General features: G+C 35.5%; 8 protein-coding genes across 12 annotated transcripts; 6 read left to right on the top strand and 2 right to left on the bottom strand.

Annotated features, from left to right (window-relative positions):
• Positions 1-410: 410 nt before the first annotated feature.
• Positions 411-193,113, top strand: NaCP60E (Na channel protein 60E). Of its 5 annotated transcripts, XM_076124750.1 has the most exons (31): positions 411-603; positions 74,303-74,895; positions 131,084-131,292; positions 157,459-157,679; positions 158,751-158,943; positions 161,258-161,477; positions 165,511-165,645; positions 165,964-166,178; positions 175,022-175,146; positions 175,437-175,642; positions 176,240-176,408; positions 177,539-177,673; positions 178,249-178,463; positions 179,135-179,305; positions 180,654-180,847; positions 181,437-181,668; positions 181,750-182,021; positions 182,101-182,345; positions 182,426-182,518; positions 182,606-182,723; positions 183,145-183,460; positions 183,536-183,811; positions 183,882-184,178; positions 184,256-184,544; positions 184,837-185,030; positions 185,370-185,572; positions 186,459-186,728; positions 187,548-187,907; positions 188,054-188,276; positions 188,640-188,748; positions 189,699-193,113. In XM_076124750.1, exons 2-31 carry the CDS (start codon positions 74,416-74,418, stop codon positions 189,974-189,976), a joined length of 6,663 nt encoding a protein of 2,220 aa, XP_075980865.1. In that variant the 5' UTR covers positions 411-603; positions 74,303-74,415; the 3' UTR covers positions 189,977-193,113. The 5 variants fall into 5 exon arrangements, with proteins under 5 accessions (XP_075980865.1, XP_075980864.1, XP_075980867.1 ...); XM_076124749.1 differs by having other exon boundaries at positions 182,426-182,723; XM_076124752.1 differs by having other exon boundaries at positions 182,426-182,723; positions 188,640-188,756; positions 189,699-189,850.
• Positions 193,114-193,316: 203 nt separating this feature from the next.
• ND-18 (NADH:ubiquinone oxidoreductase subunit 18) lies at positions 193,317-194,825 on the bottom strand. The gene is made up of 3 exons (XM_076124754.1): positions 194,674-194,825; positions 194,401-194,557; positions 193,317-193,817 (listed from the first exon to the last, which is right to left on the bottom strand). Exons 1-3 carry the CDS (start codon positions 194,724-194,726, stop codon positions 193,461-193,463), a joined length of 567 nt encoding a protein of 188 aa, XP_075980869.1. The 5' UTR covers positions 194,727-194,825; the 3' UTR covers positions 193,317-193,460.
• A 312-nt stretch (positions 194,826-195,137) lies between these two features.
• Positions 195,138-209,042, top strand: LOC142979747 (inhibitor of Bruton tyrosine kinase). The gene is made up of 15 exons (XM_076124883.1): positions 195,138-195,370; positions 195,914-196,292; positions 196,896-197,073; positions 197,747-197,964; positions 201,286-201,474; positions 201,832-202,068; positions 202,515-202,651; positions 203,049-203,183; positions 203,537-203,834; positions 204,407-204,529; positions 205,063-205,339; positions 205,949-206,135; positions 206,565-206,766; positions 207,057-208,295; positions 208,821-209,042. Exons 2-15 carry the CDS (start codon positions 196,128-196,130, stop codon positions 208,950-208,952), a joined length of 3,717 nt encoding a protein of 1,238 aa, XP_075980998.1. The 5' UTR covers positions 195,138-195,370; positions 195,914-196,127; the 3' UTR covers positions 208,953-209,042.
• On the top strand, positions 197,992-199,682 carry LOC142979748 (uncharacterized). The gene has a single exon (XM_076124884.1). It carries the CDS (start codon positions 198,615-198,617, stop codon positions 199,662-199,664), a length of 1,050 nt encoding a protein of 349 aa, XP_075980999.1. The 5' UTR covers positions 197,992-198,614; the 3' UTR covers positions 199,665-199,682.
• A 992-nt stretch (positions 209,043-210,034) lies between the features above and the next one.
• LOC142979807 (small ribosomal subunit protein mS37) lies at positions 210,035-210,711 on the bottom strand. Its single transcript, XM_076124991.1, has one exon. It carries the CDS (start codon positions 210,473-210,475, stop codon positions 210,101-210,103), a length of 375 nt encoding a protein of 124 aa, XP_075981106.1. The 5' UTR covers positions 210,476-210,711; the 3' UTR covers positions 210,035-210,100.
• A 2,745-nt stretch (positions 210,712-213,456) lies between these two features.
• Positions 213,457-214,230, top strand: LOC142979837 (uncharacterized). Its single transcript, XM_076125028.1, has 2 exons — positions 213,457-213,549; positions 213,656-214,230. Exon 2 carries the CDS (start codon positions 213,666-213,668, stop codon positions 214,161-214,163), a length of 498 nt encoding a protein of 165 aa, XP_075981143.1. The 5' UTR covers positions 213,457-213,549; positions 213,656-213,665; the 3' UTR covers positions 214,164-214,230.
• A 454-nt stretch (positions 214,231-214,684) lies between these two features.
• LOC142980034 (uncharacterized) lies at positions 214,685-215,561 on the top strand. Its single transcript, XM_076125304.1, has 2 exons — positions 214,685-214,747; positions 214,830-215,561. The coding sequence occupies exon 2, from the start codon at positions 214,840-214,842 to the stop codon at positions 215,455-215,457; it is 618 nt and encodes a 205-aa protein (XP_075981419.1). The 5' UTR covers positions 214,685-214,747; positions 214,830-214,839; the 3' UTR covers positions 215,458-215,561.
• Positions 215,562-218,983: 3,422 nt separating this feature from the next.
• LOC142979799 (uncharacterized) lies at positions 218,984-219,797 on the top strand. Its single transcript, XM_076124976.1, has 2 exons — positions 218,984-219,037; positions 219,145-219,797. The coding sequence occupies exon 2, from the start codon at positions 219,155-219,157 to the stop codon at positions 219,680-219,682; it is 528 nt and encodes a 175-aa protein (XP_075981091.1). The 5' UTR covers positions 218,984-219,037; positions 219,145-219,154; the 3' UTR covers positions 219,683-219,797.
• The last annotated feature ends 467 nt before the right edge of the window (positions 219,798-220,264 follow it).

Raw genomic sequence — 220,264 nt, forward strand, 5'->3', positions numbered from 1 at the left:
TCTATAATAACAAATGTAAAAAAAATAGCAGTTAGAGATCAAGATCATTGAAATCGGATACTGTCCGAATTACTACATATAATAAGACTTCGAGTTTGGGTAAAGGATCAATAGTAACTTTTAAATCGACTTTGTGACCTAGAAAATGACTGGATCGCGTTTTTGACAGAAAACCGTTGACCGCATCGTATTCGATCGAGTTAACTTTTTACTTTCACGAAACGTACGCGCCGTGGAGCGAATCGATAGGGTGTGCGGCCGCCGCGGCTGCAGGCAGCGGCACGACAATTATTGTGCCGGCGGTAACGCGAATTTAGGGCAGCGAAACGCGGCGGCGCGGGGCGAGGCGCGAGGGGTGCGGGGCGGTGGGGGGCGGCGCGGGGCGGCCGGGCCAGTCCGCGACGCGCCCCGCTCCGGCCGGCCGTGTCCGCGAGTGCCGAGTGGTGCCGAGCCGCTCCCCGCGCCATGCGCACCTCGCGCGGCGAGCGCCAGCCGCGCGCCCCGCCCGCCACCGCCACCGCCGGCGTCGCGTGCGACCCCACGCCCGCCTAACTCGCTAGGACTCATGAACATGTTGCGAGTGTTGTATAAACGCGATCACAGGTGAGCATTTTTCGGGTGAAACTTTCAAGTTTTAATGTGAAATCGATTGAACTTTGGTTGCGTCGTGAGATCGATATTTGTCGGTGAGTCGAGTTACTGATACATTATTTATTACCGGTATTTGGACTGTTACACTTCCTAATAATAGATTTTGGACGGCCGGGCCGGGGGTGTACCGCGCTGCCCGCCGCCGATGGTATATCTGTGAAAGTTGTCCAAGTCGTGTGATGGCACGCGGGATGGACGGGATGACGGGCTGGAGCCTCATCCTCGGTATCCTGACCTAGTTCAATAGTGCAGATCGATGGCGCCAACACTTGACATGATACATCGGTAACATCGGTAACATCAGAAGGCACAACATTGCTCTGATAATACAATAAGTATCGCGCCGCTACGCGCTCTGGCTAAAGGTAAAAGGTCAGGAAGTCGAAACAAAGTTCGTTACGTCTTAATACTGCGGACGTCGCCTAGCTGAATATTATATTAACTAACAATACAACTCGCATACATATTTAACATATTCTTGCTACACATATTATACAATTTGGGATTAGTTAATTAATTAATATAAGTACTGTGCGAAATGGTTACTCTTGGTTATGTCTTCATCGAATACACGATTAACTGGTTCTATAACACAGGTAGGTATATTTTTGTTTGATAGTTTTTCGGCCTGCAATTGAATAGCATCAAAGGAGTTTTCCCCTTTATCCAGTAATAGAGAGGCTTGGTTAGATTGCACAAACACACATTTACCATACGAGAGTATTTTCCGAAAATTCCTTCAATTTCCTTATGTTTTCGTAGAGAACGGCCACCGCGCGCCGGCCAAATGAACTCGCGCCCACAATGCCGCTCTTTCTATTTTTCAAAATGTTATTTTCCACCGTTTGTTTGGTAACTTTCGATTCAGAAAATTGGAAAACAAGCGAACCCAATAACTAGAACTGATTTCAACTTGAGGTCGGAGGAACAATGTACTACGAGTATCTGTATCTACTGTTATTACAGATTTGAACCTTGTTTTAAAACTTGAAACTTCTATATAGATTTATGAAACTCAAGTATTTAATTAGAAGTTGTCGAAGAAAAACAAAAGGAAGCCGATCGGATTTATCCGAACAAGCCGGAGAGTTCACAAAAGCCAACACTTTATTGGTTTGTTCTTTAATTACATCAAATATATAATTTACAACACTTCTTAATTTGGTTGGTGGTTTTTTCAAAGATCATTGTCAGTCGTTATTAGCAGTCAAAAGCCTGAAAGTCTGATAAAACAGACATACCGAGGGGTATCATGTTACCCAGGTAACTGAGTTGTGAAGGCAGTCGCTTCACGTAAAATACTGGTACTCTAACATAGATGGAAGAAAGGCTAAGCTGATGATGAAAACATTTCTGGTATCCGCTTAAAACAAAATACCGGACTGGATTTAGCTAGGAGTAATATAAACCTGAAACTTTGTACAGTATATAGAGAGAAGAATTTACATAAAATTTTATACTAAGACTGCATTAAATTATGCATGCAATTTCAGAAGTTAAGATCTGTAAAATATAAATTTTATTAGCTATACTTGTATTAACCTACTTCATATGAGTATCTATACTAATATAATAAAGCTGAAGAGTTTGTTTGTTTGATTGTTTGTTTGTTTGAACGCGCTAATCTCAGGAACTACTGGTCCGATTTGAAAAATTATTTCAGTGTTAGATAGCCCATTTATTGAGGAAGGCTATAGGCTATATTACATCACGCTACGGTCATTAGGAGCGGAGTAGCAATGAAAAATGTTACAAAAAGGGGGAAAATTTTGACCCATTCTCTTAGGTGACGCAAGCGAAGTTGCGCGGGTCAGCTAGTTAAAAATAATTTTAATAGACTACGCGACACTGTAGTCAAACTATGATAAAACATAAGATATATTTTGTTCTGCAATAGGTTTAATAAAGTTCACGAGTCTTCATATAGGTATGTTTTTCATAGTAATTGTTGCACATAGAACAAGTCTTCATCAGTGTCTATTCAGAGTGGCACATCGGCTCCATTTAGACGCGATTGTGACTGCCCTCGAGACTGCCTACGCTTTTTCTGAATTGCAGACATTTTCTCACTCTATTCATAGCACAGGGTGACATTTCAGTCGTATTATTACTTTAATTGAAGAGATATTTTAAACTCAAAATAGATCTGCTAATGAAACGAGTACATTTTAATTGACTCTCCGATGGGCATCACTTTATGAGCTAATAAAGGGTATTAAGCTCCAGTAATTGTCCACGCGCGGTAATACTCACGTCATCGACCAGTCGCCGCGTCGACGCCTCGTTGTACAAAGCATCAGACACCTTTTACAAAAGAACAAAGCACGAACATTCTCTATCAACAATAGATTACTGCTCCAGTCCCGATTTTCCCGAGATTTTTTTCTGTAAATAATGTGTTCATATATTTGAGCATGTACACATTATAATTCATAGAAAAATTCCCCACGCAGCGTGACTTACGAGGCAGTCGGAGTCTCAGAATTCATAGCTTTTTGCCCAATATCAATGTGCAGTAAATTTTACGCGCGGTCTCGCGAGACTTGCGGATTGATTGCCGCAAAATTGTTAGTCTGTGCATACTTAAACTTTTATGCCTGCTGTAAAATTTACCCACCGCCTTACTCTGCACCTTTCCTAATTCAATTTTGATATATATTCTCATAGTAACACCCACATAAAGAGTGAAACTTTGACATTTTACTCTCTCCAAAAGGAATGTAAGATAATCTAAAAGTAAACTAAGAGAAATTAAGATTGAAGATCAAATTTCCGTTCGGGTAATTAAATAAAACTTTTAAAGTATTCGTGATTAGCCTCCTCTTTTCTTTCTTTTGTCTTTACTTGTTAATTGTGCGCCTTTAAAAGGGATTAGGGTAACATTTCCCGTCTTATTTTTCTATTAAGAAATAAAATGAGAAACCGACATTGCGTTCACACTTTCTCGAATTGCGTGATCGGAATATTAACCAGAGTTATTTGAAGTAATAAGAATCAATATTTTACATGTGGTTCCGAAATAATGTAATTCAGAAGACATTATTCATGGTTCGAACAAAAGGTTTTGGTACGTTCAATTTTAAATCTTTATTCCGGGGTAGCTCACTGACGTGGAATACTGAACATTTCCGCTAGCGAACAGCGAGACAAATCCTTAATTAAACTTGAACAAAAAGCTTTCCTAGTACGAATTGTGAATACCAAAATTTGATCTGCATTCCTAGTGGCGCGGGCTAGTGGCTTGCAAACATAGCCGACATAACAGTAATCTGGGGTCGCACAAACGGCTACAATTCGCTCTAATGCGGTCTCTAGGCGAACACAATTGCTTGTCAAGTATGTGAAACTTGGGCGTTTAAAATCATTGTCGATGTGACAGTACTACACGCTGGACCGCTCTAAATTGTGCTTTGTTGTTTTTTATTTGGATACAAACAGTTGGAAAAGCCGCAATGACTTTTAAGCTTTTAAACCTTATGTTAAGAATGATTTGACACATAATATTTCACTTGAAAACTCTTTATAATAATAGTGTTTAGCTTAACTTAATATTTATACTTTTTAGTTTTATAAAACCCCTGTGATGGAGAATAGAAAAAGGCGAAAATACTGTTAAGACAAGTTAGGTAAAAAATGTTATTAAATAAATGCCTTAAGTTTTATAAACTCCATGGGCTCATAGCTCATATAATTATCGTATAATAGAAGATGGGTACTTGACACTTATTACCATTTGTACCGTTGATTGAACTATTTATTTATTTTAATGTACAAGTGGTACACGTAGACGGTCTTTATTCCTCTAGGCACTATCTACCAGTTAAAAAATATTTGGCTTTTATTTTCAATTCAAAGTGTGTAAAGGTCTCAGGTGAACACAAAGTTGTGAGTCTGTTCACACGTCCGACAGTTACCTGGTCTAGACGTCATATAAATTGTTTATGGCCCATTCTTATTGATTTTTATTCGTTTATACATCGTAAACTATTAAGTATTGCGCAATAAATAAACTTTCATCACTAGTTCTCTTTTATATTTCAATAGTTATCTTTCCACTTCAAGACTCAAATGACGCTTATTTAAGTCGCGATGACAAGTATTTTTGTTTCTACAATCCATATAAGTAGCGATTTTAGCACTAGGTTCAATCGTAATTTTTGGAGGTTCGAATGAGGTTTTTCCATATTAGGGTTATAAAAATGACCCTAACGTGGAAACATCTTTAAACGCTCATGTTTCGGTTAATGAAACATATTTTTAATTTAGAGACAACGTTTTTATTAGATGATTCTCTTGAATCGACCTTTGAAAGAGACATGTGCGTACTGTTGATTACCTTTACACTTAGTAACAGATAGGTCATCATCATATAAAATTCCGCGGCTCCATAAATATCAAAGTCACTTTACAATATACACTGCCTAGTAATAGTCACAAGTTTTACCTCTTTCGCGTTTACAACCATCAGTGAACAACAGCCATATCGTTTTTATCGCAAACGGCGATCGTTTGCAGCCAGCTATGATATATGTATCCATCGACTACCATTCTATCTACTGACTGACAACTTGACGTTAAGGGCTTTAAGTTTCAACGACTGCTTAGAAATAGAACTATGATTTATATTTTTTGTATAAAAGAAACAAAGATGGTAGTTTTTATAGAAGGAATATTAGGTTTTCGGCATTAAATACCTTCGGATAAGTTAAGGTTAGTTTAACTCCCTGATTCATGTTTTTATCAATTTGGCCTCAGTTTAATTATAAGGTGAGACTACATCCACATGCCTACGTGAAGAAACCCTACTATCTATTCTACTTTGAAAAAATACAATGATTTACCTTAAACCATTAAAAAAAATAGATTTATCAATAAGCCGATTCTAAAAACAGATTTTAACAAAAGCTAGAACCTTATTTTAACAAAATATTTTAGACCCTAAGTCTTTCAATAAACCTTATTCTATAATAAAACCATTTGCATCTATATTACAAAAATAAACCTCTATTTTCATTCCAAATCCAATAGACAAAGTCCAACAAAAAATAACTTCAATCTCAATCAGTCCCGAAATGATTCGCGTAGAAAGTTTCGTACAAAGTAAATTAGGTTATTGTAAGACATCAACTTCGTGAAAAGCTCCTATATACTGTGTTATGACATTGATATAAGAAAGAGGCGGTGGGAAAAGGCTAGTAATCCATGATAAAGCTGACGCAGCGAGTAAGGCTGTGTTTTCACTGGAGGTGAGCGAGGTATCTATGCGGAAAAACTTCACGAATACTTCATTTAACCGATTAATGTGCCACTGCTGGGTAAGAGTCCCCTCCCGTAATGAGGGAGGGGTTATGCCTTGAGTCCACCACGTTGGCCAAATTCAGGTTGAAGACATAGCAGCGATTAGTTGAGCTAAATGCTGCTGCTTTAAAGCTATCTTATTGGTGGAAATTTTCCTCACTTCTGGCACATCAATTAGGTCGGGGAAAAAGTCTTTTCGCATTATAGTATGAATGAACTTGTAATAAAATCTCTTTGGCTTCAAGAATCACAAATGAGTACGCGGTTCATTAGGTTTCTTTCAGTGAGCTCGTGAGGTACCCAAATATCGAGCTTTTTTGTGTAGAGAAAAGATTTTATTACAAGTATAGTTCATACATACTATAATGCGAAAAGACTTTTCCCCCGACCTAATATGTTGGAGACGTAGCCTTAGCGTGAATTCGGGGACCATAGATACAGGTCGACCCCTGTCGTAGCCACTTACTGAGCGCTCTTTTGTCACGGTGTATAGCTATAGTTTAGCTATGGGTTATAGGAAAAGGATAAGGCTCAGGTTCTTGTTAATAAATTATTACTGAAATGTTAGAGGTTTATAACCACAGATTACCATCAAAAACATCCTGTAAAAAACCTCAAGTCTCGCAGCGTAAAAAGTGGTGAGATCTATGTAATACCAAGTCGATTAATCTGTTTAGTCTCTACTGAAAGGACCTTCTGTCTTAAGTTATTACATAAGTTATTATCATGCCAATATTAAAAATATTTCACGTTTAAAACAAATAAATCGACCTGGCCATCGCATGATTTGATTATTAGTATGTACCACACTGCACAGCACGACGGGCCAGCAACCAAATTCCTCACTAGGGTCCTTCCGAATATAATGATTGAGATGCGAATTTGTGTTTTCATGCGATGACCAAGTCGATTTATTTGTTTTAAACGTGAAATATTTTTAATATTGGCATGGTAATAACTTATGAAATAACTTAAGACAGAAGGTCCTTTCAGTAGAGACTAAACAGATTAATCGACTTGGTATTACATAGATCTCACCACTTTTTACGCTGCGAGACTTGAGGTTTTTTACAGGATGTTTTTGATGGCATCTCACTTCTTTTTGTAAAGCGAACATAAGTCCAATTTGTATGGAAAGACGGTAATTTTTTTCATAATGCAACATATTTTCCTATTGAAATGTTGTTCAGTTTCATAGGCTAAACACCCTTAAGTTATGCCTCATACAGTAGGTACCTATGTACACCTATTATTTTCTATTATACTACAGTAATAATTAATTCATTTACTGCAAATGTAACCTTGTAATCCTATATAAATGTATAAGATTACAAAGTTATTCTTGCAGTTAATGTATTTAGAAAACTGGACTGAAATTAGAAAATATTGAAATTTTCCCATGATTAAGATACTAAATTCTATTTGTATTCTAAATTTGAAGCTTCTAAGTCTGCTAGAAATGCCTTAGACTTTTGATGATCGGTGAGTCAGTGAGTCAGTGAATCAGTGAGTGACAAAATTCAAAACTTTAACAAGTTGTCATTCTTAAAGTTCTGGTTCAAATTGACTGAAATTTTCAATATACCGTGTTCATACAATGACTGATAAGTCGCTAAAAATTCAGGCTTCTTGTTTTATCCACAACGAAATTATAGGGGGTCGAAAATGGCCTGAATTGCTTCGAGAAAAGATGGTACGGCCGTGCCGCTTTTTTTTGCTCGACTTGCGGGGGCACTGCCGTGCCCCCAGATATTGTGCTACTTTTGCATCAGTATTCTTGGATACAGTATTTTAGTTTCAGAGATTCCTAGCTTTGTTCCTACATCTAATTATACCTTTGATTTGATCAACTGGTAGGATTTATATTAATGGTAAGGTTATGTGTATTCAAATGAAAGGAAGACAAGTCAAGTTACAACAAGACAATATTGTAACAAAGGTGTAAAACAGCGCATATTTAGGTATCGTAGAAAACACTGTCTTTAGCATTTCACTATTTGGCAAAATAGTAACTGAAAAACAGGAAATGGAAATAAAACAGTCCTTAACACGTTAACTGCCAAGATAAAAAAATACAAAATTTTATGACGTCATTTTTTTATTTTTCTGAAATGTAACCTATTGACATAAATTACGATAATTGATCATGTCGTATTAACCTTTTCACCGCCAGAGTAATATTGAAAATCGGTGTTCCCCACGCCAAGCAATAAATTCCTTCGTTTATACCTACAAAATAATAGTCACGGGAAAAGTGTATATCGATAAAACTTCGATTAATTTTACGTGTTCTTATATTATGAGTAAAAATTGCATAAAAGTACCACAAAATTTTATTGAATTTCTCCCATGTGTCAACTTTACACTACTCAGTACTCATTACCCAAAAATAACAATGATATACACGAACAATTTGCATAAAAAAAGTACTTAATTCAAATATTTTATTCAAAAAGTCACAGCACTAATCCCAGTTGTGACGACACCTTTTGACGTTAAGAAACGCCACTGGCGTGGTCAGCGCTGCGATTTCAAATTTTGCCGCCTTATATTAGAGATGTACCAGTGTGGCAAGTCGGAGTGAAGTATAATATATCGTTACGTTTAATCATTCATCTGAATACGTTAAATTATAATCAATACTCAATTTTGCACAATTGTTTCGTACTCGTATCTTACGATTTTAATAAATGTAGAAATAAAATTTTCGTAATATTTTTCTAGTCTATAAAATTTATTTTGATGTAGTAACATGGAAACACAGTTTGAAAGAACTCTATGACTCGGTAAAATAAATATGTTTTGTGCTCTATGATTCGAAATGTCACTGTTATTCCGCGTACTACGAAAATATTTTGCTAATTATGTCTACTTCTAAAGATTCTCGTCCATGTTCACCAAGCCTAATTAGCAATTTAAATAAAAAAAGAAAAGTCAATTACGCCGATAAACAAACCCAAGTTACTTCGGACGACATTATTGATAATATGTTATATCGGCGAAATACATGGGACAGCCAGGAGATACAAGTCAAGGTCAAGTCAGGAAGACATTTTTGTGGCGCAGATGGTGTACGAAAAATTTATTATACACAAGAATTTATGTACCTATTATTAATAACGTATTGCAACAACACTACGAGTGTCCAGCAGCGCGGGTGACGTCAGAGCGCGCCGTCTGATTCCGTCAGTGGCGTACGAAGCACTGTAAGGGATTCCGCTAATAGAGATGCGCGAGAGTTGCCACAAAATGATCGATTTGCACTTATTTAGTCATGAGTTTATCACTAGATATGGTAGTTTTATTACATATTTAGGTTTGTATTGAATCTAATTTAAAACATATCAGACAAAAAATTTTTTTTTCAGAAAGGAGTGAAGTATTTCAATTTGTTTTCGAAATATTGCATAAAGTGTTTAGATTGTAGTCCTTTTCCTTGCACATCACTAGTTGACGCGTCTTCACGTCTGTGGCGTGGATTTGCGGGCTAAATTTATACATTTTGCATGATGATTTACTTTGTTTTTTTTTTTCAGGTACAACTGTCTAATTATTATATGTCTTTGTGTAATAATGTAATAAATATGTTTAGGTAATAATAACAGGAGAAAGAAAACACTTGAAACGTATTGTTGTATGTTTATTTTGAACTATAAAAAAGTGATATTTTTGACGTGCTATCACGTCGATGGCGTCGTGAGCGATTTTCAATTTTACGTCTCTTAACGTCCGTGGCGGTGAAAAGGTTAATTTCCATGATTATTTATGTAAGATTTAGGTAAAAATAAATTTGTCAGGCATATGTGACTGACAAAGCCCAAACGGTATAAAATATACCTATTGCGCCATGTCAGGCATTTTGTCAGGCATTGTCATGAAACAAGTAATAATATTGCGGCCGCGCGTATTTTGCATTTGCGCGGGAAAACTTTTCGTTCACTGCGGGCTGCGATCGGTTGACTGTAAGTACCTAAATAGTTCGCTCCTTGCACGTTGCAACCTGTCGGGGGTCTCTAGCATGCAGTAAATGCATTTTTTTAGTCGTTGCTAAATAGTTGTCGAAGTAGGCGCGTAAATTTATTGCTCTCAGATAAAGTTATTTATGTGACGATTACTATTACTAATAATGTCGATTATTGATAATATGGATGATTTTGAACTATCGTTACTTGATCTACAAGTTATTGACGAACTGGAAAAGCAAAATTTGACTCAAAGTAAAAAAAAAATAAAAAAAAAATCAAATGTAAAAAAATCTCGTAAATATTGCTCGAGGTGTTATAAGATTAATGTAGAAACAGTGGATAGAAATCATGCGAGAAGGAAAACGAAGCAAGTAAATACCTATTGTCCAAATTGTCCCAATGAACCACATTATTGTCTAAAATGTTTCAATGAAGAACATAAAAAAATTTAAAATTTTGTTTTTCTTCTAATACTATTTATTTTATTTTATTTCTAATTCTCTCAGCGGTAACGCCGATAATAATGTTATTATTTCGCCAAATAAAAAGCATTTGCAAAATTTCATAGTGTCGTATTTTATTTTTCCTATTTAATTTTCGTTCCAATCATGAAAATGGTGGGCCAAGCTGCACATAGTTTCTCTGGGGCCTTGTCAGTCAATTACCGTAAAGAAAAATGCGATAAACGTGCCAGACGGCTCCTTGGGTTTATTTGAAATATATGCATCTGCGTCAGTCCCCCGTGTCTGACATGGCCCTAACAGATACTAGGTGCGTCAGGTACCGGTGCCTGACGTGGCAGTTAACGTGTTAAACTTTCATAAAAAAACTGTAATATATCTTGCTTTAAATATTTAAATTGTCGAAAATACCAATTTCAACGCCTAAGTCAAAATAAAAACTATCATATTTTATTAACTGTTAATTAACTTTAAACAAAATACAATCACCGTGTTAATTACTGTTGAGTTACAGCAATATTCTAATTGATGTTTTCACACAAAGGTTCAACTGAAAGGTGACACTGTATACATATTTTTGCTCATGACTGTACTCACGAAAGTACATAAAATAAGTTATTGGTGATTTGGGAATGGCAGAAAAAGTTATAGTGAGTAAATTGGCCCGAGTTAGTTGGAGTAAGCGCGTTATAGTTACATGGCCATTGTGTAAATTGGTCTATAAGTACACTACCTTACGCAGTGTTTCTATGTTTTACCTGCTATTAGTATTGTGAAGTTAAATACGTTGCGTTGAAATACTTCGGTAATTTATTTGCTGACATACTTGGCAGGTTTTAACACGATATCCCTCGGTAAGACTGCTTGATGACTTTCAACATTTTTGACTACTTGTCTTTGAAAATGACAGCTGAGACCCAAAATCTAGCGTGCCTTCCAAAACACGGAGAAACTTCGTACACATATTATGAGCACCCATCCACAGAACAAACGTGCGGCTGGTGATAGCCACGAACACCTATCTGCTATTACTACTGAAGTTATTTTTCTTTCTTTAAAGATTACAGTTTTATGGCCTTATTCTCTTACTATAAATATTTTTATGTTGACAAGTATTTTGTCTTTATTTGTCTTACACTTTACAATAATGTAATACCGTTTTTTTGTATTGAAAACCTCTCAATTAGTCGTGTGAGTGAACATTTCAATAATTTCTTGAACTCGCTTGATATGATATTCACAGATCGAATATCTAATTCAGTCTACGTCTGCGAGTGACAAGGAGCGATAGAGTCTCTATTCTCGGGATGACAACTTACGAGGTGACGCCCACCTTGCAGTCAAAGGTCGATTTGCTTCCGTTCGGGACTTGTTCTTGCTATGTTGAAGTTAGGAGGTCTGTAATGATTGGTTGACTTAGAATTCGATCGATATATCTAATAAGGTTAGTTAGAGAAGCCTGAATGACAGACAAATAGATCGTTACTAAGTTTCTTTGCCTTAATATCAATGGGACGATGTGCAATTTTCGACTTACTAATCAGTTAGGTTTTACCGTTTTTTTTTAAATTAAACTGTATATTAGTCTTAGGCCAAGTGCGAGTTGCGTGGTGGACTTAGGGCCTAACCATTCCCTCATTACGGGAGAAGACCTCAGCCTAGCAGTGAGACATTGATAGGTTAATTTTTTATTATTATATTAGTCCTAGGGTGTGTGTGGGATTGGCGATAAAATAGTATTTTTTAAAGTTTAATATTTCAAACACTCGAACTTATAATCATCGAACTCAAAACAGGTACCTTTATTAGACTTAAGAGCAAGAATATTATAGAATCAACACTGTATATACATTTCCAGCAGTAACTAAAAGCTATATACATTTTATATACAGGGCGTGTATAAAAGCTAGTCATTTGTAAGATTTTCTCCACTTTAATATCTGTCTAACCGCAGAGGATTTAACCATTCAAGACTTGCGGCTTAAGCGTAGGCAGCGATGTTTTACGATATATTCTCTTACATTTTACATACGGATTGAATCTTTTCTTGATGCGGACTTTCACGAGGTATTTCATGGTGTTTAAATATGCACAGAGAGGGCCGGACGGGGAGGGAGGAGGCTTCAATCTAAGTTTGCAAGTCCAGAACTCCCGATTGTCAGGGGAGGTTTTCTTGGCATTTATTTTGTGATTGTGTTATGATGTGTGACGTGTTGTGTCAATCATTGGAAGAGGGTGTCTTTGGAGGTGTTTGAGCGTTCTTTTTTTACTTTTCTGGGCAGATTTTTATGTAGTGTGTTCGGGCGTTCATGTTCATTGTTATGTGTTTAATACTTTAAGTAGATTAACGACAATATAAGAAATCTAAATTGATTAAAGTAGGAACGAGCACTAACGTAAAATTCGTATAGTTGTCTACATTCTCTGAAAAACTGATGATGTGTATTCCAACGTAATTGTCGTTTTGACTACGAATAATTTGCAATTAAATAGTTTACTATAGATACAGCAGAATAATAAATTAAATTCATTAATTCTTGTCCAAACAACAATATAAACTAAATATTTCTACATGAAAAACACAAAAAAATTGTTAACCCGATTAAAATTCATCTCTTCGTTGGGGTCACTCGTACGTGCTGGAGTGGGAGGGTCAGGAACAAAAGGAGGTCCGTGACGTATCGTCTTTTAAACATGCCTGTACATTTGTTACTGAGTTATTCCCTTAAGCTTCTCCTGGATAGGAGAAAAAACGAAGACAAAGGTCTACGTAGTGTTTCGAAATATGTTATGAAACTTGTGATGTCAATCGATAAAGACGAATCAAAGATATGTTGTTATACATTGCTTTGGGTTAATTTGATCATTATTAGGGTAATAATAGTTCTTGTCTATCACGTCTAGAATTGCATATTTTATTCAGCGTATAGAAAAATTAACTGCTTTTTAAGCTATTCGAATCTTGTACCTAAATGTTTTAAAAATACATGTAATCTAAAGAAATAGATTTATTTTCAGTCTTAACGATTCAGATCTTCTCAAGCCCCCTAACTAAATACAAATAACTAAGAAGATACACAAAAATGGAAAGATAAAATAGTCTTTTGATATTTTAAAGTAGTTACTGTATATTATGGCAGTAGCTTGCAAATACTTGAGCAGTAAAATTAATCAATAAATAATGAGAAGCTCAACAAGTAAGTATTCATTTATAATTTGATCGCGTATTTTTCAAGGAACTTCGCAATTTTAATAAAAATATGAAAGCAATGTTTATGTAATAACAGAGTGAGAGCCTCAGTAGTTATAAATTATCGATATAATATGTTGTATTTGATAGCTTTTTTAGTTAACTTTGCAGTCTGAGAAGAATTGCTCTGCATCCGCTGGCTGTCCTTCGTATGATCGAGCTTCAAACCTCATTCTGTTTATAAATTACTAAGTACTAAGCAGTAGATTTTACAAAATAATAGACATAAACAAACTGAGTGCTAATTAACATTAATCCAAGTGCGCGCGAGAATTAAAACCACAACGCAGGAAGGTCTGATCAACCCACAGTGTGTGCAAATGCATTTATTTCTTTTATCTTTATTTGTATAGGGTTAAAACCGCCACCGGAGGGATGGTTTTACCAGATATTCAGAGCGCGCAGTTGAAGTGGCCTGTTGTGGAAACTTTTGTGCGAGGCCAGCAGGCAACAGGTCGGCTCGGTGAGAACATAAAGGGTTAAAATATTGGCTATTCTCGTAACCTCAGATGAAAGGTATTGAGAAAACTAGAAGAAGAATTTGCGCTTTTAACATGTAAAAGAATTGAATAAATTAGTAGGAACTAAATATACAACGGAATTTTGCGTTTGTCACAGTCACACAATCATAGTGTTCACAAACTATACTGATTCGACAGGTTCTTTTTTAACCTCATGTGGTTAATTGATCTCTAGTCATTTCAGGCAAGCAAATTAATTGTATAAATAGAATTAAAAAATGGTATCCAACGATATAACATTTTCCGAACGTTGGAATTAATATTGTTTCTCAATATCTCTAATTTCTTCAATAGTCCACTTCAATTCTGATAGTATTAATAGTCTATCATCTTAAACTTGAAGTCGAGCTGTTGCCGCAGTATTCAAAACAATCAACTCAATAAGGACTACTTGGCGTCCGACCGGTCGCATTAAACGACTCTTGTCTTTCGCAATGTCCGAATATTGTTGTTATAATTATCATTTATTTGATGTAAAAGAATTACCATACATACTCGTACATTGGGATTTGCCTTCAGTAGATCCAGTTATATTATTAACAAACTCATGTTGATATGACTATTTAAAGTATTATTTTCCTAAGAAATTCAAGTTCAGGTAGCGTGATTCTCTCGGTACTTGCAAGTATCAAAATGTACTGCAAAAATAGTTTCTACGGCGCCCGCTGGAGGCGCTCATCAGATTTTCATAAAAAAAATCGACAGTTTTCTCGGTTATCGATAGTTGTAGATAATCCAGTATTTAATATAAAAGTATGTTACCAATTTTTGAGTTTATTTTAACAGTATTTTTCAAACAAACTTATCTAAAATTCGCTGAATAATGGAAAATCAGGACACAAAAATATATAAGACGGTTCTGCTATTATTTTTTACTTATATAGGTAGAAGACACGGCCCCATCAGTGTATTTCAAAATAAACTTTTTTACAGTTAACCAAGTAGTTTACAGGAAAAGCGAGTGTATGTGTAGTGAGTTCCCGGGGGCGCAGTGGCCGACGCAAGGAATTAGTTCCGGGGCTGGTGTTAACTTTTAATAGTTGTTTATAGCTGTGCCCAGTTGCTTCACACGGAAGGCGTTTCAAACTGCAGATAACGATTTACCTCGTTATTGTAAAACTGGTTGAAGTCGCTGGTTTATTTATACCTAATTTTTTTTAAGTTTCAAATCTTTTAAATGTATGGCAAGAGTTTAATGAAGCGTCGTAATTTAACGTCGAGTGAAATTTGTAAATACTTCTTCATACCCTGTTATATCATTTACTTAGATGGAAGATATGTATGCGACATAAAGATAGCAATAATGCAGCCAGGTGGTCGGACTGTTCGAACATTACGGCACACTGTAAACGTCAATGGCTCCTTCGCTTTTACAACTGTTCTCAATGAGAATTAGTGGTTTATTGCTTGTCTTAGTACCGGTAAAAGGATAGTTAAAATATCTGACTTTAATGTATAATAGAATACGGGAATTAACGCGAACACGCATTATACCTTAAAATGCCTAACGTTTCGGCGCAGGTTGCACTCGCCGTGGTTTTAAGGTATAATGCGTGTTCGCGTTAATTCCCGTATTCTATTATACATTAAACATGCAACGCGAGAGTTTAAAAGTTATGATTGCAAACCGCTACGGGTCGGACATTGCAAAACAAATACGTGACCTAGAATATTTACGTCGGAAACGTGCGCGAGTGGAAACATCGTTGATATTTTTAACTAAGTGTCGCGATTGGAACTTATTACCTACGTGTGTACGTATCAAACCGCGTAGTGACATTGCGCATTCCCGTAATATTCTAAATAACGTGGGACCACGGCGAGTGCAACCTGCGCCGAAACGTTAGGCATTTTAAGGTATAATGCGTGTTCGCGTTAATTCCCGTATTCTATTATACATTAAACATGCAACGCGAGAGTTTAAAAGTTATGATATCTGACTTTGCCGAAATGTTAGGCTTTTTATTACTGAACAGAACAAATTTAATTAATATACACTAGTTAAGTTTTTGTTTACTAACCGTGGCATTGCTTTTGAAAAATATACCCTCTTAAAAAATAAATTCATTCATTGCAACCAACACTGAATTTTTCCGATTAAATAAGCAATTTAATTTATTATTTTACCACTGTATATCTATAAAATTGCTTTAAACGCAGCAAATATTTCAGATTCGTATTTCTGCATTCAACACCAAAGAAAAATTAAAACGACAGCGATTTACAATCAACTGTGGTAATAAAAAAGTAAAAAGTTCATTTAGACGATGATGAAAACATGAATGGATGGTTTCCTTTGCCTCCAGTTTACTTTTTATAAGTCAGTCCGGATAGCTCATTGTTGCCTTTGCCTAGTTTCCGAACGTCGACTGTAGGCAGAAAGACGTCTTACCTTTGCTTACAGACTTTTTTTTCACTCCATCTCTTGTAGGCTGTATGGGTTTTTACCTTTGCCGATTTTTTTTAAATACGTATCGCTGCTTTTTCTGTGTACTGTCAAACTGAAGTACTTTTTGGCTTCATTTCGATAGTGTATTCCTTTTGCAATATTTCGTAAATCAAATGAGTCTGAACTAGTGTATATACCATAGTAAAGTGAAACAGTATACATTATTTGAGTTAAATAACATCTATTAATAACGTTTTAACAAAATTAACTGGCACAAATTAATCACACGGTGAGTACAAGCTTCCTTTGACTTGCCGTTTTGACAGCGACGTACTAAGCGCCATGGCGGAGTGAATTTAATTGGCTTATCGAATAATTAGCGTAGATTTAAGATCTTGGCAGGAAACTCCTCCCTTCAGAGGGACTTTGTAATCTTTTGTAGTGATCTATAGGGTGTATCAACTTGTTATCGGACTTGCAAGTCGTAAACGACGGAAAAAGGTGCTTTAGATAAAATGGTAATCTGTCACTAGCTTGTCACGTGTTAGTCGAAAATACGTTGTCTGTGAAATATCTTATCATAGACTATTAAAGGGTTAAAGTAACTAACTTTTGTAAAATTTTGGTGGTAGGGTTAATGACTTCGTTTAGCGCGGTACAAGATTTGAATTCACATTCGACGTTATGAAGTGTTTAAGAGTTATTTGGAGGCGCCCATAGCCAGTTCCGCTCACCGGTCGGTAAGCGATCTGTGGGTTAAGCAACCATTGGCGCGATCATTCCATAGATGGGTGACCGCATAGTGGTATTTGAACTGGGCGTCTCCGTGCTTCGGAGGGCACGTTAAAAGTCGGTCCCGATTGTTGTCTCTTAAGATAACAGTCGTTAAGCCACGTCAAAGGCCTCTCGGGCGGCTTGAACAACTTTGACACTAGGTTGACCACTAACCATACGACAAACAAACAAACAAACAAGAGTTTTTCACACAAAATTTCTCATAATATCATTGAGTCATAACACTAACAGGCCCATAATACAGCTTTACTTATGGGTAAAAACAGTGTTACTTAACAAAGGTAAATAATTAAAAAAATCTTTTTAATGGCTTTTTTATCTCTTTTCTGTAATTACCAACAAACTGGCATGTGATAAACTTTCTTTGTACACTACTAATAAAAAAAAAGAAATTGATCCCTCATTGATGAACATTGTTTATCCACGAGTTTATCCTAGAATATACAATAGCCGTTCAAACACGGGCAAATTCACATGCCGAAACTATTGTAATTATAATAACATTTCTAGCGGTAGGAAGTGAGTCGGATGTCGGAATGATATGCAATGCAAATAATGAATACCGCCAGTTATCTGCATTTGAAAGGCGACGGATAATCGATGTTTGTTCAAACTTGAATTTGAAATAGATTTCGATTTACCTTGACTTCTCTACCTTTACTTTATTATGATGTGTTTGAAGGTGGAATAAACGGTTTTCTGTGACGTAATTGCTTTGAATAAAGTTTTTTTTATATTTTTCTTTGAAATATTACAATTAGGTTGTGGTATTAGCTTGTATTGGTGATAGTGACTAGGTTGTAATTTGAGAGTTCAATTTGACTCAAATTCAACTAGATCGAGTTCGAGTTCGATCTCCGGGCACCAGATTTTTATAAATTAAGAAACAGCTCACTACATAAAATTGACACTTCAGACCCTGAACCAGTGGATAAGGCTATAACAATTCTTATTTGAAAGCCAGTAACGCTTTACAAAGATAAAAAAATACATTTCCCCCCAATTTCGTTGCGCAGTCGTTCAAAGAAGTCCACAAAATGAGGTATAAAACCTCAATTCCATAACAAAACAAAGCGAGCGATGTAAATAATCGCTAATCGCTATACCATAACACGTAAACAGGCGGCAAAGGCATTTCAGTAAGGCCGGCTCCACATGTTGGTCCCAACGCTCGTACCAACGTTGGACTGCAAACTCAGTGAGGCGTAGGTACACAATATGTTGGCTAATAAACTAGTTCTGTCCCGTCAGATCGCGAGCGTTGGCGCATATTCCTTTGATGAAACCGAGCTGGCCAACTACCAACGCTCACTCCATCGTTGGGACCAATACCATTTTCTAGATCCACACGTTGGACGAATAGCGTTTGGGCCTATATTGGGGCCAACGTGTGGAGTCGGCGTAATAATATTTATTTTGTCTGTGTGGGGCGCGCGTCCACGCCGGAGCGGAAATGACACGCCGCGCCGAACCCCTCTTACCATTTGTAATTAAGTTCTTTGCTTTTACTTAACGGATTTAGCGAGTGTTTGATGGAATCCGCTTTGTTTTTCGGTAGTTTTTGAGCTGTTGAAATCTTTTATCTTCTTGACGTACGTACTCTTAAAATCTTTTGGTTCATGTAGGTACTCTTAAAAACCCTTTGTTCCTGAAATGTTAAATTGCTTTTTATTTGTTAATGAGGCCAAAATATAATATCGTCTATGCGACAAAAAAGTGATTATATACGATATGTAGCGCAAAGAAATATTTATTTCGTTATACATAATTATTACAGTTGAAAAAATTATTGATACTAAATACTCTCATTTTCATGGTTTCATCATATTTAAATTGGTAATAGCTAGCATATAAAGCTATTATGGAAACAAAACACTAAGTTTACAACAAAAGTAACTCCAAAAATAATTAAATAAATCATTGCCAACTATTTACCAATTCATCGATGACATAAATCGAAGCTTTACAACTACATTCAATACTTTGTAACGTGAACGTGACAAGCACTTAGTACTCACTTAGCGACTACTTAAGGAAACTAATTTACTCGGGTGCAGTTATTTTTTTCATTTAGTCTGGGAACAAAAGCAGCTGGGAAAGAATTGCCTGTTTTCCAACACGCAAATCATTTTGAAGGAATAGGAAAGTTGCAAGTCCTACCTCTTTTGAGTTACACAAAGGATTACCTTTTGTATGTTTAGATATTCATTTAAGTTGATGTCAAATGAAATTGAAAGATATTGTCACTGTAATAGCTAAGTAACTAAAGAATTACCTTTTCTATATTTGGAATAATCTTCTTTATACTTAAAGTGATTATTAGAGCTGTCTATTGTCTCATCAATTTGGATTATGAAGTTAAAACTAAATTAAACGCACTGTTACCGCTTTAAAAAGGACGAGCGAAACTTCTACTGAAAATGTTGCGTTCACCATCTTTACAATCCACGATTATTAGACAACAGTTTTATCAGTATCAAATGTTTGGGCTTAGTAATTAAATCGGTACGCCGGAGTCTACGACCGGTATAACTTGGTCAAAACGTCGGATAGAAGTTATCATAATCTTTAAAATTCTGACCACACATAAGACTCGTTGTGCATTTTAATATGGTTGTATTTAAGACCGTTTTAAAAGACCCGTTAGGACTTAAAGCTATTTCTAAAAACAGCCCCCGTACGTTGACAATTGACATTGTTAACCAACTTATACATTGTATTTACAAATAGTTACATTCAATTTGATAGCCTTGCAATTTGCATGGCTAAATGCAGCCTACGTGGTCAGTTAAATGGCTGGTGTGCAATCAATCTAGTTGTACGTGATACTCGATGGACGTGTATATATAATGTATATATCTATGTATGTATATATATAGATGGATGGATAGCTATTGTACACGTCACAGGGGATTGTGACGTCATTATTGATGACAGCGTTGCATTGGACGACGTAATTTGCTGTTTTCGTTACATCATTGTACGTGAATTTCTTTTTTAAATTGATGTGCATCGTTAATATTATACAGAGTGTATCAAAATTACTGACACTGAAACTGTTTTTTGTTCAGATTTAAATTGCGTTAAAATCAAAGTCTAGCTGTAGTTGTATGCAGTAAACAGTACCGCGTTTCTCAACCACTATCGACTACCGACAACTAGCGAGCTATCGAATTGTATTGAATGAAAATCTGATCAGTGCATCTAGCGAGTGCGATAGGAACAATTTTTGAAGTACATTTTAAATGTCCAACTCTCGGGACTCGATAGTATCAACTGAAGGGAATTGCGGAACATTAAAGACACTATTGAAATGTCTTTCACGAAAAGCTTTGTTTTTCTTAAACTCGATGGCTTGCATCTTATTCACCGTAAACGATTCTTGACACGTTCCGCATGCTAATTTGTACCAGTTTCTCTAATAATCTTTTAAGTAAACCGTAGGCCGGTGAAGTTTTCTCACTGTAATGTATTTTATAGTATTAATGTTTCAATAGTTGGGGCTCAGCGCACCGTGCGTCTTGGTGTGATTACTTCGGGGACCGGCGCTCATGCATTCGTAATGCCACCAAACTACTGTAATGTGCTACCGTATAATTGCGTAGAAAATGCTTTTAAATCTTTCGGGAAAGTTACTGTGATTATAAATATTGGTACGGTGTGAGAATGTTATAAAGATGCTCAAGTTTTGAAATTTTGAGATTAGTTTTAAGCTTGGTACTGTGTAAGAGAAGCTTATTTTCCGTTATGTTAGTCTTGTTACTCGGGAATCTGCGTTAGTAAAGTAATATTTTAACTTTATGCATGAATATTTGTTCGCGTCTAAATGTAATATGCTTTTCGTGATTATAATGCATACAAGGTCCAGGAAACTGTAATGAGTTTAAGTAAACCACCAGAGAAGGTTTATTTCACAAAAGTTTAGCCGTAATTATCCTAGAAAAGCGTGGGAAAGTCAATTATTGTTATATACTTCGACTGAATGTTACCTTCCATCTATTAAGCTCTATCGGTCAAAGGATTTATGTCCATCATAAAGCGGAAAAATGGCCATTAGGCCCTGTAAAGAATTATTGACAGACTCGCTACCAATTCCATATTTACATGATTACATGCGACGCAATGTAATCGGCTTCCAATACATCATGTTTCCGTCCGATCAGACATTAATAGCTTGTTATTTTACTCTGTGACCCGTCGCCATTTTATTTTATCGAAATGAAGCAAAAATTTTCACATTTAAATTCATCATCCGGATAAAATGTCGGCGATTTAAAAATAAACTGACGTAAACGGATTTAATGAATATTGTAGTTTCGTTGACGCGATTTCTTTTTAAAAGCATGTCATGTCATTGATAATACCTATTGTTTTAAAATGACTTATTGAAAATTCCCATTTACGAGTGTAAAAATATTTTATTCTGTAGCTCTCTACTATTATCGACTACCGGCAAACGGCTTGTTATCGAGAAATTTTGTATAAAAATCCAGTACCGCGATTCTGTACAACTATCGAGTATCGAGTATCGACTCGCTGTCGAAAAATTTTATATGAAAAATTGATCAGCGCCCCTAGCGGATTTTCGCAACAACTATGTTCTTCAATGGCGTCATTTTCCACCAAACATTAAAATTAAATAAATATTTTTTTGCTGGAGCGCACTTAGGGGCGAAATTCGAATTTCGAAATAAAATATTCTTTCCATTTTTAATTTTAATAAATTATTTTAATAATCTTTATTGGATATTTTTAGGAAGACGAGGCCAACGAGACTGAAAAGATATTGTCTCCTTTACCTGCTTCAACGTAGAAAAAAAAAGACGCTGATTCTTTTTTTGTGTTGATAATGTTTCGTTGAACAACATTAATTATGATATTTTTATGTTATTGATTTATTTTTACTAATACCGTTTAAAGTAGACTATAATTATTATTTATGAGAATAATCCCTTTCATGATAATTTTTTATCCACTATATAATATATTTAAAATTAGTTTATACACAATTATTACCAATAACATTTTATTTAAAGAACAAATTTTCAGAACGAAACTTTTTCTCACTTTAAGGTGCAGCGCAGACGACAGACTATCCGTGACGCACATTTTAGTCTGTGAAAATAGGACCAATGTAATTATAAGGTGCAGCGCAGACGACAGACTATCCGTGACGCACTTTTTAGTCTGTGAAAATAGAAAGACATTTAAAAAGAAAAATGTGGGATGAAGTGTGCTGTATTGTTTATTCCGCTCCTGTTTGGACATGTATGAGTCTAAAGAAAAAACAAAATACGGTAAGTTTAAGTTTCTAATAGACTTTACCACATTAGTACACAGACTCGATCGCACAAAAAGTGTGCCGTCTGCGCTGCACCTTAGTAGTAACGCGCCGGACTTTTTGCGCGTAGTGTGCGTTACTGCATATATGTAATTGCATAGGTTCTATTTTCACAGACTAAAATGTGCGTCACGGATAGTCTGTCGTCTGCGCTGCACCTAAATGTCAAGTTTTCGAAACTCGATAGGTCGCGATTCTCTGCCGGATTGCTGCCGGTTTCCTAACGAGTAGCTCGATAGTAATGTATGGTATTCGATAGCGTGACGTTAGTATTGAATGTACAGAATCGAGGTACTGTACCTCGATTCTGTACCACTATCGACTACCGACAACCGGCTAGCTATCGAAATTTTGACATTTAGAATGTACTGCCAAAATGTTTCCTACGATACCCGTCAGAGGCGCTGATCAGATTTTCATACAAAATTTCTCGATGACAGTTCGGTTGTCGGTAGTCGATAGTAGTAGAGAATCGAGGCACTGATCAGCGACTCTAAGGCGTCGTAGGAATAATTTTGACAGTACATTCTAAATGTCAAACTCTCTCTGATACTCGAGAGTAGATTATACAGAATTGCGCTTCTGTCCTACTTGAATTAACTATAGTAAAATAGATTCGAACAGGAAACTAATTTGTATGCACCAGAAATAGTTGTTTTAGGCTTTCATAACTGGCGTATACGATACCATAGTTCCCGTAGGGAACCAGTAGCTTGCAAGAGATTAGATTCTAAAGTACTGCAGTGGAAATATTTTTAGTGCTAGAATGTTTCTACCCATGTATCCATCTTACAGTCGTTTACCAAAATAGTTTTTAAGTAGAATAAGAATTTCCCTCAGGAAGGGCGGGAAATTACCACCATAAAAATGAAACTATTACTACTTGATAACCATTAGGAACCATTTTGGAGTCTGGTTGTATTCTAGTCATTTTAATGTGTACATGCATATATTTTAAAGGGTTCTTAGTACAGAAATTGTGTTTTTCATTAAAAAATGTTTCCAAAGTATTAAGGTAAAGGGTGAGCGTGGGATGATGACGACCATAATGAGTAGGTTAGCGTCCTAATGACGTCACGGCGTCATTATCTCATACATTCACGTTGTGATATACGCGTAGGATGACAGTGATGAAGGTGTTTACGAACATACAATGCATTCCTATAGAAAAAAAGAAAATGTATTTTCATACCCATACTCAGATAAGTGCTTTCTTCTTTAGCAACATTATCAGCAGTTTATTACGTCATTAAACAACGTGTTACCAAAATTATTCCTGTTTTTTTTTCTTATCACCGATTCGTATAGATTTCTACAAGGGCTTAGGTTACTTCACTGGTAGAAATTTATATCAATCGGTACTTATTATCTTTAAATGGGAAAGTTTGGATGTTTGCCCTGCAGTGGGACTGTAACGGGTGATAAAAAAAGGCAGAGTTTCAATAGTGTAATTCTGTCGATTGTAAGGCGTTTATTCTAATGCTAACATTTCTCTACTATGTGTCGGGCAGTAAATATTTTTTTCAAGATAATAACAATATAAATACCAATTATAATAACAATTCGATTTGACGCTCTCGAAAATAGTAATCTCGATTCCATTCATTACAAAATGAAAGTTCTTAGAAATCAGTTTCTTTGTTCAATATTGTCTTCGAGTACAAGTTAAACATGTTGTCAAAAGCTACAACTTAATTATTTTACTTGTCTCACAAAGTTTGGATGCAAAACTGCCAGTTCTGTTCACGTTTTGTGAGAAATAAACACGAATGCACTTTCAATATTCGTTTAAACTTTCATAAAACGTTTGAACGAAACCTTTGCGTCTAGTTTTACGCATAGTGAGTTTGTAAAGGGCTAGTTTAACTCTTCCTACTTCAATGATGCTTCGCAAAACGTTCAATAAACTATGGTATAGTAGGGTAAAGAGGTTGGACCGTATTTCGATTTCTTAAGTAAAATTTTCCGTCAGTATTGGAAGTCCCCAACCCGCACTTGGCCAGTGTGGTGGACTCAAGGCCTAACCCCTCCCTCATTACGGGAGGAGACCCTTGCCCAGCAGTGGGACAGTAATGGGTTAGTATTGGATAATCTACTATAATTATATTATTTTAAGCACCTTAGTGAACCTATTAGATTAACTGAAGGTCATATTGGTCAATATGTTGTTTAGCTACGAATATCGAACAAATATTAACCTTTTCTTTAACCCGATCTTTCCCATTGTTGGACAAAGGACTTCCCTAAAAACCCTACTTAGGATAAAAAATATTAAGTACAATAAGATAACAATTTTATATTCTTTGCCAAACAAAAGCTTCGAAATAATTCTAAAAACCTTAAAAACCATATTGTTTACAAATAGCGTACTAATTCTTTTAAGGCTAGAAGTAACTTAGCAAGAGCAACTTACTAGTCAAGCGTGTTCAAGATTTTCGTAACTCTCTTTGCTTAAATGCAATATGTAGTTTTAATCAAAAAGCTAGCAGTTTGTATGTTCGTCCATAATTTAATTAAGTTGAAGATAGACTCACTTTGAACGGACTGGGTCCTTTTCATTAAAACCTAAACTTTTAGATTAGTTTATCGATTTTGTTGAAAATTTCTATTAAGTTGTGACTTAACGTTGCATCTGCAAATTTTGAAAGAAAACTTTCGTACATAAATTTGGTGTTAACTTGACAAATATAAAAAAAAATAATCAGACGCGGACGGTTTATGGTTTGGCGATCTTAAAATATTATTTAGAAGCTTAAACATCAGGTATCATGTACCTAAAAGGTTGTGATATTTTTTGTTAAGAATTGAGTGACGAAGCTAGTGAAAATAGCATTCAACAATTACAGACCCAAAAATATAGCCATAATTAACACTCGTAAGTCCCCAAACCGTTCTTGAACAGCGTGGTAGACTCGGAGCCAAACTCTTCTCTCATTCAGGAAGAGAACCTAGCCCAGCAGTGGCGCAATCAGGCGTTAAAAAGATACAGCAGGCGGAAAATTTACAACTTAATTGATACAATATTGTTACATCATTGCACGTAGAGTAAATTCACAAAACAAATTTAGCGTATTTTTTTCCGAATTTAATACCAAAAACGGAAAGTTTCCAATCTGAAATCGTAATATAAAACCCACTTGAGTAAACCTCTATCGTGAACGTTGTAAAGTAATACAGAGTTCGACATGCGCAGTACACAGTAACTCATTAGGGCCAGTCATTATACCAGCCCTTAAATACGACATTTAATTAATGTATACTTAGATGTTGTACTTGTGTAAGGGTTTCTTTTAACTGGATCCGATGTTGAATTGCAGAGAAATGTTTAAAGATTTTGAGTGTATAGGTTTTATTTTGGTTGGAGAACTGTAACGATGAAGAAATATTAAAACTTAACTTTTCTATTAGAAAATTATGGCTGTTCATAGTTTTTATAATGACTAAGATAGAGGGGTGCGCCTAGACGGCTATTTATCGATTAATTTGGCATGGTTATTAGATCTTTACATATAAAAACTTTCTCCGATAAAAACTGACTTTAACTGTAAACATCTTAGACTCTATCTTGATGTCTGTAAATAGCAAAAACGCCATGGTCTACAGTCGATACTATCGAGTATCGAGGGTTTGACATTAAAGTATACCTGCTATTTAATTCGGCATCCGCTAGAAGCGCTGATTACGCTTTCAAACATATACCTCGCAGTTTGCTGATAATCCATAGTAGTAAAAAATCATGTTAAGGTAAAGAGATGAGTAACTTTACGATACGTCTTCACAAACCTTTTAAATCAATGATATTATTAAGCTACTAGATTATGCAATAATACATCAATAACAAGAAACAAATAAAACAAACTAATACATTTGTTTTCCTTCGATTGCATTCATGCATTTGCGAACAAACTAAAAGAACAGCGGGCATTAAAACTTTCCTCTTACGTTGTGAAGGTAAACAAAGTAAGGAGGAACAAAGTAAAAGAAAACAAAGAAGATTAAAAGTGACATAATTTACTAAACAAGATTGATCCCGGGCACAGGGATTTGAATTGATTTATTTATGAGTTTACCGTACATTGACGTTATAGGTAATTATCTGGACATGCGGCAACATGTCAGCCAACGGAAAAGAAGACATTTAGCTCCGATATTTACAAGAACCATTTGTGGTCACTTTTTACTGCCTTATAACTAAAAAACTACTAAAATGTATATGAGGAAATGGAAATTAATTATAGTTGTATATACAGATTTTTTTCTATAACCAAAGACAACTCCCGCTTTTACAAACATAAAATCTAAGGACATAAAGTACAACCAGACACGAAACCACTATTGGATCGCACAAAAATTGTTCTGTGTGCGAATCGGACTCCAAGCGTCGACCACCTTAACCACTGCGCCACAAACGTCGTTAAATTGTATTTAATTTCAATTTGGTAGATATACTTTTAAATCTTGCAGTTTTTGAATTTCATTGCGATAACTAAGAAACTTTGAGTTTAGTTTGAAAAGGTTATACTTTACATTCTAATTTTCTGTAATAAAGCGTACCGTAGGTACTTTTGTTGAAAGCCTAAATTACTTCGCATGAGGTTACATTTTAACAATGTATGATAAAGGCTTAGGTAATGAAGTTACGGCCTGGTACGGCCAAGTAGAACCTATGAATGAGGACAACACACTCACAATTACTTCATTAATATCGCCAAAAGCCTTGTTAATTCAGGAATTACGAACGAATAGGTAAAAAGATCCATTATGCCTAAATCATTTTGTTATTATTCTATGTTTGGTTACAGGTCTTCAATCTCAATGCAATTTCGTGATTATTGCTTCAGCAATTTAGTCGTAAAAGCGTAATAAATAGGCAGCAGACTTTCACGTTTTTAATATGAAAATGTGGAATAATTGATTTACTTCCAGCGTTTGTAAACGTACTATGACGTCCACTTGTATTAAGTCAGTATAAAACATAGAAGGCCTATTGCACGGATCATGGATAGGCGTCGGATAACCTATCCAATAAATAAAATGGCAGCAAATGTATGAAAACCTCTATTGATATTCCTAGATAAGCTAACTGACACTTATTAAAGAGTGAAACGGACTAATATTTGAAAATTATTTATGTCAAATTATACAATTCTCAAGAATATAATCGCTCAAAGTAATATTGGCAAATAATTTTAAATCGTCGTCTTTACATAAAGCCGTGAGTTGACTGGGACAATATTAGCATTGTAACCAACAGTATTACCGTACTTATAGGATCAAAGAGTAAAGCGTACAACTGATTGTACAACTTGGACTATGCGGTTAGGACTGACTAAGTTCAGATTGTATTAAGGTGATGATCTTTAAAATAAACCGGCCATTTATAGTGCGTTTTTTGAGACGATTGCGTATATTTTGTAAGCATTGAAGTAAGTGGCGTTATTTTGTCTCTGGTATCACTGTGGGAAAAAGAAGACATTTATAAAAGTATGCACTACAAACCACCGCACGTTTGGTGCAGCGGTTAAAGCTGTCACCTCGCCGCAATATCGTCGGAATAATACAAATCTTTGTGTGATGGGCTCGAGTTTTGAGCCTGGTTGTCAATCAAATATATAAGTATGTATATGTATTTAGAAGTATATACCTCTATGAACGTTCATTAGTTGTTTCGTTACTATAGTACAATCTCTGATTAGTTTGAAATCAAATGACCGCGTGGGAGTATTCCAATGATATTTTTTATTTGATTTTGCTACACAGTCGATACGAAAATGTTACAAAAGTTCATGTTGCCTCGTAAGCGGTGATAGGTTATGTTTTAAGAGAAACTAAACAGTTCATTTTGTTCTTAATCATGAATTGCACAAAGCTTTTCTTGAAAATATTTTACAAAAATACTTTTTGGCTAAACGGAATAACGCGTACCTATTGCTGCTATGGCAACGTAATATTTTCAAACCAGATTATAACTTTACATTTGCGCAGCGTTGTCAGAAAATACGTGACCCATTTCATTATTATTCCAGGAATTTATCAGAGCCTGTACAATTTTCCGAAATATATTTAAAGTATGCGGCTGCATTATTTAACCTTTTTACGTAAACTTTTCATAAATGCAGCCGTAAAACACAGTATTGTTAAGCGTGTGTCAGTAACTTGGTAGGCAAGTGATTTAAATGCCAAGGTGGTTTCCATGTTGGTTTCCACGGTGAAAAACTTTAGACCGCTTTTTGAATTATATAATAGATAATTGAACTTAAGATTCGTAGGTATTTTAAGTGAAAGCATTTCACTAGTTACCATTGCAGGACATAAGTTTGTAGGCTTAACATACACAACTTTGTTTTTCAATATTATTATAACCTAACTTTTCCTGTCCTAATTTTTTTATTAAGTCTTGATCGACCCACAGCTGTGTAAAGGCCTCTCCCATTTTTCTTCAGTGGACTATTGTCTGATTTGTATATCCAACTGATGTAAAAAGCATCATCAATATCTATTTTTAAAAAACATTTTTTAATTTTATATTAATAAATTTAATAGAAAAGGAATTAAATAACATGAATTAAGTACACAAAAAATAGAGCATACAAAAACAACAGACTTTTCTATACTAATCTTTTACAGTTCAATGGATAGCACCCTTCATTCCCCAATCTGTAGTTTAGCAGTTAGTCATCAGTTGACAAAGACAGTGTGAGGGAACACCGTGATTAACGATCTAACAATCTCCGTAGTGCGACGACACTGACGTCTCTTTGTTTTCAACTAGAAACCTTTTTGACTCGCGACTTTTTTCGTATGTAGCTGTACATATGTGGGATTACGTAACCTTTTAATGTATTACCCTAAACGATTTTCAGAGCTATTTCCTATCACTTTTGACAGTTGACAATCAACATTGGCTATTTATTTGGTATGAAATACAAATCAGCGCCCCTAGTGTCGTCTACAAGAACTATTTCTTTTATAAAATGTCAAACGCTCATCGTGTACTACAAATATTATGATCATTATACAAATGAGTGGTTTCGCTATACATTTTAGTGCTTTACAAAGCAAGTAAACACCCCAAACCCGCAAAAGAAATTGAAACATGCAATTTTTGTAAGCGTTTCAAGCGAGGTTAATACTCAGGTCACCACAATTAAATAGGGCGACAAAGACCATTATTTAATTCAAATAAAATTGTGAACTCACTGCATTATTTTAGCTAATAAACCAAGCATTATGAAAGCAAACTTGTTCGGCCATAGAGCCAACAATTTGCTTGTTTACCAAACCATTGTGTTAACGCGCGCAAAAACCCAAGCTCCTATATTTTTTAAAAAACGAACCGTTGCGGCCAGTATTAATTTATGAACTTAGAATACCTCTAGGGGTTTTTCACGTGCAGTGTGTTCTTTTTTTCAAACGCAATTTTTATTTATTTTTGAGCTAGAGCAGATTTTTTTTTCTTTTTTATTGGTGCGTTACATGGGCTCCTATTAATATTTTTTTTTCAGAATTAAACTATATTTTACTATTAGTGCGTAAAAATATACATATTATTCTAAGTTTGTTATATAATGTTTATAATAAGGGGCAATGGTGGTTGTGTGTATGTTAGTGGTTGTTTTGATGTTATAATCAATTTACAAAGAACAAGAGTTAAATTGAAACGAATCAACGGGCTATGTTATTCGCTCATTATAAAAAATCGTTATAAAACTACAAAAAGCGAACTAAAAATGTATATTGTTACTCTCCACCTACGTACAAAATATTCTGTATATATCTGTTTTACCTAGAAGATAAAATATTAGGAGTTTACATCCATTGCAATATTGACGAATACACTCGGCTGGCTTTCAGCTTAGTTGGAAGGATTAACTAGTAAAACACAACGTAGGTATCGCTTCAAAAACACAACATTTTGTAGAGACAATAAAGTAATTTATTAAACAAATAGAAGCTTTTAAAATAAAGACAAAATAACTAGCCTTTTTTAATTTGATGCAAGTTTATTGATTTTTTGGTTATTTTAATTTTCGTTTGACAAGATATTTGGGTTTGGATGAAGCAAGTTCCATGGTCTTTGCCTACCCACATTGGCACAAGGTGTGATTTTGTGTGTACGTATGTTTGTGTGTAAATTTTAGGTCATTAATATCCTTCTCCTTTCTTTTTGGGCGCCGAGAGAATAATACATAGGTATCTATAGACGAACTCCAGTTATTTCCAAAAACATGACTGGTCCATCGATGCTAAACATATTAGTTCAGTTGTTGGGCGTAAACGTAAAAAAATCTTTATACCTATGCCTACCCGTTTGCATCTAAAAAGAGCTAATATAAAATTATAAGCAATAACCGCGTGTCGCTGCAACACGCGTCACATATGACGTTGCCGCCTCGTTGTCGCCTCGTCGCCTGCTAGTGTGAATAAAGTTTTAAACCTTAATGCCATAGGTCAGTTGAGATGACGTAATCACAAGGAAGCTCGCTTTGTCTTCCAAATGGTAAAGTTGAAGTCCATTAGTGTAGACTATGAAAAAACAATGGCTGTCATTAAGCCTACCAGGTGCTTTATCATTTCAGCTGTCTGTTCATTGATAATGTTCATTAAGCCGTCCACTGGCTTGTGTTTTATAAAGCTTTTCTTTGTAGGTAGAGGTGAGAAGAAACTGTTAAATGGATTTGTTTACTTTTTTGTAACTACGTAGTTTACTAGATTTTAATTTTCATTGATTTTTACTATTACTAGCATTTGCTGGTGAAACTTTGTCCACATGCAAATCAGTATAAGTATTTATGTGTTTATCCAGGTTAAATCGCCCACTAGATTTCAACTGAAATGTGCTTAACGCAAATTCCGGTGACCGTAAAGTCTTATGCATTAGAGACACAAATGTATAATGTATATTTTTTTCACTCCTACAGGAATAAAATAAATCCTGTATTTTTTTACCGAAAATAGTCGCACAAGCTCACTAAAGCTTTATTGAACAATATTCATATAAAAACATGGTTTTAAATATTTACATCATTCACCAATGTTACAAGTTGTATTATTTTAATAAACAGAATTTTAAACAATGAAAATGGACGGACTTTCAACAAATTGTCGTTTCGACGTTAAAGCCTGACATTCAACAGTTTCAAAAATAATCTGAATAGTGCCTTTGCAAATACAGATTTATACGTTTTATTTTTAATTTAAATTTCACGGAATCGAAAATGTGTACATTTGACGAATGTGACACAGTTTCCCCGTATGTTGATTATTATTCAGAGATCGCAAATATGGTGAAAATATGAAAACTTCGATGACAGCTTAAAATATTGTATTTTGATAACAATATTAATATTTTAACTTCTGCATCAATATAGATACGTAGCGTGTCTAAAACTTAAAAACACAAAAATTGTTGTAGTATAGATGTGAATGAAGCAAAGGAAACTTGCAAGGGTCGTACCAAGTGGTGTTCTCTGGCCTATCTCTATGGGAAGAAGGCGTGATTTTATGTATGTATGTATGTATGTTATTATGTCCTTGCTAATCATGTAAAAGTTTGTATAATAGAATGGATGTGTATGTATGTATGTTGGTTTGATACTTCTTAACGATTTCGTACACAGATAGTTTATAACCAGAATTAACACACACGAAACTTCTCACCCCGAGAAACCATTTTACGCGGACGAAATCGCGAACAGAAGCTGGTGTACCCATAAACACAGCATACTATAAACAGAATACCAAATTCGAAACAGGATTATCACCGTCATGCCCATCAGTTTAATAGGAGCGTCTTAACACGTCGCCGAGCATGACGGGTCATGCTGATCGCCAACATCGTTGCATATTCGCCGGCAGTTTGCAAGCGATTGATATTTAGACGAGAGACGTGCCGAGACTACTTGATAGCGGATATCGAGAACTGTCGTTTATACTAAGTTCTCGATAGTTGATCTTTGTTTTGGAAATTTGAACTTTGTTTTGTTGTGTTTGAATGTACATTTGTTTGCTTTAGTGTGTTGTAGGAAATTCTTTTTTTCGCGGTTTCCACTTTGGGTTCTTTTCGGTATTGCAATCTGAAAATACCTATTATTTGTGAATGAAACAAAGTGTGTTGCCTATATTGTCGATATAGTAGTACACATATAGGGCAAAGAAAGTCTATGCAAGTTTAGTATCACTTTCATATTAAACGTCAAATAAAGAAAATTTGCTGCACGATTTATCTGACGATTTAGGACTATAATTAATCATTCTGAGTACGTCTAAAATATAGAAGCTGTTGCTAAAAAGTCATCATCGATTACATACGCCTGTGGGTCGCATAAGGCCTACATTTTTTTATGTCCACATGCCGCAACATATAAGGTTTTCTATTAAGTTGTTGTAATCGGTGCCATTGAAAAAGGGTGCGCTATCACGTAATATATTAAAGTATTAATATTATTTTGATCCTTTCCCATAATCCCATTATCGGGGTAGACAGTTTGGTTCGGTTTAAGCCGTCTGTGTCAGGATTACGGTGTAAAGGTCACCTTATTTGCAGAGGGTCGGCCGGACGTGGCCGTAACTTAGTCACTATTACCGCTCAACACTGATATACAATATAATGTTTAATTACTGTAGTGTTTGTTTGCTTTGGAGTTAAGTTTCACGGGATTTGGTGAAGGTTTCGTTACAAAATATTTTCACTTTTTTTTCAACTCGCACTTGGCTAGCGTGGTGGAATCAAAGCTTAACCTTAACCTCATTCCCAACAGTGGGAGTTCGTTTCCCAGAATTAGATCAGAAATGGGTTTAAATTAATTGTACTAGCTGACCTGCGCAGCGTAGTCCAAAAAGTCGTCTTCTATTATTTTAAGGTAACGTAGGGGACTTTTTTTAAACGAATATTCAGCTGCGTTTGACCCCAAGTCGTCAATTGTTTCCGTACTCAATTTCATCTAAATCGTCTCAGCAGTTAAGCCTGAAAAGCTTAAAAGACAGATAGATGGAGAAAGATGAAAGTATGAATGTGTGATAAGATGTTTGTTACACACTCGTGCAAAAATATGACACACACACAGTTTGTGACCTATAATACATTTATAACGGGAAACCTTTCCATGCAGTAGTTGTCCCAAGAGAGGGGAGAACTAATAAAAGTATAAGAATAGCTTCCTTTGTTTTGTTTACATTATGTACCTATAGTAACTTCAGTAAAAAGCATCACTATGAATAGTATGTTACGCTATGACACTTTTAATAGTTAATACTGTTAATTGACATCAAGGTATATTTAAAATCACTTGATATTTAATTTATTTGTTGTTGACTAATTACTAAAATTAAATGGATATTTTTATACAAATCAACAATTACTTTTTTACGTCTGTACCTATACACGTAGGTAGGTATTATAATATGTATTGTATCCTTTACATATTTTATAATTTCTATAACTATGTAATGTTTGTGGCACATATCTGCCTCTCATTTAGTCAATATTATGAATGTACAGAACCATTTAATTCAACCCGTGTCTCGGTTGTACAGTTGTCTGAACTGAAGATAATTGTTAGTCAGTGAGTTGCAAGTTTTAGTCGTAACTCTTAGACATACGGGTCTAGGTAGACTATACTACAGATATTTATAACTACAGGTTCCTAATCCCATGGTTCATGGGAATTATTTTCAAAAGACAAATTTTGTTTGCAATTAACTTATTTCAAATTATTATTTCGTAAAAATAATTTATACTAAATCTATCCTTATGTCACAAAATTTGGTAAAGTTGTTTTTAAGAAAATTTCTACACTTCCATAAAGTCATGTGATTTATTTATTTTCACATAATATTACCAAATCATAATACCTATAACTAACATTCAAACTAACACCACTACATAGCCAACTACCTGAGTTTGTGCGAAATATTCAAATAATATTGTGCAAGTCACCGAGTTTCCGGTTCAATAAAACCTATTTCTATACTGGCAGTTGATCAAAATCCGGCCAATTCGGTCAAATCCGGTTGGCACTTTTATGAATGAATCTTTTGAAAAGCGCCATTTACCTTCACTGCATACATATTCGGCTAAAAATATTTTCATAAAGCGTTCTCCGTACATAGCAAATTTTATTTCATTAAATATTTAAACAATTTTGCTCGGCGCGACTGAGGGACTATGTTCTCGAAGACAGGGGTGTGCTATAGTTCCACACCTTAGTCTCTATAGTTTATTGAAATAATATAGCAGATAAAAACTTCGTATTGATAGCTCTCCCTTTCTATACAAGGTTAGTTGCTGGCGACAGTGTAGAAAATTTAAGGTTTAAGAACGTCAGTGATCCGCAGGCCGATACAGCTTTACTTTGGAAATATACATTCATCATGATCTAGATAAATCAAACAAAGCTCCCTAATTAATTATTGGCGATTAAAAAAAAGCAGCCAGGAGTTTCTTGCCAGCTCTTCTCATTGGCCCTACCTTCCGAACTGGCGGTAAATTCACTCTCTGTATCATTGACTATCATAAGTGTCAGCATTTGACCTAAATGAATAAATGATTTGATTTTGATTGATTGGTCTATGTGAAGCTCAGGTAGACTTCAAATTATTCTTGTGGGCATTTCAAATTGCATGTTAGTATGTACACATATCCCCGCATGTTTGAAGTAATATGCATATGTTCCGAAGCATACATACGTCTTTACCTGTTGTGTGCACAAGCTAAAACACACATAGATTTAGAATGTACAAAATAAACAACTGTGAGTCAGCAGTACCGGTGGAAATGTCAATACAAGCGTTTATATACGTTTGAAAATGTAGTTATTTTGAGTACTTACCTTTATACAGTTGGAAATGTGGTACTTTAGTTTTAACTCTTTTTTCTAAACCGTTGCAGGCCATGTTTTATTGCTTTATTATTGTGGGTATTGTAATCATGAACCTGCAATTATAAATAATATTAGATGACTCAACGATCGTCACGATACTTAGGGGTATGAAAAATAGATGTTGGCCTATTCAGACCTACTCAATATACTGACAAAATTTCATGAGAATCAGTCAAGCCGTTTCGGAGGAGTACGGTAGCCTTTGTCTGCATTAGAACAAAAATATCAAAAGAAAGGCGCTTACTATATATATTTTGGTTATGTTGTTACAAAGGTACTGCACGATTATAGCCGGCAGTTAAATTATAATCACGCTGGCTGTCACCGAGGAGGCGGTGACAACCCTGTATAAAATTCTCTTTGGGTTACAAGGCATTACTCGAATGCTCTTGTTGACTAAAGTGCGAACAAAACCGAGTGTTCGTCCGTCTCTCTTGTCTCACCGTTTTCCATGGGGTCCCAAATTCAATTGTCCCTTCAGGAGCCCTTGATGGGCATTTCCTTGCCTCTCTCCTAAGGCCTTATATTGAAATATCTCAATAAATATAAGTACGGTACATCCGCTACTTTTATGTAGAAGGGTACAAAGATAAACGATGATTTTGGCGTAACTTTTGTTTTTGTTGGAAAGTCCTTTACGTCGGCACATTGTGAATCGACGTACGTTCATTCATGAGATAAAACCGGCGGGATTACAGTGGAGAGATACATTTTGCGATCGGCGTCACCGGCTGCTGTTTTAAACTATAAATAGTTAATGGCTCGGTGAAGAAAACGTAAGTTTTAATCCTCTAGTAACAAGACAGTGACGCCATGACGTCACCTCAGAGACGAAGGAAAGGAACAGTATAATACAGTAGGTAGGCGTTTTTCACAGGCTTAGCGGAAGACGCGATGGAGTCGCTAATTATGCAAATCTCTTTTGTCATGAGCTTATTCTATTACAGCAAAAATTGTTGCAAATAAATGTCTTTTCTTCCGTATATTTTGTTGGACTTTCGACCTAATGACGGAGGCAATAAAGTGTAATTTCTAATAAGATTTAAGGTTTAAATGAAGCATAAAATAGCTGGGGTCATCTTGAGGTCGCGGCGGTATGTTCATTATGTTTTGGTATTACATTTATCGAGTCTGGTATTTCAGTTATTCGTAGTGAAACGGTGAGCTAGAATTAGTCGTAGAACAATAAAACTGTTTCGTTTTACTACCGAGATTAGTGCATGCAATACATTGAACGAGTGCAGGCAAACTTTGACGTGTTATAGCGAATAAACTATAAAAGTGGGCAAACAAAATAAAGAGTTGTATTATTCATGAGAAAGTTTTACTCGTAGTTACTATTTTATTGGAACAAAGCAGTTTTACTTTCGCTAACGTTGTGCTTTTGTTTATCATGTAATTTGTATGATTTACCAAAGATAAGTAAAAATCTAACATTTATTTGTTTTAAACACTTTCGCTATAGATACAAATACAATCATTTATGTTTTTACAATTGCAATTTTCAACACCCAGATGGTTCTATCGAGTAGCGAGCGCCTGACTAACCATCGAAATAAAAATGTTTACTACCCGTAGGGACGCTGATTAGGTTTTCATATAAAACTTGATAGTTACTCTCGGTTGTCGAAATTAGTAGGAAATCGCCTCTCTGGTCCTCAACCGCATTAAGTGGCAACCTTCCAGAACAGAGTCCTTGACAAACCAATATTTATATTGAGTTCAGATTTTGAAATGTATTCTTGCGATAAAATAAGAATCTAAATCTACTTATGTCTGCCTCTGTGGTTGTGGTAGTGTATTCGATTCTGATCACGATATCTCGGGTCGGTCAGTTTTGTTTTCTAGTTGATATTACAATATTTTTGACATTAACCCGGAGTTTGGTAACGTGCCCGGTAAATGGCAGTCTTGCACCTTATTACATGGAACCAATATTTTCAATAGCAAAATGAGTGTATATTTTATACACCTCTACATATTACTTGCGTGCGTGATGTTATCCACCTACCTATGCTAATATTATAAAGCTAAAGAGTTTGTTTATTTGTTTGAACGCGCTAAGGAACTACTGGTGCAAAATAAAAATATTTTACTGTTGAATAGCCTATTTATTGAGGAAGACTATAGGCTATATAACATCACACGACCAACAAGAGCAGAGTACTAGTAAAAAATGTTATAAAAACGGGGGGAAAATATGGTCATTCTCTCTTATGTGACGCAAGCGAAGTTGCGCGGGTCAGCTAGTGTATGTATATAAGTCTTAATTTTATTTAATTCCTCTAGTCTACGATCAGTACTATTTTTTTAACTACATAGCTGTACTCTAAACGTATTTCAATATGAACTCGCCTGATATTGGCAGATGTGATGTTTTTCTTCTTATTATCGTATATGTAAATTGTTGAGATGTTTACGGAAACATGTTGACGGGATGTTACGTGGAAAACATGTAGATATTATGTAGTACTCTAACGTTATTTGCTTACGTCTATTTGTTTTATAGACTAGGTTTTGATAGAATCTGTTTAGGATTGTTGGTGTAAATGTTTTCTTACTTTGTCGTTACAGTCAAATTAGTTCAGTCGATTTTAGTATAGAAACTTACATTGCGAATAGTAAACAAGATTTAGCTTTTATTTTAAATGCTAGCACTCAACGGCTCCGCGCTACTTCACTGGACTGTATTGAAGGTAAACTAAAAACGAAACTCCAGGTTTTCAACTGCTTCAATGGTAAATTTCATTCAATTTTATCTAGCGGCTTAGCAGTAACAGCGTGAGCTATAAAATGATACTAAAACAATTTTAGAAATATCATGTATACCAAGGATCTCTATTAAGTTGTCAGATAGTATCACAGGTATTTTCACTTACCTCTCGCGTCAGAAATTCTTCACAATACTGTATCCAATACCTCCACATTGACAATATTACTTTTAATATATATTTTCTTCGTCGCAGTTATTGAGATCGCCATACCCCCTGCAAGTCGTCGAGAATATTGCCGTATTTTATGAGCACCATAAAATTTACAGCTTAGTTTAATATAAGGCACAAGTGGATGCTGTGTTCATTTCTATGAAGTTTTTTCATTTGGAACTAAAGGCACTTGTGACGTTTCGGTTTTGGTAGTCTCCAAGCAATTACAGGAGCGACTTTAATGTATTTTTTTGGAATTTAGATTACAAGTGCTTTTGATATTGAAAGTGCTTTTGTAGTTCGAACGGTAGTAGTGCAACAGACTGATGATTAGGTCCAGGGTTTAGTGCTAGGTCTAGCTGTTAAACTATTTAGCAGAATCAAACCCATTTCGATTAAAAAGATAATGTTCTGTAATGACAGTTGCTGTGTCAAAATATACGAATGTATAGCTGACACTTAATTGATAAACCAAAAGCAGATTACAAATTCAAATCTTTATTGCTCTCATGTGTTACAAAGGTGTTACATCTATAATAATATTATAAAGCTGAATCTATACTAATATTATAAAGCTGAAGAGTTTGTTTGTTTGTTTGAACGCGCTAATCTCAGGAACTACTGGTCCGATTTGAAAAATTATTTCAGTGATAGATAGTCCATTTATCGAGGAAGGCTATAGGCTATACATCATCACGCTACGACGATTAGGAGCATAGTACCAATGAAAAATGTTACAAAAACGGGGAAAAATGTTAAAACAATTTTGACCCATTTTCTCTTATGTGACGGAAGCGAAGTTGCGCGGTTCAGCTAGTAATCATTATTTGTTACAGTGTCAACATGAACCCTGCAAGAGCGAAGCGTTTCTCAATACTCTGTCAATTTAAAAGATTTAAAGTTTAAAGAATTTCAATTTGAACCATCTCTTGTGTATCAGTGTTGTATATGTGTGATGTGTATCACTGTAGGGTTAAAAAGGGAGAAATGTATGTAAAATAGTATTTTCCTTGTAATATAGGCCGTGGCCTGAATATCTAGTGTTGCGGGTAATAGCGAGACGACTTTCATTGTCCTTTCTTGTATGGTTGCTATGGGACGTGTATGGTGTTGAAGATTCTTCTTCTTTTTAAAATAGTTCTTTTTCTAAATTGACTAAATTCTTGCTGGAGCCTTAATGAAGCTTTATCAAAATAGGAGGATTGTAGGTAATTTGATACATACATATATAAATACAATTGTCATTTTTATTATTCTCTGTTCTCTGCCTATCGCTATGGGTAGGAGGCGTGATTTTATCTATGAATTGTATGTTAATTATATATGTGTGTGTATAATTAAATCAATAAGTCTTTGAAATAACGGAGATTTTTAAGTGTGTATACTCCATTACAAAAATATAACCTTATTTTAATATCAAATATTTTGTTATGAATAGTTTAAGTAAATAGTTTTTCTAGTACAAGAAAGTTTTGGAGCGTACTATGTTAGTTCTTAATAGTATTTGTTACGGGTTAAGCTGCCAAAATATAAAAGAAACAAGTTAAACTTCATTTTATTTTTATTCTAGTTTCTAGTGTATATTTATTAACAACTTAATGTAATATAATATGGCTTTTTTGTGGACATACATACTGATGTCAACGTATTTTTGAATTTAATCTTAGTTTTTTAGAAGTGTTATTTGTTTTTAATTCTGTTGCACTTATAAGTTAGTAAATAGTTACTAGTAGTGCGACTTTCTAGATTCGGAACAATCAAGTATCGAGAGATTGACAAATGTTAAATTTAATAGACTTTCGAAATTAGGTCTTTCGCTTTCCGATAGGGGCGCCAATTAGGTTTTAATAGAAGATTTGTCGGTTGTAAATACTCGATAATGGTTGAAAACAGCAGTATAGTTTCCTTAATATGTACACATGTTTTTTTTTCCTTGGAAGTAGAAAGACAGGAAACTACAATAAATCACAAATGGCTGTCAACCCCACGTTCGCACATATCCGGAAACATACCCTGAAATTGTCAATAACCTTAACCCTTAAAGATATCACAAACGGGGATAGTTTAACCCTCACACCAATTTTATTGTCAGTAACATCAAAATACCCTGATTTTATTACCTGTAAAAGGCAGTTGGAAGGCACTAGAGGGCCCATGAAGAACAGGCGAGAGAGGACCAACGAAGTAATGGACATGACAGATTGAAGCACTGCGTTTAGATAAATCATAATACTCATTTATCGTATGGTTAATGGTCAACCTAATGTCAAAGTTGTTCAAGTCACCCAAAGCATTTGACATGGTTAAACTGGTATCTTAATTGACAGCAACTGGGAAGGACTTTCTACGTGCCTCCCAAAGAACAGCAGCTCAGATCAAACACGACTAAGCGGGGACCCATCTATGGAATAACCGGTTGCTTCAAGCCTTGATCGTTTATGGACCGGAAAGTGCAAGTAGCTATGAGCGCCTCCGTATTATAGTAAGGTATCTGATATCTGTCGGTAAGGTATTTGTCTGTATAAGACCAGGATAAAGAAAGCCGGTGTCTCAAACCAGGACTGTCCCTGTCACCTTACAACTTGTGCACAATAGTCGTTTATAATTTTTCCGCATGGTCGCGCAGCGTAGCCACCCGGTCGATATTTCCCACGATATCCGTCCATTATAATGAGGGCTATGACGTCATTATATTAATTAAGCCTATACATGAATGTGTGGAGGTAAAAATTTGTTCTTAACACGGCTACCCTTTTATGTTCTTTTTAAGTAATTAAAGATTTGTTTTAGGATTCAAACATTAAGAGTTAGTTTTAAACCTTATGGATATGTGTCGGATAGGCTATCTGAGAAATAAAATTACAGCATATGTATGAAAACAAGTGTCAAAATTACAGTTGACAAGATTCCGATTGAGGCTTGAGCACTATGTAGTCGTGACGGCCGTCTTTGTCAAAATACTAAGAAAAAATTGTCGTCTTTTTTATAGTAAGTTTTCTTTCGATGAATCCTTGAAAAGTTCCAAAAAACTAATAACACGAAATATTTTAATCAATCTTCAAAAATAATCACCAACAAATAGGTGTCAAGTATACATTTGGTCCAAGCCAACACACTAACAAAATATCAGATTCCACTCCCAAAACTCAATTAAGTCATCTATCGGCTATCGGCTTACACTGACCTATCAGAGCTCACTTATTAAAATCTAGTTAAAATTCAACAGCTCCCCGTCCCTACTATCGGAAAAAGAGCCCTATTAATCCTATTTGCCGCTCGCATGCTCTTTTTGTTTTAGTTCTGCATAAAATAGTGGCACCGGCTTTTTTATTCGTTTTTGCAGACGGCTTTCAGTGTCCGGTGAGGTCGTGACTGGCCATAGCGGATCAGAATAAGGGAATTAGGGATGCAAACAGTATGGACGGCTGGGTTGTTTTCGTTGTTTAGACTGTGTTTACGTAAATGTCTTGTTTACGCTGTGATTCTGAATGATAATTGGACTAGATATTGAGTTGCTGCAATTTTATTTGAAGCAAATTTGGTATATGAAAACATCAGTTTTATTTCTAAGCTGGTCATTGTAGTCCACTCGTTATTATTATGTCATGCTAACTTTGGAAAAAACTTAGTGGTGACTAAGGGCCAGTTTTACAGCTTATGAATATGTGTTGAAAAACGTATCTGCTAGATAAAGCGACTGCAAGTGTATGTCAAAAGTTCTGACAAACTAACCGATGCTAATTCAAATGTGATACTAAGTATACTAATACTAACTAAAACGCCGCCATTTTAATTCCCAAGAGGAATAACAGTAATAACTATATTTCGGGTTACATGTGGTTTGTTGAAAAAATGCAAATTCCCTTTATATGCGGTTAGAGCGGCATCGATCGGTGTCCACAGGTGTGCTGGCTGGCTTCTTACCAAACCTTTGTAACGAGAAACATCTTATTTTACGAATGCAGATATTTTCTCAAACCTCCAAGAAGCTTATTTGCCGTCCGATTTTAGAATGTAGGAAGATATTTTATAGCGTATTTGGATGCAGGATATATGCTGTGTTATTCTATTTGGGACTGGTGCATGCAATTTTCGGATTTAATGTTAAAATCTCAACATAGCTTTCGTAAAAATGTATTTTTTTTCGGAAAACAGAAATATCATATTGTACAGAATCAATACTGCTGCATAACAAAATGGCGATGAATATCTTTGTTTATTGTTACTCAGTGTCTAATTCCATATTTTAAAGTTCAATTTTGTCAAAGGTCTAGTAAAAATTCTAATGTAAAGATATAAGAAGCGACAAAAATGCCACAAGTTAACGATTGTACATTATACTAGTAACATAACATGTTGCCCGTTATACCCGAAGTAGAAAGCAGACACCATTCGGGGGCGACGTTTTGTACGTACTAGGCAGTGGGGAGGTTATAGGATCCCTTTGGCCTAGCGTAATAGCACTTTGACCGACATCAGAATCAAATTCGAAACCTCGTACTGTCACATACACTACGGCTCAGAAAATCCTACTAATATTATAAACGCGAAAGTTTGCGAGAATCTATGGATGTCTGTTACTCTTCCACGCAAATACTACTGAACCGATTACGATAAAATTTCGTATTTAGGTGGCTGAAGACCCAGAATAACACATAAGCTACTTTTTATCCCGGAATTACACGGGAAGGGTATCCACGCGGATGAAGTCGCGGGCGGCTTCTAGTATAAGATTATTTCAAGATCTTTCTTCCAAGTAGTTCAAAGATTGTCCAAGAAACAGCTTTTATCACGAGTCATACACATTTAAACTAGTTCGTAAGCAAAATAGAATCAGTGAGCGAGCCTCGCCGAGCCAAGCAAGTAATTGCAACAACTTCACTGCTTCTCTCCTTATATAATAACGTTGCATTTGCAATGATACTACGTGTCTGCATTTTTACAAGACTAGCTTTTGTCTTATGAGGTGATTTTTTGTAAGAAATCTGCTATCTTCCTTTAGATTTTATGAAATTTATCTTCTTTCTGAAGGTGTTAAAGTAGTATTTGAACTGCCGAGTTTAGTATAATAGGGATTATTAGGAAAAACTTACCTAAATTTTTCTTTGTTATAATTTAGTACCTACATGCATTCGATGTTTTGCTTATGTATGTTTGCTTAATGCGTTGCTATCTGCGCGATAGTGCTCCCAACTAGCTTTAAGTGGAGTTCACAATGCATCAGAAATATTATTATTTGTAATGGTAATACTGAGCCTAGGAACGAAATAGCGGAAAATACGAGCGACATCAATTACATTGGACAAGAAATATAAAAAAATAAATAACAAACGAGATGTAAAACAGCTTGCTTTTATCTACTGTATATAGAAACTAGATTTTACTATACTATACTTACTATACAGAATATAATCAGAAAATGGAAAACATATTCTCTTTGAGACTTTGTCATCACTTTTGATCCATATTGTTTTATATTCTGCTATAAAGTCTCTCAAAACACTTACACTATCACAGAGAAGGAACATATAAAGGAAAGTGCATTTGTAACGGTTTCAGTCGACATACGTTGATAACATGGCCGCCGCTCCGAGATACGATTATTTACGTCGTTTACCGAATACTTTGCTCGAATGTATACGATTTTACAGTTTCTGAACGCATTTGTTCCGTATCAACGATTCTTGGTGGTCTGTTTTATAAATTAAGTATATTACTTTGAATCGAATACGATGTTTATTTTCGAGTGATGCAACTTGTGTGTCATGTTTTGGAAGTTTAGAAATTCATGAGAAATTTAGTATAATTAATAAGAGTATTAAGAAAATAACTATAACTGTGTAGATATCTTTTTGCCTTTATGGGGCTAACTTAAAGCTCATAGAGTTGAAAACTCTTATTAAATAAAGATAAAAAGAAAGTAAGAAATCTTTTAATATTTAGTGTGATAATGTATACTTACTGTACGTATGTATATTGTACAGATAATACAAGAAACTGTAATATATTTGTTCCAACTTAAAAGCACCATATTATTAATAATACTTACTTACAGAACTTACGATATAAACAAGGAATCGTTTAAGGAAATAAAATACCTGCCACAAGTAATTATTATTAACGATATAATATAAATAATGATCTGCCTGCGGGCTCGAAAATTATATAAAAATAACGTGATCCTAGATCTAATCTTACTTTATAAATTGATTTCTGTGGAACTTACGGGAACATTTTATTACGCCAATGTTAATAAAGTAGAGATCGCTTCGGGCGATAAATTCGCATATTGCGTTAATGCTTTCAACTTTACTCTGGTTCGTTCCTTATCTTGCTATAAACTAACTTTATATTACTATAAAAAGAGTTTATTATAATGTACTAATTTGGACTAATGGTATTTCTTGAATGGCTACTTAGAACTAAATTGTATAAATAGATTTAGATTTAGGTTAGCTGCTATAAGCACTACTTGATAGATCAAAAGGAAAGCTTGATGCGAGTCTATTCTGGTGGCTATATTCAGTTGTTCGTTAGTGTACGAGGGTAGTTTTGATCTAACTCACTCAATGTACTATAGATTTTCAATTCTAAATCTCCTCCTTTCCTCTATTTCTGTGTACATTACGTGGCTTCTACATAATAAAGTTGCAAGCTCCATTTCCTTATAGACAAAACGAACACTTCGCTAGAATCAAATCGAAAGACTCCCCCACACTCCAATCCTTGTATATTCACCGCCCGTAACAGTACTTATTTAAAAAGAAAAACACAAACAGCCAGTCTATAGAATTGACACGGAAATTCAACGAGACAGTATTCCGATTGTCACGGCATTCTCAGCTTACATTCACAAAGGCTCATTACTTCACAGCAAAAGAATGAAGCCTCTTTTTAACTCGACGGTTTTAGGCGCAATCAAATTTAAATAGAACATTGGAACGTTGATTTCACTGGCGGGAATCACTGGATGAAATCACTGGATTTTCGGTGAAAAGCGACGGAATCCAGCGAAGTCGGAAAGGCGGAAAGGGGTCCACTAACGAGTATCAATAAAATTGTAGCATTAAAAGAATTTGGAACGTTTACAGTTACATGGTAGGGTCGTTTGTCGTTGCTTTTGTGAATGACTTTGAGCCATCTGCGCCATTGATCTGTTTGGAGGAAAGAAATGTTTGCTGAATGGTTTGCGTTGACTAAAGTAAAAAATATTAAACATGCTATGAATGGATTTATAGTAGGTAGTCAATAGTTCAAGAGGTTGTTGGCTTAAAAACTTTAGGGGAAAAAAAGCTTGTTTATTAGATGCAATATTGATTAAGTATTCCCATATTTTGTACAATTTTTAAAACAATTAGAACAAGCATCTCTATATTCCAAACAAGCAGATTTCAATCTTAACACGTTAATTTATTTAAGTAAACGTGTTGAACAGAACAGTTTAATTTGATGCTGAAGTTAGGTATTATTTAGTGGCCTAGTAAATTAATCCTCAATGTCGAATAATTAAGGTCAATGTGTTACCTGGGTCCCTTGGGGCCCGGCGGCCTAAACCCGTTATCGAATATGTAATCTACATGGGCCCCTCGGTACCCAGCAATCAGTCTTACATTTGCACAGATGGGTAAATCCACTCGTAACCCTGCTCAAGGCACGTTTTTCGACAAAATTTAATTCAATTTAAAGTCATTTATTATGCAAAACGGGAGCAATATATCTTTTTTCTGTCGTCTAACGTTTGGTGCTGTCTAAAGTGGGAATCCTGAAGTTAATTGATGTTATTACGTTAACTGATCTGACGATTCAACGAGTCGGAACTTGGAAAATTATAGTTAGCAAACAGCTTTTTTTGAAGCAATCCTAAATCGACTTTCTGACTCATCAATCTAATTTGTCGCAGTTCAAATAGGTACAAATTGATAAGTTTTTCTGTACTATTTACCCCATTTAAACTAATGCCTATGCACTAGAATTATCTACTAACTGCAACTACTAGTAAAATTAGGTTAATCGATCTAACTCCAAAAATATTCAACTGCAAAACCTTGAACCAAAAAACAGCATTCACCTGAAACAGAAAAAAACCTTCAAAAACTCCCGAACTCATAAAACTACTATCAAACTTGTTATGCAACGCAGCATCTTGGACCAGTTGAGACTGTAACGATCATGGCAAGCTCCCCCATCCCCTATCATCTGCCGTTACAGGTCACGGCTTCCATAGACCTTCGCAAATGACTCGACGATGTGTATGGAAGACATCAGGAGACTAATTTCCTCAAGGCGTTTTCTTTTTTCTGGTAATGTTAGGAAATTGTGCGCTTTGGGGACAATGGTTTAAGTGATGGGTCTCGATTGTAGTTTTGACTTGGATAAATGTTGTTGATTGTATTTTAGCTATTTATACATATATTAAGCAGACAATTTCTTTCAGTAATAAGAGATATTAGGAAAGAAATCTAGTTACATTTTACAAATTGGTTTAACGAGGCAACAATGTACTCATGGAGGAAAAATACAGTCAATTGACTTAAAAAAATATATCATAATATATTAAATGGATAAAATAACTGATCCATTCTCCATCCTCGCTCAATCCATTATTGCAGATATCATAAAAATCCAGCCTGCCCTTATTTAAACAAACTTTTTAAACACCCTACAGTAGTATATTAACTCCGGGACAGAAACTGAGATCTCGTGGCCGTCTTAAGCGTTAAAACTAAATTATATTTTAAAAACTTGTTGAAGGAAATAAAATTAACAAGCCCGCCTTTCGATCGTGTATTGATTTGAGAGCAGCTATCAAGTTGTTAGCTAGTTATCGTCGGTGAATCGCGGAAGTATTCCCGCAACACGAGTTAGCGGCCTCTTTGATTACAAGACGATTCCGTCTAGTTTTGTTAAGTTTTTATTGAAGAAAATTCTGTATTGGGACTTTAGAATTACTTACAAAAGTATGTCTGTACTAAGGTTGTTAACGATGCCGATTTTTAGGCACATATTCAAACCATCCGCGGATGCGAATGTCTAATTTAATGCGGATGCTCCGTGTTGATGTGGATGCAAATATTCGCAACACCCCTGGTCATTACTTGCTTGTTGTCTTTAAACATCTGCATCTGTAAAAGTTCCGCATGAATTATTGTGCCAATGCGCATAGGATACACAAGACCCCTGATTTGTACAATCCGGCACAAAAATTTTCTTGCATCGATCTCTCGACTTTTGAGTATGGGGTTGCTTACCAAGTGAAACTTTGACAGTAGTTTGCCGGCCAATTACTGTAACTTTGTCTATTGGATAGGTAATCAGACCCCTGACCATAACTTATGGTTAAGAGTTAAGAGATTAAGAGTGGTGAGGTTATTATTACCTGTAATATAACACTAAATGTAGAGACTACTTCTGCAGCAGCAATGCAAAGTACTCATAAGTATTTATTCTATTTTGAATTAAAATAACATTTGTTAAATTCCCCACAAGAATTTCAAAGTGCAAGAGTTGCGTTTTAAAGGACATAAGCAGAATAAAACTGTAATCGACATAATGTCGTAATAAAAGACTGTGGAAGCAAGCAAGTAAGTAAACATTAATTTAAAGAGTTTATCCTTCATTGAAAATTCTCAGTGTGTGGAAAAATTGTTCTATCAGTGGCTCAGTGACCTATTGATTGGAACAGTGCTATTTTGAGCAACGATAATTACTTTTGCTTCCACGAATTTCTATAGTTTTTTCAATGTTAGTTTTTTCATGGACAGACAATATTAATAGGTCGTTTTTGTAGTTACTCGAAAATTGGCGCTTTGTAATAACAGTTATTTGATTAGTTCATCAATTTCGGTTTAGTTTTTCGCAAGAAATGGTTTAACAAACAAACTTTTTTCGCACTTAGGTAGCTGACTTAATTTGCTTTTTAGAAATAAACATTTAGATTTACAAACAGGTTCATAATGTTCATAATGTGCATTTGGCTACTTTCATTTCTTTCTCACATCTTGTAATTTTAGCTCACTCAAGTAATTATCTTCATAATCATATCTCATAAGGCGTTACTTTCTGGCAAATAATAAAAAAAAGTGACTATAGTCCTGTACCAGATTAAGTCGTTTCTTGATGCTAGTTGACACTTAATTACTCTTCATTCAAACCCATTGTTGCTGCTCACTTTTTCAACTACTAATAAATATAATTTTCCAACAAAAAAACTTTGATATTTTCCTTCAACTGGACATAAATACGTCACCAGTAGTCTAGACAAGACAATGCGGGCTTTTACCGGCACACTTGTTTATTTTTAAAGGATTCGTCAGTTGCGTGCGACGACACGCGTCCGTCCACACACATCGATCCGACCACGACCTTCGCTTGTATGAATGATACTGTTTACTCGAGGAACTATTGTCTTTTATATCTAGGTATCTGGATATAGGTAGGAACTATTGTCTTTATTAGTATACCTGAATATAAGTAGTGAAACATTATCGGATTCATCACCCTGTTAAAGTTGTGAAGAACTGGGGCTCCTAGCACAAGTAATATTTACTGAAAAGGATGTCCCTATGTAAGATTCACTGTAATCGACTAATCGAAGTTAAATAAATGAACGTTTTTGTTTTTTTAGTGTCGGATAGCTTTTTCAGTAGAGGTTCGGTTTTGAAAGCTGTGAAATTGGCTCTAGGTATTTAATTTTACGAATACCCAAACTTCTGGGTTTGGGTCTTCGTTTAGCCGTAAAATAAATATCTAAATTTAATATAGACACACTGTAGCACGAGACAACTCCCGAAACAGGATTAAGACCTTCAGTTTATCTCAGTTTTTAGGGAAAGCTAGTCCTGCTTTCCCTAAAATATCTAAAAGTACAGTAGTGTAACTCTATTTGAGTAAGTACTAATTATCTGCATCAAATAATTAATGAAGCTTTCTTTTTACATCAAAAGTGCGGCACAAAAAAATCTAAAAATGTGCCCAGAAAGTGTCAAAATAATCCGTAATTATCATTTCGGAACTCGATTAAAAGTCGAGTAATTAAGTAAGTCGTTAAAAACAGGTTGTTTACAGTGAGGGGTTCTGGCCATGACGTAGCTGGCCGAGGGTTTGTATCGGTAATCGCCCTTTTGTTCCTAAAGCTTTGTGAGGCTTGTGAGGTCTTGACGCGTACAAACTTCACAATTAACCTGTACCTTTGTGGGGCCAAAAAATAAGATACACTAAAACCAACCCTTCCGACTTTCAAAAGTTTCGGTATCAGATACCTACCTTTTTATATTAAAATACTTTGACTTTTGACTTTTTGTTTCTGAGGTGCTTAGCTCCGGTATCACTTCTTTTTAATAAGTATCAGTTAAGTTATCTGGAGGAATTTTGATGAAAGATTTCTTTTGATGTCAAAATAAGTAAAATGAAAACCATCCATATGGCTAATGATGAGTGATTTTCAAATAACAGCATTACAAGTTTTGTCTGTCTACTTTATATTATGACTACCAAACGGTTTTTACTAGGGTGGTAAAAGTAACAAATATTTAAAAAAATGGTTGCTGTTATATGTTAATTGCTGCTAAATGCGATATAAATGATGTCCAAACTACAATACTTTCTACTATATCACAAGAACGATGTCAATGAAAAACTACTCAACAAAGCAAGCGGTCGGTTCAACCCATAAGGATACAATAAAGACATTGTTTTCACATTACACCGTCGACGGATCGTTTGACAGATGACAGGGTTTGATGACGTCATCGGGTAGTTCTCCAATGATAGATGTCAATTGTCACACTACATTTTTTCCCTTTGGTTCGGGAAATGGGTGCGCAAATGTGAATTTGGTAAGCCAATGTGCTTTGAGTGATATAGTGTCGTTTTAGTAGTTCTTTGTGCAACTTATGGGGAGTCTATATTATGAATAAAGTAATCAAATAGAAAAATGATAGTTTTTATTTATAAACAAAGCTATACTTAACTGCAGAGGGCAACGTCAAGAAAATTCCAAGTACTTTGCGGAAAAAGTTTCTATATGAAATATATATTCTGAATTTACAAAATTAAAATAAAATATCAATATTTATAATCCCTTGCAGCATTATTATGACAGATGAATGACACAACAAATTATGCTGAACAATTAGTTAACCTTTGACTATCGACCTTAATTACGAAAATCGGATCAGCGCCTCTAGCGTATTTTGAAAGAACTATTTTTGGAAATAATTTCAAATGTCATGCACAATAGTAACGACTATAGAAAATTGCGCTACAGTATTATTTGACATAGACATATAATATCATGGAAAAGGGTAAGGAAATATTGGCATAAGGTACCAACGGCTATATCTTTGTGATACGTGTGCGTGTGTGACTGCATTGTGCGGGCCATTCCACCACATCGCGATTGTTGTTCGTTATATGATCATATCACGTCAATATATTGCTCATTCACTTCCGGACCCTCTAATGTACGAGATTAAAAGGTTTCTCTGGCTTGGGAGCTGGTTAAGGAGTTCGTTTAAAAGGTTAGGAATCTAGTAGTTTTGGGCTGGGTGATAAATTGTAAAGGTTGTACAAATGTTATGTTTAAGACCAGTTTGACGGCTTATGGGTATAAGTATAAAGTATTGATAATTAAATTATCCAATAGATGAAGCAATAGGAAATGTATTAAAAGAGTTGCGCCAAATTCCACCTGACGCGATGATGGTGTGTTAACATGAGTGGTGGAAACGGGGCTTAGTTTAACGTGCTTTGTTTTCCTGCATTTAAAACTTTATTTGAATATGATATTTCGTGCTTTGCCTGAAGAAATTTTTCAACTTTAAAACTACTGGATGAAAACATTTAAAGTAAGTATTAAATGAATTAATTCCGAGACAAAGGATTTCGATAATTCATAACAATTTTGAAAAATAAAAAATACGTCTTCGCTACAACGAATTAATAATGGTCTTTTGATTAGTTTGGCCATTCCTAATTTCAGGGTTATACAGCATAAACATGACAACATAGTACATTGTGGCTATTACAAATTGTACTCTATCGCTTAGAGTTTAAAGTTCACATTTATGTGTAGATAAGTGGCAATAAAATCACTTTTGAGGAATGGTTGCGGTCACGCACGTATATAACTCAGATAAATACCTACCTACGTGGGGACGATGATTAGTTAGAATAGCTTTTATAGATATTTAACTGAAGAAATATGAAAGAAGGAAATTAAAAGTAATTTAACACCATTTGTGACAGAAATTAATGACTGATTTTGTATAATTTTAATACAAAAGTAGTTTTTAAAGGACCATTTTCACCGGCGTTTCACTCGTAACTACATTCCAGATAGGTGACAAAAAAGCGTTGCGTCGACGCATTGCTAACAGTAAGAAGTTTGTCTATAAATCTTTGTCTTGCTGTGTGACGTCGTTTTGTGACGCGTCGACGTAACGCAGTGTTGCGGCTTTGCCCTTAAAAGCAAATTTTGTACCATTTTGCTGTTAAAACATTCTCTATAAAATTGTTCCTACTTCTTATTGGTGGAAAAATACTTTAATCAGGGGGCTTAGTCATCTTGATTAGCTATTCTAGAAAAGGCGATTTACATGCGTAAAACTATTCGGGCAATATACAAAGTATGAAAATCGTTCAATATAATTAACCACGATAATTTTCTAGTGTCATAGGTACTACACTTGCAAGTTCAAATGTGAATGACCTCTATAAGAGACATTATTTCTCACTCTTATGACGTACTTGTCTAGAATCCTGTGTCATGATCTGAGGCCCACGCTTGTTGAGTGGGCGGCGAAATGAATTGCATCTTTCTTTGATCCTCCTACATTGTGCAATCCTTATCGTCTTATTGAAGTCTTATTTATAGGAAATAACTTCGATTGATATCAATAAAGAATACGTCAAAACTATTGTTCTAAAAGCTTTTCTCTTAATAATGCGTAGTATGAACAAATGGAAGTCGTTTTCACAAGATCTTTAGACAGTTTGCCAAATAAAATAATACGCTGCTTCGTTAAGACAACTAATTAAATTAGATAAATTAAAAATATCCTAAACTAGACAAGCCAAAACCTACCCTTAATAAGGCAAATAAAGTCTAAAATCAAATAGCACCACAATATCATCTCATTTCAGTGCATGAAAGTAACGCAGTCATTTACAACTCCAAGTATCGAGATTTAAAAGTAAGTGCAAAGATTGAGAGAGATATTTCACAAGGAAAACCATCCGGGAAAAGGAAGCTACGAGAGAAAAGCCAATTGGAAACAACGAATACAATATTCAGTTCGCTTGCTACATACATATATCACGGGTTTTAGGAGGCTGCTTTATTCCGTGAGATTAAGAAAGTAATGCATGCGTGTGTTATAACTTCATTAATCATAATGTTATATTTGTGAAAATGTATCTATTAACTTAAATTTTCCGATTACTTTTAGTAGCGCAATTCTCTACAGACGGTATCGTCGGGTATCGTGAGTTAGACATTTAAAATGTACTACCAAAATAGTTCATACGGAGCTCTGTAGAGGAGCTAAACAGATTTTGTTGTATTTTTTTTTGATAGCTAGCCGGTTGTCGGTAGTAGTAGAGAATCGAGCTACAGGATGCTATAATCAGTCTTATTGTTCTACAGCTTAACATTAAATGCGATGGTACACAAAAACATTACTTTACAATGATTACATAAATAAATATTCTTGACTCTTGTTAGACATTATTGCAGTTATTGCAGAAAAGGATCAACTTAAAAATAATATCACAAAGGAAACAAAGGAAACCGATACTGCAAAATAAGGCTCTCAAGAACCGATACGACGTTGAAATCAATGTTGACACAACAGCAACTATCCACATCTCGATAAGAACACTTTGATCTCGACCGAGTCGAGTGCTCTCGATTCAAACTCGGTAAAAGGCCCTATCGATGCCGCACTCGAGATCTCCGAGACCCAAGTAATCCTCCAGGTTTAAGGGCCCGCCACAACGATAATTGCCAACAATTAACAAAAATTGAAAGTAGACGACTAAGCCCTTCTGATTAAGAACCGTTAAGATAAATTTTGCTCTTTGCACCCGCCTCGGCTGGCAAGGTGCCGGCGCCCTAATTGTAATTTTAATAAATTATAAACGGAACTCAAAGGAAAGAAAATCGAGGGCTTAAAATGTTTCTATAGACGATTAAAAGTTTATTAAGAAAGCTTTGTTTATTATTTCTGCCGCAAATACTTTTTTTACGGTAGATCCCGAGTTTGTAAAAATCTCATTAATTTATATCATGTCGGTAAATACACAAAGGTTATTTTTAGAATGCGTAGCTTTAAAATTTATATTTTACATTTAAAACCTTATATTCTAATATTGTATTAAACTCCCATATAATGGAAATTAGTGTTGCTTCCTAGATCGCAACGGAATATTTCTGGATTATTTATTTAGAAAATTCCCTATTGCATACAATTTCATTATACTATCTAACTGGGAAAAAATGCCACAACGCTTTAATTTCATACTCCATAGTACATCTAAGTATGACGTCACACACGATGACGTAACAAGGTAGCGAAACAGCGACGCAACTTGGAAATAGTTGAACAGTATCTAAAGGATTCCTGCGGGCGTCTGTCTTCACATATTTGGACGAGTCTTAGTGCCTAGCTCACACAACTTAGAGCATTTAGTGCGGTTTAACTCAAGTTCCATCTGCTACAGGCTTTGTGTCAGTTCTGGGGAGGAAACTGTTCGAGGATATTAGCAGAGAAAATGTACCCGTCTGAATGAATGTGCCCGGTGTGCCCTTTCTACGTATTGAAAGTTTTTTAATATGTGACATGGCAGTTTAAACTGAAAATTTCAATTTATTTTATGACTTAAAAGCCGTTATGATAGCAATAAAGTAGCTGCTGCCGTTTAAGTACTTTTAAAACGCTGTTAAAATGCATATTAAGCAAATATTGAATGCAAACTCGATTAAGTAATATCTGAAATTAGTTTGCTGATATTATAGTCGATAAAATATGCAATAGTTGTATAAAAAGCGACGATAGAATGCACACGTGCAACCAATAGAAAACCGCAACCGTATAGGAACTAGCGATACTTCAAAACAATGGCTTACACATCTCCCTGTACATAGTAATATGAGTCTTATGTATTATACGACAGTGGCGATAGTCGCATGAAGCGAGGGTGCTATCTGCCCGTTATTTATGTGTCTGAGAGCGTTTTATCCCATCTAGATATTCAGTATAAAGCCGCTAGAAGTTTTCAAAGCTAGCCGACTCGTGTGCCAAGTGTTAGTAAAAGTATTTTATGAATGAAATGGAACGGAGGACGTTAAACAATGGGATAAAGCTGTAACGGGGTGTAGGTAGGAAATGTTTAGATGAGAAATGTTATCATATGAAATAATAAAATATTTAAATCAAAACTATTTGTGACAGATGAATATGACTGACAAAATATTGACGACATTGCGCTTATAAGCGTAGCGAGAGTAGACAGCGTAGAGCCTTTTTTATCAAAATAAGCTACAGGATAAAATTTAAACTGTCTTTGTTGAAAAAATGGTGCTAAATGAGGAAAAATCTTCTAATAAGCACTATGAGGTCAATTTTGTTAAGTATTATATGATATATTTTAGCCACAATAGCGATATGTTAAACTAAAGAAAGAAAAGAATAATACTACTTATTTTCCTACCTTAGTTTAACTTATTTTTCTTTCCTCGCAGTATATTTTTCAGTTCAATAATGCATAAACCCTTCACCGTGGGACTTAACCTTCGATTGCCATTAACCTATTTTCCTTTCCAGTTTCAATTTGCGCGGGAAAATAAGCAGCTAATGCACTTTTTACCGCCTGCCCCTAATCAGGATCGAAACCATTCTGAGAGGCTCTTTACTGGAAAACTTTAACAACATTTTGATGGCAAAAGGCTTAAAATCCATGGAGAATATGTGACTTTAATATCTAGGCATGTTTCTTAACATATAATATCATATAATTGTAACAGTTTTATTTCAGTAAAGACTGATGTTTGATTCATTATCTCGTCTTTTTTTTCTATTTCAATATTTATGTTTTATGTGTACGGTATGCATTCCTGTGTTGTTTATGGTTTCAAATTCATCCTTTATGTAGGCGTAGGCTCATTTTCCAGTCAGTCAAACCTTTTTGCAAAACTCCGAATCTCTAGAGACAGAAAACAGTCGAAACATTCAAGCCGACCAAATAAACAAAGTTTTGCATATTTTCTACATTTTCAATTCTGTGCAGAGGCCTAAATATCTTGAGAACTTTAGCGTCCTCGTAAATAAGTATTCCATTTTCGTTTTAGACAGGAATATTTACAGAGCTCGGAGAATACAAAACATATAGGGTTTATTGATGGCGGCTACATGCTGAGATATTATCCGGCCGTGTATCGGTATTCGGGAGGCAACGGGTGAAAGATTAGCAGCCTCTCGTCGCCTGGATGATGTACTCGGGTATCGTAAATGTGCTGTGTAACCCGCCTGTTTTGTGAGATTGGAGGTTTTATTCTTTGCGTGTTTGGTTAATGTAAGCTGTATGTGAGATCTGATTTCGGTAGTTTATTAACGGTCTCTCTGTGTGTGTTTTTGAAAGACATACATATATAAAATCACGCCTACTTCCCATAGGGGTAGGTAGAGACGTATTATAAAATCGTTTTTATTTCATGTTTAATCTCATTTTCTATGATAATGTTTTACTTTATGACAATATGTGTTAAGTGACGGTTGTTTGATTTGCATTATTTTACTGATAACTTTAAAGATTTGTTTAATGCCTCTGTCATGACAACAATCCGTCATGCCTGAATAGGCTCTAGTCTCACCAAGCGTTGCTGTGTTTCACAATTGTTCATATGTTTTGGTAACGATTGAAACAAATACATGGAACGATGTTACAGGATCGTAGTGCCCAAGTATTGTAGCCACAACCAAACTCAAATACATGCAGTATTTTACGTTTACGTTACACCATCAGCATGAAACATTACACGGTTATCGCGTAACGTTAACAAACGCGTTAACGTTAGGGCACAGTTTGCGTTTATGTTTGCTAAACCGCGTTAACTATTATAAAGCCGCAATGCTAACCTTAAACCTATTTAAATACAATATTGCTAGTTATAATACTAGTAGTATTTGCTGTTTTATGTTCTGTGGTCTGTATTTAAATATTATATACGTCCGTAAGTAACTAAGCTGAAAGTTTAAAGTTTAGGTCGATTGCAACCAAATAACTGTAGTATTTAATGAATATAAAAAGTCTTATTTTTTTTCTCGCGTCATGATTGTACAAACATAATATCAATTCGGTTATACTTAATGGTGTAGACAGAGGAATACTAAGCACAGCCCCGTTTGCCATTGTTATTTCTCAAGCCGAGCCATTTTTATTTCTCGGATACGTTACCAAACGCTGAGAATAATTTAATATAAAATCAAAAAAGCACTTCGAGCGACCCAGGAATCGAACCCAAAACCAATGGTCAGCGGCGTGATACACAATCGCGCCGCAGAGGCAGTATTTTCCGTATCTAATAATTTAATCAAAATATCGTAATATTAGGTCACAAGAAGCGGCACTTAACAATTAATCATATAAATAATAATAAATACATATTTCACATACATAGTGGTTTGTATTCCACAGCGTATTATTTGAAATTGTATATTAATTGCGAAATGAGAACGTATTTAAGCAGCTTTACTGCAATTATGTCGAATGTACGAAATGAAATATCAATTCGCGAAATGATAAAGAGGAAAATATATTTCAATTTGATTCCAGTTCAAGAATTATGGTTTTCGGGTTTTGAAAATAAAGGATAAATAATATGGAATAATAATTTTTTTATTATATAATATTAAAATGTACCCTTACATGTACTAGCTTCTGCCCACGACTTTGTTCACGTCAGGGGCAAAAAGTATCTAATGTGTTAATCCAGGTTATAACACAACATGAACAAGAAGGCTGTGATAGGCTGGAATCGACATGTTGGCGATGCATACGGGGACGCCAGGCTGAAATTCCGTTTGTGGGAAGATTGTGGTAAACCATATAGTGGCCCTACATTTTATGCTATGTGTGAGGCAAAGAAGATATTTAAGTCTCGTTTGAAATGGTGTCAAACACACCAAGAGCAAATAAAAATGGACATTTTGGCCTCACATCATTCGAATAATGATTTTAAGTCTTTTTGGAAGCACACTAACAGGTTGAGCGGAAGGCCTGGCCTCCCTGTATCTGTCGGGGGCGTGAGCGATCCTGTAAGCATTGCTGACCTCTTTAAGGAACATTTTAGGATAAGATCACCACTGGGCCCCGGTTCTTGTGGGCTCGATGCTGGTGGTTGTCATGACCTTGGAATTAGGTTTACAGCCAAGGAGGTCAAAGGTGTCCTCAACACCATGTCCAGAGGCAAGTCTCCGGGTCATGACAGTCTGAGCATCGAGCATCTCAAGTTCGCGGGTCCTCATTTACCAAGAGTGTTGGCAATGTTCTTTAATTTCTGTATAAGTCATGCGTATGTGCCTAGTCAGATGACTAAAACTATTGTGGTTCCTATAGTTAAAAATAAAACAGCTGATATGGCGGACTTAAAAAACTATAGACCTATTTCTCTGGCAACGGTGATAGCGAAAGTGCTTGACAGCCTCTTTAATAAGTGTCTCAATAAACACATAAAACTGCACGATAATCAATTTGGTTTTCGACCCGGATTATCAACCGAGAGTGCCATCTTGTCCTTGAAATGGGCTGTCAAGTACTACACAGACCGGAAAACACCTACGTATGCCTGCTTCCTCGACCTTTCCAAAGCTTTTGATCTGGTCTCCTACAGTATTCTCTGGAAGAAGTTGGAGACTGCTGGAGTTCCTCATGAGCTTATTAATACTTTAAAGTACTGGTACGGAGGCCAGATCAATCAGGTGCGCTGGGCTGGGGCATTGTCGGGGCCGTATGGATTGGAGTGCGGAGTGAGGCAGGGAGGGCTAAGCTCGCCTACGCTCTTCAATCTATACGTCAACGAGCTGATCGAGGTGCTCAGCAGGGAGCGTGCCGGCTGTTACATTGACGGGGTATGTGTTAATAACATCAGCTACGCCGACGACATGGCCCTTCTGAGTGCCTCGCCCTGTGGCCTAAGACGGTTGGTGACCATCTGTGAAGACTATGCTAGACTTCACGGATTGGTCTACAACACTTCAAAAAGTGAAATCATGGTCTTTGCTGCCCGGGGAAGGGGCCCTGAATTTGTACCCCCCATAAACCTAAATGGAGCACTGCTTAGAAGAGTGTACAAATTCAAATACCTAGGCCATCTTTTAACCTCCGACATCAAGGACAATGAGGACATTGAGAGAGAGCGAAGGGCGTTGTCGGTCCGAGCTAATATGATAGCTCGCAGGTTCGCACGTTGTTCAGTACAGGTCAAAAAAACCTTGTTTCGTGCATATTGCACATCTTTTTACACGTGCAGCCTGTGGGCAGATTATTCGCAAAGATCGTACAACGCCCTTCGCGTACAATACAACAATGCGTACAGGGTGCTGGTGGGGCTGCCTCGATTCTGCAGTGCATCAGGGATGTTTGCAGAAGCTCGCATCGACTGTTTTTACGCTACGATGCGAAAAAGATGTGCTTCCCTGGTGCGTCGCGTGCGGGCAAGCCCCAACAGTATCCTGTGCTGTATTGCGAGCAGACTTGACTGCACTTTTATTAATCGCTGCTGCAGGCTTTCCACCTCGGTGATGAGCGTGCAGCAGTGATTACATGTATAGTAAGTAGGTAATTTAGAATAGGAATACTAACATAGATGTAAGAAATACTGTAACTAACACGATATGAGTCTTGTCACTTGGAATAAAAATAAATAATAATAAATAATAATAAGCTATCAGTGTATCAAATTTCTTTAACATTCGACCAGTAGTTCTTTCGTGACAGAGTAACAAACATCTATCTATTCATCCATACAAACTTTAAAATTTTCGCATTTTATTGTTAGGAGGATGAAAACAGTGTTATAGGTTTAACTGTTAACATCAGCATGGAAACGAACTTCGATAAAAAATGGGCACTTAGTATGTGGTCGAAAATCTGAAGCCAAGTTTTCTTAAATCAAAATCTTTCGTTCCGACTACTTCGCGGTTGCGAAATATAAGTGAATCCATTTGTTTTGTTAGTAAACATCACGATCCAACGATTAAATGCTGTGGTATTTATTAGGTTTAAATACATTGAATTACATCATTTGGCTAGAGCTATACTCAAAACACATTCCTACATTTATAAAATAATACACTAAATATTCGAAACACATTCCTAAATGTAAATAATTACTTGTAAAAACAGTATATAATACTTATAGTGTGTTTGATTTCAATCAAATATGATGTACCTTATCAGTAAAATATGTAAAAGTTTTAGAATAAATAATAAATAGTCTAGTAGCTAGAGACAGAATACACAAGCCGGTTCGTAGAAAGTTCAAAATTTCCGAGAAAGATAGATTAAAGTCAGTATTAGCACAAACCCCTTGAACTAATAAATCAAAACTTTTCAGATCAATCACGGCAGTGCACTCACTGCCATCTATCATCCGAGATTGAAACACTGTCACTCCTGTGGACCTAGTATCTTAAATGGAAAACCGATTCGCATGTCGTCTAATCCGTTGGTATCTCTCGAGTGCAGTTCAAACAACTCTTGTAGTCTCCACGTTTCTATCAATCCCGACTAGTCTCGAGTTTCGGCTTTCGGCTTTGAGAAGTCACGATTTGTTGCTCCGTTAGACTGATTTGAAATGTGGGATGTCGAGTTTGACCTTCTCTGCTTAGTTTTGAATCATGGTAGTTTAATTGTCCACACAGCAGAAATTCGGCAACAAACTTCGGATATTTATAATCTTTTATGTCCATAATAAAGTTGTATTGCCAATTGTCAAACTGTGGTGTTCACGTTCACGATTTCTAGTTAATACACATATATATTATATATACACTAATTACATTTCAAAACTGAAAAGTCAGGTTTGCGATGACTAAGAAGAATTTAAAATACAAATGCTTTTGCTCAAATATTACTATGACTCTCCATAGAAACTACATATTATGTTAAACTAGCAAGAAATATTTTAGAAGCAGTTTCATATCTATTGCATTAAGATCCGGCAGTTCGGCAAAATTTATTGACTTTACGAGACTTTGCACGAATAAAATAGCTGTTAAAAGGTCAAGCCAAGTGCCGTTCAAGTATTAAAATTCATAAAACGTTGAATACTTTCATTTTGTCTCGAAAAATTCAAATATAAAGGCATTCGAGTTAAATTTGCTTGAGGAATATTAATTTAGGAACATTTCGCCGAGACAGATATTTCAATTGTAAAGAACAAGTATTTTCTGTACGAGTTGTTTATTATTAGAGTTTTATTTGGAATAATAAAATAGAATGAATGAATGAAAGGGGGAACCAAGGGTTAAAATTAAATTAATTAAAGTATTTGTGTAGTGAGGACCTTACCACCATATTTGATACTTTTACAGTATTAATAAAATGTTTTATTTTGATAATATTAGCAACTATTTTTTATAGGTATCCTAAACTTACCTACATCATACTCTGTACCTAAAAATTATGGAACCAAACTGTGTTCCTTAATTTTAATTGGTTTCTTGCAATAATTGTCATGTATAATGTACAGAGAATATACATACAATAACTAGTAATGATCGTCACTCCGTAGGCGAACCTTATCAGCTTCTATTGTCCTGTTCCCATTCATATATATGATTTATACTTATATTATTACATATACGTGACTGTGGAACTATCTATATAATTATCATATATTCTCTACCACTATCGACTACCGACAACCGGCTAGCTATCGAAATTTTGATATTTAGAATGTACTCAGTACTGCCATAATGTTTCCTACGACATCCGTCAGAGGCGCTGATCAGATTTTCATACAAAATATCTCGATGACAGTTCGGTTGTCAGTAGTCGATAGTAGTAGAGTATCGAGTCACTGATTAGTAGTTATTAGTTGGTCTTGCCTTTCTACAAACTATTATTTGAACTGGGTGTCAGTAGTAACGAATTGATAAGTTATTGATCGACTTTCTTTACCACCAATTTAAAGTGAGTTTTTTAACGATTAATTGATGTATTTTAAGACATGTGATGCAAAGGTACAAGTACGATTGTTTTTCCTTTAAAAGCAGAAACTAAAAGGCATCGTTGCTATCCTAAGATATTTAATAAAATTTACATAAGATTTCTTAACCAAATCTTAAAAAGTCACCTTAAAAGCCAAAACGTAAAAGAGGCTTATGATAACCTGTCACATACAGAAATCTCGAATATAAAATACCATATCGAGATATAAATCAGATGTTACGCATATTATTATTTCAAGCGCTGTTGTAACGTAGATCCCTTTCGGTGGTGACGCAGGGTGACAGCCTTGATATTGTCACCTCGTGGAGCCTTTGAGCCTTGCTTCACAGAAAGGATCCCGTTGTTTGTAACGAGGTCGACACTACGTATATTTAATGTACTATAGTTTTAGAATACTTTTAGTTTGAAAGTGATTTTAGTGTTCAGTCTTTTGGAAACTAAAGAAGAGGAGTGATTTTAGACGAAAAGTTAGGTTAAGATTTGGTGAGATGAAAATTGATTGTTTGTCATGTTTTTTTACAATAGGTTTTGCGTAGATTAAGTGTTATTCAAAGCTATAACTTTATCATTATGTTTTCAAACATTTTAAATATAGTTTGATATACATTTTAGATTGGTTCCATCCTTTGATGTACCACAGAGACTTTACTTCATATATAAAAACCGCATATCTCTCATCTGTATACGTAATGATAGAGTAACAAGTAATTCATAGCATTCAGGAGTCTTACAAACACATATAACTAGAGTTATTACGGACATAAAGCCAATAAAAAAACATAAATACATACAAACTTCCATACATTTATTCCCTTTTAAACTCGCTTCTGTTCCGCCTCTAATGCAACATAGATATATCAAAGATGACCGTTACAAAGAGGTGTCATACGAACAAGTGACGTCACATTACGTGCTCATGAAACGTTCACACGAACGGTGCGAAGTGCACGACCATCTTTAATGGCCCAGCGAAGCACTGAAACTGAATATTTTACAATAAAATTCAGGAAATAACGTGTCACGTCGCTGTTTAAGATACGATGTTTTGTATTGTATTGTATTGGCGTTTTGTAAAAGCTTGTAATGCGTGGGAGTGTAGGTTTGACTTGAATTACCCCCGGTTTCTGAGTACATTTAGCGATAGTTTATCTATTCAATAGCGATTATTTTATATCAGTTTAAACGCTATTCAAAAGGTAAACTATCGATGTACTTCAGAAACCACCGGGGTCAAAGACGATTGAAGCTAGAATTAGAATGCTTAAGGTTTTGTTTTTTATTGGTTAGTTATAGGCTAGGCTTAGTTATCAGTAGGCTAGTTAGCTGTTAGTTTAAATCTTTCACCATAGCAGCGCGTGTTTTCACTCATTTGATTTTAGGTACTAATAATTTTTTGTTCAGGTTTTTGATTTCAAATTCTATTCACAAGTGAAGTAAAGAATTTTTTTTTGTAATTTGAATGTATGCCCAACCTGAGTTTTGATTACTTTACTAGAAATAGAGCCATAACAATTTCTGTTCTGCAGCATACTAAGTGCATTAAAAAACTGTTGTTGTACAAGCTTTCTAGTATTATCTATGTACGTTATGTAGTAAGTATATAATGGTATCCAGCCCGTCGTACCAAGACAGTCTACAAATCACTACCTTAAGCTGTATATCACAGCTTACATGCAATTGAGGTCAGCAGAGATAACTGCATGCATGGTCTCACAGCGGCACGTAGCCCTCCTTGACACTGAGTGTAGTGCCCTCCTCTCAGCTCAAGAATGAACACAACCGCTCAAATAATGGCGAAAATTTCCTTTGTTTAACGCACACGGATCTTAAAAACCTCTGCATTATTGCATGCGTCTGTCAAACGTTCTTTGTGAAGCTTTCTAAGTAATTTGACAGTTTCCAATGCGGCGTTTTTAGGAATATTGCGGTTCGTTTCGTTTGTGGGTTTTGTTAGTGGATATGAGGTTGGAGTATTGACGTTTTTAGTTATTTTGTGATGAGGGAATTATAGTAGAGTTTAATGAAGTGATAATGTTTTACAAATTTGAATTGAGATTTTTATGGTCGATATATTGAGTAATATCTTTTTTTTCTAAATAGTGTACATAAGTATATAATCACACCTGTCATACCCGAAGGTGTAAACAGAAGTGTGTTAAATTTTGTCATAATCAAAATTACTCCTAAATTTCATTTATATATTATCACTAGATAGGGGGTGAGCCTATTGCCTTCTAAATAGATTGTGTCCAAATAATCAAATTGTTTTATAGGCATCCGTAGCCGAACAGAAAGTAAAGAAATTTCTTTACCAAACAGATAATATGCAAAAAGTATTTCAATTATTCAGAAACACGGAAAACTGAAATCCGAGTTCCCATTTCGAGAAAACACACATGCACCAAAAGTTGTGAACAAAACGTTGGAAGTGCTATAGAGTTTTATTTGAAACATTGGGGCATACGCGGCATGCGGCGCCGAGTAATGAAACCGCATTCATTGTGTGCTGTGCACTGAAAATAATACTTGTAATAAAGAATAATCACTGCACTGCCCCACATGTTTGGTAGCCAATTGGCTGTGGACTCAGAGATAGGCCGCGTTGGCGTTCACGAGTTATAGAGGTTATAACCGAGGAAATATCATAGAAAATATGATGCTGCTTGTTCATGTTGGTACCAGTAGATGTACTTGGTACCTTGATCTTTTGTTTGTACGAAACTCGCTTTATACCTACGTTAAATTGTATTTTGTGTGACAAAAAATAAATTAAAAATCAGTTTTGTTACCGCATTTATTCTTTTCTATTGTAATGTAAAAAAAATAGACAAAAAATTAGATTAAAAAAATGAGGACGGGAAGTGCGCTTGCTTAATTATTACGAGTTATGTAATTTTGTTCAGGTTTACTAATACTGAAAGATTATATTAATGTTGCATGACAATAAGTACCTACACAAAAATTTGGCGTAGAAAATATTTCATTTGAAGTTTTTCCCGAAAAATCACAGTTAAAATTTTTGCTAGTACTAATATAACCGATAAGACAGTGAGTAAAAATTCACATAATTGCCAGTAGTAAAAATTTCACTTAAGTCGGTCTTTATCGCTCCAGGAAGTTAGGTATACTCTAAAGATTTTGTTGATAAAAGGACCTACTTAAAAGTTTTATTTTTACACAGTTATTTTGTTAATGTTTTCGTTTTACTATTTCTCTTGCTTACTATAATATTTTCTAGAAAATTCTTTGCGCAGCGGCCATTACTGGTTCTACCTTATTAAGCGTGAGACATGAATTCATATTCTAAATATCCTGCCCAATCTTATATACTTTTTTAATAAATCAAATAGTTAGGTCCCAGGTTGATAACAAATAAAAAGAAGAGATATTTGTTATTCGATCTACCTGAATAAAACGAAATCGAAAACAACATTATATTATTCCGCCTAGCTTTCATCATGATATACCTACATGGCAGATATGCTGATTGGAATTGAGACAGAATTAGATGTTAGTGTATTATCAGGTATTGGTAGCTAGGTATGGGCAGAGCCGAAATATAACGAAGATTGCGTATCAATATAGCCTTTGAAGTTCTCGTCATTCATTACAGGTTTATAATAAGCATGTAACGTCAACTTTTATATCGCTTTTTCTTGTAAGTATTTGAAGGATGAAGGAAACTATAATAAAATATTATCTTCGAAAAAACCTGTATAAAACTCTCTACAAAAACATCTATTAATCAAAATAAATCCGAATCTGATCGTCATACACAAGAAGCTTCAATCTGAATAACATATTCCTTATAAATCCTAAGAAATCAGAAGGCGTTCCGTCCGCATTGGAATCAATGATGCCCGAGAGGGTTTCATTAATCAAAACCTCGCCATTACGAACTAAATAGGGCTTCTTGAACATACATAAATAGATAAAGGGGTACAAACAGCCGATATAGATGATGAATGGCTTGGCTTCACCACGAAACAAACAGCGGTAAGATTCCGAGCTCCGACTTGGGATTTACTTAGCCGTTAACTTAGTGAAATATCGCGCTCCGATCCAATGAATGTTGATCATTTTCGCGTCGAATGAACTGATTGTATTGTTAGCTTTACTTTAGAGATTTTGTGCTGAATCATAGGGAATTGTGCAGTTATAAACAGAGATTAACATCTGAATCACCTTTGACTTCTCTTTGATTTCTTGATACTTAAATCTTTTGATGACTCTGGTGTTATCCACCTGGTTTTGATGGTGGAATCTTGGAAATTGTTGTATGGAAATTTTAAGCTCGTCTTGCGTTCTCATAACTAAGAGCTAAAAAGACAAAGATAGAAAGTAAGCCGTTGTTTTGATACACGATCGTTGTATTTGAAGCGCACATTCGATGTTCTATAGTCCTACTATCACAGTTGTTCCAATTCGTGTCAAAACTCAGTCTATCTACATACCTAATTCAAAACTATGTAAAGCCGAGAACAAAAACGGCTTACAGTAAAGTTATTAGATAGATAACTAACTACCGGTTTTGTCTAAGCCAACTGCCGCGAGACCACAGCCGGCCGGCTTATGAACTAACAGTGCGGCTTACTTGCGGCCTATTGAATGCTTACAATATCAACCGCAGTTTTGTTGATGTTGTACAAGAAACTCTTGGATAAATGTGTGGAAGTTACAATACCATTATTAAGTTACTATACGTTTAGATTTCTTTCTTTATTTTCTTATAGAACAGTAGCGAAGTTCGTCGGAGGATTGGACGAAGTGATTTTTTGTTCTCTGCCTACACCAATGGGAAAAAGGCATGATTGTGTGCATGGATGTATGCATTTAAGTTTTCACCATAACGTCTCTTACTACATTTTCTTTTCAATATTACTCTTCCACAGCTTGACTTACAAAATCAGATTCCAGTAAATAAACCTTGTTTCGCGGCTGGATAAATGAATTGGAAAATATCGGCGAACACAAGTGAATGCGTAGGCGTGTAAGGATGTTTGCACACTGACGATTCAGGCCAACCGATTAGCCTTAATAATAAGTAATTCTGAGTTATGTGCTGAAAAATATTTACCTCAAAATCCACAGAGATCTAATGTTTCACCTTTTGTCATTATGATGATATATTTTGCATATTGCTGATATAGCAGGATTCCTGATTAGGATGTTGTATGCCACCGCTGCATGCTTCTGCTAAAATACTGCCTCTGTGGTGCAGTCGGTAGTTAGTATATACGACTGCAACGCAGAGGTTTCGGGTATGAATGAAGGAATACAGTCTACCTGTGTATTGTATACACACTTGTGCAGTTGGAGGCTTTATTGGCTAGGAGGATATTATTATAATATTAGGATGTGACTTAAAGAAAATGAATTGATGATTTTAATTATCCTGAACGTCGTTTTCTTATGAACACAATTAATTGTTGTATTTATTTGAAAACTGTTCGTAGTAAGTAAATAAGTCATACAAAGAGCTTGGGCAGAGAGAATATTGGCTTTGGAATATTTAATGTTAAAAATATTAATGTATTTTTGTTTCTATGTGGTATAGTCTTAAAGCTACAGTCTGTTATAGTCTCTTTTATCACTAAATTGATCAGAGGCTTGTTGACAGAGCTCGCCTGGCGTATGCGATCACTCGTTATACATTCAACATTATGATTCTTATGAATTTTATACGGTTTTTCATACATTTACTTTACATAATACATAATATCACGCCTTATATCCGGGGGTATGGGCAGACGTGTATGATATATATGCACGTTTCTTTCTTAACGATGTTAATGATTATTGTCATTTCCCGGGTATGTTATCAAACACTTGAAGAACACGGCATACGAAATGTATTTTGGTAAACCCTCAAACTTATTGTAAAAAAATTGAACTGCTTTGCTAGTTTTTTTTAACCCATTAATGTCCCACTGCAGGGCAAGGGTCTCCTCCCAAACGAGGGAAGGGGTTAGGCCTTGAGTCCACCACGCTGGCCAAGTACGACTTTGAATGTCCTCAATAAATGCATTAAACAAATTTTAGGTATGAAAGGTTTCATCACGATGTTCTCCTTCACCGTTAGCTACCGCTTCGCTAGTAAGTGGACTTAAAAAATATATAAGAAAGAATAATATTGAACACCAGTTCGCGTTTAGGATTACAAACAGAATGGGCAATTAATCTCGTAAAAATTATTGGTAGGTCATATTTTCATAATTGAAAACTCTCCATCCAACGTATCGATCACTTCAACAATGACTTAAATCAGCTTTAATTATTGAATGTCCTTTACTTGCTATGAGTTCTGAAGCTATCAGGCACATAATAGCTTTTAAAAAACTCATATAGATTATGAAAGAGGGTAATAAACTCACATGTGACGGTCGTTTAGCGATTTTTAATGATATTGCAAAGAGTTTTCAATTATATTTTATTACACGTCGGTGGTTAAGTGTGTCATAGTTAAAAATATTTATTTTTTTATAAGGCTCGTAGGTACTCCTACATACAGATAACAGAAAAAATATGAGTACACTGTCCCAATAAAAATAGATGAAATTATTATCTATACTAATATTATAAAACTGAAGAGTTTGTTTGTTTGATTGTTTGTTTGTTTGAACGCGCTAATCTCAGGAACTACTGTCCGATTTGAAAAATTCTTTCAGTGTTGGATAGTCCATTTATCGATGAAGGCTTTAGGCTATATATCATCACACTACGACCAATAATAGCAGAGTACCAGTGAAAAATGTTACAAAAACGGGGAAAATTTTGACCCATGCTCTCTTATGTGACGCAAGCGAAGTTGCGCGGGTCAGCCAGTCTTCAATATAATTTCATTGTCATTTTAAGAAAAAAGTACGCTTGAAAAACTAAATATGACAGACTGTGCATAAACGGCCTTACTAATAAACGTCCTGTGAGCTCTGTTTATTTATTTGTAAAGTGTTTTGCCTTTTTCACTCAAATACAGTTTGAAAATAAAATTGAAAGTAACAAAATAGTGTATTACTAATCAGAGCTTACACTACGACGTTTACTAGTAAGGCAGTAAGTGTACCCTTATAGAAACAAATCATCATGGTAAATTCTTCTCTAATAAAAGCTATCCACTATCGAAGCTAATATACTGCACAGCATTAGTCGAATTAATTGAATTAAGCTAGCAGTATTCCGAACAACGGCGCTCGTACCACAGTCATTTCCGGAAGCGTCCCGGACCGCCGCACCGCACCGCCGGACTCCGGGCACGGTAAACACCGCACGTTACATATTGGCAAATTGATTATCCGATACTACGGACAATTTCTGATAATGAAGCTCCTGTATCTCGATATTTTAGTCAGACTAACGTGATGTTACGGGAGATATTAATATGCGTGTGAATGAGGGAAATTAAGTTGGTAAGGTTCGTAGCAAGCGGTGCTTAGGTATTTGTCTACCCCTGTAGGGAAAATGCGTCATATTATGTATGTAGAAAAGAGGTTATGTGGTATTAATAAATTTCAAGTTTTCTTTTTTATTTTGGCAGTTTAAGTGCTTGTTCACGTTGAAACACACATATGTTTGATATTTCGCGACCGCGCCCGCGAGTCAACGTGAATGAGCACTAAGGCGTTTAAGTATTTTGGAGAATCGATTTTAAGCTAATCAGAATGATCACGTATCGTCAGTGTCAGGAACTAAAATATGATTATGTTTAAATTACTTATTTTACTCATTATTTCGCTGTCATCTTCAATCTATCCGTCACTGACATCGAACTAAATTATGTTAAAGTACATTAAAAAAAATATTTACTTCAGGTTCTTAACAGGTTCAAACAGAGATCTGCCAAAATTTAGTATCCACTACGGCATCGTAAACCAAATAAAAATACAATAAACTTAATACGAGTTCTGGGTCCATCACTGGCTTTTAATATATACCGGAACGGGACATTGTGATTGGTATCCAATTGTATCAAATGTTACCCAATAACGGTAGGATTATAGAGATACCGAAGACAATATCGTATCATTCGGTGGATAACTGTGTTATTGGCTTAAGTGTCTTTTTATAGGGTCCGCTGAATGCTTCCTGTATCTTGTACGTATTAGTAGCTCGGATAGTTGTACGTACTGCGATGTTTGGATCTTTGTTCTTCCTTTGTGTTTTGGTATTAATGTTAATTTAATAAACTGTGCGTTTGAGATTAGGTGGAGTTCTAATTTGTAGATTAGAACAAAATCTAGAAGGTAATGAAAGGGAGAAACGAGTATTAAATAATTGATGTTTAGGTATTTTTAAAGCTATTAAAAGTCTTTTTTGTACCTATCTACTTAAAATTGAAATTTATATGCACGTGACTAATTAAACTTTTATGTTATATTTTCTAATACAAGCTTACGATTATTATTACAATACTAGGCTTCTATACCATATAATATACTAGCTGACCCGCGCAACTTCGCTTGCGTCACAAAAGACAGAAAGAATATAATATTCCCCGTTTTTGTAACATTTTTTACTGCTGCTTTGCTCTTATTGGTCGTAGCTTGATGATATATAGCCGATAGCCTTCCTCGATAAATAGGCTATCTAACACTGAAATAATTTTTCAAATCGGACCAGTAGTACCTGAGTTTAGCGCGTTCAAACAAACAAACTCTTCAGCTTTATAATATTAGTATCAGTATTATAATATCAGTATCAGTATAAACGTGTCAAGATAAAATACACCCTGTATTATGCGCAAGTTAACTAGTGACATCTACACGTAAAATCTATAAACATTAAAGCGTGTCATACCCTTCATTTTTTACGACACCCTGGGAAGTAATGTGTGCAGTATTTTTATACACAAGTACTCAGTTACGATGACTATAAGTTTTTACACCATACATAGTAATAAAAACGCGAATCAACTGTTAATATTTTCATGAAAGTACTACATTTAGTGCCGAATTATTTGTCCGTGAGTGTACTGCGAATGTTTTGTTTTTGAAATGCCGATTATTTGGAATACAATGCGTTTATTTTATGTTGTAGCATTGTGATGGAATTATTTCTGGGATATGAATATTAAATTGAATACATGACCCGTATTTAGTTCAAACAACGTATAGATGTATTGTGCATTAAAATATTTGTACTAAAATTGATTTTGGTCTATGCTTTACCAGTTTTGTTTCTGTAAAACAAGGCAGGTGGTCAATTTTTAACCATAATACTTCTGTTAGGTTCAAATAAGTAGTCTAATATAAAAGAATATACTCTAAAATTTCTTCTCCAACTATAAAAGCACCCTACTCTCACATTAGCAGTAAAAGGCGTACGAATAAAAACAGAACCAAACAGAAAATGGACATAATTTTTCACTTAGACAAAGGCTTTTCGGCCCGAGGCGACGCCACGTGCAGATTGTACGAAGATCGTTGAATACAATCCGTTTTACGCGTCCCCAGCCATTGTTAACTCGTATCCCGTCAATGAATCACGCTATTAACGTTTTTTTACGCGCGTAAATCGTGTTCCGTAATACGCGGAATTTACGGGAATGCCCCAACGTCAGGTGGAATCGCGTAAAATGCGTTAAAGGCTATCGGACCGCGGTAATAAAAGATAATGAGTTTTTACGCTAGATGTTCTGTAATGTTCGGTAATGTGATGCAAATTTTACATGTCAGGTATTAATCAGGATTAACCGGGTCATTACCTGCATTTAAAATATTATAGTTCGTTTAAAATACTATTAACATAACAATTCGTGAATTATTTTCAAAAAACAATAAATCTTTTTAACTTGTGGAGAGTTTTACCAAAACAAAGATATATATAAATAAATATTTTTGGACAACTCACACACGGTCATCTGATTCCAAACTAAGCAAAGCTTTTACTATGGTAACCAGACAACTGATAAACATACTTATATACTTCTAAATACATACTTATATAAAAAAATAACAACCAGGCTCAGAACAAATGCTCGTGCTCATCACACAAATATTTGTCCCGGGTGGGATTCGAACCCGCCACACACGGCGCTACGGTTATTGCGGCGAGGTGACCACTTTAACCACTGCGCCAAACGTGCAGTTATATATGGTTTAATACGATTTTAAATACAAATTAGCCGTATGGTTAATAGGTATAGACAAGACAATGCTTATTTTACAATTCTTCAGAACAGATTAAGCACAGCATACGGTACAAGACAATAACTTAAATCATAAGGCAGTATAAAATCTGTCAAATACGGTAAGACTCTCCGATTCAATATTGAAAACGAAACACATACTATTCAATGTATGTTCGTACATAGAGCCAATTCATTCGTAACAAAGGCACAGCCACAAAATGTCAGTATACAGTGACAAATCAAAGGGAGTTACCACACTTGACGGCTCTAAGCGATTCTTAGTCCCACTATTTCTTGGGCCTTAATAAATAGGGTTTATTTTGTAATTGGGTATTCAACCGACACCTGTTTAAAGCAGTCTGGAATTTGAAAATGAGTTATGTTTAGACATTGTGTTGCAGATATGTTATGCAGTATTATTTTAAATTGTTTTGAAAGTATACTATATCTTTGGGAGGGTTAAAAAGTAGCCTTTGTGTCGGCCATATTGGATTTTTCATTTTGTTATTTTATTCTTTTGAGGCAGTATTTTGAATTGTAACTCCGTCGCTAGTTAAAGAGTAGCACACTTCTTGTTTATCAGCCTAGGTTTTTAACGGATCTAACATAGGGCTTTACTACGTTTAATTGATAATTTTGCATCTAGAATGAGATATTATGGTTGTCAATATAAATCTCCTTATTACTTACATTAAGCTTCGAAGTATGTGCATATATGTATTACGGAATTTCAGAATTCTTATGAGTGTTAACAATTTTGGAGAGATTTTTTATGAACGAAGTTTGCAGAATGAGCTGCTAATATCTTCTACTCACAGTCACTGTTCTAACATAAGCTAAAAAAGCGCAAAATCTTTCTAAACTAAAAACATCATTTTCATAACGGCTTTCAGTGGAGAGACGAACTTTTCCTGTGTAAAAATACTTCCGACTAGAGCCACTGCGAGCAGACAATAGAGCACAATGCTACCTCTCTCGATAACTACGCCTTTATGTGTTTGTGTTTGTATGTGTGTCTGTGTGTCTGTGTGTGTGTGTTTGTGTTTTGTTTCAAATGAAGGGTAGTGTTGCTGTTGGCGTAGCGGTGATCTAGATTTTCGTGTGATTGTATGAGATGAGAGTGTAAAAGATGTGGAATTTAGATATTTAGACTCTATGATCATTGAGTTATTATTATTGTATCGAGTCTTGTGGTTTTGTTCCAAGGAATAACTATTGTTTTTATGTATGTACTTTTTTTGATCTATACTTCGTTGAGTAAGTTACAACACGCAATTAAGAAATAACTAGATTCAAACAAATATGAAGAAAAGTCGAATATTTAAGTATTTATTCGGTGTCCGCGGTATAATCAGCAATGTGTGAATATAAAAACGACTTTATTCTGACTACACAAAAGTCACTCAGCTTTTTTACGATGCTGGATTTCGGCTGCTTTTACTAGATTTAATTATTTCGGATTGAGGTTTTGACGCAAAAAGCTTTAAGTATTTGTATCCAATCTGAGCAATGAATTGCATTGTATTTTTGTTTGCAAACACGAGCTCCTTCAAAACGTAAAAACATCGTGTTTGTCCTATCAGAATATTGTATTAGTCTATATGAATTGGCAAAACTGAGTGGACCACTACAAATAAGATATCTTATAGTTGGCCGATGAATCAATCAGATAAGAGGTTTGTGTCACACAAACTTTCCTTTCTGCCATATTGCGTTGATAAATGATTCGTGAAGGAAAACTTGTTTGTAATACACGTAGTCGTACAGTATATGGTACAGATCTACGCAAATATCGCTCACATTCGTTTCTCCGTCGGCAATTAGTGTTCTTACGAAAAATATAGACGTCGGTATAGAGCCCCGATGCGAAGGTATCGCTAATGGAATTGCGACGCAGTACCTTTTCATAGCAAAACACCCGAGAGCTCGTACAATATTCATCTGGTTTAAGCCGCGGGGAGAAGATAAAGTAACTCTTAAAAACACTTTCATAACTTCAATTTATCTGGTGTAGTTCTCAGCTCAGCTCAACATTTTCCACTTTTATTTGACTAGCCGAGTAGTGCTACAATGAATTTTAGAGCTTCAGCACATTTTATTGTAGTCAAAGTGGTCTTATGCAGATTAATCACAACACTTACACTCGCACGAGTTATGAAGCAAAATAACTCGCTATTTTTGTTATTCCGGAGTACTACAAAGGAAACTGCACGTCAATAAACTCAACGGCGCTTACATATTGATTGACATCCGTAAACACGAACGTACCAATCTTACATTTGTCATCAAACGAACGAACGTTCAATTTATTAGTCGTCTCGAGATTATGTTTACATACACGCCCTCGATGTAAATAGCAACCGTTTACTCAAAGAACGATTTTTAGGATACCACGTGCGATATAATAGCATCGTAAGTGCCCTATACCGAAGATCGATGCGTACTAAACTAGGTTTGTTTTCTTTCAGGTGGCAGTAACATTAGAGGATGGCGTGTAGTGTGCGCAAATAGTGTGTGTGTGTGAGTGTGGGGCGGCGTGGCGATGTGGCGGGCGCGCGCGTAGCCGGCCGCCCGCAGCGCCATGGAGGAGGACGAGAGGCGGCTCTCGTTCCCGCCGCCGGCGCCGCTCAACTCGCCCGGCGAGGAGATCGACGGCTCGCGGCTGCTCGGCGAGATCGTGCGCACGCTCGAGGCCACCAACCCGGAGGCGGCGGCGCCGCTGGTGGCGTCGCAGTCGCGCGATGCGCTGCACGTGGAGTGCGAGAAGCCGCGCCGCGAGGAGCTGCGCATCCCGCTCGAGGGCGTCACGTTCGCCAGCGAGCCGCCCGGCGCCGGCGGCGCGGACCGCGACGGGCCGCGCGCCGCCGTCACGCCCTTCACCCGCGAGTCGGCGCGGCGCGCGGGCTCGAGGGGCGCGCAGCTCGTGCGCGAGTTCGGCTTCATGCCGCGCCGCCGCCTCAGCGTCGAGGACGGCGCGCGCCTGCCCAGGAAGTACGAGCCCTTCCCTCCCAAGCTCTACGGACGACCGCTCGAGGAGATCGACAATTTTATTTATGATGAGGTGAGACACCCTATGACTATGCTTATTTATACTCCGACTAATGGTTAGTGAAGGCCATAACAGTAATATTACTGCGAGTTCCTTTTATAAAATATAGAAAGAAGCTCACTGTGCCATAGTTGTTCCATTTTGCTGTCAATTCTCTCGACGCATAATAACTCAAAAGTTGTCGGCGCGTAATCATAAAAGAGTGCACGTTCCCCTTTATGGAAATGTGCTGAAAATGGAACAGTGGTACAAGAAACTACAATTTCATTTGAATATCATTGTGAACTCTGTGTCGTGCATTTACGAATTACAGCTAATAAGGATTTGGTAAACTGAAAGTCATTGCTTAGAGTAATCAAATAATCTTTCTAAGAGCCGAAATAAGGCTAAAAATAAAATTCCTACAAAGGTAGAGCTGAATAAGGAGAACTGCTTTTTTACCATAAGTGAATTTTCTTGAAAGCCGAATAAAGCGAGAGTATCTATCACAATAACTCGCTGCCGAAGTAAAGCAACAAGTAAAATAAAAAACGTGAAAATAAAACTCGCAGAACCCGTCGTTTTGATCTCCACATTTTATTCTTGTGGGTTTCCGTGACACGGAAAATAACATCCACATTACTCTCTGTTGAACTTTACACCAGAAAATGTTCAGCAGCCGTAACACGATATCAACATATTGTTATTACACGAACTCACCGTCATTTACTCGCTCTTATGTCTTTTAAGGCGGTATTAACGGCGCTCGGGAGTACTAACAAGTCAATGAGAAAAGCGACCATTTAGTCTTGACCTGTGCCGATGTATCAAGGTCCGAGTTACGTTTGAAGGTTTTAAAGAGTTTGAGCACGTATAAAGGTCGTGTTACATTGGTGAGAGCTGACCGGTTGATGGGTACGTAACAAGTGGTGTACGAAATGTCTGATCGTAAAAAATAATGACTTAACGGCGGACACGTTGATGATCGCTGTTAATCCTTCATATTTTTACAGTAAAATTTCCCAAACAATTATTATATTTATTTATAATTTCTCACACTGTATTAATGTTCTTATTGTTCCTATATGAAATACAACCACGATATCTTAGCCTGTATTCGAGATCTTTCGCCATTAAAGCCACTTCTGCAGCCACTTTGATTCGGTGCCAAAATCACCCAATTCAAACCGCTGGCGACCCCGAGGACCCTTTTAGACGCCTCTTACTTTGACTTGGTTCTTTGCCCAACACTACAAAGCTGCTCTTATACTGAACCCGGCTTCATTTAAAATTAACACCGATATTAGTTTTATTTTTATAGAGAAACATACAAGTTTGTGTGTATAAGCAAAAATGTAATGCTATCTGATTGAATCATCTCAATGGAGGATACAGAAAGGAAAAGATTAGTCAGAATCAGTAATATGTGCCCACCTTTCTTTAGTAGAAAGTGTAGCATTGCTACATCTAGAAGTATTCCTCTTTCAGCACCACTTTTTTCTCAGAACCCTATCTTTTTGGATTGAGGTATTGAAAAAATAGATGCTAATAGATGTATACTGCTACATGTATAAAGTTTCTTCTGGATCAGTAAAAGCAGTTCGAATAGAAATCAAAACCAATTTATTTATCTCTCAATTTCATCTTAAATCTTCCTTGATTCTAAAGAAACTAAAATCTTATAAAATCTTCGACGAGACTCAACGACTAGAAAACTGTAATCCTCGGATATTTCTAGTAGAACTTTAAAGCTGTTAAATGAATGTCCGGTTGAAAAACGTTTTGCGGGTGCAGGTGAGGACTTATCGCAAGCCGAACGGGCTTATCTGATAAGCCGTCAGCCCACTTGTTGCTTGCTTAAGTATCCCTCCACTTAGTCTTCTGATAAACGATTCGAGTATAAAATATACTTGTATCAAGTAATGTCATCGGTGGTTATATTTGTGTTTATTTTGCTGTAGGTACAGTTTTGTAAGCGAAAGTTTAAGTATGAAAGGAATGGTGGCACTGATATTGTGTTTATTTTGCTTTTAAACTGTTATTTTTAAGTGACTAAATAATAATTATTTGGTTTAGGGGTTTATGTTAAGCTTGAAAATTCATCTTCTTCTGTGAATTCACAATCCTGAAAACTGTTAAGCAAATGAAAGCAGCCGAAATATTTGTTTTCTAATGCACCTACCTCGTTGTAGTTCTTACGGAGAAAACAATAAAAAAGTGCGATTACACATGGTTACGCACAGTCGTCTCATAAAAAATTATTCTACGTACGTTTACACTTCTTAGCTCCCAAAAACAACACTCTAAACAGAGTTTATTCAATTAACCATATCTTTTACTACGCCATAAAACGGACAATAAAAACCTTGGCAAAATATGTCCACATCAATCTACAAGTCCGGATCTATTCTCGTATGTATCAATGATACATGGCGACAACGTCAGCTAGTCGCCGTATAATCTTGCTCTTACTATTCCAACTGTCATGTCCTCGGGCGATAAATAAAAAACACCGACCAACTCTTCGAACTGTCGTAAAAGGAGAATTGTCGAGCTTCCGGCGGCAAAGTCCCAATTGGCCGCATTTAATTTATGCCGCCAAGTCCGGGTAGGGTGTCGATCAATGGCCGTCGTCGGCTCTCAACTACCTCTACAAATTCATAGATTTCACACGAAACAAATAGAAAATCTGTTGTGTCGATAAAACTTTATGCGCCGTCTGTTTCTTTAAGGTTACGCAGACGTTACTATTTTGTTTTCGCAAAGATTTTATTGACTTTTTATCGCGTATGTTTGTGTAATTAACCGTGGCATAACAACAGACATGTGCTAAATTACGTTTATTACGAAACTCTCTTGTCGAGAACATTTTTGCGCAGATTCTAAACACATTGTCAGTGACTGGCGTATGTTTTGAATAAACATTGATGGCAAGCTGACACGCGATGTTGCCAGTCGTAAAATTAATGTGGAATAAATATGCATGTGTTGGCAATACAACCAGTTGCAGCGCTTTCGCTTTGAGTATAAACGAGTCGATTTCTAAACCCACTTCAAGCGACATCGACGTGAAAAGCTTTTAAAAACTCGACGTCTTTTACTTTTATCAAAGGAAAGAGTGTGTCAGAACAGTAAATATGCTATGAATGATGATGTCAACGCGTAATTTACATCAATTTTAAAAGTGAACATGTTTTTGTAATGAAATATTAACAGCCTAGGTCTTACTTTTTTTCATAATGATAGACTTTCGCATTAGCGTTAATTTTGCACTCCAATTCTACCAAATTTACGAATTCCTTTTTAATAAAAGCTAAAAGCTAAGATGATAAATCCTTTGCTTTTAGTATGTTTCCACCTTTTGTTTTTGATCCAAACTTTGTCACAGATTTGTTTAATCATCTTTACAAAACATTAGCATTAGTATACAAACACAACTCACAAAACTGTATGCAAGTGGCACAACATCAGTCATCTTGAAAACCTATTTATTACCTTAGAAGGCTTTGTTCAAGTTTCACAAGTGGACATCACACGGCTGAGAGGACTTGCAAACTCCATCATTTGCCAAACGTCACTGCAAGAACAGTAAAAAACAAATGACATTCCATTACCGAATAAAAGGCAAGAATTGCGACCAATTTATATAACTGTACATATAAATAAATATATGAGAGTATTTTAGTGGAGTTCCCTGGTCTTTGTCTACCCCTATGGGGAAAAGGTGTGATTTTATGTATGTATGTATTTTTACGGCCTAGGTTCACAGCTTGCGTATTAGTTTCTGATGACCTTTCCGATAGTTAAAATGACAGTAAATAAATGTAAATAAATATCTATTAATATATATCTCATCGGGATGTGTGTCATGTATTTGAACAACTATTTGGAAGCCACTATGCTGTACATTGTTTTCTTTCTTTGATTAAAGTGAATAACACGGTACGTCCAAGCAGCAATGTACTGAATAGTGACCATCAATTTGACGTACACTTATTGTCAACTGAGATTCGTGATAAGCATAGGTACAAATAAGTTTACCAATACTTATTTGAAAGACGTGAAACCGTCAAGATAAGTTTTTATTTCTTAACTACGACGAATCACAAATGGGTTTGGCACTTGCAATTTGAAAAAATGTCTTTTCTCTCTATATAATCCGCGTAAAAGGTCTTTCGGATTATTCTTTCACAGCAATATCTCAATGCTTTTCTATAGAAGATTGGAATTTATTTCACAGTTTTAATATACTTTCGCCAGCCAAATGAACAGAATAACACTTTGGAAACCATCCAAATCTTTATTCAAATTCATTTTAAGGTTAATCGTTATTGTTTTATAGATATAATTAAATCATTTTTCGTTATGAATAGAACAATAGTAAAAGATTTTGAGCTTTCTTCTTTCAGAAAGTGTTCATGTTGAGTCCATCTGAGTTTCTTAAGTTATCGGTAACAGGTCGATCACTAAAAGTTTAATTACTAATAACTACGCTTATTTCCCAAAGAGTTACGCAGAGACCTTAGAACGCAACTTGCTACAACCTCTACTAGCTGCCCTTGTACATTCACATCCATACATCCTGTCATACAGGACCAACGGTTACAAGTACTACGCGCCTTATTGCAACACATCACCAAGATAATCTGTGTGAATAATAAGCTGTTTATTGTTGTTTTTTTCATTATCCATTTTAAAACGCTAAATAACATAAACAGTACTAGTACATTTACAATATTATTATAAGTAACACAGTTTGCTTGAAGTAAACTGATTGTGTCTAAAAGTGGTTAACAATTTTCGCACAATTAAATACAAATTTGGGAAGGGAGCCTCTACGTGTTTAATTTTCGTAGCGGCTTCGTATTACCAATTAGAATAAATGACCTATCTCTAAACAGAACACAATCCTTATAATTAAAGTAATATAAACATTACGCGGTTATTCTATAAGGACTGGCAGACATGTGACTGTTTTAGGAAAATTGATAACAGAATATTTTTAGCTCATCTTTCATCGCGAAGTAAATCGTGTACTAGATATGTTGTTAGTTTAATTCAAAATTAAAACCCCTTATAAGATAAACAATAACCAATAAGATTTCATCCAGCATTTCAATAAATTTGGACCTTAGTACCATAGAAAATTTTTGGAGCTTCAAAATATTTGTCCAACAACGCAACATGAAAGGTGGGGGCCACCTTTCATGTGGGCCCACCGTGGGGCCAATATAGGCATTCAGATTTGTGAAAAAGTGTGATTATCAGTGAATTGCGTTTAGTATTTATACTACTTGATACAAAGATTGATTCTAAAGATACGAGAAAATCCTTGAACGTCGATAAGAATTGTCACATACAAATGTACAAAGGAACTAGAAGCACGACAATTGTCCACAATATCACATTTCATAAAAGAAAAACGTCTGAACTTATCCATATTGTAATGGTATTTCCAACGTTTTGCTTCTAAAGACCTTTTCCCGCCGCAAAGAACTTAAAAGAGTCTTCTAAAAGTTATTTCAACACCATTTAAAATGATAAAAAGTATAAAAATTGTAGGTACGTCTTTCAATTTTATTTGCAGTAGAAAGATAACATTTCTAACATATTTTTGTGTCGGCAAAACTCTCGATCTTTTGACATAAAGTAGGAACTTGGTGGATTTATTCTACGATAAAAAGTTTTGGGCGGTGGGTGTAAAATTATTCTTTCTTGTGCGCCCTGGTTTATAATGTGGAACAAAATATTTTATCTGTGCATTTTAGTCAGCGTTGCGCTTGTTAGTTTTTGATGGTTAGATAGAGTCGTCATATAGGTTTCCTAGTAGACCTATTAGTTATTTTAGAAATTCCTGGCGTATTATGCATTTGTATCTATCAGCATGAATTCGCTTTTATAATAAATATAAACAATTTCTATCATATTTTTTTTAAGACCTACTTTGTGTATTTTTTTTTAACTTAATGTTAAGTGTTTTTAAAACAATGATTATAATGCTTTTTACATGTAGATAAATAACAAAAACATGCCTGTGAAAGGTTCAGGTGCAGCATTCTTGCATCCCAACGGATATTAAGAGTCAACTATGAGGATGTCACCCACCGGGAAGCGGAAATTTAAATCCTTCCTATAAAGCCTTTTGCAAACTTATAACAAACTTTAAACTTTATACAAATAACGTTCGTGGCATACTCTTGTTTGTGTTGTATCTAACAAACAATAATTTAGACTAAAGAAAAAAACATTTTTAACGAACGAAAGGTAGGTCTTTTTTGTTTTTACTGTTTAATTAACGATGTGATCAAAAAAAATAAACTTGATTAGCTCCGATCCCACTTAAGTCTTGTCTTGGAAGGAAAGAGATTTTTCTGCTTTAACTAACAGTAGTAACTTTACCACTGTTTTCAATCTTATACTTAAATTAAAAGTAGGTAATTCTTGTCGCTACAATTGTAATGATAAATATAGTAAATCTGTCAGAGCTATTTTATTAAAGGGTTTCAAAGCCACACAAGACTTAGCACTTCGACGAAACTAAACTTAATCCTTATAAACAAAAATTGAAAGCATTAACTACACTGCTATTTTTACGTAAAGAATTTTCGCCAGCACGTACCTATAGTTATATAGGTACGTACAGAATATTTCATAGCAAACAGAACGTTCGTCTAAAACACATTCAGCCATTCGACATTTGGTTGGTTTCCATTAAACATCAGTAATTTGTGGAATCCCGCATTTTATTACCCCGTTACAGGCTTAGAAAACAGACGACATTTCACTTGATTTTATGAGCGAGGATTAACATAGACAAAGGCTGGCTACTTGTAAGTGTATTCACATAAATGTAAGCGGTTTTACGACGGTATATACTACATAGTTATAGTAGTGGAGTACTAAATCTAATGTAGTAGTTGAGAGCTGTAACGCTTCATGCGGTAGAAGGATCATCATATTTTGATATGAAGTTTGTGAGGATGGATGTAGGCATATTCTCTACACTGCACATTACGGTAAATTAAGATTTTCATTAGTTGTAGGCAGGCTGTAATTTGCATAACAACGTTTAAAAATGTTGACCTAATTTAATCCCGGTATTTTTTTTTCACGCGGAAGAAGTCACAGTAGCCAGTAATGACATAAAAAGACTTAAGTTTTTTTTCATCGATTCGAATCTCGTAACTTTTAAATACCGATTAAGGCTCGGAGAGTTGCCAATTAAGGCTCAAAAACTAAAAGAAAAATCGTTTCCGTTTAATGTATAGAGGGGATCAAACGTTACGTAAAGTTTCTAGCCTTTGCTGAGGATCGGGGGGAATCTATTAGCCACGTTTCTCGGTACTCTGCGTAGATTTATGCCCAGAATGTGCTGGAATTTTCTCGAATTTTCCCTACCAGTAAATGTTTTCTGTGACGTGTTGCAAAGCTAAGAGCTGCTTTACTTTACCTTTTTTTATTCGGTTGTAGATTTTCAAGTTATTAGCGGTTTTTAAGTGTGTTGAGATTTCTTTTTTGCTGCGAAATAGCCATTATTTTGCAGCAAAACGTCGCAGTACTTAAATGAAAACTTTTGAAATGCTCAAAAGTGCAAAAGCTTTATTATTCAATGTTACTTTTCGAATGTTGCATGGCAATCTTAAACAAAGTTCATGCACAGTAAAAATTACGGTTGCCTAAATTGATGGTACTCCATGAATAAAAGTAATACTAATCTTCTCCTTTTGATCTGAATTAGTCAAGCGAAATAAACGTGTTCGTCCAATTTGTCGGCAGTGTCAGATGCAGACAATCCTTGTGTCGCGACATGCACTGTCTCTCTTGTTTGTTTAGTTTTATTTCCCGGGATTCTGGGCCGTGACACGTTTCACGGGGACACGGATTTCCCGGGATATTCCCCCCGGACCGAACAGATTTTATTATATTTCATTACTACGACGCTATGAATGTGTTTGGGTGAACAAATGTTAGCGTCCGTGTATTATGTTTCTGCAAAATGTTTTTGGAAAATTGATTTTGTTGGTTTGGGCTTTTATTTGAGTAAAACATAGCCTTCGAGCTCAGTTGAGTTAATATGACGTATACACAACACATGCTGTGATTTACACTCTACGTGTTTGTTTAATCATGTAGAATTTTTATGACATTGATTTTTACTTGCGTTCGAGTAAAATCGGGTTGGAGTACCCAATTTAATATTATTCCAATACTAATACATATATATTTTTTCTTATTTATTATCTTATTTTGGTAAACAGGTAACAAAACTTATTTTTAACCCATTACTGGGCAATGGTCTAGTTCAAGTGTAACGTATTAGACTTATTTACTTGTAAAAACAATTTATTTTAAACGCGCTATTTTAAAAGCATAATGCGAAATCTAATTCAAAAAGCCTTTAAAAATCTAAAGGACCTTTATACGTTCCCTCGAGTGTTAGTAAGCATTCTATAATTACATTGCTTACAATTAAGTCTAGCCAATCAAAAGTTTCATTAACGAGAGTTTCGACTTGCCGTTACTCTCTACTAGGATTAACTTAAAGGTCAAGTAAACGATTGGTTTGGACTTAATTAACACTTGTCAGTTTAAGGATTGAAATGCCGAAATAGGGTCAATTGGATTTGAAAATTGCAAACGTAATAAATAAAATAAATTTAACCCACTAATGTCCCACTGCTGGACAAGGGTCTCCTCCCGTAATGAGGAAGGGGTTAGGCCTTGAATCCACCACACTGGCCAAGTGCGGGTTGGGGACTTTGCATGCCCTCAATAAATGTATTAAACAAATTTTAGGCATGCAAAGTTTCCTCACGATGTTTTCCTTCACCGTTGGAGCATGTGATAATTATTTCTAATACACACATAACTTCGAAAAGTCATTGGTGTGTTGCCTCGGGTTCGAACCTGCGACCACTTGCGTGGGAGGTACCAACTTATACCACTCGGCTATCACCGCTCACCGTAAATGAAAGTTAAAATTATGTTGTATGGAAGTATAATAATATCCTTATCATGTTACAGGAATAAACACTTATTGACTGTACTCAAAAAGATTTTCAAAATAATTGACAGAACTTTGGTATCGTTTTTGTTCAACAAATTATAAACTATCTGTTTATTACCTTGAAACTCGTTCCTTGATGTTTTTTTCTGAAATCGAATAACAAAATTCGGGGCAGTTGATGTCATATTCACTTATCTCATGTTTAACTATCGGGTTGCACTCGTTGTCGGTATCCTTGTTATAATCAAACACCTGAAAAGTGTAAACACATAATTATACATTAAACCAGTATAATATATTTAAAAGAAACTGCACACAAAGGCACAACAGAAAGAGTTCCATAAATTCTCCAAACAAGACATATTGCCTTGAGACCGATAAAGTTTCAAGTCAGATGGCGAACAAAAAAGCGACGTATTTAGTGCCCAACTAAATAATGTCCCGGCTAAACGTGTTACGTGTCCCGGATTTACTCCCTTCAACCGATTTATTCAACGTCGTAAACTCCTTTAAAGTTTCCTCACACAGTTTTATTTGAAAGCCTGAAAAATGTTTGATAAGACGTGTACAGCCTTTTACGAACTGTTTTTAGACAGTATTTACGCTTAGAAGAGTACTGCTGATTATATTATTTATATAGAAAATGTATTAGTTATATAAATTGCATTTAAAAGTACGTTAGCAATTAGTTTTGTGTGATAGTTCTAAACGTATATAACCATAATATTGAAAATGTCAAAAAGTAAAGTTAAGAAAAAAATATAAAAATATTACGGAAACCAAGCACATATTTGATACAGTTGGCTCTTACACGGGAATTTAATTCTGTTAACTACAAAGGTAAAGATTTTTCTCTTATACAGCACTGAAAACACATTTTTGTTAAACAATCTGAGTTTAAACTAACGTAAACTCCACTCAAAACACAACAGGTAGTTAAAAAATATGAGAATACTTATTTTTTAAATATTATTAGTTCAAAACATTTCCTTTTAGTAGACTTCAGAAAGACGTGTCTTGATTCATTGATACTTGAAATATGATCAAAGTTCAAGCGTTCGGATCGTGTTAGATCAACAGTAATTAATCTTCAAATTAATGTTAATTTGTCCTCCAATCAGGCGATCAATCCATCAAATTAGTTCGTAACTCTCATCTTGTACAATAATCAATTATTTTATTGAAAACGACGTCGATATTGACTACTTTGAAATTAATACCAATTTGTTGTCTTACTTTATCGTTTTTACTGTTTGTCAGAATAATACAATTTCAGTAAAAGACAAATTTCCTTTTGTAGATGTGTAGTTATGATATTAAACGATTAGCTATATATATAAATATAAATTGATGAAAAAAAAATAGTTAAGATAAATGTATCATTAGGCCATTACCAAGGTTAGTCCCATGTAATATAGGGTAGGCCTATTGTCATATGCACGTTACCAAACTAAGTACTACTAAAATACCAATAGCACTTAGTCTAAAATTTGGAATTGAAACCGGGACCGACCGTGACATAGAGGTAGTATTATTGCATCTCCTTCTATTTGGTTTGAAAATAACAGAGTTCTAGCGACTTCTTAGTTATACCGACTGTTTTGACGTACAAATGTATAAACAAACAATTTTCAAACTCGCAACGCAAACCAATAAAGTTAAATTGAAAATCCCGATGCAATTGCATCTATTATTTACATCTCAATCAATTGGCGCATCGTGCTTGAATGTTTTAACATGTGTGGTCGTTACGAGGTTACAATTTAAACGATTTGTAGGCTTTCAATCTGTCGCGTTGCATTTTTATCGGTACGCTTACGAGCAGCGGAAAAGTGTACAAACGGGAAACTATGTACATACGCGTGATGTTAGCTAGTTTTAGTAACGTTGTCAGCAAACAGGCCTACATTCATATATGTAGTAGTTCAAATCTATGTGGTAATAATATTAAGCCCGAGATTTTTTTTATGTGACGTGTTAATTTAAAGAACCAATGGTTTGAAATGAAAACCTTCCAGTGTTTGATAGTTCATTCTTTGGAGAAGGCTACAGGCTACATCATGCTAGGACTAGTAGAAGCGGAGCTGAAAACGAAAGTCAAGCGGGCGAAGGCGCTGGCGACCGCTGTTGTGTGACTTTTATGTCGAGACTAAAAATCAAACACCAGAGAAGCCAGAAAGCGCAATATTTACATCTACAATGACATCTATTTTAATCCATGCTTATAACAGTCTTAGGTATAATAATATAAAAACATACCTATTACTAGAATTTTTATCTGTATTTGATAAAATGCAGAAAATGTCACATTCAGGAACGCTTACCATCCGCGCTCGCTGTAAGCGTCGCAGCAAAACAGGCTTCAACCAGCTGTTTATTGTCCCCTCTGTGGCGCAATCGGCAGTCGCGTCAACTTAGTTTTCTTTTAATAATTTAACTTGCTCCAACACTTCCCTTCCAGACGCTTGGAGGAATAAAATTGTGGAATATTGAGCCACTGAGCGAGTGAAGTTTGAATCAAAATGACGTAAAGTCGGGTAAAATGTTTTCTTATGACCGGTTTATACATTTGTGGGACTTGTCTTGAAGCTGAATTGTATTTAAAATGGATGGCAGCATATAATTTATACTTTGATCTATGTAGAACTGTTTGTTTAGGTACTTTATAGCCATGAGCTACGATATTGTTTAGGTTCCTAATGCTTTCTTTTGCTATCACTCATCAAAGACAAAGAGCAAAGGCACATTCAAAAATTTCTTTGCGTCACATTTAAGTATATTAAACATTGGCTTATAAATACGTTTTACAGTTGATGGTAATTTTAAAAGTGTAAATAAATATGTGGGACCACACCAGAATATAAAGTCTAGAAAACGCCACTTGAGGAGTATTGACTATAAGATTTTCAATCACTACCTTTTAACATTCGTGTGGGAATCGAACCCACGACAACTCAATGCACTGGTAGTGGCGAGTTGACCACCAGTTTTCCCACAATATATATTCGATATTACCTAATGGAAACACCGGTCCTAACTCTCATAGATTTTTGTCAATGCAAAGCACAAACAAAAACTAATATACGCTACTGAAGTAATCATAATAACGTGGACTTATTTTAATTAAAAACGTCACAAACAAGGCTCTATTTACACAAATTACGATTCAGTAGAGCGGACAATTAGAGTTAGCTGCAAAATTCATCGGAGTCTAGCTTCGTAACTTTAACGCTAACCTAATTTAACTTACTTCCTTAAATTGTCTTTATGAATCTCCAGAGTCTCGCGTTTTCATTATGGAAATATGAGACAAATCTTTTTAGGTTTAGTACTTGTCTAATTTGAAAAAACGAAATGATGTTTTTAACCAATTTAGAAATGCCTTGAATAAGAGATTTGAGAAGCCTTGAATAATAAAAATAAATATTTGCATCTGCATTTTAATTTTATTTAATATTCAACTTATTGCAGCAGAGATTTATGATTGTATGTACATATAAATATCGTAGATCATTTTTATGATGTAGTCTTAGAAGAAGGAATCCATACTGTTCCGGTATCGCTTTATTGAAAATATTATGAGTAAATAATTTCATAAAAATAGATAAATTAATTACATTATTCTAATAGTTTTCTTCTCCTATCTTAAACCGTTATCTATTTTCTATAACATCATTCAGTACAAGTTCATTGTTGTCCGCGTTATAGAAAGTAATATTAAAACACAAAGGCGAGGCCTCCATGCCGGAAGGTTGCGGGATCTAGTTGCCAGCTTTAATTCATTCCGTGGCAAAGGGAACACAGTGGAATATTAAACAGATACTCCATTCATCTTAGCTCGCGACCCAGATACCTCGTCTCTTTAACAAGCCTGTAAATATGGGCTATAAGTTGGAAACTATGTGAATTTTACATAAGCAACACCTAAAGGCTGTCGTTTATTTTTGGTGGAAGAGTTTAGGGCATCAAATGTGTGGTCAAATTTTAGGCTACTGCTAGAAATCTAACAACTTGGTATCAAGCATTGAAGTAGTTATATTTTCTTTAATTAAAGATGACACCCGCATCCCGCCAATATTTAGAAACATACCAAAGGTACCTATAAAAAAGTGGATTCAGCGGCTTCTTCTTCTTATCGTATCGTTAGTGGTCAACATGGTGTCACAGTTGTTTGGGACCCCGAAGACCTCTGACGTGGATTACCGACTGTTATCGTAATTGACTACAATCGACACTGACTTTTACGTGCCCTCCGAAGCACGGAGACGCCCAGTTCAAATACAACTACAATATCGAATGAAATACATAATGCACATTCATAAAAAGAAATTACTCTCATCAAGTCTCTGCCAAATGGCATAGGCGAAAAGCGAGATAAAATTTGTTAAAACATTCTACCAAACTATCAGTTATTAAATACTACTACTTCACAACATCGATTGCCTGTTGCTTTACAAAGACCTAAACTTAACAATATATACTAAAAGTACACAAGGCTTTTGTAAAACCGTAGTAAGCTGTTGTTTACAAAACGTAACTCGTATTGATAACATCTAGTAGACCGTTGCATCCGGCGCTTATCAGTGGTTACACCGAGCTAACTGCCTTAACACTTATTGTTGAAAAGATAACAGGCTTTTGGACGCTATCTTTACATGCATTTGTTGTAAAGCTATATTATTGTGCATTTAAAATGTTTAAGAATTAAAATCTTTACGTATAATATCTTGTTTCGTTCATTTAGTGATGACTGGTTGCCTATGTCTTCTTCAGCGTGAAAATGTCGAAGCAAAATGTGTTCCCCTGTAGTCAAATCCAAATCCTCACGTCTATTATATTTGACGATGTAGGCAGAGGTGTACGAAATGAACCCACGCTTCGCCAATAACTATGTTAGTTTCGTGTAATAGGGCGCGAGCTTACTGTCAAATATCCGGCACGTTACGTATTACATATATTATAATATGTTAATCAAGGTTATAAGCTATCTCTTAACCAAACTTCTTAAAAAAATATCGAGTAGTTTTGACGCTATTGAGTTAAAACCATGGATGTTTGCCTTACTTTTTCTATCAGAAATCTTTTAACGCGGACAAAGTCGCGAGAGAAGCTACTACAAAATATAACTTGCAAGTCCGCTATCGATCGGCTATAAATTTGCATACATATGTAACACCGATGACAGTGCAATAATGTGGCATCATCAAACAATGCTGACGTCACTAGAGCCTTATTACGTTTGACAAATAGTATGTAGTAACATAGGATGTTATGTGAATCTTGTGTAATATATTTGAATTAGATGTATTAGAGTCGTCATTTAATTAATATATTTTATTTAGAGCAATAAATTGACCACTGACTTTTGACTGAAATTTTGATAATATGACTTAATCATTAGATTATCGTAGGTAAAATCAAATGTATCCTACGTATTTAACAATTTCAGCATTATGCTTATCTATTGCTGTCTCTTTCCAAACATTTGAAAAGAAATTATGAACATGTCACTAAACCGTGAATTAATCGTGATAAAACATTACATGTCTGAAACTTCTTTAAAACAGTTCTTGGAAGCATGCAAAGTCCCAAACGCGCTCTTAGCCAGCGTGGTAGACTAGCTCTTCCCTCATCCTATTATAGATCTTTACGCTACAGTGAGACGGTACCGGGTGCAATTCAATTTACGTCAAATTGATTTATAGTCAATTCTATCAATTAAATTCACTAAAACGTCCACTACGGATCGGTAACCCCAATTACAGATGGATTTTGGTGGAAATAATGTGTGATTTCCCGCCCATTCAGCGGGTGTCGGACACGTACGAACAAACGTGTGACCGTTTTGCTCCCTCGCCGTTTAGTTGCATGCAAATTATTTTTACATTTAGATCAACAATTGTTACAGTTTTTTATAGAAGTAGTGTTTGGTTTGACTTTGATAGATAGGGAAATATCGTGATGAAAGTTAAATGTTTGAGTGTATTTCACAACTTTGGTGGCAATTGTGCAATTTTAGAAATTTACAAACAAAATTGACACCGTTGTCGAGGTATAGTCGATATTATATAATTTGGCAAACAGTCAGTTCTTTATTAATAGTTAAGTAATTTGCTTGTAATACAATCCGTTGATATACATTTTATAGCGTACAAATTACTTAAAGGTTAAACGCCGCTAGCTCAATCAGGGTAAAAAAAGAGTATGTGTGTAAAGAATTAGCCTTAAGCCCTTCAACACTCTTTTAAGTAATTCGTAATGTCTAGAAGAAAGGAAACACACACTACGTATGAAACAAAAAATGAGGTGAACAGTCAGTAATCGCCCAATCGTAAATTCTATACTGCGATTATCCACAGACGGTACTTTTGAGAGGCTGAAATTTAAAATGTGTGCAGAAACATAGTTCCTACAACGCCCGCTAGAGGCGCTTATCAGAATTTTATACAAAATGTTTCCATAGTTAGCCAGTTGTTGACATACGACAGTGGCAGAGAAACGCACTACTGTACTTAAAATATAGGTACTTATTGTCCATGAAACTGTATCTTTACGGTACACTCATTAACATTCCTTTATTGGTTGTTATCCATTACGAAACAATCTACATAGATAATACCTTAATCCCAGTATTAAGAGTATTATCCATTTAAAAATTATAAGGGCCGTTCGGGCCTGTCTCCATTTAATGGCTTTAATGTGGACGAAATTTAATTACAACGTGAAATAAAACACCGTTATTCGACTACATTTAGTTGGAAATTGGGTCAGTGGAAAACTAAATTGCGTTAAATCTTAAACATTATAATGTGATAAGAATAGCCTTTAATAGTATTGAAATATAGTTATAAGCAAACATTTCAAGATTTTTTGTTAAATTCAAACTCAACTCAAACTAACATAAAAATTCTTAAGCATGCTTATGTATGATTCACTATCCGTCTGTCTATATTCATGAGTATGTTAGTGTACTTATGATTTTAAGCTTAACTTACTCTTACATCAATAAAAATCCATGACAATACAATAGATACATTCATTTATTTTACGATAAAAAATAGAGTGTTTGGGTTTTTCCAACATTTTATATTACGGAAATCGGCTCAATTTCATCCTAAAATTACGCGAAACAAACAAACGTTACTGCTACACAATATTATCATAGATTTTATGGGATATTGCAAATATAAACTTATGATTTATTTTACGAGGGGATATTTCTAGGGGAAGGAAAAGGTCCCATATAATTGTTGCGACTCATCCTACTAAATGTCGAATATTAACATTTCTAAAGGGTATAGGTACAATATACGTACCAAAATGTTTTGCTCCTACAATCTATCTGATTTGTAGAGGTTTATTCAATAGTCGTTTATTTTAAGGGTCTGATTATAGTCCTGAAATTCTCGTTTTAATGGCATCGAATTAAAATTAAATACCCATTGCTTTCGTGCTACTTTACCTAACAAAAAACCATAATGTTATGCATCGCAATAAAATAAATGTATCAATATGGCCATGAATGTAAGAAGACATAAAGCCGCTTAGTAGTCAAACGACCTTCCATCAATAAAAAAAATTGGCAAACTAGTAACGGAACTGCAAAACTGTCAATAAATACATTTGTCCAATACGTCCGCATCGCGTGACCGCTGCGAATGAACTGAGCGATACGCGTCGTGCGGTTTTAAACTACCCTCAAACACCCCAATTGTTATTGGCCTTTCATGAAACCGCAGTTTTTCCAACAAACTATTATATAAAGTCTGCCATCGGGAACTCGTTTATTTTTTCGCCATAGCTTACTCGTTAGTTGCACCATAATAGGCGGAAGCCAACAATAAATAATGTTAGAGGTCGAATATAATGGCTTGTTTGCTATCTCGTTTGAATACAACTAAAATAAAAAGGAGAGTATTTACAAATGTATTTTGGCATTTACCGAGCTCACCAAAACAATATTGGTTTGCTTCGTAGAAGTTATTATACCAATATATTTGTAGCTATTATAGATAATCGCATAACAAATGTCATAAATAATATATGTATTTAGTGGCCTTGATACGGCGGGCGTATAGAAACGAGAAAAGAAAAACAGGCAAGCGCTGTAGAACTATGAGTCTCGGTAATATTTTATAAGAGTCGGGTAGTCCCACGTTGGGCGCCAATTTGTCAGCGCGCGCTACTTAGATGAATTAAAATAACTTTTTGTTTGTACGCTACTACATTTTTCTGGCCATTAAGGCTCACTCGGATAAATTGGAAATGTGTTACTTAAGCACCTGTAATATTTTTGCGTCAAATTGTGAGTCGAGCCTAGTGAGGGCGAGACTTGCTTCCATTTTATTTGCTGTTGGTAAATGTTTTAGATTGGCCGTTATACTGTATTGTTTAGGTTTTCTTACCAATAACCATTTATAATTTCATATAATTTGTCATCGCACCAAATACCTATTTCATAATTAGAGTGTGCGTGACGTTCCACAACGTCAACAATACATTGCAGTTGCAATAACAATGGAATGGAATTCCGAAATACATATTTTCATTTATCGTTTCATTTAACCTAAAATTCATGCAGAATTAATTCCACATTCGCTATAAAAACAGGAATTGAAAGCGAAATCCTCCACTATTTCTACAATTAGATTCCCGGAACAAAAAGTTCTATTCAGGCCGTCCATTGTTCAGGAGGCTTTGTTTGCCGTTTGTCCACACTCGTGTTTGGATTCGAAAATACACGTCATATCAAAAGTAACAATAACTTAATACCGTATTGTGGGCAAAGTTTCCTTCTCGAATAATTTAGTTAATGAATTCGAAACGTCGTTAGCGTTTGTGTCGGAACATACAAACAACTTGTGTGAGGAAAGTGAAGCGGCCAATTTACGGAATGCTACTCCCAAATTTGGATAATGAGTGTATTTGTGTTCTGTGAACTGTAATTTTGTGTTTGTAGGCCAGCTGTTGAGAAAGAGGGAGTTTTGGATGTTCTTTTAAACACATTTTCTGTAAAGCTACTTCATAATCTGAAGAGTGGGTAGATTCTCACTGGCTTATGGTTTATGAACCTAAGACTTAACCTTGCTCTAGAACTTACTTTCTAATAAAAAGCAAAAAATGTTTTAACATGGCTATTTGAAAAGACACGGAAAAAAGACAGGTAAAATGGTCGTAATATATTATAAAAGAAAAAAAAGCGATATAATAACATACTTTAACATGCACTTAATTTAACAAGTAATTATAAAAAATTACGCCAAAAAAGTTTGCAGTAAATAGCTATAATTAACTCGAAGTCAAGGGATCAAACATAAAGTTAAAAAAGGCTATTCTTCCCGGAAAATAACAAATATCTCACTTAACTCATCTTGACAGGTGAAATTACTTATTCAACCTTTATTTTTTATTTCGTCTAATCTGCTTCGCGTTTATTGTTTTACCAGTGTTTTTTTTTTTTGGTAAGGGCAGAAATATTTAAGAGATCATTCCAGGTCTCTGCCTACAAGCATAGAGAGACATATATATGTGGTACATTTATGCTTTATCCAAGATCTATTTAGAATATCTTGACAAATATTTGAATCACAGTTATTTTGTTTCCAATGAAAATCGATGTGTACATAGAACTTCAAAGTGCTATGAATTTTATGTTACCTCAAGTTCTTACTGCTCAGACATATACTAATATCATAAAAAATCTATCAAAAGCGTCAAAATCAAATCATTTTTAGTCTGCTTTAGGCTTACACATGACCATATCTTGAAAAGAGGCATGTAAGAAACTGAAACGAATCCCAAGACTTACTAATCTGATTTGAACTCGTAAATTCCCAGCCACACACAAACACACATCTGCAATTACATGCTTTGAACATGTGTGTGTGTGTGTGTGTGCTCAGTATGTACGGGTCAGTAAGCACACAAACGCATAGCAAGCGCTAGTGCTGAAACGGTATGCATGTTTCATACTGCAGCTGAATACGGATCTTGTAAAGCGATGTTAAATCGTCTGGAACTGACACTAAGAAGGGTACAGAGAATATAGCACATATTCTTACATACATACATACGTAATATCACGCATGCTTTGATATGACGCATGAATATGAAATACACCCACGTTTTGCAATTTAATGTTAGTTTCTGTCTATTAGGGGTCAAACCTATACCTAGCAAATTACGAAACTACGGGCTACTATTGTGAAATATTCTAATTTAAATTAGAAACACAAAAGCATTTAGACTGACCCGGAAATCGGACCCGGGACCTCGTGATTAGCTGTCGTACACACTACCGATCCACAGAGATCGACCAAATGTCTAATATTATAAACATTTATACCTGTACTAAGGTATAAATGTCTCTTTCACTAAACATGTCGGTTGGTCTGTTTTACAAGCTTACCCTCAAGGGAGAGAGCCGAATTCATGTTTTCAATTTATTTACACAATTTTATCGGTTAAATAATGTTTATATTTTCCACCATTTTCCTTATGTTTAAGAAGTAAAATGTTATTTTAGTATTATTTGCTTTTTGTGGACTTTTTTGGATTTTAATGATGATGTTGATACTTTTTTATTGTTGCGGAAAAAATAAGTGTTTGGTTTTTATTGTATTCTTAGATTAATTAACTAGAAATACGTTGACAACTGTAAAGTACACCATTATATTTTTATTGAAATTATGAAAAAAAATTCTTTCTACGATTCTCTTCAGTCAGAAATCAAGTATATAGAGCTTGACGAGAGGTGCTATTTTTCATACAAAATTCATTCTTATAGTTGGCCAGTTGTTGATAGTCGAAAGTGGTAGACAAAATAATGCGCATCTGTACCTCAATTCTCTATTACTATCGACTACCGACAACCGACCTGTCATCGATAAATTTTGTATGAAAATCTGATCAGCGCCTCTGACGGGTGTCGTAGGAAATATTATGGCAGTACATTCTAAATGTCAAAATTCGATAGCTAGCCGGTTGTCGGTAGTCGATAGTGGTAGAGAATCGAGGTACTGGTTCCTACTATTAAGATAATTATGCTCAATAATAAATGAATAGTAAACTTAACACATACTGTCCTATTGTTAGGTACAAATAATATTCATGTTATTTGTCCACCATTCAGTTATTGGTAAAACCAAATAATTTAATCTAAAAATGCGGCCAGTAGTTTTAAAGTGAGCCGTATCGTTCGGAAACTGTAAAGTAGATTTAAGGCTTACTTATGTGAGTGGTTAACGTTCAGAAGTAACGGGCAAGAGCGAGCGGTCGCTTGAATACTGAAGTCCTGATACAGGCCGAGTTATTGGCCCATTAGGGGGTTTACTCTTTGTTTTAGACCTCTTTTTGTTTATACTTAGATGTCAGGATAGGTGAATGAATAGAGAAAGAAGTGTTGGTTCAGTTTAAAGCAATAATCCTACTTTATCCTACTTCCTACTATATTATAAATGCAAAAGTTTGTGAGTATGTATAGTATGTGTGGATGTTTGTTACTCTTTCACGCATATACTACTGAATTGACTGCCTCCGTGGCGCAGTGGTTTAGGTCGCCACGCCGATACCACTGCAATAGGAGGTCGTGGGTTCGATTCCCACACGGAGCAATTATTTGTGCGATCCACAAATAATTGTTTCGGGTCTGGTTGTGCTTTGTGTCCGTTGTTTGTATGTTTGTAAAAGTCCCCGCGACACAAGAGCAATTCTTAGTGCGGGAGTTGTCTTTTTTTAAAAGAAAAAAAAAGAAAAAGAAAAATAAAAGAATCGATTACTGAAATTTGGTATATCGGTAGCTGAAGATCCAGGATAACACATAGGCTACTTTTTATCCCGGAGTTCCCGAGGGACTGGGATTTTCACGGGAAGGGTCTTCACGCGGACGAAGTCGCGGGCAGTCTGTAGTATTGCATATTATGGTGTATTGCACATTGCTATTGTTGTTTAAATTGTCTAATATTTTGACAGTTTCGATACTAGGTGAAATTTTGTTGTGTAAACATGTTGCACAATTTACGTCTAGTGGCGGTTAGATTTCTGTATAAACATAATATTTTTGATGTTTGCCATGTTGCAAGTAAAGTAAAATATGCATTCGAAGGTGACGCAAAGTAAACGCGACACAATAAACGCGATCGTTGCACTATTTTAAATCAACAGTTTTTCTCGCAATTTTTCCGACTGTCACAATTACTTGAACCCTCAACCAAATACGGAATCCATTTGTTAATAACCAAGCATCAAATGCAAACAATTAAAACTCACTTTGTATTGAACGCTTTTTGAAGTTCTGTCGAACATTTCGAACGTATAAATAGTACAGCCTGTATAAAGATAGTTCTATAGATTATTTATTTATTTAAACTTCTTATACAATTTCTATAAAGGCGGAATTAATGCCAAAGGCAGTTTCTGCCAGTCTACCTTGGGGTGATGCAGAGATTAAATGAAGTAGGTGTTTATAGATGTTTAGATTATTTCAAGCACAGTAAAACCTACACTCTGTATATAGATTGTTCTATTGAATATTTCGAGCACATTAAAACTTACACCCTGTATATAGAGAGTTCTATCGATATTTCGAGCATAGTAAAATCTAAAACCTGTATATAGATACTTTTATTAAATATTTCGAGCACAGTAAAAATTACATCCTGTAAAGAGAGTTCTATCGTATATGTCGAACTCAGTAAAAACTACAGTCTGTATATAGAGCTAGTTATACAGCGTGTTACCAATACGGTATCGAAATAAATAATAAAATAGTAGTGAGTGAGATTTGATTCGGGTTGTTCGAGAGGGTAATCGACCCGGCGGACTCACGTTAGTTATGTTTACCATATACTAATGCTTTAAACCTTACATTGAATATAAATTTAACCCATTACTGTCCCACTGCTGGGCAAGGGTCTCCTCCCGTAATGAGGGAGGGGTTAGGCCTTAAGTCCACCGCGCTGGCCAAGTGCGGGTTGGGGACTTTGCATGCCCTCAATAAATGTATTAAACAAATTTTAGGCATGCAAGGTTTCCTCACGATGTTTTCCTTCACCGTTGGAGCAAGTGATAATTATTTCTAATACACACATAACTTCGAAAAGTCATTGGTGTGTTGCCTCGGATTCGAACCTGCGACCACTGGCCTGGGAGGTGTCAATTTATACCACTCGGCCATCACTGCACATTGAATTGTATACTTTATTTTCATAACACAAAGGTGCATTTTTCTGTGCACCTAGTTCTTTTGGATGAAGGTTTCGTTGACAAGGGTGATAAAGATACTTCAGGGTGTTTTTTTCTTTACACCTTTTTTGTTTCGTTTCCTTTTGTTCGTGTTTTCATACACTTTGTTATTTACAAACATGTATATTAATAAAATTGACATATTTTGTTCTTTAATTCTGAAGGGAACCACTGATAGTCAATACAATACAGTTGATAAATTAAAAATGCATATGCAAAAACAATTGTGTTAACTCTTCATGGTTTTGAATCATAAAAACTGGCTTCATCTTAGTCGAACTGACAGATAAACCATCTTACCATACGGTAAATCTCTTAGATATATTAACCAACGGTTATCTAAAGCTGATAAAACCAACAGTTACCTAGTTTCGATAGCCCTAAAGTTTAACGTTACAAGTTCATGCACATACTAACATACATGAGCGACTCCAGTTACGACCAAGTTCCGTAAAGTAATCAACACTATGAATGCATAACTCAAATTTACGAACTACGAAACAATGTTGCAATTTGCAAGAATTATATAGTAAATTGATTTTATAACTATTACGGCGGTATCAATTTCTTATTATTTCACAGAATAGCTATTTTAGTCTACTTTAGATTTGTTTGTGAAAAGGAAACTTATTTAACATGTACCAATACTAATTGTCGAACACTTGTATCTGTAAAACCATAAAAAAGACACAATAGTGTTTGTCGTCAAAATATCTATATCCCATAAATCTTGAAATAGTCTTTTCCATCTTGAAAGTAATTTTAAAACTGACTGAAAGAAATCTATACTAATATAATAAAGCTGAAGAGTTTGTTTGTTTGTTTGATTGTTTGTTTGTTTGTTTGTTTGTTTGAACGCGCTAATCTCAGGAACTACTGGTCCGATTTGAAAAATTCTTTCACTGTTAGATAGCCCATTTATCGAGGAAGGCTATAGGCTATATATCATCACGCTACGACCAATAGGAGCAGAGTACCATTAAAAAATGTTACGAAAACGGGGAAAATTTTAACCATTCTCTCTTATGTGACGCAAGCGAAGTTGCGCGGGTCAGCTAGTACTCAATAAAACTGTAATAAATCGTGTTATAACCAAAATAACTCAGAGATATCATCGAAAAAATCAACTAACACCAAATTTTCCATCGTTTATTGAATTCCCTTAAATTTTTCCGAGAATATCAATGAACAATTGAATTTCCCGATATATAAATCTGTTTTTAAACGGCGCGGGCGTAAACAGAGTGATTTATTTAATTGTGTTCGCACCTGGGGCGAAACGTTCATGTTTTTAGGAAGTCGTATTTCTTCACGATATCTGTTTTATTCGTCAACGCCTTTTGTACTTTTTTACTGATTTGTAACAATGGTTTCTAAGGGATTTTGGACTTAGCATTTCTGAGTTTTATGAGATACTTTACTTGGGTTATTTTAAGACTGTTGTTGTTCCAAAAAACTGTTTCTTTTCATAATAAATGTGATGCTAGAACTTGATTCTTACTTTTCATTTAATACTATTATCGTCACTAATATGTAGGTACTCTATTCATATCAATCTTTGAAGTAAGTTTGAAGCAAACGCCAAACTAAAGTTGCTTCGTTTACAACTGACACTTGGACTACTGACTCCAAATAACCCTAAAACTATCAACTGAAACACTCACATTAACTGTCAATAAGTTTACATGAAGTTTAGCAAAGTACCGATAATGTACCATCACGTTAGTCGACTCAAAGTTAGTTGGAACCTCAAAGTGTGCACTGTTTAGTTGCGCCACACTCCGGCTTTCAATACAAACAAGTCGTTAGTTTAACCCGATACTACTCTATTGTGCTGTAGGCGCAATTGTTCTGAACCGTAAATCAATAGCCGTAACGGGGTTAAGGAATTATCGCGGACCCGACTTTGAAAAAGTTTTATAGGTTATGTTTGCATGAGGAGAATTGATTTTAATTTGACGTTTTGGTCGAAGCGGATAGTTTTGTTTTTCGTCTCAAACATTTAGGTCTGTGTTGCAAAGATTTGATTACTACGTCGTCTCATAAATTATATTATTAGCCTTATTTCTAACAAAGTAATGATTGCAAGAATACTTTAGGGGGAAAAATTGCACATGAGAAACCTGTTTTAAGTTAATTACCTAAACTAGATTTCTATTAAATATTTTTTTATAAGGTCGCATTTCTAAAAGAAATCCCTGTCCAACAACAGGGCCAGTACTGGGTATTATATTAAAATGTTGATGGCTGAATCTTCCAATTGGTAGACTAAACAATACCCTTGCTTTGTTCTGAGGCGATGTTAGAAAACGAAACAGCGAATAAACTCCATTTTTTATCCTTTCTTCAAAAAGTCTCGGAAATTTTTTTACAGTTAATAGCTTTCCTTACATTATTGAAATTCAAGTTAGGAGCACTATTTTCCAATATTTAAAACTGAAGCTCTAAAGTGAGCTCGATGTGAATTGGAAAAGTTGAACAAACCGCGAAATAGCTCGTAAAATGCTAGTAAAAAGTACATATTGGTTTTTAACGTTTGATAGTTTGTGGGAGTTACAGAGTTTACGGTATTTTTATACACATTTTGTAAATTGAAGAACCTAGTTCTGTTATAAATTTTATAGGGAGAGAGATTAGATCTTGAAGTCACTATATGGACTAATTGCTACGTAGCTACCATAACTACTTACTGGCACATTTAAGTTTTTAGTAGAGAAGCCTTAAAAAAATAAAGGTTTTAAAAGCCTAATAGGTAGCTTTTTAGCTTTACCTTGTGCCACGGACGTCGCCGATCTTTCAAAGATCAAAGAATATAAAATACTTACTTTTATTGTCAACTTCAGGTCACATCAAAAGCCTTTATACGAGTTCAATACCTTTGCTACATGGTTGACCACTAATCGCACAAAAGAAAATAAGATTAATTAAAATCTATATAAGCTGTAATAACTATATAACTTCTACAAGAAAATGATCACAATATCAATTTAAGTCAACCTCGCTTAGTTGAGAAATACTTTAGATGTTATAGTCTGTCTCTCAGGTATAATTTATTGAAGCCTTTTCGACAAGATGTATGTATGTGAATGAAGCAAGGGAAGTTTGTAAGGATCGTAGCAAGTGGCGTTCGTTGATCTCAGCATACTCTTATGGCAAAATATCTTGATTTTATGTACGTATTTATCATTTATTAGGTACAAAGCTAAATTTGATACAAATCGTTTCAGCGGTTCGGGCATAACTGGATCAACACATACGATACTTTTGCTCTGGCAAAACTGTTTAAACAGACCAAACCGCGGGAGGCAGTTAGTACAATATGTAGATTATATTATTCTGTTTTTCCCTCTTAATCTTCACTTCGACATCTTTAAGATGTACAATAAATTATCTAATGATTATGTAGATACGTCATTGGCACCGCGGCGAGGTCCTAATGCGCCAGATGGTAACAGTCGTTGGCAATCCTGCCAAGTGAAGCCAACTTGCCAACTGGATGTCTTGATGTACAGTTATCGTACATTATGTGACGTCTGATATTATTATGAAAGCTTCAATGTAGATGATAGAAATTGTTATTATATACATTACCCCTTCTTGCACTAGTCACTTGTGTGAGTTATAAGATTTTTATTTTATTAATCAAAAAGAGCAAGCCGTGAGTCTTTGTCGTTTCTTCTCGCGAGCAAACGCTTTTCCAGAACGGCGGTAGATTAAAAATATTATGACGATTGCAAATACTTCTAAAATTTCTATGAAATAAATAATATTTGAATTTGAATATTACATTTTTTTTAAGTATCGGCGCAAATCATCTGAACTTGCAGATACATCAGATAAAATGGTGTTATACATCAAGCAACGTGGCCCTTTAGAAGTTATATTTCTATACAATTACTTATAATGTAATCTAACAATTACATCAATTCTTATTTTAATATCATTCAGCTTTGGAAAGATGCGCTGATGCCAATAAAACCTTTGGTTATAGGATTTCTTTATGGAAATTAAAAAAAAGCGACGGAAATTGGTTTTGTGATTAAACTGCACTCAATTTGAACATAAATTTTATAAATCATAAGTTTAAACTTTAAATGCTCCACATATGAATCGTTGAAAGTGTGCTTTTGTGACATACGTTTTTATGTTTTGCTGCTGCTTAGTATCTATGTTGTTGAAACAGCATAGATACGAAACAACTAAATAAAATTAGGTAGCTAGAAATTCATTTAAACAGTGTATACAATAAATCGGTACACGTATTAGAATCGTATTTCACATAGTGTCGATTTTATTATCCAGCGTGGCTCATAAAAATGGCCTCTGTATCCATTTGTTTACGAGGTTGTATTATACTGCAATCATTAATCTACCTGTCCAGTTCGGATTATTATCATCGCGTATTATCATTTATTTTAGAGTTAGTGTGTAATGTGACTATGAAGTGAATAACGTGGTGTTACTTGTGATAACATTTGTGGAGTAATGATAAGATGATAATGGTTATTTAAGTTAAAACAAATAGCAGTAAGAACTTTTTTTTTTGGTTTTGAGTCAGAAGTTTACAAATTTCTTTACTTTTTTTGCCTAGTCCCCAGGGGATTATTTAGCATACATTGCCAGAGACGTTAAAAAATATATTTTCGTACTTTACTGAGCGACTTTGTTTCCTCTCTGTAATAATAACATTTCACTAAGTAACTTATGTTTGCGTATTCGTCAGATTGTCTTTTATTTACATGGCGAATTAAAGACACAACTAATTGACACATAAGTAAACTTCTTCTTCCTATCCCTCTATGAGGAAAATGGCGTGATTTTGTGTATGTACCTACGTAGAACTAATCAACTAAAACACCTACAAACCAAAACATTTCAGCAACTAAAATCAAAATCCTAGAAATAACTAGTAGGTACAGAAGCATTTGATGTATTTCACAGCGATGATAAGTCTGTCCCACGATGTAACAATAGTCTCCCTCATCCGTATCTCTGAGTGATCCGTATCTGCAGGCGTTATTGTTGCGGCTGAAAAGCGTCCAAGTCGTCACCGGGGGCCTTCGCTCTGTGTCCGATTGCACGGCCCTATTCTTCAAATTTAAGATTATTTTTGAACAAAGCTGTCCGAATGGTGATGAGAAAGTTCTGTTTAGTTATTTTATATTATATCGTTTTTTTAAATAAGAATATGTACACTTTAGGGAGACCTCTACAGCATACTTTAAACAATTGCAGGCAAGTTCCATAAAGATAATTACCCAGTAAATTGTGACGTTTGTCATTGGTTTTGGCAGAGTATACTTAAAGATATTTTACCTTCTGTTCTACACTATATTATGTAGTAAGTATTAAACGGTTTTTTACACTATCTGTTACTTTACCTAAAGGCTATTCAGCATTTACTTAAACAATATTATAAAAAATATACAGGAACGAAAATTATTGTATACAGTCTAGCTACTAGGTATAAAACAAAGCTTTGTAAGAGAATATAAAAAAGACAAAGCAAGTACGGAAAAAGAAAAGGGATACCGGTATATGCTAATAAGGATTTCCCGAAACATATTCAATTTGAGACGGCTTCCTTACACAATAAATTCGTTGAGGTCATTTAACATAGCCCGCCTTTAAAAGACAACTCAATAAATATTTAATAAGAAAAAAGAAAAATATTGGTATGCAAATATAGACCCTTTTTCAATTTACCTTTTACAAAAGATACTGTTTTGTTTGTGTAAAAGATACGCTTGTTTTTTGGGGTTGAGTCTAATAATGCGGTATGTCTCATACACCGTTTATGTTATAAATTATGTACGTAAATAACTAAAGGTTGTTATTAGCTACACGGAAGGTAGGTACAACCCAAAATAGCCCTTCGTGCTACCGTAAAGGGTTATTTAGGGTCATATTTCGTAGATAAAGTTATAAAGTATGTTAGGGTGAAAAGTACGATGGTTTAAAATGTGTCGGTATAAAGGTGTCCGTTTTAATTTTATGCAAACGCTTGGAACGTGTGTATTAATATTGATCAAGTTAAGCCCCGAAATTAAAATATTCATTAGGTAAGGGTTGAACACATTTTTATACGTAAAGTTCTTAAATACTCGAATTAGTTCAGCAGAAGTCGACGGAAATTGTGTTCGATTTTGGCTGATAAGTTAGTTGTTGTCTGAAGAAATTCTAATCGAATATTCGTGTTTTGCCTGCTACAACTAAACAAATGTTTTTAAAATGTATTTTTTTTTACATTTTATTTTATCTGTAACTTTAACTGAGCTTTAATCTCGTCATAGACTAGGTAAGTACTAAAACCCCTCAGTCCCACCGTTTTCACCGGAACGTAGCTTTCAGAATTCAGTTTGAAATGTCCCAAAGCTTTTATACCGTCGTATGGAGCAGACAAAACCCATAACAGTAAATTTGATACAGGCAGATAACTCGCCCGAACATTATCTATTTGACAATAATTTTTATTCGAAACGGCATGTCCATACACGTATTTCGTCCGACGGTACAAAAATGTCGAATGTAAAAAATACATTGTGATGTTTTCTGTGTAAACGTGTGTCCTGTAAATGGTTTTAAGTCAAAATGGTTCGGTTTTATTGTTTTATTTAAGGCTTAAAATGTCGTGTTTTGTATTTAGTAGAATTTGGTTGTAAAAGATTTGATGGCGGTGCGTCATTTAGCTTGCTTCATATTCGTTTTTCGATGTTAGAAAGATAAATAGTAAGACAACTAATTCTTGTTATATGCGGAATCCTATGCCTGATTCCTAGTTGTACTTACTACATATTTATATTTTGTGATGTATGATTTAAGGTTCGGAGACTAGGAAACAAATGTCTCATACACATAAGTCGACAGCAATTTTTGCAAAATCATGATCCAGATTAGCTTGATAAGTCACCGGCATTTGTCCCCTAATCTACCGAAGGCTTCAAAGCACTCCTTGTCGTAGTTAATTTTTTATTATTATTTATATTTGCGGTGTTCATACTATTCATACTAATTTTATAAATACGCATAGATAGACGCATTCTAATCGGTTTATACGTTTGGGAGTTATGATGTGTTAGACAAACACATCGAATAATAATAACAAATGTTAAACGATTATTTCTTGTATTTCATTCGTCAGAGATTAAAATACTCCCATTACAGTAACATACAGCAGCTAGTAGAAATCAATGTCGATTCCCAAATTTATTATTTCAAACTATCCGCTATAAATCAGTGTATCGCAATCAACAGTATCGTTAATCAGTGTCGCGTCACAGCAAAATAATAAATATTCAGATACAACTTTCATCACAAAACGTGTTAACAAGCGACGTCGCTTAACGCATTGTTTACCAAACAAACAACGATTTATAACTACAATAGCTACAGTTATCGCCAGAAAAATGTATTCATTATCAATAGTATTTTTTGCAGTGAAAATACTCAGTTAATTCATAAATACTGCATTTGCGTAAATAATGTTGAAATTGTTATTATTAAACACTGAAACATTTTATTAGGCACTCATTTGATACCAACAAAAATACAAAACTGTGACGTCACTACACTGTTTTTATACATTTTCACATTTTGAAACGTCAAAATGTTTTTGAAATTTCATAGAGTGTAGCTGATTTGACTGGTAGTCAGGTACCCAATTTGTTCTGCGTAGTATTCAGCAATTTCAATATTCGGCTTTTACACTGCAGTGGAGAATGCAGGTAGGTGGAACAGCAATGGCTCACCTGGGCATTCCTGGTCACTTCGTACGAACATTGTGTATGTAGGAGTATATTGTTCTCCAAGGGATAGCAGTGTTGCCTTACTGTTGCTATGAAGTATGCAACGGGTAGTTCTTTTAAGTTTACTCTTTTACTAGCTTTGGTGAAAAGTTTCTGTTTTTTATCCCCAAGGGTTGCTAAAATCTTTGTCTTTTTTATGAGTATAACTTATCACCTTGCCAAAAAGTGATTTCTTCTTTTCTGCCATTATAATCGTACAAAACAGAATAAATATACTAGTATCTTTTTTTCTAATTCAACTTAAAGGTTTTAAGATTTATTTCTGCAAATGTTACTGCAGTTTCGCGAAAGAGTAACTAACAAACATAAAATACGACCTTTAACATATACAGGGTGTCCCAAAACTCAACGATAATCTGAGACCGGATGAAAGGCCAAGTTATACCGGTTCTGGGAAAAATAAAAAAAAAATCCATATCATATAGTTCAGCAATAATCGACATTTTTCAAGAAAGTTGAAATTCGACACCCTTGGTCGCATTTTCACGTCCTGTGATCACCAATGTCACAATTTCGCTGTGTTTTTTTTTATTTCGTGATCTTCAATAAATATGCTATCAATCGTAAAACAAATTAATACACAAAACATTGTTAATTTAATAAAAAAAGCTAAGTTTTAGTGAGTCATGGTTTTCAAAAATATCGTTAGTTAACTTTGACGCTTCATATTGAAAAAAAAATGTACTACACTGCCCTTGGCAAGTTATATCAAAAGTTGGCGCATTTAATGAAGATTTCAAAATGGTGCAACACTTGCCTCTTTTCTTTCCATTAAAAATGTTATTTTTATTTGAACGAAGAGTATCCTCGCAGATGGATCGAACGCAGTAGTTCAATCTTATGACTTTCTCGTTCCCCCGATCAAAATCCAGTAGATATTTTTGACTGGGAATGCATAAAAGAAAAAGTCTATTCGAAATCAACACAAAATCTATCAGAAATTCGCCAGAAAACTGACACAGCGTCAGAAGAAATAAATGCAAGAAATTTTACTTGACTGGTGAAAAGGTCTTTTGTAAGGCGTTGCAGAGCCTGTATTCGAGCCAGAGGAAAACAATTCGCAATTGCTTTAGTTTAAGGAAAATAATAAAATAAGAACGATGGTTCGTTCATTTTTTTTTTAATGATTATTACCTATTATGTTTTATTACATTAAATATTGGTTATGGACTGACTCAATTACTTCTTTACTAAAAATAGTTGCTTTTCTCTGGCACAAATACAGGCTTTGCAACGGCGTACAAAAGATCTTTTCGCCAGTCGTGCAAAATTTCTTGCATTTATTTCTTCTGACGCTGTGTCAATTTTCTGGCGAAGTTCTGATAGATTTTGTATTGATTTCGAATAGACTTTTTCTTTTATGCATTCCCAGTCAAAAATATCTACTGGATTTTGATCGGGGGAACGAGAAAGTCATAAGATTGAACTACTGCGTTCGATCCATCTGCGAGGATACTCTTCGTTCAAATAAAAATAACATTTTTAATGGAAAGAAAAGAGGCAAGTGTTGCACCATTTTGAAATCTTCATTAAATGCGCCAACTTTTGATATAACTTGCCAAGGGCAGTGTAGTACATTTTTTTTTCAATATGAAGCGTCAAAGTTAACTAACGATATTTTTGAAAACCATGACTCACTAAAACTTACCTTTTTTTATTAAATTAACAATGTTTTGTGTATTAATTTGTTTTACGATTGATAGCATATTTATTGAAGATCACGAAATAAAAAAAAACACAGCGAAATTGTGACATTGGTGATCACAGGACGTGAAAATGCGACCAAGGGTGTCGAATTTCAACTTTTTTGAAAAATGTCGATTATTGCTGAACTATATGATATGGATTTTTTTTTTTATTTTTCCCAGAACTGGTATAACTTGGCCTTTCATCCGGTCTCAGATTATCGTTGAGTTTTGGGACACCCTGTATAAAAGTAGGTAAGAACGTTCTATGCAATAGGTTAACGGGAAATTCAACACAGTAGACACTGTGAGTGCATTCAACGGAGTATTATTATCAATTTATATTAGCCAGCATCTGTTTAATATGACACCCGCTCGGAACAATAATTAAAATCATTTAACCCGCAACTGTTCGAGGCTTACCAATAATTGCCGTTATCCACCTCACGATCACATTTATTTCAATAATTTAATATTCGCCACAATATTTTCACTTTTGATAAGCCAATTTTATAAAATTGCGTATGAGTCTTTATAGCTCAATGTTCATGGAAGAACGCGAAAGTAGGCGAAAATAATGAATTAACTAGTGATAATTTACCTTAACTGTTATATCTAATAACATTTGTATATAAGATTACGGGATATAACGCGAGGTTTTGGCGCAGGTCATACTAGCCGTGATCGCAGGCTCTCTGGGTTATGTTTCAATATTTTCTTAATTAATGGTCTTTACATTTTTTCAATCACTTTTTTTTTAAACCATCCATTAAAAAAATTATGTCCCTACAGTCCTACATAGATAAATTTTCTATTAATATAGAATAGCAAAAAAATGTTTAAGTAAATGAATCTACAAAATCGAAAGCTCAACTGCTGATACAGAAAAAAACATGGCAATTGAACAAAAGAATCGTTTAAATAAATACGGGGTGAGACAAGTGACGTAATTTATACATCGGCAGCGTTTGATCTACGACCCTCGACTGACTGCCCCAGCGGTCCAGAGGCCAAGTATTAAAATACGATAGACTTCCAATAAAATATCAAAGTCTACAAGCTTACTGGCTTTTACGCGCGACTTCTTGAAAGTAAAAAAAGGATTTTGGTGATTTTCTGACTTATTCTCGTTTATATAGATACTTACAAAATTATTCTTATGGATAATAAACTAATTATATAGTGTGTTTTCCACGACGAGAGATAATTATTATATACATACAATGTAATGTATTTTTTAATGAGTTAGTTCGTAAATCACAAATCTTTTATTTTATTCCTTAAAATAAAAGCTTAGCAAATACACTAACTGTAAAGTTTTCTTTACTATAAATTAAACTAGCACCGCGCGAACTATTTGCGCAAAGTTTTACGCTATCTGAATACCAATATTCAATTAGCGTTAGAACAGAATTTCTGCAGATATCCTGACTACAAAACGCCAGTATACTGTCAGTAGTGAGAGCTGCAGTATTACAGCAGCGAATACTATGCCGAGGTCGCTCCCTAAGGATTCAACACATGTTCGATGCACTCACAACCATCGCCGTTTGAATGGAAACTCCTAATTTTCTTCCACAAAATGGGAAAACGTGTCGAGCGTTATTGAAACGAAATGTTCTTGAAAATCTCCAAGTTGCTTTTGTTGTTATTTTAAAAGGTTTCAAAGATAAAACTGGTGTTCAAAAGATGAATGCTCTGAATGGTTTTGCAGACGTCGTTGTTTAAATGAAATCTTATGAAGCAAGTGGAAAATATAATGATAGCGTAGATTTTTTCTTTGTGTAAGCACAAACATCACTTCTAGATAGATTAGAAGTCTATCTCGTGACTTCAAGCTGCCTGAAGACGTGGCATAACAATTACTTAGTTGACAACAACCAACATCAATCTATAAACATGCTAACTCATCACTAAACATCCACGCCAAAGTCCCTAATCGTTTACGAACCGAACAACCTGACTTAGAAAGATATTGACTAACTTCCGAAATGCTAAGACAAACAAGAGCGTTTTCCTTTGTTCGTAAACAAGTATGCTTATACTGCAAAATGGCGGGGTATCAATCGAGCAGTATTTGGTTTAAACGCTGCAGAGATCCGCCTGCATCTCTGACAGCCGTTGATCGGATACACTCCGTACCTCGGAGAGCACTAAACACATTGTGTCGATTTTCAATTACTCTTGTCGTTGTGGCCCGACTAACTGTTTATAGAAGTCGTATTGTAGTTTGTGTTTGGGTCTATTTTGGATCACTTGAACGACAAACAAGTCAGTTACTTATTATTTGATTTTCTTTTAATTATTTTTGTTTTATACTTGTCCACGATCAAGGCCATGATTTAGAAAATTACTAATAGTTCATGACTCTCCACTTGGAATGCGTCTACTATCTTGCTATGATGTAATTAAGAAATTCATCTATTACTATTGTACTAAGAAGATAATTAGAAACATCTATGATATTTTTCAATCTCAACGATCCTGAAGCCAGCCTTTATCGTGACTCATGAGTAACACTTTTAGAAATGTCGCGTATTTTCGTTGAAATTAAAAGTCACTTTTCACAAATTTTAGAGCAAAATTCATTCAAGTAAACACAAAAAGAAAAAGGCAACATCCGTAGCATCACGTGCTAAAATTGCAGCCCACAAAATGTTTGTGAAAAGTTACTGTTTCAAAGAAAAAACGAGAGGTAAAAGAGAGAACACAAAATTAAACTACAGCGTAAATTAAAGTACGTCTGCCATACATTTGGGGAAGTTAAAAGTTGAATAAATGGCATCTGACAGGTTTTTCGTTCTCTTTCAATTAGTGTGCAGGTGCCTTAAATAGATGGTACTATGTGTGGATTTGTAAAACTGAATATTTCTTGGCTATGGGTATTAATAGAGCAGTCGTAATTTCTCAAAAGTGTGTTCCCAAAGTAGTAAAGTACCAAAAGGGATATGTTTTTCCATCTTTCATCTATAGAATTAATGCGATTTAATTACAGTCGGTACTATAATGGTTAAAATAGAATTCACGGTGCCGCTAGATGCACTGATCAGATTTTTATCAAACATTTCTCGTTAGCTAGCCGGATGTCGATAGTCGATATTGGTGAAGAATTGCAATACAGATGATCAAGGTGGCGTCAAGTAAAATAAGTACATTTTCGTTTTGTTTTTTATCAGCGGATAAATATGCCAGAGGAAAATGAGCTTTTCCATTACTCAGTTCTAAACCACTTATCTCTCAATACAAACAATATAACTAAATCCCATTGTTTACATTTTATTTTCTTCACATCGTAAATACGTTTGTCACATTTTCATTTAAGTACTCCATAAATTTACGATTCCCAAAATTACTTCAATATTAAAAGCGAAATTATTTATGGCAGTTAAACGAACATTATTCAAACTTTGCGAAGCTATTATGTTGAAAAATAACACTCTTGTTTGTATGAACTTCCGCCAAAACACTTTTGCGTTTATTAAAAACTTTTTCATGACTAAGTCATAGTTTATGGTCGGATTCTCCTTGGATTTTTAGGAACCAATCTGCACTAGGTTGGCAAACTTGCGATGTAATTTTAATTCTATAGCTTACTTTTTTTACAATGATCTTCAAATTATATTTCGAGATAATTGTGTTAAACGTTAACGTATAAAGAAAAATTATAAATTACACCACTCAAGATAAAATTATTGATTTAAAATCGCACTCATTTTATTATTTTCAAGCAATTCTCGACCACCTGTTGTGGGTTTTTTGATTTTATTGAACAAAAACATCAATTAATTGAGTCTATAAAATACAAATTGGGATGCCGTCCAATTGGCCTGAAGCTTAACGTAACCCAAAACTTCGTCAATATGCAAAGTTCACTAATGATTTAGACCAGATTTCGTAGTTTTACCTGTTGATGTTTTGCTACTAAATACATTATTATCATATATTCTTGCTGTCATAAATATAAAAATATAAGAATATAAGCCAGACTTATAAGTAGTTTAAGAAATTGAAAGACTTCCGAATTACTCATTAGATATTTCATTACTAAAACAAATAATGAGCTAGCTGGTGTAACATTTCAAAACTTGACTTTCTAAAAATAAGACTTAATATTTGGCTTACAAATTGTTATATTGAATCTATAATTCGGAAAAAAAGAATGAGAAACACAATACAAAATCCATCCATCTATTGTTCAACTGAAACATCCATACGACTGATGACTTATACTCATAGTTGAAAGCATCCAACGTATTCATTTGGCGCGTCTCACGTTTGCACGTAGTTTGCCGCCTACGGGACGGCCACGCGGCGCAGCGTCACGGCAACACGGCAATGCGACAGGGCCGTGACGTCACGAGCCCCCCACCAACCCCCTTCACACCTAGCCCCCACCCCTCACCCCCACAACACGCGGTAATGAGTCTCCCAGCCACCTGCATGCCCGCTTTGACCACACTTTGAAATTATATTTCCTCTGCAACGTTTTATTTCATACGTAGTTAATTTGGATTTGAATTTTTGTAGCAATTTTGTTCAGCGATGTTTTCAGTGCTTTTAAACGGCTTAGAGTAGTTTGCTTAATGGCCTTTTAAGTTTGTTAACGAATAATAGGCATTTTAATACTGTTAATGTTCATTGAAGTGCTCAATTTTCAGCTTTTAGACCGAACTAAATTGTTTTAGAATTTACGCAACTATTTCCCAAGCACTTAGTTTAATTACTTTCTGTTATTATTCTTGACAAACACAAGGCTTAAATTTCATGGTAAAACATTACCCAATTGTGAAACCATACATACTAGTTCTAACCGCTAAAAAAACAAGTGCAATCATAAAACTTTTGAAAACCACTTCCCGTTTAAAGCCTAACTACAAAGTTGTTTGCACGACAATATTTCACAAGTTCTAAACACCGTGAACATAAAAATGCAAATAAAATGCATTGTTTAACAAAAGATCTCTTGTAACAAAGCTTTGGGCACAAAGTTTAAATACATGCAATGTTTTAAAAGTTACGCTCACCACTAGCTTTAGGCTACAACTTTTAAGCTACCTTCAAAAACTAAGGTGTGAACTTTATACTGCTTTTTTAAAGCCTTACACTTTGCAGAAAACAAGATTTTATCCGCGACGTACGGCTTGAAATTTTTTTTAGATATATCCACTATTGTATATACTTGAATGGTTTAAAAATAGAGAGTAATATGGATGAAATGTAGGTATTTCCTAAATTATCATAAAATTCACAGCTCCTTACCAACTCAATAAAAATATTTACCCGTGTCATCTTAATGCAGAAATGGTTATTAAATTATATCGGTTCACTAGTAAGAAACTTCTTTAAAATAACGGTAGTACATACTTCTCATTAGTATCAACGTATTTGCTACCCAAATATTTAACCTGTAGTGTCTAACATATGTAGTAGTTTATAATGTCTATCAGATCTTCTCTTTGGAAGATAACGAATCAACCGGTCAAACAGTTAGCAGCGTTTGAAAATTGTATGTATATGTATTGCAAAATTTTAATATTAGTAGATTTAATAGTCACGTTTGCAATTAATATACGACCACAAAATATGGTGTTTGCTAAAATAAACAACATTATCTGATTTAACCATTATTTATTTGTTTACTAACCATTTGAATAATATTAACCGCAATTATTTATTACCACAGTATCATATTAACGCATTTATTTAATTTGGCAACACTAATAATGTTGACGTGTGAAATATTGTTGGTGAAATGATAATTTTATGATAAGGATATACTAGTATTTGTTTTATTTAATAATCAATTTCACTTACTATTATTAACGAATCCTATCCATTTATTAGAAAAGGCTATAATACTAATAGGAGTAGAGGATCTTTTAAAAAATACGAATACGGGAATACTAAAGTTTTGGCGGTCACAAGTGACTTATAATCTCCTGCTACGTTAGATATAAATAAATACATGTATACATCTATTGCCCGAATAAATCACCGCAAGCCGATGCTTGTTAACCAGTGACAAGTGAAACTGTCCAAGTAAGTTGAATTCTGAGAGAGCCGGGTGAAACGCAGCCCACATTGAAAGCGAAGCTAAACTAGGAAGTTGCATCGCTGGCATTCTGTAGTTTACAGTGTGGTCTGATGTGGAAGCCGCTTTGACGATTAGGGCATCGAGATGCAATAGATTAAAATTCCAATCATAGGACTAAAGGCAAGAATTTATAATAAAATATAGTATAGGTAGTCTCATAGTAGTAGCATAGTTTTTAACTCCAGAATGCTAAATTCTTAACATAAATCCTTCTGACGTGAGTTGATCTATTCGGGTATAAAATAAAATTGCATGTATCAGCCGCTTGCGACGTAAAAAGAACATACACATATTATTATGTAAGACACAGGGAAAAGTGAAATCGGTCCACCGGCTAAATATCAAAAGCGATTTGTATACTAATAAGTAGATAAACAATCTTTCACATTAATAATATTAGTTAAAAGTAAGAAAATACTTGGCCTATCTAGAGCAAAACCAACGTTTATCTTCGTCTCGCTTCGTTCTCACTGAAGGCAGCGCTTGGTCCGCATCCGACTCATGAATGAATCAACAGCGTGAGACGAGCCGCCCTGTGACAAGCTCGCTCTGATACCGACAGATGTACCGATCTGTATTCACTTAGCGTCTAAACCTTGATCGATGGCACGCATACATGCTTATAAAGTAGCAAAAAGTACTGAATGACAAACTTAGGGTATCTTTTTGACTATATAGAAGCAAAAACTTGCAAATTATGCGTAGTTTTGACATTACCAAAAACTTGATTGGTGAGATTTTTTTTTAATTACTTTTTCAACTTTATAACTTTCGCATTGCAAGGTTATTAAAAGGACATTAATGCACTTAAACACAATTTTTGTCAAAATACTTGGCTCTGAGATAAAAATACTCAATCGCTTTTAAACAAATCTCAAAGCAATAAAATTCATAATACTCAGCGGAATAGATAAAACAGTCGAATTACGTATCGATCAAAATACTTATCCCAACATACAGAAAGCACTCTCCTACTTCAAAACTAAAGTTACTAACTCACACTAAAATATGAATGCAGGCGAAAGACCAACAGCAAAGAGAATAACAAACAATCTTCATTTCAGTCGAGAACTGCATCTACTCGTTAATAAACTACACTCATAAGACTTCACGAGCAAATTAATTACTACGTTTGAAGAGCCTTTAATTAAGTTTGAGGCGTTTTGCTGATGACCTCTTAGTTAGACTTTTATTTTTCATTAAGTTTATATAAATTTGTTAGGAATATTCTGGAAGCCTGGAAGGAAATAAATCTTATTTTTTTAACCGATTTTCTTTTTCATCCATCGTAAATCGTATAAGCTTATGACTTTTTACACAGATCAATGACATCTGTAGAGCGATTCTTTACTATTATCGATTATCGGCAACCGCTTTTGTGAAATTTGAACAGTGCATCAAAATCTGAACAGTTCTTATTTTAGCAGTATAGCCGATAGTATCGGCTGTACTGCTAAGAAAGAATATGAAGTAATGTAAGAAAAGATGTGAAGATCTTGACTTCCATTGTTTTCAAATGATAAATGTCGCAATTTCAAATTTTCAAGGTAGTCTGTAATTAATAGCACAAGTATAGAGACAGACATAATAAACAGAGACTTCCCTACGAAAATAGAAAAGGGTGTTGAAGTGAAATAATGTCTAAAGTAACCCTCCACTCTCCTACAGTGCAAGGCGTTAATACCCATTTTTCAAGCAGACATCCGTTTGACATTACCCGGCGGTTAGAGCCTTCGCTCTAGCGCCCACCCTGAAGGTTCCCTAACGCACCGCGACGCCGAATGCTTAGGGCTTACAACTGTTGAATGGCTTACATCGTCTTGTAAATGGTTACTACAAAGTCCCTTTGCCTATTTGAGAAAAGAGGACTTGTTCCCTTACATCATAGTGCCCTTAGTAGGCTTGGCTTTGGATTATTGAAATAATTTTGATTCCAGTGGTGGGCTATCGTGAATATTTGTGCTTGATGAAGTAAATTGAAGATTTTTCTGAAACAGTTCTTCATTTTAGTAAACTGGCAGTTCCTAGAACACCGTTTAGTAGTTTCAAGAAAGCATTCTTACAGGTAGCTAGTTGCTAAATAAAAAAATCCATCAATAACCCTGCTTCCACCTTTATTCAGACATAAGATTTTACTCAAGTATTACTCGTAATATCTTTCATTATAACAAAAAAGACTGACAAAAAAAAGTAAGAACTATATCAAAGCCCGTGATTTTTCCCGGTTTGATCCTTACAACTTGAGATTCATCGCGTTTATTCGCACAAAAACTCTATAACAGGAAAGGGTCGTTTGGAGTCGGACATTATAGTTTTGTCCGCGGCGCGACCGCTGCCTTCCCCACTCTGATTGATGATATGACAGATTATCCCATCAGGAAAACAGATTATAAAAGGACCATTGTTCGGATAATGATTTAACTGTGGCCTTGCGAGAAATTGCGATTGTTGCCTTTGCTTTTGTTTTACAAACGCTATTAAAATTGTGTAAATATTTTGATACGAAAACTTTTTATGATATTTTTAATTCGTTCGGCACAAAAACTTCATCTTGACGATTGATAAATTCTTCCACTAATAGGAAGTTCCATTATTTCTCAATGAAACTCTCTTTTATTAGAATTATCGGTACCTATATATAACTGCCACCCAGCCAACTTATTAAATTCGAATAGTCGGAAAAAATTAAAACTTTTTACCTTTCCACTTGAAATATGATAACTACGTACAGTAATAAAACCTGTTGATTTAAATAAAAACCTTGCAGAATCGAAAAAAGCCTTACTCTTATCAAAATCATTACACGCCACGTTGAATTTGAACGACAAATAATAGGTGAATGAAATCTTATTACGTCATTTTGCAGCAAAAATATTGTAGACAAAATGGAGGCTTATTTTCGTGAGGGGGAAAGAAATGCCCCTTATTATACAGCAGGTCCGGGATAAAATAATTTAATCCAGATGCCACGGCCGGTTGGACAGAGATGGGAAAAATGCACCGGGTAACATAGTTGACTGTACGTTCTTATAGGGCTGTCTCGTACGTACACCTTGATTACATTAGACGTTCGTAATATACAAAGAATTAAATGAATGTGTGCTTTATAAAGTCTCAAAAACCAGTATTTATTTAAAACAAGAAGACTTTTCTGTATCGTGTAAAATTTCACATGGACCAGAATATTCCTTCTTAAACTCGATCTTAACTTAACTAAATTAAGTAAAAAATTAAATCAGTTGATAGGGATTCAATTGATGAGTCAAGCACAGGACCAAACCAAGAATCAGAATCAAGTGGCGTACCCAGAGGGTGACCAATAGAAACGGGTAGATATAAATAGATAGTTAAAAAGTCTAAAATGAACGATAGTTTAAACCTTGTTGCAAACTATCGTCAGGTGAGCGACATCCCTGAGTCTCATAAACAAATTGAAAAATTCATAAAATAGTTTTACCGAGTTATTAGAAATAGTTGAAAGTAATTGTCGTTTGTTTAGTGCATTTTATACGAGGCTGTAACTTTGATACATGCGTGGATTGTGTTAACGATGTGCTTTTATTGTTCATGTAAACATTTTGAATGAGTAATATGTTGCTAGTTTTATGAGATCCCTCTACGGATGATTTACAACTATATGAGCGATACATCAAAGCGATAAAAATGTTATAGTTTGTTTTTTTGTTTTTGATTGAATTGCATACATAATATCACGCCGTTTCACCTTAGGCTTAGGCAGAGACCAAAGAACGCCACTTGGAGCGATCCTTCACACTTCCTTTGCCTCACTCACATCCATGCATCGTGTCATAAAGGATAGAATTATATATATTTTTATGTCATTTGTACAGTTATCATACTTAATCAGTTCAATGGGTATTCAAAAAAATCCTTTGTTTTAAAAAAAAGGTGTCTGAATCCTGAATCTTATATCATCATAAAAAATAATTTCAAAAATATACACCCAAGAATTACGTAATAAAGTTTATCATTTTATATGCAGTTTTCAATATGCGAAAATTGAAGTGAAAATTTTCGGCGCTTTATGGATGAAATTCCCTCAGGTAGAAGAGTCCCCGGGGGAAATTATGTGTACGCGGCTTGAAGCTAGTGCGGTGGAGCTTTTACACGCGATCCCGGGATTCTGCTAGTTAAGTACCTGTTCCCGGTTTACGGGATGAAATTATAATTACAGATTAAAATTGGTGTTTCGTTCTTTAAAGCATCGTGTTGGCTTGAGTGATGAAAATATAGCTCATTTGTTTAGTTTACTGGCAAACAATATACTATTTATTATCATGGTTCACTTATAGGAAAAGTAAATATAGCCTTTTCCTTTTCCACCGTGCCGTGTCATTTTAAGACCTTAGTAATTGTAAAGCAAGAATCTTATTTTCGGAAAGAAACGATGCATAAAACGAAGAAACATTATGGCGACTTTGTATCAAATGATTATTTAATTATGTATGATACGTAGTAGATAATAAAACAATATTAGTTAATTTACTTGTATATTTTGATAACAAACCTTAACAAACATTCAGGCTTAAATCTAAATAACAACAACGTTTATATTAATTTTACCGCCAAACCATAACAGCCAACATTTCAAAACACCCGTGAATTAAATTTAGTGTCCGCAACATGCATTTACAATAACAATAATCTCTTAAACATACATTATTTCATATTAATTATATTAAACAGTACGACGTGCTTTTCAATAGGAAGAGCCTCATTACGCGGGTATGTAAATATTTTATTTACATAGCAACTGTCGGCAAAGAATATTACAATGTGTCTCGTGTTCATGAAAATGTGAAAAATATGTTATTATGGCTTTCAGATGTGGATGTTTTTTGGTGTATTTAAAGATGTTTTAAGACTGGCTGTATTTCAGTGTGCTTTCGGTTTCTAAAGGTTATTTTGAATTGTCTTACTAAATAGCTGACTCGCGCAACTTCGCTTGCGTCACATAAGAGAGAATGGGTCAAAATTACGTTTTGTCACTTCTAACCAAAATTCTATGTTTTTTTTGGTAATATACTATACAACTTATCAGAGTGAAAAAACGTTTAATGTAAGACAGCAAGAGTGTTCAAGTGAAGAGAGAGTTTTGTAGGAGAAGATTACGAGTCTTTGATTATGCTGATTCACGGGGCACGTGAAATCGTGCATTTAAACTAATAGATGACATATCATACATAATATCACACTTTTTCGCCCGACCTAGGAATCAAACCCGAGATCCCTTGATCTACATTCAGTAAATACTAGTGACTGCGCAACGGAAGCATAAATTAAACGTCGAAAAAATACAGCCTGTATAATAAAAACACCTTCACCACCTCTCATATTTCCTACAATTTACGTATATGCGACGGTTTTTGTGATAATTTTAATAACACGCGCATCGTCCCGCGTATAAAAAAGTTTATACAGGGTGTTGCAAATGAATCTGTGAGTTTTAGCGCTCGTATTGACGATTCTGTTGAGCTAATTGTGAATGTTTTTTCATTGTGGAAATAATTAAGATTATTTTTTTAGAGTTGTCAATGATATAAGAAGTAAATAAGGCCAAGGACAATTTGAGCTCCTCTTCCCTATTTTAAAGTCCGTATAAAGTAAGCCCCGGTTGACACAACATTTCAATAAGTATTGATTAGCTTATGGGATGGAGGAATTTTATATATTTCCTGGAACTTTATCCACCAGATAGCTTATCCGACATTTATTCACAAGCAGTGAAACTTTCCTTTAGTCCGAATTCTCTCGAACTCGTGTCTTAGATGTTTCACCTCCTCCATTCAACGAAAGTTACAACAATAAGATTTACAAGTTTCCCAAACTTGGTATAAATTAGGTCTTCCATTAATTAATAAATAATACGCTTGTATCTATAGTTGTATTTAGTTATCCTGCGCGCCAACCTGCGCATTGAACGCTTCATAATTAATTGATCTACGCCTACAAATCCGGAGTTATTATTCAAAGGGAATATACACTATGAAGTGAATACGCACTTACGACTTTACAGCAACTAACAACGCTGTCGAGAACGAGGTATGGATTCGTTTGCAATTCAGATAATGAATGTATGGTAGGTAGGTATTATTAGCGCGATTTTCAACCACTATCGATGAGCGGCCTGCTATCGACAAATTTTGTATGAAAAGCTGATCAGCGCACCTGGTAGGCACCGTAAGAACTACTTTTTAAAGATCATTTTTCATACAAAGGTTACGAAATGGTGACAAAGTTTGTAGTATAAAACCTTGTAGCGAAAAATTTTAAAATAAATTACTTTAAAAGTTTGTCGGCTTTTAAGTAGTATAAAAAATCCGTTGTTTCGAAAAAAATATAAAGAAATAAAAAATAGCTGGTAGTGTGGCTTAAGTTACCTCTGCAAAACACATTAAGTGCCGACACACATTTAGGTGCAATAAATTATAAATTATTGTCTATTTGATAGTAAATATGTTCTGAACAAAGCCCAGGGGTACGGTCAATTGATTTATTTGATACCACTCGTGATAATCGCTTCTATTGAACGTGTGTTTGTAATATAGAGGAATGTGTAATACATGTTGCGTTATTTATTAAGGTGTACTATTGTTATACTTTACCATCTTGATAAATGGGGGAAAAAGGGGATTTCTAAGTTTTCAGGAGGAATTGGGAATGTAAACTTTTATCAATCTTTTTTTTTCATTTTTTATAAGTAATTTTGTTTCTGATATGATTTACATAGAGCATAGAAATTGGTCATCATAAATACCTATTTTTATCTTAAGATACATACCAACAGACATAAAATCACGTTTCCCTACGATCCGGTACGGTCCTTACAAATTTCTCTGGCATCTCGTCACGCAGGATCGCCGCGCACCGGTTACTAGTACTAGGCACCTGGCAACTGTTTGAACAATAAGTATAACAGACAGGTATTTAATTAGGTGTTAGTTCAATATTAATAAATAAAAACGTATAAATCAAAATTAAATCAAGAATATCTCTAACATTACAACACAATAAAAGAAGACACAAAGGCACATTTTTCATTATATTACATAGCTCATAGAATTCCATTCTCCGTGTAAAGATAGCGGCTGTCTTCCATTCATCGGCGACAGAGGGGCTGAGCAATCACGGTGGTCTTTAGAATTTAGAAGCTCTCAACTTGTGGCATCTTGACCTACTTGTCTCTATGCTGCCCTGGTACCTGCGCCCTGCTTCCTGATTTTATCTCTCTCATTAACGAGCAAGGTCAAATGATTTATGGAGATTTTTTCGGCTTGAATTTTTTATTACGGTATTTTGGTTTTATTTTTTAATTATGCTGTTCAGTGATGGATTTGCCTTGTTCGTTTACGTTTTTATTTCAATATTTATGTTTTTTTTCATTGATATTATCGCATTTTATCTTTTATTATGGGTTTAAAAATCGGGATTTTAAAAGGTACTTGATTCGTTTTAGTTCTTCCGGTAAAGCATAACTGTTAAATTATATCAAACGAAGCCTTCTCCGCTGCTGAAATGAGAGCATCCCGACTGTTCCGTTTTAGAGATAGACTAAGTTATACTTTCTACTTGTTCTACTAAAACTAAAATGGGTAAAAGGTCTTGTCTCAGATAGAAAACAATTTTCAGGACTTTAATTTACAAAATCTTAAAGGATAGGTACTATTCTAGTAATCTTATTACGAAGTCTGCAAAGTATTAATAACATTTCAGAAGATACGATACCCGAAGGACCTTTTGTTGCCAGTAATAAAAATTGTTTTATCCAAATTAAAAACAGTACTTTATGTCTACTGGCAACTATATATTTTGTAAGTAATAATAATAAACATTCACACGTAAAGCCGTAAAAATTACGATCGTAACAAAACTCTTATTACGTGAAGTATATTTATATGTAGATTCTGTAAATAACTTTGGATATTTCGAACAATAAAGTTTAAGATCTATTTTTTTAAGATGTGAGCAGGACTCGTCTGTTTTGTACAAAACAGATTTCTAATGCACAGGGAACAAAAATAGCGTGTTCCTCTACAGGCACTACTATAAACTTAGAGTAGGTGTAACAAACATATAAAACGTACTACAAAAATAGTTCCTGTGGCTTCAACTAGAGGCGCTGATCGCATTTTCATACAAAAACTGTATAACTAACCGTTTTCAATAGTCGAATATTTTCTCCCTTAATCGTTTTCGTGAGAATCTGTCAAAGAGCATATTCATAAAATTCATTCATTCAACACACAGATACAGTTCATTCACTCATTCATATAATGTAAAGAAATAATATCGAAAGGTTCGCATTCCAATTTATTTCGTTCTCTTACTGTTTGTATTTGTTCTGGAGCCATTGTCTTTGTCAATGTTACTTCTTTTCAGTATATTTTATGTTTTTCATAAAGCTTGAGAACAAAAGGTTTCCTGTAATTGTTGCAAATGTATTTGAAAGATTACAAATCGGTAGGAGCGTATGGTAAAAGACAAGCAGTAGAAGAAATAAGTATCCTTTATTATGGTTATTAAAAATGTTAATTGTGGTATAAAAAAAGTGGTATAAGTTGACACCTCCCACTCAAGTGGTCGCAGGTTCGAACCCGAGGCAACACACCAATGACTTTTCGAAGTTATGTGTGTATTAGAAATAATTATCACATGCTCCAACGGTGAAGGAAAACATCGTGAGGAAACCTTGCATGCCTAAAAATTTGTTTAATACATTTATTGAGGGCATGCAAAGTCCCCAACCCGCATTTGGCCAGCGTGGTGAACTCAAGGCCTAACCCTTCCCTCATTACGGGAAGAGACCCTTGCCCAGCAGTGGGACAGTAATGGGTTAAATTTATTTATTCCGATGGTGGGGAGATGCCCTGATATTTGCCCTAGACTAAACTAGACAACGGATCTTTTTCCGTAGATTTAAAAGCTTCCGCAAATTTAACTATATAATGAAGCGATTTAAATGAAGGCCTAACCTCCCCCTCGTTTGTGAGGAGACCCTGGCTTTGCAGTGGGACTGTAACGGGTAAAAAAAATGAAGCAGTGTGTAATTTGATGCAACAGTTGTTTTACATGATAGCTGCAGTTCAACTAAATACGTTTGGTAGTAAATTCGATAGAAATTAGGATGTAAGACTAGATATTAAAAATGATAGTATTTTTGCTTAACTATAAAAGAGTCAAAAAACGCGTTCATATAATAAACTATTTAAAGCAGAGTTATTTCAATAATTTCTTATCCAATCTATTTAAAATCTCGCCGAGTTCGAAGTATGTTACTTCATAGCGTACAAAAACTCATATCCAACACGAGATAAGCTTATGTAATGAAGCCATCCTGATACCACAGCAATCTTAACAGAATATCAAATACTTTATGTGAATTTTACAAGAAAACTTTGAAGTAATTTGAAGACCCTAAATTAATTAGGTGGCCCCCTATGCCAATATGTGTTAGAAGGTTATACTGTTATATGTTATGATTTTGTTTACTACGAATAAATTTAATGGAGTGTTCGTAGCCCGTTGTGTTCACTGAGTCTTTAACGATCAGTAGTTTAAGGAACCTAAGCGCAATTATTTCATAGATGATCATAGCCCGCTAAGCAATATTTTAGCTGAACGTTTGTATAAAAAGTTCTACAACCTCAACTTCCTAATTGAGCTTGGAATCAATATTTTCGTATTTTTGGCAGATTTGACGTTCAGTAATCGTCATTGTAGCCGATGAGGAAATGAAACATAATTCGAACGAAAATTCTATTACATTTTTAAAATTCTTCTCACGAAATCTTTTCACCAATTTCCAAATTCGTACCTGATCCACAAGATTTACGGGCTCATTGTCTCAAAATTCAATTAAAAATAAAACGAGCATTTCTTTGAAACATTGCACCTTTGGGCCCTTAATTACGGCCCTGTAATTGACGGGCCCAAATTATGATTCTCCCAAATCACTGATGATTTATATTTTTCAAAAGTATAAGCTAATTGATGTTTATTGTGTCATAAATATTTGTTGGGATCGTAAAATTGGAGTAGGGAATGGAGGTCGAAGCGAAATTTAATGATCTAAATAATTCTAGATGGGCCGACGTGGAACTGTCGTAAACTAGAGTTATATTGAAGCAGGGTTTAAATGTAGGTACCTTATTTAGTTTATATTGCTTTGAGTTTGCCGGTTCATTACTACGGGTATTATTGCGTGGTCATTAGTTCTCTGTCCAGGTTTGAGGGATATAAAGTACTTACATTTCCTTGTTTATTTTGTTTCTTTCTAACTTTTAGTATTTTTAAAACATATAATAATTAATGGAACATCTAAAAATCACATAGGTCTAAGAATAGTGTAAAGTTCCAAGCTATAAAGAAGGTCTGTCCTTTAAGACAGCGACTTCATTTTATGTCACCTAAAATTAATTTCACTGCTTCGCACATTTTTCTCAAAACAGACAATTCATAATTAAATTTTCAATTACGTAATAGGAAAACAATCCTCGTTTTGTTAATTAAATTCTCTTATCAATTAAAGTTATTAATGTCAGACGTAATTAAAATATTGGCAGCAAATGTTATTGTATTGCGTCATTTTGAATTACGGCTAGAGCGTAATTCTGTATCACTATCAAGTATCGACTACCGGCTAGCTATCGAGAAATTTTGAATGAAAATCTGACAAACTAAATTACCAATTGTAGAGTACTAATCACTGCTTTGACGGCATCTGAATACATAAATATGATTTAAAGGCCACATGATCGCAATCGTAAATAATTCGCAACTCAACTAGTTTATATAAAACCATTACATCGTACTAGATATAACACTGGATTTAAGTAGGTGTATCATCTCCGGCATGCATCACAAAGCTTAGACGGATGACTGGTACGGTTATCCTTGCAATTTGTTATAGATTACTTGGGGTTTACGCCGAGAGCCGCGGTGACAACATCCATCACCCATTGTGTTCTATAAGCCATGTGTCAAGCATGGGAATTCTCTCAGACAAGGGGAACTTTATCAAAACGTACTGGATGACTTGACTATAAAATAAACGAGATATAGTCTAAATTAGGTCACCCGCAAGTATTCCTACCAGTGTAATTTTACAAATATAAATGTAAACTGCTTGAAAAGTAGTAGCCAAACAATCTGCTGTTTTATCTTAGGTTTTCAACTATCACGTAATTTCATGAAAATCGGATCAGTAATTTTAATCGTGAAAACGTAACAGACGTTCCCTAAATAGCTTTCTAAATTAAGCACCTTTATATATACAGATTACAAAAGCCAAGTTCCAAAATTAATGAATGAATATTCCATATTAATATTTAAAATATTTTCTAAAGTTCTATTTTAAGTTATTCAAAGCTTTAAGTAGAAGGCTATAAAACGGTGTAAAGCCTTCGTCATGCGCTACCTCTCCGGTTTTACGTGATGCTTCATAACTTTATAGGGACAAAGTTATACCCCACCTGCGGCTGAATTAAAATAGAACACGAATATTCCTACCCTAAACTTTTTGTTTTACTTACAAAATTCCAGCTAAACAACCTATTTTGGCTGCTTTTGATCTGTATTAAATGTTAAAGTTTCGAAGATATTTGAAGAAAAGCGAAACAAAATTGGACCTTTTTTGTTTTTGCCAAAATATTCAGGAATTCCTCCCTTTCTCAGTCCGAAATGCTTAAAAGACAGCTCTGTAATTTATTTGGTTATCCCTTCGCGTCTTATTTGTGCTGACCAGTGCGATTTGTTAAAGTTAATTGAGGAAAATGTAGCGTACGAACTCTCATGCCCTTTGTTTTATAGTAGCGTGTGTGGAAAAATGTGAGCGTAATAAATGTAATAATGAGTGGTTCGGTCGTCAAGTGCAAACGCCTGCCGATCACGAGGGTCGGTCTCACGGGTCAAGCGGTGTTATTGAGATTTTCTGATTGGAAATTCGCTGTACGTCTGAACTGAATTACTTTCCGGTCAATTGCTATAACATTCAATTCTGTTACGAAATCTATATGAAATCAATAAACGTTGCTGTTAAACCGCTAATCTCTTAAATATTATCACAAGAGCTGTTCCGGTGATTATGAGAAAGTTACAATATCTATTAGTAAAACCTTACGACGTAACCATAGTTCTTAAATAACGAACTTATCTCCCATAAATAGTGAAATAAATATCTTTATTTAAGCACCGCACAAGAGTGTCCATTCAATAAACGTCGTGAAAACAGTCGTATCTTCATGTACAATGTGTCAATCGCGTTACGGAAGAAACTTCCATTATTATTGGATTTTACTGCTCAAGTTCGGCCGACTGGGGATTTAATACGCCCTGTAAAGGACCGAGTCCGGCTCCGCTCGCTATAAAGACGCCGCTTTAACCAAAAATAACGCTGTAAAATTTTTAGGACGTGTGTGTTTGGAATTTTAAAAAGAGATTCCCGTTTAAAATGTTAAAGATTTGTCGTTACTGTGTTATACACTTCGATTTTGTGTAGTATAGATGAAGTATTCCCACCCACTTCTCGCTACTACAATTATTTCTCTAATAGCTACAAAAATGAAAAAAAAAAACATTATTGTATAATCTGTACTGTATGGAGTACTTTGAGTGTATGATAATGTATTTTAGGCAGTCGTCCACAAAGAGCCGTGACGATCGATTTATTGTTTAAAACGATAACCAATTATAATCCGAACATTTACGTGTTGCAATGATCACCCAGAAAATGCCTAAAAATATAGGATAGGATAGAAAAATAGGTAATTGAAAAATAGCTGGGAAAATTACCGAGTTCCTTAGTAAATAAGCAATAAAACCTAGATACTAGGTGTTTTATAACTCTGCCTAAATGCCAAGCTCAGCATTATGTTAAAACAAAACCTCGAAACTGAACGAGATGATTTATACAGCGTTCTTCAAAACCTTTTAGCCATTATTTTATCATTTTACGATCACTTAAACGTGGTAGCGTCCGCCAAAAATGGTTTTTAAATGTGACCATACGCTCTATTTCATGTGTACTAAATCTTCGGACTATCCCAAATGTACCGTGAATGATAAACCTATTATATTATTATCTTTTGTAGCCATAATAGCCTCTAGCTAGAAGGTTAGCTCAAGAAAATCTTGACCATCATTTTCTTTTCAATAAATTATTACTTATATTTTAGAAAAACTGAAGAGTTGTTTCCTTTTCAATTAATGATTTATTAATTAATTAATATTGGCTATTTCGTCTAGGCGGTAGTGCATACGACTGCTGGTCGACAAGGTCTCAAATGTGATTCCTGGGTCAGGCAATGTGACATTACTATTCATAATAGTAATAGTCGTAGCTCGGAACTTGGTAATGTGCCCGGTACATAACAATAGCCTTGGCCCCTTATTGCATATAAAACACCTCTGCCAACACTAAGATAAATATTAGGTCGGGGAAAAATTATTTTCGCATTATAGTAAGTATGAACTTGTAATAAAATCTCTTTGGCTTCAAGAATCACAAATGAGTACACGGTTCATTAGATTTCTTTCAGTGAGCTCGTGAGGTACCTAAATATCGAGCTTTTTTGTGTAGAGAAAAGATTTTATTACAATTTCATACATACAATAACGCGAAAAGACTTTTTACCCGACGTAATAAAATGAATTATTCTTTTAAAAGCTTCGCAATTTGCGTAAAGCAGTTCACTGACGGTCCGTATTTGTATACATAAAAAGACAATAAAATCCATTCTCTATTCATTCACGTAATCCTGTCTAAGTGATCGGATTACGTCCTCCTCTGATTTGTGCAATCGGATTGATATAATGAAATACTAAGCAATCGGATTAGTTGAAGTAAAAAACAAATGAATAGCAATTATCTCTGATTACGATCCTCCCAAATAAATTCTAGAAAATTATTATATGAAATGACATGAAAACTTTTAATTGTACATTAAATGAACTAAAACAAAATAAAATAAAAGTACAACTGGCGGCCTTATCGCACAGTGGCAATATTATAATTGCTTTTGTAAAAAATAATTTTATAATAATTTTAAACATGATTTTAAACAAAAACCACATTATGACTGTACTTTTTACCCAGGTATTGTTACACGATCTTCTACGACAAAGTACGTAGTAACTAGTATTTCGAAAATTTCAAAAGTCAAACTCTCGATGCTCGTCAGAACATCTGTTTAATTCGAAATAGGTTCTTTTCGATAACGTCATCATCGAAAATTGGTGGATGTCAACCTAAAGTACCAACATTTGGACATTATTCCATAAAATACGCCACAAAATATCAGTAACAATACAGGAAATAGCCAAGTCCGTGGAAGCTCACATCTCCATAATAGATTGCCTCATCCCAATCACAATTTATGGAATGCAAAGAGCTCAACCGACAATATAAATCATCCAACATACATAAACTTGTATGTGCCCCACTTCCTTCACATTCATCATATATTTTTTCGTCCATGACACGCGGACCGTTTCACAATAAATAATCATGTTGCTATGCACACGACGTTTCATACGTGGTCAGAATAACCGAATAAAATGAACGCTGCCGTCAATCTTTATTGAATTTTGTGCCAAAAATGCAACGATAATATAGGGCTATGATATATTTGTGTTAAAGCAAACTCAAATTCGATAAAGTTTTTTATATACTGGTGACATTGTAGAACTGGGCGACCGTATTTATCTATTTTACTTCAAGGTAAGGTTGGAAAATTTAAATTGGTCAAATTGTAATTAGTATATATCTCTAGGTCTAAAGTATTAATGTTAAACAAGAGAGAGTGCTCATACTTTCACGTGTTAAAATAGAGTATTGATAGTGTGGTAACACATTAATTTGACGGTATTATGCTTTCCGTCACTTCCGCGTCCGATTAATTAGACTCACAGATATTGGGATTCACATAAAACCTAATATACAACCTACAGCAACAATATCTAAAACTGTGCTAGAAAATACTATTCCCAGAAGTAAACCGAAATTAAAAGTACAATAGCAAAGTCCCACAAAGTCCCACCGGCCGTTGACTCAAGTGGCTCGAATATAAGCACAAGTGATAGCTCATGTCGTCCCACCAACTTTATTTCATGCCCCCGACGGATACCGAGGGCTAATTAACTCTACATAACTGTCTCCCTTTGTTAACAATTAGAACAGGTGTTACAAAGTTTCGGTCTGTTGTAAATTACTATGTACAAACTACGGGCTATTCGAGTTATTGTCGTGGTGCTGTTGTTACTATAGTTTTGACTACTATGGGATAATTTAAAGATGCTTTATTGTATTTAGGAGGTTTGTGATTCAAGTGATATGCAACATGGTCTGTAAGGTAGAGATTTCATGAAATGAGGATTCTATGCAATGTGTCTTAAGAGTACATTTTTGAAAGCAGTCCCAGAGGCTGTCTTTCCTATGAACATTAATGTTAATAGTGTAGTTTGTCTTGTATAATAGTGAGAAATTGCTGTTTCTTATTATAACATTTCTAAATCAAAATAATCATTTATTTAATTAGGAAAACTTCTTATGACAGCCAAAGATTTACTGTTAATCTTATGAGGTACTAATAAACCCAATCCTAAATGGACATTTACGGCTTCATAGCGCTGAGCCGTCTACTTTAGAGTATCATGAAAATATTCCTAAATATCAAATTTAAATAGAGACAGCACTCTTTATTCCAACTTTAAACTATACTCATGCAAACAGCAATAAAACGTCATTCATACAAACAATTCACACATTATTTGACACCAAGTGAAAATTGCAGTACATTTCAATTTCCCCGGTATGTTAGAAACAAGAAACAGTTGGGAATATATTTACCGCTGATTTCCGCGTCGGTTCCGTTCTGCTGTGGCACTCGGCGACGCTGTCACCGACACTGTGCGATATCTAGCGGATTGTAATACTGCCTTATTGCGGAATATATCGGGATATATCAGCACGTGACAGGTTTTTGTTTAGCTATTGTCTAAAACTGCGATTTCGGACTGAATTTTGGTTAAATAAAATCGATTTATGGAAGAAATACTTAATGTCGAGTTTTGAGAAACAAATTAGATAGTCAAAGTACTTTTTTAAATACTACAAACATATTACTACTTTAGGTATTTCAATTCGCTGTTTAATCCATTTCCCTCAATATTTCCATGAACGCAAGGTATGTATATAAGGTATATGTAGAACAAACAAACCAGTCCGCTACTTAAGTTTTAATTAACAAGTCTACAATAATTCACGACAATCATTGTTGATCTGAAACCAATCATCGCGAAACATTCCATTATCGAGAGCCAATTCAAATTAGATCACACTTAAACTCAATAAGGATCCAAAATAACATTAAATACCAACATCGAAATTCCTGATTGATTACGGGAACAACCGATACGGAATTCGGCAAATTGCGTCCAACTGTACCTGATTATTGCCGAGTTAATTACCTAGTAAACAGAGCGAAACAATTATTCCGATGGCGGTATTAATCCGCACTGGTAATTAAAACTGTAGCCGACTTGCTAACGACCCGCTACCGACTCGCAACCGACTCGAGCCAGGTGACTCGCCAATTAGCGTCTCTAATTTGCAAGCCTCATAATTGTTGCTTATGCCAAGTGTTGTTCAAACATGTGCCGATGATAATTACAAGGTGTGTTTGTGATGAGTGTACTTTAAGTTAAACCTGTTGGTCAATATTTATTGGTTAAACGGGGACACTAGACGGAGTGTCCTCAGAATAATAATTGTAAAGACAAATAATTTGCGAAATTCAGACGACGATCGTGCCTTACCGTTTATGGTGATCACCGCTCAACGTTACGTTGTAACTAACGCGCGTGAGAGTCGAATCCATGATCAACAAACAGTACCTCGATTCTGTACCACTATCGACTACCGACAACGGGCTAGCTATCGACATTTGACATTTAGAATGTACTGCCAAAATGTTTCCTACGACACCCGTCAGTGGCGCTGATCAGTGCCTCGATTCTCTACTACTATCGACTACCGACAACCGAACTGTCATCGAGAAATTTTGTATGAAAATCTGATCAGCGCCTCTGACGGGTGTCGTAGGAAACATTTTGGCAGTACATTCTGAATGTCAAAATTTCGGTAGCTAGCCGGTTGTCGGTAGTCGATAGTAGTAGAGAATCGGGGTACAGTGCCTCGATTCTCTACTACTATCGACTACCGCCAACCGAACTGTTATCGAGAAATTTTGTATGAAAATGTGATCAGCGCCTCTGACGGTGTCGTAGGGAACATTTTGGCAGTACATTCTAAATGTCAAATGTCGATAGCTAGCCGGTTGTCGGTAGTCGATAGTAGTAGAGAATCGAGCTACAGTTCCTAATATTTTCCTGCCTCCTTGACAGTTTTTATGTTTGTAAAAGTCTCCAGGCATTCAAGATTAAGAACCGGTTTCAAGACTTACTAATTAGTGTTGCATAAATTAGCAGACGGATACTTAATGTAAATGTTAATTTAGAAAACATTTTAATTCTACCTGATAAGCTTACCGATGATGAAGATTGCTTATAAAATTACTTAAGATGTATTTAAAAAATATGATGACATGAACCACATAGCTTATTTTAAGTATGTAAAACAGTAGCTTTGAATCTCACAAAGACACAATTTCACAATACCCATATTGCCAAAATTTGGTAGAACAATGAAAGTTCGTCTGCAGGTCGTTTATAAAATGTTACACCCCACGGCTCGAAGGCTCGTAAAGCTGTCGTTCTCAGCTGTCAGGAGCACTAGTGACATTTGTAAGAGGAAGTACCCTCGAATATTCGATGCTGTAAAGTTATCTTTTTTGGTTTATAGGAAGGATTGGAACAGTCCAATGGAAAATGGATTCACATGCATTTAAGTATTGTACGATATTTATAATGTTAGTAAACAATAACATCATTTATAACAATAAATAGCATAAAACTAAGAAAATTAAAATATACATATATTGAGAGAAATCAGTGCTATGGTATCTTTAATCTTTATCCCCAAATTATTAATTCTTTAAGTCAACTTAGAAGGTTTTGTGGATAGGATAAGGAGTACTTTGAGTACATTATTATTTTCTCCAAAAGAATATTGATGGGTTTATCATAGAACGACTGAGAAGACGAGGTTGTAGACGAGAGAACTGGCCAGTTTCAATGAAACTGGTCGTCGTAGTCAGATATCGACTAGGAGTACATTACTAATGTTATCTAATAGTATATAAGTATGTTTATCTGTTGTCTGGTTACCATAGTATGTACAAGCTTTGCTTCAGAATCAGATGACTGTGTGTGAGTTGTCCAAAAACATTTATTTATCTTTTTTTTGTTGCAGACATTCTGTGTGGTGTCAAAACGTTTTCGCAAGAACTACATCCACCGGTTCACGGCGACCAGGTCGCTGTTCTGGTGGTCGCCGTGGTCGGGGGTGCGGCGCGCATGCGTCTACCTCTCCACCAACCAGTACTTTGACTACTTCGTCATGGCAACTATACTGCTCAACTGTGTCTTCCTCGCCATGTCGGAGACCATTGAAGAGGCTGAGTAAGTACTGATCAGAAGTATTTTCTTATTATATTATCATGATTAAGCAAGCAGCTATTATTCTTCCTTAAGTCGGTGCCTGATTGTCTTGATAATCGCATACAAATAGCAAAAGAGAAACTTTAATATGTATTTTTTTTGCGACGCTTAGAATAAATGCCCGGTTGTTCTTTTTCGCAAAAGGTGTGTTGTGCAGTGCCTATAACAAAACCAACTCTGTAAGTTAATAATAATTGATGGAGGAACTCAACGTTTGATAATAATCGCGCTTAATCTAGATTGTATGTATAGCAGCGTTATCATTATTTTTATGAATGCCTTCATATACGGTTAAAGCACAAGAACTGTAGCTCGATTCTCTACTACTATCGACTACCGACAACCGAACTGTCATCGAGAAATTTTGTATGAAAATCTGATCAGCGCCTCTGACGGGTGTTGTAGGAAATGTTTTGGCAGTACATTCTAAATGTCAAAATTTCGATAGCTAGCCGGTTGTCGGTAGTCGATAGTGGTAGAGAATCGAGCTACAGATCTAGCTGCCTGTAGTTAAGTTATCAATGCTTTAGGTAAGTACCTCAAAAATCATCTTCTGTCCAATTTTGTTTGTATTTAAAAGGATACATTAATCACTATGTAACAAAAAAAAGTAAAAAAAGTATTGCCACAAAAATATTACCAATTTATTAGTGTAAACAGTGTTTGTCATAAGCTTAGTACCTACACACAGTAAGCCTATTTCAAAACACAAAACAATCTCTATAAAAATCAGCTACCTAAACATCCATCACAGTCCCGATTTATCAGTCTTAACACATAATCAAACTAACTACCCTAGTGTTATGATAATACGGAGCCCGGAACCTTCTTAGACAAGCTGCTCACGTGGCGACACTTCCCGACTACGCGGCTCTATGCATAGCTGATCACCGCTCCACGAACTAGCCATACCGGCGACTGTTTTACGACATTACAGCAATCAAAAGTTGCTAAGAATGTGCAGTGGAAAATGGAGAAAGAAATTTGATGCAGCCAGTGGGACAGTAATGGGTTAAAAAAAGACATTATGATTAAATTATTAGAAATAGAGCAGGGATGTGCAATCAAATTGCTATTAGAAAAAAATGCCTAAAAGTTTTTTTTTTGCTTTATTAAACTTTAATCTTTTATGTATTCGGAATTTCTACAGTAGACCCATGAAGTTCAGTATTTTTACAAAGCGTGTTGTGAGTTCAAAGCGGCTATTTACTTTTAGGCGATACACCTAAATATCTATTATATTCTCTAAAAATCTATACTTATTTTTCGGGCTATAAGCGGACAAGTAAGCGAAAGTATCTGTAACTACCTTTTCGTGAAAAGGAATCAATCGGCAATTTACAGATACGAATTTCCAAAATTGTTGCATGTCTACCCCAAACCTTACTTCTATAGGATCTCCAAATTGACTGAAACTAAGTTTTCACTTACATTTCGTATTACATGTGAGAAATGAGATTAAAGGCTCGTTTGAGTTGCTCTAACTAAGGTTAAAACAAAAGTTGTCGATTTCCAAGCAACTGACTTCGGTTTAATGGCGGAAGTGTAAAATGGATAACGGGGGTGGTATTTGAGATATTATATTAAATAAATCATTGAAGTTTAAGACGGGAGTGTAATTTTCGCTTGAGTGAATGCACTTGAAAATGATGATAGTATTGTGATGATTGCTGCGATCTTATTCTTTTGTTTAAAAGAAATGATGAAGTTCAATATAGAAAGTGTAGTGTTGTTTGTGTACAGCTAGTGTTGAAATTGGCTTAGCCGTTTTATCTACTACGTATGACATGTGGTTACGATATGTGACATCTCAGTTAATCAATAGAAGAATGCAGTAGCTTAATTCTCTATTACTATCGACTACCGACAACCGACCAGTCATCGAGAAATTTCGTATGAAAATCTAATCAGCACCTCTGACGGGCGTCGCAGAAACTTTTTTGGCAGCACATTCTAAATGTCGAAATTTCGATAGTTAGCCGGTTATAACTTTTAAACTCTCGCGTTGCATGTTTAATGTATAATAGAATACGGGAATTAACGCGAACACGCATTTTACCTTAAAATGCCTAACGTTTCGCCGCAGGTTGCACTCGCCGTGGTCGTGTTCGCGTTAATTCCCGTATTCTATTAAACATTAGTTAGCCGGTTGTCGGTAGTTGATATTGGTAGAGAATCGAGATACTGATCTGTACATACTTTACTTTACATACCGATTAAGCCTTTGTAAACCATTCAAAACCATGTCCTTATTTCAAACAGCAAATTAAAAAGTACAACAAAAACAATCTCTCATTAGAGTGCCATTCTCAAGGCATGAGTTTTAATTTTTCTTGTTGCCGCTCCGAGAACAAATTGATTTTCTATACTGTTAGTATCTCTACCCTTTTGATTAAATTCGTTGCGGGTTCCGACACAATTTAGCGTTCCTTGGGACACGCCGACGGTCGTTACGCCGTGTTTTGCTTGGTAACTAACATTTTCTTTGAGAGGCTTTATTTAAAATTGTCTTGCGGTATTTTTAATAGGAATGCTTATATTTTGGTCTTAGAACGTGTATATTTTACAGATTATCAAAGTAAGTGGTTACGTTGTAATTCCTTTTCTAGACCATTTACATGTAGATAAAACATATATTAATAAAATCACGCGCTTTTCCCATAGCAGTAGACAGTGAATAAAAACACGTTTCAATTCACGTGCATACACATTGTCATACAGTACTGCCGATTACGAGTACTGCGCACCTGACCTTTTTGCAAAACATCACCGATATAGTATGTAAATAATCTTTTAAATAGATATGTAACCTCAAGTCTTTTAAATGACGCATGACGTTTGCAATTATCACCACCAAATAATAAAAAAATGCCGTATAAAATAAATTCAGACATAATTGAATTCAGTATCAATGCTATGTTAAAATATAATTGATAAAATATTACATAAACAGTTCTATACTGTTATTTCTAATAGACAATAGTTAAAAGCGTGTCATTTTACAAGCTGCAGCTGTAATGAGAGCTCTCAGTGAACGTCTGTGAAAGTGCACTCGCTTTAGAATGCATAGAGTGTAGTACTTAACTGTTACTGTAGACACTAGCTCTTCCTACAGCTTGCATTGCAGCTGGATTAGACTCATCCTCACGAATAGAACTAAACGTATATGTAGTGTAAGCTCTGATTATTTTTCCAGTAATTTGTCACTTTTTTTTTATTTAGCCTGTTTCTATGTCCCACTGCTGAGCAAAGGCCTCTCCCCTGAGTTTCCAGTCCCCTCGGTCGATTGTTGCGTCTGGCCATCCATCCAGGAACGCATGACATGATGACGCAGGTCATCCTGCCATCTCCGTTTAGGCCTTCTTCTAATATTAATTTGTCACTTAAAATCATTTTTTAAATTGAATATGAGCGACAAAGTCAAAACACTGCAAACATTTTTGTTGACTAGGCAATGTATTCTGAAAAATCTCGAAAGCCGTCTGTTTTTTGCCATATTCTACGATATGGAATTAAGAGTTTACATGGTTATTACTTCAGATGCAAACGGTTTAATTTATTAAATCAATTAAATATATAATAAACAGTTCTTTTATGTTATTTCTAACGGACAATAGTTAAAAGCGTGTCATTTTACAAGCTGCACTCGCTTTAGAATGCATAGAGTGTAGTACTTAACTGTTACTGTTACACACTAGCTCTTCCTACAGCTTGCATTGCAGCTGGATTAGACTCTTCCTCACAAATAGATGTTTTAGCTATTTTACTTAAAAGCGTAGCGTAAGCTGTTATCAGTTACACATGGTTTTGTAGTTTTCAATCATTTTTAAAACTGTTTATGAGTGAAGATGATACAATATATGTATATTATACACCCACAAACTTTTTTATATTATTTAATGTATTAATTACACTGTAGAGCAATTATCTTCTACTATCGACTGCTATCGAAAAATTTTGTATGAAAATCTGATAAGAGTCTCTAGCGGCAGCCGTAAGAACTAATTTTCTAGTAAGTATATTTTAGATGCCAAACTTTCGATATTCGGAAATGCTTACCGGTTGTAGAGAATCGCGCTACTTATTATGTCTTATCTACCTATCTTAAACATGCTCTAAGATGTATGTATGTATATTTTGACCTACTTGTCTATCGATTTAGTTGAAATAGTTACATTTGCATATATTTGTAAATCTAACTATGCATCTACAAGTCTGATGTTAGCCGTATAAGTTTGAAGTCGTAATGAATAATTCTTCATTCAATATGAATTAATTGATTCCACTTAATTCTAGAACTTCATTCATTCAACATAATAAACCTAGTGTTAAAGGTGTTTAAGCCGCACCTTTGACGTGGCTCAACAACTGTTATTTAAATTGACAACAACCATAACCAACTTTTTAAAGCACAAGGTACTTAGCTCAAAATTCACTTCCCGGCATTTAGTAAGTTTTGTCTAAAAAGATGGAGTAATTGTAGAACTAAATGCTTGGTAAGAAGGTACTTCAGGTGAATAACCTAGTTATAACACGAATGAAATATGCAGTGTGTTATATGTATGACAACAAGTTTGTTTGCAGGAGGCATAATTTAGTATCAACTTAGTCGTTTGTTACTAAGCGTTGAAAGATAGCCGGTCACTTTGTTGTTGTCATGAGAATGTAGGATACACATACACGACTTGTTCCTATAGGGTTGGGCAGAGATCAATTCTGGATTATATAAAAAATATAAAAAAGACAGCATCATTATTATTTTTAATTGTAAGTAGTGACTTTAAATGTTACTAATGGCATCGGTGACATGTTTTGTAGAATATCAAAACTCAAGACAATGTTTACAAATTTTTTAGTTAAGTATACTGAAATATTTTAATACTTTTCTTCCCAAATTTCGTCTACAGCTTAACTTGCTTAGCCTATATTCTCATTGTAAAATAGCCTACGACCTTCCTCACTCTATATACAACTTATTAACCTGCTAAACTACATTTTTATCGTCTTATTAGCTTAAGCTTAAGATAAAGACGAAAAAAAAAGAAGCTCAGATTAGCTTCTTTAAGAAGGAATTTAAATCAGAAAAAGTCAATGAACATTTCCATCAAATACCTTCTATAAATACACGTGTTCAGATCATATCAGTTCTAAATTAACTTGGCTCAAGTTGGAATAACTTCGCTCGTGAACTCCTTCAGTCCCATGGCTTCGAATTTCTGAGTAATTGCCTCAAGGGATCATGTAGATTAAGCAACATATTACGTCACAAGCGCTCAACAAGTGAGTCGTGGCCGGATATTGATAGCTTTCTTCGTGCTTTTATTAAAATACCTGCAATTTGAGACTATCTTGAGGCTTTTAACGGAAATATTATAACAAATACCTTAATATTTTAACTACTTTTATAAAGAGATCGCGAATTTTGCACACACTGGCAAATGAATTGAAATTTGAGTATTGTAGGCATCCAAAAAACAAAATTTTCGATTGAAAGGTACCTTAAACCTGTTGGGACGATTATAATTCGTAACAATCATTGGACACAGTTTTTATTATACAATAAATATGCGTATGTCTATGTCTAACCAGATATATAACTAACCAACAATTTCATTAGTTTATATAGCAGTATATTTCTTTGACTTCCTATATTTTATATAAACAAATAAATGTAACTTTTATTTAGAATATCGTCCACTAATTCACAACTCGCAGTAACTTACACAACATACGACCTTATGGCTCCGTAGAGGGACGTAAGGTTGTCGCTCGGGAGTAAAGAAGCAACATTTTATAAGCGAGTCAAACAGGGGTGTCTCTGCGGACCGTCCTTACGCACACTGCAAATGTCAAGTGTTAGGTGTAGGCTCTATTTTATGCCCGTTCTTCTGGCGGGAGAGTCCCACATAAATCTGCACTGTACCCAGAGTGCAGGTGTATGCTCATGGCATTAGCCACGTAAAAAAAATGTGGGCTTTATTACGCACGAAAAATAGGCTTACTACCTTGAAAGCATTGCAAGAAAACACACTAGTATGTTTTACTAATATTTTGAATGCAGAAATTTTGATGATGATTGTGATTCAATTTCGCTTAAACTACAAAATGATGTAAAATTTGATGAAATTCAATACACAGATAGTTTATAGAATGGATTACTGCTAAGAGTACCTACCATTAAGGTAGTCGGTCAGTCGCAGACAGAAGCTAGCTCTATATTAAAAGCAAGGCACTAAAAGCCATGCTCTTTTATTCATTTGCGTTCAAATCAGCCAAAGAACAGTGCGTTAAGCAATCTTGGTGGCGTCTATACAGACTGATAGGGATAGATGAATGATGGTAGATGCGTGACCATTAAGTGATTACAGCCAAACATATCAGTGCTTCGAGAAACATGGCGTTACGCTCGTTGCCTTTAAAGATATAAACTACAAAATAACATTTAAGACACCATTGATATAGCAAATACCACTTGGCAAAGAGATATAATTCATAGCGAAACCGCACTAGACCGTCAAAGGTTAATGCCCTTTTACGAAAACGATACTCCAATATACAAAAAGCCACTTCATATAATGTTATTACAAATATTGGGACACTCGGAAAGGTGAGGTAGTATATCAGCTTACTGGTGAAACTTTGTAGAGAATACCTTATCCCTGGGGTCTGTGTAATACGAACTGAATAAAACAACTGTATACTAAATGATAAATGCTACCCACGTGAAGGGAATAGTTAACTATATACAATAGTGTTACTTTAGAACTCGCCATTTAACTTCGCGTGTCTGAATCATCAACAGCCTAGCATTTATTCCAATTATGTTGGAGTCGGCTTCCAGCATCACTGGACGTAACTGCCTATCGGACCTCCATAACCCAGGAACCTGGACTATAACATGATATCCCTTGGTAAGACCGATTGTCAGACTTTCAAGCTTATGATTACTGGTAACAACTGTCAAAGATCTTTCAAAATGACAGCGTTGGCCCACAATTCAGTATTTATAATAATATGGTCATTTCTAGCTACGGCACGCATCGTGCGCTGCGTGAAAGAAAAATCCTTGGTAAAAAGTGATTTCTATTGTGGGATTCTATGCCATCCAGATGATTAACTATGTGTGTACCAAATTTTATTAAAATCCTTTTAATAGGTTTATCGATTTTGCTTAACGAACATCCATTTAAATATCCAAACTGTCACATAGCAAGAAAGAGAATTGAACAAATAAGGAAATTCTGAACTCGAGCAACAAACATCAAAACTTTCTCATTTGTAATATTAGTAACAACTAAGATAGGACAGATAAGGATGTTCTAAACTGCCATTGTAAACTGTTATTGCGTATTTCAAACCCCTCGTCCGGTAATGGAACGTTGTTAAACAATATACGTATTATCGCATTGCAGGCTTTGTCCGCTCTGCGCCGGAAAATTAATAACCACGGTGAACAGATTAAGCTATGCAGTTGCTAGAGCCTGAGCAGATATATTTACAGTGTAGTCAGAGAAACAATGTTCTACTAAATATTTCACAATGCTATTGTAGTTTAATTGAGGTAAAATATCTGGTGGTTTTAAGGAATTGATTAATGCGTTCTCTATAAAGAAATATTTAGTGAAAGTGTTTTGTATTTCATCATGGATTGACAAATATGCAATATACTTGATCCTTATGATTTTTTGATACATAAGCAAGTAAAGTCTCTTCAGTTAATGCACCATACTTCTGTATTTTGGCTAATAATTCTATCATGATTTTGATGATAAATAAAACAAATGTATTTATCCATACATACATTTACATGCTACATGCGTAGCGCAGTCTCTATGGTTTCTTTTTTTTAATTAAGACCTAGTGAACATTTTGAAAGAAGGTTTATTCGTACCTGCCCCATCTACCCACTACCGTTTGTTTGCCATGCAAGAAGTACTTATAAGACCAGCAATGTAATTCTCTACTACTTACGGTGGTCGATAGCCGTCAATAAACGTGTATGAAAATCTAATCGATGCCTCTAGCGATTGCCGTAGGAACTATTTCTGTAGTACATTTTTATTGTCAAACTATCGTGTATCGAGAATCGTCTCGATAGTACTCGGACTGTGGGGATCCGCGCTTCTGTACACTGCACGGTACACTACTGTGACGATCAACAATAACGCTCGGTAGGTGTGCGGCGGATTATACTAATTAATCATTTTATACCTTCATATTAAGAGTACATTGTTACGTTATTACAGCGCACTGTACGGGAAATGACGTTACTGTAGTAAATCATTTTCAACTTGTTTTATTCGTAGTGCGTTTGAATATGAGTTTGGTGGTTATATAAAATGAGTTTTTATTATCTAATATTAATGTGTCATATTGGTAATAGTATGAATTTTCAATTACATTCAGATTAGGTAGTATTGAAACAGACACACGGTTGTATGTGATTTTATTTACTCACCAATGTAGAAGTTAATATTGAATGGGCTTCATACTGTCTACGTGCGATTCACAACAAAGACTAGCTTAGCTAACTACAACCAGATTACACAAACGTATAACTGTCTATCGTCTATCAAAACCGAACAACTATCGACAAATTTTGTAATAACAACTGATCAGCGTCTCTAGCGGCTATCGCAAGAAATAATTTTGAGCGCTAGACATTCACTAGTCAAAAATATCGACTGTATAATATTGCGATACTAAATATTACTTTATACGTATCGCAATATGCTCAACACGAAAACTATCTGCCCAAAATATACCCGAAAATGTCAAAATCACTTTGCAGTTACAAAACGATAATGATTTCAACATTACATTTGTTATTCTTATCTTAAAGCATCATAAATTCGTATAATTTAATGTAGTGCTACAATAATAAATAATAAAAATACTTCATGATCACGATCACAATGACCCAGTTGCCTCGTTAGGAAAGTGGTGGGAAGTCGGGGTATTGAGGGGCGATTACTGACCGCTATCGACTAACGCATCGAGTAAAAAATCGTCTCCTCCTTCTTCAAAAGTCGGTTAAAAATAGTATTGATCATCGTTTCCAAGAAGACTATTATTTTTTATTAATTTCTTGACAGATAGTGCCACCTATGTATGTACCACATATTTCCCTACTTTCGTCCCATACAACACGTACCATGACAGATCGCCACTTTAATTCAGCTATTTTCTGGAAGAAAACTAGGTAAAGATGTTTCTATTCCGTATCATAGTTATTTAAATGAACTAGGTAAATAAGTTAATACTTTTAAATAAACTAATGTTCCACATTTACCGTTTCCATTCTCTAACCACTAAAATAAAACCTACAATCGCCTTATTTAACGGCCTTACGCATTTCACCAAGCAATTTACCTAGTTCAGGTAAAAACTACCTTGTCTAGCAAACACTGGTCGAACTAAAATAGCACGTAAAGCGTTATCTTTACTTTCGATCAACAGGTATATTGATTGACCGACCGCGTTTTAAACCTACGCAGCTCTGTTTTGTACAGCCTTTTGTTTGCCGTTCAAACAATATCACTGGGCTTATCTCAATGCTCTCCTGTCAGACTTTTGATAAATTAACTCTCGTATTCATGATTATGAACTTGAATATGCGTAAAATTTGCCTCGCCGCTGTTATTGTTTGTTACTTCTTTTGAATAATTAATTTTGGGATTCATTATTTTTTGTTCAGTTGCTTTTTTTTCGTAAAATGTCAGTCATAAAAGTCGAGTTTTAACTCTTAACCCACGTCACTCAGACGCGGTACTATAAGCGTATTATTTGGCAAGCACATCTATGTTGGGTCATTATTATTTATTACGTAATTTAATAGATTTTATGAGTCTTACCTAACATACTTATTTATTTTCTGCTTCTAGCTTCTGGAAAATGTTGTTAGTTATTAAATAAAAAAACAAAAAGTGTGTCCGCATAACATCGTAATTTCCAAACAAATATTTTAAATAATTACGAAGTTATCTCTTGTAACTTTCAAAAAGCAATTCAGGCCAACATTTGGGCAACAAACAAAGGCGATAACAAAGAAACAATTTATAATTCATACTCTAAAATATACATCCCAAAAGAATTGAGGCTGGTTCTCACAAATAGTTGGCCACGAGAGTATATGAATTTCATCCCAACTTGGTATTTTTACGCATTGCGCTAACTCATTCCGGTAATATGGCCACCGCAATTTCATGTTATAAAGTATAAAAGCAACAAGCGAGCCAGCGATAATATGAATTCACTGCTTCATCCCTATAAGGGTGGTACTTTATGTCAGAGGCGATCGTTAATCCGGCTTTTTTGATGGTTTTTACTGTAAGATGTTTCTCGTGTACGTAATGTAACGGGGGAATGATCGTTTGATAATGTGTTCTTTATACCTACAATATCCTACATATGTGCACTTGTTTGTTATAAGGAAATTATAAAAAGTATCAACAATTTCATAGCGTCACCAGACATATCCTTGTATACGACAAGGAAAAAATAGATATGAGTTTGAACCCACTTATATTTCTATTTAAAGTAATGGTTTAATGCGATGCGCCTAGGAGATATTTATTTAGCTCTAAGTTTAGCATGTACCAAGTTCTGTGGCGGTGGACTGCGGTAAGAGTCTATTTTAGTGGCTTTAAGAAAGTCAGTAAAACAAATATCCGAAATCATTTTATAATATGACATGTATGTTTATAAATTACTATCTGGTTTATACACTTGTCCGTATTTCTAAAGTTTTTAATAATATTGAACTGTAAATCAAAGTAGAAAATCCATTTATCTCCCGGTAAATCAGATTTGACCCACTTCTCTTTAGCCGATTAAATTGAAACTTTGAATCGACAGGTAGTTTCACAACAGGCTGGCTGGCTGGAGCAGCTGTTACGTAATACAAATCTTTCATATTTAATTTACTATTAAATTAACTTCTCCACACAACTTTGTCCGCGTAAAATATTTTAAAGGATGTATGTTTTGTTTTAATCCAGGTTATAAATTATATATTATGTATACGTAACATTACAATCTGTTCAGTAGTTTTTACGCAAAATAAATATTTAAAATTATTTACCTTTTAGTATTTTAGACATAATATAACTTACTTTTTGAAGCATATTATTATAATGGATCTCCAACGCAAACTTCGCCAGCATGGTGGATTCAAGGTCTACCTCCTCTCTCGTTCGGGACGGGACAGTAACGGGTAAGAAAAAAAACTACTTGCTTATACTACTTCTCGTATACTACTTATAACTAAACTTTAACCAATTTATTTAAATATTTGATTCTAAAACCGTTCACAATCATTAGTATAATCCATAAATTACATAGCAGTCAACGTACGCAATCAAAACCCCTAATAAAATTACCATTCTCATTCACGACTGGACATGACAGTTGCGGATGACGTCACAATATGTCCGCCGCACGATTAGCCGCTGTTCGGATAAACGTCAGATTATAAACGCACCGAAAGCCTACCGATGTCCGAAGTCATTCAAATTGTTTGCTTTGCCAAGTTATTGGTGGTTTAATTAATTTAGAAATCGCCATTTAAATGCAAATTAATAGTTTGATCGGGTCATTTTCGGGGTTCCGTATCAAGAGGGGAAAACCCCTATTACTGAGACTTCGCTGCCTGTCTGTCACCAGACTTAAAGAACCGTATATCTACCAAAAAACAGATTTTTAATACAAAAAAACCACATTTTGATAAAGAATTATGTGATGAAACACTACACTAAACATTAATATTTTAGTCAAAAATAAATACAATTTTCTAAAAACCAGAATCAGGATCAATAAAAACAGATCTACTGGTCCTATTAAGTTGTCGTAGCTTCGTAGCGCCACGCGTAGCTCCGGCGTAGCGCCGTAGTAAAAAAACGTAGAATACAAATCATTTAAATGCTAATTATTGATTATTAGTTCGATCTACTCAGTTTTAGGGTCCCGCACCTAGAGGGGAGAAATGGCTCATTTTACTGAGACTTCGCTGCCTGTCTGTCTGTCACCAGGCTAATAAAGAACTGTGATTGATAGGTATACAAATTTTTAATGCTAAAAACTATCTTTTGCAATAATAAAAAAAAATCATACGTTCAAAACACTATACTAGACATATAAAATTAATATTTTAGTTAAAAGTAAATAACATTTCTTAAAAAAACAGAATCACGATCTACTAGGTGCTATTAAGTTGTCGTAGCCTCGTAGCGCCAGGCGTAGCACCGTCGTAGCGCCGTAGCAAATGTTCGTAGAATACAAATGAAGTTCTTCCTTCCTATTGTAAGGTAAAGAGAATTGAGATAAGACTGAACTACTGTTTTAGGCCTAAGTAATACTAAACATTTCTAAAGAAAATGATATTTCTAGGGATCTAAAATTCGTACTTTTCGCCTTTTTACCGACTACAAGACAATTAGGGAGATAATGTACTTTTCTAATAGTTTTATTGGTAAAACAGTCACTCTGTTCTCACTGTACTAGCAGAAATAATAATATTTTAATATTTATACAAAGTAAACGCAGTCTTATAATTATGAAAATAATGCGTTAAAACATATTAGTGTTGTTATTTATATGGTTAATTCTTGATTGATTTAGTATTTTTTTGTTCCAATTCAGTTCAATAAAACCAGTATTCAATTATCGCAATTCAACTTAATTTTCATCTCATATCAAAAAGTTAAAAATCAAAAGACACTCCCTATCCTTCAAAGAATAAAATACAAAATTCTAGGAGTAAACTAAAAAGGCCTAGACCTCAATTCTACAGCTATCGAAGTTTATTCAGTGGCCTGCCCTCCGGCGGAATACTTGAGGTAAGTTACGAAGGGACGCTGGGACGTATGGTACAATGATAATATACCGTTCTTGGTGAGTTTATCGACGTGTACTCGTGTTAGATGGCAGATACGTGCATGTATGGTTGCTTTCGTCTTTGTAGTGCTAATAAGGGTTTAAGGTCAGGAACATATCGGACGCAAGGTGTTTCGTAGTTTATAGGTATGGTCTTGGTATAATATGCGACGCATTTTCAATCAAATGTGGTTCGACCTTCGGTGCGGGCACTTTATAGATAGGTGACTGCTTAGTTATATTTGAGTCGAGTCTCCATGTTTTATAAGGCACGAAAAAGTCAGTCCCAGTGATTTTCTATTAAGATATCAATATTTGGGCAACATCGTAGTTCTTTTCATTAGGCTGACCATTTATTTATTATCAACTCATATTGTCCCACTACAGGGCAAAGGTTTCTCTTCCCTCTTTCTGCCTATCTCTGCCTAAAGCTATTTTAAGTACAAGAGTCCAAATCATCATCAACAAACATTCAACCATATGATGAAATAAAATAAAAACGACTACACAACTAACTATTGAAACACAATGCTGCAGACAAATAATACCTACAATTCGCAATTCCGTCAGAATTCGACACACGAACCGCACAAACCAATTAAGACGACAGTACCGTTCAGATTTAATTACTCGTACTATTCGTGACATCTGGTAAAGCGAGCGTAAACAAGGCATCGCACTTAACAACCTTATGCATACAAGGCTCAGCCGTTTTAAGCTGTACCCAAAATAAACCGTAACTTCAATCTATTTGCTGTGTCCCGGGCATGAATAAACTTAGACGTCCCACCGTTTTGCTACAGTTTATGTTTGTACCAAAACGTAAGTATTGGGTGTAAAAATAATATATGAGCTCGACTTGACTGGCAACAATGGCAATGTTAACCAAATATTCTGAGGTTGAATTTTGGATTCAATCTTACAACACAGAATATTCACATAAGGATTATTATACATTCTTATTTTAAATTACACCCAAATTATTCGAATAAAATTGCCTTTATTGTTTTTACTCTTTTGTAAAAGTCTATGCTAAGCGGCAGTCTTTCTTAGTGCCGGGATTCCCTCTTTACGTCACAAAGAAAAACCACTGTCTGTTTTTCAGACAAACAAGAGAATTCCACCTGTAATGCTAAATGTAAAAATGAATATTTTCTGACCAATGCACCACGGAAATAATTTAATGCAAAACCCAATGATAGTATTGGTAATGACTAGTACTTATACCCATCTATACTGTATTGACGTAAAACTTTTTTATTTCTTAGACCGCGGTAGTCTTAAAAACTACTGGTTCGAATTGAAGAATGCTTTTTATGATTAAAAGTCAATTAATTGAGAAACTATATAGGCAATATAAAAACAAATTACGGCTAATAGGAGTGGACCTGGAAACTAAAGTCCAGACGGACGAAGTCACGGGCATATATTGGACACTTACTAGAGCTCCATTCTTCTTATGTAAATACGTACGTAATATTATATATACAGTAAACAGGTGTAAGATACATTGTTAGATAACTTACATGTATTACAATAAATTAACATACGTCGAGATTGCAAATAGTATAGGCTTAATTAGACTTTGCTTCGTTAGTGAGTAGCATTGTGTAGTATTTTAATTGTTGAAGTTATGTTACTTACTATAGTTAATAGACCTTTTCGTTTCTAAAGATATTAATAGAGCGTAACTCGTTCTATCAATTTTATCTTTTAGTTTATCGGAGCAGTGATAGCCAAGTGGTTAAAGTTGGTACCTCCCACGAAAGTGGTTGCAGGTTCGAACTCGAGGCAACACACCAATGACTTTTCGAAGTTATGTGTGTATTAGAAATAATTATAACTCGTTCCAACGGTAAAGAAAAACATCGTGATACAACCTTGCATGCCTGAGAGTTCTTTTACACAGTTCTTGAAGGTATGCAAAGTCCTCAACCCGCACTTGACCAACGTGGTGGACTCAGCCTCACCCCTTCCTCATTACAAGAGGAGACCCTTGTCCAGCAGTGGGACATTAACGGGTTAAATTTATTTTATTTATTTATTCAATGCCGTTTGACTTCTATACATACATACATACATAAAATCCCGTATGTTTCTTGAAGGTATTGGCGGAGATGCGGTACGCCACTTACTACGATCATAACAAACTTAACTTGCTTCATTCACATCCATACATCCATCTTAGTAAAATAATTTCCAAAATATAGAAAAACAGAACAGCCAACTTTTATTTAGCAACAAAAACCTTTCATTTGCGAGCGGCTTAAGTTGGTGTTTAATTAGGACTATCTATTTGCCGGTCTGTTTGTTTGTCCCGCCACAACACAGGGAAACACTTAGAGCCCTTTAAGTAAAAACTTGTGTGAACTCACTGACCAAATAGGATTACGTTTTTGTGATGGAAATGTCCTGATAATGTATGATTGTGCTTTGTTTAAAACAACTGTAGACATGAAACTGACGGAGATGAAATTATTATGTGGGCTAATAATACTAGGCGTGAATTTAAGTTAGTATTTTACTACAAAACTAGATTTTTTCTATGTGTTTTTATTCTTGTTATTGGCGTTGTTTTTACTATACTATTTCTCATTATGGTCAAGTAATTATAGAATCCATTGCCATTGTTTTCAAACGTCATTAAGTCTTATTTATAGCCGAAATCCCGCATAAATTCTAAATGTGCTTATCTAGTCTATTCAGTTGCAAAAGACTACCGCCCGACTTAAAGCACCCAAACACCCAGTCCCACCAATAAATTCAGCCAAAAGGCCGCCATTAAACAAGTTAAAAAAGATAAAAACTTGCACTTGACTTACTCAGATTCCGTCCTTTCTGTATTCACTCCTTGGTACTCCATTTACAAGGGGGAAGTAGGCAAGAACATTTTAAATTAAACGTTCCACGATACATTTGTTAGTCGAGGTGGTGTCTCGAGACCTGCCTCACTAACTTACAGGTTTATTTTTTCATAGCCTTACCGTTGTCTACGCCTCACAGCGTTCAGAGCTGGCAACCTGCCCGGAAAAAAGTATTCTCACGTTTCCCCTACAATTACTAACGTACAACGTATTTGGTAGGTGGAGTTACCGAAAATGTTCGAAAGTAATGTACATGCCTACAACTTTCGTAACTTTGACGGTCCCTAAGGAATTATGGGGAATTCGGTATAGTATTTTCTGAACAAATTTGATATTATTAAAGACTTTCAGGCTTGGTTATATTATATGTATAGATTGTATAGTGAAACAATTTGTTTTGTTATAAACTATTTCGCTATTTTCATTTTCAGTCGAAGTATTTATACTTGAACTACGCAAATAACCATCGGAGTAATTAAAACGAGCCTTCCCCGAATTCTCCAACAAATTACATTTGTTTTGGCAAAAACTCGAAAAGAAATCATCTCCGGGGAGGGTCACGTCACAAACTCCTCTAAAAATATTCCTCTCAAAGGAAATTATTTTCGTTAAAACTTTAAGTAACCTTTCGGAGTGAATTCAAAAATAGTCTCTATTGTACCGGAGGAGCTACTTTGAGAGATTCTCAATCGATCATGAGCATGAATGAACCATTGATGGGCGTATTTTCATACGTCACGTGGCTCGACCACTTTACTTTTACACGTCACAAGAACATTAAAAAGGTAGTTGAAAAGACAAAGAACAATTTGAAAAGCTTAAGTGATGTTGTAATTTAGTTTAGTGACTTATTAAATATACGGCTTCTTGATTAATTGATTAAAAATCAGCAACATAATAATATACCTGTGGTGTTCGTCAATACCATGTTACCGGTTGCAATTAATATACAATAAACAGTTGAACCACAGTATCTAATGCGCTAACTCCGCATTACTGACAATTGGTTTTTGAAAATGATTGCAAAGCAGATAAGTTATACAGTGTTGTCATTTTCACTCACAATAATACACAGTTTTGAAAATCGATATTTGTGTTTACTAGTAAGACAGTTAGTACCAGTTAATAAGACTGAGTGTCAGATAAACCATCTGCTAAATAAAGTGACAGCCAATGTTGAAAACTGACGATATTTCTTCTGATAAGCTATCTCACAGATATGTAGAAGTGGAACCGGGTCTTATTGTATCAATGTTATAAGGTTAGAGGTACATCTAAAATTAACTTGGCCTCCCGATTTTATTCTCGACTTTGATCGATCGAAGACGACGTGAGTAAATAAGAGGGCCGCAAATAATGATGGATTGTGAACGAAAAACATTTTATTGACAGTAACGACCATCGCACGTTCCCCTCAAACATTTTTCATTATATTTTCTTTCTTTCTTTTCTATCAGACATATTATTATGACACGGTATTTGTTTTTTATGTTATATAGAATATTGATTCTGTTTGGGTTTAATATTATTTGATTTTAAAGGGGTACAATACGAAAAAATAAAAACGAAAAAGAGATGGATAAAAACCTTTTTCGACTTAACAAATATATTTTTATTTCCCAAAAGATTGAAAGGCTAGACATTATTATAGTAAAAAGATCCGTTAATTACAGCAACTGTATTAAAAAATAAGGTGGGGTCCTTATTTTTTAATACTGTTGCTGTAATAAAATTCAATGTCGTATCTTATTAAATTTCAATCACTCAAATTGTTCTTGTAATTTAAGTACTTCTACTGGCTTCCATCCCATCGCTTAAGAATTAACAGCTCGTGAATAACTTTCACTTTTAACACTTCACGCCAAATTCAACTGTAATTACAAATTCTTTAAGCACAAATTCAATCAACAGATTTAATCTTCAGTGTGTTTCAGTAAGCCCACGCTATCTGTCACAACCACGCGACGAAATCCCGGTTGACAGAGAATTCTGGAGATTGTCAAGACTCCAAACAAATGAACACATACAAAAATAAACCTTATTACAGTAACACTGAGTATAATATCGTTTGAAAGTGCACACAGAACAATTATGGAGTTCACAAAATCTTAGTACTGTGTTGGCCTGAATTTATGATTTGCTTGGAAATTTATACAATACATAAATTGGGGGTTGTCCGTTGCAGGCGCGGAGACAAAAGCGGCCATTTTATGCTTGTTCTAACATATGACCTCTTTAGCTTTGTCTACGTTCATTGAGTTATGCCTGCATGAACATTATTACCGGGCTTTGCGAACGTTGTGTATGTGTAGTCAAGCATGAAGCTGGTATGGTAGAAATAATGAGGAAAAGTATACTGCAAGCAAGCACTTATTATTTCGCAAAACATTGTGTTTTATGGGGCAATATCCATTTCTTGGTAACGAAGTGTGGCATCCTGTAGCTACATAGTTGTAACATAGGTTTTGTTATAAAACTTTCTAGTGATATAGTTTCTTCTACATTATTCAGGCCCACTTCCACTGCGTGAGAATTGTGCGTGAGAAAGTGAATATGTTGTTAACTCTTAAGAAATCTGATTAGTAGATTGTCCACGTATCATATATCAGATCTTTCGCCTAATTATCACTTAAGTATCTAATTGAGTGTCTCTATACAATTAAAAGCACGAAAAACCTAAGGCCAATCAAGTCTGCAGACTCTTAAAAAGGACAGTATTAATCTGACCACTGCAGAAAAATTTTAGAACCTTGTTTTCTATTACTATAATAGTTAAAAATCTAATCGAAGCTGGAAGGTAGCCTGAAACATACAACTTTATTTACTTGAACTCTATACAATACTTAAGAAGGTTGTACATATTTTCAGCGGTCACACGTCAACGGTGTAGGTAAAACAGCTTGTATTTCACCCCTACAGTATCGATTAACAAAAACTACCACGGTTTTTATAATACTCGAACTTTGCGTCATACAACTAGTTATGGGCGTATTAACCTAAATTCTTCGCTAGTCAAACAATAAAGGTAGCTATTATGTTCATTGCTAACAAAGTTTTACTTCAAGCGTGTTGGTCAGGGTAGGCAGGCTTTATTTGTATTTAGCTTAAGAAATATTTAGAGATTGTAGTAATTTAGCCGCTGCTCACGTTTTTCTTATATTATAAACGCGAAAAGTTTGTGAGGATTGAAGCGTACGTTACGTATGCTTCAATTTGTTACTCCTTCACGCAAAAACGACTGAACAGATTTTCATGAGATTCAGCACACAGATAGCTTATAACTTGAATTAACATATAGGACACTTTGAACCCTAACCCTGAATATTTTTTGACGCGGACGGAGCCGCAAGCAAAAATTAGTACAGCATCATTAGACTACGATGACTTTTACTCATCTCGGTAGCTATAACCTTGTTTATTTTTAAGTAATAATGATTACATAATTTCTCAGTATAATAATACACCAAATAGTGAAGTTTATTTCACAAACTATCGTAATAAAGTGAATGTTCCCGACGGCTGACGGCTAATAAACTTAGCACTCATTTACTGAGAATACTCTCTCGTTTAAGAGATGTGCCACTGAGAAAACTTGATTCTATGAATAAAGCTTTATATTTAAAAATATTATTTTTTATTACAAATTTAATACGCTGTTTACTTTGCTTTGTGTATGTTAAAACTTTTTAGATGATCATACTAATATATAATAATATGTATTCATAAAATCACCCCTTTTTCAATGGCGATAAGCAGCAACAAAAGAGCGTCACTTGCGACGATCCTAACTAACTTCTCTTTTTCCAATTTCTCTCTTTTAACTTTTTATGCTGTCTCAATTTCATAAATCAGATTCTGACCTTTCGAAAAATCTATCAATCGTTTCAAAATAAGATTCAAGACTTACTGCAATCTCTATACTCAGTTCTTTATAAAAATCAGTCTGGTTTTCCTGTAGTCAATTTTACCCCAGACTATGATATGCATAAAATTATTAGATAGCATTTGAAATTTAATAGAAACACAATACATTAAACTTTAGGAGATCCAAGCACATTTCAATTAGACATTTCTAGGATATTTCAATTTGATTATGTTATAATATCATGTAACCTAAAATTCCCGGGAATATTCCCGTGAATGCGGTCCAAATAACAACCAGACGGACATTTGAGCTCAGATTTCGTACTATTATTTAACAGGAATTGAAATCCTGTGCATAAAGCTTGATATTAATTTGTAGTTAACGTCAGTTCCTGGTAATAGTAGCTGAACTATTAAATTGAAGTTTTGATACATTCGTGAATAGAAATTTGTATGTACTAAATTATCTATAGAGCTTCTCTCGCTTGTAATTCTACTTGAATTTCTTTGCAATTGCTTCCATTTAGTACGATGCAAATGTATATACTAATGATATAAAAAGTAGATAATTTAGTATACTTAAAAGGAGTAATTTTATGTATGGAAGTCGCTACAAAACCGACGACATTGGTGAACAAATTTTGGGCTTATTATTTAGGAATTGTGGTATTTGGAAAATAAATGGATATACGGACTTTTAAATAAACAGAACCATCAATCAAATACTTCGGGATGAATCGTAGATAAAATAAAATGAATAATGACTTGTACGCTACGGGCACATGAAAGCAAAAGTTAATATTTTTTTATCTCGTATTGAATTATAAACTTTACTGTTGGTCACAAGAACGCCAATGGAAACGGTGTGGATTCAGCTAGTAAGAGCTTGAAGCACTCACTCCAGCTTTTCTTTCTTTTGGCCTGAAATAAAACTCTCTAAGCCTCAAAATAATTTACGTTCTAACAAAATTACTCAAAACCAATCTACCCAAATTCTAATACGAAATTTGGTTCATAATCCTTATTTAATACATTTACGCCGGTACAGCCGGCACCTAGCGGTATAATTACATTTTGGCCGAGGCCACTGGTCTAATTAATTCAGTTAAACGTATAAAGGACTGCTCTCCACATGACTAATAATGTATGGAAGGTGTCTTAGAGCCGAGAGCCTGAGAGATAGCTGACAGATGCGACAAAATGTCCCCGTTAACGATGATTGATGTCACAGATAAGCTAAAAAATGATGCTTTATCACGTGTTAGGGCTCTGTTACAAGTTTTTTGTTCGTGTATTAATATTTGTTGACTGTGTTCGTATAAACGATAAAAAAGACGGCTAGTTTTGTAGAAATAATGATATGTAATCAAAAAAACAACACGCGTATAAGAATATTTTATCAGTAGTAAGTCCGTCTTTAAAAAGCGTTGTATATTATATTATATAGTTGTATAAATAAATAAATAAATAAATAAATATTTAAATAAAAAAGGGTTTTTATAAAGGGTATTACGTCTGATCGGTAAGAGACCCTTGCCCAGCAGCGGGACAGTAAAAGGTAAGAATACTCTATAAAACTTACACTTATAAAACCGTCCTAAGTTGCTAGTTTTAAAAAAACTTAACGTGCTCTATAAAATAAAGAGCCGCAACTTAAATCACGAGTATCAAGATTAATTACCCTACTTCACTTTCATCAAATCCGATAACATCCTTTGTAAATTTTTAATTAGTAGTTTTAGCTTTATCTTGAACAATTTACAATTATTATCGACTATTTAGTAAACAATAACCAGATTTCGTTACAAGACGAAGATTAACCATCAGTGTGGCTTAGCAAATGTCATCCATTTTGCTCCGATGATAAATTACACGAGACCGCGTAATAATCAGGCAACGGCAAGAGAATTATACAGCCTAAGTGACGTAGGCGGTACATATGAGCATTGAGAATACTCGTTTATTATACCTCCTTTCAGCTAATGACGTTATTGCATGTCTATTTGCAAAGGAGCGTGTAGGAAACAGGTTAGTACGTTCGTGAAATTTATCGTACAGGTAAAGGGAAATAATTAAACGTTAAAACCTTTGGACGAGTCAATCGTTTCTTTTTTATTTTTAAATTCAAGGTTAGTATATTTATTGATTGGTATACCCGTATTGTCGTTTAATGCCACTTCTATTAGAATATAGATTTTAAAATAACTATTTTATAGCACATTTTGTTACATAGAGTATATTCTGAAGGGGTAAACTGAGGTGTGTAATACTGAAAATTAAGGTTTATTGGCCACGTTACCAAACTTCATGTTGTAGTTAAAAAAATAACGATTATTAGTCATTAATTGTTAAATTTGATGTTAAAATTCAATGATATTTATGTACTTCAACATTATTATTAATATTTGCTACATTTTTCTTCTTTTCTTCGAAAAATTCTGTCGACAAGACAGAATGTTTCAAAGAAAGGAAAAAATCCTTTGCGTAATATTACTAAAACTAAACAAGCATACTTTACGTCGCCGTAAAACAATAAATTGGTTGCTATCAAGCCGAGCCACATCTTTACACAATAAGGGATAAACATATTCTATAATAACAAGGGTAAGAGATTTACTTAAGGCAAAACCGTTCACAACCAAATTGTATTTTATCAGGCTTTAGTTAATACTGAAAAGCAATTAATCTTGCATCACGTCATCTTCAGGAATAGCTATTAAAATTTCTTGAGAATAAGGCCACCACTGGACGGTCAATAATGTTGCACAATATACGATAATGTTGTTCGTAATAATATTATGCAATATTTTTTGACAAGTTCAATTTGATTGTACAATATATTCGACGGGCTTGCTAACGTTTTTATACTAGAGGAGCGGGGCAGTAAAAAAACCCACTATTAAGATTACTTTAGCCTCTGTTAATAAATTGAGCTCGTAGTACTCTTCCTTGTACACTACTTCGCTTCGCTCCTAATGCAAATGCAGCCTAAAAACCACAATATACTGTATATTGTTAATTATACTCACGACTTCACCTCACGACACGTTAATTATACCCAAGACTTTAGACACTTATCAAGCATACCGTGTAAAAAAATACGGGAAAAAGAAAAATGCGCATTTCCACAAATTAAATATTAAAATACAGATTTAAGTAGTCTATCAATTCAATATTTGAGTACTTAACAATTCGAACATGCGTTCTCTTTTTATACCTACTTATTTAGTTACGCGATTATTTTAACCTAAGTCCAATAAAAACATGAAAGGTATCACATAACATTTTAATACACTATACTTTTCCGATTAAAAAACGAGCTCCATAAATGCGCACCAATATGGCGACTGTCAAATTCTTAAATCCGAGTAAGGAACCGATGTTTGATCAAATTAACTTCAAAACTGCCTTTAGATATTGATGTTATCGACGTTTTATGAAACGATTTTATCGTATTTTGCTTCACTTGTTTTATTTTACACAAAATGTTCAAGCTAATGACCAATTAGTTAAGTCGATTGAAATACTTGTGTACAACTTTTTGGCTCAAAGACATTCAACTGTTTGAAGATCTATGATAGAAAGCCACGATTGGCGGACTAAATTTACTTCATTACCATAATTACCAACCACATAGAACATAACTTTTGGACGTTATTACAACTAATCGAAAGGCGTTGCACCAGTAGGTGGAATTTTATCAACATTTACTTATGTAAAAATAATCTGCATTGGTTACTTATCAATTTTCTTGATATTCAGTAAAGCTTACAGACATACTGACAGATAAATATGTTAATTAAATTATTAAAAGTTCAGTCACTATTTCTAGCTGCTCCATTCTTTATGGAATACTAGCTGACTCGCGCAACTTCGCTTGCGTCACCGAAGAGAGAGTGGGTCATAATTTTCCCCGTTTTTCTAACATTTTTCGATGCTACTCCGCTCCTGCTGGCTGTAGCGTGATGATATATAGCCTATAACCTTCCTCGATAAATGGACTATATAACACTGAAAGAATTTTTCAAATCGGATCAGTAGTTCCTGAGATTAGCGCGTTTAAACAAACAAACAAAGAATCAAACAAACAAACAAACTCTTCACCTTTATAATATAGTATAGAAGTATAGATAGCCTTCCTCGATAAATGGACTATTTAACACTGAAATAATTTTTCAAATCGGAGCAGTAGTTCCTGAGATTAGCGCGTTCAAACAAACAAACAAACTCTTCAACTTTATAATATTAGTATAGATTAAAATATACAAACTTTAGAAATTGTATGACCAAGTAAAAGGTAGGTAGCTAAATATTATATAACTCACTGAAAGGAGAGATCGTTCCATTCAACAGTTTTTTACAAACGCATACATCCTTTTGTCATCAAAAACATTTGCTTACAAAGATAACAAAGTGCTTGTTTTCTTGAAAATTTCGAGACCGCAGGCGAGGTTTGTCTCATAAAGCACTATGCAAATGAGCCGGCCTCGGCTGGATAGTTTTTGGTTAAAGTCAACCTTTATTAGAGGTAAGGCACTTTGTGTAAACTAATCTAATGAAATTTCATCGTTAAATGTAACACGCTGTTTACTTGCTACAGACTGTCAATGTTTAACTATAAACATTAGTAAAAGAGGCCTTTTTAAATGTGGTAGTTTTGGAAGCAATAATGTATGGATGTGAATGAAGCAAATGAAGTTTGTGAGGATCGTACCAAGTGGCGTTCTCTGGTCTCTGCCTACCCCTAGGGGAAAAAGGCGTGATTTTATGTATGTATTTATTATTTTATAATAATACTAGCGGACCCGACAGACGTTGTCCTGTCTACACGTCTTTAATTTGAAAATTTTAAATTTTTTTACATTGTCCAGCGGACAAAATTGTGAATCTAAACCATTCTCAGATCCCCTTGAACACACACAAAAAATTTCATCAAAATCGGTCCAGTCGTTTAAGAGAAGTTCAGTGACATACACACTTACAGAAGAATTATATATATAAAGATGTAGTATCAATAAATGGTCTGTCTTGGCAGGATTTAGCTTATATAGAGACAGTCGTTAGATTTTTTTTTACGTATGATAAATACAAGTATGTGGGTGTAGATTTTATGTTATCACAAAACAAAATAAAACACTGGAGCCCATTACAAAATTGCAAACTACACCCAAAAACCTAGACTAAATTTTTTAAAGTAAAAAGTTTTTTCAGTTTAATTTTATATTGTGTACTCGCGAGATATTTTTTATAAAACAAAATTCAACAACGCTGCGTAAATATAGGTCAGATAAATGAAGAATAATTACCTCACCGCAAAAATACCACAATACTTTAAAAAGGGGCCATTTTACGTTAGAAATAAACCTTTTCCTGCCTTTAACGACTGTTATTTCTATTTGTACCTTTTTGTTCCTCCGAAAGGCATGGCTTTAGGCTCCTATTTCGTTCTTGATTAAATCCGTAATGGGTTACAAAGCAATGTACCGCTTGTGGAGCACTCTGGATGTGCCATAACTTAGTTTGTGACCACGAGATCCTCGGCTTACAAATGTTACCCACTATCTTGATTACGGATAGGGTCCCAAGTACCGTTGTTGTTTTGTTACTACCACGTTTTTCTTGGCAACAATTTGTAACATGATCCGAATGGAATGTGAGTTTATTGTGATTTCTTAGAAATTGTTTTAAGGGCAGATAAGAGACAACAATTTTGATGCTGATTGAGTTTCGGCTAACTTGTATTCCTTCTCTACTACCTGCTTATTAAATAAATCATTTAGTTAAAAATCAAAATAGTTACAACAATAAAGAGTTTTCTATCTGAATTTACTCATTATGACCTTATGATGTGCATACCATTTTCGTAAATTAAACCAAGCTTTACACAAACACCACGCAAACATAATTCACAAAAGAAACTCAGAAACACAAGTATGTTATCGTCTAAGTAAAGGTCGTTGTCCCACGCATCAGAATATGAATAAAGCCTCTTAGATAAGTGTGGGGTGGATCATCCTTCACTTAAAGTTAGTAGTGGTAAAGTTTGGGGCCCCATGCTGACTATAATATTTTCCTTCGTAATCCCGCCACAATTTCATCATAGTCGCCGTCCGTGGGTGTCAGGGGCTGAAGAGTACCATGTTCTTACATTAATGTATTATGTTAGACGATAATGGGTATACTGTTATAATTTTAAGTTGTAACAAGGTTGTCGTAAACATTAAGAAAGATGACAGATAAATGTTTCTTGTTTTAGTTTTACTATAATTAAAAAATATCACAGCAACAAAAAAAATCCAAAACTTCAGCTACCCGCAAATTACCTAATTAATGAATAAACTCTTATTTTTTCAGTTTATGTATGATTCTACCATACCATAGGAAGACGAATAGGATCACACAAAATCAAACTAAACCATATCAGATTACTATATCAAAGCAACGAAATATACAATATTTGCCACTGACAACCACTTTATGCAGTATATGGTGGCTCAAATACTCACATTATTTTTTATTGTTCTAGGTACATTTTCCTGGCGATATACACGGCAGAGATGATAATAAAGTGCATAGCAAAGGGCTTCATACTGAACAAGTACACGTACCTGCGGAACCCGTGGAACTGGCTGGACTTCGTGGTGATCACGTCGGGGTACGCCACCATCGGCATGGAGGTCGGCAACCTCGCCGGTCTCAGGACCTTCAGAGTGTTGAGGGCGTTGAAGACGGTTTCCATTATGCCGGGTGAGTTAATCCGCTTTTCTTCCCTTCATTAGCGGTCAAACTACTAGTTTGACAACTAGTCAAAATTGCTCTGACAGCTAGGCAAGGCCTAAGCATAGCTAAGTTTGTGAGCTGACAAAAACCTGGACATTTATCTTATAAAAGTATACTTCATTTAATGATATAATAAGAATATGTACTTGCCTGTATATTGATTTAGTTTTTCTTTAAATATAATTGTAATTATTAGCCTAACTGTAACTGCAATCGTCTTACTACTAAAAAGTTGCCTACATACTTTACGATCAGACTTTTTCTCATGCAAACAGTCACAACCTCCAATAAAGATCCTTTATCACATTTATCTACTAGTACTTAAACGTCAATTAATACTACACTCTAAACCCGAATTGAATCGAAACTAAACCTACTTAGTTTCCCCTTGAATTCACGTTTAGATATAAAACTTCTTAAACAAACTGTAAAGAGGCTCTATTGTTTGTCTTCAGGAGAAACATGGCCGTTCTAGCCGTTTATTTAATGGGTCATTCAACTTTATCTTATTAGAAGTAGTCTACCAAAAAGAGAGCTTTAATGAACACTGTTTAAATAATAAAAATTAAAGAAAAATACTCGAGTATTTGTTGAACAGTGTGGCTCTTAATTGCTACGGTACGATGTAATTAACAAGAATGTTGATTTTTAATTGAAGATAATTTTTAATTGATCAAATTGAAGCTCCTCTTTTGAGTTTATTGTAGAGATTTTATTATTTTTGCTAATAGTTTTCAATGTTGAATTGAGTAATTTATTATCATGGATTTTTTAGATACGTATACCGACGTACTTATAGGTATCATGACATGATTTACCCCCGTTTTCTGGGGCACATTTAGCGGTAGTTTTTCTATTCAAACTGTTTTTATGAGTTTAAAACACAATTTAATAGATAAACTATCGCTAGTGAGGTTTTTTGAAAAAGTTAGTAGTTATTCTTGCTTATATTTACGCGACGAATTCAGCTTCAGGAATGAACACCTAATATACCATTCAGAAGGTAACCAGGTCGATAATCTTGTCTTCATTCCCCAGGTCTGAAAACCATCATCAACGCATTGCTCCATTCGTTCAAGCAGCTGGCAGAAGTAATGACGCTCACCATCTTCTGTCTGATGGTGTTCGCGCTGTTCGCGCTGCAGGTCTACATGGGAGAGCTAAGGAACAAATGTGTGAAGAACCTCGTCGTACCCCCGGGGGAGAACTTCACTGATGAGGCGTGGTCAGCGTAAGTATTCTAATCACTATACTATAGCGGAACTTGGCTCTAGTCAAATCTTTACACTTGACTGCCCCACTGCTTGGAAAATCTTGGTTCCAATCAAAAATCAAGAGTTTCTTTACACTTGATTGCCCCACTGCTGGGAAATGATCTTTTACAAGACGAGGGTTAGGCCTTGAATCCATCACGTACGTACCACAATAGTCAAGTCAAACCTTAATGAGCGAGATACCTAAAACAATCTCATTGCGGTGTATGTCATACGTACAGCCGTTGCATCTCGCCGCTGGCACATAATGATACAAGTACAACATTATGATTATTTTGATCGAGTTCTTTCAGAGGGTTCATTGCGTTTGCGTTCGTAGCCTACGTAGGACCAGGCAGAGTTTATTTGCATCCACATCATAGTAATTACTTATTACATGACGTATGATATTAATATCATAAGTATAATTACGTTGCCGTTATTGGCAGTAGGAATCCGATGATAACAAAATCGCACTTATTTTGAATAGTCTAAATGAATTACCTTACTTTATTATACAACCGCCGTGTTATCTTGGTAGTTACATAACTTCAAAATTAGGTACTATAACATTTAATATTACGTAGGTATACCAAATTCCAGACAGTTACTTGTATCAGATAACCCTATAGCACTTTGTCCTAGGACTTAACCCGAAATCGAGATTAACAATCACAAGAGAAACGAAGCAAGTGGAGCAACTAACTCACTGATTCTAAGTTGTCTCTTTACTTCAGATATATTCGAGTACAGACCCGCTACTATGTCGCTTTACAACTTCATACTTTTAAAACGTAATATCCAAATTAGATAGAATTAGCTGGAATTATAACGTTTCAATCAATTCCAAATGTGAAAATATGCATGCATGCATGCTTCATAAGGTTGGGTTTCGAAACTTTAATGTGTTCATCGACTTTTGGAGCTGACTGTACATTATTAGAACTGCCTTAGTTAAATATTTGAAAACAAAGTTGCTTTATTCCTCTCTAGAGATATCCATAGCAGAGAGATAGAAAAATCTTGTGTATCACTACATCTGCTACTGTCTGTCCCTATGTATGCTCAGATGTTTAAAACAGAGTGATTCAAGAAAAACATTTATGTGCAAAAATCGTAAAGGTTTTATGTAAAATAACTTTTTAAACAGGGCCAAGCTGGGCCGCACCGCTAGTTTATAAAAAGTATAGATTTATAAGAGAAATTAGTACTCAAGTAAGCTCTCCTTAATTAATTAATAGCCAGTAAATTTTCCATGAAATAATTTGAGCTCGTAAAAAAGTTTATCGTTTAAAAAGTTTGATAGCTAGAGTAATTTTATAGCTCCTCTCAAAGCCTGGATATGACTAATATGGCTATGAGAGTACTGGCCACATGGCGCCTTCGAGCGCTTTATTTTTTAAATATGGTTGAACGATATTCAATTCGGTTTGAGAATTTTCTCTCCTTACAATATCAACCATAATCTGTTCGTTAGGAAATTAATACTATTATATCTTCAATAATCAGTGGTTTCATTTAATCAGAGAGTCTTTAAATTATTTTACTTCATCAATAATTCTAGAGATTAACTTGCTAGTTCACTATATTCATCAATAAGTTTTTAGCTCCTAAGACCTTATTTCCGAAGATCAGTTATCACTATTACCACAGGATCCCCTTAAAACTACTACACTTTATAAATTTAAAATTATTTGTATTAATAAATACTTTCTAACAAAACATTATCCTATGATGTTTCCAATATACGAATAGAATGTTGTTCTCTTAAAATACTCTCCCCTATAAAGAAAAAAGGAAATGATTGATGGGATAATTCACTCTGAACAAAATATAAGGGTTTCTGTCAGTCATGGCGTGAATTGCAACATGGACAAGGAAAAATATTAAAATGAGCTTAACAAATAAGTTTACTTTGACTAAACTTAGTTTTCTATGTCGTGAAAAGTCTATTTTAGTCTTGCTTCCAATAGGCTTTGTCCGGATGCAAAGATTTTCCGAGGTAAAATGTCACCAACGTGTTATAAAACTCTGTCTGTATTCCTTCAAAATGCGTTCAGTAGTTTTTACATTAAATACGAGTAGTTAAATACATGTCGTACACCAACCATCCTCACAAACTTTAATTTAAATTTGATAAGTAAAATCAGATGTTTCATAAACTTAGTATTCAAGATATAAAACAATCAACAAAATATTCAAAACATATCACTATTATAAACACGCAATCAGAAAGCGAGTCACTGAAAAATTTCACACCTACATCCATCTAACTCATTTAACATTTCGCAGGTGGATCCAAGAGCCATCAAACTGGATGATGACTGAGGAGGAGGTGCCTATCATCTGCGGGAACCTGACGGGGGCCAGGCACTGTCCCCCGCAGTGGACGTGCCTCTGCGTGGGACCGAACCCCAACCATGGGTACACGAACTTTGACAACTTCCTGTGGTCCATGCTCACCACCTTCCAACTCATCACCTTGGACTACTGGGAGAATGTTTATAATATGGTAAGTCCAAAAATCATTACCTTTAAACTAATTGACTCAATTACTCCCATCTGTTTGTGAATTTAATCTCCTAAGCATTTCTGTTGTGGTCAGCTAAAGACAGAGTGGGTCATGAGAAAGGATTTAGTGTGTTCGTTCAATAATATTTTGTGTAAATCGCCTGAAATAATAATGAAGTCGTGGGAAGAAAAAGTGTCCAGTCCAGTCCTACAAATTTAAATATTTCAGTCACAAAACTGAATTACTAATATACAGAATATCCTGTTTATCATAAGCAAATATACACTATTGAACGCTTTTCCTAACATTTTTATCCTTTCTTTAAACCTTTATCTATATAATTTACTATGTCATTAGCCAAAACACGAACTAAACTGCAATCAAACAGTCACTCCGTCTCATGTAAACACGTTATTGATTTTCCGAACACCAAACATAGAACAACATACAACTTATAATGAAATTCCTACACTAAGCTCACCTTAACTTACCTCAATGCAACCTTCTAGTATTCATGAAGAGCTTTCAACTTGCACCAAAGTATATCAGCCTTTCTTCCAACTATGTTGGAGTCGACTTCCAGTCTCACCCGATGTGACTGGATACCAGTGTTTTAACCAAATAACTGATAAACATACTTATAAATAAATATTATAAATATTATTGGACAACTCACACACGGTCATTTGATCCCAAACTAAGCAAAGCTTGTACTATGGTAACCAAATAAACGAACTTACATATTTATACACTTCTAAATACGTCATATTTGTATAGATAAATAGACTACCAAGCTCAGAACAAATACTCGGTGCTCACAAAGATTCGTCCTACGGTTCCAATCCATTCCACTACGGTTATTGCGGCGAGGTGACCACTTTAACTACTGCGCCAAACGTGTACACACTGTTCACTTTGAAAATGAAGACCTAAAATTTGTCGTGCCTTATAAAGAACTCGATATGTATAATATGGTCACCCATCCATTGACCAACCTTGGCAAGCGTAACTTAACCTTAAAGATCGATTCGCACGGCTGTTGTTACTTAGCGTACTCTTCAACTTTCATCAAATTATATCTAAAGCTGTAATAATTTTGAGGTCTGAGAATTTTATAACAAAGGGTTTTAAAGGCAAATGAACTTAGTGTAAGTCGTTGTGTTCGTAACGTTGGGTCGCTCACTCTCTCACCAACTCTTCATTAATGTTGTACCGCTTTCCAGATGCTAGAAACCCAAAATGGTGTATTAGTGGCGACGTTTTGATATATTAGTCCATGTTCCTTTTAACATTTTGTTATTTTCATCCAATTTAGAAATTGTTTTAGAATTACGCTGTTATTTTATTAAAATTTCTGGCAACGCAATCTATTTAATATTAAGAAAAAAGAATGACTTTTGCGAAGGCCTAGAGCTCAATAAAACATTGATCGTTGAACTTAAAAAGCATTCGTTCTGTATTCATCTCTTCTCTAACTTATACACAATCAAATAACTATTAAAAACTATCTCTAATTATATTATAAACGCGAAAGTTTATAGCTCTTAAACTAAAAAATCTAAGAACGTGAACTATTCGGGTAACTAGTCTTAGAACTAGCTACAGCCCATGCGGACAGACTCGTCGCTAACAACTAGTTCTACTTAAATTATCACTTTAAACTCTCCAATTTCCTCCAGCCTTAACTGTAAAGACAAACAGCGGTAAGGTTGATATTACACCTTCGGGTGTAAAACATGTATGTACCGCCATGTTACCTAAGCAAACATAGACACTGTTATCTCATGAACCATACAACGTACTGCTCTAATAAATTATACGGGAATCACATAGAGGAGGTGAAACGTTAATTTGTTACTACAAGTACTTGTAGCGCGATTCTCTACAGTCGCTGCTAACGAATGATTTGACATTTAGAATGTACGAACAATTAGTTCCTATAGCACCCGCTAGAGGCGCTGATCAGGTTTTGCATACAAAACTTCTAACTATAATTGCCGATAGTCGTTAGTAATAGGGAAATGCCGCTCTGCATACTAGTTAGTTAGAATCTAATAAATTACCATGTATTTGTAGAGTTATATATATTACTATATTCTACCTGCGACTTCGACCAAGTGTAAAAACTATGTGTTAGTCCAGGATCTAAACTATCTGTATACCAATTTTAATCCAAATCTGTTGAGTAGTTTTAGTGTGATTTACTAACAAACACGCCGCTAGTATCAAGCTGAGTTCTTTTATTTTTTCTACTAAAACATGACGTCACTATTCTCTAAGCAACCATTATCCCCACAGCTCTGTTACTAAGCGTTATCCCACCCTTTATTAAATAACATTTACATAAATATCATTTTCATAACACCCAAATTAGTATAATGTAATGAGACACTGTAAGAACTAATATTCTATTATTTCTAAATATATCCTGGCTTCGCGCCAGGCTTGATTTTATTTTATTTTTGAACCCCGAAAAGCCTTTATCACTATACGTGTTACATGTCATAGTAAAATTATACATAGATAACATGATTGTAGGGACTTTTAGACCCATATGTTCTCAAAGGAAGCGCTCACGCCTTGAGCTGTCCCAAAGGGGCGAAAACAGGTCCAAAGAAAAATGATTAATAACTAAAAAACTTAAATTACTATTATGTAATAAAAGCCGTGCATTTGTAACCCTATAAAAGGAGCGGCAGTCTATAAAATTACATTACAGTTACAGTTTACATTACTAAACATATGCTTCAGTACATGTTTGTGACAAAACTAAATGACAAGGGAAAAACAAATAATTAATTTGCTCTTTTCAGTCTCTCTTTACAAACTCGACCACTTCAATGTACTTTTGTAATTATCTGAGATAAGAACTGAACAAAGTCAATAAATAATCGCCTTTTAACTTAGTTTAATGGTTTCTACAGTTCCTTCCTAACTAAGTAAATCATGAGTTGACCAATATATCAGTGACTTTGCATAACGCCCCACTTAATTTAATGACGGATACGAAAACATAATTTTGCGGCCATAAAATTGGCAAGCGCATAAAATAAAGCTCAGAGTTTAGAACCCGATATCCGCTATAAAATATATATGTATCGCTAAATTCCCGCCGTTTTATGAAATATTCTACATAACTAATCAGTATGATATAATTTAATTCTAGTACATGTATCTCATTTTCGTAATTAGAGGTAAAATTAAACAAATATTTTTTAACAACAGCCAAAGAGGATTAATTTGGCGCCTATTTAGGATATCAGCTTATTAAATTAAAATCTTAATAATATCTAAAAAGGTTGCACTATGAAAAGGTAAAAATCCTGGCCGTAAAATGGTTAGGAAAATGTAAATGCTATTACATATTAAGAGAAAAATAATAAAAAAGATAATTTTAATGGCATCTTAGTTACTTTCAGCAAAACTTACTGGCCAGGGTTAAGGGAAGAGTTTTTATACAAAACATTAAATATTTTTTATATTTCTTGGTGATACACGAATAGCAACAAATATAATCGAAATAACGCGTAGCCATTATCGTCATTTCAGCGCTCATTTAGGAGGCCGACACGATTCGCTCTGATTTTAATGTGAAATGGAGGGGAACTGGGAAACTTTAAGCGTTATGGATGTACTGAACTAATATAGGTTAATTTCCTTCGTGGCTTTCAAGTATATCTGTACAATTGTTTACTGGTAATGATATAATTATTACGAATTACAAATAATATTAACCGGCTTAGTACTTAAAAGATAGTTTAAAAATGATTCGATATTTTTAATATTATTATAGTTTTAAGATTAGTGTCGACACAATATTATTGCTTGCTAAAAAACGATAATTAAATTAAATTATGTAGTAACCGGCGGTCCTGATTGACAAAATGTATTCAAAATGTAATATATTCATTCAAATGGCGTTCCTTGGGTCACTGCCGACCACAATTAAAGTAGAGCATAATTTTATATAATTATATACAACATTTGAATATATTTCTTGAGCCTTATTAAACTTTGTCGTTGTTGTTGTCAGGTGCTGTCATCTTGCGGTCCGATGTCAGTGTCATTCTTTACGGTGGTGGTGTTCTTCGGCTCGTTCTACCTCATCAACCTGATGCTCGCCGTCGTCGCGCTCAGCTATGAAGAGGAGTCGCAGATCACGCAAGAGGTTTGTACTAACGTGTTGATGTAGTTTCAATTGTTAATATAAAGCAGCTTATGAAGCTAGTACAAAAATGCAGATGCAATAGAGATTTTGTGCCGGAAGTAACCATTGCATCAACGAAGAAATTTCAATACTTAACGATGGCAACTAATAAAATTCTAAATACTTTTTTGCATTACCAAACCTTCAATTCTGCAGCTATTCACTCTTCTCACTACGGAACCACTTATCGTCATACAGAATGTATGATCTATATTCTTTCCGATTAGTACCTGAACAGCGATAATTATAATATTACTTACTTGATTATTCAACAACCAGGAAAGAAAGAAAGATTTGAACGAGCACCGGGACGACTCTACATTCAGCTTCGACCCCACTTCGCTGGCGGTGCGGACGCTCGCGAAAGACTCGCGCAAACGCATCGACGCTCGCAAAGGTCTGCTTCTCGCGTCGTACTCACGGAAACGAACGAGGAGACGCAAGAGAGGCCGGAGTGCTATACATCACGCGGCGGCAGTTGCAGCAGTGGCTGAGTAAGACAATTTCCATTATTAACTATTCAATTAACAATTAATATTCTTTTAGAGCACATTTTGCCGTCGTCAGAAAATGTTGGATTCATTTTTGACAGATAATGTCTGAAGATCGTGTTACGAATATAATTAAGAGTAACAAAATATAAAAAATAAGTGGTAAGAATTTAAGCGTGAATAAACATAAGGTTTGTGTAACATCTGGGTTTTGCATCTCTATGTATCTAGTTAAGTCCCCAACCTGGACTTGGCCAGCGTAGCGGACTTAAGGTTTAACCCTATTACGGGAGAAGACCCTTGCCCTTAGTGGGACAATAATGGGTTAAATTAATTTATTTATATACACAGGTACATACATACATAGTTATTCTCAAACTAATTCTATACAAACAGTTTACACATTGACACTTAAGTGTAATTAGAATCAAATAAATATACAGCACAACGGCTCAAAAAATTATCTATCACTACAAAATACATAAATACAAACAAAACACTTCACTAAAACAAAACTGTAAATTCAACACAACATTTATACAAACACACAGACAAAACGTTTCCGTAACATTCGACAAAACATCACTATACATACATACATACAAACATACATAAAAGCTGGTGCAAAACACAGAGGGACATTAGGATATTTATGTGACCGGATGCCGACGACACAAGATCTGCAATCGCGCGGCTCCGCACGAGACATGAAATTTCATGAGCTGTAGGCGACATTACCTACCCTCCGTTATTTCGTTCCTGATTCGGGAATTTCGCAAGGGTAATGCCACATATGAAGGTATTGACCGATACCGCGAGACTTGTAAATGGAGAAATCTAATATGTTTCCAATATGTTGTGAAATAACCTTACACTTGAGCTTGCACGATAGTGAACTTTTGATATATCAATACCTATATAATATGTATTATTTATTTTGCATTATGAGTACTTTCTTAATGTATTCCTTGTCGATGTAGATGATATCGTTTAACAAAAAAAAATATTATTTTTATCGGTATTATCAATTTGTTCTTTTTTAACTAAAGCAAAATTAAAATGGCTATCTTTAGCCTCATTCACAACAAGTCCAATCTAGCTATAGGTACTTATTGTATTCGATACTTACCCTTTAACCTTTTTAAGGATTTTCCAAAAGCAATTAGTGTAGCTTTTGCAATTCTCTGCGTAAAACGATCGTGAGCCTGCGTTACCCCTAATGTTGGGCCAACTTTGTCCGCCGAAGTCCGACGCTGATTGAAATTTAATTACTTTGCCAAAGATTGCTGGAATTTCAATCACAAATAAAACATTTAGCTTCAGTTTGCAGAACATTCTAGTTACCGGTAACAGTTCCGAATCGACCTCATAGAATATTTACTGCGGAAAAATAGGCGAGTTTGGTTTTCAATTTGGTAAGGTTTTGACATCTTTTATAGAAAATTATATTTGGACAACTAAGCCGCCAAAACATACTATCGTTAATTACTTGATAAATTTCTATGATCTTCTATTTAATAAACGGCTGACGTCGTATGTGTGAAATTATGTATCTATCCACACATATGTAGCTACTTATATACACTAAAAAGAGGTTTAATAAATTCTTATTCTTCCCGCCATCTTTCCATGTCTTCACCAACAAAAGTGATTATTATTAGTAAGTTACTGTGTTGTTGATATAATATATGTCGTAGTACCTACAATATATGTGTAATCGTCAAAAACTGTTTAGTAGTTAGTGTAGTTATGTGTAAATTCATCCTGTCTTAGTATTAGAATATCTGTGATAAAGATGTTTGTGTAAGTAATACATTTCGTAGTAATAAACTACTGTGAATATATTCCTAGCGTTAACACATTTTCTTAAATACTGACCTATAAAATTATATTGAGCGTATTCGTTGTGTATGAGCGTAGTATCAGAAAACGGTAACCATTTCATTTAATTACATGCCTCCCTCATCTAAGCTTTAAATCTGGATATACTGACGTAGCTATATAATATAGGTTCCTAAAGGGTTTTGATACCGGCCCCTAGTGGGCACTGGAGATTTTTATGGGAGCCGGTAGTGGGTCCAATGATAAAAATCTAAAAATATAAATTTCTTACAACTATTTTGTAACGCGCAGCGATGTTTTTTTGTTGTTGTGCGGGAGGGAGTCCATAAATATTAAGAACTTATGCTTTAGAGTTATGAAAGAATTAACTATTATTAGAAATGAAAGAATTAACTAAGGCAAGGGAAGAAAGCCAGCAAAATAAGGACAATAAGAGTGCATTAAGTCACTCATTTCGAAGAATGTAGTCACTACTATGAGTCAAACAGTTCGAACTCATTCGGGTCATCAACCTCCTCACTACTCACGTCAAACGAGTTGTGAAAGATAAAACCGCCGGATATCCTGCAAAGTGACGATCATGTGGCCATTACAGTGACGGATACGGATTATCCGGACGCTGACTCTGAAATATGGTTAACCTACATTGTGGTTTTGTGCTGTAAACTATTTTGTTTCTCTCGAACGAAATATGTACCAAATAAATCTGGAAAAAAGAACTGTAGCACAGTTTTCTACAGTCGGTAATGTCGAGTATCGAGAGTTTGACATTAAAAATGTAAGTTGCCAAAATAGTAGCATACAGGAGCCTGCTACAGGCGCTGATCTGATTTTTGTACAAAATTTCTCGATAGCTAGCCGTTGTCTGTAGTAGATAGTAGTAGAGAATCGAGCTACAGATGAAAGAATCTAATGGCCCTATAACCGTTGACTTACACAAACCTGATTGCACGGTTTATGAATAAGAGTCGGATAAACTATTCAATAAATAAAGTGACAGTATGACAACCAACTGTCATAATTCTACCAGATAAGTTAACCAATACTTACTCAGAAGTAGTGCAGCATAGCTAGTCTTACGTACCCCAATTTGTACAAGAGATCTGTAACAACACTTCTTCGATTATCTGGTAAAATGCTATTGTACTGTAGTAGCCCGGAGTTTGGTAACGTGCCCGCTTTACGGCTATAGGCTCGCCCCCTGTTACATAGAACTAACATTATAAATGGCGAATCGTGAGTGTATTTCATGCCTTCTATACCTTTGTTTATAACAGGCGTGAAATAAAATAATTTCGTTCAAGATATCTGTATGTAAAAATCTCTTGTATCGTAAAGGTTGTATCTTCATGTAGAATGGTTTGTGCAGCCGATCGTGTGATTGCATGCAGGCGTATTGTGCGATTGTACTCCTCACTACCTGTGGGTTAACAAATATGTTAGACAAAGGTTGAAAGCTGAACACACTGTAGATTTACCCGATACGTTATAAAGAAGGCCGTGTCTTGGTCTGTTTCTTGACTTAAATATGACAGTAAATGAGATGTACAGGACCTATATGATTGATTCAATATAATAACGTTATATCTTACAGATAATTATAATATACGTTTAACTCATTAAAAATCTTTATTTTTCTTTAATAACAAAATGTATTTTTATTGCTTTATTTTTACGTGTTCTTTCAAGCTGTTATAAATTATGTTACGTTATACTTTTTTAATATAAAAAGAAACATATGCCTAAAATAGTAAAACTTCATTTCATATACACATTTTCTATTCATATTACATTTTCTATGATTAATATCCACTTTGTTTCCAATCGCAACAAAGTTGCTGTCGTATCGCCGTACATTTTTGATAAAGTCCTCTAAGAATTTAGAGAGCACGAGTAAATTTTAAACATTCATTTTGTTTTATAAAATGCCATTCTACAACATTGCTCCCTAGAGGTACAGTGAGAAATTCGCAGGATTTATTTCTGAAGCAAAGTAAAAGTTTTAAACATTTCTGTTTTTAATTCTCATACTTCAGACACACTCGCCAAAGTTATAATTCTCATTTATAGCAATTGTCAGAATCTCTCCCTGCTGATCTAATTTTACAATTCTAAATGATATAGACTTTGAAAAAATCTAATATCTTTCAGCCGTGTACTGAGCGTAATATCCATTTTCACAGAAATACGTCACGAGAGATTTTATATTTTTCGGAACTCGTTGTAGTTTATACCGGGAATAAGTTTATCGTATCAGGTACTTTCTGGAAATAAGCTTTATTAACAGCGAAATGGTACGTGTGCTTCTAGTTACGACCACATTGTTTTATAAAACTGTCTACATTTACTAGCATGCAATGTATTTGGAACATCAAAGCCCATAAAAATCGGACGCCACTTAAAAATGCAACTGTCACGCAGTAAACTCTAAATTGCCAGATTTAAAAAATGAAAAAAGTAGTCGTTCCATATTCATATTTTTAGGTCGATAGCGAATGAAGTGCGACATCCACAGATTGTTGATTGTCGGGAGCTGTCGACATCGTCATGTGTCTATGGTGTGTGGGATGTATGGATATATTGGCGGGACTGGGAACGTCAGCTGCCAACTGAAGTATATCCCTCGGCGCTTGATGCATTCGCTTTGATATTGAGCTCGCTTTTAAACGAGATTCAGCGTTTTACTCGAAATTGTTCCGCTCGTTGTGATTTCTGCTGATCGCTGGTGAGATTTTTGTTCGACAGATTTTCATGCCGACTTTTGGTTGAGCACACGAATAGAATAGAATTTTGAACGTCAATTTCCACATATTTTTTAAAGCACTATGCTTTTAAAACCATAAATCACTTAACTTTGTTAGAAAACGTGGTGTTTCACTGAAAAAGAAACTACTTATAGAATGTCATTGCTCATTATTTATTTTTAAAATAAATAAATAAATATTTATTTTTACTAAATAATAATTATCATTGAGTTCCTTATTCAGTAGTCTTTTACAAGAAAAAAGTTTTATTTCGAACGAAATTTTAGGTTACATTATTTTATGCATAAATACCTAAACTCGCGACTACGATCATTACAAACAGTTTCGGTCGACTTAACGCAACCAACCAAACAATGCCAAGCAAATTTTCTGTTTGTTGCCTCAAAATGGAACGTTCAACTCCACTTTTCACTTCTCAGCTAATAAATTATCTTAAGCCGTGCACAAGCGTGCCGCAAAACAAATTACAAATAATTAACGGATCTCGTGATACGACAGAGTAATTATGTAAAGAAAACAAACTGACAGACAAAGGAGTGCAGTCAAAGCGAAGCGCTTCTAACAAGATCCCTCTGTCGGATTATCACGAAGTTAAACCGCAAATTAGGCTGAAGACTGAATTATCTGTGCCTCGCCGGCATCGGCGACGACAAAAAATAAATATCTGGTTTTTGAACGATAACACTCAGAGTTTTTATAAACCTAAATAAGCAATAAGGATAAGATTTTAATAAAGATTCAACCGGTTCATTGAATACGTTTTTACATTTCAAAGAACTCAAAGCAATTCTACTTAAAAATACAGCTTTTGGGATCCCAATTACTCAAATCGGAATAAAAATTACGATCTTCATCTTTCACAGAAATAGTCATTAAATCATTTCGCTTTTATCATAATTGTATATGGATTTAATTGGTATAAGAATCAAGAACAATTACTGTCGAAGTTAATTCACCTGTCACAACACTTGTGTTTAGATGTGGCAAAATTATTTTGACCAAACAATAGCGGAATAAAAAGGACTATCTGAAAAATAGTTTTTCACTGAAAACAACAGAAATACCTGGAACGAAAACACCTAGAGTATAAAACGAATAGTTTCTAGCACTAAACAATTATCTAGTAGAATAAAGTGAAATCAGAGATAGCTAGCTGTTTACCGTGCTGCTCTCTGAAAGCTATACGCTAAGGAAATTGAATAAGCAGGCTTCTCCAACAAACTTACTTGCGAAACGAGTTTATTCACATCCTCAGAGAAAACTCACAGATACAGTTAGTTGGAATTCCGTCTTTGTGTGGCTTATTGCTAGTGACTTTGAACACTGAGGAGGAAAAGAATAACGATATTCCGATATGATTTAGTTGAAACGGTAAATGTGTTTTAGTAATACTATAGTGGTTTCTCTTTTGTAGTTTTGCTTGTTAGTTAAAGTATAGACACAATTAATTATATTAGAAATATTCGTGTTGCCGATTAAATTTCCAGCCCACAGTTAAAATATGAAGGTGATATTAAGGTATTGCTTTTTCTTAATTTAATTATTTGAACATTACTTCATATCCTGTATCTAAAAGGTATTATAATGATTAAACTTAGTACGTGTTCAAAAATAAAAAACCAAAAAAGCATGGATACGTATTAAAAACACTATGTGGGATTAAAACTTGCATTCAAAGAAACAAATCACATAAAATTTTACAACTTAACCGATATCCGTATTACCTGGTTACACAACATGACTACACAACAGTTATCTAGATCGATCCACAGTTGTCCAATTATCAGGTGTAATTCAATAAAATCCCAACGATCCTCCCGATTCGTAGCAGTTTGTAAGCCCCGGAGCGATAATGAAAAAGCTCATTTTGTCTGAGCCATTCCACCAAGCTTTGTCTGATGTCTGGTTATTGACTCCACTCTAACGTCAATGGATTGCAGACGAAATTACTCAATTTTAAAGAAAAATACTGACGTACTTACTTACCTTTTCATATTCAAAAAATATATCTCAAAGGAGAATCTCACAAAGGGTGCATTATCTGATTTCATCTGTATATTACTTTGTTGAAAGCTCTTGATGTGAATGTGTACGAGTAACTAAAATGTTATGGGAGACAGAATGTTGGTGAATGTGATTCCCAGTGACGTAACATTACCGAACTCGATTGAGGTCGAGTTCATATTAAATTTTGCCAATCGTAATCCAATCTTTGTGAAACTCCATCGAGTAAATTCTCCTGAGAGATGTACGGTACTGTAAAGCAATTTAGGGAAAGCGTTAAACAGTTGAGAGGCGCACTCGTGAAACAAGATAGATAACTTAAGAAATTTATCAAGCTGCCTACGCATTATTGTCAAACTTAATGCATATTATGTTCGTTAAAGCAAATAAAAAATTATGCAAAGTCAACCGAAATAGATGCTCAACAATGACCTGTCGTCTCAAAAGAAAAGAACTGAAAAAACATTCGTATTTTATACGAAACGATAATAATATGTTAAAATTCACTCCATGTCTCGCTTTGTGATTAAAACAACGATATCACGAACCGAAGTTTATGAAGTAGGCTATCTTCTAAAGCAGATAATACAGAAGCACGAGTTCTAATACAATAAACCTTTACCTTAGAACTTGGCAGCGCAACAGTAATAAAACGAACTATTAATCCGGCCGCTGACAAAGTACCATCCACCTTCCACAATACATACATCCGTTCCACAGTTTCACCTGTTTGACCCAAATGGAAACTGGAAGTCGACACAAATTTGCATGATAATGCTGTTTGTAACGGGACAATTTACCGAAGCAGTGTGTTAAGGACTGTAGGTATTCATTAAAAGGGCTCAAAGGGACACTTTTCGAATATGTTACGTCGTAATTTTATCAGATTCGGATGTTAAAGGGCATCGACAGGTGTGGGCGTAGCTAGATAATTTAAAAAATAAATACGTTTTTGTTAAGGGAATTCGGAGATGAATGGGTTTAGGATTTTTTGTATTGGTCTCGTAAATTCAGGGCTTTTTGTATTACGGTTCGTTATTTCGTATGTTTTTATTTTGATAATCTATTAGTACAATGACATGTTTACTGATCACCTCATTCTTGTACTAAATAAATATTTTGAATAATGTAAAATTAAATGTTGTCGTTAATTCTCTCTATGTATATTTCTTGTAGTTATCTGTGTTGTTCGACAACCATTTTAATCGATAGTCAGTGTTATAGAAATGTGACGTAGTTCCTAGAACCCTATTATATCTAAATACATTAGACCCCTTTATCCCGATTAAGTGTGTATAGAATCTATGTGCAGATCTCCAGTTTGATACAAGAATATTTTCCAAATCGATATCAAACTTGAGACATAGTTATTTCTAAGTGTTAGTTGTTCGTGAACTCATTCTAACTTACACATACTTTCCTTCTATACATACTCGTACATTCATAAATCTTTTTGTAACACAAATACATTAGATTCGAAACTGTTACTCTTGACCACTTGTCATTCGAACTTGTATCGTGAGTTTTAACTGGATTTTTTAAAGTTATTTCTATAGATCGATCAATTAGTAGAGAGCCTTTGCATACAAGATATACCCTGATTTTAATTAATATTTCTATGCAATATTAAAATAACGAAGCGGTATCAAATGGACCACCGTCATTTGAATAAGCCTGCGGGTCACCAATGTTTTTAATTCTGAATTTTGTATTCCTTCTCCGGCCACGAACAAGGCTCTCTACACAGTTGTTGGACTATAGTATCTAAATTTTTTGAAGCAACATAGAGCAGTCCACTCAATTTCATAGTTCAACAAACAGAAATGAAAACCTTGTGAAAACTCACTCAAGACTAGTCTAGACGTATTATAGTAACTGTGTATTCTAGTATACTTGTCTCTGCAAAATCAACTTGAATAGAGGCGGTTTCAGACTAGCGTTTTCTACGCGCGTATAAGCTCGTTTTTGGAAGCGCATCGAATCACTTATAGATTTTCCTTTTGCCACAAGCAACTAGTATGAGCCTTGACGCGCATCTAAGCTAAAATAAGCATCTTTTTTCACCGATTCGAGCTAACAGGCCGAGTATAGCAGTTTATGCGCGTCAAGTTTTTTGGAGCGCGTATCGTAGCGTACGTGTGAGCGCGTATGCTGAAACGACCGTATACGCGCCGAAAAATACGCTAGTCTGAAACCATCCTAGTAGTTAGTACTAATATGTTGTTTATCCCACAGTGATGCAAACCGTCGGTCGCGGTCGCGGTCTCGCTCGCGGTCCGTGACGCCGAGCGCGTCGCCCCCGCCGCCCGCGCCCGCGCCGCCCCCCGCACCCCACACCCTGCACCCAGACAATGCATTAGGTGTTACATCGTTTTATACTTCATATACCCTATTATGTTCTAGGCTGAAAGCTTGCGCTAATGTGATCTCAAAAAGCTTAGATGATACGACTTGAATTTAAATTCTTAAATTTAAATGCATTTTTTTTTGCTCTTTTAAACAGAAGTTGATCTAAAAAATTGTATATGTAGAAATATCTTGCTAAAGTTGTTACATCAATTTTAGTTGTGCAAAGGCTAAGTTTTTATTCATCTATTGAACCACTCTTTATGAAATTAACTTATTTTGTTTTCATAATGTTCATAATCAGGTCGAGGTGCGCTCAGTGCCGCTGGTCGGCAGCTGAGCGACCACAGCAATAACCGGGAGTCATCGCTGGACGACTCCGGCGTGGTGGACGACCACGATGATGGAGAGCATACGTCGGACGACCAGGCGCCGCACCCGCATCCTCATCCTCGGAGACACTTGCTGTTCCATCCGCCTCATCCGCCGACACTGCCGCAAATACAACAGGTATGAATAGAAAATATTCGTACTTCGAGAATTCTAGTATAAAGACCAAATTGTTTGGAAAAACGTATTCATTTAAAAATCTGCAATATTTCGTATAGGTAGGTACGTTGGATAGACAATGAAACAAAAAACTAAAATAGGTATAATTAAAACTACTACTAAAACTGAATAAGTAGAACGTAGCCACAAAGTTTTGGGAACTAATTTCCCATGGTTCATTATACAAACACCTCACGTAGATTCAGCAGATACATTTCAAACAGTATTGTGTAAGTAGAAGTATTTACGCGAACAAGCACAAAACAAAACGAGTGTAAACTTCAAGAACCGAGACTTAGAACTTGTTACCTACTCCCGGGAGTCGCGAGCAATTCTAACAATTTATTCCTTGAGCAACTTATAGTAATAAAATACATAGACTTTCTCATCCGCAGCGAGAAATCAAGAACTAAGAGAAAATTAAATTACAGTTGCAGATAAAATCTGAATTGCTTAGCGTGAAAAGTTTATTACTCATTAAATTATATGCTGTACTTTTTGCTTAGTTAATTTTTTACTTTGTTAAATACGTTTCCAAAGCTACACGTAATTATACAGGTTGTGCAAGAGAGTCAAACGATACCGGAGCCAAAGCAAGAGCCAAAACCAAAGAACCCGCCGAAACCCCCAATCGAAAAACCAGTGGAGAAACCAAAAAAGCCGGAGAAAACCATCCAAGAGAAGTATCCACTGAACCCAGACTACCTCAATCAGATCGTGGTGCTAGGTAAACTTACTTTTATACACTCTCGCATTATTTTCACTTCCTAAATTTTTTCGGGTTGTGTATTGACGTCAAATGAGCGTCGGAGCTCAAAGCACTTAAATCGTTGCTTAGAACAATTCTCGGCACGTGCTTTAAGATCAAGGAATCGGGGGGCAATCAAATATATATCAGGAATTTGATGGCACTACACAACCTAATCCAATTTATTGGCACGGCTTCAACACTGAAAAGCACGAGACAAATAACACTGAAACTAAACGATGCTGCCACTATGTATCAGAATGAACGCTTTGCAAACACGAAGGCCTACGGTACTATGACAACGAATGCATTCTATAGGTTTCCCAACTATCATACAATTACAAACTAATGAACATGCAAAATATCGTAGTTTAGACACGGACGTAAGTTATTGGCTATAATTATGCATGATAATCTTTTACAAAATTGCCACACTTAGGACTACGTTGTTTCCTAAGACATCTATTGAACTTTCGATGCTTGCGTTCTATGCAATTTTCTACTTTTCTAAATTTAACAATGTACAGGTTATTTTTAATTACAACGTTGCTGAATTTTAGGTAGTTTGTCTTTAAGTACTTTTTCTTCTAAAAATCTAACTATTCACTCTGTTTCAACTCGCATTTGCAACAGATGATATTTTCTTTGGATTTCAGAAGCATTATGTAAGGTTCCTCTTTGATTTTTGAACAAACTTCAAATACGTGAACCGTTTGATTTGGACAATCATTAACTACCTGCCAATGTTAAACTATAAATATAAAATCAAACGGATTCACGTAAATGTTCTTTGGTAGCTTTATTTATGTTGAAACTTTACATATCATCATTAATGAAGAATAAAATTAACTGTTGTAAAAGCTACCAGGGTTGTAGATACTGCAATATTACATTATGCAATCAAAACAATTTTAGGAACTGCTATTTTGTCATAAAAACAACTGTCCCATCTCGTTATCATTGTTGGAACAAGTCATTGTAGAGAGGGACAATTGTTTTAATGGCTGGTAACATTCACCAGTAGCTTCACTCTCAATGAGGCGACACTTCATTGAGCATTTTGATACGACACGGTTGCAATCTCGCTTCTACCTCATTAATATCGTCAGGGGCGGACTGGCCATACAAGCGCGCGCCCGACCTCCCGCAAGCGGAGACGACGAAAATTAATGAGCTCAGTTTATTGGCAGCCACGCACAAAACTCATATGGGCAATTACGAGCAAAATTGCACTTACTTCACAGGTTAGTAAAACACAGACGCAAACGCTTCTACCCCCCAGTCCACCCCTGTTCCCCACAGGAAGACTGCAGGGTGACTGCGATTGGTTGACTAGCTGTCGTCTTGTCATAGCTCAGAATCGCATTCAAGTCTTTCACGATACATATAATTACTATAGCATACTGTATAACACTTTTATGCGATTCCAATTTGGGAACATCAAAATTCAATCACATTTTGAACGGACTTTATTTGTTACTGTACTGGTAATCGCACCGTTTTACACAATTGGCTATACAAAATTTTTCGTATTACCGTGCTGGTTTTCCTTGCGTATATCAATGCAATTTTCCTGCATATTTTCTTAGTCCCGATTATCCGCTTACAATTGCATGTTGAGTTGTTATTTATTTGATAAGTGATAGATTAAATTAGCAAACGAAAGCTTCGCATCGAAGAAACTTTAATTGCCTCACTATGCTTTCGCTTACTCTAATTGATCTATTTCTTCGATTCTTTTTTTCTTGTTGTTGCCTACTATTTGATGTTTATTTTATTGTTTGTGTATTTTATTAACTGGTAATGAATTTGATCGCAGATGAGCTGGTGGACAGGAATTGTGAGTGCTGCGTCACTTGCTGTATAGACTATGAAGGGTGGCTTCAGTTCCAGAATTGCATGTATGGGATCGTGAAAGATCCCTTATTCGAGTTGTTTATAACGACTTGTATAGTTCTGAATACGCTCTTCCTTGCTCTCGAGCATCATGGTATGAGTGATAACGTTAGACAGGCCTTAGATATAGGAAATAAGGTAAACACTAATACTATACATAGCATGATAAAAACCTTTATTGCGTAGTAACATCAGTCAAATCTCGATTTGTTCTGTAGAATATTAAGCAAGAGAATGTCAGAGCGAATTAAATGAAAGTGGAATGTATCAGCTGCCACACATGCCTTTTAAATGAAAACGAACTGAGGAAAGCGATTACTGCGAGCTCGACATGTTTGAAACTTGTCACTTGAGAACATTTCAAATCTGTAAACCAGAAGCTATTTAAAAGACATTTAATACTGTGACGCTTTGATTTATTACCATTTAGAATTCTTATTGAAGTGGATTTCGATATTGACACACGTTTAATCATCCTGATTTGATTTATTTGAGATGAGTCTACCGTACACTGTCTGATGACAAAAAGATATCTTGTCATCAGATAGTAAAGATCAGTACAGATTAGATTCCTATACGCAGTAATTGTAATATCTAATGCTATTAAAAGCAAAAAACCAAGCTTAAGCGTACCCGTAGACAGTGTTGGCACGTAGACCACGGAACAAAAAGACAACCATCCATCTGATCTGCACTAGTCTTTAGGTCAAAACGACTTCACAAAAATTTTTTGAAGGCAACAACGACATTTTCATTTAGAAAACGTATCCAATACTTTTCCTGCTTCTAACTCCATGAATGGTTTTTAGGTGTTCACGTCGATATTTACGTTAGAGTGTATAATGAAGGTGATGGCCATGAGCAAGGATTACTTCGCGTGTGGCTGGAACATCTTCGACTTGATCATTGTATCGGCGAGCCTGCTGGATCTTATATTTGAGCTGGTTGACGGCCTATCTGTGTTGAGGGGTCTGCGGTTGGTGAGTATACTTAAAACTACCATATTTTAAAATATTTGTGGTTAAGTTCAATGGTCTTATGAGGTCATTTAATAGTTTGATAAGTACATTTATTTTGAAGATAGTTGAAGGTCCGTAAGGAACTGGCGGATCAGCAAAACAACCCCGGTTTTATTTAGTGTCACTACTAGCTTGACATATGAATCTCTACTGCAATGCAATGATATAAATTTATAAGTTTTGTAAACTCAAAATAAAATATGTTTGAGTAAAAATTGTTGTTATCAGAACCTCAACACCCTATGCAGTATGAATCAAAATAAAACACAAAAATCACGATACGAAAAATATGAAAAACAATACGTATGACCATAGCACAAAGTACTGTAGTTAGATACTCGTATATTTAGCCAAAGCTACAATAACAAAGAACGCCCAAAGTTAGCGGTTTGTTTTGTTTCCCACGCTCGCATAAAGGACAAACGTCCATACAAAATTGTTCTTCATTGTACTCATATTGTATTATTCAGGAGTTTTTGTATTGTAATAAAATAAGCCATTACAATACCGTTATTTAATACACTTTATACAGGTATAGTTGATATTTTTGTTGATTTCCTGAAGAAATTACCAACGTACTAATAGTATTGTAGGACGCTAGAGACTTCCACGATCTCTCTACAAAATAACAAGTCGACTTTTTAATAAAAATGGTAAAGAATATGTGCTTTGATACCGATAAAAATTTGGACACTTCAAATTGATATTATTTATCTCCACATAACCCATATAGCTAAATCCTATATAGCAGCTAAAGCTATCGACACAAAGTATCAAGAATTTAACAATGTCCTGCAAAAATAGTTTCTAGGGCGCCCGCTAGAGGATTAGGTAGATGTTCATAGAGAACTTCTCAATAGCTAGCTGGTTGACGATAGTCGACAGTGGTAAAGAACTGCGCTAAGGAACAGTAGCTCGATTCTCTACTACTATCGACTACCGACAACCGAACTGTCATCGAGAAATTTTGTATGAAAATCTGATCAGCGCCTCTGACGGGTGATGTAGGAAATGTTTTGGCAGTACATTCTAAATGTCAAAACTTCGATAGCTAGCCGGTTGTCGGTAGTCGATAGTGGTAGAGAATCGAGGTACAGTAGCTCGATTCTCTACTACTATCGACTACCGACAACCGAACTGTCATCGAGAAATTTTGTATGAAAATCTGATCAGCGCCTCTGACGTGTGTTGTAGGAAATGTACTACACATTCTAAATGTCAAAACTTCGATAGCTAGCCGGTTGTCGGTAGTCGATAGTGGTAGAGAATCGAGGTACAGTTATTATAACATTTGTTACATTTGTTTCAGTTGCGAGTGTTAAAGTTAGCTCAATCATGGACTACGATGAAAGTGTTATTGAGTATTATAATATCGACAATCGGTGCTCTTGGTAATTTGACGTTCGTGTTAGTGATAGTTATATACATATTTGCCGTGATCGGCATGCAGCTGTTCTCTAAGTCGTATACACCAGACAAGTTTGACCCGGATCCTGTTCCCAGGTAAATAAACGTTTTCTGCATGACTTCTGATTGATTCAAGTAGGTTTTATAAAGTAATTGAAGAATGAAACGAAAAATAAAATTTAATGAGTGAAGGATAACATATGTATTGGCGTAGCTAGCTAAAAAGAGGCATAGATCAAAATTTAATGAATACGAATTAGATATTTATTAATCAAAACTATTTATAATTTTTGAAATTTAGAAACCTGTGCCTATGATAAATTTACTGGTACAGGAGCGTTAAAATATGCTAGGAAAGCTACATAATAAGAAATATAAAAACTAGTGTCTATTGAAGTTACATATTCAAACTAGTATTTGAAAGTCGAATTGTTTCGATTCAGAAAGTCTTATATTTTTTAAGTTGTTTGTAGACAAAGTCTTTTTTCCAGGTATCGTAACTGCCAACTAATACGTTTATTTATTTAGTAGTTATTAGAAATTATCATCTATTTAGAATAAATCCAAAGTCTAGCTTGGACCTACCTCCAATTTTGCTATTGCATGAAACATCTGCCGAAAATTTACAATCTGCATGCCATTTCAATTTTTCAAGAACGTGTGCTAATTTTACAAATCTATAAAGGTGGAACTTCAACGACTTCTTCCATTCGTTCATGATGATATTCCGGATTCTTTGTGGAGAGTGGATCGAGCCGCTTTGGGACTGTATGCGCGCTGAGCAGGCCAGCGGAGCAGAGAGTTGCTTCTTTATATTCCTGCCTGCACTTGTAATGGGCAACTTCATGGTGCTCAATCTCTTCCTTGCCTTACTGCTCAATAGCTTTAACAGTGAGGAACTTAAAAATAAAAAGGAGGTAACGTATTCCTATATAAATCAAGAGTTAACTATCTAAATATGTCATATTCTGGGTACTAATTGTAAAATCAAATTGCAGGAAGTTGGAGAAGATTCAAAATTAGCAAAAAGTTTCGATAGAATACGTTCGATAGTAAGAAAAAAAGGTTTCCTTATATCGAGAAGTAAAGAGACTGAAAAAAAATCTAAGTTAGAAGAGCTAGTTAACGAATTTATGTCAGAACAACGCGCCATGAAAGAGAAGAAGGCGTCAATACCCAGCGAGCAGCGGTTCTCAGGATCCATACAGGAGACCATCGTGTTCCCACACGACAATGTATATAGTCATAGTTACCAAGAAGCATTAAATAGGTTCGTATCAATAATTCATAACAAATACTTTGAAACCACTCATAACATAATTTATCTAACTTTAAAACTAATATTTCAGACCAATATCAGTAGGTTCAGACTTCGCCTACCCGCAGCTTTACCAAACGGGAAACAACTTTAACCACGGCAGTCAGGAAACTTTAAAAGACGTGCGTGACTTGGCAGCCGAACACAAAATAACTAGCATTAGAGAGGATTCTAAAGAAAATCTCGAGGACACGTCACCGGCCGAACAAATTGTAGCTCAGAAGTTACTGAATCAGATGTCTTCAGGATATCACACACAACCGTCAGATTCCAGGGGTAATAATAACTAAAAATTAAACACTTTCACTTTATTACTACTTTATACTTACCTAATTATTTAATAAACGTAATTGTAGATGAAAACGAGCACTATGAAATGGCACAGCTATCAAGTAAGACAACGCCAGAAAAGATCAGACGACCGAGAGGGGAACCACCGACCATCTTATGTAAGGAACCGGTGAAACGGCCTGATGAGGACGACATGAAACATCCGTGGCAAACTTTAGTCTCATATGTAGATGAATTAACCGTAGGTGGGAGAAAAAACTCCAAGGGTCAATATATTGATGCGATGGGAAAATTTCCTGGATTTGGGAAACAGAAAGAGGCGAAAGTACCCGAGGATTGTTTCCCTCGCCAATGTTACAGCGCGTATGTATTCATTTAGTAAACATAAGTTGTTAAGTGCCGATACCATATTCGCTTCCATTTCTATTGATGTAGTTTGTGCGAGAGTCTTGTATTGATCGATTACTAAATTACATTCCTCTTCTTTTGGTAATGGTATTCTTTATATCCTTGTAAGCTGGTGTATGTGTTTTACCTTTTGCACTTCTTAACAATCTAATGCTCATGCATCCGGTAACGTAACTCATCCAACTTTATTGCTATGACCATTGCTTACCAATAATAACATACCGATTACCCTACATTCCGGAACCTAGGTAACAAAATAAAAGGTTCCAGTGATGGGAAATAATTTCAACTCAACATACCGTAAGCGCAAACCTAGGTAGGTAAATAGATAAGTAATTGAAAGATTTTTGTGATGGGAAATACCCTGTACTTTTAGGAGTTCTTGTTGGGATGCATGTATTCAGACCAAACTGGGTCAACGATGGATGTTCCTCCGGACCTACATACTGCGGTACGTAGATACTCCCGCCTTCGAGTGGTTCGTGTTGGTGCTCATCTTCGCGTCGAGCATCACGCTCTGCTTCGAAGACATCCACCTCGAGAAGAACAAGCCGCTCAAGAAGATACTGTACTGGACCAACCTGGGGTTCTGCATGATCTTCATCATAGAGATGTTCCTCAAGTGGATAGCGTTGGGCTTCTTCAGATACTTCACTAGTTTCTGGACTTTGTTAGATTTTACCATCGTTTTCGTAAGTTTTATTTCTTTACATAATCTTTACTAACGCTTCAGATTTCTCTATTTAATGCGTTGATTCCGCTTTCAGGTTTCAGTATTCAGTTTATTAATAGAAGAGAATGAAAATCTAAAAGTGTTAAGGTCTTTAAGAACTTTACGTGCATTGAGACCGTTGCGTGCGATATCTCGGTGGCAGGGCATGCGGATCGTAGTGAACGCTCTCATGTACGCGATACCTAGTATCTTCAACGTATTGTTAGTTTGTTTAGTGTTTTGGTTAATATTTTCTATAATGGGAGTGCAGTTCTTCGGCGGAAAGTTCTACAAGTGCGTTGATGACGAGGGAGAGCTGTTACCTTTAGAAGTAAGTGTTCATCATATGTTTCTCTGCGGACTATTGTTTCAAGTACTAATGATATTCTACTCGATTTCAGATAGTAAACGATAAATGGGAATGTTACTATAATAATTTCACGTGGGTGAATTCAAAGATATCGTTTGATCACGTTGGAATAGCGTACTTGGCGTTATTTCAAGTGGCCACGTTTGAAGGTTGGATGGAGGTGATGGCTGATGCAGTGGATGCTCGAGGAGTGAACCTGCAGCCGGCGAGAGAAGCGAACCTCTACGCGTATATTTATTTTGTTATTTTTATAGTTTGCGGTTCGTTCTTCACCCTTAATCTGTTTATAGGAGTAATTATAGACAATTTTAATATGCTCAAGAAGAAGGTAAATAAAAAATCAATACAAGTTAATATTTTATGAACATCGTACACTTGTTCTAAACTACGAACGTTTTATTTCAGTACGAAGGCGGAGTATTAGAAATGTTCCTTACGGAAAGCCAAAAGCATTACTATACGGCGATGAAAAAGCTTGGTAGAAAAAAGCCGCAAAAAGTAATAAAACGACCCCGCAACCAGTTTCTAGCGATGTTCTACGATCTATCGAACTCGAGACGTTTCGAGATCGCCATTTTTGTTTTGATCTTTTTAAATATGCTCACGATGGGAATAGAGCATTACGATCAACCGCATTCTGTATTCTTTATACTAGAAGTTAGTAATGCGTTTTTTACAACAGTATTTGGTTTAGGTAAGAACAGAAATATCGACATCTTTAAATTGTACTGATTATAGTGATGCTAATAGGCCACGCGCAAATTACGAGCGGCTTCAAATTTTTCTTCGAGCCTTCGAATTTAACACTTTTCCAATGCACGTTATCATACCTCGCAAAATATAGTTACCGATATTAAACACTACAACACATCTATTTTACGAGCACTTACCATCCGTTTGGCCCATAAGCATTGACTATGGAACAGTCTATAAGCCAAATTAACCTATCTGCCGCAAAATGTACTAACATTCTTTCCAAATTTCAGAGGCCATAGTAAAAATAATAGGTCTACGGTACCATTACTTTACGGTGCCTTGGAATGTGTTCGATTTTCTGTTAGTCCTGGCTTCAATCCTGGGGATATTGATGGAGGATATCATGATAGACCTACCGATATCACCGACATTGCTGAGAGTCGTGAGAGTGTTCCGAATCGGGAGAATTTTAAGACTGATTAAAGTAAGTGCTCTTTTGTGCTCTGTGACTAAATATTGAAGTAGTTTTGAGACAAGATAATACTGTCTACTTAATAAATTAAAGTGTTTTGGTAATCTAGGTATTCATCGTCTCTACTGTAGACTTTACATAAGAAGTTTGCCACAATTCTTAGAAAAAGTGGAACCACTATTTTATATTATGATATGAATGAGTTGCCTTCGGGCCTTTAAGATATTTCGACACTATACTAAACATTCAAAACAAAAAAGAAACAATAAAAAACTAATACGATCTCTATTACATGAATGGTTGTACAAATATATTTTATACTCGTTACATAATTTGCTCGTTTTCCTTCAGGCCGCTAAGGGCATTAGAAAACTGCTGTTCGCGCTAGTAGTATCTCTCCCGGCGCTGTTCAACATCGGCGCTCTGCTGGCACTCATCACGTTCATATACGCAATCATCGGCATGTCGGTGTTCGGTCACGTCAAAGAACAGGGCGCGCTCAACGATATCGTCAACTTCCAGACCTTCGGGAGAAGTATGCAGTTACTTTTTCGGTAAGTTTAATATAATTTTCGGTAAAACAGAATCGTGCATCTTATGTTGAATCTTAGTCAGAACAGGGTTACTACCCTGTTCTGACTAAGTGCTTGTTCACGTTGGAACTCGCGGGCGCGGTGGCGGTCGCGAGCGCGGGGACGTGGCGATTTGTGTTCACGTTGGCCGCCAGGCGGGCGTTTGGTTCAAACTGGCTCAAACTGGTTGATCTTACTTGACATCGCGAGTGAATCGCGCCCGCCACCGCTAGTTCGACGTGAACACACACGAACATCTTCACTTGTTTGATATTGGCGCGAGCGCGCCACGCGGGCCGCGCGCGACGCCGCTAGCTCGCCCGCGACTTAGACCGCGCGAACGGTTTGTACGTGAACACTTCGGTACATCGCCATATGTTTGATATTTCGCGACCGCGCCCGCCACCGCGCCCGCGAGTCAACGTGAATGAGCACTAAGAAATTGAAATTTGTAGGAACGTTACTTAGGAATACTCCACACAAAAAAAGAACCAGAAAAGAAGTCATTTGTAGCCACAGTAGACGTTAACTCATCAGAGGGTGGCAATTTTACAAAAATGGTTGTCATTTTGAAACTACATGAGATAGATTTTTTTAAATTATTTTTTGAGAGCCAACACAACTCGGCCTAGCTCAGGTTTTCGTTTTGACGTTAAGTTTTGGGACACGTTGTATATTATATGAGCTTAAACATTATTGAATAGATAAACCATCGCTAAATGTACCTCAGAAACCGGGAGTTAGTGAAGAAAATCTATCAATAAGTTAACTGAAGAAAAAAATCATCAAAACGTATACCGTTGGCATCACATCCATATAAACGAGTACTAGAAACCAGTACCTAAGTAAAAACTGTTCTTTCTTCCAGTTTAATGACCTCAGCCGGGTGGAACGATGTTCTAGAATCGCTCATGATAACACCTCCGGAATGTGAGCTCGGCGAACACGGCCACAACGGCAACTGCGGCAGTCCCCTCCTAGCCATCACTTACTTCACCTCGTTCATCATCATCAGCTACATGATCGTCATCAACATGTACATAGCCATCATTCTCGAGAACTTCAACCAGGCGCATCAGGAAGAAGAGATCGGTATCGTGGAAGATGATCTTGAAATGTTCTATATTCGGTGGTCCAAGTAAGTTTTACTGACGATTTTCAGTTTTATGTTTTCTACGACACTTTTTCCCAGAGTTAGCTTGTCGCAAGTTGTTTATTCCTGAACATTCCTAACTATACAGGAGGAGGAAGGCGCTATAGATAGTGCAGTGGTTAGGGTGGTCACTTGCCAGTTGCCACTGCCAGTGCGTCGAGCGGTCGTGGGTTCGAGTCCCACACGGAAAATATTTTGCGATACACAATAAGATTTTCCGGGTCTAGTTGTACTAAGCGTCCTTTTTTTTGTAAGTTTATAATATTGTATAGTATTTGCTGTGTAAGAAACAACAATTATGCATTAACAAGCAATGCAAGAGTAATTATACACGCAGTTGTTTTCCGGGATACAATCTTTTCAGCATTAGTAAACTCAGTTCAAGTTAGTGAAGACATTAAACCTGTCTATAACTGTAAGAGCCAATACTACTTAGTGTTATTAGCACCATTTAACATTACGACTGTCTTTGGACGTTTTAAACACAAATAGCGTCGTAAAGGAGATGTGTTCTTAATCTCTACTTCACATCTTACATTTTGTTTCGTTCCTAGGAACATGTTCAGTTACTTAGCAATGGTAGCCGGCCTTGTTTCTACGATGCTACTACACCCAAATAAATCGCTTTGATCTATTAGGTATACTTATTGAAGCGGTCAAGACTTCATAGAATATAATAATATGTAGTTGTTTCATATTTAGGGACCAAATGCTAAGGCATAAGATGATCGATATCGCAAGTTGTAATATGAAACAACAAATAAAATACACGGCTACTTTAAACTTTAACCTTATTTGTTGCAGATACGATCCCCACGCCACTCAGTTCATAAGTTTCGCTCAACTATCTGACTTCATAGCTTCGTTAGACCCTCCGCTAGGCATCTCGAAGCCAAATACAGTGGCTTTGGTCAGTTTCAATCTGCCTATCGCGAAAGGCAACAAGATTCATTGTTTGGACATCCTTCATGCCCTTGTCAAGCATGTACTAGGACATGTGGAAGAAACGGACACGTTTAGACAACTCCAGGAACAGATGGACATTAAGTTTAAGAAGCAGTTCCCCACGAGGAAGGAGCTGGAGATAGTCTCTTCAACTCGGATATGGAAGAGAGAAGACAAAGCGGCCAGGACTGTGCAACGAGCGTGGAGGGATTATGTGAAGTAAGTCAGATTAAAAACAATAAATTCCACCCTGATATTACTAAAAGTATACATATTTGAATAAGGATTTGACCACCTCTAGATATTTCCTGGTCTACTTCGATCCTTTTCATCAAACTAATCGATTTAATCTTCTTATTTTCCAGGAGGAAGAACCGCAGTCCCTCTAACGAAGAAGAAAGCACGAAGTGGTCCCCAGGCGGCGGCTGGGGAGGCCGCCTTAGTGCTCTCCTTCACGTGCGAAGAGGATCTCACGCGTCCAGTCGCAAGTCTTCGAGAGCTTCGGACGCGTCTGACCTCAGCGACCTGGGAGGAGCCTGGCTGAATCTTCCCTTACTGTTGTTACCAGGAGCCGCGCCTGGAGAACAGGTATCTTCTACACTCACTTCCTTATCTCCATCAAATCAGTCAATCATACTCAACTCATTTTTTGTAAGAAAGAATTTGTCATGACGCTTTTTATTACATAGGTACTCAGATTCTGCAACTGTTTTCAATAAATTTTGTAGGTTTCTTTCGTCTGTTAGAATTGTTTGTTATTTATCAGTAGTTAACAATAATAATTGACAATCATTTTTTTAATAAAAACCTTTCTTCTTGTCTCGTTTTCTTTGAAGTATATTAATAATTCTGTTGTCTAGTAGATTCATATTTTGTCTTCTGCTGTAAAATTTAGGGCACTTGACTGCCCTAAAATCTGCAATCATACAACCATAATGTCTGATGGAACAGGCGAGCGGTTCAGAATCGGCGCCTCCACGGAGACGGTCGGCGTATGGGCTGCCGATCTTCCTCCGGCACCAAGACGCCATGGATGAAGAGACCGGACCGAAACGAGCAGGTTCATATGTAATGTTTTGCTTTCCGTGTCTCTTCCTCAGTACCATTAGATTGTAGCACTGAGCGGTTAGTGATTTTCGTATTATTGATGTAGTACCCGTTTGTCGTCTTCTTATAAAATACCCCCAAATTATTGTTTGGGTTGTTTAGATTTTACTTCGATTTCTATTATAGTTAGTACAACATATTTGAACTTCCTTCCGATTTCTTATTAATGCATGCAATCTCAAGATTTTTTTGTTTTATCCCTCTAACTAATCGCTCAGTGCTAAAGCTCCTGGGTACCTAAATTCATTTGATTCAAAATTTCATACATTTGTTTTCGTGATTGGCAGTAAATAATTTTCCTAATAAATACGAGTTTATTCAAATGAGTTTTTTAATGTGCCTATAATTCTCAATTTTTAGATGGCGTGTTTGACAATTGGCCTTTGGGCAGAGCCCTGTTTGTTTTAAAAATTGCAGGATAGTGCGTGAAGCTTGTGCATGCTTATAGCCATAGACCCCGAGTTTCCTGCTTTCGTAGCTAAATGTCAGCATGAAAATAATGTAATGTGTAAGTCTGTAGATCTGTTCTTAGTCTCTCCTTCACTTTTAACGCATCACAGGAGTTCGTAAGTATAAATCTGTTTTTATCATACCTACTACTAATATCATTACTGACATCTTCAACTAGTACCTACTGATTTGTCAACACAAACGGCACCATCAACACAACACAATGAAGACACTACTGAAATAGCCGCTCTTAGATCAACTCCAAACTATCACGAGATATTCAACTAGCAAAAACTTCAGCAAATTCGACTACAAAGTAGATGCTTTAACACTCAATCGAAGCACCAAAGGGCATCACAGGACAAAAAGAAGACTGAGCAAAATTAGTATGAAAAATAAATATACATCCAGAACCTCATAGAAAATTCATCTCGTTCGTTTTTTATTGGCCAGGTTCCCTTCGTTTGAGCTCTCGGCGCAGCTCAATGCGGCGAGTCACGCCACCTGCACGTGCCCGCACGCCGTCTCCTCAGCAACAGGCGACGACGGTAACAACGACTACTGCGGCCATCGCCCCCGCGCAGCCCGCACAAGGCAACAACAGTGCAGTCAGCATTCTGGTGACGGAAGCTTCGCCGGACGCAGCGCCGCCGCCAGCAGCACCACCGACTGTTGTTCGCGCTCTTGTGCACCGGGAGTCCGACGAGCGACCAGATTCCCGCCCCAGCTGATCCACAACTCCCGAGCTCCCCGAGAGCTCCCGAGAAGCCCCGAATACTGCCGAGCACTGACTGTCGATCGCGTGCTCACGGCGGTACGACGTCATCTTGTGATTTTTAACTTTAATTAATTAGCCCCGTTGATGGTGTATGTTGAGATAGATGTGACATTTCGTTAGAGGACCTCGTCGGGGGTCATAAGTTCCGGTAGTAACGTTAAAGGAGACTTTAGTTTTGTTATTTAGGCGGAACTGAAATGGATATTTATCTCAACTTTAAATAAAATAGATAGTTAATACATTAAAACCGGGAACTTCCAGAGACGTTGCAATAAAATTTTCATTAGTATCTCGTCGAATTCAATAGCTTTACGATATGAGAGTGCGGTGAGACGCTCAACACGCAAGTTGCAGTACACGCAGTTAGATAACTTCGTTTGTAGACGCTTCGTTAGATTAATGTTGCTGAATACGATGTCTTGGATTGTGCAAACAACGGGTAACACGTTTCTAAAGTTCTCTCGAGATAATTGTGAACGTTTTAACTTGTCGGTAACATACAAATACCGACAAGAACGTTGTACCTATTTATTCTCAATAGTTCGAAATTAAATCGGTACTCTACATCTATAAACCTCATTCTATTTGTACGATCCAAAGCTCGGTAGGACAGCAGTTTTTATGAAATTTAAATATTTATTTAAGTAGATACGCTATTCGAGACCAGTCTCAAGTTGGTTGAAAATCAATTTGTTGTTGTAAATAGTATTTGTATATGAGAATGACTGATCACGTCACCGTATGTCGATAAAATTATTGTAATGCGTTTTTCGATTCGCCCATGAGATAATTTATCGATTGTTTATCGATTTAGCGCCTCAGTAACAATTCAGGCTTCTAAATTAATATTTTATAGTTTAATGCCCATATAAAACGTCGTTAAAGTTGATATATTTAGAAATTAAGTATTTGAAAATCGATAATCTGATGGCAATACAGTAATTCAGTGTTACCATATTATGAAAAAGCTTTATTACTAATACAAAACTTTCGAAAGTTGTTTAGATCCTTCTATTTTCCTTACTATACCAATTTTTGCCTATTCATGATGCCATGATCCCATTACTAGACAATATCTTTCACCATAGACGGACTGACATACAAGTATTTCTATAACAATCCATTTAATTTATTTAATAGTTTCAATCTTCAACCCATCTTCGTCACTTCAACCAATTATTAAGAATTTCTGAACTATTGTTGATTGTATCGATATACCGATTTTCACTCAAATACGACATCTCCATAATATACAGATAGGTTAAATATAAACATACGCAAACAGTCGCTAGTCGCAACGATTCGCACAAAACTCTATAGGTACTTACTAGGAGTAGCTTCCGAATTAACATTTATGTTTCTAAATACATATTATACAGTAGCGCGATTCTCTACAGTCGATAGTATCGAATATCAAGAGTTTGACATTCTAAACATACTTCAAAATAGTTCTTACGACGCCCGCTAGAGGCGCTGTTCAGATTTTCTTATAAAGTTTCTCGATAGCTGGTTGTTGATAGTAGATAGTGAGAGGGTATCGCGCTACAGTTATAAATCTTTTTAAGTGCCAATTCTATGTTACGTTTTAATGTTGGAACAATAATTACATAAAAATTTATATCTTAACCCGACATATAAGATACGTGTAGGAATTATTGACGAGAATCACACATTTTACCCAAATTATATTATTTTTGTTATAAGATATAAAACTGGTACAATTAACAATAAAAGTCGTGAAATTGAGTAAGATGACCCAATTAATAATCATCAGAAATAGTACCAAGTATTATCTACTTATTGCAGTTATTCTTTAATTTTTTATTTCAACGACACCTCGTTTAATGAATGAAAATGATATAAAGTCGTAATAAAATTAAATTTGTTGATATTTAGCCCGTCCATACGTTCATTTACTCGTTGTTTTATAGTTGTAACATTAGCTGCTAACAGTGTTAACATGTTGCTATTATAGATGCACAAAGTGTATAATACTTTGGCTCACGTATCATCGGCCCGAAAAGTGATCACGCCTTATTTTCCCGTGAACGAACCTTCAATCACTTTTGGTACCGATCGTACACTGACGACGTAAATTAACTTAGGACGTGTAAAGCATTCAATTAATAACATTGAATCGTTGATTTTAATAGGTCATAATAAATAACATAGAATTAGCTTTTTTTCTAAAAGAAAGTTTAAAAAAGAAAATTTTAAAAAATTCTCTAGGAGTATTATTGTGCAGGTACATTTTGAAACCCCAAATATTTTCCATTTAGCAAGGACCAAGACTTATTTTTGTTTAAACATTTTTATCTCAATTTACTAATGATATTCTTGACCAAAACATTTTTAATTAATTTGTACTTAGAATTTTCGAGGCCTGTATCGAATTATGCTAGAAGTTTAGAAGCTGCCACCTTGTAACATAATATTATATTTATAACACCTCGCTTTACGACAAGTTTTACACATTTGCTTTGAACCCTTAGATATCTCAATAACAACCCACTCACTATTAAATATTTTCAATTTTAAATGAGAACGCATGATAATATTGTTCTAATAGTATAGATAGATTTCTCAATATTGTTCATTACTATGTAAATAAAGAAAGATGCAATAATTTTTCATAATTTTATCTATAGTCAAAACTTGAAGAGGTTGTTAGATTACTTTTAGGGCTCGTGCACACCGTTGTAGATCGACGAACAGTTCTGTCGATGTATTAAAATGTATGGGCTACTTTAAAACTAAATGTAAAACCGCCTCAATTAAACTTACGATGTGATTAAATAAATTAGGCATGCGATCGACGCATCAAACTGTTCCGTCGATGATGTGTATCGTCTGCGCGAGCCCTTAAACTATAATTCATATGTACGATGTACATGTAAAACTATTGTAGTTAGTGAAATTGCAATATTTAAAACATGTGTTGGGCATGGTTCGATTTGTGTAACATATGTTTAAATTGTATGATATGTAAATAAAAACTTTAAGTGAGACCTGCGAAATATGATTTTCTTCCGAGGTACAAAATATAAATTAACCATGTTGAAAACTATGATTAAATGAAAATATAGAAAACATTGCATTTTTATTGTTCCTCTATCCTAACAAAACTAAACTATTGTGTAGAATTACTATGGAAAGAAGGTCTAAGCAATATTAAATCTAACCACATTGATGTGGCTCAGGGCAATAAATGCCAGAAATTTAGAAATATGACAATTCAATTCTCTCTGAATCTAAACATACATATAAAGGTACTAAAATAACAATTACATATAAACATGAACATAATCTTTATTCAGGTTTAGCTATTAATAATATTTCGTAACATTGCAAATTGGTTGCTACTCCATGACTGATAATTTAAATTAAATTGTCTATGACGTTATAAAAATCAGGAATCAGAAATTATACTAACACGTCTACTTAGTGGAGACCCTGGTGCGACGATTCCAGCTGAAGTTCAAACCGTAGCTTTTCGGTCTGACTGGTTTCTCAATCTTAGGTGTATCAAGGTACCAGCACCAACCATTCTTTTCACAGAGCTCGATAGCTTCATCTGGGGTTCTGAATTGCACTTTCATGTTGGAGAGTGGGTCACCGGTGGATGTCCAGCCCATCAGAGGGTTTTCCCAACGTTGACGGGTGTCAAACTCCATTTCCCAATGGTGAATGTTGTTGGTGCCACTCTGCATGGCATTCTTGGGAGGCTGGTAGATGCGCACGCGACGTGTCCTGATGTGCTCCTCAGGGACACCGCTGATGGGGGTTAGGTCTACCTGAAAATTTTATAGGCTGTTGTGAGCTTTATATTTTAAATCAAGTAATTTCATAATAGGAAAACAAATTAAAGTTATATAGTGTGCAGGGGTCCAGGAACTATAAAAGCATCCTATACACATAGATGAAAGCATAACCAAGAACATATTACTTAACCAAATTACTAGCAGTAGTAATTGTATGGAGTAAGTATGATTCTATGGAGCCATTAATAAAGAGGTATCCTAATGGATAGTATGAAATTAATGTAAGCACAACAGCAAAATCAGTACCCACGTTTGCTGCTAGGCTCATACACTGCTGTGTAAAGACCTTTACCCCAAACAATCCAATCATTGTAGTCCTAACCAGGCAAACAAAGACTTATTCATACATACATTTTTATCTATATATATACATCTTATACATTAGCTTAACTGCAGGCTTTAGAAAAGACTTAGTAGAAGTTTTCTATTCGTCAACTGTATTTACTCCTAGTTTGCAATGTTAAAAGTGTAATATCTAATAGTTCAGATATTCTAGCGAAACGATCATTTAAAAAGGCAATATAACTCTAGTTCTGTATTAAAAGTTAGTATTTACCTTGCTAGAGACCGATATGGTTGACTCCAGAGCAGCATTCTGGCGTGCCTCTTCAGGCAAAGAGAGTACCGCCTCATTGTCAATTATTGGAGCCTCTTTACGTTTGTAAGGGTCGTCAGCATAGCGGACAGAGCATGTCGAAAACGCAGGGAGAGATCTGAAAATAACAACTTAACCATTAGCACGTAAGTTCAGAAAGATTGACTACGACTACGTACATACACCATTCTATGAATATTTTACTACATTCGCTTCTATTGTTTTCTCGCTTACCTAGACAGCTGGGTTCTAGATAGACCCGCAGCACGGCTAATCACCTGAAACATGTTATTTTTTACGTAACAATTGCTATGAAAACGAAAATATAGTGCGCTCTTGGACCTAAGTTGTCAATGTCAAATTTTGACAACGCTTGTGACATAACAATTTTATATTGCCATGCTTATTTGCCGTCATGCGGCTGTACCTTTACCTACAATAGACTTAGTAGTCAGTTATTTAGTCGACTTTTAAGTACGAAGGTGTCTGAAAAAAAATGTAAATGATTGACAATTGATCAGATGATAAATAAGACCCCTGGAAACAATACAAAATTTAATACAAAAATATATACCTAGGCCAGTGTAACATTTGTTTAATAGTAATTATTATTATAATCTAATAGGTTAGCGAATCCAATATCAAATATCCATCAATCTCAATTAAATCGCATCACTATCGTCGCTGTCTCTCTCTGCTGTTGCTTGCTGTCACAGAGTTGTAATGTCAAAGTAGTCGGATGCGAGATTCGCATTATAATTTCTGCATATACCAATAAATCGAAGCATTTAACACATTATTCGCTAAAATCGTATGTAATAAACTGTTACCAGAATTATATGTGCAATTTATTTTCTTATTTAACGTGAAATATGGCCTTCTACACATCCTTCGAGCCTAGCCGACTTCAAACAGCTGTTTTCTTGTAAAGGTAAAGTACTTTTTTTGATATTTATTTTAATAATGTCTATAAATATATAGTCTAGTCTTCATTTAGCTTAACAAGCCTCTCTCTTCTTGTTATTATGTATATTGTGTTATTACTAAATTCGGACTAGCCGGTGTCACCTATCTTTCGACCTTGAGAAACTTGATACGAAAATGTTTTGACTTGGATACAACGATAATCATTTCCTCAACAAATCTGTTAGAATTCTAATGTTTCTTTCCGATTCAAATTCAATAAGTCAATGAATATAAAGAAAATAATCTGTATTGTAATTTATATTTTAGCTAATTTTTAAAATCTTGTTAGTAAAATTATGCTGAAACATTTTAAGGCTAATCTTACCAGTATGTGTTCTGTGTAATGCAGAATGCTTATTTATTCTAATAAGAAAAGTAAACAAATTGAAATTAACCATTGCATTTCCTCTAATAAGTAGTTCACAACATTAAACTTTCTGTGTAAATGTCCTGCATACCTACATCAGGAACTACACTAAATATTAATAAAACAACTTTTTCTTTACAGATTGCCTTCAAAACAATCATGTCCTGCTAAAAAGGAAGACCGTAGCTCCTACGGGAGCTACCTGAGTAGCGCACTACTCGTACCTGCAAATTGCTCATAGACATTAATCACGAGTTTTCATCAACATATCTGCAGATTATTTACATAAGAGAATCTAGTCTTCACATACTAAGGATTTGTAGTATATTTTTTACGGACATATAGACCAATAATTATGAGTAAGCACAAAGTTGAAGTAGACTGCACCTCACGGTGTCGGTCTAGAGTCCACGGACAGGCTATAACAAGTGCGATTACGAAGAGATCGGTCAGTGATGAAGCACTGGCCAGCTTTATCAAAGGTACATGCGCTAATTTCGTGAAAGCTTTTGATTGTGAGGTAAGTGATTTTGATATGTTAGATTACATAATATTATGCAACTATGTGAAACTATATGCAATTTGTCTTTGTATTTACTTATTGTTATATACTAATTGTAATAATTGAGTGCTGAGTCTTGTTAAGTTAAAGAAAGACATGCACATATTATGTAAATATTCTGTAAACTTGCATGGAAAATTTATGATTGTTTAACTTATATGAAAGCAAAATGTTGTCATAATATAAGTTTATATTGTTAGAATTTTATTGTTATAATGATAAGAAAAATAACAGTTTTGTATTAATGGAGATTTATTTAAAATGAGATTAGTATTATCTAACTGCTAGATGGTAGAGTGTGACTGCTGATAAAATCTGCAGATTCAGTGTTGGACTTTTCAATTTGTATTCAAATAATAGCACAGTTTAGCTTATTACCTGATATAAAAATAGGTCCATATACTCATCCTTTATTACATAAAAATTGAAAATGGAAACATAATACGGTAGTACTATTACTTATTCTATGACAAAAGTGTATTTCATACACCTCAGCCTTTACCGGTGGTTATAAGCTACATAATGCTAGGTGGTATATATATATTTTTATTGCATTTTAAGGGTCGCACAGCCCTACACATGGCTGCGTCGCGTGGCAGAATTCATCTGATGGATTGGCTTATCCGCCACTCGTCAGAGGCTTTCAAGAATGCGCGCGATCGTGAATCCGGATATACACCCTTGCACCGAAGCATTTTTTATGGACAAATACATGCTGCTGTAGGACTTATGAAGATTGGTAAATATAATTTTATATAGTCTTAATAAAATACAGTTTATCATGAAGTCAAAGTCAAGATTATTAACATTTCCTCATGAGGGACAGAAATTAATTAGCTTAGTAGGGTATATGACTTTTGCTTTAGGCAATTTGGCCATGCCTAATACATTTATTTATGATAGGGATGTTAAACTACTTTAGTCATGACCAGGTGGCACTGCCAGGCAGAAAAAGGTAAACAATAAACACATTTTCCCCATATAGTAGGTAATTTTAATATGTTAATCATGCAACTTTTTAGGTATATTGAATACATACTCATGAATTATGCGCGCCAATCTCAGAAAATACTAGAGAGAAATAAAAAAATATCAAGGAAGGCTCATAGGCTATATAATATGACTAGCTGACCCGCGCAACTTCGCTTGCGTCACATAAAAGAGAATAGGTCATAATTGCCTCGATAAATGGGCTATCTAACACTGAAATATTTTTTTATATCGGACCAGTAGTTCCTGAGAGTAGCGCGTACAAACAAACAAACAAACTCTTCAGCTTTAGAATATTAGTATGGACCAATAGGAGTGGATCAGCGATAAACAATGTTGAAAATAACGGAAAAAAAACTGAAGTCCCCAAATTGCGGGCGACCATTAATCATCTATAATCACAATATAATTCTTATCCCTAGGTGTAAACACAGACATAGTAGACAAAGATGACTACAGGGCTCTAGAGCACGCAATGCTGGACCGTCAGTACATGTACAAGCACGAAGGCACGCAACCCAGCGAGGTGTACGTGTGGGGCAACAACTCCAACTACACGCTAGGAACGGGCACTCAGCAGGAACGAACCACGCCTGAGCTGCTGACCTGCTTCAATAGAGCTAATACTTATATCAAACAGGTAATTATTCAGATTTTAAAAATTATATGGTAAGGTATGAGAGTAATAAGGGAGAAATAATTAATTTGTAACATTGCTTACTATATTTAGCAGGGAAGAGATATCAAAAAAGGCTGGTAAGAGCCTCCTGGCCACTCTTTATATTCGTCAAATATTTTTTTAGATTTAATGCACATCACAAGTCATTGCACAAATTAATTTTATTGTCTTAACCTACATTTGACTCACGGAGACAATTCTCTCGATCGATTTATTTAATGTCCAAGTCATGTTCATGTTCGTAAACTGTTTTGTATTTTTGCCATTTTTTCCGGTAAAACATAGAAATACCTGTATTACCAAGGCAGGCAATTTGATCCCATATGGTCCATTTCACATCGAAGCCGTCACGCGATGTTTCGCCTCACTGCTCTTATACGTTGTCTCGAAACACAATAAACATTGATCTCTATTTACAAAATACACGACATTTTTGAGGATCGTACACGGCTAAAATATTCTTCTTTCTGATTTTATCAACTGCCAGAAAACATTAAAACTAATATGACAAAATAAATGTCATCGACTTTTAAATGTCTATCGTTTTGGAAAGGACTTGTTTATTTACAATTTATTTTAAATATTCAATCAGCCATTGAAAACAGTTCAAAATGCACTCAATTAACTTGCCTCGGACATGTTTGGGGTTCACAAACATATTGTTTTTCGTACTGGGTACCATTGGGTTCGTGATTTGCTTGTGGTGTGCGGTCAACACTGATTTCTTCCGAGACGTGAACTACACTGTGACGAAGAGCTCTGTCGTTGATACTATCGCCAAGTTCATCAATATGAAACTATGGGTCACTCCGGTAACAATGATTCTCATACCAATAACTGTACTCGCGATGATGACCTCGTGTTGCGGAGTCCTAGGGGCGGGCTGTAAGATCAAATGCGCGATCAAGTCCTACATATTCCTCTCAACAGGACTGTCCGCTATAGCCTTCTGGTTATTCTTTATAACTGGAATATACAACATTTACACAAACAACGACAGAACAAGGAACTCTATGCAAGTATCATTGCACGAGTATTACGGGAAGGAGAACGATTTGATTACATTTGTGTGGAATTATATCATGATAAACCATGAATGCTGCGGCGTGGTCACGTACAGAGATTTCTACGGTTCTCCGTGGCATAAAGCACATCCTGGGAAGTTGTACCCCGTACAGTGTTGCGTGTTATCTAACGTGACGACTCTGAAGCCTTTGTCGAAAGACTGCACTGTCAGTCTAGGACCGGACACACTGTGGCACAAAAGCGGTTGTTTCCTGGCGCTACAATCAGCGATTATAAGGAACAAAGGGAAGATCATATTCTACATAGTACTGATAGGGATCATGTATTTCATAGTGACGTTATTCGCTTATTGTTTAATTAGAGGGGAGCCTTTGCTGGGTTCCATGGCTGGGAAGTTTACGGACTTTTTGCCGCCGAAAGGCCGAGCAGATGCGGCCAAGAGTAATAATAATAATATAGTGGTGACGCCTTCGAACATGTCTTTAGGGAACGTGATGTACAACACTACAGAGCATCATCCGAAAAGGGTCGTCAAAGTGGTGTCCGCGGCGAATCCTTTTCAGTCTTATTCGTTCACGCCTAACGCGTATGGTCAAGAGACCATGCGGCCCTATCCTCAATCGTACAGATACTGATAATAAATGTATTGTTATTTATTATGATTGTGTATTCATTTACTTCGTCGTGAGCTCGGGACAGATAAGCTATCTAGTTTGAGTACTCGTGTTCATAATTAGCTAACGTAATTAAACTATTTAGTGAAATGAACTTACAAAATAGATTGATAACTGCCAATGCTGTGAATATTAGTCATTGTTTGATGTTACGTGGAGAACCCTACACATAACATGTTATAACTATTTAGAATATTTGAGAAATAATTAAAGTTGCTCACCAAATAAGTCATATACTCGTGCACGTAACACATATTACTCGATTCAATTCACTTCGAATCTACCTACTTCATAAGGAATACATGCTGTGTCCGTCAAAATGGCGGTTGGAAAGTCATGAAATCGAATGAAACGTGCTCTATTATTTTGTAGTGTTTTGGTAGTATTTAGTAGCTAAGCAAAAATATTTAGTAGTATTACCAATACGATATGAAACGAAAAACAAAATCCGCCGCCAAGCTGATGTCTGGTTGGCGGGTGGTAATTGAACGGCGTGAAATGCTTTACATTTTTATATGTCAGATTTTAGTAGTCTATTGGTAGGTAAATAAAATAACATTAATCTTATCTACGTGCTAATAGTTTACAAATTAAAGGCATCACACACACTACATCGAGTACGCCTACGCATATTATCACAGCAATGTTACTTACGAGTGTCATTGTTATTAGTCTGGAGGAGTATTTTTTATAATTTATGTTACCGTTGTTTTACACTAATAAAAAACGAATATATTAAATTTTATGCAAATGGATAGGGAACATATTTTTTATTATGATTATTGCTTAACAACAGTAACATACAATATAAAAACTCCTCCAGACTAATAACAATGACACTCGTAAGTAACATTGCTGTGATAATATGCGTAGGCGTACTCGATGTAGTGTGTGTGATGCCTTTAATTTGTAAACTATTAGCACGTAGATAAGATTAATGTTATTTTATTTACCTACCAATAGACTACTAAAATCTGACATATAAAAATGTAAAGCATTTCACGCCGTTCAATTACCACCCGCCAACCAGACATCAGCTTGGCGGCGGATTTTGTTTTTCGTTTCATATCGTATTGGTAATACTACTAAATATTTTTGCTTAGCTACTAAATACTACCAAAACACTACAAAATAATAGAGCACGTTTCATTCGATTTCATGACTTTCCACCCGCCATTTTGACGGACACTACATGCTGACAGTTATAAAATAGGTACCTCAGATTATAACTTTTACGCTGACAACGAATTTCAAACGTTGAATTACTCTCAGTAATATTAGAGAAACGAACGTAACTACAGCCACTTCGTAAACATCGTGTAAAGGGTGCGCAGGTGTCACCCGTGAACATGCCCGGCGGAGTACCTACAATACCTACCTGCTAGCTTATAGCATTGAACATAGGTAGACTGGCAGAAAAATGCCCCTGGCATTAAGTCCGCCTTTATACAAATTTGTATATTAAGATTAAATAAATAAATAAATACAGATATGACTTAAATACGGCTAAGTACTAAACACTGCAGCAACGTAAGTGTCGTCAAATATAAATATCTACGTAACAAACTTTTGTTTTTCCCAGGTGTGTCTAGGCAAGTTCCACAGCGTGTGGCTGTCGGACGCGGGCGAGGCGTGGTGCTGCGGCCAGCTGGCGCGCGCCGGCGGCCCGCACGCCACCGCGCTGCGCCCCACTCCGCTCAGGCTGGCCGAGCCCTGCGCCGCTATAGCCATCACTATCAACTCTACCATCTTTCTACTCGAGAGTGGGATGGTATGTATGAGAGCAGTTTTTGTTGCGTAAAATAACAGCAAAGCTACAGAACAGTTGTTATAATGAAAAAAGTAGAGATTGTATGAAGATTTATTTCTGACAAGATTTTTATTAAGTACGCCAGCTAGTTTTATATTTTCACCTATATTTTGCCAATACAACATTTACCGTCTTCCATGACGCACGTATCTCTGGTTCGACCTACTTCATTCAGAGAACACGTAAAGCAATCTATCGTCTCACGATGTTTTAAGAGTGATGCTATAAGTAATATAAATATTTTTTTTTATTGTAGCACTTAAGTTAAAGCATCAGTTCGAATTATAATATAGAATTAATGTGTGTATTACATTCCAGGTGTTACAATACGCACTAAACAGCACAGACAACATGAGTCAGTCCAGCACTCAGGCGCCGAGCTCCATCAAGCTGAGCTCTGTGAAGCCGCTGCTCAAGTTGTCGGCGGCGCTGGGCGTGTGCGCGGCGCGGGCGCACGCGGCCGTGTGGAACACGCGCGCCGTCTACACGTGGGGCAACAATGTCGGACAACTTGGACATTCTAATGACGATAAGATTGTTGCGGCACCTAAACGGGTAAGTTAATCTTTATTTTTTTTATTTACAATCAAATATTATGTTATTATGTCGGATAATCTGCCTTATAGAAACATTTTTTATTATTTCGATTAAACTCGCATTAAATTGTTCTTGGCTTATAAACTTTCGCGTTGCATTTTTAATATGATAGGATGTTGGATCATTTCATTTTAAGATAAAATTCGTGTTCGCGTTAATTCCTTTATCCTATTATTTATTACTGTACACAGGAGACTATAGGCACACTTGCGATAAATGAGTGACTAATAAAAAGCTTCAGTCCGTAATCATTTATATTTTAATTTTATATAATATTTTCAACAAAACAATTGACTGGACATAAGTATTTTGCATGAGCCCTTTACGAGTACTAGTTAATAGATTTTCCATGAACCCAGTCAACTAGTCTATCCACTAAAAATCAACGTTATAATAATTGTCAGGTAGCGATATCAATGAACAACAAAGAGGAGGCCGGCATACAGTTGGTGCACGCGGCGGACGCGGCCACCGTCATCACCACCAGCCGCGGAGACGTCTACCTTCTACACAAGTACATCTGCAAGAAAATCGCTATCAAGTAAGTGTTGTTTTGTTTTAAGCCTACTTCAGGAAGAAAATTGTTCCTCTTTATTACTGACAGTATTTAACGTTTCAACTGGTTTAGATACTATACTTAAGGTACATACTTGTAGCCAGGTGTCTTTTGCCAGCTCTTCTCATTGGCCCTGCCTTCCGAAGTGGGGGTTTGTTCTCTCTCTGTATCATTGACTGTCTTGTCAGCATTTGAACATTTTTTTTCTATTGTATGTATATATTCTCTTATGACGGCCCCTTTTGGTTCTATTCCCGGGTAGGTACCCTGTTGTAATAGTATTAGGCTCGCCCCCTGTTACATGACCAATAGCACTTTTCCTAAACTCTCACTAGGTCTTCGTGGTCAGTCTCCCTTTACTCACATTTTATTCATCTTTCAGACAGATAAACCTGAAACAGGTGTGTGTGGAAGCTAAAGTGAGTGAGAGTGGCGTGTACTCGCGCGTCACCGTGCTGCTACTGACCAACGTCGGACAACTGTTCATATGGCAAGACACTACCAACAAACTTACTAGGTAACTTGACTTTTATATTTCTTTACTGGAAATAAATGCTAGATAAATGCTACACTTAAAAACCTTTTACGATTTGTATAATGGAGGCTAAACGTGGCTTGCGCAGATCCACTGTGGTGTGTGTGTAGCAGATATAATAAATTGTTTCGTATGGGAATCAAGCCTACTAACTCTGCATACAGTGATGGCTGAGTGGTGGCCATCAATAAGCTTAAAAACTTATAAGTTTTTCTATATAAGTGCGGTTGCCCCACTGAAGTCTTGATCCGTCTTTATTTTGACTCTTTTTTGCTAGAACTATCATTTTTAAGTATACCTTTGTTAGTAGTAAAATTAATTAATTCCTTTTCCAGATGTGTATTTGGTTTAGTTCATCAAACGATTATAACAAACGTAGCCCTGACACACGACGCTCTCTACTTCACAACTAAATACGGCGAAGCGTTCATTGGCTCGATCTCGCGCAAGACCACGCCCACCGCACAGGCTCAACCAATCAAAAGAGAGAAAGACAAGGACAACAGATCCGCGCTCGTCAAGTTTTTAGAAAAGGACGACTGTACTTCAGTGAGGATATCGAAGATTTCGAACGTTTATAGAGCGGTGGCAATCGCTGTTGACAGTGAAGGAAATAATTTTGCTTGTCTACAGGTTTGTTCATATTACTTCATTATTTTGGTCTTATTATAGGGCATTCCTGTCCTACTGCTGGGCAAGAGTTTCCCGCAATTAGTATGGAAATAAGCTGACTACTTTTGACTAGGCTGCTGACCGAGTGCGATTTGGGTGTTGGTTATCAACGTTTATACTGTTATCCCCAAGATTTATCTGTCCGACTGTTTTGTATGCACCAATTTAATGTCTGACCGTATGTTATTGAAGTCTGATAAAGCGACAATACAAATTTTGTAAATGATTGCTTGATGTGAAGAAATGAATGCAAACAAATATTCACTCGCACATATAATCTATACTAATATTATAAAGCTGAAGAGTTTCTTTGTTTGTTTGTACGCGCTAATCTCAGGAACAACTGGTCCGATTTGAACTATATCATCACGCCACGACCAATAGGAGCAGAGTACCAATATTTTTTTTTACAAAAACGGGGAAAGTTTTGACTCATTCTTTCTTATGTGACGCAAGCGAAGTTGCGCGGGTCAGCTAGTTAAGTATAGTGGTGCTATGATGTGTTTCAGATTTATTTTGGTATTGTGTTATAGATAAAGCCGACCTGCGGCTTACGTTCCTTGCCGGAGTTATCACCGTCCAGTCTGTCCAAACACATGGAAACTTTACGAGAGACCGCCACCGAAGACGACTTGTTACATGATGTTATATTTAAGGTAAAACATTGTACTATTATTATTAAAACAATAATTATAATTTCTATGGAATTATTTTAAACGTGTGATCGGGGCTGGTGTATACGACTGCTGATATTGTCACAGGTTCGATTCCTTGGTGCTATTGTTTTTTTCTTATTTTTATAACAATATTCTCAATAATAGCTTAGACCATGGTAACGTGCCCGGTATATGGTAATAGACTCGCTTCCAATTACATGAAACTAACATTGAAATTGGCGAAACGCGGGCTTAATTATTTATTATACCTCTGCCTACATCTTCCGCTACAACAAGTCTGATAAAAATCCTACTAATATTTAAATGGAAGTATGTATGTGTTTGTTACTCTCAAGAAAATGCCCTTTGAAGGATTTTAATTTAATTTGGTACATTGATTAAACTTACTGATAATTTTTACCCTTGTAATTTTTTCACGCAGATGAAGTCGCGGGATGAAGCTAGTAAATAAATAAATATCAAACGCCTCATACAAAACAATTTCATTTTAACACGTTTTCATAATATTCTAGGTAGGCAACAAACAGTACCCAGCGCACATATTCATTATCGCTTCAAGCAGTGAGCTACTCTACAAAATGTACCAAGACGCCCGGGCGACCAATGACCATAAGCCTGAGATCACACTGGACAACGTGCACCCTGAGGCCTTCGACCGTATCATGAAGTTCATGTACACCGGCACTTGTGACGTCACGGAGTTAGGCCCGTGCGGACTCAAGATAAGGAGGGAGGAGCTGGTGGGCAAGAAGGAGAAAGAGAGTGAGGATGTTGATGAAGATGTTATTGGTGAGTTCTTATCCTACTATCCTACTAATATTATAAATGCAAGTTTGTGAGAATGTATGAATGTTTGTTACTCTTTCAAGCAAATACTTCTGAACCGATTACAATGAAATTTGGTATGTACTGATAGCAAAAGATCCAGAATAACACATAGGCTACTTTTATCCCGGAGTTCCCAAGGGATCGGGTTTTAAACGGGGAGGGTTGCCACGCGGACAAAGTCGCGGGCAGCCTTTAGTTATTTATATCATTATGTTGTTTAACGAATCTTCGCATGAGAGAATAGTCCGTCAGCCTAATAGTGGCAGAGTGTTATTGGTCTTTTCTAATTTATACTAGAACTAGCTTTTGCCCGCGACTTCGTCCGCGTGGTTTGTGACTTAGGACAGAATTTTCATTCAAACTTTCATTCCCTACTTTATCCCCTTGGGGATAGAATTGATCAAAATCCTTTCATAATGGATACTGTCTTACGTCATAACATCTAACTGCATGCCAAATTTTGGCCCGATCCGTCCATTGGTGGGCTGTGCGTTGATAGATCACTATAGCAGCCAGTCAGTCACCTTTGAGATACATATTTAGATAAGAATGGCAAAATATCATCAACAGAGAATCCATCAGAGATATCAGCATTCGAGGTGTACAAGAAGCAAGGCGACCGGTCGAAGCGGCGCAGTCGGCGCTGCACGGAGACCCCGCCGCGGCCGCACGTGTACTGCGACCCCGTCAAGCTGCTGCAGGCCACCGCCAAGCGACTGCAAGTGCTCGCGCTGCACAAACTGCTCGATAAGTTCTAGTTAGTACAATTATACTGTTGTAGTTTTAAGTTGTAAAATGTACATCTGCCCTGGGTAAACTGTAGTTGAATAGAACACAGTTGCCAAATAATCCTTCTGGCCATAACTGGAGTTTCGTAACGATAACATAGAAGAGAAAAAATCTTTATGCAAAGCTGTTACCATACAATTCGTATCTAGCGATTGTCAACTTGGATTGGGCTTAATTCTAATCAACTCGAGTTGAATTCTTTCCGACTCGAGTTTGGATTGTCCCGTATTTTTGTTTTTACTCGTAACACTCACTGAACTCGAGTTCAAGTCGTAACCATAACCCTACATTTAGGATAGGTTATCTGTCAGATAACCTATCCGATAATTTCGATGAAAATGTTTGTCAAAATTCGACCTTATAGTCATGAAACTGAATATTGTACTGAATGTTATAGTTACAAAGACGGCAACATCCGTCTGAAGGAGAGCGCAGTGTACAGCCGGGTGGTGTCGTCTCCGTGGCAGCGAGAGACGCTGGGCGAGCTGGTGGACACGCGCGTGGTGTCGCGCGACAACGTGGCCGTGCCCGCGCACAAGTGCGTGCTCGCCGCCCGCCTCGAGTACTTCCACGGCATGTTCATGCACTCCTGGACTGAGGTGAGGGTACAACCTTAAATCATACTAGTACTCCTACTCTCTGCTACTCTTTACAACATTATAACCAACTTGAGTTTTAAACAAATCGTTCTGGCTTTCCTTGTGGTTTTATTTTGTGAAAGTATGTAGCCTTGTTAATCTGGATGCTGTTGTTCATGCTACCCTTTTTACAATATTGATGCAGGAACTTATCTTTGAAAGAAGACACTTTCTTTGTCACCAGTAGATTTAGGTTTATTTCTAGTAGTAAACATTGCATATTTATTTAAGTATTTATTATTTTTTTACAGAGTAAACTGTTGTCAAAAGTGACTCTACCGATTAACTACGGCATTCTGCTGCCTGTCATCAACTTCCTCTACACGGACTTATGTCCGGAGTTAGATAACTGCGACAGTATTGACTTTATATGTAACCTGATGATTGTGGCCGATCAACTGTTCATCGGCCGCCTGAGAGAAATGTGTGAGGTAGCTCTCGCCAACATGATCACGCTCAAAAACTGCACAGAACTATGTCAGTTCGCACACACGTACAACGCGACACAACTAAAACAATGCTGTATGGAATTCATCTCACTCAACCTATGCAGTGTACTGGAAAACAGATCTTTAGATTTACTAGAACAAGAATTACTAGATGATATTACTACTTATTACTGCAAGTTCAATCCTATCATGTCTTCTAGAGTAATAACGCCGTTCTTCAATGCTCCAAGCGATGAAGTTATAGAAGAGTTTGCTAAGACCTACCCGGTCAATTTAGAGGTGACTGACGAAGAGTACAAAAAAGATGACAGCATCATAGAAGTGACTAAGAAGAAGAATAGGGGTAAAAAGATTGAGTACACTGACAGTGAGAAAGAACGAATGAGGTACGAATCTGTGAGTTCAATAACGTCATTGGACTTATCTAATGAAGTCTCCGGTGATATTACTTTGTCCTTGAGTAAGATATCTAAGGATTCCGAGAAAGGTTCTCGGGATAAGCAAGAGAAGTGGATCGAAGTGCCGTCGGCACAACAGAAACAGCAGAAAGTAGTCCAAGCCAGATTAAAAGCTATAACTAGTGCTAAAGATATTCTGAACGAAGCTCCCACCGAATCGTTTATGAAACTTACTAAGAGTAGCTCTTCCAGTGCCATGACAATACAAGAAAAATTGCCGACATCATCTCGTATGTCTGTGTCGCCTAAGGATTCTCCTATCGCCGAAATGGCAAGGAGTCCTCAAGGGAATATGTTTATAAGTCATGTTCAAGTGGGACCAAAATTATCGCAGAAGCAACGAAAGAAGTTAGCTTTACAGGGCAATGACTCTCCATCACAAAGTGTTGAGGACTACTTCAGTAAAGTAAACATTGGCAGTCCTCCCGAGAAGCCTAAGAATCCGTGGAAGATCTGTGAGGCGCCTGTAGCCAGCAGTAGTCCTAATTCAAAAGCCATTGAGTTCAATAAAATATTGACAGATCAGAAGAAACAGAAGGAAGACCACTCAAGAATCATGACTAAGCCGCTCAATATGACACAGGTATGGTTCAAAACTATGATGAAAATTGAGAAAATTCATGTTAGTTTTACATTCAGCTGGCTCAAATATGTTCTGGATAGGTCTTCTAATTATTTTCAATACCTTTGTACTTAGAACTTATAATCGAGCCATGGGCAAGGGAACGTTCACATCTGAGTGAAGATGCTTTGGGCGTAACTTAATTTGTATGGGCTTCGCACCGACGCATCATCGGTTGAGTGTCAACGGTTGAGTGTTTTTCTATACATTTGTCTGTTTTGGCGTTGCGCGACCGATTATACGCGACGTATGTTGTGTCGTCGTGTCAGATATGAACCTTCCCTGAGGGGTGGTCCATAAATGACGGAATGTGATTTATAAGTTTTAAACTACCTCCTGCTACATAAATAATTAGTTAGGCAATGAACTAATTTTAAGATAACCCTCAGTGGATTAATAGGAATTAATATCAGATGTTTAGACCTTTTTTTATAGTAGTTATACTATTTCCAAAAAGCTTTACTTATTATGTTATTTCTTTCACAGCTGGAGGACAAAGCCATAGAACAGCTAGAGAGGTTCTACAACATTCACGAGATAGACGATGAGTTGATCACAGTGCGCCGCATAGAGCTTCAAGTGTCCTCACCACAATGGATTCATACTGCCCCAAAGTGATTGTGCTATTTTATATACTTTACAAGTAACTATTGTTCTTATTATAAGATGTAATTAAATATTTTTATTAATATATGAAGTGACATACTATTCTGTTATTTTATTACTTCTCATCTCTTGTTATACATCTATATGCAATTGTAGACTATGAGATCTTCTGATTCCCGAGGTAGATAAGTGTTATCTGAACTTTACTTAATTATATAAGTACAGATATTTATCAGTAACAGTACTCTGTACTGGTAAATGGCAACGGTCTCACCCTCTATTACATAGGACCAAACATTGTGAATGGCGACATTGGTGTAGTATACATATAATAATTAGTAAGTTATGAGTTATAATACTGCTTACAATGACTTCTATCGCTTCTGTAAAGAAAGTAGCCAACTACTAAACTAACAAGCTATCATAACAATCAAATACCATACATTTGATCAGTAATTTAGCTGTGTAGGCATGACAGATAGTGTTACATGTTTGTAATTATATACTTACTTACTCCATTGGCTCAACGACCCAAAATGTGGCTTGGCCTCCGACACGAGAGAACGCCACATGTTGCCATGTTTGTAATTATATGGATTTGTGTAATAAAGAATATAATAAATAAGTTCAATAATATTGGGCATTGACAGCATGATAGAAAAGTTTATAGCAATACCTTGTTTGTAGAAAGGCCAATGCTAAGTTCAAGTAGGATCTAATCCAGGGAAGTTAATACCAATCTTCAGTTCTTTACTTCTCACTCCAACACCACAGAATTACAACTAGCCAGCGGTGAAAGTATCCAGCTAGTAGAAACCTAAAACTTACGATCCATACAAAGAGTAATTTTGGCAGCTAAAATGCATATGATATAATTTTGCATGTCAAAGATACCAACAAATTTTAGTTTTCAGAAATTAAGTAGGTCATTGAATTGTACAGGCCCTGCAGACCGACTTGTCTTGTCTTGATATTACATCTATGATAAATGAAATAAACATACTGTTGGTTTTTTTACTTAAATCTAGATGATAAAAGATGTTGACAATTGTTTATATCACTTATTGGTATAGGAGATACAAAGAAACACCAAATACAACATTAACTAGTTTTATTTCTAACATTAATTTATAAATACGGACTATTCACATTGTAATGCACTATTTTTTTGGCGGGAAGCTTTTCATTAGTTGATTGAGTTGTCTATGAGTGAGTTTTTTCTCTCCAGGCACTAGAATACCTTTCTTTCCTTGCTCCCTCTGAACAGATAGTTTCTTATTGTGTTCGTTGTAACAGCCCTGGAACGCGGCGACTTCTTTCAAACACTCTTGCTGGTCGAACTCGAATTTCTTAAAGCATGCAAACATTAGAGCCATTTCTTGCATACAAGCTGCTTCTTTAAGCTTGTCTCCTTTACCAGACACAGTTTTCTTCAACTCTAAAGGCAATAACATTTGAAATGGAACTGGCTCCTTCTGTGGTCTCCTCGCTTGCTTTTGGGTTGCACCCGCAAAAAGATTTGGATGGATTCTCATTTTTATTTTATTTGTGATAATAAATCAACAAAATAATGCTGAAATATCAACACAAAATCTATAAAATAAAATTAGAGAGGTTATAATCGCGTTCCGTATAAATTGTATTCTTTTAGGTTACTAAACTGTCACTTGACATACTTTGAGTGAGATAGTAATGTACAAATTGTAAAATGAGAAAAGAGATGCCCAAATTTAAATGCTAGATTCTTTGTCGTTGCGATACCAGAGAACGTCAGAACGCTATTAGTGACTGACATTTGTTTGACAGATCTTGACAGCCACCAGTCAGTTGACTTACAGCAGATCGTTTAGAAATAAGGACGATTGTGAGAATTAAACATTGTGTGAGTTAAAAGTTTTTAATGAATCTCAAGAACCAAAATAATATATACCTTTTAGTTATAAAATACAATGTAAGAAGAAAAACAGGCTTGGGCCTTTACCAACGTATTTTGTATGCTCCTTAGACTAAGGTATCCAGTCCGTCCGGCTTTTTTTATTTTTTACGACTTAAGTCTTGAATTGTGGGGAATACTACATTTAATCTACAAAATACATATAAACCTGAAACTACTTCTAAATATGAGATTAAGATATTAATATTTCTTCTTTTTTCAGCATGTAACACTAGGTATATGTATGAACATAAGTTTTCAAGCTTTAGAGATTTTTTAACCACTGCGCCACGAACGCTGAATAATGTTAAAATAATGTAGCGCACACCCATATTCATTGGATTAAGGAACTGCATACAAGTACTTAGTCAGATTAGATAAATTATTATTAGCATGTTGTTAATCCAATATTATGTATAAAATTTAAAATACTTGCTTACTGTATACACTTGTAATGTAGGTATATAAATAAAGAACAACTCTAATATGTATTTTTATTACCGAATGAATGTAACTAGGTAGGAACTATAAATAAGTAGTACGGGGATAGATAATTGTATTCCATAAATAGCTTCCGTATATGAGAGTAATTTTTTTTTAGCGTTAATGACTGATGCCCGGTTTCTGATGTACCGGTAGGCGGCAGATTATCAATTCAATAGCGTTTAAGCTGATATAAACAATATTTATGACGGTTTGAATATATTTATTTATTTATTTCAAACTTTATATACAGGGCTGTATAAAGGCGGACTTAATGCCAGGGGCATTTTCTGCCAGTCTACCTTGGGGTGATGCAGAGATTTTTATGAAGGTGTTAAAAAGAGGAAGGAGAGTGAGTTGAGAAAGGGTGTACAAATAAATAATAATATATAAACTACCGCTAAATGTGCTAAGATTACCTGGAGCAAAAATGCAGTTGCTTATTATTGAAAATGGGTGCTTCTACGCAGTAGCCGTTATGAAAAAATAATCTTTTCTAATCTATTTACGTATCATTACATACCATAAACATTTGTATTAAGGATTTCGAGACACGATAATTATTATTGGTAGGATTACTGTTTATCTTTCAATAAAAAAGCCGTAACAAAAGTAATCTTTTCAAGATTAACTATAAAATATAGGGAGTTAACATGATAATACGTAATCAAATAATACATTCTTATGATGACGTATTTGAAGGTAAAGGTATGGCAGAAATGTATGCAGATACATCAGAACGAGGAAAAAAATGAATATTGAACCTAACTGTAAGAATATATTTAGGTACTCGGCAAGCATAGTGTTTCTGGAGTAGCTTATTCTAGCTATTCTCTATGCTTATTTAGTTTGGTCTACAGGTCAGCTAATCGTCTTTAAAGCACTATCTGCGTAAGCTTTTTACCCATTAGAATGAATCGTCAGGATATAAGTTTAATTTCCACTAGCGGAATGCAGTGGATCCTGGATTGTACTTATTTCGTTGAGATTTAGGCTACTCTCAAAACATACGGTAATGTATAATTCGAAAGCTGGCTATCGAAGAGTTGTTCGTGCTTTCGATACTAGTTATCGAGACGCGAGATAATATTTAATCAACTGTCGTGGAACGCTAGACACAAGTGAAAAATATGACAAAGGATTACTTTATTAGTTACGTATATCCAGAAATATTCGGAACTACCGCATAAGCTCCTCAATAAAATTTTGCCGACGGCGTATAAACAAATTTCAAAATATTGTGAAATATCTAAAAAGTTATTTCTAAGTTTAGATTTGCATTCGGCGCGGCTGTACAAGTCGATTATCCCGGTTTTGGTTAGGTAATTACTAAACAAATGTTCCTGAATACGCCGCAAATATACTTAAATGAATACAGTTGATTAACGTGACATTACCTAGTACCTACTTAACTTTAGAAGTTTGGATAGTAGAAGGCCACTCATGAATAACAATTTAGATGCCTTCAGAGGCCGGTCACACTTTCATATGGTATTCTAGGGTTTTCATCTCAACAATGGATACTGCCTCTGTGGCGCAGCACCTTAGGTCGCCACGCCGCTATCTACGTCAGGAGGTCGAGAGTCTCCTATTTGTGCGATTCTCAAACAATTGTTTCAGATCTGGTTGTACTTTCTGACCGTTGTTTGTCCAAGTCAAGGCTTTAATGCAATAGAACAGCAGTGTCACCACACCTGGCCCTGCTGTAAGTGTGCTATGTTTAAGCCTTAAGAGATAATATTATTTAAATCATCATAATCATGAGACGGCAACAGTTTGGTAATCTTATCGACTCGTACACACCACCGGTACTAGTTATAATGATGATTTTACTAATAATAATAATTTACACCCTTCGATCCTGTAGGACTAACAGTCATGATTACTTCATGCTAAAACGGGATATAGCTTAGCTGCTTTAGGTAAGGTTACAGACAGATGCATAGACAGAGACGAATTTGCATTTATCAATACGAGATATGGATTTATTGAGGATTATCATGAATCGATGGGTAGATATCAAAATAATTAATGTCATACGGTATCATTGACTAAATAAAGGCTATAATAACAACCCAAATATAGTTTTTATAGTACCCAATTGTAAAAACCTAGCCCATCTTCTGATAATTTTTTGTATAAAACGTTTTTATTCAAAGAGAACATCATAGTCGTGATTAGCTCAGGCAAAAAGTAAGTATCTACTTATCTAGCTAACTTTAGCAAAAAGAAATGCATACAGACATAAAATTAGCAGGCAAGGCTATTGAACATCATTGTATGAACATTTTTTTTCCAGATCGATCAAAATGAAATTCTTCATTGCCATCGCCCTCTTTGTCGCCGTAGCGTCGGCCGACTTCACCAAGCCCACTCCTGTCTCCCAGGAGGAGGCTCAGCTTCAGGAGATCATCGCCGCCATCCAGAATCCTTCAACCAACCCCGCCACCGCCGCCGCTCTTGAACAGATGCTCCAGGACTTACTTGGAATCAAACCCGAAGCCGTTCTTGATGAGGAATCTAGCGTGGATATCGTTGACATAGTGGATAACTTCCCTGTGTTTGACTCAGTCGCTCCTGCTCCTGCTGCCACTCCCAGCTCTCCCCTAGTCCAGATCATCGTGAACGTCAACCAGGCCGCCGCCGCTGCGCCCAGCCCTGTAGACCCCGCCCCTATTGATGTCCCTCCGCGCCCCTTCCCCATCGACATCGTTGATGAAGTTGCTCCCGTCGACGTCGAACCAGTCGTTATTGCCACTCCCGTCATTCCCGCCCCCGCTGTAAACCTCCCCGACCCTCTGAACTAAAATAAAACTGCTGATTACCACGTCAGATGTGATATAATAAACTTTTGCAATAAAAAAAAAAATTAAATTATTTACTTTGATTATATTATTCCAAACGTGTTCCTGAAGAAAGTTTCTACGTTTTAAGTTTGTGACACATTTCACAACACCCTCGAAGATATATTCCAGGTTATGAAATCTTTGGCCATAAACGATGAAAGAAAATTAGAATACGTTTTTGAGGTGTTTTTTGAATCAGTCCGCATAAAACGCACGTTTAAATTACATTATCCAGCATTTTACAGAATAAAATCAATTCATGTTTGTGATGTACGTACATATATCCAAGAATATCATTATGATAGATCATGAAACTTTATAATACATATTTCATCAAAGTTTGGACGCATAATTGGTGCAATTAAAATACATTAAAATTATTGTAGTCTGCACTTAGAACGAAGGTTGTCAAATCCAACATTTCGCACAATCATGTAGATAATGTTTTTGCAAATCCCTGTAAAGTACTATACTTAGATAATTGTCAGTATAAATTGTTCGCAAAAATTAAGGATAGCATAGTCGTGCTCAGTACAGACCAAAAAGTAAGTGTTCAAACTTCTTTCTAAGCCTCTTATAACTCTGAAATTTTGTTTTATTTGGTGTTAATAAATAAAAACTTTTCAGATCAACAAAGATGAAATACTTCATTGCCATCGCTCTTTTGGTCGCCGTAGCTTCGGCTGGCTTGATCAAACCCGACCCCGTCGTCGTGGTTGACAAACCCTCTGGTGACTTCGTGGACATCACCCCTGTTCTGGACTCCGAGGCTCCTTCTGGCGACTTCGTGGACATCTTCCCTGTCCTGGACTCCGAGGCTCCCTCTGGAGACTTTGTGGACATCTTCCCTGTCCTGGACTCCGAGGCTCCTTCTGGTGACTTCGTAGACATCTTCCCTGTCCTGGACTCCGTCGCTCCCTCTGAAGACTTCGTGGACGTCATGCCCGTTCTTGACTCCGTCGCTCCTGCTGCTGCCTCCAGCTCTCCTCTGGTCCAGATCATCGTGAACGTCAACCAGGCCGCCGCCGCCCCCGGCCCCGTCGTCGTCCCCTCCCCCGTTGACGTCGACGCACCCCTCGAAATCGTCGACAACTTCCCCGTGTTCGACCCCGTCATCGTTGACAACTTCCCCGTCTTCGACACCGTCAGCCCCGTTCAGGTCGTCGACGCCGCTCCCGTCGCCGTTGAGCCCGTCAACATCGGCACCCCCGTCATCCCCGCCCCCGCTGTCAACCTCCCCGAGACCCTGAACTAAGGAGTAATATTAAACTTAAAAGGTGTAATATATCTCCGGAAAAAGTTGCCCGAATGAAAAATGTAATAGGATAAGCAGCAAAATAAAATACTTTAAAAAATAAATATGTTTTTATTGTCATCATCAACCATTGGCTCGATGGTTGAATGAACACCTGTAACAGTAGCACGATCTACACTCGGTAATATCGTAAAATTTATATAACACATGACCATAAGGCATGACACTTGTGCGACCCAATAGTAAACAGTTTTTCAGAAAAATCCCTGACAATTACTCTGTCGTCGGTAGCCAGAGGCAGAAAATTCGAATCAATAGGGACCACATTGAGCACAATTTGTAGTGTTATACTATGATAGTTAAAGATACTAATGCTTATTTTTTGTTTAATTCTTCTGGAGTTTCCTGACATATTGCTCTTGGCTTTGCCCTTCTTTCTGAAGGCGGATTAACTATAACTTTGAAAATCTAGTATGATTAATGATACAATGAAGAGTAAAATATTTGTAAAAAGTATTTCTCTAAATGAATAATTTATAACCAAATGCACTTCTTGAGTCATAAACTACCAGCATTAGTAGTCTCTTATATTTGAATCGCTCCTAAAACGCCTTAAATTTCTTCTTGTTCTGACTAGCAAATGATAGTGATAGTGATCAAACCTTTGGCGACGTAATGAACTCATTTCATCCCGAAAGGTTTTTTTATAGGTGTTCAAGGGACCTAGGGTGAAATGGGACTTGGCTAGTCATATTATCCCTATCATAGAAAAGTGGGTCCATATTTTCACCAATTGGGTATCAGACACTTGCTCTGTAGCGGCACAGTCTAATTAGGAATAGATGGAACATGTATGTAAATTGTCTGGGCCCGTTCCTTTCTACTTATTCCTTAAAATGTTGTGTGTATATTTTATTGTATTTACTATGTAAATCTGATAAATAAATGACATATTGGTTTGACGATATTTTAAAGTTTGGTTCTTAAAGTTCTGACATACATGGCGAAAATGTCTAATGTTTATTTTGTAATCTAAAGACCGTATTAAAGAATGGTCTTGGTCATGAAAAATACCATATTGAGAATTCTAATCGCTAACATTAAAACGTAAGCGTCGGTTATGTGGAGCCAAGCAATTCTAGATTAAACTCAGAAAATGATAATGTTGTTTTAAATTGTTCAGAAATTGTACATCTAAATAATTCTAGCCGCATACGAGTATGATCAAGTATACAGGATGGGAAAAATATTTCAGAAACCTTAATTCACTTGAAGGAATGAAGAATACTTTATTTTTTGAGAATAACATGCATTCAAAGATTTTGATATTCTAGCATTACATTTAACTGGACTTATTATTTGCGCCTAAGTAGGTAAGTTTAGCTCAAAGTTAGGTAGGTAGCATTTCCATCTCGCTAAAAGAAATCATTTGAGTCGTTAGGTGTCTTATCAGAAGCTCTAGTTAGTGAGTCTGTCTATTACAATAACTAATAAAGAGTAGTTGATTGGGTAAACGAATAAAAATAACTACGTTAAAAAAACGGTTTCCAAACTAAAAAGAAAAAAAATAAAGATTGAATATTATACATAAACTACCTACTAGTTATATATGCTATTTAGTAAAAGGTTTGAAGTCAGTGCCGAGTCAATTTAAAACACCTCCTGCTTTTGGAAGTCGGTTTAAATCGACAAAATGTACTCTAAAAAAATTTATGCAAAATACTCCTGAAAATTGAAATTAAACTTATTTCTCGCTGAAACACTCTATAAATACTAAGTGGTGACGTCACCAAGTCGTATTTTAATACTAAAACGTGTTTTTGATATTTCATAAAAAGTAGCTAATTTTATTGATCGTCAACTACTGTTATAATGATAAGATATAAAGAAAACGGCTGGGAATGATTATGGAAGTGCTAAGTCATCGCAGAACGTAAAACAGTCACTGTCTCAGATGGAAACGTAGCCAGAAACTATGATACCCATAAAAAAGCCATAGCTTAGACTATCTTCTTTCACCCAGCGCTATAAGTTGGTAAAGAACAATGGGCAACATGTATCGGCGTTGCCCCCGTTTGCCAAAAATAGTGTTAACGCGACCTCGAACTTTCTAACTGCTTGACTTTGATCCTTACTTTGAGTCTGGTCTTGGACTGAAACGCGACTGAAAATTAAAGGTTAGGATAAACTTTTAATGTTACGTGTGCAAGTAAAATCGTTAATTCTATAAGGTTATAAAAATAAATAAATAATCGTACACACTTTAATTTAAGTTCATATGTTTTCTGCTCTTTCATTGGTGTCTATGGTTGGGACGTATTGACCATAAACATATTTTGTTTTTATAATTTTTCACACTTTTTTATTAATCATTTTCTACCAATAACTCCGTTTACACTTTTTTATTTACTCGTCTTATACCATCACATATGGCCCATTGCCCACGCCCACTATTAAGGGCTTCTCGTCATCCTTAATAGCGTTGAAGCTCGCCAAGGCACCGGTTTCGACAGTATGGACTTGAATATATAGATGCCACAGGATCATTCTCTTTGCCTATGTTGATAACAAGCCCAAAACCTTATAAGACAACATTGAATAGAAAGCGTAAGCGAACATAGAACTAAAAATATGATGTCCGAAGCTATCATTATTGAATTAAGTAATCCTGTAAGATTAATTAGTTTGGGATCATAATAGTCTATTCAGATAAGCCACTCTTTAAAAATACTTTGATATTTTAAAAACAACATGTGACAAATGCATGTTTGATGCAACCTCTTATCCTATTGAGTAGTAAAGCGTCTTTCCAAATAAAAAACAACCACACAATCAAATTCAAACCAAACCAACTACTTATTTGAAAATACTTTTACTATTTGTTCGAGTTGGAAGTAAAATGAAACACATAACATCATATTCAAGGAACCACTTTTAATCATATTTATCAATCAATTTAGTCAATGTTACAGTAATTAATAAAATGTGAGTATAGACGGTAGAGCTTATGTGAAAATTTGACCGCAGGCGTTACAAAATACCTCCGAACACTTTGTTGTCCATTGTACACGTGTAGTCTTCGTTATTATAAAAAGATGGCCTAGAAATACTCACTGGCAAGATGCACCATTCGCATGGGTGCCATATTTCAATTAGTAGAAATTGAGTAATCGAAACGAATGAGGAGTTATAAGATATATCATTGCTCACAATATTAAATCAGTTCAATTAAGCAGATTTTAAAAAAGACAATCTGTGTGGACTTTTAAATAAATCAGATCGGAATCGGTAAAATATAGGTACACCTAAAAGTATCAATTATAAAATGGAATATAATGTTTTTGGAAAACTTGATCGAAGACTGTTTGAAAACGTGTGAACAACTATAAATAGAGATAAAAACTAATTGATTGTCATATCAAAGCCTGAATGAATGTGAAGATCCCACCATAATGCACTATCTTTTAGATAATATTTTGGAAAAACCCTATCTTGGCTTCTATGTCTTCTTGATAATTTGCCGTATAAATAGTAGACAAAAACCAAGAAGCTCATAGTCGTGTTCAGTACAGACCAAAAAGTAAGTACCCAAAGAAATTATTTCCAAACCTTTAATAACTCTGTGAATTTATTTGTGTATTTTCTTAAATGTTGAAGTGACATTTATTTATTACAAATTCTTTTCAGATCAATTAAAATGAAATTATTCATTGCCATCACCCTTTTGGTCGCCGTAGCTTCGGCCGACTTCATCAAGCCCACTCCTGTCTCCCAGGAGGAGGCTCAGCTTCAGGAGATCATCGCCGCCATCCAGAACCCTTCAACCAACCCCGCCACCGTCGCCGCTCTTGAACAGATGCTCCAGGACTTACTTGGAATCAAACCCGAACCCGTTCTTGATGAGGAATCTAGCGTAGATATTGTTGACATTGTCGACATCTTCCCTGTGTTTGACACCGTTGCACCTTCTGAAGACTTTGTCGACATCACTCCTGTTCTTGACTCTGTCGCGCCCGCGTCCAGCGCTCCTCTGGTCCAAATCATCTTGAACATCAACCAGGCCGAGTTTAGTCCCGGCCCCATCGTCGCTCCCTCTCCTGTTGACATTGTTGACGACTTCCCCGTCTTCGACATCTCGTCCCCTCCCTTTCAACCTATTGTCGTCGGTACCCTACCCCCCCTCTACCCCGACCCCGACATCAACGCCTCCGAAATCCTCAACTAATGAGTGCTAAACGAAATACCTCGTCATAATGTTTTCTGGACAATTTGATTCGCAAGAACATCCAAAAGGAAAAGCAAAAACGTAATTATTGTGAAATATAATATTGAAAGCAAAATGTGTATTACTTTAATTATTATTGATTACTATTGATTCTATTTGCAAAAGAACATCTGCAAAATGGGCATAATTCATAAATTTTCAAAGGTCTGTAGTGTGTAATCCGTATTAAAAATAACTCAAGTATTTAGTAAGGATTTTTTTCTGATCTCAAAGGCTACAGTGCTGTCTCTGTTATACCTAGGAATTAAGTAGTATCCACAAGGCCCAATTCATCTTGCTCTACCTTCACCAAAGTTTTCTCTAGTTTGATGTTAAGTGTCACATATTATACTATTTACATTTAGTTTTTTGCTCGTTGTAGTTGCATAAATAACTGGTGTATAACAGCAGAGCCTTCCTCCTCAAAATGAGGAATGTCTATCACACTCAAATTTATGTATTGTTCATAACATTAGCTGGCCTGAAAACCAAAGTTTTGATAAAGACAATGTTCTGTCCTTAGAATAGTTCGATAAACTCAAA

The sequence above is a fragment of the Anticarsia gemmatalis genome, chromosome 17 (genome assembly GCF_050436995.1).
Source record: "Anticarsia gemmatalis isolate Benzon Research Colony breed Stoneville strain chromosome 17, ilAntGemm2 primary, whole genome shotgun sequence".
NCBI lineage: Eukaryota > Metazoa > Arthropoda > Insecta > Lepidoptera > Erebidae > Anticarsia > Anticarsia gemmatalis.

Coding starts and splice junctions, on each gene's coding strand:
- LOC142980034 (XM_076125304.1), top strand. CDS start 214,840: ATGAAATACTTCATTGCCATCGCTCTTTTGGTCGCCGTAGCTTCGGCT.
- LOC142979799 (XM_076124976.1), top strand. CDS start 219,155: ATGAAATTATTCATTGCCATCACCCTTTTGGTCGCCGTAGCTTCGGCC.
- LOC142979837 (XM_076125028.1), top strand. CDS start 213,666: ATGAAATTCTTCATTGCCATCGCCCTCTTTGTCGCCGTAGCGTCGGCC.
- ND-18 (XM_076124754.1), bottom strand. CDS start 194,726: ATGTTTCAGGTGATTAGCCGTGCTGCGGGTCTATCTAGAACCCAGCTG. Junction 194,558..194,673: donor TCTAGAACCCAGCTGTCTAG/GTAAGCGAGAAA, acceptor TGTTATTTTCAG/ATCTCTCCCTGCGTTTTCGA. Junction 193,818..194,400: donor CCATATCGGTCTCTAGCAAG/GTAAATACTAAC, acceptor TAAAATTTTCAG/GTAGACCTAACCCCCATCAG.
- LOC142979748 (XM_076124884.1), top strand. CDS start 198,615: ATGCACTCAATTAACTTGCCTCGGACATGTTTGGGGTTCACAAACATA.
- NaCP60E (XM_076124749.1), top strand. CDS start 74,416: ATGGAGGAGGACGAGAGGCGGCTCTCGTTCCCGCCGCCGGCGCCGCTC. Junction 131,293..157,458: donor GAGACCATTGAAGAGGCTGA/GTAAGTACTGAT, acceptor TTATTGTTCTAG/GTACATTTTCCTGGCGATAT. Junction 185,573..186,458: donor AGTATGCAGTTACTTTTTCG/GTAAGTTTAATA, acceptor TCTTTCTTCCAG/TTTAATGACCTCAGCCGGGT.
- LOC142979807 (XM_076124991.1), bottom strand. CDS start 210,475: ATGAGAATCCATCCAAATCTTTTTGCGGGTGCAACCCAAAAGCAAGCG.
- LOC142979747 (XM_076124883.1), top strand. CDS start 196,128: ATGAGTAAGCACAAAGTTGAAGTAGACTGCACCTCACGGTGTCGGTCT. Junction 203,184..203,536: donor ACTACCAACAAACTTACTAG/GTAACTTGACTT, acceptor TTCCTTTTCCAG/ATGTGTATTTGGTTTAGTTC. Junction 206,136..206,564: donor AAACTGCTCGATAAGTTCTA/GTTAGTACAATT, acceptor TGAATGTTATAG/TTACAAAGACGGCAACATCC.